This window comes from Rhineura floridana, chromosome 3 (assembly GCF_030035675.1).
Source record: "Rhineura floridana isolate rRhiFlo1 chromosome 3, rRhiFlo1.hap2, whole genome shotgun sequence".
Lineage (NCBI taxonomy): Eukaryota > Metazoa > Chordata > Lepidosauria > Squamata > Rhineuridae > Rhineura > Rhineura floridana.
In genome coordinates this window covers 37,275,055-37,528,310 of record NC_084482.1, presented here as the reverse complement: position 1 = coordinate 37,528,310, position 253,256 = coordinate 37,275,055, and the positions used below count along the sequence as shown (strand labels likewise).

General features: G+C 42.9%; 5 protein-coding genes across 10 annotated transcripts; 2 read left to right on the top strand and 3 right to left on the bottom strand.

Annotated features, from left to right (window-relative positions):
• Positions 1–100,046: 100,046 nt before the first annotated feature.
• On the bottom strand, positions 100,047–134,465 carry SCPEP1 (serine carboxypeptidase 1). Its single transcript, XM_061615336.1, has 14 exons — positions 134,024–134,465; positions 126,881–127,140; positions 119,275–119,420; positions 117,628–117,717; positions 116,609–116,764; positions 114,745–114,819; positions 114,111–114,183; positions 112,621–112,658; positions 111,391–111,519; positions 110,789–110,882; positions 108,280–108,393; positions 106,646–106,783; positions 103,201–103,364; positions 100,047–102,079 (listed from the first exon to the last, which is right to left on the bottom strand). Exons 2-14 carry the CDS (start codon positions 126,936–126,938, stop codon positions 102,014–102,016), a joined length of 1,341 nt encoding a protein of 446 aa, XP_061471320.1. The 5' UTR covers positions 126,939–127,140; positions 134,024–134,465; the 3' UTR covers positions 100,047–102,013.
• COIL (coilin) lies at positions 133,947–146,503 on the top strand. 2 transcript variants are annotated; one of them, XM_061615335.1, is made up of 7 exons: positions 133,947–134,077; positions 136,304–137,465; positions 138,073–138,159; positions 139,341–139,388; positions 140,713–140,782; positions 143,457–143,545; positions 146,312–146,503. In XM_061615335.1, the coding sequence occupies exons 1-7, from the start codon at positions 133,962–133,964 to the stop codon at positions 146,399–146,401; spliced, it is 1,662 nt and encodes a 553-aa protein (XP_061471319.1). In that variant the 5' UTR covers positions 133,947–133,961; the 3' UTR covers positions 146,402–146,503. The 2 variants fall into 2 exon arrangements, with proteins under 2 accessions (XP_061471319.1, XP_061471318.1); XM_061615334.1 differs by lacking the exon at positions 133,947–134,077 and adding an exon at positions 134,333–134,629.
• Positions 146,504–149,481: 2,978 nt separating this feature from the next.
• Positions 149,482–179,120, top strand: TRIM25 (tripartite motif containing 25). The gene is made up of 9 exons (XM_061615323.1): positions 149,482–150,638; positions 152,991–153,086; positions 165,026–165,259; positions 166,677–166,833; positions 167,931–167,999; positions 168,257–168,343; positions 170,894–170,920; positions 172,462–172,569; positions 174,933–179,120. Exons 1-9 carry the CDS (start codon positions 150,024–150,026, stop codon positions 175,460–175,462), a joined length of 1,923 nt encoding a protein of 640 aa, XP_061471307.1. The 5' UTR covers positions 149,482–150,023; the 3' UTR covers positions 175,463–179,120.
• A 6,136-nt stretch (positions 179,121–185,256) lies between these two features.
• On the bottom strand, positions 185,257–218,388 carry LOC133379651 (meteorin-like protein). Of its 3 annotated transcripts, none has more exons than XM_061615328.1 (4): positions 193,931–194,216; positions 191,938–192,347; positions 191,008–191,067; positions 185,257–186,466 (listed from the first exon to the last, which is right to left on the bottom strand). In XM_061615328.1, exons 1-4 carry the CDS (start codon positions 194,050–194,052, stop codon positions 186,150–186,152), a joined length of 909 nt encoding a protein of 302 aa, XP_061471312.1. In that variant the 5' UTR covers positions 194,053–194,216; the 3' UTR covers positions 185,257–186,149. The 3 variants fall into 3 exon arrangements, with proteins under 3 accessions (XP_061471312.1, XP_061471313.1, XP_061471314.1); XM_061615329.1 differs by lacking the exon at positions 193,931–194,216 and adding an exon at positions 217,568–217,630 and having other exon boundaries at positions 185,259–186,466; XM_061615330.1 differs by lacking the exon at positions 193,931–194,216 and adding an exon at positions 218,128–218,388 and having other exon boundaries at positions 185,262–186,466.
• A 467-nt stretch (positions 218,389–218,855) lies between these two features.
• DGKE (diacylglycerol kinase epsilon) lies at positions 218,856–251,196 on the bottom strand. Of its 3 annotated transcripts, XM_061615327.1 has the most exons (13): positions 251,057–251,196; positions 249,389–250,653; positions 240,839–240,998; positions 239,351–239,470; positions 237,642–237,785; positions 235,882–236,039; positions 232,489–232,540; positions 231,158–231,271; positions 227,039–227,110; positions 226,539–226,666; positions 226,188–226,299; positions 224,012–224,126; positions 218,856–220,317 (listed from the first exon to the last, which is right to left on the bottom strand). In XM_061615327.1, the coding sequence occupies exons 2-13, from the start codon at positions 249,847–249,849 to the stop codon at positions 220,292–220,294; spliced, it is 1,662 nt and encodes a 553-aa protein (XP_061471311.1). In that variant the 5' UTR covers positions 249,850–250,653; positions 251,057–251,196; the 3' UTR covers positions 218,856–220,291. The 3 variants fall into 3 exon arrangements, with proteins under 3 accessions (XP_061471311.1, XP_061471309.1, XP_061471310.1); XM_061615325.1 differs by having other exon boundaries at positions 218,856–224,126; positions 251,057–251,195; XM_061615326.1 differs by lacking the exon at positions 251,057–251,196 and adding an exon at positions 250,920–251,021 and having other exon boundaries at positions 218,856–224,126.
• Between the last annotated feature and the right edge of the window lie 2,060 nt (positions 251,197–253,256).

The window sequence follows — 253,256 nt, the reverse complement described above, 5'->3', positions numbered from 1 at the left end:
TCTCTTGAGTATAGGACTCTTTGGAGTCCTTCAAAGCACTGCGCTATTACTAAAAGGTCCACATATTTTAATTTGAGACAACAGAACTCTCTCTCTCTCTCTCTCTCTCTCTCTCTCTCTGTGTGTGTGTGTGTGTGTGTGTTTGTGTGTGTGTAAAGGATAGTGGAAAAGGGGATCATCAATTTAAAAAGTAATAAAAACATTAAAAGCTGGACTGGTATGGAAAAGAAAAATCTGGGTTCCTGAAAGTAAAACGTCTGAGCACGAGCCTTTTACCAGAGAGCAACAAGCTAGGCTTAAGGCATAGGCAGCTGCTGAATATGGACATGACCTAGATTCTCAGTTTTCTGATTTTTAAAATGTGAGCAAAACCACTTCAGACTTCTTTAAGACCCCCGCAGATAAAGCAGTGACAGCTTTGCACAATCATTTTCCTGGGGGTTTAACCTGAATGTTGGAACAGGGACACTGCTTTTTCTATGGTGTTGAAAAATGGAAGTGTGATCTAAACCTCTGTGCACCACACCTTTGTCTTTGTGAATGGTTAGCACAGAGAAGGTGAGGATATGCGAATCTGCTCTAAGGAGCTCTGTTCCATCCGTCTGGACAATTGTGTTCAAATGTGGTATGGTCATTGGGAATGATTTCCTCTCCCCTTTCTGATGAGTTTAGGGTAAATCTCTCCAGCAAACACTTATGGAAATGTTGAAGAAAGGGGATGTTTTAAACCCCTGTGGAAGGCCTATTTAGCATCTGATGGGGGCAATTGTGCTAATCTAGGTATATGGCTGGGTTAGATACACTGAGGAAATGCCTGTTGCAGTCATGCTGTTGAGCAGAAAGGAAGACTACCTAGTGCCAGAGGCTTTCTAGAACATATATGAAGTGCCTTCTTGGATCACTCCATTACAGTGGCCAATGAGAAGGGAGGAATGATTAATGCCACTGTGCACAGACAAGGCTATATTTTTTGTGATCCCAGAGCTCCCGAGAGGATCTGATCTCTGTAAAAAGCATCTGGGCTTGCATTTGGCGCCAGATTTAAAACTGCTGAATGCAAGTCCTGCTGTCAAGGAACAATTGGGTGTGTACTCATGAACTCCCGATCATTTCTTGACAGCCACCGCTTTATCTGTCCTACACCTGATGCCGTATGACATCAAGTGCATTACAGGTAGGTGTAACTGACAGGTGGACCTATTTTGGCCTATGGGCTGGAGGTTTCCCACCCTTGTCCTGTTATAGCCAACCATGGTTTTACCATAGGCGGGACAGAGAAATGAGCACCTCTACCACCCCTTAGGCAGCAGGCCAGTGTGAGAAGGGATGGTCTTTTAGGTATTCCAAATCCAAGCCATTTAGAGCTTTAAAAGTAATTACTAACACTTTAAATTGTGCCCAGAAACAAAACAGCAAAACAGTGTAGCTGTTGCACAAGAGGTATAATATGATCCATGGGCAGGTGTCTACTGACATTCTTACAGCCGCATTTTGGACCAGCTGAACTTTATGAACTTTCTTCAGTGTAACCAACAGTGCCCTGCATGTAGAGTGCAATGCAGTAATCTAACCTAGATGCAACTAAGGCATGTGTTACAGTAGTGAGATCTGAATTTTTTTTTTTTTTTTTACCATGGGCTGGGGGAGAAAGGAAATACTGCCTTGCTCAAGAAAACAGGACTGTAGAATTAGGATTGGGAAACATTTTACTTTTTAAAATTAAATTTCTGTAGTTACTGCGAGATATGAACACAATCACATCCAAACTTATTGACTGATTGGCTATTAAATTTATATCCCGCCTTTTATCCCACAGGAGCCCAGAGTGGCAAACACATTAACACCAAAACATTTTAATTGCAACAAAAAGCATTCCAAAAACAATTAAAACATTCTAAAAATAGTAACAGTTAACACTAATGTCTAGCTCAAGTTCCTTCAACATATGACTCTGTGTGCCTGTGTGGGTGAAATCTATCCGTCTCGTAGCAGAATGAAATAGTAACTCAGCACCATGGACAGTTGTCAGTTGCAACAAAACTTGTCAGGCTAAACACCAAGTGCAAACCTTCTTCTATGACAGAGACACAATCACTTAGCTCTCCTGTGAGCAACCAGTGCTGCTCATGGGAGCTGCAAATTCACCAGTCCTACCCCAGCAATGAACCCTACATAAGAGAGATAAATGCGTCAACAATCCTTGGCTCTGGTTCTGCCCATCACCAGCATGTGGCCCCTGAAAGATTAACCCTGAAGGAAGAAATTTTTTTTTGTTCATAGTCCCTCCTGCGCATCATGAAGAGAGGCAAGGTACCAACACAGACCAACTCCCCTAGGATGGAGGAATCATGCATGCCACATATGCCAACAAGGAAGGTTTCAACTGTGGGTCATTGTGTGCAATGTCAAAATATAGCTTTAACCTTGACCACAGCATCTTTAGCTGGTGGTGAAGCAAGCATAGGAACAAGCAGGGAAGAGCCATTCCCTTAACAGCTTTTAGCAAGAAATTGTCAGATCCTTCTTGATTCCCTGCCTGATGGGAATGTAATCATATAAGCAATGTGGTGCACCGGTTAGAGTGTGGCGCTACAGTTAGAGAGCCCAGGTTCAAACACTCACTGAGTCATGAAGCTTGCTTGGTGATACTGGGCCAGTCACTATTTCTCAGCCTAACCTACCTCACAAGGGTGTTGTGAGGATAAAATGGGGAACATGGGAGAACCATGTATGTCATCTTGAACATTTAGGAAGAAAAGCAGGATATACATAGATTAAATAAGAAGAAAGTGCTAATAATATAAAAATGCACTAGAGACTGAATGCGTAGTTGATTTTATCTAGCATGTGGTGTGTGTGTGTTTCTTTTTCTCAGGGATCTCTGAGTCAAGGAAGGCCAGAGTCAGACTTGGAAACTCTGCTTATAGTAGGGAAGTCCTGCCTGCTTGTTCCATTTGCAGTCCCATTGCTTTAGCAACAGGATTCTAATTGTGCTCCACAATGACAACAGCACCCACAAGCTCTTTTCAAGCATTCAGTTTGAACTTCCAATGGAGCAAGCAGGATTATGTGGGGCAAATTCCATTCCCATTATGATGCTGCATGTACCAGGCACACACCCTGGCCGAGGCATGATCGGTGTTAGTCTGAAGAAGGTGTGCTTTACTGATGGGTGCAGTTTCCAACATGGGGTTGGGAGTCCTGATGAACTAGATTTCCCATCCCCGCTATTGGAAACCCAATATGTGAATAAGGTACCCTTTTTCAGATGAACATGCAATAGCTGAGCATTGTGCCTGGTGCCTCTGGCATCAATTAGGCAGGTAATCACCTAAAATTGGAGGGAGGTTAATGGATGTAAATGGCAACTGTTATCACCTAGATTTAGAAAGGGAAGAGGCACCAGAGATCATATCGCAAACATACGTTGGATAATGGAATGGAGCAAAGAATTTCAGAAGAAAATCACCCTGTGCTTTCTAGATTACAGCAAAACCTTTGACTGTGTAGATCATGAAAAACTAGGGAATGCTTTAAAAGAAATGGGGGTGCCACAGCATCTGATTGTCCTGATGTGCAACCTATACTCTGGACAAGAGGCTACTGTAAGGACAGCATATGGAGAAACCGATTGGTTCCCCATCAGAAAGGAGGTAAGACAGGGGTGTATTTTATCACCCTATTTGTTTAATCTATACGCAAAATATATCATACGGAAAGCAGGATTGGACCAAGATGGAGGTGTGAAAACTGGAGGGGAAAAATATCAATAATTTAAGATATGTAGACAATACCATACTCTTAGCAGAAACCAGTAATGATTTGAAACGAATGCTGATGAAAGTTAAAGAGGAAAGCACAAAAGCAGGACTACAGCTGAACATCAAAAAGACTAATGTAAAGACAACAGAAGATTTATGTAATTTGTCAAGGATTATCAATACCTCGGCACAGTCATTTACCAAAATGGAGACAATAGTCAAGAAATCAGAAGAAGGCTAGGACTGGGGAGGGCAGCTATGAGAGAACTAGAAAAGGTCCTCAAATGCAAAGATGTATCACTGAACATTAAAGTCAGGATCATTCAGACCATGGTATTCCCGATCTCTATGTATGGATGTAAAAGTTGGACAGTGAACAAAGCAGATAAGAGAAAAATCAACTCCTTTGAAATGTGGTGTTGGAGGAGAGCTTTGCAGATACCATGGACCATGAAAAAGACAAATAATTGGGTGTCAGAACGAATTAAACCAGAACTATCACTAGAAGCTAAAATGATGAAACTGAGGTTATCATATTTTGGACACATCATGAGAAGACATGATTCACTAGAAAAGACAATAATGCTGGGAGAAACAGAAGGGAGTAGAAAAAGAGGAAGGCCAAACAAGAGATGGATTGATTCTATAAAAAAAGCCACAGATCTGAACTTACAAGATCTGAACAGGGTGGTTCATGACAGATGCTACTGGAGGTCGCTGATTCATAGGGTCGCCATAAGTCGTAGTCGACTTGAAGGCACATAACAACAACAAATCACCTAAGCAGCTGTTAAGAATGCATCAGCTTAGAGGAAAGACAATTATGAAGACAATAATGTAAAACTCAGAATGGATTTTTTTTTTTAAGTGCCAATGACAGCCCCGACCTGCCGCAAGAAATCAATGCTGGTCTGTAAAGACAGCAGATTGTTGGGTTATGTTGAAATTTGATACTAAGTCTGATGTATTATTTTATTTTATTTATTTATTTATTTATTTATTAGATTTATATCATGCCCTTCCTCCCAGTAGGAGCCCAGGGCAACAAAAAAAAGCACTAAAAACACTCTAAAACATCATATAAACAGACTTTAAAATATATTACAACAAAACATCCTTAAAAACATTAAGACAAAACATCTTTTTTAAAAAGCTTTAAAAACATCTGAAAAAACAATTCTAACACAGACGCAGACTGGTATAAGGTCTCTACTTAAAAGGCTTGTTGAAAGAAGAAGGTGGATATTCTCCATCCTAGTTACAATCCCCCACAACCCAGCAGGAGAGAAAAGCAGGCAAAAGGAGTTGTTTAATTTGAGGTGTGCTGCCACTTAATTTCATTTTGTTGTCCTGGAATTCGTGAAGTGCCACTTCGGACTTAGGGTCCAGGGCCCCAATCAACAGAATGAGCAGGAAAGCTCCTGAACACAGGACTGGATTATCCCATTTTGAAGTCAGTGAAACTATACACTTTACAATTTTCATTAAGTCCCCTCTTCCTTCTCTCATTCTTTGCTTTGAGGCTTAATTCCTATTGCTCTCAAGGAAAAAGGAGAAGCAGATGAGCAGGCAACAGCAGCAGCTCTCATCACTTGCTTATGCTGTTCCTCTAGACCAGAGGAAGACAGCAGTAAAGCAGGCAGCGGCAATGGTAAACAGGAGGAGGAGCAGAGCCAGAGGTGGTCAGTGATGCTCTCCTTTATATTTATTTGCTTTAAAACAGGGGTGGGTAACCTGGTTCCCTCCAGATGCTGTTGGGCACCAACTCCCTTTGGTGACAGCAAGGCCAATGGTCATTAGCAGGAGAAGCTGAACCCTGAACGTGGTGGTAGGTGAGCATGAGCAGCTAGCAAAACTGGGATCCATGGGATTTTCAAGCGCAGTTTCCACGGGTGCGTCACACCCAACAACTGTGTGTACAGGTGAATTATGTATTGTATCCAGTTGTTGGAATGACTAATCAAACACAGAAATAGGTTGAAACAGAATGCAGCATTAGATTGTTTTAAGCAAGTATTTTTTTAGATGAGGCTAACAAAAACGGGAAATGAGTTCTTGGCTTAGCACGGAAAGAGTAAGACCTAATTTGTACATTATCAATGGGATGCAGATGTCCCCAAACCACTTTATCATTAGCAGGCTCCATATTGCATTGGTAACACATAAAAAAAAAACCCCACTGGTCACATGATTGCACTGATACATGCTAATATCAGTGGCCCTGACTGAGGTGTGGCATATGTGTGGGAAGGAAGCAGCTTCATAATGGGGGTGACTGGCATGATTGGCATTTTATGTCACTAACTATGTTTCTATTATAACATGGAATCTGTTGCAGGGAAGTGGGGCAGGGGAGAGGGTTGGCATCAACCCCAAAAGATGAGTGATGGCCAGTAACTTGGATGGCTTTAAAAGGGGTTAGACAAATTAATGGAAGATAAATATTATTTATTTATTTATTTAAAACATTTCTAACCCGCTTTATTTTACAAGAAACTCAAAGCGGCGAACAATTTCAATATAAAAACATAAATACAATATACACAATAAACTATAATCACTTACAAATAAAATAAGTATACTAAAACTACATTAATAACATATATTTGTTATCATAATCTATTAAAATTAGAACATTGCCATTCCTCATTTAAGTTAAACACCATTTCTCCTTAAAAAATTTCCTATTCTTATTCCTATTCCTTATTTAAGTTAAACGCCACCCGGAATAGGAATGTCTTAACCTGGCGACGGAATGCCAAAAGCGAAGAAGTCAATCGCACCTCAACTGGTAATGAGTTCCAAAGTGTAGGGGCAATGACAGAGAACGCTCTATCTCTAGTTCCCGAAAGATGGACTTGTGAAACTGAGGGAATCACAAGAAGGGACTCATCAGAAGATCTCAGGGGGCGGGAGGGTTCATAAAATGACATCCGATCGGACAAATAAACAGGGCCCAAACCGTACAGGGCTTTAAAGGTCAAGACCAGCACCTTGAATTGAGATCGGAAGCTAACTGGCAGCCAGTGGAGCTGTTGTAACAAGGGGGTTGTATGGATTCGAGGGCCAGCCCCCGTCAGCATTCTCACTGCTGCACGTTGAATCAATTTAAGCTTCCGAACTGTCTTCAAGGGCAGCCCCACGTAGAGTGCGTTGCAGTAGTCCAACCGGGATGTAACTAAGGCATGTGTTACCTTCGTCAGATCAGACATCTCTAGAAACAGGCGCAGTTGGTGAACCAATCTTAATTGGGCAAAGGCGCTCCTGGACACGGCCGAAACCTGAGCATCCAGATTCAAAGCCGAGTCCAGATGCACACCCAAACTGCGAACCTGAGTCTTCAGGGGGAGTGTAACCCCGTCCAACACAGGTAGATTCCCTATTTCCAGGTTTGTCCCACGACTGACGAAAAGCACTTCTGTCTTGTCTGGATTTAATTTCAACCTATTGACCTTCATCCAATCCATCACTGAGGACAGGCACTGGTTCAGGGGTCGGACGGCATGTTTGGCGTCAGGAGGGAAGGAGAAATAAAGCTGGGTGTCATCTGCATATTGATGATATCGAACTCCAAACCTCCGAAAGGCTAGCAATGGCCAGTTGTCATGATTGTTTGTGTACTACCCTCCAGGATCAGATGTGCTGTGCCTCTAAGTAACAATTTCTGGGGAACAAGAGCAAGAGAGGGCTGTCACACTCATGTCCTACTTGTGAGCTTCACTTAGACAACTGGCTGGCCTCTGCCAGAACAGGATGCTAGACTAGATCGGGTTTTGGTCTGCAGGGCTTTCTTATGCTCACATTTGGAATACATCAATCTGGTTGTTTATCTCAATTTAGAAGGACTGGTCCAAATAGAAGCCATGTTACTAGTTTTGCTCTGAGTCACTGCTGGTATTATTCGACAACAACAAGAACAACAATAATAATGGTAATGCAGTAGAACTAATCCATAACTCTGTTACCTGTTCTGTGTCAGTTGTGTTAACTATCCTTTCTCTCTGCTTTGGAAAGAAATCACAGCTCCCTTTCCCTTACTGCTTGGTGGAGCATACCAGCAACAGTTAATCAGACACTCTGTAATGGTGAAAGGCTATCAGGGCTACCAGTATTATTTATGGTCCTGTAAAAGGTTAAGGACTTGTCACTTGAGTAATCAGGATGCATGACACAGAAATTATTTTGTTCCCAAAGACATATAACACACTGAAATGCTACAAAGTGTAGTAAAAAGCAGCTGCCAGCTAGCCAGCTGCCTGTTCAAGCGTTTAGTACAAAGAAAATGAATGGCAGAAGCAGACTTTTTACATATATTAAGATGTTGAAAACTTCTTCCTTCTACTTCGTGTTTAGGGTCAATAATCCTGCAAGGTAGGCCAGGATTTTAGATTTTTATCCCACCTTTTCTCCAAAGAGCTTAAGACAACATACATGGTCTCCCCTATTTTAATCCTTACAACAACCATATGAGGTTGGTTAGGCTGGGTGATTGCTCCTGGTCCCAGTGAGTTTTGTGACTAAGCTTGGTTTTGAACTTGATCTACATTCAACACTCTAGCCACCACATCAGATGAGTGCCACTTCTTTATTTTTACTCGCCCATATTGCCATAGTGTGTGTATGTGGGGGGGCTGGCTGAGGCCACCCAATAAGTTGTCTTCTAGGGTGAATGTTGAATGCTGAATGCTCAGATCCTTCAAAGACCAAAGAGAAGCAAAGTTATAACTGATGCAGCAGAACTATCACAGGCCACTGATCAAAGGCTGATGGCAAGACATGCAAGGAGATGAAAATCCATTATGATCTGCATCTGTGCCTGGAGAAGAGAACAATATGTTTTGGTAGTTAGCGTCAGCACAGCCCACTTTGATGGTGGAGGGGGTATTTCTCTGCATCACAATTCATATTGCTGCAGTCTTGAGCTTTAAGATATGGTTATTACGAGCCATTTTGTCGCCAGGCTTTCAAATGCTGTCTTCTTCTTCATCATCATTGAATTAATAGCAGAGAGTGGTAGATTTTGTTAACAAGCCAGCAGGGGGGCTGTAATTGATTTTTGTGTAGATATAAAGATAAAAAAGAGGCTGTCAAGTAAAAGAGCTAAAATCTTGCGGCGCCTTTGGGGAGCAGTTAAAAAGACACAGAATTACACGGACATCTCTTCAAAGAGTGTTGCTGAGTCAGAGGACTGAGGAGCTCCCCCTTGTTGCCCAAAGATCCTTAAAACAAACAAAAAAGATTGTGGAAAGGAGGCCTGTAGGAATAGGCATTGGCAGTATAGCAAGTCATAGCAGCCTCTCTGACAGGAAAGGCTGGGAAATGGAAGTCCGGGTGGATTGAGCAGGAGGGGACAGAGCCACCTTGTCCCAGGAGGTGGGGTTATTCTCTCCCATGTCAGGGTCCTACATCAGGGGTGGTTAAGCTGTGGCCTTCCAGATGTTGCTGAACAGCCCCAGCCATTTCTGATGCAGGCAGACAAAAATGGCTCTATGGCTATGAAAGTATTAGAAACTGAGAGGAAAATGTGCACATCAATAAATCCAATGTTCCGAAGTTTCCTCTGGGATAATTGTTGTGCCTCTTTCAAACTTCAATATATATATATATATATAAAGTGCTATGCGTGGCTTGTGGGTGCTGTATTCTGAGATTAACTTTCAAAACCTCCCCAGAGGAACAAGACGGATGTGGGTAGAGAAGATGCCATGATAGAGAGGGAAGGGGTTTTCTCTTCTTCTATTCTTCTAATGCCAGAACTCAAGGTTGCCCAGCCAAGCTGATGGGCAGTAGGCTTAGGAGTGACAAAAGGATGCAGTTCATCACATGATGTGCGATTAACTGATAGAATTCACTATCACAAGATGTGGGGATAGCCACTTAGATGGCTTCTAGAGAATGCATGGATGACATTGATGGCCAAGCAGAATGTACATATACAGAGGCAGTTTACTTCTAAATACCAGATTTTTGGGACAAAGGTGGGAAGACCATCACCCCTTGGTGGGCTTCTCAGTTACACAGGGAACATTGGAAGGGGCCGTGTAATGAATCAGGCCATTGGCCCACCTAGTTCACTCTTGTTTACACCGAGTGCGTGGAACCTTTGGGCCTCCAGATGTTGCTGAACTACAACTCCCATCAGCACCAGCAAACATGGCCATTGGCCAGGGATGATGGGAGTTGTAGTTCAGCAACCTCTGGAGGGCCAAAGCTTCCTCACACCTGGTCTACACTGAATGGCAGTGACTCTGCAGGATTTCAGAAGGGGAGCTTTTCCATCCCTGCCAGGAGATGCTGGGGATTTGAACCTGGGACTTATTGCATGCAAAGCACCTTCTCTACCAGTCCTTTGATACTGTGCCCAGCAATCCATTTGAGGGGAAGTCTCCACAACAATATATATATATGCATAGAAATTTGATGAGTGTGCTGTTATCTCCTTCCATAACTATGAAACAGGCAAATGCAAAAGCTTCCTTTGTCGTTGGATAGGGTTGTCTGTGCAATATTTCTGAAGGTGGTGTGTTTGGATGCGATAGCTATGGAAGGAGATGACATGCACAACGAATATCAGTGGCTTCTCCCTGTTTTTGCTTTTGAGAAGCCACTACCATATACTGGAGTTGGCTTTGACTCTGCTGACAGCTAACATTTTTTGAAATTGACGGACGGCTGGAGCAGTATAGACGTGGTAGTATAATTGTGAGAACTTACTTCTTTTGCACTGTTGGCATGTTTTCACTACTTTTGATGTTACGTATCTCCTCTACACAGTACATCTAATGTCTATTTCATTGTATGCATCTTGGCTATTCTTCCCTTTCTCTTCTTTTTATGGCCTGCTCTCTCCTTTTGTGTCTTTTCCCGGTGCCTGTGTGCCATCATCCTATTCTGCAGGCACCTAGGAACCCTGCACCTATATTAAGGATTAAAACATTTAGCAGGCAGGAGGAAGTCAAACAAATATCACAGCTAAAAAGGTCAAACTATCCCACAGGCAACCCTATTAGCATTTTGTAAGAGAAGATCTCGCACATCTAGTTTGTTTGCATCTAGCTGAAATTTTATCTGGGGCATGAAATCAACACATAGAACTCTCCCCAGGATGTCGTTTGAAAGACTTTTGCATGATTTATAAGAGGCACTGCAGAGCTATGCCCACAGCTTGGAAAAGTTACTTTTTTGAACTACAGCTCCCATCAGCCTCAGCCAGCATGGCCACTGGATTGGGCTGATGGGAGTTGTAGTTCAAAAAAGTAACTTTTCCAAGCTGTGGCTATGCCATCTTAAATTTAACTAGAGTATCCCTCAGTGCACAGAACACACATTGCTGAGAATGCAGAAGACCGTGCCTATTCAATTTGTATTGGAATATCTTAGACCTTTGACATCTTTTTTTACTTAGAATCTACATGACTGAAACTCAGATGCATCACCCCTTTTATTGATTCAGCTCTGTTTGAGATACTTTGATGAGATGAGATGAATTATGTCTGCAGCAGGGGGCACTCATTGATTTGTCAGAATGCTTTAACATAGCAAATGTTTGTTTTTATCTGCCCTTTGCCCCCAAATCAATCCTTAAAATAGTTTAGAATGGAAAAGTAACCTCAATGAATTGTTCACCAGACAACTTTCTGCTTAGAATATAGGACCAGAAGCTCCCGATCATTCTAGAGCAGTCTTTCTGAACCTACTACCCTCCCACTGTTGGACTCCAACTCCCATTGTCCCCAGCCAACATGGCCATTGGTCAGGAATGATGGGAGTTGTAGTCCAGCAACATTTGCAGGGCACCAGATTTGGCTTGGTTTGGTATGTCATTGATCCCAATCAAACTGCTTTGTGTAATTAGAAGAGCATAGTCATTTTCATTTTGCTGTTTGTGAAAGACTCAGCGCTATATACACAAAACCAAAAAGTACTGCTGCTTTGAGAAAGAATATTGTTATTGAGTGGCCTGTATAAATCAATAAACTTGTGTCCACACACTATGCAGAAATTCAGCAAATGGAGCTTTTCATGACACAGATGCAGTGAAGGGGAAGCTGCACCTGTTGAATGACTGCTTGCAATGCAGCAGTTAAATTTCCACCAGACAAAAAGGTAGCAATCCTCATACGAAGCTGAGGGTCCACTGAAGTAAATGTATTGAAGCACACAAAACTCTGTGTTGAATTGTGCCTTTTAAAATGTGCGTGAGAGGTCCTTTCACACACAGTGATTTACTGTTCAAAGACAAACATTTCTGCATAGTAAAATATTGGAATGGAAAAACATCCAATCCAGCCATGCTTAATATTTTAGGAGTGCCATTTACATTAACACCTCTGTGAACAGCTGTCTGCCAATTACTAATGGTATTGACAGAATGTTAACAGATTACATAGTCCTTTGTGGACCCTTCATGTTTTCCTAATAGATACACAAAAAGATCACCCAGAATTTGTTCTTGCAAACCAAAGAGTTTAAGATGCTGTATAGGGCTGATCAGACACTAGTAACTTCATTTTATCTCCCTATATTTACTCCTTGGCATCTCTGGCATTAAGGAAAACTTGTTCACTCTATTTTAACACAACAAATTGGCTTTATTATAGGATGCTTAGCAAAATAACTGTGTTAAAGATGCCAAAATCCCTACTAGAATGATACATTTATCTGGCCAACCGAAATATCACAAAATAAAACTTTTCATCGGACTAGATCAGGGATGGGCAACCTTTTTCAATGCAAGGGCTGTATTCCCTTCTGGGCAACCTTCTGAGGGCCACATGCCAATGGTAAGCAGGGCCAGAAGCAAAGGTGGGTGAAGCAACAAATGTGCATTTTACCTTTGTACAGTAGGCTAATTTCTACACACACTTGCACACACCCCTCAGACAAGCAAGAAGCATATCAGGGATTAGTTCAAGGATGCATTTTAGCCAGGCAAACCAAACAAACTTCAGGTTACAAAGCAGGGCCAGTAAGGAGTGTGGTCTGGAGAGAGCTCTGAGGGCCAGATAGAGAGGTCTGAGGTTCCCCACCCCTGGGCTAGATGGTAGACAAAGCAGGCTGGAGGGATGAACAAAACCAGTAGGTGGTAGAGATCCTGGTAAGAATCTAAAGGAAGACTGTGGGAGGAACCATCTGTTACATACACATGGTTTCAATGAAAAGACATTATCCACCTTAAGACTCTCATATATGCGTATGTGCATATGTGCGTATGTGTCTATCTATCTATCTATCTATCTATCTATCTATCTATCTATCTATCTATCTAATCTTCTAACCTTATTTCTATGTGTGATCCCAATCAATGGCAGAAAATGGTGATGCAGTCCAAAAGGCTAGATCGAACTATAAAAGCAAGCCACCCCAACTTCTTAAGTCTATTAGCGAGTCCATTCTGTAGACTACACTACAATGCCCATTCCCTTTCTATGCTGATTTGCTTTTGAGGAACCCTCCACTGCTCCTCAGAACACTTTGATAACCAGTGGATTAAACCAGCAGTTTCTTTCAGCCGTCTTAGAGTTCAAGTTCTGGCAGGACATGGATAAAAGAAAGACTTCTTTGCTTTTCCCTTACAGCTGATCTGATTCAATGAATCAAGGGTTATGATTCACCAAAGGGTTATGGCATCTGTCATAGTACGAGAACCCCAGGTGAGTGAAGTTGAATGTTGGTAGGTTCAGGACAGACAATACAAAGGACTCCTTCATACAGCACATGGTTAAAAAGATGGAGTTTGCTACCACAAGAAGTGATGGCAACCAGCTTGAATGGCTTTAAAATGGGGTTAGACAACAGAATGAAGTTAGACTAGGCTATCAGTGGCTACTGGCCATGATGGCTACATACTATCTCCACTATCTGAGGTGGTCTGCCTGAATGCTCAAAGAGATGTTAAGGTGCACATATGAAACCCAAAATAAAATATGAACATTTAATATATTGTTAAACCAACATAAAATCACTACTAGAATTCTACATGTGGTATTGAATCAATGCCCATATAAGGTGAAATACAAAATACAAAAAAGAAAATACAGCCATCAAATTCTGCAGATGTAATAAGTCAATACAATCAGTCCTTATCAATGAGAGTAATATATAAGGGTAAGTGAGTTTACAGTATCCTCTTCCAATAATCAGCTGTTCGTTTTTTTAAAAAAAACCCAGGAACACTCACCATTAGTCATTAATGTCTAAACATATTTTTATCTTTTGCCCTTTATTGTATATGCCTAGTAAGTCACAAGGCCACTGAAGAGGACTCTTTGTCGAAACACATTTGGCTGCACTTTGTTTTTGTATCTCATCTTGCATAAGCATTGATTTATTACATCTGCAGAACTGTATGGCTGTATTGTGTTTTTTGTATTTCACCTTAAGTGTGCATTGATTCAATATCACATGTAGAATTCTAGTAGTGATTTAATGTTGGTTTAACAATATATGTGTATTAAATGTTTATATTTCATTTTGGGTTTCATATGTGCACCTTAATTTCTCTTTGAGGATTGTGTTTTTTCTGGTAAGGTAGACTTTCCAGCCCTTGTGCTCTGCCTGAATACCAGTTGCTGAGGAACACAAATAGGGAGAGTGCTGTTGTGCTCATGTCCTGTTTGTGGGATTCCCAGAGGCATCTGGTTGACTATTATGGGCAACTGGATGCTGGACTAGATGGGCCTTTGGTCTGATCCGGCAGGGCTCTCTTCATATGTTCTTACAAAAAATCACTGCAGCTGGTAAGCCCAATTGGAGGCAAGATGTATGGGAAATAACTGCAAGGCATCTTGATGTAACGAGGAAGCTTAGTGTGGCATGCTCCACCCCCCTGCTCTATACTCCGGTCTCACACCCCTGCATCCCAGCCAGGTGGGCTTGTTGCTTTCTTTCTCACCTGGTCTATATAGAATACAATAGTACATAAGTCTGAGAAGCTCTGTTGATATAACACAGATGAGGTAAGAGAGGCTCTTAATTGGCAAAATAGATAGTGGATGCCAACAGATCATTAAGGAGGATGTTTCACACACACTGCTGAGCGCTGGGAACTTGGCCTTTGAAGGCAGCTGTGATGAATCAGGCTGCTACAAAGAAAGGACACTGACCAGCTTAATGGATAAACAAAGACAGACGTGTGAGACCCAAATTAAAAAACAACCACAGGTATAGCTAGCTAGTCACAGGTGTAAACTCACACGCAGGCCCAGGGGCTTATTTGGGTATAAATAAGGATCCCTAACTCCTGCTCAGGGATCCTCAGCACAGACCCAGGCCGGTGGGGTGCTGTGTAGGGGCCAGCTGTGCATCTTTCATCCATTGCTTGTTCGGGGCTCCCAATGGCTGAAAGGAGATGTAAGATTCATTAGCTGCTTTATCTGTCTATTGCCGGTCTGCCACAAACCACTAGCTAAATCTTTCAAATAAAGCATTGTAACTCTCCCCCCCCCCCATTTGATTGTTGCCCCTGGAATCTCTTGAATTTTCTTGTCTGTTGGTGACACACAAAACAAGGGCAACTCAAGAGTACATTTGGGTTACTGATGTAAAGACTATTTGATCTCATGTGACGAATAGGATGGTGACTGCACCTGAATGGCTGAATCCAGAATTTTGAAATAACATATACCTGCAGCCCAGCAAGAATAAGATGAGCTACTACCACCTATCTGGCAGAGTCACTTTCCTCCCACCAATGGGATGTGGAGAATCCCGGCAGGGAGTGGAATACCATGAAAACCAAATGGACAGCTAAAACTAAATGCCTCTGATTGAGGATACGAGGTGAAATTTGCCTCTCCTTCTCTCTCTTTAAAATCACGTATTAATTTGCACACTATAGTAGGCAGCAATGCTACACCATAGTTCTTTAGGCTAACACAAGAGGGTGGAGAAAAGGCAAAGAAGGTTGGGACAGGGCAAGCTCTGTTTTGCATGTGGAAAACTGTCACAGGCAAAATGCAGAAAGCTCCTTTATTCATTCAGCAGCAGTAGCAGCAATTCTGACTACAATCTCCCATCCCTTCCCCACTAGTAGTGTCACGAGTACCCTGCTAGCAAAGAGCTTGCAAGCAGGAGTGCCCTGTAGGGGAAAAGATAAGATTTCCCCCTGTTCTTCTCATGTTTGGGCCACAAATGATTATTTCTTCCATGCATTTACTTTTCTGGCCAGCTTTCTTGTTCTGCACCAGGGGTGGGAAATTTCAGGCCCAGGCATTAATGTGGCCCTCCAGGCTTGTCTATCTGGCCTTCCAGACTGTGCCCAGGCCATACCCCCTCCCTAGGCTATACCCTTCAATAGTAGCGGTTTGCCCAGTGGGGCGGAGTTACAATGTTAGCTTCTCAGAAGATGTGTCACTGCCACTTACAGCAAGTGAGAGGGGTAGGGGGTAGTAAGGTTGGTGCACTGTTGGTGCACTGGCAGGAGCAACAGATTGCCTCCATTTGTGCACCCACACCCCCTTCTCCACTGCCTCTCCCCTCCCCCTCCTTGTAAGCAGCAGCCACACACCCGTCAGGAAGATAGTGCTGCGGCTTCTGCCCTCCACTGGCCTTCTTCTGTGGCTAAAATGCATCCTTAAACTTTGATAATACCCTCTTTCTTGCCCAGACAGAGGATGGAGAGAGGTGAGGGCAGTCGGTGGTATGTGGCCCTCGGTACTCTGCTCATAAGAGAATGTGGCCCTTGGGCTGAAAAAGTTTCCCCACCCCAGTTCTACACACTGCGACTATTATAAATACTTACATGGACTGGTTTTGATTCAGAAAATGTATTTTTAAAAGGGGGTGTTTCTACATCACACAGTATGGACACAGTCACCACCCTAAAAAGACATTTGTGGTGGGGCTTCACCCCAATACTACCATGTCAAAATGGTAAGTGGATCAGACCTTAGCCATGAGGGCTAAGAACTTTTGTGTGTCAAAATGACAAGTAATTGTAAAACACCAAGGCATTCAAGTTCAGGAACCCTGATTGCAGGGCCCCTGGCACTTTACTCCCCATAGCACCAGGGCAGATGTTTGGCAGCAACTGGTCTGATATTTGTTGTGCTGTAGCACCACCCAGAAAATGGCCAGAGAGGAATACTGCAGTGGGTTAGCCCAGCCAGACCAGTAACCTGGGGTGCCAATACGGATCTGGCTAGCTTAACATTCCTGTTGCTTTTGACTTGATTCTTCAGTCTCAGAAACTTGCTGCTAAGAGTAGTCATGTTGTGGTTGCCTGTGCCATGTTTCCCTTGTGGAATTTGAGCTTCTTGCTGGGCCATGTGCCTGCCTCTGATAACCATTGTTCATTGATCTGGGCTTTGGCGTAGCCTGGACTATGTGCTTGCCTCTGGCCATTCCAATTGACCCCTTGTAGGTACAGTAGCCATGTGTTTATTGTACAGAGGACATTCCTCTATTTGAAGGGATGCCAGAAGATGTATGTCCTAAGATAAAGAAGTATGAGAAGGGAAACCAGGGAGGGACTTGAACCTGCCCATCAACAGTTCACACCAAGACAGCAGACTGATCAGGAACACAGGACTCCTGGTTACAGCCTTCCTGCTATGATACACCATATTGTATTTCTATTTAAATTACAGTAATGTCTAAATTTCTGTATATAGAAATTAGCATATACAAATGTGTGCTGTCTTTTGTCTTCCTTTTTGACAGCATGTAAATGGCCACCATACTTGTAGGTCTGACTCCATATGATCTACCTGACAGTCGTGTATGTTTGATTTCACCTGAAGGGCATAGCTTGCTTTCCATAAAAATAGCTCAGAAAATGGAAGAAAATGCCCCCCCCCAATTCAGAGTCATAAACCAAATCCTAGATAGAATGGCCTATGAACGATCCTCATTTAGGAGGGGAAAATTTCAGTTTCTTGACAGCCACGACCCAGAAACTCATTCTTAAATGAACAATCTTCCACTTAGCTCAAGATGGAAATACTTAACCTTCTAAAGCCTGCAGCTCAGAGACTTAATCTTCTTCCCCCACCACTATCACCATCATGAGAGCATACAAAAAAAACCAGGCTGTAAACACCACCAGTTATTATAGCGATAATTACAAGGCACAAAACAGATCTGACACATGAATGATAACTGTCGACGACACTGATTTTGAAGAAAGGGAAGTGAGTAAGTGTGCCCTGTCAGTTTGGCTTGAGGCTCTGTTCTGTCAAACCAGCTCAACCATGAATGCACTCTCTTTTGCCTCCAATTCTGTAGAACATCCAAATGTAACTACTGGGTGTGTGCGTGTGTAGAATAGCTGCAACACAATTTTTGTTTATTGCCTGTAGAACTGAGTTCCTACCTTCTAGTGTTAAAAAGCACTTTTAACATAAAGTGCAGTCTTATGGAAACAAGCCCTATTGCAGCAGTACACAACACAGGGTGCTAATCAACTCAGAGTAGACTACTGAAAATAATGGACCAAAGTTAGTAATATCTATTAATTTCAATGGGCCTACTCTGAGTAGCACTAGCATTGGCTACAATCCATGGTGCCCTCCAGATGCTGTTGGACTACAGCTCCCATCATCCCTGAACATTGGGGGCATGGTGTCTGGGGCCGATGGGAGTTGAGTCGAACAACATCTGGAGGGGGACCACATTGACTGCCCTATTGAGTTCAATGAGACTTATGCCCAGGTCAGTATAGGGTTGTAGTCTGCAACCCAGCCATTACTGCTATTGTTATTTCAGCTCCTATACCAGAGGTGGAGAACCTGTGATCCTCCAGAAGTTGCTGGACTAAAACTCCTATTATTCCTGGATGTTGACCATGGTGGGATTGTTGGGAGTTGGAGTTTAGCAACTCTCAAGAGGATCACCCCATCCTATGCCCTCTGTTCATTATTCTGCTTCCAAGCTTAATGACAACAAAGAATTAGTCTTACAACATCTTAAAGTCTAACAGATTTACAAGAACATAAGCTGCCAGAGACTAAAGCCCCCTTCAGGTGCAAGATGCACTGGTCTCAGCTGGCAGATTTTATATTACATACTCTGAGGAGGTGGGAGTGAATATAAGCAGCAGGACCCAGCAGCAAGAAATGGAAGAGTAACTCTTTTGCTGAGCTCAGTGTAGTAGACTCAGCTCTTGCATTTCATCAGTATTGGATCCCATTGATTCCATTTATTAGTCCCTGTACCTTGTATACACATATCTGCCAAATGAAAATCAGACTTCATGCATCTAATGAAGTGAGCTCTGTTCCACAAAAACAGTATAACCCGACAATATCCCACTATGTTCAATGGGATTTACTCCCAAACAGGTGTGAATCTGTTAATTTTAAAGCAGGGATGGGGACTCTGATGTCCTCCAGATGTTGTTAGACTGCAACCCCCATCATTCTTGACCATAGGCCATGCTGGCTGGGGCTGATGGGCAATGGAGTTCAATAATATCTGGAAGGCCAGAGACTCCCCATCTTTGACTGAAGATACCATAAAATTCCTTGTTTTTGCTGGAAGAGACAAGGTCTGTCCCTCTGCAATCTGTCACCATAGCAGTCTTAAAGAGCATCATAATCCACATTCACAATTATGAGAAGGAACAATAGAATTATCTACAACCCCCTCCCCATTTTCCTCATTTTACATAACTTTCTGCTGTCATAAATTAACTAGAAAGCATAATAATCACACAAAGTAACTTAAATCCCCGTTACTGCACTGTTTCCTCAGAACCAACAATAATCTACTACTTTTCCCACTAGTATTTAAAACAAGCAGTAAACTTTCAGCAGCGATGGCTAGAGGTGTTTCCTCTGACTGTCTATGCATCTTGTGTTCTGCCTGGTTTGGCATAAAGCAGCTGGGATCTTCTGAAATTTAACAGTGCAATTTTGTCATGAGGTTCAAGTTCTCTGAACTACAGTTATTGCTCCCATAAAATATCTCTCTAAACTGGGGAAAGGTTGCATGGCTCAAGTGTAAAGGAGCGGAACAGAGATGAGTAATAATGGCTTCAAGAAGCAGCCACATTCAAGTACCTTGGATGGTGTAGCATAGCCTGCCACAACTCAGCATACGTATGGATGGAAGTTGGAGAGTAATGAGGGTATAGAGAGATGTGTTTGTGTGGCTGGAATGCACAGAGTTATATCCATTGTTATACCCACATTTGTCTCTGGCCACACTCATTTTGTCTCTCTCCCCCCCCCCCATTGCTAGCATGTGCCCCCTGGAAGACTGTCCATGAAGGAATGTGAAAAGGGTTTCCCACCCCTGATTTAAAGTGATAATTCTGCAGAGCAATACATGTCCTAAAAAGGAAATCCAGCAAAGCTAACGTTAAGCCATGTAGAATATTACAGGGTGACACACAAGCAGAAACAATTCTTGAAAAGTTACATCCTCATCTCTTGCAACAAAGCCAAAGGTAATATTTGAAACAAAACGATCAGGCATGGGATTCACCCGTGGACCTTCTGAGCTTTCATGGGACCTTGTCTATACAACATTCAAGCATTTTTTGCATCTGTAACTTTCATTTTTTAATTAAAAAAGGAAGCAGACATTTCTCATTATTCTCATGCAATTTGCCTTCCTCATATCCCAGAGCATATTATTTATTTTATGTATTTGTTTGGCCCACTCTTTGTTAACAATTCCAGAGCAGGGTACAACAGTATAAGCATCATACAAAACCATCTAAATCCACCAACAACAGCAGAACATCGGAACTATTACACAGTTCAGCGTGGGAGAACTACAGTTCCCAGGATTCTTTGGGACAAGCCATATGCTTTAATTGCATAGTGTGCATGCATCCCCAGCAAAGGCATGCTCCCATTTGCTGCAATAACAGGGAAATAGAGGTGGGGAGTAATTACAGAGGAAAATGAGAGGTTGGGAAGAAATTTAACCTTTCTTATGCCTGACAATTAATTCTCTGTTGCAAATGCTTTCTGGGGTGATTATCCATCCCTACCCCAAGGATCAGCTAGTCTTACTTCTGGTTTCACAGACTGGATGCAGGGAGTCAGGGGTTAGGTGTGTATTGGAGGGGGAGTGCTCCGAGATGAAGACCTGTTCCTTTTTTTGCAGGTAGTCCCCTCCTGGCCCCCTCCAGGCATCCCTCTGACTGTTTCTACCGCCCATCATTTGCTTTTAAAAGCTACACCCTTTCCCCGTCTTAGGAGAGATGGGGAGAATCCAGCAAGGTCAGCAGTCACTACAGTAAATTAGCAGTCAATATGAATCTCCTTGCATGTTAATTGGCTCCCACAGTCTGTTGTTGTGGGGAGGAGAGAAATACGAGGAGGGAGATAGTCAGCAGGAGTTAAGAGAGGGAAGTTTACAGAGAAGAGGAGGGACAGCTAAGCCCGATTTGAAAGGGGGTTTGCATCAGAATCTTATGAAAACAAAGGGCTTTCAAACAGTCCCATACAGATTAATAACAACCAAAGGGGAGGATGGGTGAACAGAGCCACACTGGGGGGTGGGGGTGAGAGCATAGGGTGAGAGTGAGGCAAAGCATCATTTTCTCTCAGAGCAGGGGGACAAAGGAAGGCAGGCTGAAAGAAGGAAGGCTACTTGTGAAATACACAGTGCTTTGATTATGAAGCATTTGCCCCCCTCAATGATGTGTTTTTGCAGATTGTGGATGGGGGGAGGCAAAGGGCTAAGAAGAGTGGGGGTATTTTACTGACATCATCGCATGTGAAAGAACTCCTTCTCACAGCTGATCTACAAAAATCAGGTTTCTTCCCCTTGTAAAATACAGACAGCCTTGCTCTTCGCCCACTTTTTTGGCCCTTTGTTCTTTCTCACGAAAAAAGCACAACTGAGGGAGGGAAACACTTTATAAGCAGTCCCCCTTGTATTTTACAGGCAGCCTTCCTTCTTTCTTCAGACTTCCTTCCTTTGCCCCCTTTGTGAGGAAATGCCACCTCACCTCACTCTCCACTCACTCTTCATAGCCCTTTTCTCTTTCCCTCTCTCCCCACACACCCTCTGTGTTGGCTGCAATGAGTCTGTGCAAGGAGAAAAAATTACTTGTCAAGCCATGCCCCTTGTATTTTGCTGGCATCGTGTGCAAGAAAGAAATCCTTCTCTCAGCTGCTACTCAAAATGCAGGGGGAAGAAACTGGATCTTTGAAAATCAGCTGTGAGAGAGACCTCTCTTGCACGCAGCACTACCTGCAAAATATTAGCTTCTTTGCCCCTATCCCCATGGGGAGGGGAGAAACATCCATTTTGCTAGGCCATGTTTGGTGCTTTGGGAAGTGCTGAGCACAAGGCTAGCAAGGCCCCAAGTGCAGTGATTTCCAAGCCCTGATTGCCAGTAGGCTGTTGTGGCTTGGGGGACCTCCTGCAAGGAGTTTTGATAGGTGGGTTGGAGAGCCTACCTATCAATCATTTGACACCATAATCATGTCATGTGATTGACAGGTGAGTGGCACTATCCGTCAAATTTGGCCTGTGACGCCAGTCCTGATTACTCATGAAGGGACTCTGCACTTCTAAATTTGCCACTACACTACTGCCAGCGGTAGAATTAAAATGGGCTGGGTGGACATTTGCAGGGGAGAATTGGTGAGGAAAGAGTTATATACCACCCTCCCAGAACTCACCCATCAATTATTCTCTGCAGACTCCCCTCAGCCCTTGCGTTAGGAACCCCTTTGTTTGCCTCCTAATCCATCATCACACTCTGTCTCCAGGAGGGCCAAGAAACAGAGAGAGCAACAACTGCTTTCATGTTTCCTAGAAATAAACCTACATCACTGATAGTAGTTCTAGTGATGTTTGTTTATTTGTTTGTTTGTTTGTTTATTGGGCTCATATTCTGCCCTTCCCCCCAGTAGGAGCCCAGGAGGGTTCTAGCCACAAACACTGTATGGTTGCTGATGAGAATGTTCTTGAGCCCATCAGAGAGCTTGAGCTGGTGGACTGACCAGGACAAATGTTGTGTGCCTCCCCAATCTCTTGAGCAGCGAGATTTCAGGGGTCCCTGCACTCCTCCAGGGTTTGGTTTCCTTTGGGAAGGTGGTCAGCGGAGACTGTGGTGTCTTTATGAAATATGGTTTATTCATTTACACACATTCCAACCTGAGCTTAGGATGGAGGGGTTCAAGGCATCAGGAGTCTGATATCGAGCTTTTCCATCAGTGTTACAGGAGGCATCCTAAAGCCATGGTGCAGAGGGATAGCCTCTCTGCCTGCCTCCAGCCCCAGCCATTCTCTAGACCAGCCTTTCCCAACCAGTGTGCCTCCAGATGTTGTTGGACCACAACTCCCATCAGCCTCAGCCAGCATTGCCAATGGTCAGGAAAGATGGGAGTTGTGGTCCAACAACATCTGGAGGCACACTGGTTGGGAAAGGCTGCTCTAGACCATTCTAAAAACACTCAAAGTACAAACGTCTGCTGGCTGCCAGGAAGGAGAGGAAGGCTCTCCTGAAGAGTTTCAATGACAAAAGGGTCTTCCTGGCCCATTCACCAGTTGCTGGGCAACTGATACACCCATTCTCCTACCTGCCCACTCTATTAGCTTAATAAAAGAGAGACTCATCTGACCGGCAGAGTGAGTTCCTCATTCCAAGGCACAGGATTCCAAATCAGAGGCTGGAAGGGGACCCACAGGGACCATCCATTCCAGCCCCCTATGCTCATAACAGTATACATGGTATGTGCAAGAATTGAACCCCCGAAGTACTGGGATGTATCCTGGATGAGAAGTTCAAGCAAAGACCTGGACCACCAAAAATCCATAAGAACCAATTCACACACTGAGACAGGTAGGAAGCTGCCTTGTAGTATTGGTCCATCTAGCTCAGTATTGTCTTCACTGACTGGCAGTGGCTTTTTAGGGTTTCAGGCAGGGAACATTTCCCAGCCTTACCTGGAGATGTCACTGGGGATTGAACCTGGGACCTTCTGTATGCAAAGCAGATGCGCTGTCACTGAGCTATGGCCCTTCCCTGATTGGTATTGCCCAATCAAGTCCAACGTTACAAATAAGGTGAACTATCACATTTCTTTGAAAACAATGCACTACATTCATCAGGTTTGAGGCTTTAAACTTAGATGACAGAGAACCAGAAGAACTATGGACTGAAGTCAGGGACATTATCAGGGAAGAATGCAAAAAGACGATACCTCTAGTTAAAAAGAGAGACAGACCTCAATGGATGACTAAAGAAACTCTTAAAATGGTTAAAGAGAGAAGGAAAGTAAAAGCAAAAGGAGATAGAAACATGGTCAGAACCCTAAATGCAACTATACGACTAGTACGTAGGGACAAAGAAAACTATTACAATAGTTATTGTATAGAAATAGAAAAGGAGAACAAAATGGGAAGAACAAGAGCCCTATTCCAAAAGATTAGAGAAATGAAAGGGAAATTTAAACCACGAGTAGGGATGTTGAATAATCAACAGGGGAACACACTGACTGACCGAGATGAAATAAAAGGAAGATGGAAGCAATACGCTGAAGAACTCTGTAAAAGAGATGACAGGATGACAGATTCATTCACAGAGGAACCATATGATGAAGAACCAGAAATTTTAGAATGTGAGGTGAAAGCTGCTCTTAAACTTCTTGGAAGAAACAAATCACCAGGAATAGATGGCATACCAATAGAGTTCCTACAAGCTACTGAGACTGAATCTGTCCAAATTTTGACAAACATTTGTCAAGAAATATGGAAAACTAAACAATGGCCCACAGACTGGAAGCGTTCAATATATATCCCACTTCCAAAGAAAGGGGATCCCAGAGAATGCAGTAATTATCAAACTATTGTCTTAATATCCCATGCAAGTAAAGTAATGCTCAAGATTCTACAACAAAGGCTCTTACCATATATGGAGCAAGAAATGCCAGACGTCCAAGCTGGATTTAGAAAGGGAAGAGGTACCAGAGATCATATTGCAAACATACGTTGGATAATGGAACGCAGCAAGGAATTTCAGAAGAAAATCACCCTGTGCTTTATAGACTACAGCAAAGCCTTTGACTGTGTAGATCATGAAAAACTAGGGAATGCTTTAAAAGAAATGGGGGTGCCACAGCATCTGATTGTCCTGATGCGCAACCTATACTCTGGACAAGAGGCTACTGTAAGGACAGCATATGGAGAAACCGACTGGTTCCCCATCGGAAAGGGTGTGAGACAGGGGTGTATTTTATCACCCTATTTGTTTAATCTGTATGGTGAACATATCATACGGAAAGCAGGATTGGACCAAGATGAAGGTGTGAAAATTGGAGGGAGAAACATCAATAATTTAAGATATGCAGACAATAGCATACTACTAGCAGAAACCAGTACCAGTAATGATTTGAAACGAATGCTGGTGAAAGTTAAAGAGGAAAGTACAAAAGCAGAACTACAGCTCAACGTCAAAAAGACTAAAGTAATGACAACAGAAGATTTATGCAACTTTACAGTTGACAATGAGGACATTGAACATGTCAAGGATTATCAATACCTTGGCACAGTCATTAACCAAAATGGAGACAATAGTCAAGAAATCAGAAGAAGGCTAGGACTGGGGAGGGCAGCTGTGAGAGAACTAGAAAAGGTCCTCAAATGCAAAGATATATCACTGAACACCAAAGTTAGGATCATTCAGGCCATGGTATTCCCAATCTCTATGTATGGATGTGAAAGTTGGACAGTGAAAGAGGCAGATAAGAGAAAAATCAACTCATTTGAAATGAGGTGCTGGAGCTTTGCGCATACCATGGACTGCGAAAAAGACAAATAATTGGGTGTTAGAACAAATTAAACCAGAACTGTCACTAGAAGCTAAAATGATGAAACTGAGGTTATCATACTTTGGACACATCATGAGAAGACATGATTCACTAGAAAAGACAATAATGCTGGGAAAAACAGCAGGGAGTAGAAAAAGAGGAAGGCCAAACAAGAGAGGGATTGATTCCATAAAGGAAGCCACAGATCTGAACTTACAAGATCTGAACAGGGTGGTTCATGACAGATGCTCTTGGAGGTCGCTGATTCATAGGGTCGCCATAAGTCGTAATCGACCTGAAGGCACATAACAACAACAACAACATTCATCTGTGTGCTCTTTCTAGAGAGTCAGTTCTTTGTGACTTCTGATAAATCAATGCCAGCTCACTACCAGCATGTAACCTCCTACCACGATGTGTTTACAAGCTTGTTCTGTAGAGAATTTGGGAAAGCAGAAATAATGGAATTATTGCTACCTTTACAGACAGCATTAGCAAGGTTAAAATAAGAGCTCTCAGTTCACTCCCCAAAGGTCCACTAAATCAAACAGATTGAGGGGGGAGGGAAGAAACAATATTTCTGTCGAAGTGCTTCATGGATAGGATTGCAAACTGTGGTGATGGTTGCTTGCCCCACTCCTCTCCTTTTAGTTATAGCCCAGCCTGCAGACATTTAGCAGACAGGACTCTTCCTGGCATGGAGATTCAAAAACTGGGAAAGTGACACCTGCTTAATGTGAGAGGCTACAATAAAGGTATAGGAGCAGAGCTAGTGTAAAAAGAATAAGATGGCAACCTTTTGCATGGCAACCGTAAAAGGAACAGAATATATACACATGCAAAATGTTTTGTGGCCCACACTTCAGAGACAGTTTGCACGTAAAAATAAACCACAGTTTAGCACTAGTGCATGAGATGGAATAATTCTGGTGAAACCTCAGGCTCTTATGCTCCTCTTTCTTCCACCCCCCCCCCACAGCCAGGAGAAGGATTTTGCCAGCATTTAGCTTCATGTTCAAAGAATCCTGGCTTGTCATTACATATGAACTAGAGATCATGGTTTAAAACAAACTCTGGGAAGCTAAACAACCATCCAAATAACCCATAGTTTGGCTTGTTTTGAAACTGACCAGTATTGGTTTGAAACCACAATCTCTGGGTCATATATAATGACAAGCCAGGATTCAGCAGTGAAATTAAATGCTAGCAAAGTTCTTCTGGCTGTGTGGGAGAAGAAGTAAGGAGGTGAGCACATGAGCCTGAGGTTTCACTCAGGATCATTCCATCTTGTGCACCTAGTCTTGATTCTGCTCATGCAAGAGGAGAAAAGGGGAGGGGCAATATGTGAGGTCATGGCTTTCCAGTTGGTGCACGTAGCTCATTTCAGTTGGTGCCATGTAACTCTAAACCATGATTCAGTGTTTCAATCTTCAGGAAAAGTAAACAGGATAACAGAATGTATGTTTGTTTTACAGGCCTGCAGGCATACTTCTTACAATCAAAATATAGAACATGGGGGTCTGAAGCACTCACAGAAATCAGCCCTGGAAAGAAAAGCAGGAGAGGCCATGCAGATTTCTGGTTTGATAACCTGTGAAGTCTGCTTTTAGTGATAAAACTGAAGGCTGCTCTCTTGGTTGCCGATGATTATCCTGGTAACTTATTGCAATTTTGAAAACTGCAATCTTAGTCTACCCCTCCCTACATTCATATAGAGTTTTTTTCCCCTGCATATACATATGCATTGCCAAAGAAGAGAGAAGAAAATGCGTCACTGAAAAAAAAGAGGACACCAATTTGCATAAAATTTGCATATGCTAATTAATATGTACAGATGCAAATGTAGAAATCATCATTCCAATTTAGATATACATATACATCTCAACCTAGTAGGGAAGAATATGACAGGATGGTCTGTATGCCTGCTCAGTCTGCTGTCTAGTCCACTGCTAATGGGCAATTATAAGGTTCCTTCCCCTCCTTCTTATGATTCTCTTTCTTTAAATTAGATTTGGACTGAACAGCCCTTCAAATAGAAGATGTCTTCAAACAAAAGACCTCTGTAAAGGAGCCCCTGGACCTATAGTTCCCCCCACCTGCTCTAGGCAAAGAAGGTTCTAAATAGGACAAGAAAACTTGGAGAATATCTTCCTCACCAATGAGATAGGAAGCTTGCACTGCTTTTGGGTGCCTTAAAGGGATGTTGGCAGAATGAATTCCCTGATGTTTGCAAGGAAGCGCAGATGCTACGATCTCATCACTTTAATCCTTCCGTCACAGAGCCACAGTTCCTTATACTTGTTTTTTGGGGTGTGCAGTATAAATCCTCTTGTGACCTTGCACAGCAAAGAATTTGTTTTTAGAATTGTTTTATCACCCTCCTATTTCAGATAGCCTATCCTTAAACTGTCCAGAGTCCCTACACGTGTGACCAACCAAACCAAATCCAAATCCAGCCCACTATTCCGATATCAGCCCACTGCTTTCCATTCATGTTGCTGCTTGCCTAGTATTGTAAACTACCAGGAGGGTAAATACTTGGAAGACCAATACAGGGTTGATGGGTTGCATTCGATTTGGTTTGTCATAAGTCATGGTGACCTAAGTCCAGAATGATTCACAATGTTTAACCAAGCAAAACAAAAACAAATCTTAAGTGCAAAGGAAAAAAACAATTGCTCCTTCAAAGTCAAATGTTAAGGCTGCACTTCTATACTTACTAGGGTTAAGTCCTATTGAACGGATATCTGTATGTACAGGATTGTATTGCACAAGCTCCTAAATGCTATGGATAAAAATGGAGCAATACATTAAGGCTGCAGTCCTATACCAACTTACCTCGGTATAAGTCTCATTGGATTCAATGGGACTTATTTCTGAGCAGACATGTATAGGATTACACTGTAAAACAAACACTTTGTTTTGTTTTTCCTAAGGATGAAATAGGAAATTGCTTCATTTCTTAATGAAAAACTGGATCATTTGGGCTACGAGTTGGCAGATGGAGCCAGATCTCATAACTGGCCAAACATGAATTTGATATACAGCCATTTCTGAGTATACAAAAGGATAGACTCCAGAAACAATTGGATCCTATGCTAACAACAAGAAGAGAGCTGGGCCTTCACATTAAAGCTAGAACTCAGGATTTTCTCACACTGGATCACCGATCATTTCCACAAATAGATCATCGCCAAAGGAAAGAATGTCAGAAAGTCCTATCAACTTAAAAGGAAGCTCCACATTGTTCCTTTTTAAAAATTATGATTCTAAGCGGTCCAAGCATTCATCTGCAGATGTTTGCCAGAGCTGACTCTCAACTTGTAAAGAGACTGCAGTACCAGCTGGAATGCATAATGGAGAGCAAACACTGTGTTACATAATGCCATAAAGCTATTTTGCCTGTTGAAGAAGGAAGTGTGTGCATATCTCTCCCAAGACTGGTCAAGATTCTTCATAAAAGTAGCAAAAATGTAAGTTTCATGACTGGCCTGCATCATTGCATTAGCTCAGAAGGTTCAGCATGGGAGAGACAGATACCTGCCAGGATTTGTAATAATGTGCAAAATATCAACATAAGTTTTAATTTTTAAGTAACAGAACTGGTATCCTGCTAAGCATTTTGACAACAGGCATTCTGACATGGAGAGGTGTTGGAGGATAGAGTTGTTTGTGTGTGCCACTCACAGCCTGGCCTGAGCCTCCGAAAGTAACCCGCTACTTTTGGGTACAATGGAGGATGCTGGTGGTTACACTGCATACCCAACAGAGGGAGGTGGCAAGCATCCAAAAGCAAAAGAAAGGGGGGAAAGGGGGGAACCCCAAAATGCTTGAAAAATATTTATTTAATTAAAAATATTTAATATAACAAAAGCCCAATGCGTTTTGGCCACTCAGTAGTTTGGCCTTCGTCAGGGGATGAACTGGTCTGAAATAGCTTCTTCGTGGTCATTATTATTTTGAGCAGATTTGCTAGAGAAGAATATTTTAGACCAGTTCATCCCCTGATGAAGGCCAAACTACTGAGTGGCCGAAATGTGTTGGTTACACTGCATAGCTATCCCCCTGGTAGACATGACTGACTTGTGACTAGCTGGACCTCGCCACCTGTCAGTCAAGGCCCACTGGGTCAGAAACTCTGTTGCCAAACAGTCCTGGTCCCTCAAACTCTCTCAGCTGACCATCTGCTGTACACATGAGGAGACCAGAAGCCTGTTTAGAAGGAGCTATAACAGGATAGATAGACTTGAACTTTTTGTTATTTTCTTGAAGCAACATTCTGCAGCTTCCATTGTCCTTTTTTAAAAAAAAATTCTTAATAAATGTCATAAAACTTGGCTGTTGGGGTCTTGGGTGCATTTGTGCCAAAACTCTCAGGGTTATTCCAACCTCTCATGTGCCTAGTCACTTGGTTCATGCTACTTGTGTGTATTAGTGGGGTTTGACAGAGAAAAGCAAGCTACTTTGGTCTCTGGGGACAGACAAGTAAACTGGATACTATCTCTGCTTCCCCACATGGCTGGCACCAGACCGCAGTGGGCACCTGCCCCTTCCTGCACACATGCATGTGCTTAAATGCACCCAGTTGTGCCACCTCTTGTGTTGTTGCATCAGCACACACAGCATGCTGATGTGGCAATGTAAGAGGTGGCACAAGCAGGCATATTTAAGAGTGCACTGGTTGTGAGGGTAGGCAGGTGATGTTGCCTGGGAGAGTGTAGCGCCCGTTCTGCGATCAGTGCCAATGTCCAGTCACGATTTGTGATCACACCGTGTGATCTGCTGCTGGTGAGGATCGCAGAGCAGAAGCTACACACTCCCAGCCTCAGCTGCAGAGGCTCTTGGCCAGCCACAGGGACCCTCAGCCAGTGCCAGACCTGGCTGCCTGCTGGCTCCAGGTCTGCTTCCCCTTGTGAATAATTGCCTCATATCCCTGGAAATCACTCCATTCTGGGATTAGAGGGAGCATAAGGGATGTGGTGGCAGCCTACTTGATAGCCTCTAGCATGGCTGGCCTACCCAGACTGGCAGTTGTGGAAAGAAGGCAGTAAAGCTTTCTTTACCCCTCTTATGTTACAGGAGGAATCTTGTTCTTCATCTCAGGCAGCAAAATGCCTTAGGCCAGCCCTGAGTAGTTGACCCTCATGACCCTTGTTGATAAACTACCTTCTGTCTCAGTTCCACTCAATCAAGATGGCTTCTTCAGGCAGGCAGAAGGTACTAAGTGGCAGAGCTTGGAAAAGTTACTTTTTTGAACTACAACTCCCATCAGCCCCAGGCAGCATGGCCACTGGATTGGGCTGATGGGAGTTGTAGTTCAAAAAAGTAACTTTTCCAAGCTCTGCGTAAGTGCATCAGCCAGGAAGACAGTTTCCATTTCCTCATAATCTGCTTGAGGAGGTAAAGGGAGAAATAATACATTGAGCAAGAGAAAGAGAGAGAATTGCGGATGGGCAGAGTCTCAGCTTCTGCCAAGGAAACATCCCAAACTGAGAATCCAAGAGCCAGCTCCCCAATGGCGGCTGCAGTTCAAAACTATTTCTTCTGTCATTTAAGTTTAGAGTCTGCTGTGGGAGTAGCTCTCCAAGGTGATTCAGGGTTTCCAAAAAGTGGACTACAGAAGGATTCAGAGGCCAAGGTGCCCTATGGTAAGGATAGTCAGGTCCCACCCACCCCCATAGTATAATCTCAGCCTAGGATTTGGACTGCCTGGGCACAGGATTTGATTGCTTAAAATTTTCAGCACTGCCCCATCAACTTTAGTCTTGATTCCTCCAAGCCCATTTGCCTTCTTACTTCCCACCAGTCCAGATGGGGGACCTGGCTCTCTGCTTCTTCTTGAGTCTCAGTTTGCCCTTGTGGAACTCAGCAGCAAGGAGGATGGGGGGGAGGAAAAGTAGAATTAATCAGCTCCACCTGTTGTTGGCTCTGGCTGCATGTACTGTTGGCCACCCTGCATAACATCCTACCATTCCCAATGGGTACCAGGCACCGCTGTGGAGGAAACCTCAGATAGGAAAAGAGCATGTGGAAGAGAGGCCTGGGAAGAACTCATGGCAGATAACAGGTGCAGCAAAAGGGCTAACAAGAGTTTGGGGAGTGCGGGGAGGGGAGAGGAACTAAGCAGGCAGATTGTGGAATGCAGGAGTAGCTTATTGCTTCAGACAAGGGATTGTGCCCAGTTTCCCAGCAGCCTCTTCTAGCTTCCCTTTGTAGGGCTTGTAGGAAGGCAAAATCAAAGGGGCCTGTCGAAATAACAACTGGATACAGGAGAGGAGCAATCAGAGGGGATGCAGAGAGGCAGAATCTTGCTGAGGAGCGTCAGAGTGTTAAGTGCCAGCCACCATAGAGGGATGGGATTATACCAACAAATAATCCCCTTGACTGATGGGTCTGGAGCACATCACTGCAACTCCCAACATAGTAACCAACAACAGCAAACACAGGCTGTAAAACAGGCAACTAGTTAAGGGCAGGTAAAGCCAAAGGGAGACAGAGACCAACCCTCCTTTCATCCATATCTTCAAAGCTTTTGGGCCCTCTTCATGTCACTTTCCCACCAGTGGCACCAGCATAATGGGAGTCACAAAAAGGGTAGGGCCATTTTAGCTTTTCCACATAATTATGAACCATCATCTCATCTGAAAGACACCTCTGTGAGCCCCCTGCAGTTTGAGCCACAATTATCTTGTTCTCCTCTGACAAGGTGACATTAAGGAGGCTGTGCCTCTTTTGATTCCAATCAAACACTGAAATAGCACTTCTCAAAACACAAAAAACCCACCTCACAAATATTGGAAGCTTTACTTACGTATATTGCCCTACTTTTCATATGCTCACTTCTTAATTATTGACTGAATTAATGTTCAGATATCAGTTCATGGCAAGTTCCTGTGTTATTAAACACACACACCAGACCACAACAGATTTCAAACTGGAGTGTGGGAGGATAATCTTCCCATGTGGAGGTCTGGGAAAGATAAACTATGAGTTGTTCTGTATCTGTTCATGGTGCACAGGGAAGCTGAGGGTAGGGCAGGGCTGGCCTAAGACGTTTTGCTGCCTTAGGGAAAGGACAAGATGGTGCTCCCCAATTTTTGTTCAGAAGCTGACTGGACTGGCACTTGAAACGTCAACATTCACAACAAGATAATGTCCTCCACGGCACCTGAGGAAATTTGCAAGTTTAGGGGTTGTATGACAGGCCTGTGACAAACATAGCTTGGGGTGTATGTGTCGCTCTTTGGAGGAATGGCTAGAGGGGCTGCTCCTGCTGCTCCTCAGCATCTGCCATATGAGCAGAGCTTGGAAAAGTTACTTTTTTGAACTACAACTCCCATCAGCCCCAGCCAGCATGTGCTGGCTGGGGCTGATGGGAGTTGTAGTTCAAAAAAGTAACTTTTCCAAGCTCTGCATATGAGGCAATTGCCTCAAACTGCCTAATGGCAGAGCCGGTCCTGGGGCAGGGTGTGGCAAAGGCAGAGGAAGAGAAGGGCCATGGCAGTCTCTAGCCAGTCTCCTAGGGTGTGTGTGAGACTGTGTTGTGTGTGTATCCAGACATAAAAAAGTGTAGGGAGGTTGCTATTTCCCACATTCAGAATGCCAGCAACATGCATACTAATCAGCTAACTTAATACTAATCCAGTTCATTGTATTCCCTTCCTTTCCCTCATGATTTGGATGGGTTGCCCAGTTTTGTAAATAAAAGAAGGGCAGTGTATATATACACTGAACTGAAAGTTTCTCTCATTTTATTTTTTTTATAAATACAACCAACTTTTTCAAAAGTAGAAAACTTGCTCTACTGAGCAAAGGAAGAAGTTGCCATAACATGATATCACAGGGGCTTTAATCTTCCATAGGAGGCTTCCCCACTCAAAATTATGTGTGTACATCTGGATGCATCCTAATTCTTCAGACCAACAAGCATGGCTGAATCTTTATAAAGAAGCATCACATGACGAGTTCTCATCTATTGGTGTAAAGAAGTCTTTCTTGGCCACAGTCTCCTTGCAATTCAGTCCTTTGGCCAGCACTCAGTGACAAGCTATACATGACATCCCTCAGGTCATAAATTCAAACTCACTAGAGACTTGTGTCTTGACATCAAGGGAATCTGTTAATGGACTGATGAATTTGGCAACTCTGACAGTTTAAAATTGCCAAGGTGCTGCTCTTCAATCCAAAGGATCATCAGTTCATGTGTCAGAAGACCAGCACTAATGCATTCCAGATCATCCTTGGGGCTGAACAGCCACCATAACCTCACCCTCATTCCTAGTTAGAGGTGAGTCAATGTGCACTCTACAATTTAATCTTGGCTTAGGGAAGTCCTCAATACAATGTGTTTTACAGCCCTTGCGCCAGAGGGCAAGATGTGGCACATTTCCCTCTCAAACATCATCCACAAAAAAGCCATCTTGTTTCAGAGGAACCTTAAGGCATGACGACAGTGAGCCGCTGTCACTTTTTATATCAGTTGGAATGACAGTCATTGGTGCATATTCCAACTTCAGATCCCTCTGCAAAAAGGGAAGCCAGAATGCAATTATCTCTCCCACTCCATCCTACCTCATATAATGTAAAATTACTAGTGGAATATCATTATGCAACTATACTGGATACCTGTTTGTGACCTGATTTATGAGGAATATCACTCACTCTGTACCACTCAATTTTGTAATGTTCACAGAACTACCAGCTTGATTATAGATGCCTGCATATAGCATATGAAAAATCAATTATGAAATAGCATGATTTATATGGCATATATCAGGATTCTTCAACCTTTGGGACTCCAGATGTTGTTGGACTACAAGTCCCATCATCCCCAGCCAGCTTAGCCAGTGGTCAGGAATTATGGGAATGGTAGTCCAACATTAGCTAGGGACCCAAAATTGAATAATATATCACTAATAGTAAAAAAAATCTTTAGGTTTAAGAACATGCCTATAGCCAACAAATATTTCTATCAAACTTTACAAAGCAGCGAAATTGGGCAGCTATAGTGAATGCACCAGGGGAGCAGGAGACCTGAGCTCCTCTCTGAGATATTGAACTGCCCTAAATATTTGTCAAAATGCAATCAAAATTTGGGTTGGCCTTTCACCAATCCACTTCCTGTGTAGCTTGGGTTTGGTAACTTGTGCCTCTGAGCATATGGTGAGTGGTGGCAAGACCTGCAATCAGCCCAAATAACAGGAAGAAAAGACATGTGTTATCTCCAAAGATGGAGAATTACATTTTTTGTATTTGTTGGTGTTCTTCTTACTTTGCTTCTTTCCTGTGTTACTACTGTTTCTACAGAGAATCTAACCTAGAAAATTATATTTCTCTCATTATTCATCCTAGAAATCTGTGTCAAATTTATTTTTATTAATTTCAAAGCCTTTTTATTGGTCAATGTCATATGATGCCTTTTCTCTTTCAAACTGGAGATTATGTTCTATTTCTATTTTCAGCGCATTAACAGTTGAATCTGAAACTGCAGTTTGATGTAAAATCAGACTGATTACAATATGTTGCTACTTAAGCAATGACTCTAGCTGTTGGAAAAAACAAACTTGGCCTGCCCAAGATGCATGTTTTCAGCCTGCTATGCTTAAACCACTCCACTGAGGGAAAGGTGGGCATGGTCAATTAAAAACATAGAGCACACCTAGAATTTTGCTAGGATATATTTCATCTCCCACTGTTTTATCTTGTGCAAACTGAGACACTCCTCATGTTCACTGGAAAGTATTCTGCAGAATAGTCAGTGCCATTATTCCACAATTGTTATTGGATTTTTTATAGTGTTGTAGAGTGTTGCTATACTTCACATATTCACAGAAACAGAAGCAAAAGAAAATGATTTACTATAGAAAACTTCACTAAAATTGTAAAGTAAATCAAACATATTTAAAGTGACTATCTGAACTATATCAACTGCCTTAATATTGTTGCTTCCTCCCTGCTAAAACAAAATCAGCACAGCACATGTCTTGTTTCTGTTATTTGCCCCCACTCACCATATGCTCAGAGGCACATGTTACCAAATTCTTCCAAGCTACACAGCAAGTGGATTGGACTGTGAAAGACCAACCCAAATTGTGTTTGCATTTTGATAAATTTGTAGGGCAGTACAATATCTCAGAGAAGAGGTCAGGTCTCCTGTTCCCCTGGTGCATTCACTATAGCTGCCCAATTTCCATGCTTTTTAAAGTTTGATAGAAATATCTGTTGGCTATACGTACTTTCTTAAACCAAAAGGTTTTTTCCCTGTTAGTGAATTTCTCTGCTTTTTAATCCGGTAGGTAAGAAATAGGATTCTGTGGAAGTTTGCTGAGAATGGATTGATCATTTGCATGCTTATTGAGTTCAGTGGGATTTACTTCCCTGCAATCATGCTTAGGATAGGTGAAACTGACCAAAGCGGATGGGGAAGGGAGGAGGAGGAAGGGCAGGCAGAGGGGGAGGAACAGCAGGGGTAGGAGCAGGCAGGAGGGAGAGGGAAGGATTAGGGCAGATTTGATCATTTGCATGTTTATTGAGTTCAGTGGAATTTGCTCGCATGCAATCATGCTTGATCAGGGGGAGGGGGAGGGAGGGGAGGAGATTAGGTGGGTGGCACTGGGCAGAGGGGAAGCCCCTTTCCTTTCCAAAAGGAAAACATTGTGAACAGTATCATTCCTTTTCAGCGTTTCCCTCACCATTTTATTCTACAGCAGGCTCATGTAACCTCCCACCCAAATTTAAAGCAAAGCTGTCCCTGGCCACATCCACACCAGACTTTTATTTCACTTTAGACAGTCGTGGCTTCTCCCAAAGAATCCTGGGAAGTGTAGTTAGTGAAGGGTGCTGAGAGTGGCTAGGAGATGCCCTGTTCCCCTCACAGAGCTTCAATCAGAGCAGCTGACTGTTAAATCACTCTGGGCACTTGAGCTCTGTCAGGGGAATAGGAGTCTCCTCTCACCACCACAAACTACACTTCCCAATTTAGAGGGTTGAAAATTTGGAGGGTTGTTAAGCAAGCATTTCTGAGTTCAGGACTATAAGTTTTGTAAGGTTTTCTTTTGAAATGAGCTTATGTGAAGCATCAGAATGGCAGAGGGGGTATTTTCAATTTAACATTGCGGAGTGCAAAAAATCCATGCTAGCTATAGTATACAGCCACTCTTGTGGCTGTAATAATGGGTCTGCACTGTTATTTCTCTAATCCTTAAAACAGCTTGCAGTTGGGACAGAGACATAGCAGGTTGTCAACTGTCATCTTGAGTGTTTCCTGACCAAGCTGAGATTCAAACTAGGGTCTTCCTCAATCACAACTCACATTCTTTTCCACTGCACCACAGTAAGCCAGGCAACATTTATTGGGTGTGCTAGCATTTTTTACTTTCATGACTTGGCGACTGTGCACTTCTCCACTGAACAATTTTTGAGATGGACTGAGACAAATTTGTTTGTTTTTAAGTGGAATCAGTAGCAAAGCCAGCCCTCTGCAGCAGGAGTGAGGAACCTGTGGGCACACCAGATGTTGTGGAACTCCAACTCCCATCAGCCCCAGCCAGCATGGACAATAGTCAGGGATGACAGGAATTATAGTCTAGCAACAACTGGAACACTGCAGGTTTCCAACCCTTGCCCTGCTAGCTTGTGAACTTTGACATTCACATATATACACACACTTTAAAAAGCTGCTTTGGAAGCGATGTGTTTCCTCCACTCCTATACTGAGCTTTTGTGCACACTAGCCCCAAATGGTGCATTCTCAGCAGGCCTGACATATCAAGTCTCAAATCTCACAGCTGCCCAAACACAGAAAAGAAAAAAGGCACCCAGCAGCTAAACTACAAAGGCGCACATAACCAGTTGGGATGTATATATATTTTTTAAAAAGTATGAAACTGCCAAGTTCACAAATTCTAGTGTGTGTGTGTGTGTGTGTGTGTGTGTGTTAAAAGCAGGCAGTCTAACCATCACTATATGATCCCTTCATATGAAACAACCATTAATAACACCCATTAATAACCACTCTGGACAAATGCACATGATTCACTTCATATATATAAATTCCACCCTGGAATATGAGGACAATCTTCAGGGGTGGCAACATTCTTCAAGAGTTCTTTTTCTTTGGGGTGGGGGAGGCTTGCCATTTGCAGTGGTGTGGCATCCCTTTTTTCTTTCACTGTTTTAGTAACCCTGCCTGTTGTTGGCAGAATTGCTGGGAGCCTTCACCACCACCCCCGGAAGCTCTGGACACAGTTCACCCCTGGGGTAAGGTTTTCCAAGGCATTCTGAAGAAAAAAAGTGGCGGCTGCCAAGTGGAGCACCACAGGCAGCAGTGCCAAAATATTGGGGTGGTGGGAATAAAAATGCTGTATGGCTGCTGGTTTATAATCTTTGCCTCCGCCCACTTCCATCCAAGAAATAAGTAACTGGGTCAGTGAGCAAGGGGTGGCATTTTCATTCATCCTTAAATCCAGTGCTATCTATTCTAAAATGGCAATGACCTCCAAAGCAGCCTTCCCCAACCTGGTGCCTTCCAGATGTTTTGAGCTATAATTGCTACCAGCCCCATATATTGGCTGAGGTTGATGGGAGCTGTAGTCCAAAACATCTAGAGGGCACTGGGTTGGAGAAGGCTGCTCCGAAGTGTCAAGTGGAGATCCTTCCTAGCTCTGCTACAATAGGACCCTTCCACTTGAGATGCTAGGGACGTGATGTGGGACATTCTGCTGGCAAAGTAGATGTTCTACCTGAGCTAAAGGGCTCCTTTCTACACCAACAGTGTAACCAATTTTAGATGAGATCTTGAAAGAAGAAGCAGAGTGTCTAAAACCTACAGAAGAAGAAAAAGAAGCCTGTAATTTGGTAAGTGTTTTCTCTACATCAGCGGGAGAAACAGCAGCAACATCTTTAGTATTTTAAGTGTTTGGACCCAAATTACCTGCAATGGCCGATATAAATGAGAATTACCAATGTGAGAACACATTGTGCAAAGAACGGGGTGGGGGAGAGAGGTGGGATCTCACAGATTAATCATTCTGATTAATCCATGCAGCTTTAATGATGGAAGCAGTGACTCATAGGGGGATCCATGACTCATCAAGTAACTCAATGTAGAGGACTGTAAGCAGAGATTCTAGAAATCTGGATGGTTTGTGATCAAGGTGCAAAGCACAAAATATGCCACTGGAAAAGCATAATGTAGCTTTCTGATCAAACTCTCAAGAATGTGAATTTCTAGCCTGGAGCATAAAAAGTAGAAGTGCATGGTTCCAGAGATATCTCTGAAAATTGTCAGACTTTTTTGATTAATAGATAACTGCAAGAAGATTCCACTGATCAACAGCTTATCTGAGGCTGACAGAAACAATTCTTTTTTTTAGCACAGATGTCACTGCACAGAGCACAAGCCCACCTCTCCCTCCCCAAATCACTCCAAATGCACATGGCACTTCCTTCAGAGTAGCTGCATCACTATTAGGGTTGCCAGGTTCAGGGCCTGAGACTGATCCTGTATCTTTAGGAGAAGAGAAAGTCAGCCAAGTGCAGGTGTTCTTGCAACACTGTAATGGGAAAAACCACAAGGTGGAATTCTTCCTTCCCTCTGCACAACTTTTAGATACAGAAGACCTCTTGGTTGCCAGGCCCAAGGTAAAGGTAAAGGTGTCCCCGCACTTATAGTGTGAGTCGTTTCCGACTCTTAGGGTGACGTCTTGCGACGTTTAATAGGCAGACTGTATATATGGGGTGGGATTGCCAGTTCCTTCACCGGCCTTTCTTTACCCCCCCAGCATATGCCGGGTACTCATTTTACCGACCACAGATGGATGGAAGGCTGAGTGGACCTCAACCCCTTTTACCGGAGATTCGACTTCCTCCTTCTGTTGGAATCAAACTCCAGCTGTGAGCAGAGCTTCGATTGCGTTACTGCCGCTTACCACTCTGCGCCATGGAGGGTCACGGAGGGTCCTAGGTAGTGAACCATTATTTCTTGATCTTTACCTCTGCACAAATGTTCATTCATGATAGGATCAAAAAGGGCTAGATATTCTACAAACTTCAAAAAATATCCATTGCTAGCACTGTACAACTTTTCAGTTGTACCACAGAATGCCAAGGTTTGTATGCCGAGAACTATGACCAAAGCAATCAAGCGTTCCAAGATTTGTCACCAATATTGTTCTTCTTGCCTAATTTTCTGCTGGTTAATAAGCGCAATTCAAGTTCTCTCCAAGTCTGATAGTTTTCTAAATGGTCAGTATTCCTAAAATTGCACAAACATGCTCTTACTCACTTGAGTATAAAAAGGATAAATAAAAAACAGAATGTAGAAATTTTTCATAAGACTTTATAATTAATTATATTCCATAGCACTGTTGTGGTATTTATCTTAAAATAAAAAATATAAATTTTCAGTTGCATTTTTACAAGGGTTAAAAAAACTAATCTGTATGAAACTGTGCCCCTCAAAGTTCAGTACTGCGCCCCTCTGAGGTCTGCGCCCTAGGCGGCTGCTTAGTTCGCCTAATGATAGCACCGGCCCTGGGTGTACTTTATCACCCTACTTGTTTAATCTATACGCTGAACATATCATATGGAAAGTGGGATTGGAACAAGATGAAGGAGGTGTGAAAATTGGAGGGAGAATATCAATAATTTAAGATATGCAGACAATACCATACTCTTAGTAGAAACCAGTAATGATTTGAAACGAATGCTGTTGAAAGTTAAAGAGGAAAGCACAAAAGCAGGACTACAGCTGAACCGTCAAAAAGTCTAAAGTAATGACAACAGAAAATTTATGTAACTTTAAAGTTGACAACGAGGACATTGAACGTCAAGAATTATCAATACCTTGGCACAGTCATTAACCAAAATGGAGACCATAGTCAAGAAATCAGAAGAAGGCTAGGACTGGGCAGGGTAGCTATGAGAGAACTAGAAAAGGTCCTCAAATGCAAAGATGTATCACTGAACATTAAAGTCAGGATCATTCAGACCATGGTATTCCCGATCTCTATGTATGGATGTGAAAGTTGGACAGTGAAAAAAGCGGATAAGAGAAAAATCCACTCATTTGAAATGTGGTGTTGGAGGAGAGCTTTGCGCATACCATGGACTGTGAAAAAGAAAAATAATTGGGTATTAGAACAAATTAAACCAGACCTATCATTAGAAGTTAAAGTGGTGAAACTGAGGTTATCATACTTTGGACACATAAGGAGAAGACATGATTCACTAGAAAAGACAATAATGCTGGGAAAAATAGAAGGGAGTAGAAAAAGAGTAAGTCCAAACAAGAGATGGGGAGATTCCATAAAGGAAGCCACAGACCTGAATTTACAAGATCTGAACAGGGTAGTTTATGACAGATGCTATTAGAGGTCACTGATTCATAGGGTCGACATATGTCATAATGGACTTGAAGCCACATAACAATAACAACAACTTTCTGTTATGTAAATGGCAGCCCTGGAAAAGCTTGCTTTGGGAGGGAGGGGAGTGTGAACTTAACCTAACTTAACAAGCCTCCCTTGAAATGTAAATAGCAACATTGGAGAGGCATTTTTTGGCAAGACTATGGTTTGTTGTTGTTATACGCCTTCAAGTCGATTACAACTTATGGTGACCCTATGAATCTTTTTGGATATATTCATAGGGTTTTCATGGTAAGAGGTATTCAGAGGCGGTTTACCATTGCCTGCCTCTAAGCTTACAGCACCTGGTATTCCCAGGAGGTCTCCCATCCAAGTACTAACCAGGCCTGACTCTGCTTAGCTTCTGAGATCAGACGAGATTGGGCGTGTAGATATAAAGAGTTACATTCACATTTGGTGATCCACCCCACCCCCCATGGTCCCAAGGCTTCTCAGGTTTCTCCATGGTTACTATTGACATAACAACAAGAAAAGAACATGTTAATTGCATCCATGTTGCAATAGCTTTCGCCTCAATAATGGACTTGGACCTTTGAATTCACTGATTTCGAAGACAATCCAGAGTGGAGAAGGCTCAGGAATTAGGCAGGTTAAAAGAAACCAGAATAAAGTGAGAATCTGGGAGGGGGGGAACCAAAGATTCAGGGAGAGACAGAACTCCTGCTTAAGAAAACAACAGCAGCTCAGAGAGCAGCAAGGAGGAGTTTGGATCTTCTAACAAGGCAAAGACAAAAGGGCAAGCTGCTAGTATAAGGTTGTAGCAAACATGCCGCTTTCTCAATCCAAAAACCCATTTACAGAAGGAATTTGTGGGAGGAAATGTTCTGCCCGGTTTGTGGGAAAGGATTTACCATTAGCAGCAATGAAGCGCAGAGTGTAATATTTGCAGGGTTGGAAATGAACCACAAATGCTGGTTAGAAAGAACAAACTTTACTTCGTAGTGTGTTGCTGCATAACCAAAAACTCTACTTTTGTTTTCCTACTGGTTTTCCTACTGGTCCCACCCCCAACTGATTCCCCCATACAATTACTTCTAATTCACTTGAGTTCCTACTCACATTACATCTCCCTTTTTTTAAAAAAAAGAAAAAGATAGAAACTACTGTCTGTATTGAATTGGTTTTCTGATCACTCTGCCTCTCGATGTAGTAACAGGTAACTCAGAGTCCAAAATCTTTTCTGGTATATCACTGGCAGCTGTTCCACTTTTGTTGTCTTGAGACTCTGATAGGTCTACCTCTGATGGAGCTGCAGTTGCAGTCTCAGTAGTCTCATCCATTTTTGGTTTACAACTTGGAGTGCTTTGAAGATCTGTTCCATCTGTAGACAGCTAAATCATCAGTCTGAACCAAATATGATCTTGGAGTCATGTTTTGCCAGTTACTCTCACTGGTTTCCACACTCCATCTTGCCAAACGTTAACAGAATCACCAACCTGCAAAGGTGGTAAAGGCTTTGAACCTTTGTCAAAGTAAAGCTTCTGTTTTTCTTGTCTTCTCTTCAGATGTGTCTGTATGTCACCTTTTACCTGCTGAGGTAGTAACAACGGTGCTGAGGTAGGCAACCTGGTTCTTAAACGACTCCCCATTAAAAGTTGTGCAGGTGAGGCTGTATCTACTGTAGGCGTATTTCTGTAATCCAATAAACTAAGATAAGGATCTGTGTTATTCAGACTAGATTTCTTAAGGATCCTCTTTACTGCTTGGATCGCTCTTTCTGCCATTCCATTTGATTGAGGAAATAGTGGACTGGATGTTGTGTGAACAAAGTCCCAATCTTTGGCAAACATTTTAAAGTCTCTAGAGCAAAACTGAGGGCCATTATCACTGACAACTTCTTCAGGTATACCATGTCTTGCAAATATAGATTTGCAGTGTAAAATTACTGATCTACTTGTAGTGTCTTCAAGCAAACATATTTCCACATATTTTGAATAATAATCAACCAAGATAGTCCATTCTTTCAAATGCAAACAAGTCCATTCCTAGCTTCTGCCAAGGTCTTCTTGGAATTTCATGAGGTAACATTGGTTCTTTTTGGTTTTTATTTCTGAAGGTGTGACATGTGGTACAAGACAGTACCAATTCTTCAATTTGGGCACACATACCTGGCCAATATACAGTTTCTCGTGCCCGCTTTTTACATAATTCAACACCCAGATGACTCTCATGTATAATATTCAATATCTCTTTCCTCAAATCTTGTGGTACTACGATTCTGTCACTTTTAAAAATGAGTCCATCATGAACACTTAATTCCTCTCTGTAATTCCAATAAACACGTATACACTCTGGAACTTCTACTCTTCTATCTGGCCATCCCTGCAAAATGGCATTTTTCAGGATTTGCAAAATGCTATCATTTCCAGTAGCCACCTGAAATTCTTTCAGTTTTGATTCGGAGATTGGTAAATAAGATAACATGAGGTTAACAGCAACCTCAGCTTCTTCAGAACTTATTCCTTCACCCTGTTCAAGATATGCCCTGGACAGGGTATCAGCAATTATTAATTCTTTGCCTGGTCTATAGTGCACTTGTAATTGATATTTCTGCAGTGTTAACTGCCAACTTTGGATTCTTGGAGGTGCAATATGCAAAGGTTTTCTGAAAATTGCCTCCAATGATTTGTGGTCCGTTTCCACAGTCACTTTTTTGCCATAGAGAAATCGAAGGAATCCTGTGCATCCAAACACTATTGCCAACATTTCCTTTTCTATTTGAGCATAGTTCTGTTGGGCCGCAGTCATTGCTTTAGAAGCATATGCAACATGTGCACCTCTTTGCAACAGTACAGTACCTAAGCCTATAGAACTAGCATCCACTGACAGAGCTACAGGTTCTTTCACATTATAATATTTCAAAACAGGAGTTTTTGTTAATAGTTCTTTCAACTGTGTGAATGCTGTTTCATGAACTGACATCCAGCAAAATTCAACATCTTGGGCCAACAGCTGTCTTAAAGGGGTTGTTACTGTTGCCAAACTTGGGATAAACTTTACTAGGCAAGTCACCATTCCTAGAAATCTATGAAGATCAGCTTTGTTGCTTGGGCTGGGCATTTCAGTGATGGCCTCTATTTTAGATGAATCAGGTTTTAGTCCTTCTTTGGTTAAGATGTGTCCTAGATATTTTATTTCAGTCATGGCAAATTTGCATTTCACTTTGTTCAATTTCAGATTCCTCTCTCGGCACCTGTCCAGAACTCTCTTCAGTCTCTCATCATGTTCCTGTTTGGTCTTCCCCCACACCAGGATATCATCTATGTAGCATGTGACCCCATCAATACCCTCAAATGTCTGTTGGATCATCCTCTGATAGACCTCAGGAGCTGAAGAGATACCAAATGGCATTCTTGTAAATCGGTACCTGCCAAAAAGTGTATTAAATGTACATAGCCTGGAACTGTCATCTAGCTGAATTTGCCAGAATCCACTACTGGCATCAAGAACAGTAAACAATTCTGCTTCTGCTAGCTTACTCGTAATTTCTTCTACAGTAGGCAATTGAAAATGTTCTCTTAAAATTGCTTTGTTCATATCTCTTGGATCTAACCATATTCTTATCTGGTCCCGGCCAGGCTTGTCTACAACCACAATTGAATTCACCCACTCTGTAGGTTCTTTTACCTTAACTATGACTTTTAATTGCTCCATACAAGTCAGTTCGTTTTGGACTTTATCCCTTAGTGCCACTGGAAACTTCCGAGGTGCATGAATTACAGGTGGAACCTGTGGGTTGATTTTGATGGTGTATTTCTCTGGTAAGCAACCTAAGCCTTCAAATACATCTTTGTATTCAACTGCAACATCCCATTGATCTACTAACTCTTTGCACCAAATTTAAATTAGTCACAGCCCAGAGACCGAGTACAGCTTGTGCATCAAAGTCTACTATGTGAAATTCCAACTCAGCTCTTTGATCTTTATATTTGCAATTCAGGTTACATTTACCAGACACATGTAGTCTTTCTCCAGAGTAGGTTATTAATCTGGCATTTGAATGCTGAAGTGGTTCAGCTTGCAAGGCTTTGTATGTTTTTAAAGACACTGCATTAGCCTGTACTCCTGTGTCAATCTCAAAGGTCACATACTTGTGATCATTTATGAGAAGATCCACACACCATTCATCTTCCAGAGCTGTAGAATTCAATGTGCCAATGAAGAAATCATTAGCATTTTTAGTTGTATCTGCTACTGAGAACATTTGTCTGCCTTGAAGTTTTCTATCTCTAGTTTTACACATTTTAGCAAAATGATTAAGTTTGCCACATCTTCTGCATTCCTTCCCATATGCAGGACAAGCATTTATGTCATGATGACTGATACCACACTTGTAGCAGGCTTTTGCTGCTACTACAGGCCTCTGTGGCATTTCCTTTTCTTGGGGGCTGGTAGTAGTGCCAGGGCTCCATTTGCTCTGAGGCTGGCTTACCTTTGGCTTTTCAAAGGTACTTCTGCCCTGTAAGGCATCTATTTGTTTTTCTGTTGCCCCAAAATGTTTCATCTGTTTTGCAGTCACTTCTTCTGCCCTGCATATATTCACTGCACACTCAAGGGTTAAATCACTCTGTCTCAGTAACTTGGCTCTCAATCTGTCTGTCTGAATGCCACACACTATGCGATCCTTAATAAGAGAATCACACAGCTCCCCAAATTCACAGGTCTGAGCCAAAAGCTTCAAATCAGTCACATATTGGTCTATACTTTCTCCTTCACTCTGTATTCTAGTGAAGAACCTGTGCCTTTCATAAGTAACATTTCTTCTGGGCACACAATATGCTTCAAATTTATTCATCAAACCTTGAATTTTATTTTTATCTGCATCATCATCAAACTGGAAAGTATTAAATACTTCTCTTGCTTCTTCACCTGCCACATGCAGAAATAATGCTGACTGGAGTCTCTCATCTTTCTTATCTGCTCCACTTGCAATGCAGTACAATTCAAACCCTTGCTTCCATCTTCTCCAGTTCTCTGCTGCATTTCCTTCAAACACCAATGTTCCTGGAGGCTTTAGCTGGTCCATTTTTCACTGCCTTATATTTTTAGGTAGTCTTCTGACACCATGTAATATTTGCAAGAGTTGAAATGAACTCCAAACACTGCTTAGAAGGAACAAACTTTATTGAACAGTGTGTTGCTGCAGAACCAAAAACTCTACTTTCATTTTCCTACTGGTCCCACCCCCAACTGATTCCCCCATACAATTACTTCTAATTCACTTGAGTTCCTACTCACATTACACAGAGCTCCCCCTCTGCCAGCCAGCAGGGGCTGCCATTTTGTTGGATGCCGTCTTCCCCCCCACCCCAACACCACAGAATGCTACTATGCCCAGACCATTATGGGAGAAACAAAATCTAGGGGCACTTTATTGTTGGAGGCTGATGTTAGGAACCCCAAGGCCTGGCTGAACCTGAAAAGGACCCTGAGCAGACATATTCCTGGATAACATACCAGTCTACAGCCTAGCCAGAACCCCTTGTTATTGTTATATGTCCTGTGACACAGTACGCACTACTACCAAACTTAAATTGGCTCATCAGTAAATGAATGAGCAAAAGCAGCGGTAGCTGACATGATGCTCTCCAGACGTTATTGGACTACAACTCCCATCAGACTTGACTACTGGCCATGCTGACTGGGGCTGATGGGAGTTGGAGTCCAACAATATCTGGAGGGGATCATGTTGGCTACCTCTGAGATAAAGCTTCACAGTGGGGCTAATTTTAAAAACTGAGGCTGCAAGGTCAGGGCATATTTGCCTATTACTGAGGCTATTTGGACCGGAATGTGATACTTTTATGTGGGATCAGGAGAACATATTCAAGATGTGTTTTCCTTCTTACAATGGGTGGTAGCTTTTGTTCATTAAATGTGTTTTGTTATGCTTTCTCCATTGTTGGACCTTTAGATGCGATGTATAAATGTTATGAGTGGAACTACTAACATATTTTTCTTTTCTTTAAAAAAGCAATGGGGGGGACAATTTGGATCAGGACAATGGTATGAAAGGGGGAAAGTTGGATCAGGACCATGGTGTGGAAGGAAGAGGAGTTTAACCCTTACCTCCTGCATTGCTTTCCAATGAAAGTCCTCCCAAAGCTGCTATTTGGCCCTACTGGAAAACTGTATGCTCACTCAGGACTCTGCCCATAGGTTTTCCCAGTAAGGGCGAGTGGCTGGGTGGAATCCAACATAGTGCTAAGGCAATCATTCTGTCAGTGCAGGGATTTGTGCTTGCACAACTTTTCCTTCTTTCCCTGCACACCCCTAAATCTATTCTAGAGGTTCCCCCCAACCCTCTGGAAAGGATTTGGGAAGTCAAGCACTGGGGATGGAGATGGGAGTCCCATTGCACAAGCAGAAATCCTTTTGCTGGTGGGACTCCTTACCTGACCATTGGTAATGCTGGCTGAGGCTGATGGGAGTTGTGGTCCAACAACATCTGGAGGCACACTGGTTGGGAAAGGCTGCCTTAGTAGAATACCACCATGTGTGTGCATAATTTTCAGCAAGGTCCCTGCCTTGGCTTGTTCCCTGTGAACTGCTTTTTGTAACATAAAAAAATATCAAGAGTTCTAGCCATGGAGCTCTCATGCATCTAGACTGACCCTCAAGAAGGCACTGAATGTTGACGGTTAGCAAGTTTAAACTGGATGAATCAATCAAATTGGGTCAAAAGGCAGATGATTAAGCAGCTAAATATTCTTCATATCAGTTGACAGGCCACGTTACCACAGAAATCAAACCTCTGAAATGCAGGATTTTGCAATATCCTTCACTATGTTAATGCAAAGGCTATGGATAGTTAAACTTCCATTTCAGATTCCAAATATAATTTTGAATATTTGTCACAGCTTGGTGTACACCTTAAGATGGATGTAGCACATATACAGATTCATATAGTTGAGATGCATTAATTTACACATACTCTGTGACCTGGATCTCCAGGCCCTGAAAAACTGTTTTTTAAAAAGAAGAAGAAGAAAAGAAAAGAAAAGAAACGATTAGGCGAAGAGAATGCAATGTTTAAGCAAGCATCCAGTGTTGCTTTCAGCAGGCAGAAGACTTATGTCACAGTGCAAGGCAAAGCCTGCTCCCACCCCCATGTCTCTTTCTGGGAAGCTGCTGAGATTATTTGTGTTGTCTGGTGCAGGGTGACCCATTTAACAAAGGTTTCAGAAGCCTCCACAGGAATTCACAGTTTCTCTTTATGCAAAACTCTGATGTGCTAGGCAGCAAATATTCCTGAAACTGCGTGTATAGGAATAAATAGGTAGGGTTGCTTTTAAAAAAATATCTGTTAAGACCAGAATGCACAGGTAGTTGAAAATATTTGGAGATTGGTTAACACTGCAATCCTGTTTTATGTCTACTCTCAGGTGCTGGTGCTATTGAGTTCAAGGGGGTGTACACCCAGGTAAGTGGATATAGGGCTCCGGCTTAATGAACTTGCTACCTTATCCTTCTTTAGCTAGAGATTCTAGGGACTGAATCTGGGACCTTTTTCTGTACAGAAAGCATGTGTTCTAGCACTCAGCTATCGCCTTCCTCCATAGGTCTATCATGATCATTTGGTTGTTGTCAATAATTCATTTTATAAACCTGCCATCAGGTTGGCTGCAGCTGGAGTGAAGTTGGTGGGCAGGGCCCCATTAGCCCTAATGGACTAGCATCCACTGATTAGATTGTAAGCCTGTGGCCAAGAAATGTGCTGCCTGCATCTTTGTAGACCTCACTAAAGATTGAAACACAATTTCCGTTGGAAGAAAGGGTGGGGTGTAAATTCAATAAATAATGGTAATCATCCTCCTCCTCTGCTGTGGCAACACCCATTTCAACATGGCTCTTTCTTCTTGGTAAATATGTCAAAGTGGGGAGGAGAAGGGAATACCCATATCCCTCACAGCCCACCAGCCTTCAACACTAGCTCCTCTTCATTTTCAGAAAATATCCATTATTCTACACCCATGACAAAATGGAGAAATGTATGCCATCCCAAGCTGGAAGCATGTTCAAAAGAGCGGCAACATGGGCATGGGCCAGAATCTGATGGCTCTTACGCACCCCTCAGAATGCTATGCATACAGAGGATTCAAACACTCATTGTGCATGTGGAATCACTGTGCGCCCAGCAGAGCATTTCACTGTGTGCCCTGCAGCAAAAGAAAAAAATGGAACGGGGCTGACATATGCAGGGTTCTGGATTGTGCAGAAAATGTCCCACATTAGATGGTTAACTGATTACGCTCCCCCAGTGCTCAGGTTTTTAAATGAACAGAAGATAAAACAAAATGGGAAATTGCGTTCTTTGCCCTAGAAGTCTTTGCTCCTGATTTTTCTCTTGTGCAATACCCCACACTATTAAAACAAACACAGAACACCACCACCAATAGATTGTGTGATTCTTTGCCTGCTGTTGATTGAAGGGTTCCCCCCCCCTCTCTAAAAAGGGCAAACAGCCGTGAAGCACCAGCTTATGGAGAAGTTCCTTTAATACTGCACATTACTGAACAACAGGCAGCGTTAATAGAGAAAGGGGGAAAAGCAGCAGCCTTCTTCAGCAAATATCAGGACCAATTTGTAGCAGCATTATTGTATATTGTATCAACTCAATTGAGCAGGGCCCTTGCTGGAATGGGTGCATAAATCATTCATGTTTATTTCCATTTAGAAGGACTCTGATAAAGCTGAAGCTCCCTGCTGAAGGGAACTAATGTGATCCGCAAATTACTATGCCGAGGATAGTTGGGGGAAATTAGGCCAGTTAGGTTAAAAATCAACAACAGCCATTCACTTACGACAAATGCTTTCAGCTATAAAAAGGAATGTGGAGGTAGAGGTACTGAAAAAATGAAGGGTCCTGAAAGGCTAGCGCAAAGACAACAGTCCCAAGAAGAATTGAGAGAGTGGAGGAGAATGATGAATCCATCAAGCCAAATGGAATTGCTGGGGAGAATTTAATAAAAAGGAGGGTTAAATGCCTCTCCTTAATGTTCTACAAAGCTCAGGTCTGAAGTGGTAGAGGTGTGGGAACCTCTTCAGCACAGAAAGAAATGGCAGAGGGTATGGGGGTGATATCCGATCTGGGCTGGGAGAAAACTGTCTGAGACAATGAAGTCGGCAGCTTCTATCACAACTTCACATTTTTACGGACACTCCAAAATGATCAAGCCAGATGCAAAAAAAAATGTTATGTACCTTTAGGAGTTATATAGAACAGAGATGTTCACCCTTGGGTCTCCCGATGTTCTTGGACTACAACTCAGGTCAACCCTATCCAGCTTATCCATTGGTCAGGGATGATGGGAATTGTAGTCCAACAACATCTGTGGGCCCAAGGCTGAAGAAGTGCCAGATAACAAGCTGCACCTAAAAGGTGCATTGTTGGTTGCAGCTGGTCACATGACAATTTCTAGGGTGGCCAAGTGAAAAAGTGGATGGCTCACCTTTACCTGTTGTGTAAAAGAGGGGATTTCGGCAGGTGTCACTTGTATGATAAGCACCTGCTGAAACACCCTCTTTTTCACCTGGCTACCTAAAAACTGCAGTTATCAAATGCAGCATGTGAAGCCCCTCCTCACTGGAAGATATGTGACATGCCTGTTGCATCCTCCCTTCAGATTGAGTTCTATAGGTCTGAGACAAAAACCAAGCCATAGAGCCAATCTTAGCCTCTCTTTGGCTTAGCATCATCCCTATAGGATGTGGACAAATCACCATTAAGTCCATGGCTAAATGCAATCTTCCCTCCATAACAATCAGTTTCTTAAAAGAAAGTAAGAAAAACTCTAGACTTGTAATTACTCAAATGAAGAGAGCAAATATGTGTGGATTAAAAAGAAATTGTCATTTTGGATTAATTGGGTTTAAGCCATTGCTCCTTTGACAAAACAGGTTCCCTCCAGATATCATGAGCACAGCTTGATCTTTCAGTTTCACATGTGGAACATGGTGTTCACCTTGAAGTATAGCCCTAGCAGCTTGTAGAAAGAAACTCAGACAGTGCCTACTTATGAGGCCTTCCTACCTACAGAGCTGTCAAAGGCCAGCTTTAGCCCCTGGACTCTCCAGTTGAAAAAGGCTCAAGAGAACTACAATCTAGAAATTGAATAGTGCAATCTTACATACATCTATTCACACATGTCTACACATTAATCTATGTCATTTTCCCCATTTAAATAAACATGTCAATATATTTTTGCCATCTTAATAAAGCACAGGTTGGCACATTTTCTAGAGCAGGGGTAGCCACCATGTTGCCCTCCAGATGTTGTGGACTGCAGCACCCATTAGCTCCAGCCAGGATGGTCAATGGTCAGGGATGATAGCAGCTGCAGTCCATAACTTCTGAAATTTGGAGAAGACAATCATTTTTATAGGAGCTATTTTGTGAAACCAGCCTAGATGGACCAATGGTCTTCATAGTGTCATACATTCCCAGAAGACTTAACATAATTATTAAAAATTATTTGAATCCCCACTAAGCCATGAAGCTTACTGGGTGACCTTGGGCCAGTCAATGATTCCCAGCCTAACCTACCACACAGGGTTGTTGTGGGGATTAAATGAGGGGGAGAACCATGTACGCCACCTTGAGCTCCTTGGGGGAAAGGTGGGATATAAATGAAATAGATAAATAAACAGGCCCTGGTGGGAACATCTGTTTCCACTTGATTGCCTATGATGGCATGTGGTAAACATTAAGCCACCATAACGACTAAATCTATGACAGAATGGCTTTTTGGCTTCAACTGCTTTCCTTTGGATTCTGATACATTTGCATTTAACTGGGCCAAGATAATAAGCTTTCCTGGCACTAGGACAAGCAACAAGGCTGCCAAAGTACTATATGAAATGAATACATCCTTGTTTGCTCTGTGGCCTTAAAGAAAATACCCCAAAGTGCTCCAAAATCACAAGAAACTAATTATTCTATCGCTGTGAAGTTATTTTTGGTTCCTTTTGGTTATTTTACTACTCATTTATGAACCCCCTTTTTATAAAAAATTGCAGAGTTGTTTACAGTCTTAACCCAATTGCACTTGCCATCAGTATTACTCCACGTTTACCAAGGCCAATAAGTAACAATCTGTCCTAATGTGGAACAATGGAAATTGAAACCTGGTCTCCTAGACTGAAGTCCAACACTATCAACAATAGTCTGTCAACTCAAGTTATTCTCACGCCATCTCTCCCCATTAGATATTCCAGAGGAAAACCAGACAGATCCTTCTCTGAGTCTGGCATATAGCTTCATTAGCTAAGATAGGCTTTTAGCTATTTGATTTGTAAACAGTGAAAAGTAACGGATGTTTTCAAAGAGACAAATCACAAGTCTGTTAATAAGCATACAAACGTATGAACCAAGAGCTGTTTGCATGGGCATCTCAACAACAGGGGGGTAAATACAAAAGAAAAGACTGTTTCCAAATGCCATATCGATTTAGTTGGGAAACACCTTTTTCATCTTTTTCTTTATCTATACCAACCATTACAATTGCAACCCTGACCATGTTTACTTATATGTAAATCCCGCTGAATTCGATGGTACTAAAATGTAGTGTTTAAGACTGCAGCCAGAGCCCATTATGACCACTTTCATTATATGAATCTAATATAAACTGCTAGACAACTTAAAAGTCATGCACCTGTGTTGATTTGGCATATTTGCAAGTGGCAACTTACCACTAAGATAATTCACTAATAGGCAAAACAACTTGTGGTTTAAGAAAAAGCAAGAAAATTGGGCAGCTATAGTGAATGCACAAGGGGAGCAGGAGACCTGACCTTTGTCAAAGGTCAAACACAATTTGGGTTGGTCTTTCACAGTCCAATCCACTTCCTGTGTACTTGGAAGAATTTGGTAACATGTGCCTCAGCATATGGTGAGTGGTAGCAATGATGGAGAATTACATGTTTGTATATTTGTTGGTGTTCTTACTTTGCCTCCTTTCTGTGTTACTACTGTTTCTACAGAGAATCTGACCTAGAAACTTATATTTCTCTCATTATTCATCCTAGAAATTGGTGTCAAATTTATTTTTATTAATTTCAAAGCCTTTTTATTGGTCAATGTCATATGATGCCTTTTCTCTTTCAAACTGGAGGTTATGTTCTATTTCTATTTTCGGCGCATTAACAGTTGAATCTGAAACTGCACTTTGATGTAAAATCAGACTGATTACAATATGTTGCTACTTAAGCAATGACTCTAGCTGTTGGAAAAAACAAACTTGGCCTGCCCAAGATGCATGTTTTCAGCCTGCTATGCTTAAACCACTCCACTTAAGGAAAGGTGGGCATGGTCTATTAAAAACATAGAGCACACCTAGAATTTTGCTAGGATATATTTCATCTCCCACTGTTTTATCTTGTGCAAACTGAGACACTTCTCATGTCCACTGGAAAGTATTCTGCAAAATAGTCAGTGCCATTATTCCACAATTGTTTTTGAATTTTTTTAGTGTTGCAGAGTTTTGCTGTACTTCACATATTCACAGAAACAGAAGCAAAAGAAAATGATTTACTATGGGAAACTTCACTAAAATTGTAAAGTAAATCAAACATATTTAAAGTGACTATCTGAACTATATCAACTGTTTTAATATTGTTGCTTCCTCCCTGCTAAAACAAAATCAGCACAGCACATGTCTTGTTTCCGTTATTTGGGCTGATTGCAGATGTTGCCCCCACTCACCATATGCTCAGAGGCACATGTTACCAAATTCTTCCAAGCAAGTGGATTGGACTGTGAAAGACCAACCCAAATTGCGTTTGCATTTTGCCCCTGCTGCAGTGCACCCCCCTCGTCAGGTGCCCAACCATGCCAAATCTCAGTGCCAGACCTATAAGTTCTGACATGTGGAGACAGCAAAGCCTTTTTCTTTGCCAGCTTGCTCCACACTAGCTGAGATTCAACAGGGGTGCTCTTCCCCACTTACCTCTCTCTAGGTATGTTTTAAATGTTCCTAGCAGAATCCCAGAATTCTGTGCGCAATGAAGGCTTTTTATACTTAGCAGAAGCTTTTTGTATAAAGCTTCATTGAGCAGAATGTTGGAAGTGAACTTGCACGAAGCTCAAAACAGAAATAAAAAAAGGGAGGAGGGAGAAGGAAGGAAGAGGAGAGGAGAGGGGAAGGAGGGGAAAGGAAGGTCTGATCATTTGCATGCAAGTTCAGTGGGATTTACTCCCATGCAATCATGGCTAGGATAGGTAAAACTGACCAGGAGGGAGGAGGGGGAGGGGAGAGGGAGGGGAGAGGATTGGAAGGGGAGGGAAAAGGAGAGGATTGGGAGGGGGAGGGATGAAGGAAGGGGGAGGAGAGGGGCAAAAGGGAGGTGATGGGAGGAGGGGAGGGCAGGTTTGATCACTTGCATGCTTATTAAGTTCAGTGGGATTTACTCCCATGCAATCATGCTTCAAAATGAAATGGACTGCCTTCAAGGCAATTCCGACTTATGGCAACCCTATTAATAGGGTTTTGAAGGTAAGTGGTATTCAGAGGAGTTTTACCATTGCCTTCCTCTGAGGCTGAGAGGCAGTGACTGGCCCAAGGTCACCCAGTGAGCTTCATGGCTATGTGGGGATTCAAACCCTGGTCTCCCAGGTCATAGTCCTAGGACAGGTAAAACTGACCATGGGGGACAAGGAGGGAGAAGGAGGGGATTGGAAGGGGATAGGGGAGGGGAATGGAGAGGTGAAAGGGGAGGGAAGGGGCAAGAGAGAAGGAATAGGAAGGAGGAGAAGGGGAGGGCAGGTTTGATCATTTGCATGCTTTTTTAGTTCAGTGGGATTTACTCCTGTACAATGATGTGACCTGGGGGAAGGACAGGGAGGGGAGGAGGAGGGCAGGAAGGGGAGGGGGAGGGAGGAAGGGGGAGGGGAGAGGGGAGGAGAGGGCCTTTTCCCCCAAGGCACTGGATAGACTGTTATGATGTTATTTTCTTATGAGCGTACTGCCAAAGCTTCCTGTGGTTATAGGGGGGTGGTTGGTTGTTTTATTGGTTTGTTCTTATAGTAGGATGTATTTTTTGTGTGTATCAATGTTCTATGTCTCTTGGAGGTCTTCGGGTAAGAAGCCACTAACAAATCTATTAAATAATAATAATAATAATTTGAAAACCACTTAAAGCAAAGCCTGTTGGGGAATTAAGTGGTATATAAATAAATGCATAATTTACTCAGTGTAATTCAGTGATGTGCAGGTGTTTTCAGCCTGAGGCCTGCATGCCCTTCTGTGCAACGTTCTGGGGGGCACATACCAGTGGTGGGGGGCCAGAGGCAAAACTGGGTGGAGCAATAAATGCAAATTTTGCTTTGGTACATTAGGCTGGTTTCTGCACCCCCTCAGCCACTACTCTGTGTCCTCTGCCAAGGCAAGCAAGAGGTCTGATCAGAGTTCAAGGACACATCCTAGCCAGGCAAAATCACTCAAAGAGGGTGTGAAGCAGGCCAGTAGAGGGTGTAGCCTGAGGAGAGTTCCAAGGGTCAGATTGAGAGGCTTAGAGAGCAGCATTCCCTGGGCCTGCTCCAAATTTCACCCCCCCCAAAGTAGATGGCATTGGGTAGACTCACTGAGGGAGTTGCGCCCATGGAGGGAATCTGGTTAGCCACTGTAAGAACAGAATGCTGGAAATACTGGTGAAGTGCTAGTTCCTCTCTATTTGGCACTGATTAGGCCTCATCTTAAGTACTGTGTCCAGTTCTGGACACCACACTTTAAGTAAGGATGCAGACAAACTGGAACAGGTCCAGAGGAGGGCAACAAGGATCATCAGCGGATTGGAAACAAAGCCCTATAAGGAGAGATTGAAAGAACTAGACATGTCTAGCCTTGAGAAGAGAAGGCTGAGGAGAGATTTGATAGCACTCTTCAAGTACTTGAAAGGTCACCACACAGAGGAGGGCCGGGATCTCTTCTCGATCATCGCAGAGTGCAGGACATGGAATAATGGGCTCAAGTTAGAGGAAGTCAGATTTCGGCTGAACATCAGGAAAAACTTCCTAATTGTTAGATATGCGAATGGAACCAATGACCTAGGGAGGTGGTGGGCTCCCCAACACTGGAGGCCTTCAAGAGGCAACTGGACAGCCACCTGTCTGGGATGTTTTGATTTTGATTCCTGCATTGAGCAGGGGGTTGGACTCAATAGTCTTACAGGCCCCTTCCAAATCTACTATTCTATGAATGAGGAATGTCTTCCCAAACTGACCAGCATGAACATTTTTAATTTTACATTAAGTTTTTATAAAAAGAACAGAATCTACTGTATTTAACTGGATATCACAGTTAATTGCTTATTTAAAATCCTGATGCAAGTCAATCCATCCTCCTTTCCCATGCTGCATATCTCTGCACTATGAATTGACTCATCGTACTATACTGTTGTGGTGTATTTTAATGAGCTGCATTTTTATTAGATGTTGTCTTGATTGTTTAATGCGGCGTTAGATGCCCTGCTTCTTCTTTTAGAGCCATGAAACCGCATACACATTTTAAACAGTAGATCAACATGCAGAGCAAGCCTCTGTCTATTCAGAAGCAAGTCCAGCTAAATTAAATAAGGCTTGCTCCTACGTGAAGGGTGTATAGGGCTAAAGCCATAGTAAGCCTCCAGTGGGATAGAGGCAAAACTTTTTCTGTTGGAGGGCTATTCTTTGTTGAAGTCCCTTTCTAGGAAAATCCAACACTTCAGAAGACAAGTAAATGCTTACTTATTCAGGAAAAGTATCAGGTATCCTGCCTGCCTCCTCCATAATGCTGATGTTATACTTTATTGCCTAGAAATAAGAATGAATTTCTTTAATCTATTTTAAATTACTGTATTACAAAACACATCATATGATAAGGTGAGTCAGCCAAGAAAGAATCATGAATGCATTTTACATTGCTAGACACAGAAAGGGACTTTTTAAAACCCTTTTGTTATCCTAACGACGGATGTGCTGTGTAAAACTGACGACACAGCCCAGAGATCAAATAAGCCTCTCCTCAAAGTTGCCATCTTTCCAGAAACGTTAATTGTAAGACTGCACAATTCATTGTAGTTTTTCTACATAATGTGCCTTCCAGAGCTTAATGACATTGGAGAAAAAGAAAGGACTCCACAAGCAGGAGAAATCTGAATATCCACAGGAACCAAATCCCTGAAGATTGCCCAGACATGTCACAGTGAAGAACACCAAATGGTACATTTGAAAATTGAATATTGTCGGGCATAAAAGAAAAGAAACAACTTATAAAATATGCTACCAATTATGCAAAGATACAGATGTCTAAGCGCACTAATTTCATGCGCTGTCTCCAAAACAATACAAAATGGAAGACTGCCCTAGATCTAGTAGGGAACGCCTTTTGAAAAGATATATAAAACCTACTTTTGCTTTAATAATTATGTGGCAATGCAAAACATGGGAGCTACAGGAAGGCAGGTGCTTTAGAAAGATGTATAAAGAGCAGTATTTGAAATAGAAAGCAAATATTTTGCTTTTGCTTTTCAGTGGCTTTGACATTAGGTTACAATTATCAGACTCATCATGCAAGCAGTTTCTAGGGTAGTAGATGGTTCAAGGCCAAGTTCAAGGTTCTAGTTTTGGTGTACAAAACCCTATACAGCTTGGGACCATGATACCTGAAAGATTGTCTTACCCCTTATATACCCAGTCAATCATTGCACTCTGCAGTGTGCAGAGATTTTTAAGATGTTTTAGAGTTTTTTGGAGAGGGATATAAATTAAATAAAAATAAATACATACAGTAGTAGCTCATTTTTAGCTACATGGATGGATTCCTTTCCATGCTTGCATGCATGCCCTATAACAAACTGAAGCTCACTAGTGAACAGTTACTGGAAAGTTCTCTACCACAAGCATTATTTAAACGATTGCGAATTGCACAAAAGAACTATATGGGAAGCATCCTTTATACAGAGTCAGATCATTGGTCCATCTGTTCAGTATCGTCTACAATGACCGGCAGCACCTCTCCAGAGTTTCAGATGGGGGACATTCACAGCTTCGCCTGGAGTTGCTGGGGACTGAATGATTGAATTTGAATTTGAATCTTCTGCACACAAAGCAGATGCTCTACACCCGACCTATGGGCCTTCCCTACCTGCTTAAAACCTACAGTAGTGCTTCTCTAAACATTTGGTTAATAGTAAGATTCAAACTTGCTCTCTGTCAGTTGTTTGGGGGGTGGAAATGTTCCACTCATGGGGATAACCAAGTTCTCAATGTACTTGCACATGACTTAGAAAGCTGAAATGTGGTGTATATGTTGCCCAATGCACCCCTTCTAGATAGAAGAACTGGAAAGCGGGGATATTTGTATGTCTGTGTATATCTACCTGAAATGGATGTTTTCACACTACCAAGGCAAGTGAAACCTGATAATAGATTGCCTTGTACCTGCTTGGAAGTAACCTACCAATTTCGTCCCCTGGACAGTGAGGCAGAAATAGCAGCCAAGAAAGGAACTCTGACCTCAATACACCTTGAAGTAATGAGACTCAGCTGAGGAGACAAGTGATTGCTTCTTAACAGAGGCCAGCACAGGGCAGTATGAATAGTAGATTTTGCTGCTGCTGTTAAAACAAGCTGAAGAACAAACTGCACATTGATATTGTTGGTGTTGCTAATCCAAACACTTTTAAGCATTCTGGTGGAAAATTTACAGAGTTAAATTTTGTTTTCTCCTCAGTCAAAACAATATGATTTGTCATGAACAAGGGGCTCCCACACAACAGAATGGAAAGTTCAGACAGCTTCTTTATAGGACACGATCTGTCTGTCCATGGCAAGGATGAGCATATCCTGATTATGTCAGAAGGGCAGTCGTTCCTTTTAACATTTAACAATGTCAAACAATGTTGACTTTATAGAACTTTATTCCGCAGAGTTTTTCAAAACTACAAATCAAGGGGTGGGGGGGGAACCCTTATAAACCCATCCCTGCCAACACTGATCAGTCTTTATGGAGGCAAAAACTTCTAAATTAGAACACATAACAGGCTAATTTAAGACTCTTATTATACATTGAGTATGGTATTCAAAGTTAGTCTGACTTTGAGTAAACCCATGGCTACCTTATGTTATTAATTTCAATGGGTGTAACTCTGAGTACAACCTTAAGTGACTAAAATTCAGGTGACAGGGTATGTGCTTTGGCTGCAGAAGATCCCATATTTAAGCCTTGACATTTCTAGTTCAAACAAGCAGGCAAACAGATAATGTGAAATAACCTTTCATAGCACCTGAGACCCTGGAGAGCTCCTGCCAGTCAGAGCAGATAATATTAGGCAAGATCAGGGGTAGCCAACATGGTTGCCCTCCAGGTGATGTTGGCTACAACTCCCATCATTCCTGATCATTGGTCATGCTTACTGGGGGCTGATTAGAGTTGAAGTCCAACAAAATATGGATGGTGCCATCTTGGTTATCCCTGGGCTAGATGGGTCAATGATCTAGACATCAAAGAATGCCTGGGGTTGCACAGCAGTGGGCTCACAACCATCTCCTTCATTGTGGTCAGAACAGCTCCCCCTTCCCTAATATCATCATAAACATATGTACAGTGATTTGGATTATTCAAGGCGCTTTAAATGCATTACGTAGTTGTCATTCTTGCAATAACCTTGTAAGCCAAGTCATACTGCCAATGGGGGTGGGTAGAAGAGACTGAGGCCAATTGACAGTGGTTTATCTAAGGCCACCTAGTAAGTTCATCTTAAAGGAGAGATAAAATATAGGGAATTCCTGATTCACTCTCAGTCTCATCAGCTCTCATTTATGAAGCATTTTATCACCACCTGGATCCAACCTATCAATCTCACTCTGACAGATTTTATAAATCACAATGGAAAATGATTGATCAGGCATGTGGTAGGTCACACTCCTTGGGGCATCTTCTCCACATCCTCTTTACATGTAAAAAAAATCAGGTATGAAGTACCATTGCTTACCAGCCATCACATTCAGTCAAGTATACTATTGCATGTCAGTGATCACATCCTGTTAAAAATTAGATACCATTGCATGTAAATATACAACATGTCCAAATACCAAAACTCCCTCATTGTATTATTTATACCAGGCCTGCTACTATACCAGGTGTAATATATAATGGGATGACAAAAACTTATAGCTAACTTCTGAAAATTCAACTAATATTCAACATTAAGATTCACAGGGGAGAATGTGAGGTACAGAATATACTTCAGCTCTAATACAGGGCCCTTTGAGCCTCCTGATCCAGCACAGCTCTCTAACATTGGCTTAGTAAAGTGATGGATCACAATCCTGTGATGCCTAGAGAGAAAAGAGAGAGAAATAACTAGCAGGCCATTTATAAAAAGAGAGGTGTTGCGCTCTGTCAGATTCACATACTTTAAGTAACCCAGTCCTGATGCCTCTGCATTCACAGACCTTGGAGAATTCAGCAGAATTGTAAAAATCCGTAACTGGTAGCTTGGTTGAGCTGTTGCTACAAATTTAGGAAATCAGTGGTGAGGTTCATCAGTGATGAGCCAGCATTTTATTCTCCTTTGCCCCAATCTAAAGCCATTGCTAGAGGTGATTAGTGGATACAGATCGGTATATGGCTCACAGTCTCTTAGAGCAGGGTCGAGGAACCTGTGGCCCTCCAGGTGTTGCTGGACTATAACTTTCATCATCCCAGGTCACTGGCCATGCAGGTTAGGTCTGAAGGGAGTTGACATCCAACAACATTTGGAGCCACAGTTTCCCTACCATTGTTTTGGAGTCTTCCTCTTCCCAGTCTTATTATTCAATATATTTCAAGCCTCTCTTTTCCATCCAACAGGTGTACAAGGCTACACGTAATATTTGTGTGTGACATTCTGTACAGATGTATCATCAGAAACATTATTTATAACCAGATGCTCGGAAATCTGGGTTATATTACACTTGAGCCACTGGCTTGTACAATAGTTGATTCCTAGCCACAGAGGTGTCTACCTATGTGGTACCTATAAAACATGGTCTAGAACAGCTGTTTTTTATGTGTTTTATGGGTTGGTTGATATTGGATCACTAGGGGAAAATGCACTCTGCACATGCTTAGGGGCATACTACTTACAATTATTGCTGCACATCAGGGGTAGGCAATATGATGCCCTCCAGATGTTGTTGGATTCACAACACTCTTATGAGGTCTGTGTGATGTTCCTATATTAATGTATATATGGTAAGTGTTGGTTGTTCAGAAGATACATGGTAAGTGGAGTGAAAGAGGAGGGGGAGTGAATGGGCAGTAGAATGCTAGATGATTGGCTGAGTGTTTAAAATGGCTGAACGTATAAAAGGAAGAGAGAGGGTGGTGGTGGATGAGGTGAACTGAGTGGGTTGCTTGGTGGGGTTTAGAGAGTTGTTTGCCAGGAGAGAGTGAAGAAGGAGGGGGGTGGAGTTCGGATTAGTATTGAGTAAAACCATATGCTTATGTGCCTTAAGAAGAAATCTTGTTAATCTTGTTAGCTTTGTTATCTTTAATAAAGACTTAATTTGGTTTACCAAAGGCCTGATCCTTGGCTGGGGTTTCACAGACCAGAAGGGAGGGTAAGGTAATGACCAAGGCTGAAGGGAAACTGTAACAAATGGTGGCAGCGGTGAAGAGAATAACAATACCAGTATTCAGAGTCTCTGGGAATACTAGTATTAGGACGTGACTGGTAGTTGCCTAGCAGGGGGATCTGTTGAGATCTGTGCTACAGCGGGGAGAGAAACAATAAAAAAAGGACAGTCCGGACTGGTGGAGTCCCTGGTGGTGCCTAGTGACAGGCAGTAGCCACGCGCAGGTAGGAACCTGACAGGAAGAGCCAGGGAAGGGCGTCACAGGTGGTGGCAGTAGCGGTGGGATACGAACAACAGAGAATCCAGATACGAATACTAGAGAATCCCTAACAGTGGTGTGGCAAACAGAAATAACAAAACAAGATTACTTGTGAGAGTGACTGGCAAAGAGTGTGTGGCAAAGAGTGAGTGAACTCAAACACCATGGCTGAATACATAAAAATGAAAAGAGAGGAGCTGGTGGAGAAGTGCATAACATTCAATTTACCTCACGAGGGGTAGATGAATTGAGGGTAGCACTTATAGGATTTGCTACTGCCCAGCAAAAACAACCTGTCAGAGAAGAGACCCCAGAAGGATACTTAAGCAATCCCGCTTATATAGAGTATTTGAGAGAGAAGTTAAGATGGGAGGCTGAGGAAAAAGACAAGCAGAGGGAGTTAGAAGCTGAGAGATTGAGGATGGAAGCTGATGAAAAAGATAAACAGAGGGAGTTGGAAACTGAGAGAATGAGATTGGGGTTTGAGGAGAGGGAGAAGCAACAAGCATTGGATGCTGAATTACAAGTAGAAAAGTTAAAATTTGATAGAGAGAAATTTCACTCTGAGGAGACAAGGAAAGACAGAGATGGAGCAAAAATAAAAATTACTCCAAAGGACTTTGCTGTCTATGAGCCTGCTCAAGATCCTCAAATTTACCTCAGCACCTTTGAAAAAGCAGCTCAGTTGTGGGGTCTACCTGAAGATAAATACATGCAGTATTTATCAAACCTGATTAAAGGGGAATTGGCTGAGGTATACCAATATTTCCCCTCAGACAGGCCCGTCACCTATGCTGAGTTTAAAGAGGCAGTCTACAAAAGATTCAGACTGGGGCCTGATCATTTTAGAAAGCTTTTCAGAAACTGCCAGATACAGACAGGGAGGTCTTTCGTGGAGCTGGGGGCAAAACTGATGGACATATTTGGGAAATGGCTGACAAGTGCAAAAGCTCAGTCTGTGGAGGAGGTGAAAAACCTCATGATATTGGATCAATTATACCATCAGTTACCACCAGAAATAAGGCTCCTGGTCAAAGACCGTTCCCCTACATCGGTGCAGGAGGCTGCAGAGATGGCGGATCATTTCGCCTCCAACAGAACTGGCTGGGTGGGGAAAACATCAAGAGATCTTAAACCCAGACCATATAATGGTGGCAGAAGGGATGTGGTACCACAGCGAGTGAGTCCTCCAGTAAAATCTGAAGGGCACAGGACACCCCAGAGTGGATCTGTGTACCCTAAAAGTGAGGAGAAATTATGCTACAAATGTGGTAGACTGGGGCACCTACGTTTTCAATGTGAGGTTGCCAACCCCATTAGTAATCCTGCTCAGACAAGGGCAGTGAAAACAGAGCCCAAGGCTTTAGAAACAGCGAAAAAGGTTCAGTTCTGCCAGATAAACTGGACAGAAGTAACAGACCTTGATTCAAGTCTGAGAGAGGAAGTGAGTGTACAAGGGGCAAATTATTGGGCATTGCTTGATACTGGTGCCGCTCAGACATTACTGAGGCCAGATTTAATAAAATCTGAGGTAATATTACCTCAGGAAACTGTGACTATCCAAGGAGTGAGGGGTCAACCAGAAAGTTTGCCTGTGGCCCTGGTGGAAATGACTTGAAGAGGCCGAGAGGGCCGATATAAAGTAGGCATTAATGCCCAGCAACAAGAACCAGTAATACTGGGAAGAGATGTAATGGGAGCCCAAGGAAAGATCTATGTAGTGACCAGACAGCAAATTGGCAGAGAAAAAGAAGCCATATTAAGGGGGGCTGAAACAAACAGGGTGGAATCTGTTAACCAGCCTCAGGTCACCATAGCAACCACTAGCAGGCCTGCTGAAGGAGACAAACTGTATCAAGTGGTCTCTGATAAGAAAGAAGCAGATCAATTCAGGGAAGAGCTGCATGAAAATATAAGTTTGAAGCAGATAAAGGAACAAGCTCTGACCCAACAGATTCCTTTCACTGACAAACTGAGGAATCAAGTTGTGTGTGAGAATGGGATTTTATATAGACTGTGGATGCCCGCTGAGAGAAAGGATGAATGTGAACCAGTGAAGCAATTGATAGTACCTAGCAAATACAGAACCAGATTGCTAGAGGTAGCCCACGATGTCCCATGTGCAGGACATCTGGGAATAAAAAAGACCAAGAGGAGATTGGTGGCACACTATTATTGGCCAAACATCTCCAAAGTTGTAAAACAACATTGTCTATCTTGTGGAATATGCCAAAAGGTGGGAAAAAGTGGAGTAAAGACTAAGGCACCCTTAAAGCCCCTTCCTATAATTGGACAACCCTTTTATAGAGTGGGAATAGATTTGGTGGGCCCTTTTTCCAAACCCACAAGGCATGGCAAGAAATATCTAGTGGTGGTGGTGGATTTTGCCACCAGGTACCCAGACGCAGAAGCACTAAGATCTGTAGAAGCCCCTGTAGTGGCAGAGGCTTTATTAAAAATCTTTATGAGGCTGGGTTTCCCTCATGAAGTGCTGATGGATCAAGGCAGTGTATTCATGGGAGAAGTGATGTAATGTATGTGGAAATGTTGTGGTCTAAAACATCTAAAGACCACTACTTACCATCCCGCCACTAATGGGTTAACAGAGAGATTCAATGGCGTTTTGAAGGGCATGATAAGAAGCTATGTTCAAGATCACCCACAAGACTGGGATGAACGTTTGGGATGCTTCTTATTTGCATATAGAGAAGTCCCTCAAGAGTCAACAGGCTTCTCACCCTTTGAACTCATGTTCACTAGAAAAGTGAGGGGACCTTTGGAACTATTAAAAAATTCATGGGAAGGAACCCTGGGAGAGTACAAAACATCTGTAGTAGATTTTGTATTGGAATTCCGCAATAAATTAACATCAATGATGGAAGTGGTGAAAGAGAATCTCAGTCAAGCTCAGCAGAAGAAAAGTTACTGGTATGACAGAACAGCCAGGGAACGTGTGTATAATGTGGGAGATATGGTTATGGCGTTCATACCCAGGAAACATGACAAATTACAGGCTAACTGGAAAGGACCATATACCATCAGAGAAAGGCTTGACACAGTGACGTATGTAATCACCACAGACCAATTAAACAAAAGCAAAGTGGTTCATGTAAATATGTTGAAGCCTTACCATACCAGGGATGTACTGGTGTTGCAAGTTACCTTATTCCCCGAGGGAAGTGGGCCTGAACTTCCAGATTTGGTACAGGAAAGCAAGGACAAAGGAGGGGTAGATCAAGTGGAATGGTCAGAGGAGGTGAAGGAGGAAGTAAAAGAAGAGATTCTGAGAGTTTTGAAAACCTATAGGAATCTCTTTAGCAACAAACCTGGCCGAACCAGTATAGTTATACATTCCATTGATACTGGAGATCATGCCCCAATCAGATCTGTTCCGTACTGTGTGAATGGGAAAGTTTTGAATGAGATCAAAAAGGAGGTGGAAGAGATGCTGGAATTAGGAGTGATCAGGGAATCCATCAGTCCCTGGGCCTCAAGTATTGTCCTGGTTCCAAAAAAAGATGGAACGACAAGGTTTTGCATTGATTATTGGCTAATCAATAAAATTACTGTCCCAGATGCATATCCTATGCCCAGGGTAGACGCAATGTTAGAGTTATTGGGGGCAGCAACCATTATCTCTACGTTAGACCTCTGTAAAGGATTTTGGCAAATGGAACTAGACGAGCAATCCAGAGCCAAAACTGCCTTCAGTACACCAGATGGGTTATATGAGTTTGTGACCTTACCCATGGGACTAAGGAACTCACCAAGTTCATTTCAGAGGCTAATCAATACTGTGTTGCAAGGCATGTCAGATTTTGCAGTGGCCTATATCGATGACGTGGCCATTTTTAGCAAGTCGGTGCCTGAGCACGTCCAACACCTGACAACAGTATTGGAGGCCTTAAGAAAAGCAGGCCTCACAATAAAAGCTAAGAAATGCCAGTTTGGACTAAAGGAAGTAATCTATTTAGGACATAAGGTGGGGAGTGGGAAAATCACCCCCTTATGGAGCAAGGTGGAGGCAATACAAGCGTGGCCGATCCCCTTAACCAAAAAACAAGTAAGGGCATTTCTGGGTGTGGCTGGATTTTATAGGAAGTTTGTGAGAAATTTTGGGGAAATAGCAACCCCCTTGCATGAATTAACAAAGAAAAAGTGTTCTGAGCGTGTGGTATGGACGGATGAATGTCAGAAGGCTTTTGATCTACTGAAACAAGCCTTGTGCCAAGGACCCATATTAATAGCACCAGACTATGAGAAACCATTCATCGTGGCTACAGATGCGTCGGACCTGGCGCTGGGAGTCGTCTTGCTACAGGAGAGAGAAGGCACCAGACATCCAGTGGTGTACCTGAGTCGCAAGCTGACGCCGAGGGAGAAAAACTATTCGTCAGTCCAGAAGGAGTGCCTAGCGGTCGTGTGGGGACTGAACAAGTTGCGCCCATACGTGTGGGGACAAAGATTCACAGTGACTACGGATCATCGGGCCTTGTTATGGTTGCAGACTATGAAAAACCATAACACTATGCTGCAGAGGTGGTCCTGGGCCCTACAGGACTATCAAGTGGACTTCCAGTTCATAAAAGGCAAGGACAATGTACTGGCCGATGGACTTTCCAGGCAAGTGGCTGGGACTGCAGTGTCGTGACCAGACGAAGAGACAAAGAAAGACATTTTCCCCATAGAGACTTTTATTTGTTAACGCGACGTATAAATCCTGGAACAGGAATAATACTCTGCCGTTGTTTAAGGGGGGGGGGGAATGTGATGTTCCTATATTAATGTATATATGGTAAGTGTTGGTTGTTCAGAAGATACATGGTAAGTGGAGTGAAAGAGGAGGGGGAGTGAATGGGCAGTAGAATGCTAGATGATTGGCTGAGTGTTTAAAATGGCTGAACGTATGAAAGGAAGAGAGAGGGTGGTGGTGGATGAGGTGAACTGAGTGGGTTGCTTGGTGGGGTTTAGAGAGTTGTTTGCCAGGAGAGAGTGAAGAAGGAGGGGGGTGGAGTTCGGATTAGTATTGAGTAAAACCATATGCTTATGTGCCTTAAGAAGAAATCTTGTTAATCTTGTTAGCTTTGTTATCTTTAATAAAGACTTAATTTGGTTTACCAAAGGCCTGATCCTTGGCTGGGGTTTCACAGACCAGAAGGGAGGGTAAGGTAATGACCAAGGCTGAAGGGAAACTGTAACAAATGGTGGCAGCGGTGAAGAGAATAACAATACCAGTATTCAGAGTCTCTGGGAATACTAGTATTAGGACGTGACTGGTAGTTGCCTAGCAGGGGGATCTGTTGAGATCTGTGCTAGAGCGGGGAGAGAAACAATAAAAAAAGGACAGTCCGGACTGGTGGAGTCCCTGGTGGTGCCTAGTGACAGGCAGTAGCCACGCGCAGGTAGGAACCTGACAGGGAGAGCCAGGGAAGGGCGTCACAGTCTGCAGTTTACAGGTAAGCCTGCAGTTCTCATTTCCAACTCTGACACCCACTTTAGAATCTTTTGATCTTGAGCTGAACCCACTCCAGAATTTAGCACCTGAAGGACTAACAAAGGTAAATACAATAAAAAGTATTTTATTGTAATAAAAGGGAATCAGCATATTTATTAAAAAGATGTGAACAATCGGCACAGACTTTCATAAGTGACACAGTAAGAATATGCTAATTCTTTAAAAAAAATAAAAACTAACAAAACCGTTAAAAATAATCAAACAAGTGGTCAGTTCTAAAAGCATGCTTAGACATACACAGCAAATGAACAGATTTTAGGGGTTTGGTGGAAGTTTCTCTTTCTTCTTTCATGTTAAAATAATTATATAAGCACAGAGAATGTACAACTTCTAAGAGACTAAATGAGATGCCTGGAGTCCAATACACATCTATTAATTACCAATCAAAAACCACATTTGAGCCCATACACAAGAGAAACAGACTGGTATTCACACTGGCACATACACAGAGACAAAGGTCTCATCCTGTGCCATTCATTTCTTCAAACAATCATTAATTTCATGTCAACCATCACCCATGTGGGAAAGGAACTATTATACTACATGGGAGAAATGGAGCATTAAACCCCCCTACCATAAGTGATTTGGTCAAGACTACGAAGGGAGTCAGTGGTGGTCTTTGACAAAAGTGTTCTATTGAGGCATGCAGGTACTCACGTCACCTCATTCTTTCCTACTTGATCTTAAAGGTTATACATGTCCCTTAGAGTTATTTAATGTATTGTATTTGTAGCTCACCCTCTTCCACGGAGCTCAGGGCAGTGAACAAAATTCTCCCATGTTTATCCTCACCACATCCCTGAGAGATAGGCTACTAAGGAAGTGCTGTGGTTTGGAAGACATATAAGCCCAGGCCTTCCCAGTGCAAGCTGAAGACTCTGTTCAACCATCCCCAACCTGGTGCCCTCCAGATGCTGTTGGACTGCAACTGCCATCATCTCTGACCATTGGCCATGCTGGTTAGGGCTAATGGGAGTTTCAGTCCAAAACATCTGGAGGGCACCAAGTTAGGGAAGGCTGCTCTGCTTAATGTGCCCTACTGGGTCTGAATTAGATTGTTGAATTTCATTTTTATTTTGCATTCAATTTCTCAGGCAATTCGTGAGAGAGTTATTGGGAATGTTTGCCAACCCATATCCCCACAATATCTTTTATAATATTATTTTGATTTAATTCTCTCATACATTTTCTGTGAAATCATTTGAAATGCACTGCTTAACTCAGAACAGGCATATAGTTAAAAACAGTACCTTCAGCACTGGACTGTGGACAGCTCCAGTCAAAACCAGGAGAACAGGTTTTGGGAACATATGCAAGCATGACATGGAGTTCCACACCTTATAGAATTATAAAATCATAGAGCTGGAAGGGGCTTCCTGCAACTTGAGCCTATTATTCGGTGTCCTGCATTCTGGGATGATTGAGAAGAGATCCTGGCCCTCCTCTGTGTGGCAACCTTTCAAGTACTGGAAGAGTGCTATCATATCTCCCCTCAGTCTTCTCTTCTGAAGGCTAGACATGCCCAGTTCTTTCAGTCTCTCCTCATAGAACTTTGTTTACATCACCTGACCATCCCTGTTGCCCTCCTCTAAATAAAAATGTTGAACAGCACTGGGCCCAGGATCAAGCGCTGTGGTACCCCGCTTGTTAACTCCCCCCAGTTTGAGAAGGAACCATTGATAAGTACTCTTTGAGTACAATGCTGTAGCTAACTGTGGATCCACCTGACCCATCCAGTCCACATTTAGCTAACTTGTTAATCAGAATATCATGGGGCACTTTGCCAAAAGCTTTGCTGAAGTTGAGATATATTATGTCCACAGCATTCCCACAGTCTACAAGGGAAGTTACCCGATCAAAAAATGAGATAAGATTAGTCTGGCAGGATTAGTTCTTGATAAATCCATGTTGGCTTATAGAAATCACTGCATTGTTTTCAAGGTGCTTACAGACTGACCACTTTATAACATGCTCCAGAATTTTTCCAGGGATTAATGTCAGACTGACTAGTCTGTAGTTCCCAGGTTCCTCCCTTTTGCCCTTTTTGAATATAGGGACAACATTAGCCCTCCTCCAGTCATCTGGCACTTCATCCATCCTCCACGATTTTGTAAAGATAATAGACAGTCATTCTGAGAGTTCCTTACTTCCTCAATACTCTAGGATGCAGTTCATCAGGCCCTGCCGATTTGAACTCATTCAAAGTAATTAGGTATTCCTTGATCATTTCTCTATCAATCTCAAGCTGCAATCTTGCCCCTCCAACTTCATGATTCCCAGGAGGTCCACAGACCCTCTTTTGGGAGAAGACTGAGCCAAAGTAGGAATTGAGCACTTCTGCCTTTTCTTTGTCATCTGTTATCATTTCGCCGTCCTCATTGAGTAGCTGTGCCATCATTTTTTTTCTCTTTCTTTTACTATGGATGTACCTGAAGAAAGCTTTTTTGTTGCTTTTAGCATGTCTTGCTAGCCTCTGCTCATTCTCACCTTTTGCTTTCTTGATGCCATCCCTGCAATTCTGTGATACCTGCCTGTACTCTTCCTTTGTGGCCTGGCCTTCCTTCCACTTCCTGTATGTGTCCTTTTTTGTTTTCAGGTCATCTCTAAGCATGGAACCTTATTTATCTTTCTCCTGGGTTTAAAATCGGCTTTCCTGAAGTCCAGTATGTGTATGACTACGTTCAGCTTTTGCTTCCTCTAAAATAAAGAATGCAAGTATAGTGTGGTCACTTTTCCCCAGAGTTCCCGTAACTGCCACTTCATCCACCAGGTCATCTCTATTGGTTAGAATCAAGTCAAGGATAGCTGATCCTCTAGTTGCTTCCTCCTCTTTCTGTGGGAGAAAGTTATCTCCAACACATGTCAAGAATTTCTTGGAGGGGCCATATTCGGCAGAATTTGTTGCCCACCAGATATTGGGATAATTGAAGTCTCCCATTACTACTCCATCATGCCTCCTCAAAACATTGGCAATTTGCTTTCCAAAAGTTTCATCCTCGTCTTCTCCTTGATTGGGTGGTCAGTAGTAGACTCCAACCACCATGTTCCATTTATTTCTTGCCCCATTAATTTTAATCCAGATACTCTTGGTGGAGCTACCAAGCTCATCCTCCTGTATTTCTGTGCAGGGATATATATTTTTAACATATAGCGCAACGCTGTCTCACTTTCTATTCCTTCTGTTCTTTTTGAGCAAGCTATATCCTTCAATTGCTGTATTCTAGTCATGGGAGTCATCCCACCAAGTTTCAATTATACCTATCAAGTCGTATTTACTCTCCTGTATTAAGAGTTCAAATTTGTCCTGTTTGTTTCCCATACCCTGGACATTAGTATACAGACATTGAAGACCATGTGATTTACAGCCTGGCTTCCTTCCTACATTTTTATGAAGACTATTACTGGGTCGCATTAGAGCCATTCCCTCAGTTCCTCTTGTTGTGCACAACCTTTTGTTAGTCATTACCCCCAAGTTTACATTTCCCTCCCCCTTAGGATTCAGTTTAAAGCTTTCTTGATGAAGTTCTCCATGCTGCCGCCAAACACATTCTTCCCATTCCTTGTGAGGTGCAACCCATCACTTGCCAGCAGTCCATCTTCTAGGAAGAGTAGCCCGTGGTCCCAGAATCCAAATCTCTCGCATCAGCACCACTTTCGTAGCCATCCATTCACCCAGTGTATTTTTCTTTCCCTTTCTACTCCTCTTCTAAGTACCAGAAGGATGTATGAGAAAACTATCTGGGCCCCACAGTCTTTGAGTTTCCTTCCCAGAGCTCCAGTCTGATATGATTTCTTCATAGCTCTGCTTGGCAGTGTCATTCATTCCCACATGGATGAGAAGAAGGGCATATCTGTCAGCGGGCAACCCATCACATCTCTAATCCATCCTTCAGTGGATTAGACAACATGCCTTCTGAGCCCATGGGTCTTCTCAGCATACTTGGGTTTCAAGTCTCCCACTACTGCTACTCTTCTCTTCTTGACGTGGGGCTTGTTTCTCAGAGCTCTTTGTAGGAAGATCAGAGAGCACAAGCTTAACAAGTGTCTGACTTAAATGTAGCCACCTTGTACATGCTCTGTCATATTTTATCCATGTATGTGGATAAGATGCATCAGTGTAGGATTTATGTGTTGCCATAGCCAATGGACAATGCAGTGAAATAAACCTAGCATACAAGAAATAAGTAGCACATCATTAAATTATATTTGCGAGGTTGGTCACTATGATCCCCATTTTGAAGGTGGACACATAGATAGCTCTCAATCCACTGTTGCCCCAGGTCACACAATGGCAGGAATGGAATTTGAACCAAATCCGTTTTCTACCCCCTGAAGCACACAGACTCAATTTCTTACCTCACTCCCTTTCTGAAGTAGTGAGACAGTGTGGTGTAGCGTCTAGAGTGACAGACTGGGACTAGGGAGATTAAGTTTTATATCCCCACTCATTCTTTACTGGGGGGTCTTGGTCCAGTCCACTGGTCTTGGGCCAATCTCTCTCTCTCAACCTAACCTACTTTACAGGGTTATTGTGAAGATAAAAGGAGAGAGAGAACAGTATAAACTGCCTTGAGCTCCTTGGGAAAAATGCAACATAAAAATGAAAAATAATAAGCTTTCCTCCTCCCCCAAAACATGTAGCTTAGACATCTGAAAGTGTAGTCTTTACTTCAGCTGTTTCCTTTTGCCCCTACCTTCAGTCTACAGGCTTCACCAGAAAGGAGTTATCTTATTTTCATAGTGCCTTACTTTATCTTGCTGTGTTGAATCTCTTCCCGATTCTATGCAACCTTTCCTGATTTTCATGTTAAAAGGAGCTATTAAGATCTAAGCTTTCCCACAGCATAATGTCGGCTCCAGAAAACCCACTATCTCCCTAAGCAGATGTGAAATGAATACATCAAGGACAACCAATATATGAGGAAAAGAAGATTTGTTGCAACACACATTAAATTTGGCAGACATTTGTTCTGTTACAGTTGCAAAGACTGAGGGAAGCCTTCCTCCCATCTACAGAAACTGATCCATCAACAGGGAAACTAGGTGTTATTACACGCACGCATACACACACACACACACACACACACACACACACACACACACAGAGTCCCATTTGGATGGGGGTTGTCATCCCATTGCCCGTGGGCACTACTGCACCTGAGAAGGCCTTCAGTGGTGCCTCCAGGAGGGAGCCCAGAATCTGAGCTTTCTTCTTCTTTTTTTAAAGAGGTAAATCTCTAACCCTCCCAGAAATAAAGTTATAGAGCAAAATGTGCAGGTAGCCTTCTAAGTGATTTTTGTGAAATGAGCCAGCCTGGTTGCTCCTGCCTGTCAAGTGTTTTGAACCAATGAGTGAAGTCAGAGCTGTGACTGATAAGTAAGTTGTTTGGACATCAGGCAATTGGAATCCCTGGAGTTCTAAAGAGCTGCTGCGCACCCTTTCCTTTTTTCGTGTATTTTTCCTGCTTCTGTCTTTTCTCTCCTTGGAATTTCCATAGTTTGTCCTTCCTTTTTCCCTAGCTACCATGCATGTTTCCTGTGCTGGGTTTGCCTGGGAACATGTAGCGCTTAGAATTTATTTTCTGCAAATACTACCACACAATAAGTATGGGTGAATGTTAAAGAATCCCCCTCCTCCCAAAAGGCAAATGTGAGAACTTTGCAAAGAGGCTTAGGCATGTCTACTACTTTTGAGGAACCAAAGCCCAGGGACTAATTAACATTTCACTGTATAGTTAGCTTAGAGTACAACAGTATATATATCTACTCAGAAGTAAGTCTCTTTGTGGGGCTTACTTAAAAGTGAGTGGGTACAGAATGGCAGCCTAGGCTTTGGTTTAGAGTTGGCATTAGGGGGAAACAGGTTCTTATTCCTTTAACAGCTCTATTGCAGGCAGAAATTCAACAGGTGAAGCCCTGTCTAGTATGGAAATACAATTCTGGGAAAAGCTTCACCATAACTACTCTCTAATGTTTGTGTTATGCCACAGCCACATGTGGTAGCCATTTTGTGTTATGCCTTGCCCCCATGGCAGGCATTTTGTGACTGGTGCCCCCAGCACTCTCTCAAAATTAGAAATGTGTCCTCTGGTCCAAAAAGGCTGTCAACCTCTGCAATTGGTTGTTTTGCACAAGTCAAGAGATACCAATCAGGATGCCTTGAAATGTTGCAGGGAAAATACTCAGAGCACAAAAACACCCTGTGCAATCCGAGAGCTGCAGTGTAGTATATTGGTCCCTCTGGCTTCCAATACCAGGAACTGCCTGAGTCTTTGTGATTCTGGTTCAGTGTTGCCAGCAGTCAGTTGACTACAGGGTTTTCTCTGTAGGCGTCTGGAAAAGGGCCTTCCAGTTGGTTATGCACCTTCTGTGTGACCTCCCCTTTGTGATATAAAACATGCACTTCATCATCTAGAATACTGCACTGGGTTGCTCCTGTACCTTTGAAGGGTTACAAATTAGAATCTCCTAAGAGGACTTTCCCCATCATACTGCAGCAGTAGTGGGGCAGGAATGGGGTGGGAAGACTTCACCTGGTAGACCTTTTCTCTTCTATGCCGCTCTTCAAAGGGCTGCCTCATTCCTCTCAGCAGTCTTCTATTAAAAGTTCAGTGCTGATTATCAAAATGGTAGCCCTCTATAATCCTGGCTTCCATCCATATCTGGATTGCACTGTTCTATACATCATTACAGCCTAATCCTATGGCATGCTGTGGAAGGGCAAACAATGACTCCAATGCACAAACAAAAACAAAAGCATTTAGGCAGTCAAATCAATGCAGCTACACATCCCACAGCCTTGCTTGGAATGATCACTTGCAGTGCTCCTGTACCTTTAAGAATTATGTAGAGCTGGAAATGCTGGCAAATGCTTTCCACGTGTTACCAAGAGCTGTCCTCTCATGTGAATCGGTCCAGCCATTCACATCATCTCTGGAAGTCCTACTCCAAATGCTTCTACCATCTAAGGCAGCCTTTCCCAACCAGTGTGCCTCCAGATGTTGTTGGACCACAACTCCCATCAGCCTCAGCCAGCATTGCCAATGGTCAGGAATATGGGAGTTGTGGTCCAACAACATCTGGAGGCACACTGGTTGGGAAAGGCTGATCTAAGGTACCATGGGCCATCACAAGAGATACAACTTTCTCATCACCCACTAATGATTAGTGGCACTTAGGCTGTGGAACTTCCCTGCAAGGGAAGCTCACCTGGCTCTTTCCATGTTGAATTGTAAGCATCAGACAAAAACTACAATTTTGCAGAACTTTTGATAATGCATATTAATAGTTTCTATTACCTGTAGTTTTATCATCATTTTTATTTTTAAATCTATTGATATCATTGCTAGTTCCACCTTGTTCTCTCAAGCTGGTTTAAATATGTTTTAGCTGTGTTTTATCTTTTAGTTGATATAAGTCAACTTCCAGATCATTTTGATAGAAAGGTGAAAAGTTGCTCCTGCAGGAATTCCTTTGTCTGTGTTAGAGGTGGGGCAATAGTTCAAAGTAGTATGCCCCTGAGCATGTGCAGAATATATTGCTTTCCCTAGTGATTTGATATCAATCAACCCACAAAACACATCTGGGGTTAGAGAAACAGGCCTCTTCTAGATCAGGTTTTGTAATTGCTTCTTGACAGGCTGGCTTGAGCCTAAGCACCTCTGTAGCTAGCTAGGAATTAACTACTGTACAAGCCAAGGGCTAAAGTTGGTAGCCCACTGTGTAATCTAACCCAGGTTTCAAGAGCATCTGGTTATAAATAATGTTTCTGATGATATATCTGTTTACAGTGTGACACACAAATAGTGTTTGTAGGCTTGTGCACGATTGTGTGGAAAAGAAGGGCTAAACTTTTATTGAATAGTAAGATGAGAAGGGGGAAGATTCTAAAATAGTAGAGAACTACTGTTCCCATCAGCCCCAATCAGCATCACCAATGGCCATATATGGGGGGAGCTGCTTCCAGCAAAATCTGGAAGGCTGCATGTTTCCCAAACCCATGATTAAGTGTCTTTGGATCAGACAAGCAAGTTAAAACCATGAAACTCCAATATGCCTAAGGTCACATCGCTCCATTTGAAACTGCTATCACTCAAGGGAGCCAATGACATTTCCAGTAAAAAAGCATGCTGTCTTGTGGAGGTCACAGATCAGTGATGGGGAATTATAGACAGAGCTTGGAAAAGTTACTTTTTTAAACTACAACTCCCATCAGCCCAAGCCAGCATGGACACTGGATTGGGCTGATGGGAGTTGTAGTTTAAAAAAGTAACTTTTCCAAGCTCTGTTATAGAATCATAGAATAGTAGAGTTGGAAGGGGCCTATAAGGCCAACAAGGCCAACCCCCTGCTCAATGCAGGAATCTAAATCAAAGCATTCCCGACAGATGGCTATCCAGCTGCCTCTTGAATGCCTCCAATGTCGGAGAGCCCACTACCTCTCTAGGTAATTGGTTCCATTGTCGTATGGCTCTAACAGTTAGGAAGTTTTTTCTAATGTCCAGTCAAAATCTGGCTTCCTGCAACTTGAGCTCATTATTATTGAGCCGCCACCGCGATCATATCACCCCGGTGTTAATAGATCTACACTGGTTACCAGTTGTTTACCGGGCCCAATTCAAGGTGTTGGTATTGACCTTTAAAGCCCTATACGGTTCCGGCCCAGTTTATCTGAAGGAGCGCCTCCAGCATCACCAACTATGCTGCCTGACAAGATCAGCCACAAAAGACCTTCTCTCGGTCCCACCAGTTAAAACAGCTAGGCTGGTACGGACCAGAGAGAGGGCATTTTCGATTGTGGCCCCCACCCTCTGGAACTCCCTTCCTCTCGATCTTCGCCACACCCCCTCCCTGATAGGTTTCCGCCAGGCCTTGAAGACCTGGCTATTCAGGCAGGCCTATGGGGTCTCCGGGGGGCAAGTCAGTTTTTAATGTTGTTTAGTGTAATGCTGTTTTTTAATTTTTGTAATTCGGATTTGATATTATATTCTGTTGTGGCAATGTACGTCGCCTAGAGTGGCCGTTTGGTCGGCCAGATAGGCGACTCACAAATAAAATTTTATTATTATTATTATTATTATTATTATTCCATGTCCTGCACTCTGGGATGATTGAGAAGAGATCCCGGCCCTCCTCTGTGTGACAACCTTTCACGTACTTGAAGAGTGCTATCATATCTCCCCTCAGTCTTTTCTTCTCCAGGCTAAACATGCTCAGTTCTTTCAGTCTCTCCTCATAGGACTTTGTTTCCAGTCCCCTGATCATCCTTGTTGCCCTCCTCTGAACCTGTTGCAGTTTGTCTGCATCCTTCTTGAAGTGCAGAGACCAGAACTGGATGCAGTACTCAAGATGAGGCCTAACCAGTGCTGAATAGAGGGGAACTAATACTTCACATGATTTGGAAACTATACTTCTGTTAATGCAGCCTAACATAGCATTTGCCTTTTTTGCAGCCACATCACACTGTTGGCTCATATTCAGCTTGTAATCAACTGTGGCCCTCCAGATGTTATTGGCCTATGACTCCCATCATCCCTGACCATTGGCCATGCTGGCTGGGGCTGATGGAGTCCAGCAACATCTGGAGAGCCACAGATGTCTCACACCTGTCATAGACTGTAAAAAAAAGGAACAAACAAAACACCTTCACTGTTTTGGTGTCCAGTAGTTCCATTCAGCTCCAAAATAAATTATGCTCCTCAGTCCAGTTATGATTCTCAAATCATTTGTTTAAGAATTGTTGATGATTTCAACATAATGGTTTTGAGGCTTTGAGGCCCAAGGCGTTGCTATTTCTATACAATACTTTTGTTTGATGCGTTGCTATGACCTTATTGATGCTACTGCTCCACATCAGTAACTGAGCAAAAGAAAAGCAAAGACACACCAAGTTCAAAATGTTTGATCAAGTGCATATAAGCCCTTTCGATATTCACATTAAAAGAAATCTTCTGCTAAACCAACACTGACAACTTCAGCACTCCCCCTCTAATGCCTCTGGCTGTTTTAGAGAAAGTGAATGTGTCCTGTGATTTACATTCAGTAATAATACAAATGATTTGAAGAGCTTTGCCCTACAGATACTGACATTCTTGGCAAAATCACCCAATGAATACTGTGAAGTGCTAGTGAGATCAGGCAATACAAAAAATCCCACAAAAAACAGCAGGTAAGAACTATCCTAGTGGCTGGGGGCGTGGGAGTGGGTGGGAAACAGGGTGTTTTGGTCTAGAAGTGTATAGGGCAGGTGAGAAAATAAAGGTGTGAGTAGGTCTGCCCAAGGAGCAAAACCTGGAACACAGATCACATGACTAAGGAAACATGCGATGGTCAGTTACAAGCCAGGGGACCAATTCTATGTTTCAGCTTGCAATAACTACGTCAAAGTGCTGTGTACACCATCCCCCTGCTTAAGGCTATTGGTTGTGTGCTGCTACTATATGCAGGGTTCAGGGCCATAAATCTACCTATTTGGTAATTTGGAAGCCTATGATTATGGAATCAGAGGTGGCCAATGTGGGCAGATTTCTGTGCAGGGACATTCTGTTCTATGTCACTGAGATACACCTTCTGACTATGGCATTCTATTCTTCCACTATGATCTGCTAGCAGGCTTGTCACAATCTCAGTTTTATGGAGCTATTTTCCACTGTGGTTCTCTAAATACACTGGCGTCTTCTGCATGGGGCACCTGATTCCCAGAAGTCCCTTAGTGTGTATTTTCTGAAGTATGGGCCACTAGGGTTCAAGCTTGCACAAAGGGCCACCCACTTACTTAAATACAGGGCAACCAGAGCAGCGAGGGGAAAGACACTCTGCACATGCTTGACTACATGCAATTATTTCACATATACCAGCTCAGAATCCTCGAAATGCACACACTTTCTAAAATCCTGAGATCCATCCTATGCAATAGTAGACTGTAAGGGACATGCATCATTCTTACAGAATTCAGGGGGTTGGGGAGATATCTAAGAAACGGAAATTAATGGAATTTGGAATGTCCCGGTAAGATCCAAACGGCTGGGTCCCCTGTGAAGGAAGGGCAGTTATTAAATATCCAACAGAAACGGAGGTGCAACCGAGACTGTAACACGTCCCCCCTCTTCTCTCCTCCGATTGGCAATCGCCCCCATCTCCGCCTTACCTCATCCCCCTGGCCAAACTGCAGCCCCAAGGCGACGAAATGCTCCACCCGGATGAAGCCGTCGGCGTCCTGATCGCACACATCAAAGACCTCCTTGAGCTTCCGCAGGAACTGCATCAGGTTCGGTGGCTCCCCGAGACCACTGGGCTCCATGGCGCCCTTTGGGGATTAGCTGGACGCCACTGGCGAGAGCCTCTTCCACCCCAACGCAGCGGCAACAGCAGCAGCCGCCATGATCGCGAAGGGGCGAACGGCTCCTACTTGCTGCTCTGGCCGCTGCCTTCTGCCTGAACAGCCACTGAATGACATCAGCAAAGGGAGGAGAAAGGCACGAGCGGGGGGGGGGGGAGAGGCAGAGAAATGAAACAATGCAGAGAGGAGGCCGGAGACGCGGGGACCTGCCCGCAGGGGCGGAAGGATGCACATCAAAGAAGATGCCCACAGTACGGGGGATGGGAGCGGTGATGGGTACCAACACTATCCATCGAGCGCATTCTATCTCTCTCCTCTCAGCCCCACCCCAAAATTCTTCCAGTTCCCCGTTTTCAAGCCCACATTTCTTACACGCCAGAATCGGATTAATTAAAAGGAAGAATTAGCACTAACGCGGATTAGAACCCCGAGCCTCAGCCGTCGGTCTACCTTGAAACATGGGAGGCCTATACGTAAGATCCCCTACAAGGGATTAGTTGTCTCTTGACATCCTTTCGTCGCTCTGCTCTGTACCCACATTCTGGGTTCTGCAGGGTTGATGTTCTCACCCTTTCCACGCATGCTTGTGGTAGATGTGAGGATTTTAATTCACATTAGAGATGGGGAGGGGGATACTGAGTGGAGGGGGTGCTAATCCAGATTCATTAACGTGGTGTTGAAAGGTGAGATTGTGCAGTGCACTAAGAACATTTAGGGCTTAGATTTTTTCCCTCCGCGTTTCATCATCTGAGTTGTGAGTATACTGTGTGGGTTAAAGCTTTTTAAAGCACGGTGAGGTTGTGCTTAGAATGTCAGACTAGGACCAGGGAAGACACAAAGTCAAATCTCTGCTCAGCCAGGAAGGTCTGGGCGACCTTGGGCATGTCACCACCTCACAGGGTTGTTATGAGGATGAAATGGGGAAAGAAAGAATCATGTACATTGCCCTGAGCTCCTTGGTGGAAGGGCAATTAAAATGTAATCAAATATGATGGAGTAAATCGTCTTTGCAAATATACTGAATATAAACCCATTGGCCATGCTAAATTTAAACCGAGATTCACCAGAGTTTGTCCCAGAACATGTTTGAAGTGCCAGGGATTGGCCTCACCCAGGACATGTCAGGCGGTGTGTTAGTAAAGCCCCAATCTAAGGACTAACTGTGGAGTAAACTCCATTGACCTCAGTGCAGCTTATTTCTCAGTAAGTACTAAGCATGCATACAAATGGGCTGAGTGTAAACACTAATAGGACAGTGATATATGCATAACTGTTACATTTAATATGCTAATGTGAATTGGGGCTCACAGACAAGAGTCATTACCTATTCTGGAAGAGCAGGAGTGAACAACCATTGCTCACTTGCAGATGGCAATTCTGTTCAATGCATGCACATTAAAAATGGCCTAATCAGTAGCATTTCAGACTGAGAAAAGACCAAAAAACAACCACCAAATCTGGGTCCAAAATTTCACACGTTTCACATTCTATTTTTTAACTATTTGATTTTAAAGGTTTTTAAATGAAATGCTTTTCGTATATAAATGTATAGATAAGAATATTAGTAATAATGTGCCAATGCACTCTGCTAGGAAAACATAAATATGATTGGTGTTTGTCACCCCACACACACACACAAACATTCATTCATTCATTGGCGATCACTCGTGGCCAAGTAAGATTGTCTTCCAAGAGAAGGTCTAACAGTGGGTCCGTAAGTGACTGTGGAGGCCAATTCTGGATCCACACAACCTCCCACACTGAGGACATAGGTTTCCAGATTGAAGATGGTTGTGATGAGGAGTTGTTTGATGCGCCTTCCGCTTAGCTCATTTGTCCCATTTGCCCTGTATTCGTGCTTCTTCGAAGTCCATAGCACCTTTGATAATAGCTGACCTCCATTTGGGACGTTCATGGGCCAAGACTTCCCAGTTCTCCATGCTCATGTTACATTTTTTTTATTCGCTTTAAGAACTTCTTTAAACCTCCGATATTCCATTTTCCATCCTTAAGTTGGGAATAAACTAGCTGCTTTGGAAGACGGTGATCAGGCATTTGAACAACATTGCCTGTCCAGCAAAGTTGATGTTGAAGGATCATTGTTTCAATGCTGGTAGTCTTTGCTTCTTCTAAAATGCTAACATTAGTCTGTCTGTCTTCCCAAGTAATTTGCAGAATTTTCCAGGGGCAGCGTTGGTGGAATCTTTTAGGGCCCAGGATGGTTGATATTGGAGAAGGTGCTCTTTTAGATCTTGGGTCCCAAGCCATTTAGAGCTTTGTATGCTAGTACTAACACCTTGAATTGGGCTTGGTAGCACACTGGCAACCAATGCAGTGCTTTTGGAATAGTGACACATGATCACATCAGGCTGCCCCACTTACTAGCAGGCTTGGGAGAACCCCAAAATTTGCAGAAAAAACTGCAAAAAAAAAAAGACAACACCCTAGGAGGAGCCCTCCCACGTCAAACAGCCCGGTGAGAACTGAACATATGTACTCAGTGGATATGAAATACTGACTTGAGGGGGAGATGGAAATGGTGGTAGTGAAAGGGGGAATAGAATGGTGCCACTGAAATCCTGAACAAGGAGCACTCCACACCACAACATTTTGTTGCAGGCCGTACTTGTCAATAGCCTGTCACAATAAATCTTCCCATTGTGCAAGCAGGGATTAACTCCACATAGCACACAGATTTGGGGGAGTGGGCTTCTAGAGAACAACTGCACATGCATGCATGCTACAGTGTGGACTTTGTACAACTCTCGGATCTACAGGCCTGACCCTATAACTGCCCAAAGTTCTTTGCTGGAAACCAGCCCTTGAGAAAAGAAGGATATAAAGGGATAATAGAATGTGTCAGCTGCAATATTAGTCACTCCTTTGCTCACATCATGTGCTTTGCGAAACAGAGAATGTAGTGATTGTAGGGAAGGAGAAGCACCTTATCTGCTCATGAAATTTCACTTCTGATGCGGCTGTCATTTTTGCTTGCGATTGAGGAGACATTTCACGTCAAGGGCATCCGGTATCCACAGCTTTTGGAGGATTCCTTCAGGGCCAGATGTTTTTCCATCAGTGTCATTCTTTCTTATTTAGCTGGTGTCACAATGCCGTGTATAGAACGCCTTGTATGTCCAACATGCTTTATCCAAAGGCTCGTGAAGTTATCATTTACAGTTTGGGTTGCCTTCCAACATGCAGTAGCAATGTGTTCTTACACATAATAAAAATATAAGAGTGTCATCACGCAGCCCTCTATTGGGAGATTTGTAGTGCTGCACCACAATCCTGGATTTGCATGAAGCTGGGATGGGGGCGGGGAGCAAAAGAGAAGGCAGGTTGCACAATGGCAGTGGCCATGGCATGGGAGCAAGAATGGAAGGAGGCACGAAAATGGGGGTGGTCTGTGTGCAACGGGGACTTACTTATTTTATTTATTATTTATTATCATTATTTCTACCCCGCCCTTTTTCCAAAACTGGAACTCACAGCGGCTTCCAGATAAAAGCACACATATAATTAAAAACATACAAAGGTCTAGATTAAAATCAAATTAACAACTTACAGTATTAAAACCATTCATACATACAGTTAAAATAATTCAAACTCAGTTTAAAATAATACAATTAAGCAACAGCAATGCAGCACCCTTCAAGACCTGTCCTTAACAGCTTTCAGTTCCAAAGGCTTGTTGAAATAAAAAAGTCTTTGCTTGCCGACTTGAGAAAAGGGCGGAGGAAGAAGGGAGGGAAAAGGAAAGGAAGGTGAAAGTGGGGGTACAGATGAAGGTTGCAAACGAGGGAGTAGGAAGCAGGGGAATGGGAGAGAAGATGAAATCAGGTACAAAATGGGGTGCAGGACAGGAGGTGATGGTGGCTTCATAATGGAATGGAAGGTGAACAGGGTGCATAGTAGTTGCAATGTATTAGATCTAAGGTTAGGGTTAGGGTTAGGTTCCAGGTGAGGTTTAGGGTTAGGAGCTGCATTACAGTTAGTTTCCAGGTTACTGTTAGGGTTCTGGTTAGAGTAGGGCTAGGGTCCAGGTCCAGGTTAGGTTCTGGTTAGGTTTTAGGTTAGATTCCAGATTAGGCTTCGGGTTCCATTCTGGGTTAGGGTTAATGTCACGGGCTCTGCAGAGCATTCCTGGAGTGATCAGGAAGAGGAGGAGGAAGGGATCTGGGACCTGGTGGAGGGACCCAGTGGGTTACAGAGTCAGAAGGCTGAAATAGGAGATGGCTTCAGCACTTTAGACAGTGATAGCTCTGCCTCTTAGTTTCAGTTCCAGTTGAAGAAATGTTGCTGTCTGTCAATGAGCCGGCCCCTCTTCCTCCTCTCTCCCCTCCCTTGTTGCCCCATCTGTCACTGCTGCCTCCGCTTGAGGTGGGGGCGGGGATCGGATGCTGGACCAGAGACAGTGATCTGCCTGACCTGCCTCCGTCCCATCGCCAAGCAGATGTGCAAACAGGCACAATTAGCAGCCACTGTTTGCCCTGTTCATAGGAGTGCCCGCTTGCTAACCCAGGCCCTTTCAGAGACACCTTCCCCATGCAAATAGAGAGCCCACCCTGAGCCTTTTTAAAGAGCCTTGAGGGGCATGTCTGGTTGCTGCAACAACATCTTAGCTTGAGTAATGCTCTGTACTGTTGTGTAGAGATTCAGAATCCTGTGTAACCTGTAAGCTGAAACACTACATTGAAATTCCACATTAAACATAACAGAGGAAAACACACCAGTAAGTCTGAGTCTGAATCCAATGGGGTTGACCAGGACAGTTAGGTTATGGGTTAAGTTAGGACAAGATGTTTTATTTAAAATGCCATACTACCATGAGAAAATTGGAAACTTACAGGACTGAAAATTACAAAGTACAAAATACAGTGTACAAAATTTTCAGATATACAGAATTTGGAAAATTACAGAAATACAATAGAACAATGCTCTAAATAAATGCAATTGAATACAAATAGAACCACAAAAGAAAAAGAAAAAGCCCTGGGTTTAGTTAGAGTTAGGTTCCTAGTTGGTGTAAGTGTTAGTGTTCTAGTTAGGACCAGATTAAGGTTAAATTCTGGGTTAGGATTCTGGTTAGGTCAGGGTTAGGGTTAGGTTCTGGGTTAGGGCTCTGGTTAGAGTTAGGTTCACAGTCTGGGGTAGGAGCCAGATTAGGGTTAGGGTCTGGGTTAGGGTTAAATTGGAGTTAGGGCTCTTGTTAGGGTTGTTGTTGTTATGTGCCTTGACTTGAACTACGACTTATGACTATCCTATGAATCAGCAACCTCCAATAGCATCTGCCATGAACCATCCTGCAGATCTTGTAAGTTCGGGTCTGTGGCGTCCTTTATGGAATCAATCCCTCTCTTGTTTGACTTTCCTTTTTTCTACTCCCTTCTGTTTTTCCCAGCATTATTGTCTTTTCTAGTGAATCATGTCTTCTCATGATGTGTCCAAAGTATGATAACCTCAGTTTCCTCATTTTAGCTTTTAGTGATAGTTCTGCTTTAATTTGTTCTAATATCCAATTATTTCTCTTTTTCGCAGTCCCTGGTATGCGCAAAGCTCTCCACCAACACCACATTTCAAATGAGTTTATTTTTCTCTTATCCACTTTTTTCACTGTCCAACTTTCACATCCATACATAGAGATTGGGAATATCATGGTCTGAATGATCCTGACTTTAGTGTTCAGTGATACATCTTTGCATCTGAGGACCTTCCCTAGTTCTCTCACAGCTGCCCTCCCCAGTCCTAGCCTTCTTCTGATTACTTGACTATTGTCTCCATTGTGGTTAATGACTGTGCCAAGGTATTGATAATCCTTGACAAGGTCAATGTCCTCATTGTCAACTTTAAAGTTGCATAAATTTTCTGTTGACATTACTTTAGTCTTTGACATTCAGCTGTAGTCCTGCTTTTGTGCTTTCCTCTTTAACTTTCATCAGCATTCGTTTTAAATTATTACTGATTTCTGCTAGTAGTATGCTATCATCTGCATATCTTAAATTATTGATATTTCTCCCTCCAATTCTCACACCTCCTTCATCTTGGTCCAATGCTGCTTTCCATATGATATGTTCTGCGTATAGATTAAATAAATAGGGTGATAAAATACACCCCTGTCTCACACCCTTTCTGATGGGGGAACCAGTCGGTTTCTCCATATTCTGTCCTTACAGTAGCCTCTTGTGCAAAGTATAGGTTGCACATCAGGACAATCAGATGCTGTTGCACCCCTATTTCTTTTAAAGCATTCCCTAGTTTTTCATGATCTACACAGTCAAAGGCTTTGCTGTAATCTATAAAGCACAGGGTGATTTTCTTATGAAATCCTTTGCTCCATTCCATTATCCAACATATGTTTGTGAGATGATCTGTGGTGCCTCTTCCCTTTCTAAATCCATCTTGGACGTCTGGCATTTCTTGCTCCATATATGATAAGTGCCTTTGTTGTAGAATCTTGAGCATTACTTTACTTGCATGGGATATTAAGGCAATAGTTCGATAATTACTGCATTCCCTGGGATCCCCTTTCTTTGGAATTGGGATGTATATGGAACGCTTCCAGTCTGTGGGTCATGTTTAGTTTTCCATATTTCTTTACAGATTTTTGTCAAAATTTGGACAGATTCAGTCTCAGTAGCTTGCAGCAACTCTATCGGTATGCCATCTATTCCTGGTGATTTGTTTCTTCCAAGTATTTTAAGAGCAGCTTTCACCTCACATTCTAGAATTTCTGGTTCTTCATCATAAGGTTCCTCCATGAATGAGTCTGTCATCCTGTCATCTCTTTTACAGAGTTCTTCAGTGTATTGCTTCCATCTCCGTTTTATTTCATCTCGGTCAGTCAGTGTGTTCCCCTGTTGATTATTCAACATCCCTACTCTTGGTTTAAATTTCCCTTCCATTTCTTTAATCTTTTGGAATAGAGCTCTTGTTCTTCCCTTTTTGTTTTTCTCTTCTATTTCTATACAGTAACTATTGTAATAGTTCTCTTTGTCCCTATGTACTAGTCGCTGTATTGTTGCATTTACAGTTCTGACCGTATTTCTCCTTTTGCTTTTGCTTTCCTTCTTGCTTTAACCATTTTAAGAGTTTCTTCAGTCATCTATTGAGGTCTTTCTCTCTTTTTAACAAGAGGTATTGTCTTTTTGCATTCTTCCCTGATAATGTCTCTGACTTCACCCCATAGTTCTTCTGGTTCTCTGTCAACTAAGTTTAAAGCCTCGAACCTGTTCCTTATTTGATCTTTATATTCTTCCTGGATGTTATTTAAATTGTATTTTGAAAGTATGGAACTTCTCCATCTTCTGCTACCAATTATATAATCAATTTGATTCCTATATTGACCATTTGGTGATGTCCAGTTGTACAGTCATCTTTTCGGTTGCTCAAAAAATGTGTTTGCAAGAAACAAATTATTGGCTTCACAGAATTCAATAAGTCTTTCTCCTGCTTCATTTCTATCTCCTAAGCCCCATTTACCCACAATTCCTAGTTCTTCTCTGTTCCCTGCTTTTGCATTCCAGTCCCCCAGAATTATCATCACATCTTGTTTTGGTGTGTGATCAAATTCTTCCTCTTCTTCTGTGTAAAATCTCTCCAATTCCTCTTCTTCTGTGTTTACTGTTGGAACATAGACTTGGATGATGGTTATGTTAATAGGTTTCGCATTTAATCTCATTAATATCACTTGCTAAGACCTTGCATTGAAGCTCCTAATTGCTTTTGCTACATCACTTCTCACTATTAAAGCAACCCCATTTCTTCTTAATTTCTCATTTCCTGCATAAAATATTTTGTAGTTGCCTGATTGAAAATGTCCCATTCCCATCCATTTTAATTCACTCACGCCAAGTATTGTAATGTTGATACATTCCATTTCTTGCTTGACAATTTCTAATTTTCCCTGGTTCATGCTTCTCACATTCCATGTTCCTATTCTGAACGTCATACAACTCCGGACTCTCCTTTCGCATCTGTGCACATCAGCCTCTGGGCTTCCTTTCGGCTTTGACCCAGCTGTGTCATTAGTCACAGCGCTACTCGTACTTGTCCTTTGTTCTTCCCCAGTAGCTCGGTGAGTGCCTTCTGACCTGGAGGTCTCATCTTCCAGTACTATCTCGTGTTGCATTTTGGATACTCTGTTCATAGGGTTTTTGTGGTAAGATATATTCAGAGGTGGTTTACCATTGCCTTCCTCTGAGTTTGGATGCATCTTAGTCTGGTGTCTCAGCTTTGACCGTTCCTCCTTGGGTGACCCTGCTAGGAGTCTAGCCTCTTGGTCTAGACTCCTGATGGCATTGCTCTCAGCTTCTTCAACACTCTCAAACCCTGTCACCACGTTAAGGTGTTAGGGTTAGATTAGGGCTGAATTCAGGGTTTAAGGTTCAGATTTGAGTTAGGTTCTGGGTTCAGGTTAGGTTCCAGGTAAGGGTTAGATTCCAGGTAAGGGTTAGCTTCTTGGTTAGATTTAGGGTTAGCGTTGTCTTCTGGGTTCTGGTAGGGTTCTAGTTTAGGTTTGGCTTAGGGTTCAGTTAAGGGTTAGGTTCAGGGTTAGGGTGAGGGTGAGGGATAGTGTCCAGATTTGAGTTAGGGTTCCAGGTAGAGTTAGGATTAATCTTAAAGCCTCAGTTAGGGTTAAGTTAGGGTTAAGACCCAGGTTAGGGTTAGGTTCTTGGTTAGGCTTGGGTTTCCAGTTAGGGTTATATTAGAATTAAGGTAACATTCTGGGTTAGGATTAGGGTTTTGCTTAGGCTTATGTTCTGGGTTAGGGTTCTGGTTAGGTAAGAGTGAGAGTTAGGGTTAAGGTCCAGGCTGGGGTTAGGGTTAGAGTTAGGGTCAGATTCCAGGTTAGGTTCCTGGTGAAGGTTAGATTCTGGGCTAGGTTAGGCTTCTTGTTAGGGTTAGCATTAAATTCCAGTTTAGGGTTCGTGTTTGGGTTCGTGTTAGTGTTAGTATTAGCATTCTTGTTAAGGTTAGGCTTCAGGTTAGGTCAGGGTTAGGGTTAGGTTAGGGTTCTGGTTTGTAGTTTCCAGGTTAGGATTGGGTTTCAGGGTAGGGTCAGGTTTTGGTTAAAGTTAAATTCTAGGTTAGGGTTAGGGTCTGGGTGATGGATAGAGTTTGGGTCCGGGTGAGGAATAGGGTTAGGGTTCTGGTTAGAGTTAGGTATGAAATTTTTTATTTATTTTTTTAGGTATGAAATGGTTCTGGTTAGGGTTAGGTTCAAGGTTAGGGTTAGGGTTAAGGTCTGGGTTAGGGTTAGAGACTGGATCAGTATTAGGGTTGGGTTCCAGGTTAGGAGTTTCTGGGTTAGGGTTACATTAGGGTTAGGGTCCAGGTCAGGGTTAGAGGCCATTTGAGGGTTAGTGTTAATCTTAAAATGCCATTTAGGGTTAGGTTAAAGGTCTGGGTTAGGCTATAGGTTAGGCTCTGGGTTCTGGTTAGGGTTAATGTTAGGTTAGGGTTCTAGTTAGATCCAGATTAGGGTTAGGTTCCAAGTTAAATTTAGGGTTAGGTTCTGGATTAAGGTTAGGCTCTGGGTTAGGGTAGGGTTCAGGGTTCAGGTTACAGTCAAAGTCAGGATTAGGGTTTGGGTTGGGTTAGGTTCTGGGTTAGGGTTTTAGTTTGAGTTAGGGTAATGGTCTAGGTTAGTATTAGGGCCTGGGTTAGGGTCTGGTCAGTAGGTTCCAGGTTAGGGTTAGGTTCTAGAGTAGATTCATGGTTAGCGTCAGATTTCAATTTGGGTTAAGTTACTGCTTTATGGTTAGGATCCAGGTGGGTTAGGTTCTGAGTTAGGGTTCTGGTTATTGTTAGAGTTAAGGTCTGGGTTAGGGTTAGGTTCAAGGTTAGTGTTAGAATCCGGGTTAAGGTTAGGGATCATATGAGGGTTAGTGTTAAAGCCTGGGTTATGGTTATGATTGGAGTTTCTGGGTTAAGATTATGTTATGGTTAGAGTTAGGGTTGAGGTTAGGTTCTGAATTAGGGTTATGGTCCAGTTGAGGGTTAGGGTTAGGGTCTGTGCTAGGGTGAGCTTCCAAATTAGGTTTATGGTTAGGTTCTGGGTTAGCGTTAGGTTCTGGGTTAGGGTAGGGTTCTGGTTAGAGTTAAGTTCCATGTTCCTGCTAGTGGTAAGGTTCTGATTAAATTTAGGTTTGGGTTCAGGTTAGATTCCATGTTAGAGTTAGGGTTCTGGTTTGGGTTAAGTCAGAGTTAGAGTTCTGGTTAGTAGGTTGCAGGTTAGGGTTAGGTTCCAGTGTACATTCTGGGTTAGGGTTAAGTTTCAGTTAGAGTTAAGTTCTGGGCTAGTGTTAGGGTCTGGGTGAGGGTTAGGGTTCTAGTTAGCATTAGGGTTAAAATCCAGATTAGGGTTCTGGTTAGGGTTAGGGTCCAGATTAGGATTAAGTCCCAGGTAAGGAGTTTCTGGGTTAGGGTTAGGGTGGGGTGACGGTTAGCTAATGATTAGGGTTAGGGTCTGGGTACAGGTCAGGTTCCAGGTTAAGAGGTTTTGGGTTAGGGTTAGGGTTAGGTTCTGGGTTAGGGTTAAGATCCAGGTCTGGGTTAGGGTTCCAGTTATCGTAAAGGTTAAGGTCTCAGGTAGGGTTAGGCTGTGGTCCAGGTTAGAGTTAAGATTAGGGTCTGGATTAGGGTCAGGTTATGAGTTAGATAGGGTTAGGGTTTGGTTCTGGGCTAAGAAAGAGTTCTGATTAGATTTAGGGTTCTGGTTAGGTTTAGGGTTCAGGTTAGGGTCTGCATTAGGGTTAATGTTCCAGTTCAGGTTAAGATTCTCTTTTGGGTCAGGTTAGGGTTAGCGTCTGGGTTAGAGTTATTATCTGGGTTAGGTTAAGGTTTGGGTCCAGGTTAGGTTTCCAGTGAGGTCGAAATTCGGGTTAGGTTCTGGGTTAGGGTTATGCTCCAGATTAGTGTTGGTGTCCTGTTAGGGTTCTGATTAGTAGAGTTCAAGTTAGGGTTAGATTCCAGGGTAGGTTCTGGGTTAGTGTCAGGTTTCAGTTAGGGTTAAATTCTGGGTTAGTGTTAGGGATTAGGGTTAGGTGAAAGTCAGATTCTGTGTTAGGGTTCTGGTTAGGGTTAGATTCCACATTAGGGTTAGGAACTGGGTTATGATTAGGGTCCAGATGAGGGTTAGGTTCTGGCTAGAGTTAGGGTTAAGGTCTGGGTTAGGGTTAAGGACCAGATCAGGAGTTTCTGGGTCAGGGTTTGAGTTATGTTAGGGTTAGTGTTTTGGTTTAGCTTAGGGTTAGGTTCTGGGTTAGTGTTAGAATCCGGTTGAGGGTGAGGTTCTGTGTTAGGTTTAGGGTCTAGGTCCAGGTTAGGATTAGGGTTCCAGTTAAGGTTACTATTAACCTTAAGGTCCCAATTAGGATTAGATTACGGTTAAGGTCTGGGTTAGGGTTCAGGTTCGGGTGCCAGTGAGGTTCTGGGTTCTCAGTTAGGGTTCAGGTTCCAGTTAGGATTTGGGTCTGGATTAGGGTGAGGTTCTGAGTTAGGGTCAGGGTTCTGGTTAGTATTAGGATTAGGGTCTGGACAAGAGCTGGGATCTCATATTGATCTGAAATAACTAGGGGCTGCAGTTAACTAGTTAAAAAGTGACAGAGTACCCCACTGTCATTAATTGTTTGAAGTTTCCAGTGTTGATTGTGTATGCCTATTTGCACACTGGGATTCTTGAATCCCCGCCCCATAGTTTAGGACATACTTGCAAGACAGGGGAGGGCGTCTGAGTTTTTTCATTTATGGGAGAACTTAGAACAGGGCTGGCGCCAGGCATGCCGGGGCCCTTGGGCACCAGCCTGCCCTGGGCTCCAGCACACACACACACACACACACATGCATGAGCATGCATGCACATGCACACATGCATGCGCCACCTACCTGTCTCCTGTCTTTTGTGGCTGCATGTGCTGTGTGCGCAGGGCTAAAATTAACCAAGATGGTGGCCGAGGTTTCCCTAAGGGGCTGAAGCCTCTGCCACTATCTTGGTTGATGGCATCCTTGCCATCAACCAAGATGGTGGCAGGGCCATCAGCCGCCATCTTGGTTAATGGCAGCCCTGTGAGCACAGCATGCATAGCCGCAAAAGCCAGGAAATCCAGGTAGGTGGAACCAGTGAATGGGTGGGTGGCTTCCGAGCTCCCTCCCTGTGATCCATGGCAACTGTCATGGAAGGGGAATGCTACTCCTCCCCCACCTTATTGAAGGGCCCTCAGCCCCTGTGGCCCTAGGGGCCCTCAGCCCCTGTGGCCCTAGGGGCCCTCAGCCAGGGCCCGACCTGGCCATCCTTTGGCGCCAGCCCTGACTTAGAACACTAGCCACTCTTCAGAAGCAAAACATCAAGGCATCCTTCATACACTCACCCGTTTACATAGCAGCTGCTTCCCATGGCAGAATACTTCAGGAATGGGACCAATAGAAAAACATTCTGTGTTAAGTGTCAAGAACTCGCAAGTTCCCACTGGGGTCAACTCCCAAGCCCATGGCAATTGATCCCAGCCAGGCACAACCCATGCCTCCCTTAACAGGGCTGAGTTAAACCAAAAACAATCCTGCAAGGTAGGTAGACTGCCACCACCCCTTAAACCTGATCACCCACTCTGGGCCAAGGGGAAACCCAAAGTGTCAGAAATAGACCTGCCAAGAATTCCAAAAGACAAAAGCCAAGGATACACTCCTTGTCTTGGAGCCTTAATGCAAAATACTCTGCTATATGGTTGTCTGTGGCTAATTGGCTAAGGTGCTGGATTCAGAGACGATTTCCCCCTGAAATGAACACACACTGGTAAATAAGAGGTAGCTTTATTAAAATAAAATATAAGTGCGAAAAATGTAACAGCAAAATAATTCCTTAAACCAAACACCCCCAGGGTTAGGTAAAATACAAAAGGCAGAAAGTTCAGGTCACAAGTAAAAATGACAAAGTTGTCTAGACTAATCTATACTCACACAATATAGGTAACCCAGCAGAGTAACTTCATGGTTCCACATCTCCCCAGAGATGTATAGCCTGGATAGCGGATGGAACCCCAACATCAGGTAGCACCAAGGAACATTGGGGAACAAGACCCAGAATGGTAGTTCTATTTTTATGGGGGAAAGCCCAGCAACAGCCAGGAATTACTTAGCCAATCGGGGCTTTCTCATGATGAAATCTTCTGGAGCTTTTGCGCCTAATGGTCATGCACTTCCACAGCTTGGAAGTAATTCATTGCTTTTTTGAGGAACGAGTGGGTAATTCATAGATCATAGAATAGTAGAGTTGGAAGGGGCCTATAAGGCTGTCCTTATACAGATGGCTTACAGATGGCTGTCCAGCTGCCTCTTGAATGCCTCCAATGTCGGAGAGCCCACTACCTCTCTAGGTAATTGGTTCCATTGTCGTATGGCTCTAACAGTTAGGAAGTTTTTTCTGATGTCCAGTCAAAATCTGGCTTCCTGCAACTTGAGCTCATTATTCCGTGTCCTGCACTCTGGGATGATTGAGAAGAGATCCCGGCCCTCCTCTATGTGACAACCTTTCATGTAGTTGAAGAGTGCTATCATATCTCCCCTCAGTCTTTTCTTCTCCAGGCTAAACATGCCCAGTTCTTTCAGTCTCTCCTCATAGGACTTTGTTTCTAGTCCCCTGATCATCCTTGTTGCCCTCCTCTGAACCTGTTACAGTTTGTCTGCATCCTTCTTGAAGTGCGGAGACCAGAACTGGATGCAGTTCTCAAGATGAGTCCTAACTAGTGCTGAATAGAGGGGAACTAATACTTCACGTGATTTGGAAACTATACTTCTGTTAAAGTAGCCTAATATAGCATTTGCCTTTTTTGCAGCCACATCACACTGTTGGCTCATATTCAGCTTGTGATCAACAACAATTCCAAGATCCTTCTCACATGTTGTATGGCTGAGCCAAGTATCCCACATCTTATAACTGTGCATTTGGTTTCTTTTTCCTAAGTGTAGAACTTTGCATTTATCCCTGTTGAGTTTCATTCTGTTGTTTTCAGCCCAATGCTCCAGCCTAACAAGGTCCCTTTGAATTTTGTTTCTGTCTTCCACGGTGTTAGCTATGCCTCCCAATTTTGTATCATCTGCCAATTTGATAAGCATGCTCTGTACCTCCTCATCCAAGTCGTTAATAAAAATGTTGAAGAGCACTGGGCTCAGGACTGAGCCCTCTGGTACCCCACTTGTTACTTCCACCCAGTTTGAGAAGGAACCATTGATAAGCACTCTTTGAGTACAATTCTGGAGCCAACTGTGGATCCACCTGATTGTTGTTGCATCTAGCCCACATTTAGCTAGCTTGTTAATCAGAATATCATGGGGCACTTTGACAAAGCTTTTCTGAAGTTGAGATATATTATGTCCACAGCATTCCCACAGTCTACAAGGGAGGTTACCCGATCAAAAAATGAGATAAAATTGGTTTGGCAGTATTTGTTCTTCATAAATCCATGTTGGCTCCTAGTAATCACTGCATTGTTTTCAAGGTGCTTACAGACTGACTGCTTTATAATGTGCTCCAGAGTTTTTACAGGGATTGATGTTAGGATGACTGGTCTGTAGTTTCCCGTTTCCTCCTTTTTGCCTTTTTTGAAGATAGGGACAACATTAGCTCTCCTTCAGTGATCCGGCACTTCACCGGTCCTCCATGATTTCGCAAAGATAATAGAGAGCGGTTCTGAGAGTTCTTCAGCCAGTTCCTTCAGTATTCTAGCATGCAGTTTATTGGGCCCTGCCGATTTGAACTCGTACAAAGTGATTAGGTATTCCTTGACCGTTTGTCTATGAATCTCAAGCTGCAATCCTGCTCTGTCTACTTCATGTTTCCCGGGAGGGTCACAGATCCTTTTTTGGGAGAAGACTGAGCCAAAGTAGGAATTGAGGACTTCTGCCTTTTCTTTGTCATCTCTTATCATTTTGCCTTCCTCATTGAGTAGCTGTGCCACCATTTCTTTTCTCTGTCTTTTACTATGGACATACCTGAAGAAAGCTTTTTTGTTGCTTTTAGCATCCCTTGCTAGCCTCAGCTCATTCGCAGCTTTAGCCTTCCTGACACCATCCCTGCAATTCCGTGATACCTGCCTGTACTCTTCCTTTGTGGCCTGACCTCCTTTCCACTTCCTGTATGTGTCCTTTTTTGTTTTAAGGTCAACTCTAAGCTTTTTGTGAAGCCACATGGCTTCTGTTGTTTCACCCCCTTTTTTTCCTTATTGGAATTGCTTGCCATTGCAGTTTTAGAATTTCCTTTTTTAGAAACTCCCACCCATCTTGGACTCCTTTTCTCATTAGGGTGGCTTGCCATGGAACTGTATGTACAATTGTTCTGAGTTTATTAAAATCAGCTTTCCTGAAGTCCAGGGTGTGCGTGTGGCTACTCTCAGCTTCTGCTTCTGTTAAAATCAAGAATTCAAGTATGGTGTGGTCACTTTCCCCCAGAGTTCCTGTAACTGCCACTTCATCCACCAAATCATCTCTATTGGTTAGAATCAAGTCCACGATAGCTGATCCTCTGGTTGTTTCCTCCACTTTCTGTAGGAGAAAGTTTTGATTGTAATAGAACTAGGAGTAATTTTATTACAGTAGGGAGGAGGTGGAGAGTGAGATGGGGTGGAGTGGAGAAAAGAATTGTTTAAAAATAAGGGTGGTGGTGGTGGTGAAAAATAGAGTGGAGGGAAAAAGGAGCCAGAGGACAAGAATATGGATAAAGGAGGCGGCGGCAGCGGCAGCAGAATGGAGATAAAGAACTGTGGGGGTGAAAGATGACAACATGTGTGTGTGTGTGTGAGAGAGAGTGAATACTGTGTTTGCACTTGGCACACAAAGTGGCCTCCACCACCCTCTTTGGCTACTGTGCTGCATTTGCAGTATTTTAACTTTTTTACATCTAAGGGGAAAATGTTTGTTTGGGTGAGTGTCCCTTAGTTGGTGGCAGGGCAGGGTCCGGGAGGTGGTTAAGTGAGAGAGATTATGCTGGCTGGCTGAGGGTTGGTTGCACTTGGTTTGACGTGCAAAAATCTGAGTAGTGGCCTCTGCCTCCCTCCCGACCTCCCTTGCCAGCAAAGAGACCACCATCGCTATCTTATGGATAAAAAGAATTATTCAACTATGTCTGTATGTGTGTTTGTTTTTTTAATGTTGTTTTAGGTTACTCAGATGTGCAGCAGCCAAGGCCAGCACCTTGTAGGCATTTTTTTTTAAAAAGGAACTGAAATGTAACTGTAGTTATTACTTTTGAGAAAAAGTAAAGTATCAGTTACTTCCAGAGCAATTGTAATTGTAACAGTAATTACTTTTTTGGGCCATGTAGTTGTAACTGTAATTTATTACTTTTTAAAAGTAATCTTCCAAGCTCTGTGCACTTCTCCAACCTTCCCAGGCCTGTGGCCTTGAGGTACCAGTCTCAGGCTGATAAGCAGGTGTTCTTGTTCACTGCCTAATTAATTAAGTTCAGCTGTGAGAGCCGACAGTCTCATGGCCTTCCAGAGGCCCTAATTCAGGCAAGTTGTTCCCCCCACAATTCCTTGCCACAGAACCATTTTAGCTGACAACCTTACAAACCAGGTATTCTTGACATTAAGATTAATTTGTGTATTGTTGTTTCCATAAGGGTGTGGTTTGCCTGACCGCTGGTCTTATGGGATTCCAACTGCATGAGATACACATCCTCATGTTTTTATAATAGTTTGCAAGTGACACTCTTCTTCTTCTTTGGCCTCTAAGTGCAATATCGAAAGGGGGAAATTGTGAATCTTCCTCGTAGTGATATGCATGCGCTCCAGTTACAAGACAGCTCATACATTTCATCACATGGGAGATATGCAAGTTCCCCTTTGGACATCTCACTTGCAGCACTAAAAGCAGATGCTCTGGTGTTCCCATACAAAGCCTCTCACAGTAGCATTCAGCCCTGGTCCTTGTCTCTTAGGGTCTCAAGCTCCCACACCCAGATCTACCAGCTTAACCTCTCTAATTATATTTGCTTTCTTCTACATCCTTACTTACAGTCCAGTGTCAGACAATATTACCTTAGTTAACAAAATATAGATGCATTCCTGGATATTACTTCTTGGAAAGAACAGGGATAGGTTCCTACACCACACACACAAAAGAAGAGCAGTTCAACATATTTCAGCAAACTTTTTATTGAAAACGAACAATACTCATGTCTGAAATGAAACAACCAGGTCAGGTAAGCCTTGCATACAGGTCAGTTGAAGGCTTTGTACACTTGGCCAGGCAGGCAAGGGGCAGCCACCACCACCGTGCTTGGTCTCTTTCTTTCTCTCTGCCATCCTCCCCTACACTCAAGCAGACATGTCTGCAGCCCACAGTGCTTCCAGGGCACCCCAAACGCTATTTACTGTGGAGATGCCTGCGCCAGTTGGCAAGGAGTGCCATTCCAGCTTTGTGTGAGAGAGCTGCTTGCGGCAGCCACAGTCCAATAGACAAGGAGCCACATTCTATATTAGAGTGTGCATCCCCCCCATTCCCCCTGCACCCAAAAAAGACTTGGTTAAAAGGAGCTTCTTTCCTGGAGGATTTGTTAACTGAGATATTACTGTACTATGGACAAAGATTAGCCACTGGTTGACAGGGAATGTTACCCCCCATTCACATTAGAAATGAACGTAACATGCCAGAATACTTTCACATAAATAGACTGTTCACACTCAAACATAAATCCAATGCCAGAGAAGAGGACTGAGCACTCAGTGCAAAGAAACAAACCATTATTTTGTTGAGATGACTGCAAACAAGAAAAAGAGCATCATGCAGAGGTGGAAGCATTTGCTTTACATGCAGAGAGCCTCAGGTTCAGTCCCCAACATCTCCAGGTAAAGCTGGCAGAGACCGTTGTCTGAAACCCTGCAGAGCAACCCAGTAGACAAAGAGCTACATTCTGACTATGTCAGAGAGTGCGGTCCCCCACAGCCCAAAAAAGACTTTGTTAAAAGGAGCTTCTTTCCTGGAGGATATGTTCACTGAGGTATTAATGTATAGTGGACAGTGTTTAAACGTTAGTGCTTAAAGCCCTAAGAGACTTAGGCCCCAAATATATGAAAGGCCACCTCCTTCCCTATCTCTACAGACCTTCTCTAGCATTAAGATCAGTAGAGGGGTCCGCTCAATAGTTCCGCCACCCTCAGGGGTTTGGGGGGAGGGCAGGCTGGGAGACGGCCATCTCTGTGAAATGGAAATGGACTGCCTTCAAGTCGATCCCGACTTATGGCTACCCTATGAATAGGGTTTACATGGTAAGCGGCTTTCAGAGGTGGTTTACCATTGCCTCCCTCTGAGGCTAGTCCTCCCCAGCTGGCTAGGGCCTGCTCAGCTTGCCACAGCTGCACAAGGCAGCCCCTTCCTTGTCCACAACTGCCAGCTGGGGGGCAACTGGGCTCCTTGGGACTATGCAGCTTGCCCACGGCTGCACAGGTGGCAGGGCACGTAACCCCTGAGCCACTCACTGTGTGTGGGATCTTTAGCTGGCCCTTGTCACCCAGGAGACACGAGCAGGGATTTGAACTCACAGACTCTGGACTCCCAGCCAGGCTCTTCTCCCCACTGTGCTATGGCAGCCCCTAAATTGTGGAATTCCCACCCCACAGAGGTACAGATTCATTATGTAGTTTCCATCGTATGCTGAAGACACACCTCTTTACCCTGGCCTTTGACACCTGATTTATTTGTTTAGTTAAGGACCCACCCTATTCTTGTGACTGATTTGTTTTAAACTGTTTTTAATATTGTATTTTTAAATTGCTATAATCTGCCCTGGGACCTTATGGTGAAGAGTGGGTAAGAAACAACAACAGAAGACTTGGAGCAGGTTTTGAATCCCTACATGCTATGAAATTCAGAGTGACCCTGGGACAGCCATATTGTTTCTTCCTGACAAACCTCACAGGGTTGTTGAACAGATAAAATGGGGCAACCTCCAGAAATATCACCTTGAACTCCGTGAAGGAAAGGCATGATACAAATATTCCCAGGAGCTGTATTCTTAATTATCATTTGTATGATCTTTATTTATATATAAGGCCACCAAATAACATTTTGATGGCTACAAAAAATTACTCCATCATCTCAACAATGGCAAAAATAAGGCAAGCTCCTATCTCCATTTTAAACAATATCATTCCTGTAAATCCGGAGGAGCAACAAGACCTAAGGCTCTAGTAGAATGATGCTTAGTTATTCCACATCTGGTCATGTTCCAGCTATTTAACATGTGAACTAACCCTCTGGGCTGCTTCACACATGACAATGACTGCTTCACCATCTGAAACAATCTGCTAGGACAGTGGTGGGGAGCCTGTAGCATTCCAGATGTTCTTGGATTCCAGTTCCCATCAGCCCCAGCCAACATGACCAGTGGCTAAGGGTTATGGGAACTGTAGTCCAGCAACATCTGGAGGACAAAAGGTTCCCCACCACTGTGCTAGGACAAACCATATACATTGCAATGTTTGAGCAATATGAGTCATTCCACATTCTGGTGTACACACACAACAGAATGAAGCAGTGTGCAGCTCTCTTTTTTAACTGCATTAATAGTTAATACTGCAGTTTAAATATCATGGGAACAACCTACCATAATGTCTCCTTCCTCCACCTAGCGGTGCAATAGTTCATTGCAACTCTATGAGTAACCAGACAAATAACACCGGCACACATCTGAGGCAATCAATAAAACTAAATAATATATCCAAGAACCTCTTTGTGGATGGATACTTTTTTAAAGATGTTCAGTATAATATTCCTGGAAAAAGGGTTCATGCACAGAAGGAATACTGCACTTGATCCTCTGTCTATGCTTGCTCAAAAATCAGTACAAGGGACTTGTGTGAGATGAAGCAGAAAATGTCTATAGCAAATAGTGGTATTAAGTTCAGTCTTTCACCATGCCCTATGCAATCTAATTTAGGCATTGGGTATCTGTGGTCCTCCAGATGTTGTTGGACTCCAATCCCCATCAGCCCCAGCCAGCGTGGCCAACAATCAGGAATGATGGGAGCTGGTATCTAACAATATCTGGAGGGCCAGAGATTTCCTATCCATGATCTAGCACAATGCTAGCTCCTGCACCTGTTCCAAGCCCTCTCCCATTAGGGACCTCTGTATGCGTCTGAACACTGACACGTGGGGGCAGAATTGTACGAACAGGGATGAAAATGGCATCTGGCAAACTGAGTTTCAGAAGCAGGTGCACCTGGTCCAGTCTACCCAGAAGCATCACATCAGGTTCTGCTTCAGAATCTGCATATTGCTAGATTTCAAAATCTCTTCCGCAATGGACCAAAATCCAGCAGATCTCTGAGATGTTTTTGTGGGGATCAGGCAAAGAATAAACTCACTTAGCTTTGCTTGGGTTCTGCGAACATTAGGTCTGAGGGTTCTGTTTAATATGGAGTTGTATCAGAGGGAGCAAAATTTCTCACAATGAGGAACCTGATCTGAGGAAAGAAGAGGTGCCAGCCATGGGAATAAACTGCAGAAAATTGTCAGGGGTGTGCATACTCTATCCTACTCCATTACAAGCAAACATTCTGTGAGGGGTTAGTCCAGACCTGGAGCCAATAAAAATTGAATTCTGCAGCCTGTGTGAATTGAGAATATTTGCATAATTTTATCTTATTTTGCATAATTTATTTCAGTGTTGCTAGTAACTGGGGAAGGGTAGTGAGCTATGCACAGCACTGTATCCCAGTCCCAGCCACTTGTTATTGTATTCAGCTATTTGTTTAGGTTTTGACATTTCAGCAGGCATTGCCCAAATGTGTCCAGTCATATCTCCAAAGATGTAAGGGCTAGAAACTTGCTTTTTAAAAAAAGAAACATTGAAAACTAAGTTTCTCAGTTTCTCTGCTCCTTCAAAGTCATGCCGTACACTGAGCTCTGATCATAGTTCGTTCTCAAACAGCAACAAATACACAGCACTGTCTACTCCCAGCAGGCAGTGACAACAGAGATGAAGCCAACAGGTCTGCCAAACAGATTTCTGTTATGTTTATAGAGGTAGGGCAGCTGTGCCCCTTCAGAATGATATTGTTGGACTACAAGTCCCATCATCCCTCGCCATTAGCCATGTTGGCTGGGTATGATGGGAGTCCAACATCTGGAGTGCTACAGGTTCCCCAAGGCAGATAGGTTGCTAGGTTTCTATCCCAAGCCCAGAGAAATGGCAGAGCCAGGGTTCACACAAGGCCTAGGCCACCACAACAGGCAGCCAGGGAAAGACAGCAGCTCTGTTTAGTTAAAAAAAAATTGACATCTAAGTGTTAATATGCATGTGAAATGTATATGCAGAAGAGCGGATTGGGCATTTCTAAAAACAATATTCATTGAAACCATATAGTTGGCTTTAAGCCTCTTTTTTTAAAAAGCGCTGCATGCAGATTTCATTTACCTCGTGCAAATGTGGTTGGATTCCCAGGGTTTTATTATTATTCAGTCATTAGAAAGACATGCATTAAATCAGGAAGCAACCCAGTTTTCATTTCCAACATCTAGCAGATTTAAATAGAACACAGTGCTCTACCTGAAAAGTGCAGTTGTTCAAGAGATGTATTGCAGTTTGAACTTTGCTGCATCAAGTTCTGAACTAGAGCAGAAGGGGGGTGGGATGGTAGAGCCAAGAGAGGATAACACTGAGCAAGAGTTCTAGACTTGTCCTCTCTTAGCATCACCCAGCAAGACAGTTTCCTTCATCTTTCCGTCTCATTTTGTGGAGCTCCTGGGGGGGGGGTGTGCCTGCTCCTTTTAAAGAGATCCACATACACGTCTCGGAGCTCCCAGCTGAGGGCCTCGATTCATTCACAATGGGATTGTAAACAGCGAAAATGAAACAAGTCTGGCAGTACTCATTAAGGTAGCAGCTGCCCTAACTGCTGGCTGCCCAATTTTAATACAGAACTTGGAAGCACAGGAATGAATACATATGAAAAGAAAAGCATTAACAGCATTGTAATGTGTTCAAAAACCCAGCACATTTCCACCCAGGTTGCCTCCGCTGGGTAAATCCAAGGGGAAAAACTGGGTGGCAGTGAAAAGGTTAAGCAAAGTTTTTCTCCCCCTCATCCTCAATCCCTGCGGGTCTTCTGATCAAGATTATAGCCTCAATCCCATCAAAAGTAAGAGACTGGGATGCTGAGCCTTCTGTGCGCTGCTTCTATCACTGTGGTCCCCGTCCCCCCCACTGGCATGTCAATGTCTCTCTAGCTGGGCTCTTATCTGAAGCCAGGGGGAAAGCACCATTTGCGCATTAAACTGTGTCTCCCCTACACTGCACAGACAGTTCTGACCTAAGCTCACAGTTCTAAATATACTTTTCAGGAAGGAAATCCCACTAAATACAGTGAGGCCGTGGTGGTAGGTTCAAGCACATGTTTTTAGAACAGGGTGGGGAACCCTTTTCAGGCTAAGGGCTATGAGCCAGCGGTGGAGCCCGAGGCAAAAGTGGGTGCAGCAGCTAATATAAATTTTACCTTTGTACAGTAAGCTACTTTCACCACCCCACTATTCCCCATGCAAGCAAGCCAGAGGCATTACCAGAGTTCCAGGACACATTCTAGCCAAGCAAAAACACTTGTGGAGAGCGTGAAGTGAGGGCAGTGAGGGGTGTGGCCTAGGGAAGGGTTTTGGGGACCGGATACAGCCCCCAGACCTGAGGTTGCCCACCCTTGCTTTACATCAAGCTACCAGAGGTTGTAAAAGGAAGCATGGTCTCTTTGGGAGTGTGCTCTCGAGAAGCCCAAGACAGTCTGTTGTCTGAGCATGCATTAACAATGCCTTTCTGAGAGTGTATATAAAATAATCTTAAAATTACATCTAATAAACTGTTCCTGTCTATCCCATACATTTTACCAGCCGGTTCACTTCAATGTACTCCTGCAATACAGGGCCATTTGTCTAAGGGCTCTACCAACTGCTCAGCCCACACAAGGCTGGGAACAATGCTGCTCTGAGTAGTACATTTGGTAGCCTTGACTTGTATTTTCTACATCCAGGATTGCTCTTAATAATTTAGAGCAAACAGTGGTGTTTCAGAGAGTTGTCTAATATAGCCACTGTTTCTGCCTCAAGGCCCAGGGCTCAAGAATTATGCCTAAATATAATTTGATCAAAAGCTCTTTCCATTTAAGGGGTGCAACTGCAGAGAGCAGGTCTTCAGCAAATTATTGGTCAGTGCAGGGGCAGACAGCCATAGCTTTATGTAAGGGTAAAAAGGATCTCCTTAAAAATGCCTTGCATAGTGAATCACACAGCAGACAGACGCAAGGGCTCTGAAGAAGAGCAACCGTTCCTCCAGCAAGTTCAGTGTGCAATGAGAAAATTCCAACAGTGTGATGTGCTTGTATAGGGAAGCCAAGCCAGCTGGCCCCAACCCTCTTAGTGGCTTTGGTGTGTCACCATCCTCACCATTTTCAGCGCCATATCACCTTGGTCAGCTGGTACCTGTTAACAAGAGCAGCACAATATAAGCGGCTGCAGAGGATTTCACAGATAGCCATTTACAAAAGAAAGGAGGGGAAACAGATATACTATTGCTCAAAGCAGGACTTATTGCCATTTGCAGACGGTGAGCTAGAGATGCCAGTGTAAGCCGTTTCTCCCACACACAGTATTTTTTGGGGTGGGTGGAAAACAGCAACAGAAATCTGAGGTCCAATAATTTCAAGTACAACCCAGCAAACTTTAGCATTTTTAGATCCCGGGTTTGCAACAGTCAAAGAGTTAAAGAAACACAGCCCAGTGCAGTCTTATCCTATCATTGTGGTCTAATGAAAGGTCTGTGCTTATTGGAGCCTGCCGTCTCTAACAGATTATCCAATTGTCATCATACCTGCCCTACCCTTCCACTTCCATGTTGTAAGAAGCAGCACTTCAAGAACCATTGCTATATCATGAGATATGTTTCTTGTTGGCAGTTGGGAATTTTGGAACATTCCCCAAGGATAAGTGTTTAGTAATTCTGACAGGGCCCCTTAGGAGCACAGCAGTTGCTTTAGTTTAGTTTAACTTTCTGCTTTGTCCTTTGCAGTTCTTACGTTAGGCCTACCCAGGGCAGGTACAAGAAAAAGCCGAGCCTTGGCTCTAATAAGAAGTCCCCAACCCCATTTGACGGCCTTTTTATGGAATTATTACAACAGTTAGCCTGGTCCTATAATAAATATATTTCCATCTCTCTTTCTCTTGAATGCTTTGCAACTTGAAAGCTTCTAATATTTTTTTAAAATAAAACTAGCTAAACCAATAAAAGGTTTCATCTCACTTATTCCATGTTCCTCCTTCTGTGCAATATTAGGGCGGCTATTAGAATTCTTTTCTTTTTCTCTAATGGCTACAGCATGTGGCAGTGAATCATACGTGGAGATTCTCCATGCTGTGCTACATCTTTGCTCTTTGAACTGTTGCACATAATTACCTCCAAAATCATATACTGTTACTGTCATTAACATAACTGCTTTAAAAGACTGCAACAGGAGCATTCAATTGAAGGCAATCAAACCTTCATTTATATTCTAGTTTTTAACCTCCCCCTGCCCCTTCGAAGGCATACAAGTTAGCTAACTTACCATGTGCCCAGCCTTTAGAATCCAGAAAAAGTCTAAGTTATCGTAGGACTTATGGAAAGCTGCCGTCTCTGTGGATGCTGAGCCTACATATAAAGGCTTCCATTTTTGTGCACTGAACTGTTTCATCTTGGGCCATTTCAATTTCCGGAGCCACGCTTCTTGGCCTGAACATATAACAGAGAGAGAGAGAGAGCTAATCCTATCAAAGAAAATGCTCGTGCAAGAGACTGGAACCTAGTTTTGCCAGACATCACACTTCCGTGTACAATGAAGGGGGAGAGGAGAGAGTTTGAATCAGGATTAGAAGATAATTACATCTGCAGATTTCTTTATACATCATATTATTCCCCCTATACACACACTCACACCCCAATTCTGAAGAGTCCTTGTTTGGTTTTGCCATCTATTTTAGAACACCCTACAGTGCCAATTTCCTCAGGCCTGTAATAATCAATATAAAAGAACATTATCAATATAAAAGAACAAAAGATCAGCCCTGCAGGATGAGGCCAAAGGCCCATCTAGTGAAGCCTGCAAACAAAACCTGAATGCAACAGCACTCTCTCCACTTGTGATTTCCAGCAGCTGATATACAAAGGCGTATCACCTCTGGTCCTGAAGGGTACTACATAGCCATGATGGCTAGCAGCTATTGATAGCCTTATCCTTCGTGAAAAACTTCTGTTTGTTTGTTTATTGATTGATTTATTGATTGATTGATTGATTGTACTTATATACCTCCCCATAGCCAAAGCTCTCTGGGCGGTTTACAGTAACTAAAAACATTAAAAAACAAACATACAAATTTAAAACACATCTTTTAAAAACAATTTAAAACACAATTTTTAAAATTTAAAACAATTTAAAAACACATGCTAAAATCTGGAAACTACGATCTCTAGGTTTGTAACAGGAATTTGAATCGACATAAAACCTTGGTTTAAGATCCTGGTGAGTTCTGAAAGCAATGATTAATTGTGGTGTTTGCACTGCATTCAGGTGAGCTGCAAAGGGAGGAGAGACAGAGCTACACACGTGGGAACAAGGCTCATTCATGTTTTGCCTTAGCAAGCAGAGATATGAGTGCCCAGACAAGGCAGATGTGTCTGAACAACTGTGGCTAGTCTTAACTATAGTTCAGAAAACAAACCAGAATTGTAAATATCAGCCACAGTTTAGTGTTTGGACATAAGGGTAAAACTAAATCTCCTCTTTGGGGCTGGCCTGGAGGAGAGGGAAGAACACTCATGCATGAAACGCTATCACTTGGCACTGAATCCCAATCAAAACATTGGGTGAAACCAAGTGGAACAAAGAAGAGGAAAAGTGAAATGGAATGACTTCACTGACAAGTAGAAGAGATATTTCAAAGATATTAAAAATGTAAGTTTCAATTGCCTAAGGACTTTACACAACCACTGAGTCATTTAAGACATATCTAAGCAATTGATACACACAGAGAATACGCATGTGACTTTAAGGTCACAGCCTCTCATCTCCACCCTGTCTTTTCTGATAATTGTTAGTATCACCTATGGAGACAGCTTCGAAATGATTTTAATTGCCTGCTGTGGATTCACCTCTGAACTGGAATTTGTTTGCACCTTAAATACTTCCCTATTTAGGGACCTTGTTCCGGGTCAGCTCTCCAGAAACAATGCTATACAATATAGATGTGGATATTTGAATATAAGTTTTGTATATTTTAGCCCAAAACAAGACAACCTGGTTCTAATCTAAGTGTTCGGCAGGCTTTAATACATGACTGCAGCAGCCTGAACTTTCATCGTTGAGTCAATCTATGTCCTCAATGCATTGATCATACAGTCTTCTGATCAAACAGGCCCTGAAAGTTGTGCCCATTATCAACAACACATCACACACTATAAGAATACAGCCTGAATGGCTTCCCAACACTGTGTGCTATCGTGGCTTAAGTGAACCTGTACTGATAGCACAGTTGCAAGTGGAGGGAAGCAGGGTATAAGTTTCTAGCCCTTATGGTGATGAATATACATTTGAAAATGTGAGTAATGACTGGTGAAGTCAGAATAGGGCAGAACAAGTATTTGGGCTGCTTAGGAAGCTACTCTGGCTCTCATGTAGTGGTTGGGAACAGGTTATGCCCTCCCTCAAGACACAAACACTCAGACATGTGTAAAAAGAAAAGGTGACATGTACTTGCCAGGCAAGCAGTTGTCTGTTAATATAGTTATTAATATAGCTCTTATATCTCCCTATCCCGTCTTCTAGCAAGACTTCCCAGCATTCCTGTCTACCCTTACACACACAAACAGACAAACACAGAGATATTTTTCCTTCCACATCCTTTCCTCAATTTTCTGACTCTGAGGTCACCTTTTCTTCCCGATAACCTTTCCTAAATCCACTGCCTATTTCACTCATTTCTTTCTGTTCTGCTGTCAATCCCTTCTCTTCCCTGGCTCATACAGTTCAGCTTTCCTGTCCTCTTCCTGTCCCTAGGGCTTGTTCAAAACTGCAATGCAAACCAAACTGTCAACTTTACTTTTCCTCACAGAAATTGGACAATGAATATTCTGTAGTCAGCAGCATTGTTTCCTGAGCCATCAGAATGTTCATGAACATTCTGTGCCATTACACCTGCTCAGCCAACTGGCGTTAGAGCCTTTGCTGCCACAAGCATAATCCAACATAGATGGCAACTCCACAAACTAAATGCATTTTTCATCTTTAAATGTTTTGCAAGGAAATCAAGAATATTCCAGAACTGAAGAACAACTGTCCTTCTTAAGGATATGGGTGAAAACCTGATAAATGCACGGTAGTAAATAACCTTGCACAAAGATGAATCCTAATCCCCAATCCATGCTGCTGGACACTGTGTATGGATGCTGTAAAGATGTCCCTCAGTTGGGATCTGCCAGCAGAGGTCTCCACTGCCATGCAGTCCCTCCTCTGCCTACTGAAAGGGCAGTGGCATAGATGCTCCTGTTGGGAGTAGACACTGTATGGCCCTAAACCGGGGTGTTGTAGGAGTGGAGTAAGGTTGGCTATAGATCCACTAGATCTAAAGCCAATCCATTTCCTGATAATTGTGTGATCTGGACCCGTGTGCTGTGGCAGTCTGCCCTGGCCAGCAGGATGTGGTGGAGAATCTGCCATTTCATGCCTCCTTGGCCCCAGTTAGGATTGCTCTTTAAATGCATTAAACCATCTTGACAGTTAGACAAGGTCAATCCTGGTTTCCAATGAGCTTCCAACCTACATCAAATATGGCACAGTGACAAGACTTCCAGGAATATTTTATTTCCTCCTCAAGTATTCCAATATGCAATGTGCACACAGCATAGAATCATCACTGTGGCATACAGATGTAATTTCAAAGTAGCTACATCTTCCCAATGTTGTCATCCTTTCCATCGACCCCTGACACCTACTCCCCACTCTAAGAAAATATCCTTACCTATGGTACAAACTATGAGATCCAACTGCCCATTGTAGACAGTAACACTGATGTTGGCTTCCAGCAAGTCATCGACAATATCTATTGCATGCTTCATGAAGTCTTCAGCCATATTCATGAACACATCTTGGGACTGGCCTGGAGTGTGATGGTAAAAATGTTAAGAGGCGGGGTAAGGTAAGGTATACTTGATCATTTATGACCATCTGGAATATAAGCACTATACCTTTACAGTTCATTGCTCCAGGCCCTGAATGAACTGATTCCTCCTCCAAAATAGAAAAGGTTTCCCTCTTCTTTAGCAGCAAATCATACTGAGTCAGAACATCTAGTGTCATGCACTCTTTTTTAAAAAAGCCTCTAAAAAGAAGAATCTTGATTGCCCCTCATTTTTCTGTGCACCTAGAACTGTGCACCTACTCTAATAATGAATTTGGATGAAGAAGAATCTATATTGTATCAAAGTGAACGTTTTATAGTCCTCACGTAGATGTTTACCTCTTATTAAACTGCATAAGCATTTGAGAAGGATATGCTTCAGAAAACAATACTTCCACATGCTTTCCTTAAAAAAAAAAAACTGACCAAGACAAGACCGACTACTGAGGTCCACAACTGGTATCACAAAAGAATGTAAATGTAATTTAGGCCACATCTGCACCGTACACAGAAAGCACTATAATACCACTTTAACAGTCATGCTTCATCCAAAGACTCCTGGGAACTGTAGTTTGTGAAGGGTGCTGCTAAGAGACCCCCAATCCCCTCATAGAGCTAGTTTCCAGAGTGGTTTAAGAATCAATCCCTCTTCCCAGGGCACTCTGGGAATTGTAGCTCTGTGAGGGAAGTGGGGGTCTCCTAACCCGTCAGTACTCATAAGAAACTACAGTTCCAAGGATTCTTTGGGAGAAGCCATGACTGTTTAAAATGTTATGGAAATGGAAATGGACTACCTTCAAGTTGATCCCGACTTATGGCAACCCTATGAATAGGGTTTTCATGGTACGCGGTATTCAGACGGGGTTTACCATTGCCTTCCTCTGAGGCTAAGAGGCAGTGACTGGCCCAAGGTCACACAGTGAGCTTTGTGGCGGTGTGGGGATTCAAAACCTGGTCTTCCAGGTGTCCAACACCTTAATCACTACACCACACTGGCTCTCTTACAATGTTATAGTAATGCCTTAAATGAATAGTGAGGATATGTATGGCCTAATACTCAAAAGCTTGGATCCCGAGTTTCCTTTTGCTTATGGGACACTTCCACCAGCAGAAAGATGAAACAACTTGCACCAATTCCCCCTGTGCTTCCCCAGTTCTGCTGGGAACCTTCCAGAACAGGGGCAGGTGAGAAATTGACAAAATTAGCCTATCCCTTTCCACCAGTGGGTTCCTCTATTGGATCACAAGCCCTTCTGTTTGTGGAAGGTAACTCAAGACTCCAGATAAAAAAATGGAAGAGGTACAGAGAAAAAGACTGGGAAATGCCCTATCAAAGCAACCAACCCCCTCATTTTTGCCTCTCATTTTGCTGTGCAAATAGAACTATGCTCCTACTCCAATAATGAGATCATTATACAAAATACAGTCTACGTTACTAGTAAATCTTTTGATTTAATCCAGAAGATACTACATACCTCCCCATTTGACATGGTCTGGAATTATCTTCAGCTTCTTTCTGATGGACCCATTCATCAAGTCACTCAGTTTGTCTTTACTTTGATGTTTTACATGACGCTGGAAGAGTTTTACTTAAGGGGGGGGAGAAAAAGAGAAATGCTTTTATCGGGGACTGCATTAGACAGTTTATCTGGAAAGATGACACATTTTATTGAAGAAGGCTAATGCCCCACCCTTCAGTTCAAGAACTGCAGGGCAACTTCCAACCAACAGACCAAAACCTAAAAACAAAGAAGAACAAACTACAATAGCAGAACAAAAAATTATGAGACGGCAATAAAACATTATATGAGCTGTAGCAGAATCAAAACTAAAAGCTAAAAGGCAAATAAAAAGGGTTTAACTTGGAATCAAGTCATACAATTCAGCACCAGGGAAAGCTCTCTGGGGAGAACATTCCCTCTCCCTGGTTATATGACCTATCTAGTCATATGACCCAGTGTAACTTCTAAGGCCACAAACAAGGCCTTGTTGAGAAAACATGGGCTTGTATCCAGTGCAGTGCTAAGTAAAGGTCCCGTCAGCACAAGGATTCCTGCTTGTGTAATGACACTTCCTCCCCCCACGTTCCCTCTAAAACTGTTCTGGGGGTTCCCCCATCCCTCCAGAGCAGATTCAGGAAATGCACAGGATGCACACAGAGTGGGAGAGAGGAGTCATGTTGTGCAAGTGGGAATCCTTGCACTGACAGGACACTTACTTAGGGCTACATTGGAAACATGCCATGGAAATTCCCAAATCCCATGGCTACCATCAAACATGAAGGTAGGATGAAATTTTCAGGAGGCAACCAGCAGGTGGGGGTCTATAACCATTTCCTTTGCCCACCATATTGGCCTGCCCCCTCTCTACCATATCTGCTTTCCCCCAGGTGAGGCCTGAAAGTGAACCAGCAGGGACAGCGAGGAATAAACATCCCCTTCTTACTATTGTTCCTTGTAAGGCTCTCTCCCACCAGCTCCTTTTCCCATTCCACTTTCACCTAAGGCAGGCAACACCTCAGTTCAGCATCTGTCCTCAACCACATCTGCTACTTCAACAAGACTTGACTGACTGGTCAAGTCTTGCCCTGTTGACCAAGTCTCACCTTCCTGTGCCTCAATAAATAAGTAGGTCATCGTGGCAAGTGAACCAATAGTGACATGCAGCTCCACAATTGTTTCCAGTTAGTGAGAAATCCAGCCAACTATTAGGATATCCAAAAGGAGTTCCTGTCCCAGCATGCCTTTGTGAAACCCAAAATCTTTTGGGTTACTTCACTTTTGGGTTACTTCAGTTATTTCATTTGCAAAAACTTTTCCCATTATTATAAAACTGAAACAAACAAGGGTTTAATGCCACATTATCAACCAGAAATATTTTCTTAACCCTTGCTTTCAAAAAATCTTATTGAACATTCAACCTTAAGTGTTCTGTGTAACTGCTTGTAGACTGTTCTGTATGAATTCTAAATAGTATTTTATTATCCCTAGAAAACCAAACAGGAGAATTAACTATAACTACCCTGTTATTCTGTCTATTTAGCCTGAAAACTTGCACATGATTACAAATGGAAGTTGGTTCAAGTTTTTTAATTATCTTATTCCAGATGATCAGAATATTTACCAAACAGATTGAATGAATGTGTGAGATAATTACATTATTATCAACTACATTTATTTCATTTTCCTGTCAACAGAATGCAAATGCTATCAGCTATTCCTACCACAAATACTACCATCAGGAAATGCCATGTTGGACCTTAAGTATGGCTGCATTGAGACATAATGCTAAGTAAAAAATTATGGCTTTTTTAACCATATTGTGCACCAGGTGAATCCTCCTGCTTTTCTCCTCCCTTTGTTAAGGGAGAAATAAACCATGCAGCAAACCATGGGCTGGTTATGTCCAAACCAGTGTATATAGTTTGTTTCTCTCAAAACAAATCATGATCAGGAGGTCAAGAACAAACTTTGGCTTAAGATCATGGTTCGTTTGGAGAGAAACAAACCATGAGAACTGATTTGGACATAATGTCAAGCCAGCCACTCCATGGATTGTATCTCCACTCAACTAAGGGAAGAGTGAAGTGGCAGAGCTCAACCTATATGCACCCACAAACAAACCATACTTTTTGGTTTAGTGTTATGTCTGAACTTAATCTACATGTGACTATCTACACTACAACGTTACATCTGGTGCACCAATTCAACTTCCCCCAAAAGCATCCTGGGAAATGTAGATTGGCAAGTGCGCTGAAAATTCCATCACAGACCGCTTATCCTGTCTCGCAAACTGCAGTTCCCAAAGTTATTTGCAAGAACGAAAGAACTGCTAAACCTGTTAAACATCAGTCAAATAGCTATGTCCTTGACCTTCTAAATCTAACTCCCCCAAAGTTCCCACTATGAAGAAATTCTGACACCAGACCACCACCCTCAAAAAACCCTAAGAGGGTGTTTCCCACAGGGCTCCCTTTAAACTTACAGAAAGGGACTGTTTCGCTTGCAACGGATGCAAGAGCCGTCACTGAAGAAGTATGCCGAGTCAGAATGTTATAGAAATTCACACCATTCGTGTTCTAGAGAAACAAAACGGAGAATACAGTGGGGAGAGTGAGAATAAGAATATCTCACCAGAAGGCATTGCTATACCTCAGCTTTGTACTGCTTGGGGTTTTCCTACCCCACCCCCCTACCCCATAGTTCTGGTAACACCAGCAGTGACTGCACTAAGGACCTCCAACAGAGAGGAGTCTTTCTTGGCATTCCTACTAAATGACAACTCCTTGGATGATCTCCCCATTTACATGCCACACTAATCCAAACCATGGCTCAGCGTGAGTGTGCAGACTCTGGGAGAGGAGGTTGCAGCTGCTTTGCTCCTTTTCTGTCGTTCTGCTGCTGCACTACACTGAGCTAAGCCGTGGTTTGGATTAGAGCTCTTTTGGGAAGGATAGGAAATACATGCACCCTCATATAAAATGGCACATTATTTGCTATCACGCCACAATAAAGCATTGCCTATTTAAAAAAAAATTCAAACTGCTTATCTATTCACCCAAGCTCCATATGGAGCAGCCAGCTTACCTCTTCTATGATGTCTTCTGCCTTACTCCAAAGCAACGTGGCCAGTTTGAATTCCCTTTTGTGCATAGCATCCAGGATCTTTTTGGCAGCTGTAGTCACTTCTTTTAACCCTTTATCATCAAGGTAAGACTGCAGTGCAAAACATGAAGGAGAAGAAAACCCCACCAATAATAAGGCAAACGTCATGTCTCGAGCTTATGGCTAGAGAGGTCATGTGCCCTACTTTACAGTCCTCTATTTGAAAGGCTGCCAGAGGACAGTCCTCTGTCTGAAGGTGTCCTCTGTCTGAAGGCTGTGTAGTCCAGGGACTGCTTAAAGATCAAAAATTACAAAGAGGAATGGCAGAGACTTTGAAGCTGCCTATCAACTTTTTGCACTTGGAGAGCAGACAGGCACACATCGGGTCAGTCTTATCCACTATGATGAGATGCACTGCATTTCTGTTTAAATGATTGTCACTGTAGCGTAGGGTTCAAGTGTCGGACTAGGACCTGGGAGACCTGGATTCAAATCCATGCCCAGCCATGAAGCTCACTGGTTGACCTTGGGCCTGTCACTGCCTCTCAGCCTAACCTACTTTTCAGGGTTGTTGTGAGGATAAAATGGGGAGGGGGAAAACCATGTACACCACCTTGAGCTCCTTGGAGGAAAAGTGGGATACAAATGTAACAAATAAAAAATTTCTAAATTAGCATCTCCACATATAAATTGAGAGCCAGCGTGGTATAGTGGTCAGAGTACTGGACTAGGACCTGGGAGACCAGGGTCCAAATCCCCACTCTGCCATAAAGCTTGCTGGGTGACCTTGGGCCAGTTACAGCCTCTCAGCCTAACCTACTTCACAGGGTTGTTGTGAGGATAAAATGGAGAGGGAGAACCATATGCACCACCTTGAGCTCCTTGGAGGAAAGGTGGGATATAAATGTAATAAATAAATAGCACATGCAAATTTTATGCAAGTCTAGATCCTTTTTCATGGTGATGGCCATCCTAGGATCTGACAGGATCATAGCCAAAACAAGAGGGGGATGGTTTTTAAGCTTCCCAGGAACATTTAGTTCTCTGCCTTTGGGAATACAAGAGTCCTGGACTAGATGGACCTTTGATTTATTTATTTATTTATATCCCGCCCTTCCTCCTGGCAGGAGTCCAGGGTGGCAACTGATCTGACCATTCTCATGAAAAAGTCAAACACAAATTGCAAATAGCATTCACTGATTAAATACTTACAGTACTATAAAGATAAGGTCCCCAGGAAATCACAGAATCTAGAGGATAAAAAAAAAATCAAGAGTTTTCATGATGCAATAGACTTTCTTTACAACCAGATTATTCTATGATGAACTTTTCCTGCAGATGCACTATTTAAAGTGGATGGGTGCTCTGCAAGAACACAGCTGATTTGCTACAAGGCTAGGAGTTATCTATAATTTTGCAATGAAATTAGATCTTATACAAAATAAATTCAGTATCCTAAGAAAGTTAGCTTCAAAAAAAGAAAAGAAAAAGGAGGGGTTCTACTTCTTATGACTGAGAAACAAACTTATGGATAGGGCCTGGTGAAATCTCAGAAGCCTAATGGGGGCTGAGTCAAGACCAATCTATCATTATATTATTCACATTTTAAGGGGATACTTTTATTATGAAGAAGCATCCAGAGGGCCTACTGAAAATCATCCCCTCCCTAGCTACTATTTGTCCCCTAAGATGCTATCTGCAGTAAACAGGAGTTTGTCCCACATCAAGGACCCCAGCCACTTGTTCTTCAAAATAAAACTGTCCAGTTTAACATTAAGCATGCTTTAAAAAAGTAAAAAGAAATAACCACAAATAACGTCATGTGTAGTTTGACAAATCTATGCTCTGGTTGGCCACTGTGAGAACTGGGTGCTGAACTATATGGGCTTTTGGTCTGATCCAGCAGGGCTCTTCAGATGTTGCAAGTATCTGTAGTTGGGAGAGAGTAACTTACAACATCCCTGCAGTGTTATCTATTGCTTTTATCCCCTCATTGTTGATTGGACTGAAGGAGCAGTATATGACAATGCTTCATTGTAATTTCCTGTTTTATTGCAGATGGGAGGGCTGTGCTGAGAAATAATAGTTTACAGCAGCCTTGTAATGTAGTCCACTGTCAGTACTACAGGTTAGAAATCAAAAATCTCCTATTCCTCTCAAGTGGTAGTAAAGGTTAAATTACCCCCTTCTCCCATGCCAAATCAAGTGCTCAGTTTCGTGCAAACTGGTTGTACATGATGCTTTAAAAAATAAAATTGCACATGAAGCCAGACCCAGGTTAAGGCAGAGTCTCTCATCTTTGATGCTGTCTTTTATTTTATCAGCCCACATGCCACCAGGGATATAATGCAACATTTTGTTGTAGGACTACACTTCTTGTTCAGCAGAAAAAGGGAAGGAAGGTTTCGGTCATTAACTGCCTAAGACTTAAGCAACTCATTATTTGCCTAACCCTTAATTAAAAGGGTATCAAGACTCTCTCATTTGATGACTCTCTCATTTTGAAATATCCAAGAGAAGTATTTTAGAGTATCCAAACATTCGCACCTGAAACACAAACCTTTTTTCTGGGAAGGGGAAAAAAAATCTTTGTGAAATATGGGGCAAGAAATATATATCTGTATCTATACACACACACATACACCAACCATCCTATTATTGGGATGGCAGGAGAGATATTTTCAAGACTCCCATTAACATACCTAGCGGAGAAATCCATGAATCACCAAGGGCTACGCCAAGAAAATTGCACTTTATGGTCCTAGCTTCAATAGCCTTTAAAAAAAAGTCAAAGAGAGCTTATGTAAAGTGAGATCTGCACTAGTACCAAGTATACATAACATTTTAAGCGTAGCAAGGACAATTTGACAGCACGTTCACTGCCTTCAAGAACTCACGTACATTTTCTCTCTCCTGAGGCAACCTTTGGAGAAACAAAAAAATGGGATCTGCAGGGTTTTTTTTAATGTTGTTTCAGGCTGAAACGAGGAAAAGCAGATTCCTTAACCAATGGCAATTGTGTTGTGGCTGTGCTGGATGCTTATTAGCTAGCACCCACGAGAAGAGGCATATTGCCAAGGAAGAATCCATTCTCTTTAGCACAGAAGTGGGTGGTGAATGTAAGAACATAAGAAGAGTCCTGCTGGATCAAACCAATGGCCCATTTAGTTCAGCATCCTGTTCTCACAGTGGCCCTCCAGATGATCCTGGAACTCCAACTCCCATCAGCCACAGACAGCATGGCTAATGGCCAGAAATGATAGGACGGTAGTCCAGCAACATCTGGAAGGCCACAGGTTTGCCACCACTGCTTTAGCAGGAAAGGATTTGCTTTACCTTATGAAGCTCCAAGGCAATGGCAGCAGCCATTTTGCCTCCATAAGATTCTGAAAAGATGTAGAAAGGGATTGTCTACGAGAGAAAGCACATGAAAGTAGTTAAGGCTTCGAGCAATAAGCTTTATTCACCTGCTTCCCCTCTCCAAGCTCACAAAAAGGAAACCTTCACCTTCTTCCTCCCCCCACTACCCACCCTAAACACACCAGAAATGTTTAATTATGTCCTTACTTTCTTTAGCAACTTTAAGGGCAAAGAGGCCACAGGCTAGTCACCATATGTTGTCGAACAATAACAACTCCTGTCAGCCCCAGCCAGCATAACCAGCAGTCAGGGATGATGGGACTTGTAGACCAGCAACAATCAGAGGGCCACAGATTAGCCACTCCTGAAAAAAGTGATTTGGTCTTTCACATTTCTCTCCCACCCTGTTTCCAAAGATGTGGGCAAGGGACAACATTAAAACATCCTCCAAAAATAAACGATCTTACAAACTAAATTAATTTCCATAAGATTTTACACATTTTGGTTTTAACTTCTTAAAAACAAGAACCAAATCATTATTTTATCTGGCCTTTCCTCAAGGAGCTCAGGTCGCCTGATTCTCCATTTTATCCTCACAACGGGCCAGTGAGGTATGATGGGACCAGTCATTCTCAGCTTAAAGTTACCAAATAAGATGAGCAGGGATTTGAATTCCTCTGTCTTCTTCAAAACACCCTAACCATTACATCACACTGGTTTTAGCTAAGGAAGAGGAGAGCAGGATATGGGTCAATAGGTGTGAAGGAGCAGGAAACAAAGTCTCACTCTCTGATCCCTGTGAAAACCTACTCAGTCCTTTATATTGGCTTTGGAGACCTTTAAGCTTTTCTGGACAGCCATTAGGGCTACAAATTTTAAAAACACAAAATCAAAGTTGAGATTCTAAGGTGGGAACACTTCTCTACTTCACTGGCTGCCACCTGCAGAGTTGGGGAATCTCTGAACATAATGGCTGCATTCAGACATCACAATAAACTATGGTTTAGTGAGACAGGAATGAGCCTAGGCAAGTCTTGAGCTCACATGCTGCTCCTATTCCTCACCCTGTCCAGTGCAACCACAAAATAAGAGGTTGTCAATTGCTTTTTAAAAATTCATCATAGTTTAGCATTCTGTCTAAACACTAAATAGTGATTAATCCTATGGTTTGTTGCAACAGGCCATCTTTAAACCACGGTTAAAAGATGGCTTGCCCATTGTTAGGATTAAGTACAGTTTAGGGTTTGGAAGAACACTAAAAAGGTAAAGGTGTCCCCGTACTTATAGTGCGAGTTGTTTCCGACTCTTAGGGTGACGACTTGCGACGTTTTACTAGGCAGACCGTATGTATGGGGTGGGATTGCCAGTTCCTTCCCCGGCCTTTCTTTACCCCCCAGCGTATGCCGGGTACTCATTTTACAGACTACGGATGGATGGAAGACTGAGTGGACCTCAGAAGAACACTAAAATGTGACAAATCAAAAATGGAAGTGAAAACTTCCAAATACCACCATGAGGCCACACTTGACAAGGAAAAGAGCATGAATCTATGGTTTGTTTAAGCTTCTTCCCATCACAATAAACCATAATTTATTGCAACATTTGAATACAGCCAATAACATCATGAAACATTGACTTACCAAACATTTTGGTGGGGGGCGGAGAAAAAGGTGCCACAAACTTGACCTATAAAGTGTACACTTCACCTGAGAATGACAAATGCTGCATACTCGATTCTGGGCTTGTGTGGCAATTCAGTGGACTATTTGCAACACTAGTTCTAACAATGGCACCTCTTATCAAATATTGAAAGTTCTCTTAACTTTATCTTGTCACTTGCCTGGAATTCTGTCCTTGAGTTGAAGAATTCTCTGAGAAGTACCATCATGTCCGAAGTGACTGTGCAGAGATCTGTGGCATATGCAAGGGTGTCATTTACGTAACTGTATCCAGTGCCGACAGGGTTATCGACAAACAGCACACTCGCTGCCTGCAGCTGCACCACCAAAAGAAAGCAGAGTAAACCTTCTGACCACATCAGCAACACACAGACACAATGAGCAGTAGTGTGAACAAGAGATGCCTCGACAACAGAGCAAAGAACGACTGTGCATTCAGTAAAGAGGTTTTCACACTGCCCTTTCACTTCAGTCTCAGATGCTTGCAACAGACAGAATCAAACTCTCCAGAGTTTTGATGAGCTATACAAAGAACGTAATTTTGCTGGTTCCTAAGCAGACTGTTCCTAACAGTTTTTCACCTGCACTGTTTTAAGCTTTAGAAGTGGTGTATCAATATATGTGTGTGTAAAGAAAATAAATGCTTTATATACACTTGCTTTTGTTGCAGTTTTGAATACGAGTATAACCAGGAACAAACCTTTGGGAGTTACTAATCTTGCAAACATATACAAAAGTAACATCTAAAATGACTTTTAACACCAGCATTAACACAGAAAAATGTAGCAAGCGAGGCTTTTCCTGGAGCTGAGAGGAGTTGTGAAAAAGCTTCACCTGCTACATTTCTGCTTTCCAGGGTCCTTTAAAAGAAACAGGGCCAGTTAAATAAATAAAGTGCCAACTTTGGTTGCACATATGAGCTGCTAGATGAAAATATGCAGGAAAGATCCCAACACCCACTTATGATATGGGCAAAGCAACACAGAAACCAAGATAGAAATGTTGTAATATAGTACGACCGATTGCAACATTTAGGAATTATGATCTGGAAGAGCCACTCACCTTAAATTCCATGGAACACTCCCCCCTCCCCCAGTTAATCTCAGTTACGTGAGTAAGCATTATTAACTACTTAGACGACAAGGGGAAAAATATTCTTGTCACAAGCCATGACACATACCCAAGTTGTCCTTCTTGGTTTTAGATCGCTATCTAAAGGGCCAATCTCTTCAAAGTTTCCATATCCACAGCCTGAAGCCCCTGGGCCGCCCTATGAAACCACACAGATAGAAGGAAAGTGGGAAAAACAAATTGGAAACACTTTATAGCCTTTTCCTTCTTTGTCTCCACAAAAACCCGTTGAAGTGGGCGGTCATAGAGGTATGCAGTCTCTCCCACGGCTGAAGAGGGATTGGCTTTCCTCGGCAGTCACAGCAATATGCTAAACCAGGGATAGCCAACAGGGTGCTCTCCAGATGTCACTGGACTACATCATCCCTCACCATTGGCCATGTAGTCTGAGGCTGATGGGAGTTGGAGACCAACAACATTTGGAGGGCACCATGTTGGCTATCCCTCTGATATGCTATTCTACATGCAGAGTTACTTAACATATAGCTGCTGATCTCTCTCTCTCTCTCTCTCTCTCTGAAAAGATGCCTGCCTCTTTAACAGATACATAATAAGCATTTCAACAGGGGCAGTTTTTCACTGCAGGAGAACATGCAGTAATGGGAAAAGTGTCACCAGCCAAATTCTGTCTCCTTAAACGCACAAGAGCCCTCCCCAGGAGACAACAACCCTACCCAACATTTAAAAAGCCAAATCAAGCCAGTGGAATGTTTTCCCCCCTTCACTTATCACTGTCCTTTAGGTTTTGCTTCACCATTCCCTAACCTCGACTTGCTGCTAATCCTCCACCCCTGGTTGACCAGCTAAAACTATATACATGCATTTATAGGCCAATGTACATTTGCTTAAAAGTCCCACTATGTCCAATGGGGCTTACTCCCAAGTAAATGTGCACAGAATTGTAGCATACTGCTCTTAAGAAGGTAGTTAGGGTTACCATCATTTTGTCATGAAAAAAAAAACATTAGGCTTCGATAAGTGATAAGTAAGAGTATGCTGTTGCACCATCTCAAAAAGAGTACATGTGCTCTTAAAAGAGTACTGTTGGTAACCCTAAAGGTAGTCCCTTCTGGATCCAGAACTGGCAACCGACCAATAATGAGCACAGGCTCAAGCCCAGAACGTGTTTGTAGTGCTGAAGTACATGCGCACAGCTCCTTTGCCTCACAAATGAAAGCCTACAAGACTTAACGTGTCCTAGGTTTAGGGGTAGGGTTGCCAGGTTCATGGCCTGAGAATGATCCTGTATCTTTAGGAGAAGAGAAAGTCAGCAAAGTGCAGGTGTTCTTGCAACACTGTAATGGGAAAGACCACAAGGTGGAATTCTCCCTTCCCCCTGCACAACTTTTAAAGATACAGAAGACCTCTTGGTTGCCAGGCCCGGCCTCCAAGAGGTCTTCTGTATCTTTAAAAGTTGTGCAGGGGGAGGGAGAATTCGACCTTGTGGTTTTTGTCATTACACCGTTGCAAGAACACCAGCACTTGGCTGACTTTCTCTTCTCCTAAAGATACAGGATCAGTCTCAGGCCACGAACCTGGCAACCCTATTTAGGGGTCAGTTCTTCAAGGCCAGAAATGGCTGTAGATTCGACATTTCAGTTCTTAGAAGCACCACTGGCTCCTATGATAGACTGCTGTGAAAGGAAGATAGTGTAATCCTTCTACAAATCACAGTCCACATCCTTCCTCAACTTACTTGAAGCCACATGATAAGAGGGAGTTGTGTGAAATTCTGTGTAGGGTTGTCTGCATAGTACAGCCACCAGAACATGCTTGCGTTGCTTCTGACAGGGACGTACCCCCATGCCTGTTTTGGTTCCTTTGGTTCTTTTATATACCAACCTAAAAAGGAAAAATAGTTTATAGAAAGGTCGAGTGTGCATTTGCCATTGTAAATATGGACAGAAGCCTTTTGATTCCAATACCAGGAGCAATGTCCATCCTGTTTCCAGTTAATACACACGCACACAGCAGAGCCACCTCTTCCTTCAGCACTAATGCTTCAATCCTGCATTTGCTTTAGAAGTATCTACTGTACTTGTACAATGAGTCAACAACATTGTACAATGAGTCAACAACATCATGCAGTTCCATTCAAATACATTGAAGTAATTGCATTCTGGATCACTGCTGGGGGGAAATGGACACACCCTTGCAAAGGCTGTTTAGGCAATTTAGATAAACCACAAGGGCTTAGGTTATAGTTTCTTTGGAGGTCCAAAGGCCTACTCTTTTGTTTTGTTGTTATGCGCCTTCAAGTCGATTATGACTTATGGTGACCCTATGAATCAGCGACCTCCAGTAGCATCTGTCATGAACCACCCTGTTCAGATCTTGTAAAGTCAGGTCTGTGGCTTCCTTTATGGAATCAATCCATCTCTTGTTTGGCCTTCCTCTTTTCTACTCCCTTCTGTTTTTCCCAGCATTATTGTCTTTTCTAGTCAATCATGTCTTCTCATTATGTGTCCAAAGTATGATAACCTCAGTTTCATCATTTTAGCTTCTAGTGATAGTTCTGGTTTAAGTTGTTCTAACACACAAGTATTTGTCTTTTTTGCGGTCCATGGTATGCGCAAAGCTCTCCTCCAGCACCACATTTCAAATGAGTTGATTTTTCTCTTATCCACTTTTTTCACTGTCCAACTTTCACATCCATACATAGAGATCGGAAATACTATTAGATATGTTCAAAGTTAAATTGCAAAAAGGGTATTTGGTGTGATTTTTTATAACATACTTTGTAATAACTATGGTTCTCAACACAGGACAGCTCTCTTCTCACCCCCACCCCCACCTCAGGGGGATTTGTCTCTTAGTGTACATATCTAATACATCTGCTCATTATATTGCTAGCAATAGTAGTCTCTCAGGTATAACACTAGCAAGTTAGCTGGAGATACTGGTGCTCTTGTAGAATAACCATTTGGGATGGAGAACGGGGGGGAATTTACTCAACAAGCCATCCAGTTTATGCAGGGACTTCCACTTGGGCAATGGAGCTTCCATTCCCTCTCCCGCATGTGCCCCTCAAATCTGTTCTGGGGATTCCCCCAATCCTCCAGAGCAGATGGGGGTGGGGGCTTGGGGACAGGAAGTTCTGTAATACAAGTGCAAGTCCTTGTGCTAATGGGACAACTTCACTGGATACAACCCAAGGTAATTGCCCTTCTCCTCCCAACTCCCATAAATGGCACCACTACATTCTGTCCTCTTAACAGCCCTATGAGGGTAACATTAGGGTCAGAAGTAATGCCATCACCAACGTTGCCCAGTGAGCTTAATGGCAAAAGAAAGATACAACTGCCACAAAAGAAGGTTTATGCTGCAATAGTTTCATAACAGGCAAGAATTCAACAGGTACAGCTCTCACCCTCACTAAATCTCCCAACCAGCTAAAGATCCAGCTGTTAAAGCTGGGGTGGGAAACCTCTGGCCCTCAGCCTCATTTCATGCATCCCTCAGTGACATCCAGCTCTCTGGACGCCATCACCGCCCTCTTGCTCTCTGGATCACCCAGACTGAATTTTCCCATGGGGGTCAACAGCCCTTTGTAGGAAAAATGTTCTCTGCCCTTGTTTTAAAGGCAAAAAGACCATTTGGGTTGCCACCTTCCTTTACCCTTTGACTTTAGCCACTGATTCACACGACATGAATTTTAATTTCAAGAATAGCCAAGGAAGACACATTGTTTCATCTTAGACTAGTTTCTGTGACAGTGAGTATCAGCACTTGGGTGGGTGGTAAACTCAGCTTGATAGATAGATAGATAGATAGATAGATAGACAGATGATAGATGATAGATGATAGATGATAGATGATAGATGATAGATGATAGATGATAGATGATAGATGATAGATGATAGATGATAGATGATAGATGATAGATGATAGATGATAGATGATAGATGATAGATAGACAGATGATAGACAGATGATAGACAGATGATAGATAGACAGATGATAGACAGATGATAGACAGATGATAGACAGATGATAGACAGATGATAGACAGATGATAGATAGTTTTTATTACGACCATATGGTCAGCAAAGAAACATTATAAAACAACATATTTTAACAACATAGTTCAATAATATTGGGTACAAGTTTAGTAGATTATACATATACATATATTGTAAATAAAGATAAAATAGATAAAAGTATTATGTAAGTATATAACAAGAATTTTTTAAAATTTACTACAGGTTACAATTTGTCATTCATTATGTCTTCAAGTTAAAATCCCACTAAGCTTGGTCTGGGAGATTTTTTATAAAATTATTTCTTAATTTTTGTGCAACAAAGCTAAATTTTGCTAGTTGTATGGTTATCTTTGGTGATGTGTCGTTTAGGATATATTCTAGCCAAAATTGTTCATTTTTATGCTGGAGACCGGACAACAAAGGGGTGATTAAATGGTGCCTTAGATTCCTATATAGAGTGCAATGGAAAAGGACATGTGTGTTATTTTCCACGGCATTTTCCCCACAGGGACATAACCTATCTTTATATGGGATTTTAGAGAATCTGCTGTCCATAACAGCTGAAGGGAGAGTATTCATTCTAATCCAAGCAAAAGCTTTGCGATATTTTGGCACTTCTAAATTCATTAAATAAGACATTGGGATAAAGAACTTGGCATTATGCCTTTGATTTTTTACTAGGACTAGCTGTTGTTGAAAATCTAAGTCTTTCAAGCGCTGGCAGATATTTACTAAGGCAGCATCATGTCCCAGGGAAAGAACATATTGGGTGGAAAAACCTATTTTTAATAATTTTTCAATTACAAGATCCGCCCATGGCGACTGGAAGTTATCATTTAGGATGTCAGGAGCAAGTCCAATGGGGTCAAAGGTAAGTTTTAACCAGGTGTTAATTCTTGAAAGCCAGATCTTAGTTTCAATTAGTAATGCTCCAGCTTCCAGTCTCAATATGTTGTTTGGGATACATGAAGGAATTGCCGTAACTGACCTCAAGAAAATAGTTTGAATTGATTCAAATTCATTGAATTTCAGATTTTTATTCGTTTGAGAACCAAAGGTCAGCTGAGGTATTACTTTGGAGTTAAAAATTTTTGTAGCTGGTAAGAAAGCTTGTCCACCTTTGGAAAAGAAGAACGCCAACAAAGTTTTCATCGTTCTTCACGCATTTAAAATCACAAGTTTATTGTGGAACTGGCAGCTACCTGACGCTTGGAATACGTATCCCAAGTATTTAAATGAATTTACTTGTTCTATTTTATGGCCTTGTATCTGCCAGCAATAGTTTATCTTTTTACAAGTAAAGGCAGTAATTTTGGATTTCTCATAATTTATTGTTAACAGCTCGCTAGAACAATAATCTACCAGGCTATTTAGAAGGCGTTTTAGACCGACAGAGGTTCGAGAAAGTAGAGCTACATCATCTGCATATAATAGAATGTTCCTTGATTTCTTGGCTAGAATAGGAGAATGAGCAGGGACAGATGCTAGCTGTTGTACTATGTCATTGATGTAAATATTAAATAGAACAGGAGCAAGTACACAGCCCTGTTTGACGCCTTTAGATGTTGGGACTGGCTTAGATAAATGGCCCTTTGCACTACATCTTATTTTTAGTGATGTATTACTATAGAGACCCTGGATTAAAGCCAGGAGGCGTCTATCCATGTCGAGGTAGTTTAGTTTCGACCAGAGACAGGGGCGAGATATGGAATCGAATGCAGCTTTTAGATCTATAAAAGCTGCATAAAGGATTCCATTTTTTCTAGCTGCATATTTGTCAATTAAGTGATGCAATACCAAAATATGGTCAAAAATTGATCGTTTGGTACGAAATCCTGCTTGTTCTATAGCTAATATCTTATTTTGTTCGAGCCATTCAATTAATTTTATATGGAGATGAGCTGCATACAGTTTGCTGATTATGTTTATCAGACTGATCGGTCTATAGTTAGCCGGGTCATTAGCAGGTCCTTTTTTTATAAATGGGAACAATTGTAGCAAGTCCCCAATCTTGATACCAAACATTTCATCAACATTGCTGACAGAAGAGTGGGGTGGCAAAAGCAGCCTGTGGCTCCTTCTGTAAACCCTTGAAAAGGACTATGATATGTTATCCACAAACCTTCAGTGAAGGGAGATGTGGCCTTCACCCCAGAGCTGTGTACTTAACCATCTCATGTCGATTTTATCTCCTTGCAGTATTACTCACAGGCATTAAAAAGAGTGCTTTATCTACATCCCAGGAAGCTGAATCCTGAACACTGAGATAAGACCCACCAATTTCAGTTGAACATACACACCCATGACATCCCATGACACAGACTACCAGATGGCAACGACCCTAATATCCATCTCTTTAAGTCTATGGATTAAGCTTCATTTCTGTCTTCTGAAAACATAAGAGATGCAAGTAAGAGGATGTGATTATGGCCTAGCAGAAATGAGGTGCTGGAATGGGGAGGTGATCAAATGGGGCTTTATTACTTCAGACTGCACCCTGGGCATACCAGTTTTGAATGTTCCTCCTGATAAGCTCCCTGGAAGAAGATATCTAACACTTCAGAGAGAAATGTTCTAGTTTAGTTCTTTCTCTGCTATGCTAATTTTCTACTTGCAGGGACTAAAGACAAACAGACAGGGGAGCATTCAATAATGCAGTTTCCCGCCTGCAATCAGAAGAGTTAGGTCAATTCTGCCACCATGTTCTGATGAATGGCTTGACCCAGTCCCACTCCTACAAATCCTTATCTGGAATTAAGTTTCATGGAACACAAAGTGGGCCTTATTTTGTAAACAAACACTGTGACTAGATAAGGCCATACAGACTTCCTGCTTCTTTAGCAGCCATGGACAAATGGAAACTTCAGCAGGCACAGTGATTCTCACTCCTGTACAATAAGCTGCCAAAATCTCCTCTTCTGCAAAATTGTGAAAGGTTGTACCCCTAACCAATTTTGCATCTTGTCACTCTAGCCTTGACTGTTTGCAAGACTATTATGACTCCTATGTGAAATTACTGGCAACTTCCTGTTGGCATCCTATGACACAGGCTACCAGATGACAACAATCCTGATATCCATCTCTTTAAGTCCTTCTGCTCCACTCTTCCCCGATCCTGCAGCCCAGCCTGCTTGATGCAGCAGGTAGGCAGGAGGGAGCTGTCCCATCAATAGAACAGGTCAGGAGGAGAGGCCACTACCACATCATGTGGGCTGCTATGGAGCTGTTTAAGCAAACAGGAAAGATCTCCAGCCTGGCAATACTAGTCACGACCGACAGCTTGATAAACATGGGTGTAGAAATCAGCTCCTATGCAAGAGTCTTTGTCTGCTGTGTAGGTTTCCAGGAAAATCTCTATTTATTGCATTCCACCAATAGGACTCCAGGAATTTATGCCACAGCAGTCCTGCAAGCTGATGCATCTGCTCTGGATGAGCGCTGTTTCCCTGCCCATCTGTAGGTGTAAAGCTATAGTTATGAATGGGCTACTCCCAGAAAGTAGTGCCACCTTTCCCTCCCCTGGCTGTTAAGAACTCCTTTGGCAGAAATTCTACAGGGACTGGGAATTGCTGCATCTCTATAGTGGGAAGCTACTCCCCTGTTGAATTTCTGCATGCTACGCAGCTAATTGTTAAAACCCATCAGGAAAAAGAAGAGGAGGAAACCCTATTCCCAGAGTGTAAAAGATGTGCACTGTGCATGATTCTATGCATTTTTAGTCAGAAGTTAATTCCTCCTATGGGATTTACTCCTATGAAGAATGCACGAGATTGAAGCTTTGCAGACATTAAGACCACGTGCTGAAAACACACCGAACTTTCACACAATTATTGTTTATTAACAGATTCATATACTGCTTTTTAGGGCTGTTGCTCTCTCAAGGACCGTAGCTCAGTTTTAGAGCATCCGCTTTATGTGCAGAAGGCCCAGGTTCAATTTCCAGCATCTGCAAGCAGGGCTGGGAAAGACTCCTGGTTAAATCCCTGGACAGTCACTCTCAGTCAAGGTGGACAATACCTAGCTAGATGGACCAATGGTCTGACTCAGTCTAAGGCAGCTTCCTACGTTCCTGTCAGGTATCAGATCTCCCAATAATAATTAATTATAAAGCATGAAAATATAAGAACATCAAGTTAAAAACCTCATTACATCCCATTAAAAATGAGCAGCAGCAATTAATATAACAATGGAAATAAATAAAAGCAGTCAATAAACAGCAATTAATTAAAAGCAGCCCAATAAAAATGACAAAGCTGGGCAATGCCTGTGGAGCAGGGGAGAGTGTCACAATCACGGGGCCACCACCAAAAAAGCCTTGCCCTTGGCACCGGTCACCCTAATATTTCTTATTGATGGGACATAGATATAGTCAATGGTCAGGAATGATGGGAGAAATAGGCCAACAAGATATGGAGGGCCACAGATTCCCCATCCCTGCTAATGTACTGCAGCCGGGTACATCAGAAGCATGTGAATAGTAGGGATACTCAATGGGCTGCCCTGCAGATGTTGCTGGACTCCACCTCCCATAATCCTTGAGCATTGGCCATGCTGCCTAGTGCTGATAGGAGTTGGAGTCCAAAAATACCTGGAAGGACCCACATTAGCTACCCCTGGTTTATAGGAAGAGACAGAGTTAGGGCGGAAAGGCTATGCAAAGAAGGGCATTGCCCCTGCACTTTTAATAGCGGCCCTGCACAAGGGAATTTTAGCAGGTTTCAGTTCCTCTTTGCCCTGGATGTGATGAGCTTGGACCTACTAAAATCCCACTTCTTCTGTGCAGCTATTACAGGTACAGGAGCCCCATCCTCCCTTTGCAGCTGTTCCTCCAGAGACAATGGCAAAGATCAGAAGAACAATGAACCAACTAGTTCATACACTGATCTGAGCCAACAGTCACATGATTCTGTATAGGAGAATCCTTGTTGTGACCTAGAGAGTTGCAGGGATCAGCACAGGAATCATCAGAGAGCTCATGTGCATTGAAAGTAATCGAGGACACCAGATACTCAGAAGAGCTTTTCTCTAAAAGCAGACTAGTAGTGCAATCCTATGCATGTATATTCAGAAGTGCACCCCATTGAGCTTAGTGGGATTACTCCCAGGTAACAGCATATAGAACTGCAGCCTAAAAAGGTGACCCAGAAGCAAGTTTGGTAATATATCAGCTAGTCCTACACACACAGATTTATATTTAAGTATACATTTACATTTCAGCCTCATTGGAATGTGAATGAGGCAGTTAACTCTCCTAAGAAAGTTTTTTTAAAAAAACCTTCACAGACACATTTGGAAAGGAAAACATCCATTAAGACTCACCAAAACTCAAAGTCACCAGCGAGAACAGCACAATCGGATGGTGTCGTTTCAGCAGCATCTCTGCAACAACCCAGCAATTTCCTGGGCTGAAATCATATGACTCCTTCTCCTCGTCAGCTGCTTCTGAGAGAAGGAAGTGCTGCCTTTTTCAAGGGAACCGGCAACCGTCGGCCTGCCCAGGGGCTCCCTCTTCCTGCCTTAGCCTAGGAAGTGCAGTCAATATTTTCCCAGCCAGGCCCTGAAAGCTTTGCCTATAATCACTTTGGATGAGATAAAGATGTTGACACAGTCAACCGGATGTGACAGTTTTTAGGAGGAACAACACGGTGTCAAAAATGCAGGTGCTGATTACATTGGCAGTAATTTCGGTATGCAGATGTGAGAGTGTTCCACAGTAATATTCATTGCGTCTCTTACATGCAGTGCTGAAATACCAGATTCCTGTGTGGTTGGCAGATGGAGCTGATTTGCCTAATTTGTTTTGCTCACTTGTTCTCTGTTTTGATTGTCAACACAGAACGAAATATTTGGATCTGAAACAGTTGAAGCCATTGATTGATGATTGATTTTGTTTATTTCAGTCATAGACCAGCGTGAAGTTGAAGTCATTGGTGGCCAGCCTATTTAACAGGAGTGGCACAAGTCTGAAGTGAGACAAGGGGCACTTTAGTGCAAGCCTTGAAGTGTGTTTTGGCCTCCCAGCACACACACTATCTTGCCACACTTGTTTGTGGCAGGATGCTAAAAAAGAATTTGAGGAGCACATTGCTAAGAACATAAAAACCAACAACAAAAAATTCTATAAATACATTCAAAGCAGGAGACCATCTAGGGAGACGATTGGACCCTTGGATGATAAGGGAGTCAAAGGTGTACTAAAGAACGATAAGGAGATTGCAGAGAAGCTAAATGAATTCTTTCTATCTGTCTTCACAGTGGAAGATATAGGGCAGATCCGTGAACCTGAACTAACATTTGCAGGAAGGGATTCTGAGGAAGTGAGACAAATAGTGGTAACGAGAGAGGAAGTTCTAAGCTTAATGGACAATATAAAAACTGACAAATCACCGGGCCCGGATGGCATCCACCCGAGAGTTCTCAAAGAACTCAAATGTGAAATTGCTGATCTGCTAACTAAAATATGTAACTTGTCCCTTGGGTCCTCCTCCGTGCCTGAGGACTGGAAAGTGGCAAATGTAACGCCAATATTCAAAAAGGGTTCCAGAGGGGATCCCAGAAATTACAGGCCAGTTAGCTTAACTTCTGTCCCTGGAAAACTGGTAGAAAGTATTATTAAAGCTAGATTAACTAAGCACATAGAAGAACAAGCCTTGCTGAAGCAGAGCCAGCATGGCTTCTCAGTAACCTATTAGAATTCTTTGAGAGTGTCAACAAGCATATAGATAGAGGTGATCCAGTGGACATAGTGTACTTAGACTTTCAAAAAGCGTTTGACAAGGTACCTCACCAAAGGCTTCTGAGGAAGCTTAGCAGTCATGGAATAAGAGGAGAGGTCCTCTTGTGGATAAGGGATTGGTTAAGAAGCAGAAAGCAGAGAGTAGGAATAAACGGACAGTTCTCCCAATGGAGGGCTGTAGAAAGTGGAGTCCCTCAAGGATCGGTATTGGGACCTGTACTTTTCAACTTGTTCATTAATGACCTAGAATTAGGAGTGAGCAGTGAAGTGGCCAAGTTTGCTGATGACACTAAATTGTTCAGGGTTGTTAAAACAAAAAGGGATTGCAAAGAGCTCCAAAAAGACCTCTCCAAACTGAGTGAATGGGCAGAAAAATGGCAAATGCAATTCAATATAAACAAGTGTAAAATTATGCATATTGGAGCAAAAAATCTTAATTTCACATATATGCTCATGGGGTCTGAACTGGCGGTGACCGACCAGGAGAGAGACCTCGGGGTTGTAGTGGACAGCACGATGAAAATGTTGACCCAGTGTGCGGCAGCTGTGAAATAGGCAAATTCCATGCTAGCGATAATTAGGAAAGGTATTGAAAATAAAACAGCCGATATCATAATGCCGTTGTATAAATCTATGGTGCGGCCGCATTTGGAATACTGTGTACAGTTCTGGTCGCCTCATCTCAAAAAGGATATTATAGAGTTGGAAAAGGTTCAGAAGAGGGCAACCAGAATGATCAAGGGGATGGAGCGACTCCCTTACGAGGAAAGGTTGCAGCATTTGGGGCTTTTTAGTTTAGAGAAAAGGCGGGTCAGAGGAGACATGATAGAAGTGTATAAAATTATGCATGGCATTGAGAAAGTGGATAGAGAAAAGTTCTTCTCCCTCTCTCATAATACTAGAACTCATGGACATTCAAAGAAGCTGAATGTTGGAAGATTCAGGACAGACAAAAGGAAGTACTTCTTTACTCAGCGCATAGTTAAACTATGGAATTTGCTCCCACAAGATGCAGTAATGGCCACCAGCTTGGATGGCTTTAAAAGAAGATTAGACAAATTCATGGAGGACAGGGCTATCAATGGCTACTAGCTGTGATGGCTGTGCTCTGCCACCCTAGTCAGAGGCAGCATGCTTCTGAAAACCAGTTGCTGGAAGCCTCAGGAGGGGAGAGTGTTCTTGCACTCGGGTCCTGCTTGCGGGCTTCCCCCAGGCACCTGGTTGGCCACTGTGAGAACAGGATGCTGGACTAGATGGGCCACTGGCCTGATCCAGCAGGCTCTTCTTATGTTCTTATGTTCTTAATACAACCCCTGCTTCCATCACCACTTCTCTAAACAAAAGCCTCTGATACACAGGCACCTCCAAGACTGCACACACTGTATCTAGCCAAGACCAAGGGAACAATCGGTGCCAAAGGGACACAACAGCAGACAGGCCTCACTGCAGAAGCACAGCAAGGTCCCACAAACAGACAGAACATGAACCAGGGCAAAGTGACCACAAATAGAGTGAAAGGAAAAGAGTGCCAGCAGTGCATCCATGCTGCTGGATTTCCCACTAATCACAGTCTTCCAAGAAGACAACACCCCTGGCAGCAGCCCAGGATGAGCGTCAAGCCACAGGCAGCAACATCCTAGGGCAGGATTGGGGAACATGTGGCCTTCCAGCCAGACATTGTTGGACTACAACTCCCATCAGCCCAGACCATTGGCCATGCTAGCTGGCCCTGATGGGAGTCCAACAGCATCTGGAGGGTCACAAATTCCCCACTCCCTTCCTAAGGCATGGTCTGAAGGCACATGATGCAGCAGTCTCCCTGCTAAAGCTAAGCAGGTCTGATTCCGGTCAGTGCCTGGATGGGAGGCCATTTGGGATAGAACTCCATGTATGCTGCTTTCAGTTCCATATTGGAAGACAGTTCAAAATAAATCAGACTGGGTTGCAGGCAGTCACCAACCCCCTGCATTGTTCCAACAGCTCCCAACTGTGACCAATGCAAGGCAGGGGTATAGGGGCTGATGCCCTTACAAATGCCTAATGCTCCAGTGGTAAAGAGTACTGCTTCTGGAACAGAGAGAGACAATTTCCATCTCACCCCAACACATTGCAGGCTATATTGTTAAGCTGTCCCAGCTTCCCTAAGGAATCCAGGGGTAACATCACCATGTGAAGTTTCCTTTGAATAACAGAGAGCACTGGAGACTTATAATGTCCTTGCAATATCTTTCAAGGTATCTTTACAAACGTAAGAACTTTAAGAATCAGATCCTACGCAAAGCTAAGGAGCACCACCTTGCTAATCTTTCATCCCAAAGGGCTTCACCCTCATGCAGCTCATAACACTCACCTATTCTGGTAAAATTGTAGTTGGGCTGTGCCACTCCAGACTGCTAGTGGTGGCTCATACAATTAATTTTTTTGTCATACCGCTTCTCCACAAATCCCTGCATATATAAAGCTGAGTGTCAGGAAGGAGGATTGTTGGCCAGCTTTTTCCCGACATACTAGTTTTCTATTTGCAGGGGATTTTTATTTTAAAACAGAAGAGTGTTCAGTCAAGTGAGTCCCCAACTGAAGCCTGAAGTGGTACAGCCCCCCCCCCAAGATTCAGCTGCTGGTGTCAGACTGTTTTTAAAAGACACTTAAGTAAGGCCAGAAACAAAAAATGACAACCTGAGACACAGCAATCATCCCAGAAAATTCAAATGGGCAATTAATTCAGAAAAAAGCAAGTGCTGTATGAGAAAAGAAGATCTGTATCTCTGCCTAAGATTAAAGAGGTTTGTTTGCACATATTTTAGGTGCCACAAACTCTCATGTTTTCTAAACATGTTGCAGATAGTCTAAACAAGTCTCTAGCTGTCTCTCATGTTTACTTTTTATTTGCACGTCTTTGTGATATGGTGAGCTAGCATGCTTTTTGGGTAGACAGCATGCCAGCCTTGGCAATATGAGCAGCCCTAAGTTTAAATCCATTAATTCTTAAATTGCCAACTTTTAACCTGCCCCTGTGCCTTTAACAGCAGCTTGCTCTGTGCAGACAGTAGATATCCCAGCTGTTGATTTCTCTATGTCAAGGTGTTGTTAAACACACAGAAGCGGGCCAGTTTTTTTTCCTTGTCAGCTGGCAACCTGAGGAATTGTCATATCAGCCACCCTGATAGAATCAAGCGAGTCTGGTTTAGAATCCAAGTTCTGCAGATTTTTCCTACTTTCTGCACACACAAAACCAGCATATCAAGGAGAAGGCTCACCACTACTACTTTAAAACTATAAATCCTTTGTAGTTCTAATAAGCAATTTGCTTAAGCTCCAGCTGTAAAATTTTGTGGCGTATATAAGAAAAATGGAGTGGGGATTGCAAAGCATAGAGCACTTTCTTGGAGGAGAAGGGATGGGGGCAGAGATCTGGGGCAAGCAGGGCAGGAAGTGGTGGGGTTGGTAGTTTATTCTCTTTTGTTTTGTTGTTTTGCCCTTCCAATGGGAGGGAATTAACTTGCACCACTTCTAAGGAGCTTTTTGGAGGAGTGCCAGGGAAACAAGTAGCCGTAGTGTCCTGCAGAGCCACAACCTTGTGAGCCGCCTTGAGGGCCTTTTGGCCAAACGGCGGCATAGAAATAGAATTAATAAATAAAATATAAATCCTCTTACAGAACTGAGAATCTAGTCAAGCCTTTCTGAGGTGAAGCAAAGGTGATCACTCATAAAAGTCTCCCTCCCCTTCTGAACTGAAGCTACACAAGTGCCCCAACTGAACAGGCTGCACTTACTTTGCAAAATTGTTGCCATGAGACTTGGGATAAAAACCAAAACTATTTAAAAGCAAGTTTATTCCAATAGGATGTGTATCGCATTCTTACAGTCCAAGACCTGCAACACTGCTTCTCTGTCCTGAACAAACACACACACAAATGTGCAATCCAGTTGCTACATCCCATTTCTGGAGGAACCTGGAGACAAGCTACAAGCCTGGCTAGAGAATAATGTAATTCTTTGCTGCTGCAAATGGCATAAATTATGCAAATAGACCAGAGCGTGCAACAGAAGAACTTTACTTGTACCGTGAAAGGTTTGCAACTACTTTTCCATTGCTTGCTGCTCTAGGTTGCCTTCTGTTTCTTACTGGCCATTCCTCAGAACTACTTCTCTAGCTCAAACCACTTACGGAGAACTTTGGTGGTTACTACTTTGAGTCATGAACATTACAACTAACCAGTTCTATTAGATGAGCAAACTGAGGCCTTTGGCTACTTGTCCATTTAGCATTCCACTTATAAGTTTGTCTCTAATACAATACCACCATGAAACACTGAGATATTTGGGGGGGAATTGGTATACTCATTCAGGGCACAAATCTACAGTTCAGGTTTGACTGCCAACTATTTCTCCTTTATCCATGTTTGAAGAGGGGAGTAAAATGCAAAAACAATGTAACGAGATATAAGAACATAAGAAGAGCCTGCTGGATCAGGCCAATGGCACATCTAGTCCGGCACTCGGTTGTCACAGTGGCCAACCAGATGCCCATGGGAAGCCCACAAGCAGGATCTGAGCATGAGCGCACTCTGTATTTGGAAGTGCACTGCCTCTAACTGTGGAGACACAGCATAGCCATCATGGCTTGTAGTCACCGATAGTCTTATCTTCCATGTATTTGTCCAATCTTCTTTTAAAGACTTCCAAGCCGGTGGCCATCCACTGCGTCCTGCCTCAAGATGTCATTCTTGAACATAGAAATGTCACAATGAAAGTTGCTGTGAATATGCAGAAGTACATCCTGCATTTCAAGTACAAATATGAGTCCTTTGCATTCATTTTCCAGAGGTCAGAAAAGATGCCAGACACAACACAATGCAAGTATCAGTCATGTAGATTGAGGGATCACTGTGAAACTTGGTATGCATGTTTAGGGCATAATTCTTAATTTGAAATTAGAGCATTCCATGCAAGTGGTTTAAAAAGCGTGTGTGCGCGCACAAAATGTACACTTGATATGGTGGACTGCAGTGCCACATTTTATGTTTGAACCCCTGCATCAATCTATAAGGGTGCCAGAATCAGAAATGAGCAAGGCCTCCCAAGCACTGCGATTGACCTCTTTTATATTTGCTCCAAATATAGAACAAATTACCTCATGAGGCCCCTTTTGTTGATTAAAAGCTTTCATTGTTAAATAATTACATCCACTTCAATGCACTACAAATATAGTAAATAATATGTGAGGTAGCCATATGAAGCAATTACTGAATAGCTTTTATAATTATTGTAGACTATCCCTAAGACACACATTTTTCAAAGTAGGTACCCTGAGCCTGTGGTTTTCCATCCGCCATCCGCCATCAGCCCCAGCCAGCAACGGTCCACTACAGTCCAACAACATCTGGAGGACCACAGATTCCTGATCCTTGCTTTTGCAGGTGGGTAGGATGACCTGTTGCATAGCATAGCAATAGCTAGAGTTTTTTCATGTTCATCGTTAGCCAATGGGCAACATGCTAAATGTGTATGTATATGTATTTCAATTACCGTAAATTAACACAGGCAAACACTAGCTGCTTCCAGATATAGTTGCAGGTTGCCCATCAGGCAGGCTGTGTCTTAAGATCAGGGGGGGAAAGATGCATGTTTCCATCCATTTCAATGCTGAGTTGTACCTGTCAAATGTCTGCCTCTCGTTTGTTAAAAGCACAGGAAGAAGATGGCAACCCTAGCAATATACATACCGCAATTCGTGGAAACGGTTGTGAAAATGACTCCATAGTGGCAACCAAAAAAAGGTAGTTTTTAAAAAAATCTAAATATATGTTTCGTTCCCTAGGTAAGGGCAAAAACAAATGTCCAATTAAAGACAAGTATATCGTGCAAACCCACAAGTACTAGTACTGTATCGGTTGTATGAATGCTGAAGTTTATTCGGTCGTTTCCCTCGCACGATTTCTCTCTTCCCAATCGGAGTAATTCGGCCCGGTTCCCGAGGGGCGGGGTAAAATCGCAGTCCTGGATTCCATCTCTCGCTCTTTCACATTTTTGTCCCGCGTGGCGCGCCGTAGCGGTTGCTCTATTTGCAAGATGGCGGCGGATACTGGTGGCTGTGAGGCCCCTGTTAGGCTACGGCTGATTTTTGACTACCCGCCCCCGGGAACGCCGGCCTGCGGGTTGTGCTGGCTGCTCCTGGAGCCCAGCCAGGTGCGCCTCGTCACCGACCTCATCAGCCTCATCCGGGATAAGTTCGGCTTCAGTCGCCGCGCCAAGCTTAGTCTCTTCCTCGACGGGGCGCTCCTGCCGCCCACCGAGAGCGCGCGGCTAGTGCGGGACAACGACTCCCTGCGGTAGGATTGCGCCGACGGTGGTGCGCCCCCCCTCCTGGGGGAAAGAGGGCTGGGGGCAGCTGTAGTCTCAGGCTTAGCGCAGGGATAGGTTGGGTGAAAACAGCCCCCCCAGCTGCTCTGATCCGAAGCCATTAGGAAGTGATCAACATTCTCCCAGTTACTTGAAAAACTACACTTATTTATTGCATCAAGGCCTGGCTACTTTTTGGGGGGGGGGCGGGGAGGTGTCATTTGGTAACCCTAGATCATAGATTGCATAAGAATGGATCCAAGAGTTTTCTCACTTTCACTCTCATCCTGTGTAGAATTGATATATGTGTGCTCAAGTCCATTGAACTAATATTGCAGTCTAGTGGTTAAGGTGTTGGACTACGACCTCGAATCCCCACTCAGCCATGAAGCTCATTGGGTGACCTTGGGCCAGTCATTGCCTCTCAGCCTCATGAAAACCCTATTCATAGGGTCGCCATAAGTTGGAATCGACTTGAAGGCAGTACATTTACATTTTTATCTGGGAGTAAGTCCTTTTTAACTCAGGAGGATATGTTTTCAAGTAGGCATGTATAGGATTAATAATAATTTAAGGTGTCACTGTAACTTTGTATAGAATTAGATCTTTTCCTTGGATGTATGTACTTTTAATGTGCACACCATTGCAGCCCATCTTAAGCAAGTTATTTTCAAAACAGTGGGACCAGAATGCAAATAAAGATGCATATAATCAGGCTGCTTGTCACTGCAGTGCACTGACTGTGAGAGCCTTAAAATTGCAGTCTTAAGCATGCTCCTTAAGAAATAAAGGAGCAATCCTAATTCCAGGTAGGGGAGCAGTAGAGACCATCACATCCAAGAACCCTGCTACTCATGCTGGCCAGGGCAGAAGGGGGTGGTATTTTACCTAGGCTCTATCTGCATTATATTTAATCTACCATTTTAACACCTATGGCTTCCCCTCAAAGAAACCTGGGAAATGTAGTTTGTTATGGGCGCTGAGAGTTGTTAGACACCCCTATTCCCCTCACAGAGTTAAAGTTCCCAGAGTTCCCTGGGAAGAGCTATTGAATGTTAACCAATCTATGAATTGTAGCTCTGTGAGGGGAATAGGGGCCTCCTAACAGCATCCCTAAACGACAGCTCCCAGGATTCTTTGGGGGAAGCCATGACTGTTTAAAGTGGTATGATACTGCTTTAAATGTATAGCACAGACGGGACCCTAACTTTTGTTGTGCCAGCTGCAAGTCCTGATTGGGTCCTCTGTGGCTGCCACATTGGTATAGGATCCAGCAAATCTATGGCTGGCCCTGTTTAGGGGCATCCCCAGGCTATCTCTGGTAAGAACACTACTAGCAGAGTAGCCTGTTAACAGATAATGGTGTTGGTGGGTGCAGTGGAACCCACCACGGCGGCAAAGAGTTCTGCCAGTGGAGATGGGTGTAAGGAATGTATCCCCACCCCCATAGTTAGGCTTCCTCTGTCCATCCCAAACAAAATGGTATTTACTTCCAAAGAAACATACATAGGACTTTGCTGCACCCAGGTTGCAAAAGTTGTGAGGATGTCATTGTCAACTCCCATGTAGGATTAAAGGGCAGAGTGAATAGGTATTTTTAGAGCAATGAAGTATAAACAATGCCATGATCATATTAGAACTTTCTCTTTATGCTATGTTGACAGGGTTAAATTGGAGGAGGTTATCGGAAGAGACAGTTACGATAAAATTGCCAATGGTTTCGGTAACCAGTCAAAAAAGCAAAGAAAACGACACCGGCACAAGTTAGAAGCAAAAGATTCTGACAGTGAAGATGAAGATCATGGAAAAAGAAAGAAGAGTAAATGGAACTATGAGCATCTTTCTAGTCAGGAAGAGAGTGCTACAAATATTCAGGACCTGAAAATGCTTAAGAAAAGGAGAAATGTGGTGACTGGAAGAGACTGTATTGCAGACAATAGGAGTGATGATAGTACTTGTCATTCCAGGAAGCTTAAAAAAAAGGCTGACAGGGGAAAAGAGCAGGGGGCCATGAGAGAGAAAAAGAAGAAGAAAGAAAGGACATTAGAAATAAAGAACACTTCACAAAATACCAACAAGACTTTGGGTCCCAGCCAAAACATTGCAGCAAAAAACACAATAGCACAGCCCAGCACAAAGAAAAGTGGAACCTCAAGTGAATCCTCCACTTCATCAGATGACAGTGACCACCGTATGGCAGATATAAAACAAAAACTCTCACACGACACTAAGGTGGCATCACAACACATAAATAAAACACAACTGGCTTCTTCTGTGAAATCTGCTAGTAAACTTGCTGCTAAACATAGAGGTGGCAATTCTAAGACAGCATATAGTGAAAAGGCCAAGAGCCAATCCTCTAGTGCAGATTCTGCTTCTGCTTCAAGGGAACAGGAAGAGCAGCGGAACAGTAACCTGAAAAGTAAATTACCATGTAATAGCCAAGGTCTTGTGATAGGACCAGCTTCAAGAACTAAACCTGAAACCTCCTCTTCAGAATCTGATAGTTCAGAATCGGAGACTTGTACTATTAAGAAACCTAAGACAAATTCTGTAGTCGAGCAGCCCTTAGGAGGGAACGGTGGCAAACAGCTGCCAGCTGCCACTTGTGGACCAGCTGCAAGTCCCAGCGACAGTAGAAGGGGTCGTGGCAGAGGAGAAAACCCCTTTTGGAGAGGGCCTAGAGTTCGTGGATGTCGTGGGATGATCAGAGGCCGGGGAAGAGGAAGGGGAGAAAATACCAACTTCTTCTATAGTTACAATGGTGAGCAGCAAAAACAGCAACAGTTAAACGAAGCAGCAACAAATACTTCAGTAATTATCCAGGTGAGCCTGCAGAAACCAAGTGGTACAAAGCATGTAACTGTTAATGTAATCATGCTGCCTTCATCCTAAATGACATGCAAAAAATAGCCCACAAACTAGGCATTCTGGGTGAAATCCAGTGCTGCCAGTTTGCTTACAAAAAGCCTTTTGATCCAGTGGAGGTGTCTGCTAACATAAGAGAAAGGGAGGTGACTTTCTGTGATTTCCCACTGCAGCACCCTGGAAATTTGATCCAGGAAGTTGAGGTATCCCTCAGAGCAGCATGGAAGATGGTGATGGGGGAAAAAGAAAATATGAGAAAACCACCTATTATTATTAGAAACAACATCCTATTAATAATACTATTTTTATTAGATTTCTTACCTGCCCTCAGTGGTAGGGCATCTGCCTTGCATGCAGAAGGTCCCAGATTCAATCCCTGGCATCTCCAGGTAGGGCTAGGAGAGAATCCTGTCTGAAGCCCTGGAGAGCTGCTTCCAGTCAGTGTAGACAATACTGAGCTAGATGGGCCAAGGGGAAGACTCAGTTCCTATGTCCTTTAAGCAGCATTACTGCTTTTTATTGGCTTTCATTGTTGATGACCATCTCTTTAATCATTGTTTCATAGAATCCACCAGTGGTGCCAAAGAAGGACTACAGCACACTACCTCTCTTAGCCGCTCCTCCACAAATAGGAGAGAAAATTGCCTTTAAGGTATGAAAACGTAAAACACTTTACCTTGTTTCTTGTTTAAATAATTTTTATCTTTTTCTTCAGCCATTTTGCTGTTGTATGGAATGCTAATAATGTTGGCAGGAATTTGATGGTTTGAATTCAGCTCTGGGGGGTTGTGTTAGCACATTTTGTTGGGTGGGATAGATTAAAAAACACACATCTGTATTATTAGCTTAGTTCCAACCCCTCATGCATCTGTTTTAGGTAGCTATGATTTTTCAAAGATCATATGCTTGCCTACGTACTGGAATGATTGGGCAGATTAAATTGTTCCTTGCACTTTGTTAGTCTTGTTGGGGGGGAAATGGAATATATACATAGAGTGAAAACCATAATTGAATAAGGACTGCAAACAAAAGCTCAAAAAGACTGTACAAATACTCAAGTAAATTACTTAAATGCATATTTAAACTGGAAATGAACACTATTAAGATGTTGACTGACTAAAAAGAAACTTAATTGCATTTCTCACACCATTGTCAAATAGGACACATCCTAAGGGCAAGCCAACTGGAGCTATCTTAATTGAGTCACATGACTGGTCCATCTAGCCCGTTATTGCTTACTCTGATTATTGTCCCCAGTTCTGGGTTTGAGATAGAGGTTTTTTCCCAGCCTTGCTTCCTAAGATGCTTTAGCATGAGATGCTGGTGAATGAACCTGGGACCTTGTTTGCATGAAAAGCTGGGCTGGAGTTTCTGTTCTTCCAACATCTGGACCAGCTGAGCCTCCCCCTTCCCCACCTCAAAAGAATTAATTCATCATTGTATGTGTAGTCTCCCTCCACCCCCAGTCAAGATTTATATTTTGCGAATTCTTGTTATCCTATTATATTTCCTGTGATCATTTGTTGGTCTTACTTTGGTTGCACATCCATTCGTGCATACATACATCAGTGCTGTTACAAGCTCTCGGCACTAGTGAAGACAAATGAAGCATGCTTGGCTTCAGGAGCTGCCAGCCAATATATTTGTTTACCAACATCTCAACTTTGTGGAAAAGTTGAGATATAGGGCCTTCCAGTGCAATGTCTACTCAGAAATAAATCCTATTGAATTCAGTGGGGTTTACTCCCTGGTCAGTGGAGTTAGGATTGCAGCCATAGTTGGATCATATAATCTTTTGAGACTGATGCCTACTGTTTGATTTTATTTTAACAGCTTTTGGAGCTAACTGAAAATTACACTCCTGAAGTATCTGATTATAAGGTATTGATTATGGTTCAGTGTGTTTTAATATCCCCCTACTAATTATATATTGGTATTTTACTACTGCCATTTCGCAGTGCTTATTCTAATAGTGGTTTAGAAAATGGGACATGTCGGAAGGTTCCATAGTTCAAATCTTGAATTCACTGAGCAAGCCACTAGTTAGAATCATGGGGCTGGAAGGCCCCAACCCTCTGCTGATGCATGAAGTCCACTGCATAGAACCATGTGTTAATGCTCAGGAATTAGGAAAATAATGGAGAAATGTGTATTGAGAACTTCTTGCTGGTGGGGAGACTTTATCTCCCTGTCGAGATTCTCTTTTGTGTGGCTTCTTAAAAGAAATGAACACTCCAGAAACTTTGCCTGTATCAGCTTACTAAGAATTAGCTAATTATACTCCAAAGAAATACACATTTACTATATTGAATGATTTACAACTGAATAAGAATAAAACCTCACCGTTCCAAATATATGAGAAAAAATAATTTAAGTGACAATACTTCAATACAGTTCAAACTTTGATCGCTCTTGGATATAATATGTAGGAATGTTGTGAAAGCATTTAGATTAATGATTAAGTATAGATTAGAGTAGGCTTAAGAAACCTATGCAAGTGGATATTCACTATGGATGTGCACCAGATTTGGCTGAGACTCGAGGCTGATTCAGAGGGTTCCAAGTGTTGACCAAGTTGAGTTGAAACATCCCCAAATCATTGTGGCTCAGGTTGCTAAAAGCGATCTGGGGCTGTTAGGGGGCAGGGCATCAGGCAGGAAGAGGGGGAACCTGCCGAAAGGCCAAAACCTACCTATCTTCCCAGGAAAAGGTAGGAGACAGATATCACCTGACTCTCCTTCCTGTCCCATACCCTGCCTATGAAGCACCACCCCACTTGCTTGATGTTGAGCAGAGGCATCGATCCTGCAGGATCCAGGGATGCTGCTTTGCAGATCGCCTCTCTGCAGAGAAGCCGCTTGAGAAGGAGCACCCTGCAGCATTGAAGCCCTTGCTCTCACTCGGGGTGGGGAAAGGAGACACAGTGGCAGGAAGGAGGAGGGAAAACCCTCCTCTCGCTCAGACAAGGGCTAATGCTGCTCTACCCCTGCTGAGCCTGCTTCAGACAATCAAGTCTGCACATGTCTCTGTAACCCCATCCTTGGTTCTCTTTCTTGGTCATTCTTGAATGTGACAGAACGTTGAGCACTGGCTTGTGTACATTATATTGATTTATGATGATCTAAAATGCAGTTTTTAGTAGATTTAAACTTGGACTGATAAATTAGTCAAATTGCTTTTGATACCACTTTTCCTTTTTTTTAAGGAAGGAAAAATTGTCAGTTGGAACCCAGCTAATAAAGAACTAGAACTTGAAATGCTTTCTTTTTCATCAGGTAAGTGATAGGCAACTTCAGAGCTGAATGTGAAAATGCATGGTATCCAACTAAGCTCACTGAAATGATTGGACCCAAGTTAGTCACATTCATTAATTTCAATGGGTTTACTCTAAATACGGCTAACATTGGCTATCACCCAAAACTTACTTATTTGAGTTATATCTTGCACTTCTTCCCAAAGGAGCCCATAGGTTTTTTCATGTGAAAAATGTTAAATTGAAAATACCCCCATGCCATTTTGATCCTTCCCATAAGCTCATTTCAGAACAAAACCTTTCAAAACTTAAGAGTCCTCAACTCAGAAACGCTTGCTTAACAACCCTCTCAATTTTCATGGTGATACACAAAACAGTCAGAGAGAATTGAGAGTTCAAAGTGTAAAAAGAGAGAGAGAAAAACCAGATCCCTTTTGGACTTTGTCAGAGTTCTCATAATCTGTTGAAATTAATTAAAAATCAGCCACGTTCACAGAGTACCTGTAATCCTATTACTGACCTTGCCCCAAACGCTGATCTTCATCTTCTGCAGTTTAAAAGTTAAAAAAAATGCCTGGCTGATTTTTAATTAGTTTAAGAAATTTAGCAATGGAGTCAATGTTAGGAGACTCTATACCCCTGACAGAGCTCCAGGGCCAGAATGTTTTAACAGTCAGCTGCTCTGATTGAAGCTCTGTGAGTGGAACAGGGCATCTCCTAGCAACTCTCAGCATCCTTCACTAACTACACTTCCCAGGATTCTTTGGGAGAAGCCATGACTTTATAAAGTGAAATAAAGGTCTGGTGTGGATGTGGCCAGGGACAGCTTTGGTTTAAATTTGGGTGGGCGGCTACATGTGCCTGCTGTAGAATAAAAAGGTGGGGGAAACAGTGAAAAAGATACTGTTCACAATGATTTCCTTTTGGAAAGGAGAGGGGCTTCTCTGCCCAGTGTCCACACATCCAATCTCCTCCCCTCCCCTCCCACCCCTCCCCCAGGTCAGTTTCACCTATCCTAAGCATGATTGCACAGGAGTAAATACCACTGAACTCAAAAAGCATGCAAATGATCAAACCTCCCCTCCCCCTTCCTTCACCCATACCATCCCCTCCCCCATGGTCAGTTTTACCCATCCTAGGACTACATCCTGGGAGACCAGGGTTCAAATCCCCACACAGCCATGAAGCTCACTGAGTGACCTTGGGCCAGTCACTGCCTCTCAGCCTCGGAGGAAAACAATTGTAAACCACCTCTGAATACCGCTTACCATGAAAACCTTATTCATAAGGTTGCCATAAGTCAGAATTGGTTAAGACCTGGCTATGCTCCCAGGCATTTTAAAGCGTTTAATGTTACAATTTTAAATCTCTTTGTTTCAGTTTATTTATTGTGATATTTTGTATTTCTGTACTTTTAATCTTTTGTACACCGCCCAGAGAGCTATTCGCTATGGGCGGTTTAAAAATGAAATAAAATAAATAAATAATAAATAATAAATTGACTTGAAGGCGGTCCATTTCATTTTCAAGCATGATTGCACGGGAGTAAATCCCATTGAACTCAACAAGTATGCAAATGATCAAACCTGCTCTCCCCTCCTCCTCCGTCCCATCACCTCACTTTTGCCCCTTCCCTCCTCCTTCCTTCCAATCCCCTCCTTTTCCCTCCCACTCCTTCTGCTCCTCTCTCTCCCTTCTTCCTTCCCTCTACTCTGTCCTCCCCCTCTTCCTCCCCCATGGTCAGTTTTACCTATCCTAGCCATGATTGCACAGGAATAAATCCCACTGAACTCAATAAGCATGCAAATGATCAGACCTGACTTTCCTCTCCTTCCTTACCTCTCCCTTCCCCCTCCCTTATTCCTCCTCCCCTGCCCACTCCAGGCTTCCCTCCCCATGGTCAGTTTTACCTATCTTAAGCGTGACTGCATGGGAGTAAATCCCACTGAACTCAATAATCATGCAAATGATCAAACCTACCCTCCTTCTCCCGCTCCTGCCTGCTCCCCTCCCCTCCTCCCATCCCCATCCCCTTTGGTCAGTTTCACCTATCCTAAGCGTGATTGCAGGGGAGTAAATCCCACTGAACTCATTAAGCATGCAAATGATCAATCCATTCTCAGCAAACTTGGATCCCATTTCTTATCTCTCTGACCAAAAAGCAAGGAAATTCACTAATAGGCAAAAAACCTTGCAGTTTAAGAATGTACCTATAGCCAACAGATATTTCCATCAAACTTTAAAACGCAGAGAAATCCGGCAGCTATAGTGAATGCACCAGGGGAACAAGAGACCTGACCTCCACTCTGAGATACTGTACTGTCCTACACATTGTCAATTATACTCAGAGGCACATTTTACCAAATTTTTCTAAGCTACACAGGAAGTGGATTGGACTGTGAAAGACCAACCCAAATCGTGTTTGCATTTTGACAAATTCCTGTAAAGCATTACAATATATCAGACAGGAGGTCAGGTCTCCTGCTCCCCTGGTGCATTCGCTATAGCTGCCCAATTTCCCTGCTTTTTAAAGTTTGATAGAAATATCTGTTGGCTATAGGTACGTTCTTAAGCCGCAAGGTTTATTTGCCTATTAGTGAATTATATAAACTAGTCCTGAAACTCTTGATGATATTATAAGATCCAAACACTTTCCTACAAATATCTTCATTGTTTTCTGTGTGTGTTTTGTTTAGTATCAAAAGAGCCAGGAAAATTTGATCTGGTTTTCCAGTCTGCAGATGGAGCTGAAACGATAGAATATGCTGTTTCTCAGGATAGAAAGGTATGGTAGCACTTTCTGGAAATACGTTGCCGTAGTCTCCTTTAAAATTCTTCTTACTACTTTTTAGATTTGTTCATAGGGCATGATCCAGTCTCACTCAATTGCAGCGTCTGTGTGAGGAGGACTCTCACCACTTGTGCTGCCAGTGATTTGCCTTATAACAGCCTTTCCCAACCACTGTGCCTCCAGATGTTGTTGGACCACAACTCCCATCTTTCCTGACCATTGGCAATGCTGGCTGAGGCTGATGGGAGTTGTGGTCCAACAACATCTGGAGGCACACTGGTTGGGAAAGGCTGCCTTATACAGTAGGGCCCCACTTTTTGGCGTTCCGCTAATACGGCGGTGCCAGCGGGGCAATCAGCTGTAGCACAGGGAGCTCCATCTGCTGTATTCCAGCTGACAGCGATCAGCTGTAGCACACGAGCTCCCCATGCTACAGCTGATTGTGTGCTACAATTGTAGCGTGGGGAGCTCACGCACTACAGCTTATCATTGTCAGCTGAAGCGCAGCAGCTGGAATACAGTAGGGCCCCACTTTCTGGTGGTTTTTGCTTTTTGGTGGGGGCCTGGAACATAACCTGCTGTATGAGTGGGCCCCTACTGTACAGTTAGGGCAGACTAGATGAGACAGATGTCACAGACCACCCATTCCCACCCACCCCTTGGCCTGTATCACTTGTATGTGCCAAGGTGCATGTGAAGGAGAGGTGAGGGAACAGAACTTTGTTGCACCCTGTTGGAATCAGCTGTGTCTTCCTTTCAGCCACAGTGGAATTGGATTGTTCTTACAGTGTATTCTAAAAGTGGTTATACAGCCACAAGAATGGCTGTGTACTATGGCCAGCATGGATTTATCATATTTTATAATTGAAAATAACCCCCATGCCATTCTGCTGCTTCCCGTAAGCTTATTTCAAAACAAAATCTTATAAAATGTTTAGTTCTTAATTCAGAAACACGTCCTTAACAACCCTCTAAGTTTTCATGGCGATACACAAAATACTCAGAAAGAATCTAGAATTCAAAGTATAAAATAAGAGGGGGGAAATCCAGACCCCTATTGGACTTTTTTCTGGCAGTGGTCTCATAATTTGTTGAATTAATTAAAAATCAGCCATGTTAACAGAGCACCTATTAGTGACCTTGCCCCATACTGACTTTCGTCTTTTGCAGTTTAAAAGTTTTTAAAAAATATGCATGGCTGATTTTTAATTAATTTAAGAAATGTAACATTGGAGTCTATGATAGTGCTAGCATGCTCAGTAAAAACCAACTGTCAGAGTTCTAAAAGCTAGACTCACAGCTGTTTGGCTGGGCTAATCAAGGGGCCACACCCACACCAGACATTTATTCCACTTTTAAGTAGTCATGGCATCCCCCAAAGAATCCTGGGAAATGTAGTTTTTGAAGCGTGGTGAGAGTTGTCAGTAGACTCCTATTCCCCTGACAGAGCTCCAGTGGTCACAGTGGTTTAACAGTCAGCCCCTCTTCTGGGGATTGTAGTTCTGTGAGGGGAGTAGGGTGTCTCCTAGCAACTCTCAGCACCCTTCACAAACTACACTTCCCAGAATTCTTTGATGAAGCCATGACTGTTTAAAGTGGAATAAATGTCTGGTGTGGATGACGCCAAGGACAGCTTTGGTTTAAATTTGGTTGGGAGACTACTTGTGTCTGTGGAATAAAAGGATGGGAAAATCCCAAAAGATAATGATACTGTTAACAATGTTCATTTTCCAAAAGGAAAAGGGCTTTCCCTCTGCCCAGTGCCCAACGATCCAATCTCTTCTCCTCCCCTCTCCTAGGTCAGTTTCACCTGTCCTCAGCATGATTGTACAGAAGTAAATCCCACTGAACTCAATAAGCATGCAAATGATCAAACCTTCCCCCCTAGCCCCTTCTCTTCTTCTCCCTCCTCCCTCTTCTCTCCCTTCCTCCTCCTCCACCCTTCTCCTCCCCTCGTGGTCAGTTTGAGCATGATCGCAGGGCAGTAAATCCCACTGAACTCCATAAGCATGCAAAAGACCTGCTGGTCCCCCCTCCCCCTCATTCCGCCTCCCCTGCCCACTCCAGCCCTCCCTGCCTCACGGTCAGTTTCACCTATTCTAAGCATGATTGTGTGGGAGTAAATCCCAGTAGAATTCAATAAGCATGCAGTTATTTTGCCTTGATTGTGATGGGAAGAAGCCAAGGTGAGCCTTGGGCTTGTACACTCTTCCAGCCAATGTGGCAACAAGGATGAGATTGGAAGCTTTCGTTTCTGCTTTCAGTTAACTGCAGCTTTTTGTGTCATTCAAACCTGACAAACTGTGGATAATCTTAACTGTTTGCTTAACATTTCAAGCCAAGGTGTATGAAGCTGGCTTGTTCCAATAAGCCATAATTAAGATTAACCACAGTTTAAAGTTTGGTTGTAACTCTAAATGGTGGTTAATTGCAATCACATCTGATAGCTTCTGATCCCCTTTGGCCACACCATGGGAAGGAGGGTAGGGCTTCAGCCTTGCCTAGGCTCATTCCTGATGCCTGAATGTAGCCAGTGTGAGAGAAACATGAGTTGCCCTATAAACATTTGTATTAGACATAAGTATTCTTCAGTTATCCTCTGTTAGGCAAGTGTGTGTTACACAATTTGTTTTTATCCTACAAGAAGGTTTGATGCTATTAAATTTATTTAATACATTTATTAAAAAGTCTTAGTGCTGGTTAAATTGCATGTACTTGCTGTGTCCATGTTGAGTCTTACACATGTTGTTTTTCTTTTAGATAACTGAAAGCTGGGATGCATTGATTGAGCCCAGACTAATAGTTGACCCAGCTAATAATGAATCAAGCACTGAAAATGGAAATCCCTAGGCTGTGAATTTGCTTGTCTGTAAATAACTTGTGAAGTGCTTTCCTTCCATTTCTGAAAATAGTGTATGCACATCAATGTTTTTTTAATAAAGGATTTTTAAACTAAAACAAGGCCTGTGGAATATAAGCAATTTGATAATACCTAATATTCTCTAAAAAATTTTGCGCTTCTCAGTTAATATTGTAAGAGACCGATGCTGCAATCGTAAACATACCTACCTGGAAATAATTCCCACTGAACTTTACTTCTCAGTTGACATATATAGAACCATGCTGAAATGGGTCTACTGCACAGCCACAAGTACATCTACACATCCAGGTACATGAAATCCATTTATTAATTGTGCTCTTCCATTGGCTGCAGTGAGAGGTGGATCATACCCTGAGAACTGGTTACAAATTCAGCAAACCAACAAGACTACATAAACTATTCCAACATCCCAAGGTACTTGGCTGTTGCAAGACTACATATGTGGCTTGGTCTAAATTCCATTAGGCTGTTTTCTTAAACTTTTTCACCTGAGATGTTAAGCTGTTCTTGCCTTTAGTGTTGATGGGGATATTTTCTCCTCTTGGTGGTAGTGGTGGAAGAAATGAAACGTTGGCCCATTTCAACCCAGATGCCCATGACAGGTGTGGAAGCTTACAAATGGCCTGCAAGGGCTTCACCATTCAGACGGATGGGTTAGCTCTTTGAAGCAATGACCTGTCTCACTGAACAAAAATTCAGAACTACTTTATCTGTGTATATTGGAGTACACATAAGGATCTTGACTGGAGGCACCGTCAGTGTGGCTGCATATTGAATATCTGACTAAATTTGATCTGATTATGTATTAGATTATGTATTACTCCCAAACTGTAGTCTGTGGACCATCAGTGGTCTGCACGCTTCATTCAGGTAGCCCATTATGTGGCTGTGGATTTGTGGTTAAAGACAGAAGACGGCACATCCATCACATTAAATACTCATATTGATTGTTAATTGTATATTGCTTTTATTTCTTTCATTCTATTTTATTGCATTACAATTTGAATTCTATGCAATGCTATATATACAATTTGTAAGAAATAAAAGCAATAAAAATCGTTAAAATAATTTTACAGCATCTAGCACAGCGTGGAGGCCAGTGCCACAGAAACAATGTTTCATGGTCTTTGATTCATTTGCAACAGGTAAAACAAAATCACTTGTCAGGAGTAGGGATGGACATAACTGTCAGCTTTGGTGTCTCACGGTTTCTCATTTCTGCATGCATTTGCAATTTTTTAAAATGTCCACACTTGTACATATTTTCATGCACATTTCTCCCAATATACACATTTTGTATTTAATTTTGCCTGTTTATGCATTTTTCAAATAACTTTTGCCCAACAGATTGCAATTTTATGCATCTCCCAGGAATTTTAGCATGTGTTTTTAAATTGTGTTTTTAAAGATGTGTTTTTAAATTTGTATATTTGTTTTTATTGTTTTTAATTGTTGTAAACTGCCCAGAGAGCTTGGGCTATGGGGTGGTATATAAATGTAACAAACAAACAAACAAACAAAAGCAAACATTACAATTGCTACAACAGGCAAAAAATAAGTGGTCCACCAAGACCCTGAACAATTTCAAAATGATCTGTGCAGAAAAAAGTCGGAGAGCCACTGCATTAGCATAACGTAAACCTGATTTCTTTATAAAAGATTAACTTAAATGATACGGCATCTCACATTCTTATTGCTCCATTTTGAAATTTCTGACTGCATCCACCTAAACTTACATACAGTACAAGCTAACAACATCAAACAATTCAAGGTGATATATCACAAATGTTGATGCTGTATGCTGAGTCATGAAAGTATGTGTGGCAACCCTACCTTTGGGCTAGGGTTTACCATTATTCTGCCATAAAGCCCGTTCAAATGCCATGAGAGGTCATAATGAAAAAGTGCCTCGAAGCATATGGCATTTTTCTCATCCTAACTTGAGATGTCTCGTATATTTTCTCTGCACAAGTGTATGTTTTAAGACGGGGGGTGGGGGAGCTCATGGACATCTCTACATATTTTAGGCATGATGATCATGTGTCTGTTTTGACAGGTGTCTATGCATCAGGAATCACATTTTGTAAGTGGGATTTGTAACCCACATACAAATTTTGGTGGATCTTCACTTCCTGGCAGGAGTGCACCCATTTAGGGCTCCAATGGACCATGCCTTCCTCCAGAATATTATAAGCTGTAAAGGGCTCAAGAAGACCAACTGATCGTCTTTCTCTCCACCCTCTTGTTCCATTTTTCTTTTCCAACGGCAAACATGCTCTGGCTGCTGGGAGCTAGTGAGCATGCTAAGTCTTCATTGGGCTAGGAGGAGGGATTGCCTCCCACTTTAAAAAAAATTCCTGCAAACCTCTTGTGTCCGTTTTGGCGCCAATCCTTTTGCTGTTAAGGAGTGATTAGTAGCTAGCAAAAATAAATCTGAAGGACCCTACAATGATTTCCGCATTCTTTCCACCTCACCCCACCCCAGTGCCAGGAGCTGATTCATGCGTATCACTTGATTTCTTTACACTTTAGCCCTCTGCATCACTGAATGGCAGCTCACTGTATATAAACTGTATCTGTGTCTGGAGTCGTATGAGAAACCTGTCTGCGGTGTAATGGCTGTGGTGGGTGACCCATTCACACATGCAAGTCATCCCCTGATGCTGCAGTAATCAAGCAACAAGCATGTACGTACGTGAACCACGCCCGACGCGCATTTAGCATCGTCACTTGAATTGCGCGCCGCGTAACCCACCCGCTCTTTTGTCTTTTCCGCGCCTACTGAAGACCTTCTTCTTTCAACAAGTTTTTTAAGTAGAGACCTTATCCCAGTCTGCGTCTGAATTGGAATTGTTTTAAATATGTTTTTAGAAGACGTTTTACTTTTAACATGTATTTTTAAAAGATATTTTTTATTTCTTGATCATCTGGTTGCTTAGCTGGGAGGAAGGGCGTGATATAAATGTAATCAATCAATAGTGACTATTCTGACCCACCCCAATTTAAGCAGCTCGCATTTGTCCATAAGGATTTGGTGGGACTGAAACATTCTAGTCGCCAAAAAGGAATCTCCTGAAACTTGTGACAATGCAGTGTCAGCATTCCCTTCCCTGAGAGTAGGTCCCATCATCACATTCCTGCTGAGTAAACATCCCTATAGAGTCGCGCTGCATGGCTGCAATCCATTCTTTAGCACGCTCAGGAGGGAAGCAAATTTCGCTGCAACCGGTGGGGCTTAGCACATACCTTCTCTCCGCAGGAGGAATTCCCACCCCCCTTCCGGTTAGTCTAGTGTTGCGAGGTGAAACGTATGTGGTAGAATTGCCCAAACTTCTACGCACGCAATAAAGGAAAAAAGGAGGAAAGCGGGCACGGTAAAACCATTTCAAAGGTCGTCCCGTCGGGTGGGGCCTCCGAATTGATTATCGACGAGTCGCAGCGGCTGCAGTTTACTTAGCGAGCCTGCTCACCCAACCTGTGACTCACGGACCCCACGTGATTTCTAAGAATTCAGCAAGCTGCTAGCTCGCTTTAGGTTTCACTTTCCGCTCTGGTTCAATTGTAGATGCTGGATTCGTTCCGTCTCCAGCTATGGCTTCGCTACTGAGGGCGTCTTCGGTCCCTTCCTTTGTCAGGTTGGAAGAGGACCTGACTTGCTCCATCTGCTTATGTATCTTTGAGAGCCCCGTCACGACCCCGTGTGGCCACAATTTCTGCCTACCTTGCCTGGAGATGACTTGGGGGGAGTTCCAGAGTAACTTCAGTTGCCCCCAGTGTAGGACCTGCTTCTACAGTCGCCCAGACCTGAAGAAGAACACGGTGCTCTGCAGGGTGGTGGAAGAGTTCCAGAGTACCCCAGATGACCCTTCCAAGAAGATTCAGTCGGAGAAGTCGTCGGTCAAAATTAGTCACACCCCTACCGTGGCCTGCGACAGTTGCCTACAGAAGACGGCAGAGAAGACTTGCCTCACCTGCATGGCCTCCTTCTGCCAGGAGCACCTGAAGCCCCATTTGGAGAGCCCAGCTTTCAAGAGCCACCAGTTGGTCGACCCTATCAAGGAGCTTCATCAAAGGAAGTGTCAGGCCCACAACAAACTCCTGGAGTTCTACTGCAAGGAGCACGCCAGCTGCATCTGCTGCTTTTGCTTGGTGACCCACAAGATGTGTGCCACCATCCCCATGCAAGAGGCCAAGGAAGAGAAGGAGGTGAGAGGGTGCTTCCAGGCATGCTCTGTGTGTGTGTGTGTGTGTATGAAAATGTACTGCCTTGAAGTCCATTCTGACTTATGGCGACCCTATGAATAGGGTTTTCATGAGGCTGAGAGGCAGTGACTGGCCCAAGGTCACCCAGTGAGCTTCATGGCTGAGTGGGGAACCCTGGTCTCCCAGGTCGTAGTCCAACACCTTAACCACTACACCACACTGGCTCTCTTATGTGTATATAGATAGATAGATAGATAGATGTGTGTGTGTATGTATATATATATAGAGAGAGAGAGAGAGAGTGTCATCCTTCCTCAACCTGATATCCTCTGGGTGTTGTTGGACACTAGCTCCCATCTGCCCTGGCCAGTATTGCCAGTCAGGATGGAGGTTGTCTAAAACACCTGAAGGGTACCAAGGTGTGGAAGGCTGGTATATGTCACAAATATCTCTAGCACAGCTTTGTGTTTAAGTACTTGTCAGGGTGGTGTAGTTGGTTAAGGTGTTGGACTGAGACCAGGGTTCGAATCCCCCCACAGCCATGAAGCTCACTGGGTGACCTTGGGCCAGTCACTGCCTCTCAGCCTCAGAGGAAGGCAATGGTAAACCCCCTCTGAATACCACCTACCGTGAAAACCCTATTCATAGGGTCGTCATAAGTTGGGATCGACTTGAAGGCAGGCCATTTCCATTTTACTTGCCTGGTAGCATAAGTGACAAGGCATTATGTACAGGCAAGCGGGCAGGCTGGTTGAGGAAGGCCACACTCTGGCTTCTATGCTAGCTGAAGAGGAGAGAGAACTGGGCCATTTGAGGATTGAAGCTCCTCTTTTTCCATGCCCAGCATAGAAATACAGAATGCTGGTGGAGGAGATGAGGAGCCATCCCCCAGCAGGTTAGTAAAAAAATGCTTGCAAGCGACTAACTTTAATGGGCTTATTTGCAAGGCTGATGTGACATTCCCCACTGGAAGCAATTTGGCTACTGTAGGAGTGGCTGCAAAGTCACCCTTTGGAAGAACTCTTCTTTTTTTCAGAACTTCTTGGGGTCGTGATGATGGCATTTTTGTTAGTCTGTTGCACCAAAAACACCCTTTAAAAGACATGGTGTAATTGTGGCATACGTTTTTTGCCGATTGTAGTTCACTTCATCAGATGCACAATGCCTTGTAGGAAGAATATTGCCATGTGTGCTGTGCTGTAGTGAAGGGAGTGACTGCCGTTAGTGGAGCTTTCTCTTTCTATGCAAACCTGTAAAGCAGCCTTGGCCAACCTGGTGCCCTTAATTGTGGTGACTGGGATTGATGGGAGTTGTAATTCAAAACATCTGGAAGGCACAAGGTTTGTGAAGGCTGCCTTGAAGGTACAAGTAGGGCAGGGGTGGGGAACCTCTGGCCTTCCAGCTGTTGCTGAACGACAACTTCCATTACGCCTGGCTATTGACCATGCTAGCTAGGGCTGAAGGGAGCTGCAGTTCAGCATCATCGGGGGGGGGAGGTTCCCACACCTGCCGTAGGGGGATGATGTATCATCAGATGAAAGGTGGGCAGGACTCTTCTAATCAATGGGTAGAAGAGGGAATTATTATTAGGCACTTTTATATGTACCACTTTCTGTCACAACATGACCTCAAAGTAGTTTTATAAGTGTTCAAAGCCATATAAATACAAATCCTAATAACCAGTTTAAAACCACTGTGATAAAACAATAATAATTAGCAAAGCCATACCAAAAAGACAACAGAACTGCCTTTATTTATTTATTTATTTTATTAAATTTATATACCGCCCCATAGCTGAAGCTCTCTGGGTGGTTCACAACAGTCATACATCAAATACAATAAACCACATATTTAGACAATTTAAAACAACTTTAAAATGTTAAATTCTTAAAAAAGTTAAAAAACAATTTTAACACATACTAAAATGCCTGGGAGAAGAGGAAAGTTTTAACCTGGCGCCGAAAAGATAATAATGTTGGCGCCAGGCGTACCTCATCAGGAAGATTGTTCCATAATTCGGGGGCCACCACTGAAAAGGCCCTTTTTCTTGTTGATACCCGTTCCAAGCTTCCCTATGAGTAGGCACCCGGAGGAGGGTCTTCGATGTTGAGCGTAGTGTACGGGTAGGTTCATATCGGGGGAGGCGTTCCATCAGGTATTGTGGTCATTTTGTCATTGGACTCTTAACTCCCACCAACCCCAGCCAGCATGGCTGATGGTCAGGACTGATGGGATTTGTAGTCCAGTAACATCTGGAGGGACACAGGTTCCCCTTTTTTGATCTAGAGCAGGAATGATGTATTGTAACTGGCTGATCTCTATTCTAAAGTGGAACCTCTTTTATCCTCTTAATAGTCCCAGCTGAAGCAGAGACTGACAGAACTCTATGCTCTGAATGAGAAGGCTCTGCAGACCTTGGATCAAGTACGAGTGCAGCAAAAACAAGCCAGTGTAAGAAATTACTTGTTGTTTTTGGTTAATTAAACGAATTACAGCTTGATTTTGATTAGGGGCAAGCAACTGGTGTAGCACAGGCAACTTGCCTTGGGTTGAAGAGAGGAGCAAGTTGGAGAGTCCTATCTTGGTCCTCTTTTCCTTCAAAAAATGGAAGTCTTGTCCGAATGAAGAAAATAAAAAAGAACACAAACTCTGGCAAAAGAAATGCAAGAAGACAATAAGGGATGCTAAAAAAGAATTTGAGGAGCACATTGCTAAGAACATAAAAACCAACAACAAAAAATTCTATAAATACATTCAAAGCAGGAGACCATCTAGGGAGGCGATTGGACCCTTGGATGATAAGGGAGTCAAAGGTGTACTAAAGAACGATAAGGAGATTGCAGAGAAGCTAAATGAATTATTTGCATCTGTCTTCACAGTGGAAGATATAGGGCAGATCCCTGAACCTGAACTAACATTTGCAGGAAGGGATTCTGAGGAACTGAGACAAATAGTGGTAACGAGAGAGGAAGTTCTAAGCTTAATGGACAATATAAAAACTGACAAATCACCGGGCCCGGATGGCATCCACCCGAGAGTTCTCAAAGAACTCAAATGTGAAATTGCTGATCTGCTAACTAAAATATGTAACTTGTCCCTTGGGTCCTCCTCCGTGCCTGAGGACTGGAAAGTGGCAAATGTAACGCCAATATTCAAAAAGGGATCCAGAGGGGATCCCGGAAATTACAGGCCAGTTAGCTTAACTTCTGTCCCTGGAAAACTGGTAGAAAGTATTATTAAAGCTAGATTAACTAAGCACATAGAAGAACAAGCCTTGCTGAAGCAGAGCCAGCATGGCTTCTGCAAGGGAAAGTCCTGTCTCAGTAACCTATTAGAATTCTTTGAGAGTGTCAACAAGCATATAGATAGAGGTGATCCAGTGGACATAGTGTACTTAGACTTTCAAAAAGCGTTTGACAAGGTACCTCACCAAAGGCTTCTGAGGAAGCTTAGCAGTCATGGAATAAGAGGAGAGGTCCTCTTGTGGATAAGGAATTGGTTAAGAAGCAGAAAGCAGAGAGTAGGAATAAACGGACAGTTCTCCCAATGGAGGGCTGTAGAAAGTGGAGTCCCTCAAGGATCGGTATTGGGACCTGTACTTTTCAACTTGTTCATTAATGACCTAGAATTAGGAGTGAGCAGTGAAGTGGCCAAGTTTGCTGACGACACTAAATTGTTCAGGGTTGTTAAAACAAAAAGGGATTGCGAAGAGCTCCAAAAAGACCTCTCCAAACTGAGTGAATGGGCAGAAAAATGGCAAATGCAGTTCAATATAAACAAGTGTAAAATTATGCATATTGGAGCAAAAAATCTTAATTTCACATATACGCTCATGGGGTCTGAACTGGCGGTGACCGACCAGGAAAGAGACCTCGGGGTTGTAGTGGACAGCACGATGAAAATGTCGACCCAGTGTGCGGCAGCTGTGAAATAGGCAAATTCCATGCTAGCGATAATTAGGAAAGGTATTGAAAATAAAACAGCCGATATCATAATGCTGTTGTATAAATCTATGGTGCGGCTGCATTTGGAATACTGTGTACAGTTCTGGTCGCCTCATCTCAAAAAGGATATTATAGAGTTGGAAAAGGTTCAGAAGAGGGCAACCAGAATGATCAAGGGGATGGAGCGACTCCCTTACGAGGAAAGGTTGCAGCATTTGGGGCTTTTTAGTTTAGAGAAAAGGCGGGTCAGAGGAGACATGATAGAAGTGTATAAAATTATGCATGGCATTGAGAAAGTGGATAGAGAAAAGTTCTTCTCCCTCTCTCATAATACTAGAACTCATGGACATTCAAAGAAGCTGAATGTTGGAAGATTCAGGACAGACAAAAGGAAGTACTTCTTTACTCAGCGCATAGTTAAACTATGGAATTTGCTCCCACAAGATGCAGTAATGGCCACCAGCTTGGATGGCTTTAAAAGAAGATTAGACAAATTCATGGAGGACAGGGCTATCAATGGCTACTAGCTGTGATGGCTGTGCTCTGCCACCCTAGTCAGAGGCAGCATGCTTCTGAAAACCAGTTGCTGGAAGCCTCAGGAGGGGAGAGTGTTCTTGCACTCGGGTCCTGCTTGCGGGCTTCCCCCAGGCACCTGGTTGGCCACTGTGAGAACAGGATGCTGGACTAGATGGGCCACTGGCCTGATCCAGCAGGCTCTTCTTATGTTCTTATGTTCTTATGTTCTCTCTGCTTTAGCTGGGGCTGCTGCTTGTTTATAGTTCTGCCTGCCTGTACGCTTCCAAGCCCAATTCAAAGTGCTGGTTTTGACCTATAAAGCTCTTTATGGCTGAGGACCCCAATATCATCTGGAAACCCTCTCCCCAAATGAACCTGCTCAGACCCTTAGGTCTCCTTCTGAGGCCCTTCTCCAGGTCCTCCCTCTGAGGGAGGCTTGGAAGGTGATGATGTCACCAGAGGGCAGGGCTGTGAAGTCGGTACGCCAAACCTTCCACTCCGACTCCTCTATTTTTCTACTGTCCAACTCCGACTCCACCCAAAATTGCTTCTGACTCAACAGCCCTGGAAAGGGCTGTAAATGTCTTTTTAAATTGGAAGCTCTTGTAGGAGCATTTTTATCACTGCCTGAATATGCGCTGATCTTGGCATCACAGCATTTGTCTTCATCTGGGTCCTGTGTCATACACAGACACACAAAATGTTTTCCATCTTGAGTTATGGTGAAATGCTCAAATACAACTGACTTCATGGGAAGCTTCTTTGACATTTTGAATTTATATTTTAAAAAAATTGTCAGTCAAAATTTAGTTTGAAGTCGGAGTCGGTACATTTCTACCGATGCTGACCCCACCCAAAATTGCTCCCGACTCCAACTCCACAGCCCTGCCAGAGGGCCTTTGCTGTTGTGGTGCCCCATCTGTGGAATACGCTGCCCAGTGAGGTCCACCTGGCACCTTCACTGACATCTTTTCGGCACCAGGTAAAGGCTTTTTCTCCCAGGTAATTGATAGATGATGAGATGATGTTGCTTATTATTAGTGACGAAGGATTTCTGACCCTTGACCCCAGCTGATCAATACGTGAAGGGATTGCTTTTCTGTGCTTTTTCATTTAAGCCATGAGAGGCCTCTGATATTACAATCTTAGCTCAAATTATGCATTGCTTGTGAAGCCAATATTTTGAGGAACTATGCCTGACTAAAAATGAAAGTACAAAGTATTGTAACATTTTGTAAGTTTGTGGTTAGCTAGAACAACAACTAAAGGGGCACAGTGGGTCGGAATGAATTTGGGATGCTTTTTAACATGTTTATGAATCCTGAATGCAGGGTTTGGGTAATGAAGGGACTTTCCTTCTTTGACCCATGGATGGGCAAGGCCAAAATGTGCCAAGGTGACCACCCCAGGTGGGAGGGTATGGGCATACTGATTGGTAAAGATGTATCTTGCTTATAATGTATGCATGACATATAATCACTTTATAAAGCTGTGCACTAGCTGTTTTTCCTTCAGAGTTGTTCTGAGGAACTTCTCTCCCAATGCATTGGTCTTTGCTATCTTGTTTCAATAAACTCTGTCCTTTGGAGCACAATAAATCGACTGGAAAGTTTTTCCTTCCACATTAGTATGCTACCAACGCTTCCTGTGGCTGTATGGGGGTGGTATTTATTGTTTTGTTTTTGTAGTATATTTGTTTGTTTCTAATATTGTAAGTCACTTAGAGACCTTTGGTACCAAGTGGCTAATAAATCCAATAAATAAAAACAATTCTTAAAAATTTCTTACTTTTTGTGAGAGCTCAGCTAAATGATTTGGGACCTGGGAATCTGAAAGATTGTCTTCTACCATATGAACCTGCCCAAACCTTGTCGTCATCTTTGGAGACCCTTGTTTGTGTCTTCAGTCTCCCTCTCACTCCACATCTGACGTTTGGCAGGTGGTGAGCGAAGAGATGGCCTTATCAGACTGTGATGTCCTGTTTGCATAGTGCCTTACCCAGGGACGATGGCTGGTGCCAACTCTGTCATTTGAGTGCCAGGCAAAGACCTTTATATTTATCCTGGACTTTTAAAATCTATAAACTGTGTGTAGGTCTTATGTATTCCTCTGAATTTTATGAGGCAGTCTTAACTTCTTTCTGCTGTTTTATCTGTTTGTTGGTGTGGGGGTAACTGTTTATGATGCTTGTGAAATTTTATTTGTGTGTTGTTTTGTGAGCTGCCTGAGAAGTTTCACTGAAGAGGAACATAAAAATCTTAGTTTCTAGCAAACTTATTTGTATTTGAGTCCTGCTTGCAGGCTTCACATGTGCAACTGGCTGGCCACTGTGAGAACAGGATGCTGGACTAGATGGGCTGCTGGCCTGATCCAGCAGGCTCTTCTTATGTTCTGGATAAGATGTTTCTAAATGTCCCAAGTATATTTGGTTGCTTTAAGCTCCTTGATGTTGTATTTCTTTGTCCTACAGCAAATGGCTGGACTGTTCCCGATTTCCAGGTGCAACTCTAGCCAAAATTGGCCAACTTGCAGTTCTTCCAAAATACCAATCTTAAGGCTGGGATCTGCACACACTTTGCAAATCATCAGGAATGATGTTCTTCACCAATCTGCTCTGTAGGGAACATTCTTGTTGTGCTGAGTTGATGTAACTCTGTATGGTTTAGCCGGTGCAATACATTTCACTCAGGAGGCCCCTTGAAAATGGCTGAAATCAAGCTTGGGCCATTCCAACAGAGTGCATTTACTTAGTCCCACTTGTCTTCTTTTAAACCCGCTTTCTAAAATGATGCTTGAGGCAAAGGTAGATGTGAGCAATTGCTTTGGGGAAAAATCTGACTAATCTTCAGTTTTGGTCTGATAGGCCCTACATGACCAGCTGGTTCATATCAATCTGCAATACCATAGGCAGATCCTTCCATTTTCCATGGAAATGGCTCACAGAGACGATGAAATAGGAAGTCTTTATTTTAAAACCACAAGCTCCCATCTCAGTGTTTCTTTTAAGGAAGCATCTCTTAATTATACAGTCACTATAGATACCTTTCTCCCTCCTCCCCCTTCTGAGGCCTTCTTCTACTGTACTCTGTGGCCCTTATAGGGCTCGGGTTTGGGGATTCTCTCTAGGTCTTTGAACGTGGCTGTGATGTTCCTATATTAATGTATATATGGTAAGTGTTGTTGTTTTAGTAGATACATGGTAAGTGGAGTGAAAGAGGAGGGGGAGTGAATGGGCAGTAGAATGCGAGATGATTGGCTGAGTGTTTAAAATGGCTGAATGTATAAAAGGAAGAGTGAGAGTGGAATCTGGGGGGGAGAAGAGAACTGAGTGGGTTGCTTGGTGGGGTTTAGAGAGTTGTTTGCCAGGAGGGAGGTGGAGTTCGGATTAGTATTGAGTAAAACCATATGCTTATGTGCCTTAAGAAGAAATCTTGTTAATCTTGTTAGCTTTGTTATCTGTAATAAATACTTAATTTGGTTTACCAAAGGCCTGATCCTTGGCTGGGGTTTCACAGACCAGAAGGGAGGGTAAGGTAATGACCAAGGCTGAAGGGGAACTGTAACAAATGGTGGCAGCGGTGAAGAGAATAACAATACCAGTATTCAGAGTCTCTGGGAATACTAGTATTGGGACGTTACTGGTGGTTGCCTAGCAGGGGGATCTGTTGAGATCTGTGCTAGAGCGGGGAGAGAAACCATAAGAGAGAACGGTCCGGACTGGTGGAGTCCCTGGTGGTGCCTAGTGACAGGCAGTAACCACGAGCAGGTAGGAACCTGACAGGGAGAGCCAGGGAAGGACGCCTCATATGTGGTGGCAGTAGCGGTGGGATACGAACAACAGAGAATCCAGATACGAACCAAAGAGAGTCCCAAAGACACGTGGTGACAAAGGAGACTACGTCACAGGTGTTGGCTGTAGCAGTGAGATACGAATACTAGACAATCCCTAATAGTTGTGTGGCAAACAGAAATAACAAAACAAGATTACTTGTGAGAGTGACTGGCAGAGAGTGTGTGGCAAAGAGTCAGTGAACTCAAACACCATGGCTGAATACATAAAAATGAAAAGAGAGGAGCTGGTGGAGAAGTGCATAACATTCAATTTACCTCACGAGGGTAAAGGGGTAGATGAATTGAGGGTAGCACTTATAGGATTTGCTACTGCCCAGCAAAAACAACCGGTCAGGGAAGAGACCCCAGAAGGATATTTAAGCAATCCCGCTTATATAGAGTACTTGAGAGAGAAGTTGAAGATGGAAACTGAGAGATTGAGGATGGAGGCTGAGGAAAAAGACAAACAGAGAGAGTTGGAAGCTGAGAGATTGAGGATGGATGCTGAGGAAAAAGACAAGCAGAGGGAGTTGGAAACAGAGAGATTGAGGATGGAAACTGAGATAATGAGAGTGGATGCGGAGATACAAGGGGAAAGATTAAAATTGGAAAGAGAGGAGTTTCATTCTGATGAAACAAGAAAGGACAGAGATGGAGCAAAAATAAAAATTACTCCAAAGGACTTTGCTGTCCATGAGCCTGGTCAAGATCCTCAAATTTACCTCAGCACCTTTGAAAAAGCAGCTCAGTTGTGGGGGCTACCTGAAGATAAATACATGCAGTATTTATCAAACCTGATTAAAGGGGAATTGGCTGAGGTATACCAATATTTCCCCTCAGACAGGCCCGTCACCTATGCTGAATTCAAAGAAGCAGTGTTTAAAAGATTCAGACTGGGGCCTGATTATTTTAGAAAGCTTTTCAGAAACTGCCAGATACAGACAGGGAGGTCTTTCGTGGAGCTGGGGGCAAACCTGATGGACATATTTGGGAAATGGCTGACAAGTGCAAAAGCTCAGTCTGTGGAGGAGGTGAAAAACCTCATGATATTGGATCAATTATACCATCAGTTACCACCAGAAATAAGGCTCCTGGTCAAAGACCGTTCCCCTACATCGGTGCAGGAGGCCGCAGAGATGGCGGATCACTTCGCCTCCAACAGAACTGGCTGGGTGGGGAAAACATCAAGAGATTTTAAACCCAGACCATATAACGCTGGCAGAAGGGATGTGGTACCACAGAGAGTGAGTCCTCCAGTAAAATCTGAAGGGCACAGGACACCCCAGAGTGGATCTGTGCACCCTAAAAGTGAGGAGAAATTATGCTACAAATGTGGTAGACCGGGGCACCTATGTTTTCAATGTGAGGTTGCCAACCCCATTAGTAATCCTGCTCAGACAAGGGCAGTGAAAACAGAGCCCAAGGCTTTAGAAACAGCGAAAAAGGTTCAGTTCTGCCAGATAAACTGGACAGAAGTAACAGACCTTGATTCAAGTCTGAGAGAGGAAGTGAGTGTACAAGGGGCAAATTATTGGGCATTGCTTGATACTGGTGCCGCTCAGACATTACTGAGGCCAGATTTAATAAAATCTGAGGTAATATTACCTCAGGAAACTGTGACTATCCAAGGAGTGAGGGGTCAACCAGAAAGTTTGCCTGTGGCCCTGGTGGAAATGACTTGGAGAGGCCAAGAGAGTCGATATAAAGTAGGCATTAATGCCCAGCAACAAGAACCAGTTATACTGGGAAGAGATGTAATGGGCGCCCAAGGAAAGATCTATGTAGTGACCAGACAGCAAATTGGCAGAGAAAAAGAAGCCATATTAAGGGGGGCTGAAACAAACAGGGTGGAATCTGTTAACCAGCCTCAGGTCACCATAGCAACCACTAGCAGGCCTGCTGAAGGAGACAAACTGTATCAAGTGGTCTCTGATAATGATGAGGCAGATCAATTCAGGGAAGAGCTGCAAAAAGATATAAGTTTGAAGCAGATAAAGGAACAAGATCTGACCCAACAGATTCCTTTCACTGACAAACTGAGGAATCAAGTTGTGTGTGAGAATGGGATTTTATATAGACTGTGGATGCCTGCTGAGAGAAAGGGTGAATGTGAACCAGTGAAGCAATTGATAGTACCTAGCAAATATAGAACCAGATTGCTAGAAGTAGCCCATGATGTCCCATGTGCAGGACATCTGGGAATAAAAAAGACCAAGAGGAGATTGGCAGCACACTATTATTGGTCAAACATCTCCAAAGATGTAAAACAACATTGTCTATCTTGTGGAATATGCCAAAAGGTGGGAAAAAGTGGAGTAAAGACTAAGGCACCCTTAAAGCCCCTTCCTATAATTGGACAACCCTTTTATAGAGTGGGGATAGATTTGGTGGGCCCTTTTTCCAAACCCACAAGGCATGGCAAGAAATATCTAGTGGTGGTGGTGGATTTTGCCACCAGGTACCCAGACGCAGAAGCACTAAGATCCGTGGAAGCCCCTGTAGTGGCAGAGGCTTTATTGAAAATCTTTATGAGGCTGGGTTTCCGTCATGAAGTGCTGACGGATCAAGGCAGTGTATTCATGGGAGAAGTGATGCAATGTATGTGGAAATGTTGTGGTCTAAAACATCTAAAGACCACTACTTACCATCCCGCCACTAATGGGTTAACAGAGAGATTCAATGGCGTTTTGAAGGGCATGATCAGAAGCTATGTTCAAGATCACCCACAAGACTGGGATGAACGTTTGGGATGCTTCTTATTTGCATATAGAGAAGTCCCTCAAGAGTCAACAGGCTTCTCACCCTTTGAACTCATGTTCCCTAGAAAAGTGAGGGGACCTTTGGAACTATTAAAAAATTCATGGGAAGGAACCCTGGGAGAGTACAAAACTTCTGTAGTAGATTTTGTATTGGAATTCCACAATAAATTAACATCAATGATGGAGATGGTGAAAAAGAATTTGAGTCAAGCACAGGAGAAGCAACGTTACTGGTATGACAGAACAGCCAGGGAACGTGTGTATGATGTGGGAGATATGGTTATGGCGTTCATACCCAGGAAACATGACAAATTACAGGCTAACTGGGAAGGACCATATACCATCAGAGAAAGGCTTGACACAGTGACGTATGTAATCACCACAGACCAATTAAACAAAAGCAAAGTGGTTCATGTAAATATGTTGAAGCCTTACCATACCAGGGATGCACAGGTGTTGCAAGTTACCTTATTCCCTGAGGGAAGTGGGCCTGAACTTCCAGATTTGGTACAGGAAAGCAAAGACAAAGGAGGGGTAGATCAAGTGGAATGGTCAGAGGAGGTGAAGGAGGAAGTAAAAGAAGAGATTCTGAGAGTTTTGAAAACCTATAGGAATCTCTTTAGCAACAAACCTGGCCGAACCAGTATAGTTATACATTCCATTGATACTGGAGATCATGCCCCAATCAGATCTGTTCCGTACCGTGTGAATGGGAAAGTTTTGAATGAGATCAAAAAGGAGGTGGAAGATATGCTGGAATTAGGAGTGATCAAGGAATCCATCAGTCCCTGGGCCTCAAGTATTGTCCTGGTTCCGAAAAAAGATGGAACGACAAGGTTTTGCATTGATTATCGGCTAATCAATAAAATTACTGTCCCAGATGCGTATCCTATGCCTAGGGTAGACGCAATGTTAGAGTTATTGGGGGCAGCAACCATTATCTCTACGTTAGACCTCTGTAAAGGATTTTGGCAAATGGAACTAGACGAGCAATCCAGAGCCAAAACTGCCTTCAGTACACCAGATGGGTTATATGAGTTTGTGACCTTACCCATGGGACTAAGGAACTCACCAAGTTCATTTCAGAGGCTAATCAATACTGTGTTGCGAGGCATGTCAGATTTTGCAGTGGCCTATATCGATGACGTGGCCATTTTCAGCAAGTCGGTGCCTGAGCATGTCCAACACCTGACAACAGTATTGGAGGCCTTAAGAAAAGCAGGCCTCACAATAAAAGCTAAGAAATGCCAGTTTGGACTAAAGGAAGTAATCTATTTAGGACATAAGGTGGGGAGTGGGAAAATCACCCCCTTATGGAGCAAGGTGGAGGCAATACAAGCGTGGCCGATCCCCTTAACCAAAAAACAAGTAAGGGCATTTCTGGGTGTGGCTGGATTTTATAGGAAGTTTGTGAGAAATTTTGGGGAAATAGCATCCCCCTTGCATGAATTAACAAAGAAGTAGTGTTCTGAGCGTGTGGTACGGACGGATGAATGTCAGAAGGCTTTTGATCTACTGAAACAAGCCTTGTGCCAAGGACCCATATTAATAGCACCAGACTATGAGAAACCATTCATCGTGGCTACAGATGCGTCGGACCTGGCGCTGGGAGTCGTCTTGCTACAGGAGAGAGAAGGCACCAGACATCCAGTGGCGTACCTGAGTCGCAAGCTGACGCCAAGAGAGAAAAACTATTCGTCAGTCCAGAAGGAGTGCCTAGCGGTCGTGTGGGGACTGAACAAGTTGCGCCCATACGTGTGGGGACGAAGATTCACAGTGACTACGGATCATCGGGCCTTGTTATGGTTGCAGACTATGAAAAACCATAACACTATGCTGCAGAGGTGGTCCTGGGCCCTACAGGATTATCAAGTGGACTTCCAGTTCATAAAAGGCAAGGACAATGTACTGGCCGATGGACTTTCCAGGCAATTGGCTGGGACTGCAGTGACGTGACCAGACAGAGGAACAAAGAAAGACATTTTCCCCATAGAGACTTTTATTTGTTAACGCGACGTATAAATCCTGGAACAGGAATAATACTCTGCTGTTGTTTAAGGGGGGGGGGAAATGTGATGTTCCTATATTAATGTATATATGGTAAGTGTTGTTGTTTTAGTAGATACATGGTAAGTGGAGTGAAAGAGGAGGGGGAGTGAATGGGCAGTAGAATACGAGATGATTGGCTGAGTGTTTAAAATGGCTGAATGTATAAAAGGAAGAGTGAGAGTGGAATCTGGGGGGGAGAAGAGAACTGAGTGGGTTGCTTGGTGGGGTTTAGAGAGTTGTTTGCCAGGAGGGAGGTGGAGTTCGGATTAGTATTGAGTAAAACCATATGCTTATGTGCCTTAAGAAGAAATCTTGTTAATCTTGTTAGCTTTGTTATCTGTAATAAATACTTAATTTGGTTTACCAAAGGCCTGATCCTTGGCTGGGGTTTCACAGACCAGAAGGGAGGGTAAGGTAATGACCAAGGCTGAAGGGGAACTGTAACAAATGGTGGCAGCGGTGAAGAGAATAACAATACCAGTATTCAGAGTCTCTGGGAATACTAGTATTAGGACGTGACTGGTGGTTGCCTAGCAGGGGGATCTGTTGAGATCTGTGCTAGAGTGGGGAGAGAAACCATAAGAGAGAGCGGTCCGGACTGGTGGAGTCCCTGGTGGTGCCTAGTGACAGGCAGTAACCATGAGCAGGTAGGAACCTGACAGGGACAGCCAGGGAAGGACGCCTCACAGTGGCCATTTTATACCTGTAGAGCAAGTTGTGTATGAGTTCTGGAGAATGCAAAAGGAAAAGCGGTCCCTTGTTCTTCTCCTCTTGAAACATCACTATGTAGTGCAGGAACCTTGTGACATGCATTTGGCCCTACAAGACTTCCTGTAACGTTGTTAGGGACTTGAGTAGGCCAATTCTTTCTTCTCTACACACCCACCACCTCCCTTCTAAATGGACACCTCAACATTGCATGCATCTTGGAAGCTCACAGTTCCTTGTCAATCCATTTTTGGGTTCTTTGTAACTTTCTTTTTCATCTCCAAAATTTCTGTGTACCTAGAAAGTCACTCTCCTTTGCTTAGGGGTGGACTCTTTCAGTTCCAAGCTGATGGGTACCTGACCACCTGAGTGGTGAGAGAGAGGGCAGGGAGAAGAGAAAGAATATGGGATGTGATACTGTGATGTGATACGCTTCATTGAATCTTATTTTTATGCCTATTTTAAAAACCCTAATGCATGTTCTGGACTGGTAAAATGATTTGGAAATTTGGGAGACTCCAGGTTTGGCCCAATTACCCAATTTCTCTGTCTGAATTTGGTTTCCAAATGTTTGGCTCTTTAGGATATAGCTGCTCGGAAGTTAGATCTGCTGAAGACAGAATTCCTGGAAATTATTGCTTTAATTGAAGAAGAAGAAAAAGAATCTGTAAAGAAGGTCCAAGCAGAGGAGAAGAAAGTCCAAGATAAATATGAATACATCCATAAAGTCCTGGGTAAGAAAAAAAACGAAATCCAGGGAGCAAGAGACCAGATTGAAATGACCTTGACGGAGGATGATGACATCACGTTTTTAAAGGTAAATCTCAGTTTTGTTGAAACACTGTTTGGTTCTGGACAGATACTGTAGTTAAGGGCTTTCTTGACTCCTTCCTCGATTCAGAGAAATGCTTCCTCTTAAAAAAAAAAATTGCAGGGCATCCTGCAAATGTTACAGAGTCCTGCCCCCAGGAGGTGCCTCTGTCAGTCACTTAGCTACTCTGCTGAGTCTAGACTTCCTTTAAAATACTTGTGGCCACCATCTACTGCGGGGGTGGGGAACCTCTGGCCCACAGGCCAAATTTGGTTCACCAGGCTGTTTTCCCCAAACCTCACCCACCTGCCCCATTCCTGATGCTATATGTCAGGTGTGGGGACAGGTAGAGACATGGCTGGATTCTGTGATTGGAAAGCAGGAGTGAGCTATCTGGGCATCACCTGATGTGCAGGGAGTTCAGTCCTGCTTGACTGAGTGCCCAAGTGAGTTCCCTGCAGGGAACTTGCTGGTGCACACAAATCCTGCAGAAAGCAGGATTGAGCTCCCTGCAAATCAGCTGATGTACATAGAGTTCAATCCTGCTTGGTCACTATTTGTCCGTCCCCCCAGTGGACCAGCATTAACAGGTGGGTGGGACAATGGGTGCCATAAAGATCTGGGCCAAAAAGATTCCCCATCTCTAATCTACTATGTTAAAAAGAGCAATATGTCTCTCTTTCTCTATGTATATGTGTGTGTGTGTATATCTATCTATATCTGTCTCTCTGTCTCTCTCTCCTTAAAAACAATTTTAAAAAACAATCACAAATAGGGTGGGTCCTAAAAATATACATCTCAGGTGTCAAAGGCCAATATAAAGATATAAATGTATTCTAGTGAACAAAAACAATCCTGGTCTCTGTGATCGTGTTTGTATGATTATGTACTCTTTGCTAGGTGCATGTGCTGGGAAATTACCATTAAAACAATCATATTTGACAGAGTATCTGCTAAAACAGATGAGGCTGTGATTTTCATGCATGACAGTGTACACCAGTGTTCATCATCCTTTGTCATGCACTAGTATATGCATTTAGTAAAAATATCATGTGTGAAATGACCTATGTAGCCTAATCCAAACCAGGTTTCTCAGAAGTAACTTCCACCTAGTTCGCTTTGCACTTAATTCTTACTAAATGCACTTAAGATTTTGTCCGTAGCTTGGCTTTCTTAACAGGCAGCCTGTGCTCCGGTTGCATTAGGGTAAGACTCTTCCTCCTTTACAAAGGAAAGGGGCATCCTAGGCTTGGAAGTCACTATCGTTGTTACTGTGCATATGGTGCTTGGCAGTGCCAGCCTATGACTGACCAGTGCTTCTTTGCTGCTTCAAAATGCAGTATAATACATCCTTCCTGGACAAGTGGTGATGAGGTGATGTGTAAGAGTGAAAATCTTTACAAGATCTTCTGCTTTATTTTAGAAGGCAGCAAAACTCCGGCAGTTACCTATCAAAGATGTATTCATACCCAAAATAGATTTGGATCAAAACTTGATACATGCTATTTATCAAAAATCCTTTGGCCTCAAAGAAAATGTGAAACAATTCTTGACTCAATCCCAGGAGAAGAAAACAGAAGGTGCTTCTATGTATTCTTTTTTATTTATTTGTCTATTTTCCTTATTGTATCTCAGTGTAAAATGTATTAAAGTTTTTAAGACTAAATGGTTTGGGTATAAATTATGGAAATGGATGTTCTCAGGTTCAGGGTCTTCTGAATTACTACTTGTAACAAAAGGAAAGAGGAAGGCAAAAACCCTATGAATATATCCAAAAAAGATTCATAAGGTCGCCATAAGTCGTAATCGACTTGAAGGCATATAACAACAACAAAAAGAAACCATGTTCATGCTAACTACCCATTGTGCGGAATACTCCTAAGGTTGAAGCTCAATTGACTTGGAACCTGTCAATTCTGGATAGTATTTGACTTTGAGTTGGCAATCTTGGATTGAATCCTTTGGTCAGGTTCTGGCTGTACTCCTCCATCTGTGAAATGGGTATATAAATAGCACACCCACTGTCGCAGTTGTGATCTTGGCAGACTTATTCTTCCAGCATGCTGGCTTGTCACTGATCTATGAATGTGGAACTGGATCAGCAAAAACTTTAGGCAACGGATCCATATGACACCACCGGAAATGGATGGGAGAGAGATTTGATTCAGTCTGCATTTAAAGCTGAATCTATCAAATTCATACTTTCTGAAACAATATAAGAACCAAAACACAGCCATCCTTCAAAATTTGCAGTGATGCAGTTCTCTAATCAGTGTTTACAAAAATGCATATATTAGGGGAACATGTGCGTGAAATGAATATGTTTTTGAAAATAACATACAAAATGCATTATATTAGGAGAAATGCTTGCAAAATGTGTACATTAGTCAAAATTGCATACAAAAATGTATTTTTGGAGAAATTAACACTAAAATGCTGGATTTTAATGAGAATTTTTGTAAAAATTTGCTAATTGCAGCAGAAATGTGGAGAACTGAATTTAAGATTTGAAAACGAGAAACTGAGAGAACCAAAATGGATGAATCCTTCCATTCCTACCATCACAAGTGCCATATGTATACCCATGGCATTGTTACATTGGGAAGCCAGGGCAAGCACATAATGAAAAGCTAATATTGGTCATATCTCTACATGCATGCATGTATTTTACTTTCAGGAGTCACACAATGGAAAACCAAACTACAGATCCAGCCCTCGCAGCCAGGAAAAAAGAATGCTGCATCAAGTAAGTAAATGCGCAAGCCTTGTGATTCCTACTTGCTAAATTCCTTTCACAGTAGTAAACTGATGTCTGTCTCCAGCCTCAGTTTCTAAGAGGGTTAAAGATGTTATGGTAGATGCATGGCTTCTAGTGGTGTACATGCATAATCCTCCTTTTGCCCTGCTGTCTTCTAAGGTACGGCAAGACTCTTGTTTGTTTGCCACGAAAGGCTAATACGGCTACCCCTCTGGATATTGCTAACTAGTGTTTTCTTTTCATAGATGCTCCAAAGAGAGATGCCCCACTACCACAATCTCCACAGGAGAAGACAACTGCAGAGGAGGAGGCGTTGGCTGCTGCAGACACCAGTGAGTGTCGAGGACGGATTACTGTTGGGGGCGCAGATTATATTATTGATAATTACAGGAGGGTTTTTGTTGTTGTTCTCTTCTCGTGCAAGTAAGCAGCGCTCTTGAGCTAAGAGGTTATAGAGAAGAGCAGGAGCATCTCCCAAGGGTTCATCCAGGGACTTGGCTTATATAATGGAAAGACTTTTTTGTTTTATTTTGGGAAGCTCTTTGAAGGACAGGGGATAGAAGGAATGGGAGAGCAATCCCTGTCTCTTTGTTCATGCCCTACAGTGCTGCATTCTGGGTTGCTTTCTACCCCTACCTCCAGATCTCAGGTGGGAGAGAGGAGGGCTAGTGCCAGTCTTTGAACATTAATTCTGTGTTAGTTATTCTCCTCCCAGGAGTGCAGTGTACCTGGTTCTCTTCCACCCACCCATCTTGTCCTTGCAACAGCCCTGTGAGGTAGGCTAGGCTACTTCAGGGAAGGGCTGTAGCTCAGGGGTAGAGCATCTGCTTTGCTTGCAGAAGGTCCTGGGTTCAATCTCTGGCATTTTCAGGTAGGACTTGGGAGAGCCTCGCTGCCTGAAACCCTGGAGAGTCGTTGTCAGTGTTGATGACACTGAGCTAGACCTATCAATGGTTTGACTCGGTGTAAAGCAGCTTCCTTTGTAGGCTGGGATACCAGCTGGCTCAATGTCACCCAGGCACTTCATTGGATCTTCTCGGATCTTCTCGGCCTAGCCTGATGCTGCACCACACAGTGAAGTTCTTTGCTCACTGTGCAGAACTGACTGCAGAAGTGCTCCAACTCTCTCTCTCTCTGGCATACTGAAGTCTAGGTTGGGAAGGCTGATTTTTGGGAGGGTGGACTTTTCTTGCCTTTGGGCAGACAGTTATATTTGTTGGTCTTCCCAAAGAGTCACAGCAGTGTAGTGGTTAGAGCATGGACAAGGCCTGGAGAGAGACATGTGCAAATCCCTACTGCCCCAAAGATTGCCCAGTGACCTTGGGCCAGCTCTACACTTTCAGTCTAGCCTACCTCACAAGGTGGTTGTGACGATAAAATGGGAGAGACGTACATACGCCACCTGGAGCTGTTTGGAGGAGAGGCTGAATAATAAAAATGTAAGAAATAAAAAATGAATCCTGGACTCTTAAAGTATGTAGGGGCATACTATATTTTAAGGCCACTTTATTAGAAGTGTGACTCTGGAAATGGTCCCAAGTTTTGAGGAGACTACACTGCTTCTCTGCCCAACTAGAATGTAATGCTTGAGACACTAAACATTAACTGTCACTTGGTTCCCTCTCTTCTCCCCACTCCATCTCACTTGACAGCTTCCTCCAGGCTGCACTGTTGTAAATGTAAGCTCCTCAGGGCAGGGAGCTCTCTTTTGCTTGGGCTGCTCTGTATTGTTGTGTATACTGATAACACTATGTAAACAGTAAATGGGTGTTTGCTGTCAGTCCAAAGGTGATTCTGGCCACTGCCCTTGTGTACAGTAGGCCGCAGGTGATTATCTGGAGCACACCTTTTGTTTGACGTTAGCCTCCCACCTGAGATGTAGTTCAAGAAAAGGCATACCCAGTCACTGCTGTAATTCACAGAGGCAGGGTTTCTGATTTGTGGGCTCCTTTCCTTGCCATTGTTTCATAATAGTATGTAGGGCAGAGTTTCTTCCCTAACTCTACTTGATTTGAAGAAGGAAGTTTCCTTCCCAAAATGAGGAGAGTATGCCCTGATGTAGCTCTGCCTCTTTTTCCGGTAAGAACAAAGCAGTATATAATGCAAGAGTCCTGTGCCAGCATCAGCTGTGGCTGTTGTGTTGCATCATCCATTATTTTCTTTTGATTGTGTTGGTTTTGATTCTTGGCCTCCCATACTGTTGGCAGGGCCCTTGGACTTCTAACTGCCTCCCTGCTTTTTTGGTTCAAGCGGGTCCCCAAGCATCCAGTTAGCCCTTTTCTCCCTCCTAGTATTAGCAAAATACCAGAATCAAGTTACAAGTTTACCGGTATTTCTTTTGAAGGATACCACTTGCAAGATGACAATGATGAATGGTAGGTTTTTATTTATAACAGAAAAGAGAGCACGTGCAAAATGTGTTTCTTTAACAAGCAAGAAATGAATAAAATGGATGATCAAAGGTAATTAAACTTGCATAACCAAGGCCAGAAGAGATTGAAGATTACAACAGAATGGATTGTGGTTTGATAAGAATGTAGAGGTTGCAACTAAAAAAAACCAGGAAGAGCTTTACATTTTAGAGTTTAGAAATAAGGTTGGGTCCTGTCTTGGGCCTGATTTACATCTGCTGTAGAATGAGATGGCAGAATCCTGACATGGTAGAATAGATTGTGCAGTTTCAGATTGCAGCTGGAGGAAATCACATTTCTGAATATTCCCCTATATGAAAATAGGAGGATTCACTGAAACCTAAGTTAGCCTCTCATCATTGGACACTTTGCCTCCATTCTTTGCATATCTGAAGATTCTTGTTTTAAAATACTGTTTCAACTTGTTCCCCAATAACTGCAACATGTTTTATTTACTTTCTTCTTTTTCAGAGCAGAGGAGGCGACCTGCTAAACGCTGTAAGTTCAGTCTTGCAAAAATCCATTATGTTGCTTCAAGGAATAGGCTGATCTGTCTTTTGAACCTGGTGTCACAAAAGCTCTGAGTGCATCTACCCTACTTGCAGCTGTACCTGCTAGGACATACTGCCACTATCCTGTTTATGAACTTCTAAGCTAATAGAGAGAAGAGACCCTCTCATCCTTTGATCCAGGGAACTGGGAAACTGCCAGCTAACTTGTCCCAGTCACCACTGAAAGCCCAAGAAAGACTGTTCCTGTCTTATTCCCATTATAGGACTTAAATGGTAGTATACTAGTACAACCAGGTAATCTGCAGTATTCAAAATCTTAGAATTTTTTATTTTAAACAGTAATGAGTAGGGAAGAGGGAGAGAGTTAAGCAGGGTACACTTGAAAAGCATAAAATCAGGGTCTAGCCTGTATTCTTTGGTGTGAAACATTGGTTCTATTTGATATTAAATCGTATCATTGTTTTGTTGTAACTTCCCCTGGGATCTTATGATGAAAGGTGGGTAAGAAATCTTACAAATAAAATATTTATTGCAGTAAGTCCTAAAGTTACTGCGAACCAAATAAACTTTCAGATAGGCAAGCCACCAGAGGGAGCATTGAAGGCACATAGCATTCAGGCGAAGCGGATGTGAGAGTTTGAATAAATTGCTTGTTTAGGAATATGTAATGATAATGCTAGCTAGCATGGGCAGTGGACAAATAAGACCATCTCCTTTGGGGCTAAGATCTCTTTATTTACATTATATCCTGCCTGCCAACAAAAACATCTTCAAAGCTGCTGGACAAGAGTCAACTTCTGGCTTCTAAAAGTTATCACTATAGTCTTGCCTTTGCTATTCCTTGGACAAAATGTTTCTTGTAGACCTCATCAGGCTGAGCCTGTCAGTGACATCCAGCTCTGCAATTCTAGGAAACGGATCTACTGCAGTCTTGCAGATGCTTACCCATAGATCCAGATCTGCTTTCTGCCCACCCCTGTCCTAGAAGACTTGGAGGTGCTTGGAGAGTGGGGATATTAAAAGACCTCTCCCTCCATCCCACCTGCTGCTTCTGTTGTCTTGCTTGATCTGCAGTGGTTACAGAGGGGGAGGAAGACATGCACCCCCAGGAAGTGTTACTGAACACCAAAACCAGGGAACAGAAACTCTGTGTCTGAAAGTACCCAGGACTTTTCCCTACCTGGGTAAATGGTATTTGGTGGCTCCTAGCTCTGAGGATGGGCTTCGATCAAAGTCTCCTGTCCTCCGGTTAGACACCTGTTCCTACATTGATGGTTGGAATGGTGTGCGGTCTTAAGCCCAATTGTATAAAAACTACTCTGGCTGATTTCGATAGGAGTTATCTCTGAATGAACATACTGGAATCTGTCTTAAAGGTCCTGTTTGGGCAACCTCTGTTGCAGAGTTGTATAGAACCTTAGATTAAGTTGCTCTGTTTTGATGATTTAAAAAAACAACAATTTTTAAAAATGCATTCAACTGCAATTTGTCCCCCCTTCCCCCCTTTTTTTCTTCCCCTAACTGCAGCACAAAGTCCTAGCCAGAGAGGACGAAGTTCCAGCAGGCCTCAGTCAGGAACTCAGCCAGCAACTCTTGAAAGCTTTTTAACTAAATCACGAGAGGAGCTTTTGGAATGTAAGTGACCTGATTCCATGTAGCCTAATTCATACAAATCCAGTTCCCAGCATTCCATCACTCTTTCTCAATATTCTACTGGACTGGAAAGGTGCTGATGTAACCATTTTTAGGGTGATGTCTTGAGGAAGGGGGCAGGGGCGGACAGGCTGGTTTGCTTACTGTTCCAGGTAAATTGCTGGAAAGCATAGTTCTGTCTTTAATAATTGGGCATAGAGATTAGTCTTGCTGAAAGAATCAACATGGCTTCTGTAAAGGTAAGTTATGTCTCGCCAACTTTTTTATGTTCTTTGGGAGTGTCATTAAGTATATGGATAGAAGTCATCCAATAGATATTGTGCACTTAGGCATTCAAAACATTTGACAGTTCTTCAGTAAAGGCTTCTGGGTAAGCTGCCATGGGATAAGAGGACAGGCCCTCTTAGGGACTGGTGAAATGTTAAAAGATCAGGAAGCTGAGAGTAGGAATAAAAGGACAGCTCTTACAATGTAGGCTGTAAGAAGTAAGATACCTCAAGCATATGTATTGGGACCAGTGCTTTTTAAGTTGTTCATAAATGACCCAGGGCTAGGAGTAAGATGGCAAAGTTTGTTGATAATGCCAAACTCGGGGTGGAAAACAAAAAGCATTGAGAAGAGCTCCAAAATGATCTTGAAAAGGGGTGAATGGGCAAAAAATAGCACATAGAGTTTTTTGTAAGTAAGGGGAGAGGTATAAATCCTTTTAATAATGCATTTGAAGTGTTTCAGATTGCTAAATTAATTTTTTTGTCCATATGCACTAATGGGATCTGAGCTGGAAATGACTGACCATAAAAGGGGTCTTGAGGTGGGGCTGTAGTGTGTGGCAACTGTGAAAAAGGCAAATTCCCTGTTGGGGGATCATTAGGAAAGGGATTGAAAAAAAAACTGTCATTACCATAATGCCTTTATTCAAATCTATGGAAATGCTGCATTCCGTTCTGGTTGCCACATCTCAAAAAGAATATTATAGAGCTGGAAAAGGTTCAGGAAAGGTCAACCAAAATGATGAGGGGGCTGGAGCAACTTCCGTCAGAAGAAAGGTTCTGATATTTGGGACTTAATTTTTTTTTTTAAATGAGCATTATGAAGAATAAGGATCTCAGTGGCTAGCCATGATAGCTGTATGCTACCTGTAGGGTTGGGACAGTATGCCTTTGGATACTGGTTGCTGGAGAAGGCAGTTGCTCTCTCTCTGGCTTGTGGGCTTCTCATAGGCATCTAGTTGGCCGCTGTGGGAAACGGGTTGCTGAATTAGATACTCCTCTGGTCTAATCAGCAGGGCTGCTCTTATAAGCTGTTCCTTGCTGGCGGTATATTGTGGGGCTGTGTGATGGAAGCAGGATTGGAACTCAGTCACTGGAGAAAGATTACTTTCCTTTTGTGGCCTGAGTGGGAGAAAGACCGCCATAGTTTCATACCTTCGAATGTAGAGTCCCCCAAAGTGTAGCTTGGCATAGGTCAGTGGTACCCAAACTTTTTTCCTGGGGAACACTTGAAAGTTGCTGATAGTCTGAGTGGACCACTTAATGCTTGTTGTAGCAATTGTAATGTGCTGTGCTAGAATGCTGTATGATTTTTAATTGTAGATTAATTGCACCTTTTATTATACTGTATTTCTTCGTGTTACAGTTTGGATGCTGTAGAATCCAAATTGTAATACAATTAAATACAAGAAAAGAAAAGAAGGAACAACATACAATTAAAAATCAATATGAATATTTAATGTGGACATGCTGCAGACCACCAGAATGAGGCTCGCAGACCACTGGCGGTCCATGGACCACTGTTTGGAAACCCTGGCATAGGCAAATGTCAGTGTCTTTTCTTTAGGAACCTAAGAACATAGGCAATTAATATTGTACTAAGTCAGACCACTGGTTCATCCAGCTCAGTATTGTCTGCATTGACTAGCAGTAGCTCTCCTGGGTTTCAGGCAGAAGTCTCTCCTAGTTCTACCTGGAGATGCAGGGACTGCACCTGGGACCTTCTGCTTGCCAAGCAGATGCCAAGCAGAAGCTACAGCTGTTCAGGGCTTTTCACCTCCAGTAGGCTGGTACTTTTGTCCCTGTTGCAAAGAATCAAATGGTGTACCCTGCCGCTGTTCTCCTCCTTTTGACTTAGGTAGGCACATGATCCAGGAAAAAGTATTGCGGCAAGCCCGTTGCTTCCAGATGAGCAAGGTTATATATATAAACATAAAAATATATACGCCCCATAGCCGAAGCTCTCTGGGCAGTTTACAGCATGCTCTTCTTACCTGTTTCCTCCTGCTTTTTTCTCGCTCTGTAAATGTCAAGTGTGGTTCTTCTCACTTCTCCCCTGCACTTCTCTTTCCATAGTTGCTACAAAATTTGCTCTGGATTTCAACACTGCCCATAACAAAGTGATCTTATCTGAGAGGAGCACCAAAATATCTGTGTCAGAAACCCCCCAGAATTACAGCCACCACCCGCAGCGCTTCACCTACTGCTCCCAAGTGGTGGCCTTCCAGTGTTTCAAGAGGGGCATCCATTACTGGGAAGTAGAGCTGGAGCACAACAACTTCTGTGGAGTTGGCATCTGCTACGGGAGCATGGCCAAGCAGGGAGCGGAAAGCCGCCTGGGGCGCAACAGCAGCTCGTGGTGCGTTGAGTGGTTCAATGCCAGGATCTCAGCCTGGCACAATGACATTGAGAAGTGCCTGCCCAACACCAAGGTGAAGAAGATTGGCGTCCTGCTGAATTATGAGGGTGGCTTTGTGATTTTCTTTGGCGTCAGTGAGAAAGTCAGCCTCCTCTACAAATTCCGGGCGCAGTTCACAGAAGCCCTCTATCCGGCATTCTGGGTGTTCTCTAGTGGAACCACCATCTCGCTCTGCCAACTCAAGTGAAGAGCTGAGTACCACCATTTGCTCCGCTTGCCCAGGCATTTCTGCATGTTAACTTCTCTCTCTGTGTTTTGGAATCCAGTTCTGTGTGTATCTGTCTTGTTAATTTCAAAGCAAAAGTTGTTTGTTTGAAACTCCGTCCTTGTTTTCTGGAAATCCCAGGGCTGCTAAAACCAAGGCCACAGTCCACTAAGAATATTCTTTTTGCAGAAGCCTCTTTGAGGACGTCCTTAGGAAACTTTCAGTGGGGCTTGCCCATTGAGTTCTTGGTGGACTGCACTCATCTGGCACATTGAGCTACTGGTTCATTGTACACATTAGTTTGGAGAAGGAGCATGTTTGGGCATGTCTGAGCGGATGCTTCCTTTGCTTCTGTCACAATGGCTAACACACTGCTAGGAGTTCAGAGCACAGAATATAAGGTGCCTTCTGTGTCCTGGTTGCTGTGTCTTTATATGGAGAGTTCTGTTCTTAGTATTTGCTATATAGTGACACAGGCAAAGATCCACAGAGGTATATGTACATGGATGCATGCACACTCATGCAGATAAGTCCTCAAGCAGACTTTTTCTTCCCCATGAATCTGTCCTGATGCTTGTGCAGTGACTTACAAAGAACTTTGATTTTGGTGAACGGGAATAGGGTTGGAGCATGGAGGTGACAGGGCTTTTTCTGTTCTTGTGTCTAATATTGCTAATCCTCTTGAAGAAAAGCAGAAGGGTTACACTTGGTAGTGCTGCGGGGAGCAGGGACACTTTTTTAAAAAATTAAAACTTTGAATTTTACAATCTCTAACTACCAGTTACATTACAAAGGAGCCCTCCCCCCCCCTTTGAGGATCCATGAAGATGCAGTTAAGTCCTCATCACTTAATTCAGTTCTTTGGAGTTTTGGAGAGTTAAGGAGCTGCTGCCGTTTGGAGGCTTTGAACAATATTCAGCATGCAAAGACAGAAAGGTTGGAAAGGAGATGCTTGTGTGGTGGGTGCACTTTTTAGTCAAAGACCCTTGCTGAAAGGGGCTGCATTTAAAAACTGCAGCCCACCATCATAAGTAAGCCCAATCCATCTGAAACACCTTTTATGTAGTTGAATGCTGGAGGTGAAGAAATTCCTTCCTCCTCCCAGTCTTTAAAGAGTTTTGTATCTTTGCTGTGATACTTTGCAATTGTTGAGGTATTGGGAGGAAGCTGTGGGCAGAAAGTTAAAATGCTTCAGGCTACTCTGGTAGACAGAATTTTCTGCTATCCGCTGGAGGCGATTTTGATGATCCTTACATTTCTCCAAGGGTAATCTTTTATAGCATTTTGACTTGAAGGTCACTAGCAGGAAGAACCAGTGTGTCCAATTCAGATCATGTCTCTTAAGTGATTGTTCTGAGTGGGCATTTCAAACTTCAGGCAGCAGGCTGGGAAGGACCTGAAGCATCTGGAAGGCTAAGATCTTCTGGGCAACATCTTTAGCTTTCCTGTAGCTTTGATTTTTCTTTGAGACCTGATTCTGCACATTTCTGTTATGTATCCTAAGCGATTGAAGATGACTTTGTGACATCCTCCTCACTAAAGAGGAACAACAGGCTCTAGGGTCTTACAATTGTGTATGTATTGTACTCTGCACCAGCAAGCAGAAGGTTGTCTTGCCTTTCTTGGGTCAGAACATACACATTTTGGAAAGATGCTTGACATTTCTTAGCTTGTGAAGCTCTCAATTTTAGGAAGCTCACATGCTATAAAGCGCTCAGAGTAGAGGTAAAATGAACACTGCTGAGCATTGATGATTGGCCTCAGCTGAGAAAGTCTTAGATAAAAGCAAAGCAAGCTGGTCCATGTGTTTAAAATGAAATCAAGCTATAGGTTTCTTCCTATGGTCAAACAAAGGGACCAGTTGTAGAACACTCTTTGGGAAAGAATTACTATCCAGATATTTAAGTGGGAACATCTTGACATGTCTTCAGCTAGCTGTGCTTTTGTACCAAATGATTATTTGAAAATATTATTGGAATCCAAGGTACAAGTTACTGAGATCTTGGTGAAATGATCTGTAGTGTTTTTGAAAATGCAGTAAATCACTGCCCTTCTCCAAAAAGCCCCAGATTCTTTCACAGGAAACTGAGGAAAGCAAGAAAAGTGAGGGCCAAGTTGAAAACAGACCAGGGTGTGAGACAAAGGTAGGAAACTGTAGCATGACTTAGGAAGCAAAATATAAAATAAACAGCTATTGCGGTTATGTTGGTCCCACAAGAATATGAAGGCAAGAGAATTGCTGGAATGGAGGTCTAATGGATTCATCTCCAATATAGCAAAACCAATCCTTGATATTCTCGAATGACATCTTTCCCACAATGGGCCATGCATATTTGTTGTAGGATCCAAGGATCTCTCTCACCATAGAGAGAGAGAGAGGCCTACTACCTGTTTGGTAGAAGTGCTCTTGGAACTACACAAAGGAGTTTTGTTGGTATTCTAGGCATTCTTCCCACAAATGATCATGGGATTTAAATGCACTTTTCCATGTGCTTAATGTATCCCACAAGATATAAGGCACAGTAGATGCAGTGCCCCTTTAGTGTGGTTTGGGATATGCTTGCTACAGTGCCTCAGCTGAGACCCAGGTGCCTTTGGAATGTCACTATGATCTGCTTTCCCTGATCTGTGTTAAAGTCGTCTGATTATAGCGGAATGGATCTCTTCAGGATTTTGAGATGATCTTTGGGATTCCTTGGGAATCCCACTGTCTCTAAGTAGATCAGTACTTCTCTCTTTGCTGCTTTTAGTCTTTTGCCTGGCACAAATATTGTCCATTGGCTCAATGTTGATTACTGTTGGTAATCATTTTAGGGAAATAATTGAATTATCTGTTATTATATCACAAACCAGTCTTGCTCCCTACACAAGAATAACATTGGGGTTTTTTAAATCTCATGGCAAGATAGGCAATAGAATAATGCTGATGGGCGTGGTTGAGCCAGAGTTAAGCATGTTGCATTCTGTTGGTTTGAGTGGAGGAAGTTGAGCCCCATGATTAAACTCTGTCTTTGTCATCAATGATAGAGTGCTTAAGTTTAGGCTCAGTGGTGCCCATTATGATCTCTTCTGTTTTCCCAGTCCAGGTGAAACCCTTCACTAAAAAGCAATGTTTGTCTAGTCACAGTGGCTGTGTTTACATTGATACAGTTAGCTCAGTTATAATCCAGCATGTAGATTAATACTTTCTGCCATGCTTTCCCTTGTAGTAAATTAACTGAAAACGATCTTGGTGTTAGCAAAATTGTTGGGGAATAGCTTCAGCAAGCATGGATGTTTGTACTGAAACACAAAACGGAGAAATAAAAAGTTCAAAACTGCTTGAATTGATTATAGCCATTTAACTGTGTACTCTTGAAAATGACAGATGCAAGTCTGCAGAATATCTAGTTAATGTTTCTAGTTTAAATTGTGAATAATGTTGATCTGTGAGTTGGTTTTAAAATGAGAATCTGAATGTTTTGGGCATATACCATTTTTTGCCAAGGGTTTGTCTTTGCTTGGTCTGTAATCAGCCTTTTGCAATCTCAAGCTGTGTCAAATGGAACATTGTGATGCATCCAAAATTGCCTAGCCTGGTCTTGCAGTGGATCAAGACTTGTTAAGTGAAAGTTCAATAAAGTCTGATTTATTATTGTTACCCTGCCGTGATGTTTGTTGAAAAAGTAAGCAATGTTGCCTTTCTGTTGGGATGAAAGCAGGATTAAATGAATGACACATTAATCCTTATAATATTGCTTGTAGGGGATCTTAACTGAAACTAGTGGGACCTACATTAAAGTACATTGCTGTAGCGCAGGGGCTAAAGCTGCAATTGCAAACACACTTGAAAGCAAGCGATGCTGAACTCGGTGGCATTTCCCTGTTAGTAAAAGATGTATAGGGGTGTAGTATAGGACAGAACCATAAACAAGGAAGCCTTTGGTCCAGATCTCATCAATGCCACGAACTCTCACTAGGAGCTGGCATGGATCTTGCCCACTGGGGACATTCTCTGCACATGTGTGCTGCTTCCCTTTGTGCATGCACCTGCCCCCATAGATTTGTCTGCACAGACTTCAACACTGACAGCAGTTACTTGTTTAGAGGATTTTTATTACATCCAGAAATCTCTTGTTTTGGACCAGAGGTGCAACCATGGTTGGAAGCAGGTCTTTTTGGACACTTTTGTTTAAATAAAGGTTTTCTTTCACATGTGAGCAGAATTTTCAACCTTCTTAGAAACTGCATAGCACTTTTTCCACTGCTTTCCATTTCTCTTCTATGCCCCCCCAAAAGCCCTTCACCCCCCTTTTCCTCTCTTCAATTGAGTGGCTGCAACTTCTCAAATCAATATGTCAGTTAAAAACATGTCATGGTGTGGTCATTGTATGGTTCCCATTCAAAGTCCATGTCATTTAGACTTTCATTGGCAGCCATTTTGTTCCATTAAAAAGTTCAAGACAGCAATTTGTGAATCCTGCTCAGCCAAGTAGAACTGTGAAGAAAGGAGTTATTTTAAAAGTCAATTAATTGTGGTCTATTGGAGCCCTTCCCATTCACTTTTTTCAGGCCTTGTCACGGGCCCACATCTGTCAGGTCTCTGTTTCCCAGGCTGCTATCAGATGCCATTATATTGTAAATAATGGGTTTATTCAGGCTCTTTATTAGACTTTGTGTGGTAGACACATTTGTATATCATTTTACGGTGTAACAATTCCATTTACATAAAATATAGGCAATTATGTGAGCAAGTCCAAAAAGCTGTGGGAGGGAGGATCCTCCATTAAAATAATAAAAGCTAATTGAAAAGAAGGAGATAATTTAGGAGAAAATGCCAACACTAAGGATCCATGGTTCCAAGATGCGTCAGGAACAGAGTGTGTATGTTTAAATATATATTAAAAAATATCCTAAACGATACCTTTTTAAAAAAAAACACACATTTACTTCATATAAAGTGTATTCGTTGTTGGATAAATACAACTTCTATTTTTTAAGAAGTGCAGTCTACCTTCTACAGTAAAATTCCTGCTAGTTCTGAACATCACTGAACTATGCCCATAGTTTTCTTTTAACTTTGCCATTTTGTTAAAACTGCTGAGCCTAATTGCTGTAAATGAAACTGGTTTATATGTCAGTAATTCTCAGCATGAAGTACTCACATGTGGATAAAACAAATTTCAGTACGTCATTTCTGAGACAATCTTTGTTGTCTTTTACTGCCATTTAATTCCATGTGTATACAGGCACGTAAAGGAAAATTATTAAGACCTCAACCCAGTTAAAGCAATTTTGATCGATGAAACTCATATGCTTAAGTTAGTCAATTAGATGGGTAAAAAATTTTAAAGGAAGAGTGCTTTTTGTTTCTAGTCTGTGCATCCTCCTCTCGCACAAAAGCCTCTTTGTAAGCTGATGCTTGCCATCCATGATTTTCATAAGCACTTGTATTAAATAATATAATTTATTTAAATCATCTGTCCTTTTTTGGGTATTAATAATGGTTTGATTATTCAGTAATCTAAGGATGGCAGCCCTAAAAACTATCCCTGCAGAAGGGCACTTGAGTTTGGCATTGTCTTTTACCAACAGATGTTTTCTTCTTTTTTTGATCCCATTATGTTGCATAAAGGCTAAAAGGTTAATGTGAATCTTGAAATTCACCAGGGAAAGTCAATAACTGTATTGAGAACTACTTAATGAGATGTGATAGTAGCACATTCATGTGTTTTTTGAATTCGGATCTCAACCTAGTCAAGTCAGAAGAGAGGTGGATGGGTTTAATTCAAAGGGCAAGAGTTAAGGGCAGTGTTTCAACGTTCTCTCGCCTACAGGCACACTTCTTTTAGGGGGGATAAGCTGAACTCTCTGCACAATCTGTACTTCCACCCCTTCTAGGTGGATCCACTAGTAGGCTTATGCATTACAATTAGTTATATCCTGCCTTCCAGCATTCAAATCCCTTCTGTGTTGGCTTACAGTGATGCATTTTCATTGATGCTTGTTGTAATAAAACCATAATGAAAATGCTGAAACATTTTACCAAGGTATTTCCCACAGGGCAGTTGGTGGTAGATGGCTTTGTGTCAAAAGGGACAGTCCACCTGGAGAAGCACCCAATGTTATCTTTGCACGTCCCCCTCCTGGAATCTTCATAGGGCACTTGATGGCAGATCTTAGCCAAGAATCCTGCAAAACTGGTGCCATTGAAACAGCCCTAAATACGCCACATATAGATCTAGCAATTTGATTGCAAACAACATTGCAATGAATGGAGAGGCAGTGGCCTGTTTCTGTCTTAAGAAGTTCTACATGTAGCTACACCTGCCCAGTGATGTAGTTCAACTACCCATTGCTGGGACCACCCACATCTGTTTTCAAATGGACACACTGCAAGATAATGCAGAATCAATTTGCAATGAGCTTTTATTGTTGGGAGTGAAGCCAGTTTCTCAAGAAGGTAAAAAAATATGTAGTAGATCTAGATTGTGTGGGGACCAGGTAGAAAAAACAAGTAGTCTTCATTGACTCTAGAACAAAATGTGTGTATGCAGCCTAAGAATCCCATTAGAGTGAAAACGTCCAACTGTGTATTGGCAATATGCTGGCTGCCATATATTTAAAAAAAGTGTAGCTGAAAATAGATGGGTCTGTTTTCAGTCCAGCTAAAGTGAGAACTCTCTAATAGGAGTAGAGTTGCACTGCATGTCCTTCTATTCATAAAACCTGCAGTGTATAGGGATGGCCCCAGTCACTCAAAAGCTCATCAAAGATTCGTAAAGCAGTTTTGTCTCTCAGTGACTTCATCATGGTGGTGGTGGTGGGGAAGACAGTAGAAAAGTGCCTTTACAGATCTTGTTTCAAAAGCAAGGTTGAAACAAGGCAATTCTTGTGTGGTGGCCCCTACTGAAAGCAGCAGACCTGTAGCAGACCTACTTCTCTGCCCTGTTGTGACGAATAAACAAACATGGCTGCACTGATGAAAGCATGTTGCGAGTTTTCCTGCTGCACATGGAAGCCAATGATGTAGGGTGGGGAAACCTGTAACACAAAGGTGTCATCTATTCTTGGGCTCCGTTCCTCATAGGAGAACCTCAGTTCTGGAATGAGAATGAAAAAGTCTTGCTCCAAAAACCAGCTACAGGGCCTTGTTTAGTTCGGTTGCCACTTTGCACCCACACAGGGACTGAGGCAAAGAGATGCTTGCACTATTTGAGGAAACGATTCATGAAGGAGTGCCATGTCTCTGTCCAAACACAGTTGGGTGTAAGGAAATAAAACTAAATGCCAGTCCTTTAAATCAGAGGTTGGGAACCTCAGGCATGGAGTCAAAACATGACTCTCCAGACTCTGGCCCTTGGGACTCTTCCCCAGGCCATGCCCCCTCCCTGACCGTGCGTCACACCCTCCTCAATGCCTTTTGCCTGGCCAGAATGTAGCCAGGAACTCTAGTAATGCCGCTCGCCCGCCTGGATGGATGGACAAAGAGTAGCAACCTCTGGCTTTTGCATGGCTGGAATGGAGCCTACTGTACCAAGGGAAGAGTTGCATCTGTTGTCCCACCCAACACTGGTTCATAGCCCCTGGAAAGTTACCCAGTGGCCTTTGGGCTGGTTCCCCGCCCCCTGCTTTTAACCCTGTGCAAACTACTTAACACTGTCTACATAGTCTGTATATTCTGTATAGAGCAGGACCTTCTCCTTGATACTAAATGGATTTATATTAAATGATTAAAGGCAGCCGCCGCCGAGATCATATTACTCCAGTCTTCAGGGAGCTACACTGGTTGCCGGTGGTTGCTCGGGCCAAATTCAAGGTTCTGACTTTAACCTTCAAGTCCTTATTTGAAGCCGTCCCTCTCTCTTTAAAGGAATGCCTCCACTTTCACCACGGGCGCTGTCGAACAAGATCATCTATGAATGGTTCACTCCTTGTTCCCCCAACAAAAGCAGCTAGACTGGAGAGGACTAGGTCAAGAGCCTTTTCTGTAGTGGCTCCTTCGCTATGGAATGCCTTGCCAACTGACCTCTGTCAGGCACCCTCCTTGCTGTGCTTTCGACAGGCCTTGAAGACTTGGCTCTTTATCGGACTTCCGGGAAGGGTGACTTAGCCTGTGCCTGCTTTTGAGACGGGCTCCTGCCTCAAAAGAAGCTTATTCAGATATATCAGTCAGTTTTTTCTTTTTTTTTGACTGATTAAACTTCTCCCGGGTAGGGAGAAACGAAGAGATTAACCTCAAAGCCTATTTTTGTTGGGACGACCAGATCTCATTAATTTATGGGACGAGGTCCAGCCGACGAAGGTGGGACGGATTTTCAACAGCAAGCTCTATCTGGAAAAGCGAACGTTCATCTTATCTTCTAAGAGAGAACGCACTAACAGGCAAGCACCCTTCTTTCTATATTTTTCTTTTACTTGACTTAAATTGTTGCTGTTTAAAAGAGATTTGCCAGATTGATCGGTTTTTGACATCTCACTGGGGAGCCGTAACTTCTCTCTGCTACGCACTAATTAATAGCTTATCTCTGTTTTTGTTGCAAAAAGCTGTCCTGGATTTGCATTCTAAAGATATACACAGAAGAGGGATTTCTATTCCAGATTTTTATTTTGAAAAATATTATACTGTTTTGAGACTACTCTCTTTTTGGTCTATTTTATTTTGACGAATCTGTTTCTTGACGATTGCCATTAATTGTTTCGATCCTGGGAACTGCATTTTGTTTACTTAACTATTGGAGAGATAAGGCTGTCTGCTCTGTCTATACTGTGATGTCACCAAGTTTGGAGTATTAACCCAATTGTTGCTGAAATAAGAAGTGGTTTTTCTATATTTTTCTTTTAAAATGGCAATTAAGAAAGTGGCTGAAAATCTGGAAATAACTATGTTTCAGAAAATAATGGATGAGATTGAGATAATGAAAATTGAATTGAGTAAAATGAAGCAGGAGATTAAAGATATAAGGGTCCCTGTGAGAGAGGTGACCCTGGAAGGGGTCCCTGTGAGAGAGGAGACCCCGGAGATTGGAACAGGGGTCCCTGTGAGAGAGGTGACCCTGGAGACTGGAATAGGGGTCCCTGTGAGAGAGGAGATCCCGGAGATTGGAACCAACGTGGAACAGGAACAAGATTTGGAGTCTATGGACTTTAGAAATAAAATCTATTGTTTGGAACTCAATGTTATCTCTGAAGAAATGAATGAAGATTCTAGAGATAAAGTTATCAATGGCATGGATAATCTTCTGGACTGGAATGATGTGATGGAGCCCAATATAGAGAAAATCTATGGAATTAACTGCAGCCATGTGACAATGGAAAAACTTTTAAGAGATGACCCAGTGTATTTTGAAAAAAAGAACAGAGATATGATTTTACAGCAGTATTTCAGCAACTTATTCAGAATGGATGGCAAGAAAATATTTGGGATAGAGGTAATCCCCATCAGACTCTTACTATATGACTATGGCTTTGACAGCAAGATTATTATGGAATACTGATAATGGAAGATTGGATATTGAAATTACTGGACTTAACAAGACTACTGAAGATGGAAGATGGAAAATGGAACTAATAGAGATAATAGAACAATGGCTACTGAAATTATTGAACCTAACAGATTCTGATGTGATGGATTAATTGAAATGTTTATTTTGACTATGGTTATGACAATAAGATTATCATAATTAGTAATGAGATGGATTAATCGATATGCTTATCTGGAAAAAAAAATTGATAGATATATTTCTTAAAGAATTGAAACCTCTCTTTGACTTTTTGTGGAAAGAATAAAGTAATGTTTATGAGATTTGATGATTAAGTAAGATAACTACTGGAGGAAAGTGATTTTATAATATGACTTAAGAGACAGGATTGTTATATATTATAGACTTATAACTGATTTGATCTTTGACAAATGGGAAGTCAATATTTTACTCTTTATTTTTTATTTTTGTTTTTTTTTTTCTTTTTTTCTTTTTGTTTAACTATTTTTGATTTTGTTTTTTGTCTTTGAATGTTTTATGATTTTGTCTTGTATGTTTTATGAAAATCTGAATAAAAATTATTGAAAAAAAAAAAAAAAAAGACTTGGCTCTTTATCCAGGCTGGGGAGGGGTCTTAGGTCATTAGTCTGCAGTTCTAGGGGTAGCTTTAATCTTTTGCTTATGTTTTTATGGATTGTATTTGTATTTCATTGTACGTCGCCTAGAGTGGCAGGATAATCCCTACCAGATGGGCAACTAACAAATTTAATAAATAAATAATAATATTCTATTGAAAAGTAGGACACTTTATCTTTGGAATTCAAAATGAATCCTTTCAATAATTAGAGGCATTACAATTCCCCATCATTATTTATCTGTCTCTTTTATTATTATTATTGTTTGCCTTGACAACAACCCTGGGAGGTAGGTTATTACTATTCCCATTTTACAGACTGGGAACTGAGGTGACAAGAATTTAACTAGTCCAAAGCCTCACACTAAGTCCATCGCAGAGGTGAGACTTGAAGCTAAGTCTTCCTGGTGCAAAACCTGCTGCTATTCACTGGTCCCCTTTCCCTAAAGGAAATGCATGTCTCTCTAACATTTTACCTATGCCAAACCACATGATCAGCAACATTTTTCTGTATGTAAAACTGTCCTGAAGTCAGTCCTCTTGATCATCATGACAGGCACTGTCGTGACAGGTGTCAGTCAAACTGAAATTCGCAGGGATTTGCTCCTCTCTCTCTGGCTGTTTGATAGATGGCACGGAAGTCTTTAAATCGTGGGGCACAGCCCAGCCAAGCTTCACCAAAGTGCTCATTGCCCGTGAAGAGGAAGTCCCCGGTCCCTTTCTTCACCTTACACTGCAACAAGGTCTTGATGGGCCCTCGCCACATGCCAGTTGCTTGATCTTGCTGAAAGACCCGGTTTTTCTGCCTGTAGACCCGCTGCACGCCAACTTCAACCTGGGACATGTGATTCTCCAAGTCATGGGTGACGTTGTGGATTGATCCTCTCACCACTAGGTGTAAATTTTATTTTTTTATTTTTTTATAAGAATTCATTAAGACACTGACTCACACAATGCTGCTGAGGATTAAACATCTCATCAAATTGCAAAAGCCTGGGCAAATAAGAATGGTCTTCAATTGTAATCTGAAAACCAAAAATATAAAAGACAGAGGTGACCCTAGAGGAAATCATCCCAGGGTTGGGGCCTTCTATGCAGAGACCATTAGCAGAGTTGTCCTTTCCCTTCCTTGCCAAATTGACTGGCATTGAAGAAGGGACCCCTGCAGATATTTGGGGCCTGAGCCTTTTAGGGTCTTTTAAACAATTACCAACTCCTTGAATTGAGCCCAGAAGCACACAGGCAGGTAGTGCAGAGCTTTTGTAATTGGTGTTACATGAACTCATCTTGCTGCCCCAGTGAATAATCTGGCAACCATATTCTGCACTAGCTGCAGCTTCTGGACTGTTTTCAAGGGCAGCCCTACATAAATGCAATTCCCAGGGATGGCTACCCAAAGGATAAGGGGCTCCTTTACTATTATTAGTACCTGCAATATAAGGAACACACAGGAAATTGCTTTATACTGAGTCAGACCACTAGTCCATCCCATGTAGTCCAAAACACGGTGGAGAAGGCTGCTAATGTTTTTGGCTTAGCGGAAAAAATCAGCTGGGGGTGGAGGGGGTGGTGGCTGTTGGACTGGGGCTGTTACATGGGGAAAGGGGTGGAGCTTCTCCACCCATCCCCTGAACCTTGGTTCCTATCCAAATCCTCACCAATACGGCTGCTCTATGAAGAAGATCATTTTGTTAGGAATTCCAATTATAGAACTCTACTGTAACACATTGTTTGGCCCTTAATCCTGATTGGTACCAGCTTTTCAAGATCTAATACAGACCTGGCTCACACAATCTATGAGGCAGTGCTGATTTCTCTCTCTTACAATTCTCACAACTCAAGTAATTCTGCAAACAGCCATGGGCCAGCCTAATACAGTCGTAGGAAACACCTTCAGGGATGGTGCTGACATACTTCCTGTCCCTAAGAACTAAAGACCACCTAAAGCCCCCCCAGTGAGAGCCATTACACTTGGGAAGACCTAATTATTGTTAATTGATCTAAGGAAGGGAACAATGTGATTTTGGGGGTGGGGTGGAACAGAGTACAGGCATTACTCGGCTTGTCCACATCACTGCAAACCAAGAAATGATTTTCATGGACAAATGGGCCATAACTTTCATGTCAGCTCCCACATTCATGTCTAACAGTAATCAAGTGGAGAGAAATTAAGGCTGCAGTTTCCCACTGAACTTACATTGCACTGTAAGTAGTAAACTGGCTCATTGTGTAAATGTCTCCCAAGTTCCCTCAAAGCCAATTCACACTGGGGGAGGGGGGTCTTTTCAAGCCATAGTGACTTTTATATTTATTACTCGTAGACTAAATGTGGACTTCAGAATGATTCTTCACATACATCTTAGCTCTATTGTCTTTGCAGTGATGTTCTGAACTGAGATCTGGGTCCAAGAATTTAGATGGCCACTGCATTGTGCATACTTTTGATTTGCCTGACAAAACAGTCCCTCCCCATTAATTTTTTTAAAATGAGTAAAGACCCTAATTTGATCACAAGTGAGAATGGAGCCCATTTCCACACCTACAGTCCTCAAAGGACAAGTCACGCTTGTGCCCAAAATGCACAGAAAACCAAATAATCAATTATGGAATTTGTTTGCAAAATAAGGCAGCATTTAAAATCTTCCCCTTTGAGGATAATTATCTCACTCTTGTCCTGGGCACAAAGAACCTACTTAGGAAGATTTCAGGAACTTCCTTAGCTAATCCAATTTCCTGGAGACGCTAGCCTGTTAGCATAACAGATGTCCCCTGTTTTATTCTCCTCTCCCTCAAGCTTTATATGAGCATTTTTTAAAATACTCCAGTGCAGTCAAGTCTATTGACAAACTACAATACTCTTGTTTCTCCTGCCCCAAGTTGCTCCTGAGGTTTGAAGACCTTGGTCTTAAGAACCAGTTCACTTTGGGGGTCACCTCTGAATACCGCTGACCATGAAAACCCTATTCATAGGGTCGCCATAAGTCAGAATCTACTTGAAGGCAGTCCATTTCCATTTTGCACTCGCATTAGCAGTTATTTTATCTAGTCCACATACACAAATGTAATGATAGTAAATGCTGAAGCCAGAACAGGGATGTCAAGCCATAAATAGGATTAGTTCAAAGGGCTATTTTTTCTGCTCTGTTGATGCATTAAGTCTAAATGCCCCACACTATGTGCCCTTCAGCATCACATCTGTCAACCTCCTGTGTGTGTGTGTGTGTGTGTGTGCGCGCGCGTGCGTGCGCGCGTTGCAGGCCCAGCAAGGAGGAGTGTGCCTTGCTTGAGCCCTGATAACTTAATCAAGTGAAAAACAGTGGGGCTGATTGTCTCAGCAAGAAAGAGAAGAAAGGAACTGATTGACCAGCCTTAGTGTAGCACAGGTGACATCCACATCATACATTTAAAGCTCATGGCTTCCCCAAAGAATCCTGGGAACTGTTGCTTACCCCTCACAATGTTCAGCACCCGTAATAAACTAAACTACAATTCCCAGAATTCTTGGGAAGAAGCAATGTTCTTTAAATGTGTGGTATGGACCTAGCTAATGTCTCAGTGTATCATCTAAGATAGTAGTCTTCATATTTAGGAACATAGATAAAACTGCCTCAGAGCAGGTGCAGATTGCATGCCGATCTGTCCCAGTTACTATCTATTCCAGTCTTTCCCAACCTTTGGGTCCCCAGATGTTGCTGGGTTACAGTTCCTTCATTCCTGACAGTTGGCCATGCTGGCTGGGGTTGATGGGAATAGCAGTCCAACAACATCAGGGGACCCAAAGGCTGGGAAAGGCTGATCTACGCTGATTGGAAAGTGACTCTCCAGGATCTCAGACAAAGGTCATTCCTGCCGCCTGCTACAGGAACATAAGGAATGGCCTTAAACTGACTGAGGCAGACCACTGGTCCATCTGTCTTAGCATTGCCAAATGGACTGGCAGAGGCTCTCCAAGGTTTCAAGCAGGAATATCTCCCAGTCCTACCTGGAAGTTTCCATGAACTGAAATAGGGACCTTCTGCATTCAAAGCAGATGCTCTTCCACTGAGCCACATTCCTACTAGAAAGGAACCTATGGTCAACTTACTAACCTATTTTTGAGATCCATGGCTCATCTTTAGCCCCTATCTGTAAAATGGGAGCCACTTTTTATTTTACTTTTTACTGTACATGCCCATCTTTCTCTTTGTTCCCCCCCCCTGTTCTTCCCCTTCTCTGACCAGACAACAACCTCTTAAAGAACCACCCATAAGACAGCTTAAGGGTGGTATCATTATTGAACCCTTCCTTGGGTTGGGATGCAAATCCAGTTGTGGGTGCCTGACCCATCTGCTGAAAACCAATGCTCTAGGAGTGTTGCTGAAGCTTAGCAAGCGAGGAACAGTTCAGTGACAGCTGGGAGCTTAGGAGTCCCATATAAGCAGCTCTGAGCTTTTCCACATAAGAATCTTGACATAAGCATAATACATTTTTAAAAATCTATACAAAGAAATGAAACAACACATTATGGGCTATGGTTGGAGAATAAAGAAAAATCTATGCACAAGTCACTTCAATAGCATCATGCATATTAATTTGTGGGTACTCCAGTTGCTCTAATTATGTTTCTTTTTTGCTTTTGGAAAGCTTTGATCCTAAAGATATGGAGCTGATTAAATCTGTGCAGCCATTTTCCCCACCCCAGAGAAAGAGTGGTTATGCACATGGACAGCCCTCTCCTATCTGCTGTGTATCCTTTATCAAAAGCAAGGCTGGAAGTCACAAAGAGCAGGGCCTTCTCTGTAGTAGCACTCATTTCATTTATTTACTTATAGTACTTATATGCATCTGTTCAGCCCTTCCAAAGCAGTTTACAAAAAAGATTCATAAGCACAGCACCATAATTTCGCTTCATATGCACAGCAGGGACATTACGCTTCCAATGACTGTCAGAACAATTCACTTGCAGTGCTTCTACAGTGAGCCCCAATGATTTTCCACTTACCCATCCCCCATGATGCATTCTGTTGTGCTTTTCCAACAAAGTCCCTCCCACAGAAAGAGAATGAAAACTGCACTATTTGGTTTTCTATTTCTAACCACATCCAGTGGACATGTCTCATGTTATGTTTTGATAGTAGCGCATGGTGAAGGGAGCATGCCTGTCCACTCCACCAAGGGAACAGGATCTTCAGCCTGTGGGTGCATCTAAACTGAGTATGAGTCCCATAGTTCTTTGCCCAGGAAAAGGTATATTTTAGAAGACAAAAGCAGCCTTTTGCGCTATGCTTATGACTTAATCCTACTTAGCAGCTGATCAGCAAGAAAACTTTGACTGCAGTTCTGCACACACTTACCTGAGACAAAGCCCAATTAAAACTAGTATGACCTACTTCTGAGTAAATATTACTATATCAAGTATCTCAAAATGATGCTCTCCTTCATAGCTTACTTACCAAAATCATTGCTACAAATGGCCATGAGAAGTTCCATGTTGTCACAGGGGCGGCACATGGCTGGAGAATAAAAGCATGAAGTGTAAGGAGGTTCACTAGCGGACTCCTGAATGACTCAAGGACAGTGAGCTTCATCCAGGGACCTGAACTGCATCTGGATCATGTTCAATATGAAGACAAACCTCTTAAAAGCATTTGTATAACAATCACATTCCTGTAGCACAAGGGCAAATAATCTGAGGCCCTGCAGATGTTGCTGAACTACAACTCCCTTCATCCCTAACCATGCTGTCTGGTGTTGATGGGAGTTGTAGTCCAGCAACAACATCTGGAGGGTCACAGGTTCCCTGCCTCTGACCTAGAACAGTCTTTCCCAACCTTTGGGTCCCCAGATGTTGTTGAATTACAACTTCCATCAGCTTCAGCCAGCACGATCAATGGTCAGGAATGAGAGGAATTGTAGTCCAGCAACATCTGGAGACCCAAAGGTTGGGAAAGGCTGACCTAGAATGTAAGTATCCCGAGATAATGTTCTCAGGAACTTCTGTTTAAAAAACACTACATAACTTCTGCTGCTGGTCCAGGCCTTTAGAGGTATGCCTGAAAAATAAGAGGGTGGGGCCTTTTTAAGGCAATCACTCTATGGAATTTGCTATCTTGCATTGCTTGCTTATAGTTTTGAGGAAAACAGTACAAGTTTTACTTTTCTCTACACGCTTTTCAATGGCTTAGTGGCTTGGCGTTTGTTTTAACTTTTGATATGGTTGCAGCTGTTGATGGTAACAGCTTGCTTTATAATTTATATACTTTTGATATGTTATTAACGGTTTTCAATGCTGGCTTTTAAAACTTTTTTGGGGTAACCCCCCCAATGCGTCCATGAGGCCAAAATCAACACTGGAAAACATTACAAACAAATTTAATGTGTACCTTCCACAAGCGCCATTTTCTGGAAGTCTGGGCCTGTAACACTCTGGTTGCTAAGCAACTCATACTGGAAGCTGGCTGTCTTGCGGCTGATGTCCCTTTGAGGACTGGCCAGCAGAAAGAGGGCTACCCGCTGAGCTGTGCGGGTGCTGAAACAGGATACGTGGCGTAGGCGGGGCTTCTCAGCCTCACTCAGCAGCAGATGTAGTTGCCCGGCACGTTCCACATAGATGTTGGCACCTTCAAAGGTGCTGGATGGCTTGATGCAGACAGTGGTATGATGCGCACTTGACAGGTTGGGCTCCAAGATGACCCGGAGGGCTCGGGCTGGGTACATCCATTCCAGGAAACCCTCAGTACAGCGAAGCCGGACCTGCTCCACTGCACGGGAGTAGGGCTCCCAGCTCAAGCCACTGGAAAACAATGGGATTGATCACTGTGATAAGCAGGACACAAGCAATATGAGGCAGTTAGAGAAAGAGAGACCTAGAGATTCCATTCTTTCCTGCTAAAGTTGCCAGGTCCAGCCTACAAGGGATCCTGTGTCTATAAATTGATAGAACTAAACATTTCACCCAAGTGTGGCACTTTCCATCAGCACACTGCAGAGACAGGAGAAGCCACAGGAGCAATTATTTTTCACACCGAACCCACAACTCACACAATGGCTGTGAACTGCTCCCTCCCCACTTTCCCCCTCTTGCATGCCATACTACTTTCCCCATCCTGCATGCCATACTACAAAGTTTTTGAAACTCCCCCAAGCTTCGAAACTGACTTGCTCAGCTCTTTAGTGTGGTGCCGGAGGGGGGGGGCTGCCAGTGTGTGCTAGGCTAGTTGAACAGCTTTCTGTATTGTGGCCGTGGCATCATTCTACTGTTGTACATGCTATTTTGCACTTAAACGTGGCTTTGATTATAGAAGGAGTACTGCATTATTCACCTTAAACCAGATGTAACAATCTGTGTGAGGAAACCGGCTTCCATGAGTGGGTCTTTGTGCTGGATTGAGAATCACCTATACTGCAGGAGTTCTTGCTATGGCAGGCCACTGTACAACTGCATCCAGGAGGACCCAGGGCTGCATATATGGACCTGGACAAATTGGCTGGAACTCTACATGCAGCACTGAATGAAATGGCCATGTGATTTTTGTTTTGACAGAGGCAATCGCCTATTTAGGAGCAGAGAGCTGTATTCAAAGCTAGCCACACTGCCCACCTGTATTCATGTATGGATGCCTCTCTGGAATAGAGCTACAGTCAGCAATGGAATAACAGTTTTGCCACAGGCACAAAGTCAGTCTTTGATCCACAGCAGGCCAGAGGGAAATGTATTTATTTATTTATTATTTGTTTTATATCCCGCCCTTCCTCCCAGCAGGAGCCCAGGGCGGCAAAATCTGATACTCAAACAAGCATCAAATATAGCAGTGCATTTTATGGGTGCCAGTTCAAATTGCTAGGGCTGTCACCAGCTATATATTTCAGAATACAGAGCTAAACATGGCCACTTTTAGTCACCCAATCCATATATTCAGCATGGTATTCAGAGAGAAACTCAGTCTTTTATTAACATGTTTCAGAATCCAAAGTAATCATATTTCTGAACAAATAACACACATTTAATAACTGCACAAAGTTAGGGCATGATCCTGGGGACAGAAACCTTTGTGCAGTGCACTGTTTCCAAACAGGGTTTTTTTTGGGGGGGGAGGAGTGAAGAGAGACTATTCACACTGTATCCCTTTGGAAACGTCGAGGTTCGGTTCCTGATATTTTAATTCCATTGCAGTTAAGACGAATTCAGATTCGGAGGCGGCAACAAGGCGAGGCGCCTAAAGCCCGCGTCGACTTAAGTAAGGCCCGCAGGCATCCCCAGCCACCCATCCCCGCCGCCGGCAGCATGCAAAGCGGCAGCTCCCCTTCTGCGTCCCTGCCTCTTGGGCCCGTCTCGTGCTTGCCAGCCCTTCCTCCGCCGCCGCTGCCGTTTCTTACCTGCCCTTCCAGCTGCAGTAGTCGGCGGCGCAGGGCTGCAGGGACAGCCGAAGAAGCAGAGGGAGCAGCGGTGACAGCAGCAGCACAGAGCGCCTGCTCCACACCTCCCGCCCCGGAGACATGAGGTGGCTGGGGCGCCCTCTGGGCAAGCCAGCGTCAAGGGAAGGAGAGGGCTCGAGCCGCGCTTTTGCAAAAGTGGGTTTTTGAGAGGGGGGGGCGGCGGGAATGAGGAGAAGCGGCCTCTTTGAAGAGCTCTAGGAAACCCGGCGTGGTCTGCGTGCAACAGGACTAAGTGAATGGAACAGGCCACCCCACCCTCCTCTGATGCATGCATGTTAAGGAGTATAATCTGCGGTTGAGTTGACAGATGTCCCTTATTTTCAAGAACTCCCACTTCTTCCCCAGCATCACAACACAAGCGTCAAACACAATGGCTGCTCTTTGTTTCAAAGCCCCCCTCCCCGCTCCAAACTATATACAGGCAAACTATATGCATGCTCATGGGAGCAAGAACCGTTCTCGCAATTCCTGAAAGTTGAGTATGTATGAATGTATTTTAGTTGTGTGTATAGGGGCTTCTGTGTCAGAGGAAAGGTGAAAGAGAAATCCAATCCATCATTAGCATAATATACTACTACTTATTATTATTTACATTTCTCTCCTGCAGTCTTCAACACCAGTGCTGTCAGGATGACTAGCAACAAGATACAAACCAATCAATACGAATCAGATCCAATAAGCAAAAGGCAGCAGGTAAGCCACAACTAAACAGAGGAGGGAAGGGTAAAGTCTTTGCAGTTACTTAAAAGGGTCAGGTCACCCTTTTCCGTTTTTGCTCTGAGTGGAGTGCAATTCTGAACACTTGGCTTTTTTAGTTTAGCAAGCCCCCTTGCATAAATGATACATATTGTGGTTGTGTTGTGGCTGATTGTTACATTATTACAATGCAACTGTTTTATCACCTGATGTACTGGTTGCAGGGGTCATTGGGTGTTGCTCCACCTAGTACCAGGAGATGAATCTGCCAGTTGCACCCACTTGCCAGTTGCACTACACAGGCTGGCCTTTTCAATTGCTGAGTGAGGCTTAACTTGTTTTTTTCCTTTGTTTTTTCATCCCCCCCATCTTGTAATGTGAACATCAAACCTTCAAGAATATACCTCAATTTTAAACGGCCTCTCATTTGGTTTCTATCCCACTTTAATATCATTTACCCGAGTACAGTAACATTTGAGAAAGGCTTAAAAACAATTACAATATCAAATGTGAAAACACCATTTGTCTTTAGGACATGGGTCTGAAATGTTTACTCTTGAGCAGTGCATTTTTGACACAACCACTTTTGGGGATTGGGCTGGTATTTAGGGTTGCCGGGTTGCCACGCAGAGATGCCTCTTTTGTTATATTTTTAAATCCGCTGCTGTTTGTTCCTTATTCTTTTGTCTCTGCTTGCTGTAGTGAACAGGCCTCTAATGTGCCTCACAGCAGGCGGGAAAGAGGTGAATTAAAAGACCAAGGGGGAAACCAGCAGGAACACCCTTGGCTCTCTAAAGGCAAGGGGGGCAGGGCAGCGGGAGGGGCAATCTTCAGGTTCTGACCTGACTGGTATTTCATATTCATTGTGCAAACATATAGCAACTAAATCTGAAAAAGTATTGTATGGAAATGTGTTTTATGAAGATAATTTTTCTTACTTGGTTTCATGGAGGAAGCCACCAGGGACTTCCCAGCTGCCATAGTAACTCCCCCACCCATCAATTAATTTTCTGTGAAACATATATGCCTGTTTTTCTTTGCCAAATGGTAGCAGCTATGAAATGGTTTTACTGATTTTAGAACAAGAGACTGTAGGATGGCTGTTATTGGAGACTAATCACACGAAAATTAAACAGTATTGTTTTGTGATTGTTTATTTATTTATTACATTTATATACCGCCCCATAGCCGAAGCTCTCTGGGCAGTTTATAGCAATTAAAAACATTAAAAACAAATATACAAATTTTAAAAATACAAAAAACAATTTAAAAACACAATTAAATTTTTTAAAAAAACAATATAAAAAGACATGCCAAAATGCCTGGGAGAAGAGGAAAGTCTTGACCTGGCGCCGAACAGATAACAGTGTTGGTGCCAGGCGCACCTCATCAAAAACATCATTCCATAATTTGGGGAGCACCACTGAGAAGGCCCTCTCCCTTGTTGCCAGACTCCAAGCTTCCTTCGGAGTAGGCACCCGGAGGAGAGCCTTGGATGTTGAGCATAGTGTACGGGTGGGTACACGTCAGGAGAGGCATTCCATCAGGTATTGTCGTCCTAAGCCGTGTAATGCTTTATAGGTTAAAACCAGCACCTTGAATCAAGCTCGGAAACATACAGACAGCCAATGCAAGTGGGCCAGAATCGGTTTTATGTGTTCAAATCATCTGGTCCCTGTTATCAATCTGGCTGCTGCATTTTGCACAAGCTGCAGCTTCCGAACCGTCTTCAAAGGCAGCCCCACGTAGAGCGCATTGCAGTAATATAACTTGGAGGTTACCAGAGCATGGAGAACTGAAGCCAGGTTATCCCTGTCCAGATAGGGGTATAGTAGAAGGTACTCCATGCCACCAAGGCTACCTGAGCCTCAAGTGACAGAGCTACGAACCTGCTCCTTCAGGGGGAGTGCAACCCCATCCAGGACAGCTTGGACATCCACCATCCGGTCAGAAGAACCACCCACTAGCAGCATCTCAGTCTTGTCTGGATTGAGCCTCAGTTTATTAGCCCTCATCCAGTCCATTGTCGCAGTCAGGCACTGGTTCAGCACATTGACAGCCTCACCTGAAGATGAAAAGGAGAAATAGAGCTGCGGGTCATCAGCATACTGATGGCAACTCACTCCAAAGCTCCGGATGACCACACCCAATGGTTTCATGTAGATGTTGAACAGCATGGGACACAGAACTGACCCCTGTGGCACCCCAGACTGGACAGTCCAGGGTGCCGAGCAATGTTCCCCAAGCACCACCTTCTGGAGGCGACCCGCCAAGTAGGAGCGGAACCACCGCCATGCAGTCCCTCCCACTCCCAACTCAGCCAGTCTCCCCAGAAGGATACCATGGTCGATGGTATCAAAAGCCATTGAGAGATCAAGGAGAATCAACAGAGTCGCACTCTCCCTGTCTCTCTCCTGACAGAGGTCATCATACAGGGCAACCAAGGCTGTTTCCATCCCAAAACCAGGCCTGAAACCCGACTGAAATGGATCCAGATAATCGGTCTCATCCAAGAGTGTCTGGAGCTGGCCTGCTACCACTTGTTCAAGGACCTTGCCTAGGAATGGAACATTTGCTACTGGCCTATAGTTATTAAGATTTTCTGGGTCCAGGGAGGGTCTCTTCAGGAGTGGTCTCACTACCACCTCTTTCAGGCATTAATGCAGAGAGGCATTAATCACTTCCCTGGCCCAGCCAGCTGTTCCATCCCTGCTAGCTTTTATTAGCCAAGAAGGGCAAGGATCCAGCACAGAAGTGGTTGCACGAACCTGTCCAAGCACCTTGTCAACGTCCTCAAGCTGTACCAACTGAAACTCATCCAAGATATTGGGACAAGGCTGTGCTCTGGATACCCCACTTGATTCACCTGCTATAACACTGGAGTCTTAAGTCCTGGCAGATGCTAAAGATTTTATCCTGGAAGTGCCTAGCAAATTCATTACAGCGGCCTCAGATGGTTCTACCATGTCCTTGGGGCCAGCGTGTAATAGCCCCCGGACAATTCTGAAGAGTTCTACTGGGCGGCAGATTGATGATTTGATAGTGGCAGCAAAATATTGGGGGTTTTTTTGCTGCCCTCACTGCCCCTAAATACAGCTTACCATAGGCACTTATCGGTGTGTAATTGCATCCACCAGGAGTTTGTCTCCATCTGCACTCAAGCAGTCTCCTATATTGTTTCATTGCTCTCAGCTCTGGGGTATATCATGGAGCCGTACGAGCTCTACACAGGAGAGGGTGCTCAGGAGCAATCATGTCAACTGCCTGGGTCATTTCTGTATTCCACAGTTCAACCAGGGTTTCGACAGGAGCGCCAGCCCTATCAGCTGGAAAACTGCCCAGAGCCCTTTGGAAACCATCCAGATCCATTAGTCTCTGGAGGCAGACCAACTTAATAGGTCCCCCACCCTTGCAGAGCGGAAAAGCCACTGTAAGTCTAAACTTCAGCAAGCAGTGATCTGTCCATGACTGTCCAAAGACTGATCACCATCTCCATGTCCAGTTGCAAAAACCAAGTCTAGAGTATGCCCTGCTACATGTGTTGGGCCGATGGCATGTTGGGACAGTCCCATGGTTGTCATGGAAACCATGAAATCCTGAGCCGCCCCAGATAAGGTGGCCTCGGCATGGATGTTGACATCCCCCAGAACCAACAGTCTGGGGGATCTCAACAGTACACCTGAGACCACCTCCATCAGCTTAGCTAGGGAGTCTGTTGGGCAGCGGGGTGGGTGGAAACCAACAGAATCCCCAGTCTGTCCCACTGACCCAACACAAGGTGCAAACACTCCAGACCAGTAGTCGCATGGACAGGGTGCTTGCAGACGGAGATGGAGCTCCTATAGACCACAGCAACCCCCCTCCCTGACCCTCAGCTCTGGAGGGTTAGTAGTAGTAGTAGTAGTAGTAGTAGCAGCAGCAGCAGCAGCAGCAGCAATGGGTTTTTTGTGATAGTACTCACTGGTACAAAGTACCAGCACTTATTTTTTTGCTGCCTATGGTAGCCATTATGTCCTGGCACTACCAGCACTTTTATCATTTTATGAGTGTCAGCACCTCATTTTTACTAGGTCTTCTAGTTGTGGCCTACTGCTGGCCTTCCCCACTACTCACTCACTCAGAATTCCTCTCCTGAGGCCTGGCTTCACACCACTCCTGTGCCTTTCCCTGTGGTAACTACTATAGAAAATCACTCTCCAGAGGCACCTTGCCTGGAAATCATAGGTGGTGTTCACTCACTACTTGACCTCTCTCCCCAGTGGGCCTGGAATTCTTTCTGTTACAAGAACAGGTTGCCTACTGTGTCACAAAATCCTTCCTTAAAGCTTTTCCTGTTCCTTCTCTCTTTACAACAAATTCTGTAATTGGGGCTACTTGGCCTGGGCAATCATGGCCTGCCTGACCAATTTTATCTCTATTGCTGCCCAGACATAAAGATCTTACTGTGTTTGTTTAGACTCCTTTGTGGCAAGCTGCAGTGCAGCCGTGGGCAAGCTGCATAGTCCCAAGGAGCCCAGTTGCCCCCCAGCTAGCAGTTGCAGACAAGGAAGGGGCTGGCTTGTGCAGCTGTAGCAAGCTGAGCAGGCCCTAACTAGCTGGGGAGGACTAGCCTCAGAGGGAGGCAATGGTAAACCCCCTCTGAATACTGCTTACCATAAAATCCCTATTCATAGGGTAGCCATAAGTCGGGATTGACTTGAAAGCAGTCCATTCCCCATTTTCACAGTTGGGCTGCAGGCCTAGCTGATTAACAGGCTCCTCCCTTCCAACTTCCCAAGGATACATTTTACAGCCAGCTTAAGCCTCAAATAAGCATCTGTTCTGGTTCATAAACTATGTAAAATGTTTACCAAATCATGGCTGGGGAGAGATCCTATGATGTCACAGTTACATGTTGAGATGCAGTGTCATCCTACATTCTAATATACAATTTCCTCTTTTTATGAAAACTTTAAACAAAATACCAAGAATTCCAGTAAGCAATGTGGCAGTGTCAAGGCAGGGACCAATGATACGCACACAGGAACTAAGGCAGGGGAGCCTTGCTTTGTGGAGGCCTCCAGCAAGTAGCCCCCGATGTCCCCCATTTGGGCAGCCCTGCAGCTTTGCAGTGTCACAAAGTTGTATGGTTTGTGCAGGACAGTGCAACATAACAGTGTAACAGGCCCTACTGTGCCCAGGCTTTCCCCCAGGAATGTCTATGAAAAGGCCCCAGAGCAAGCTACCTCTTATTTGGTGCTTTGCTTTCAGTGCACTTCTGCTCCAGTTCTAGGATTCCAATGAAGTCTCTGTCATGTGGTGTGGGTGGCTCTCGAAGGATAGCTCTCATGGAGTTGTAGGCCTGTATTCTTTATTACATTCAGGCCTGCAGTACATCCGTGATACCAGAATGACTGATGCCTTCCAGTTACAGTTGCCAGTGGCAAGCATAACATCTCAAAATGGAAGCTCATCAAAACGTACTTGCAATCTACAGTGGTGGATAAGAGGCTCACATCACTTGTTATCCTATTCATCGAGAACAACACTGCTCAAAACCTTGACCTCTTAGCCACTGCGCTACAATTTGTACAAGCCAAAGCCTGAAAAGCCACATTCTGAGCAGCGGCAGTGCACCATGAAACGCAGCAGCACTATCACAGGTTTTACTGTTAATATTTTTGTTTTGTAGCAGTTCCTAGCTTTTGTTAACCATTCATTATTTTGGAATGTCCATTACTGTTATTTTTTAAAATTATAATGAACAGTTATAAATAAAAGTATCCAGCTGACCCCTTACAGATTTATTTTGTTATTTTTATAGTGCTGTTTATAGTATTTGAAGTGCTAAGTGTTCAGTAACATTGCCTCAAAGTAAAGCTCTATTCCACTGATTTTTACCTAGCGCAAATGACATCAAAGTGGAAATTGAAAAAGAAAAATGCTTTAAAGCTAACTGAAGGAAGATAATTTTTGGAGTTAGTACTCAAGCAACCTGTAAAACCTTGAAAAAAAGGTTACAGACACTTGCTTTTTGCCACCCTAGCTCACTGCAGAGAGCACATTAACACAAACGAACAAACAGCCACTGAGCTCAGCTTGGCACCTCTCTCAGCTCAGCAACGCAGGTGACCACCCAGCTCACCCACCCCTATGTCAGCCCAGCTCAGTTAGCTCCTTTGGATCCTCTCTCTGTGTCACAGTCAGAAGACTCAGAGAGGAGGGTGGTGATGGAGTGGAGGAGGAGGAGGTTCTCAATTTCTGTGGAGCTTCCAGTTCCAGGAGAACCAGTGCAGTGCAATACTGACCCACCCTGGCTTTAATCTTTCCAGACAACTAGTACAGAGTATGAGACTGAGTTTGTGTTTGGGGCACCTAGCGCTTACCTGCTTGAACTGCTCCTACAGTGCAGTCCACGAATCAACAGGCAGTGCCAGCAACCAAGAAAACTGGGCATGCATTTAGGACCCTTTCAAAACATTTATAAATGACTTAATATTTTTAAAATCTCTAAACTTTGTTTTTATATTGTACATTGTTTAAACAGTGTACAATATAAAAACAAATAGTATAATTAAAACAAAAGTATAGCCTAAAGACAATAAAACAGACGCATAAAAGCATATATAAAATAAAACAGGAATTCTGGGGATTTAAACTCATAAAACAGGGTCTGATCTTTTGGATCAGGGAAAGCCTGGGCAGAAATTGAAATGGAAATGAACTGCCTTCAAATCGATCCCGACTTATGGCAACCCTACGAATAGGGTTTTTATGGTAAGCGGTATTCAGAGGTGGTTTACCATTGCTTTCCTCTGAGGTGGAGAGGCAGTGACTGGCCCAAGGTCACCCAGTCAGCTTCATGGCTGTGTGGGAATTCGAACCCTAGTATCTCAGGTCATAGTCCAACACTCTAATCACTACACCACACTGGCTCTCAGATGAAGCATTAGAAGGGTCAACTGGTGGAGTTGAAGAACAATACCTAGAGACTCAAGCCAGTGGGGAGAATAGATTTAGGATTTTAGAACTGTGTGGTAGGCTCATTGGGAGAGGGGCAAGCTTCATACCCAGGACTCTGTGGGTGGTATGCATGCACATGTGCAATGCAGGTCTCATGTCTAGTGGCTCACAAAGAGCTGGAAATGACCCTGCATGGGTCCTCAACTTACACCCTTCAACCAACTTATCCTTTAACTAAAGAATCCCCCAAAGATATTTGGCCATTCCTTTTCTTAAAATCCTTCCAGGGAAGATCTTCTACAGCCTCATCGATACAGCTTACTCTAGACATTAGCTGCTCCCTTCTAGGTGAATAGCTTGCCAAACCTATTTTATTTAGTTTATTCATTTTTGTTTGTTACTACATTAATACCCCAGGTTTCCTCCAAGGAGCTCAGGGTAGCATACATGCTTCTCCCCTCCCCATGTAATCCTCACCACAACCCTGTGGGGCAGGTTAGGCTGAGAGATAGTGACTGGTCAAAGGTTACCCTGTCAGCTTTATGGCCGAGTAGGAATTTGAGCCCTGGTCTCTCATGTCCTAGTCCAATACCTTAACTATTACACACTTGCTGTCAGTGATATTCAATCTGCTGTGGCAAGCAGGTACAACAGGTAGGAGTGTGCTGGCTGACTGTTGTTTTTTAATTCTTTACCAGCTTATTTATTTAGACAATTTACATATATAGTGCTTCATTACAATAGTCTCTAAGCAGTGTGCAAGAAACTCAACGCAGTGAAAATCAAAATCGGTTAACATTATAAAATGAACAGTGGCTTATGCCATTGCTGAACTGCCATTACAGAGAGGCCATTTTTAATCAAGATCCACCTCCTTGTAGCTTAAAACCATTCAATGGGCACATCACAGCAAAAGCAAGTTGCAGCTAAGTCACAGTGAGGCAGCAATCCTAAACACACTAATTAGGGAGTATGCCTCAGTGAACATAGCGGGACTTATTTCCAAGTAAACATGCAAAAGATTGCATTGTACAAGCCACGGAATATGATTTAGAAGCAGAGAAAATGCATGTTAGAAACACAGCTCCCTTATACCAAGTCAAACCATTGGTCCACCTAACTCAATATTGTCTACACTGACTGGCAGGGGCTCTCCAGGTTTGCAGGCAGGAGTCTTTCCTAGCTGTACCTGGAGATGCCAGGAATTGAATCGGACCTTCTGCATGAAAAGCCAATGTTTAGTCACCACTAAGTCCCATGGGAATGAGTGGTGAGTCTGGTGACTAATATATGTTGCTGGAACATGCCCTTCTCCTGGCTTCCACACCTGGCAATTTTACTTCTAGGCTGATGTCCACCAAGTCAGCCCTCTGGCTTTGAAACTACAATACAGTTTTGAAATTGGTAGTGCCACACTGGTGAGTGGCAAAACCTATTCCCGAGAGTGCATGGTTAACTGGAACCCTTTCCATCCCACAATGCTCTGTTCTCAGCTGTTCTGGCTCTGGTTGATGGCTAATGAGGAGACAACCTCCTTTTGTCTTAAAAAATAAAAAATCTTAAAGTGATTAATAAGAGTTTCTCACTGCACTTTAAGAGCCAACAAAACAATCTTGTCAGTGCAATCAAAGCAAACACTGAATGATTGATGGAAATTCAATGGCTTTAACTTTTGCTTTCAGGATCACCTTTCAGGGGTCCGTGCACAAGAAAGCACTGGGGCCCTGTGATTATCATGCTAAAAGCTCGCTCTGGGCCCGCCAATAATTAGATTTCTATATGCATTACCGTTCCTCAGCTTCAATGTGTGACATGGGGAGCTGCTCTTTTGCAGGTCTCAAGGAGCGAGGCTCCTTTCTGGCTGCCCTTAAGCGTGGAATTGGGATTTTGCACTCGAGTTCTGACAATGACTCTGTGCGCTGTTGGGTGGCACATGCTCAGCTCTGTGCACTATTGTTCAACCCCCCCCCCCCCAAAAATAAGACAAGGCTCATGGGCAGCAAGACTTAAGGCCATCTGTTACCTTGTTGCCAACAGAACATTCTCACATTGTCCACAGCTGCACAGAGTGATGGGAGTGGCAGTTCAGAGTACTGCTCTCTGAACAGCTCCTGGAGGAGCATGTTATGCTCTCCAGTCCTATTTTGCCATGGGAAGAGGCTCTTTTTAAGGTCAACCAATGTGAAATGGAGAGCATAAGTCACGATGGATCTTTTTTTCTTCCCATACCATACAGCAACAGCAATATTCACTCAGACTGTAGGGCTTGTTGGGAAGCAATGTAGACAAAGTTATTATTTAGAAAATCTCTTAAGACATGGCAACATTAAAAAACAAAACAAAAGCAATAGAAACAACAAAACTGTAAGTACAGTCCCAAACTGAACTGGATTTAAAATGGTTTTTAATATGTTTTTACTGTTGAATTGCTTTGGGATGTTTCATAGGAAGTGATTCAGAAATGAAATGAAAGCAACAAAGGTAGAAACAGAAGATGGAAACCTTAGCAAGTCACTGCTTGTCAGTGTAGACAACCAAAAAAAGCCATTGAGAAGAAAGAGTTCTCTGAGAAATCTCACGCACCCTCTTTTTGTTTTGGAATAATTCATATGGACCAATGACCAGCCACAGATTCCCAAGCCACTAAAGGTAAAGGGAAGAAACATACAATGGCTGATTCCCCACTCCCACAGCACTCTTTTTTTGAAAACATAAAAGTTTGTTCCAAGTCAGTTGTATGGAAAGATGTGCACCTCGTCAGGGAGATCATTCCATAATTTGGGGGCCACCACTGAGAAGGCTTCCCTTGGAGTAGGCACCCAGAGGAGGGCCTTTGATCTTGAACGTAGTGTACGGGTGGGTTTGTATCGGGAGAGGCGTCCCATCAGGTATTGTGGTCCCAAGCTGTGTAAGGCTTTATAGGTCAAAACCAGCACCTTGAATTGAGCTTGAAAACATACAGGCAGCCAATGCAAGCGGGCCAGAATTGGTTTTATATGTTCGGACCATCTGGTCCCTGTTACCAATCTGGCCACTGCATTTTGCACAAGCTGCAGTTTCCGAACTGTCTTCAAAGGCAGCCCCACGTAGAGTGGTTATGAAGAGGACAAGCATATTTCACAAGTTCCCTTTGATATTTAACAACCTATGAGAAAACTCTTTCCCGAGCTTCTAAACCTTTCTGCTTTCATTTCTCCACTTGATCTTATTGTTTATTTTCATCATTTGTATACTGCTTAACATTAAAATCTAAGCAGCTCAAGTCTCTTGCATGTTACGGTTTCCAAAATGCAGGTAAAACAAAACAGGCCCTCCTCATGCCATTTCCACACATGAATCATATGTTTAGTTCATGACCTCATGTGGACACACGGTCCTTTTCACTTGGGAGAAAAAAAAGCCACAGCCCTCATCCATGCAAGAAATATAACATATATGTTAATTATCATTATTATATATAGTCAGATAAGTAGCATTGCATGCCAGCAACACTCCATCAGACATTAAATACTATTGCATGCCAGTGATAGTATCTTCTCGTTAACTGTTAGTCAATTTTCCAATGCTGTCAAATAATACTGTTTCAATTACTTTGTTTTTAACAAGTTCTCATTTTGCTCAGTTGTACGCTGCTTTAATTATGCACGTGGGGAAAAGTGCTCTAAAAATGATACAAATCAGCCTTCCCGAGCCTGGGTGCCCTCCAACTGTTGCTGGACAACAACTCCCTCACCCCTGATCATTGGCTAAACTGCCTGAGGCTGATGGGAACTGGAGATCAAAACATCTGGAAGGCACCCAATTGGGGGAAGGCTGAACTAAATAAATGCCCCATAGTGGTTCAGAAGGGATGGAAATCTGTCTCTCTCTATTATGGTGAACTTTGAGTTAATTTGAATATGTCATATGAAAATAACTGGGGTTGCAGAGGAGGAGGGAGGGGGAACTGGCACAGGCTCTTGTGCTAACAATGGCAGCATAATGATCTCTGCAGTTTGGCATGAGACAATTATGCAGTCGCACTAAGCAAAATGCTGGTTGAATGTATCTGACCCCACCTCATTCTGGAACCAAAAGCTACATGCAAATAGTCTTTTATATCAAGAGTTGAAATGTCAAAGCTCCTCCTTTGTTCAAAGTGAGTCAGGGAAGCAGAAAGGAAAGGATGTTGGGAGGATGCTGACACCATGATGAAGTGATCCCCTGGGAGGGGACATTCACCCCCAACATACTCTGCACTCAAAACCAGCCCATCTGCTGCCATTAGAAGGTACTGAGGCACTTGATCTCTGAACCTCTTTTCCAGCACCAGCAATCTCACAGCCTTATTTCTTTTCCCTCCCCAGCAGATAGCCACGTACATGGCCAATGGGTTTGGCACTGGGATGTTTTCCCAACTGCTGGCTCAGTGTCTGTGAAAATGGTAAATGGCTGATCCCTCTTCTCCTTCTCCTCTCCTCCCAAATGCAATGACTTCTGGGAGCATATGGGCCTGATGCTAGAATTGCAGCTGGAAGATACACAGAGACACTGGGTGAACTGGTACTCCCACAGCCTATATCCCACCCCGACCTCATTTTATAAAATCACAGCATACCTTTCTTCTGCTGCTGTGAGACTACTAACAATAGCATCCTCACTTACAGATTTACAGACACTATGGCCTGGTGCAGATATAACAATACCCATCATTTAATTTCCTTGTGTTGAAAGATCCTGAATGTGCTGTGGGCTCCTTCTCTACATAGATTCAGTTTGTTATTGCGGGGTTTAACAAACCACCGTTTGCCATCACATCTGAAGCAGGAAGCTATGGGTTGTGATTGTCTTTCAGTTTAGGATTGGAAAGTAGCTTCAAACTGTGGCTTCCTGTCCTAGCTTTGAGGGCAAGCACAAATCCGAGTTACTGCTTTGGATGTGAGGGCAAACTAGTTTGCCTGAACCGAGAAAGAACAAATTGGGTTGGATCCAATGGTGTTGCTCAGCTGATGGTAAGGCTTCACTCAGTAGAAGAGGGAAGCAATTTTCAGTTATTCCCCCCCTCTCCCACACCATCTCTAAATCTGTTCTTACAGGGGACATGGAGGGGCCTGTGGGGGGAGGAATCACTGAGAATTGCTTGCCTACACATTGGATGCAACCCACTGAATCTTTGTTGGAAGCCCGTAGCACATCTCCAACTCTGCAAACCATGGTTTACATTAAGGACCAGAACATTATGGGTAAACCTACCCATGGCTGGAATATTGTTTCTTGGCTATTAGCTCTAGTGTTAAATATTTCAATCAAGGGGGAGATTGAAAAAAAATTGCAACTCTGTTGATGATTTGTTTTAGGACAGGGTTGGCTAGCCGTTTTTGGACCAAGGGGTAGATTGACCCATGGTGAACCCTCCAGGGACTGAAGTATAAAAGTGTGCATAGCTGATTTTTGTATTTTAAAAAAGACACATTTTTAGGGGGGAGGGAAAAATCACAAAAAACTTTTGGCATCACAGCAGGGGGCCTGCGGGAATGGTCAGTTCTTCCTTTAAAAAAAAAGACACAAAAAAACCTCTTTTGGGTACGAGTGTCGTATGCAGCCAATGGGCTGCAGGTTAGACAACCCTCATTAGAAACATAGGAAGCTGCCTTATACAGAGTTAATTTGGTCCATCTAGCTAAGTATTATCTCTCCAAAGTTACAGAGAGCTCCAGCCCTATCTAGAGATACAAAGGGCTGAACTCGGGAGCTACTTGCATACAAAAACCACATACTCAACACTGAATTACAGCCCTTCCTTTAAGTTTATGATCTATGTAATAAAATAGTGATTTAAGTCTTCTGTTGCGGCCAGTTCCAGATGGCAAGTGTGTATTAGTTTATTGTTAAAAAACAAAAGGATCTTGCAATGCCCCAGAATAAAACATATTTATTGTGGCATATACTTGCATATGCTTGAGGCCACTTACATCAGATGCCACATTACTTATGTGTAGGCCGTTAATATTTGTGTTTCTCTGTTAGTTTATTGGAAACTATAATAAAAAGAGGGATACAAACATTAGGTGCTAATCTTATTTTATTAACAGCTTATGTAAACAAACAGGCATTCAGATTGGTGTCTCAAAGGGTAGACAACATAGATTGAGATCTACACACATTTTCAGTCTAAACTCACACAGATAACACACATACACACACTGATTTGAAAGAAACAGTAGGAAATCCAGTAGATGTTCAGATCCACTAGGAAATCCACTATGAAAACAGGGCTGCTTAAAAAGAGTATTTACAAAAACAAGAAGCAGACATTCTCTTAAGAAGTTTCCTTCTAGCACAACTACACAGAATCATAGAAATAAGGGGGGGCATTATAACTAAAGTCAGCAGAGCACTTTGAAACCCAGTTCCAATTATGGTAGGCCTTGGGAGCTGTGCTAATTAAAATTCCATTCCATGTTACCCTGCTTAGCATTTATAAATCACTTTACAGCAAAGTGCTTACCTCACATCATCTTAATTCTTACAACAGCTGTGTAAGGTAGAATGTTATTATCATTCCCACATTGTAGAGAAGGTAGGCAGAGAGTGACAAGATAGAGGCTTGCCTAATGATACCTAGCAAGTCCTAGGTGTCCCAGCTCACACCAGCTGTTCCTGAGCTGGGACACTTCAAATGGAAGGCAGGGTGCTTCCCCATGAGAAAAAGAAAAGATCCCTGCACATAGGAAAGGAAAATAGTTCTAGCATAGCCTTCTCACAGTTATGAACAAAACTAGAATTGTTTTTCCCATGGAAAAGCATTCAGCTATATTATCTGCCACTTGCAGTCTGTGGAGTTACAGTTCAGGAAGAGTTTGACCACTTCATCTGCCATTTGTGAAAACTAAACATTAGTCACTATGTTAATATCAGCTCCCAGGATGTAATAAAGCAGGACTGTGATGTTCCTGCTTATAGTGTAAATATGATAAGTGCTGTTTATATAGAAGACATATGGTAAGTGGAGTGAAAGAGGAGGGGGGAGTACATGAGCAGTAGAATGCTGGATGATTGGCTGAGCGTTTGAATGGCTGGGAGTATAAATGGAAGAATGACAGTTGAATCTGGGTGGGCGTTAGTAGGGTGGAGAAGGTGTTTGGTGGTGGATGTTGGGAGTGTGGAGAAAGAGGTGTTTGAGGGTGGAGGTCAGGAGTGTGGAGAAAGAGGGAGTTGGAGTTCTGATTAATAATAAGTCAAGTACAAAACAGGAATAGATGAAACCATACGCTTGTGAAACATTCTAAAACTAATCTTGTTATTTCTGATATTTAATAAATACTTATTTGGTTTACCAAAGGCCTGATCCTTGGCTGGGGGATATACATACCTGAAGGGAGGGCAAGGTAATTACCAAGGCTGAACAGAAACAGTATCTAATGGTGGCAGTGGTGAAGGGAGGAATAATAATTCAAGTATCCAGAGCAACCTAGAGTTGTATGCGTTATCTATAAAGATACAAGGGGGTTGGGAACAGCATAAGCATGCAGTCACAAAAGTAACCAGCTAGAGAGAGACTCAGGCAAAGTCTCTGGGAGTATTGGTTATAGGACGTGACTGGTGGTGCTGCCTAGCAGGGGGATCTAGTGAGATCTGTGCTAGAGCGGAGTGAGAAACCATATAAAGGACGGTCCGGACTGGTGGTATCCCTGGTGGTGCCTAGTGAAAGGCAGTAGCCACAAGCAGGTGGGAACCTGACAGGGAGAACCAGGGAAGGACGTCACATGTGGTGGCTGTAGCGGTGGGATTCGAACCCTAGACAGTCCCTAACAGTGGTGTGGCTAAAAGAAATAACAAATAAAGATTACTTGTGAGAGTGACTGGCAAAGAGTGTGTGGCAAAGTGCGAGTGAACTCCTAAAAACATGACTGAATATATAAAGATGAAAAGAGAGGAGCTGGTGGAGAAGTGCATAACATTCAGTTTACCTCACGAAGGTAAAGGGGTAGATGAATTGAGAGTAGCATTGATAGCATTCGCATCTGTTCAACAAAAACAACCTGTCAGAGAAGAGAACCCAGAAGGGTACTCAAGCAATCCCGCTTATATAGAGTATTTGAGAGAGAAGTTAAAGTTGGAAACAGAGAGATTGAGGATGGAAGGTGCAGAGAAGGAAAAACAGCGGGAGTTGGAAATTGAGAGAATGAGAATGGATACTGAAAGGATCAGAATGGGGTTTGAGGAGAGGGAGAAGCAACGAGCATTGGATGCTGAGATACAGGTGGAAAAGTTAAAATTTGAAAGAGAGAAGTTTCATTCTGATGAAACAAGAAAGGACAGAAATGAAACCAAAATAAAGGTTACACCAAAAGATTTTGCAGTGTTTGAACCTGGACAAGACCCACAGATTTACCTCAACACCTTCGAAAAGGCAGCTCAGATGTGGGGGCTACTGGAGGATAGATATATGCAATATTTATCAAATCTGATCAAAGGGGAATTGGCAGAGGTATACCAATATTTCCCTTCAGACAGGCCCGTCATATATGCCGAGTTTAAAGAGGCAGTGTACAAAAGATTCAGACTGGGACCTGACTACTTTAGGAAGTTATTTCAAAACTGTCAGATCCAAGCAGGGAGGTCTTTTGTTGAACTGGGAGCAAAATTGATGGACATATTTGGAAAGTGGATGGGAAGTGCCAAAGCTCAGTCAGTGGAAGAGGTGAAAAGCCTCATGATACTGGATCAATTATACCATCAGTTACCACCAGAAATAAGGCTCCTTGTCAGAGACCGTTCCTCTACATCTGTTCAAGAGGCCGCAGAGTTGGCAGATCACTTTGCCTCCAATAGAACTGGCTGGGTGGGGAAAACATCAAGAGAGTTTAAACCCAGACCATATAATGGTGGCAGAAAGGATGTGGTACCACAGCGAGTGAGTCCTCCAATAAAGTCTGAAGGGCACAGGACACCCCAGAGTGGATCTGTGTACCCTAAAATGGAGGAGAAATTATGTTATAAATGTGGTAGACCGGGGCACATACGTTTTCAATGTGAGGTTGCCAACCCCATTGGGTAATCCTGCTCAGGGAAGGGCAGTGAAAACAGAACCAAGGGAGTTAGAAACGAAGAAGGTTCAGTTCTGCCAGATAAACTGGACAAATGTAAAAGACTTTGATTCGAGTCTGAGGGAAGAAATGAGTGTGCAAGGGGCAAATTATTGGGCATTGCTTGATACTGGTGCCGCTCAGACGTTACTGAGGCCAGATTTGATAAAATCTGAGGAAATATTACCTCAGGAAACGGTGACAATCCAAGGAGTGAGGGGTGAACCAGAAAGCATATCCATGGCCCTGATAAAATTAAAGTGGAGAGGAAAGGAGGAAATATGTAAAGTAGGTATTAATGCCCAACAACAAGAATCAGTGATACTGGGAAGAGATGTTATGGGGGCACAAGGAAAAATATATGTGGTGACCAGACAACAACTTGGCAAAGCAACAGAAACCATGTTAACAGAGGCCGAAGAAAACAGGGTGGAACCTGTTATCGAGCCTAAGGTCACCATAGCAACCCCTGGCAGGCCTGCTAAAAGAGACAAACTGTATCAAATGGTCTCTAGTGAAGAGGCAGAGCAGTTCAGGGAAGAGCTGGATGCAAGTTTGAAGCAAATGAAGGACCAAGCCCTTACACAAAAGATTCCCTTTACTGACAATCTGAGGAATCAAATTGTGTGTGAGAATGGGATTTTATATAGACTGTGGATGCCTGCTGAGAGAATGAATGTGAACCAGTGAAACAATTGATGGTACCTAGCAAATACAGAGCCAGATTGCTAGAGGTAGCCCATGATGTCCCATGTGCAGGGCATCCTGGAATAAAGAAGACCAAGAAAAGATTGGCTGCACACTATTATTGGCCAAATATTTCTAAAGACGTAAAACAATATTGTTTATCTTGTGAGATATGCCAAAAGGTGGGGAAAAGTGGAGTAAAGACAAAAGCACCATTGAAGCCCCTTCCTATAATAGGACAACCCTTTTATAGAGTGGGAATAGATTTGGTGGGCCCTTTTTCCAAACCCACAAGGCATGGCAAGAAATATCTATTGGTGGTGGTGGATTTTGCCACCAGATACCCAGACGCTGAAGCACTAAGATCCATGGAAGCCCCTGTAGTGGCAGAGGCTTTATTAAAAATCTTTATGAGGCTGGGTTTCCCTCATGAAGTGTTGACGGATCAAGGCAGTGTATTCATGGGAGAAGTGATGCAATGTATGTGGAAGTGTTGTGGTCTAAAACATTTAAAGACAACTACTTACCATCCAGCAACCATTATCTCTACCATAGATCTGTGTAAAGGATTTTGGCAGATGGAATTAGACGAGCAATCCAGAGCCAAAACTGCCTTCAGTACACCAGATGGGTTATATGAGTTTGTGACTTTACCCATGGGACTAAGGAACTCACCAAGTCCTTTCCAGAGACTAATTAATACTGTGTTGCGAGGCATGTCAGATTTCGCAGTGGCCTATATAGATGATGTGGCCATTTTCAGCAAATCGGTGCCTGAGCATGTCCAACACCTGACAGCAGTATTAGAGGCATTTAAGAAAGCAGGGCTAACAATAAAAGCCAAGAAATGCCAGTTTGGGTTGAATGAAGTGATCTATTTAGGACATAAGGTGGGGAGTGGGAAAATAACCCCCTTATGGAGCAAAGTTGAGGCAATACAATTGTGGCCCATCCCCTTAACTAAGAAACAAGTTAAGGCATTTTTAGGTGTGGCTGGTTTTTACCGCAAATTTGTAAAAGATTTTGGGGAAATCGCAACCCCCTTGCATGAGCTAACAAGGAAAAAGTGTGCTGAGCGTGTGGTGTGGACGGATGAATGTCAAAAGGCTTTTGACCTTCTGAAGCAAGCCTTGTGCCAAGGGCCTGTATTAATAGCACCAGATTACGAGCAACCATTCATCGTGGCTACGGATGTGTCGGACCTAGCGCTGGGAGTCGTCTTGCTACAAGAGAGAGGAGGCACCAGACGTACAGTGGCGTATCTTAGTTGCAAGCTGACATCGAGGGAGAAGAATTACTTGTTGGTCCAAAAGGAGTGCCTAGCGGTCGTGTGGGGACTGAGCAAGTTGCGCCCATACGTGTGGGGACGAAGATTTACTGTGACAACAGATCGAGCATTGTTATGGTTACAGACTATGAAAAATCATAACACTATGCTGCAGAGGTGGTCCTGGGCTCTACAAGATTACCAGGTGGACTTCAAGTTCATAAAAGGCAAGGACAATGTATTGGCCGATGGACTTTCAAGGCAGGTGGCCGGGACTGCAGTGACATGACCCAGACGTGGGTGCAAAAAAGACATTTTCCCCAAAGAGACTTTTTTTTTATTGTTAACGCGTCGTATGAATCCTAGAGCAGGAATAATACTTTGCTGTTATTTTAAGGGGGGGGGGAATGTGATGTTCCTGCTTATAGTGTAAATATGGTAAGTGCTGTTTATATAGAAGACATATGGTAAGTGGAGTGAAAGAGGAGGGGGGAGTACATGAGCAGTAGAATGCTGGATGATTGGCTGAGCGTTTGAATGGCTGGGAGTATAAATGGAAGAATGACAGTTGAATCTGGGTGGATGTTAGTAGGGTGGAGAAGAAGGTGGTTGGTGGTGGATGTTGGGAGTGTGGAGAAAGAGGTGTTTGAGGGTGGAGGTCAGGAGAGTGGAGAAAGAGGGAGTTGGAGTTCTGATTAATAATAAGTCAAGTACAAAACAGGAATAGATGAAACCATACGCTTGTGAAACATTCTAAAACTAATCTTGTTATTTCTGATATTTAATAAATACTTATTTGGTTTACCAAAGGCCTGATCCTTGGCTGGGGGATATACATACCTGAAGGGAGGGCAAGGTAATTACCAAGGCTGAACAGAAACAGTATCTAATGGTGGCAGTGGTGAAGGGAGGAATAATAATTCAAGTATCCAGAGCAACCCAGAGTTGTATGCGTTATCTATAAAGATACAAGGGGGTTGGGAACAGCATAAGCACACAGTCACAAAAGTAACCAGCTAGAGAGAGACTCAGGCAAAGTCTCTGGGAGTATTGGTTATAGGACGTGACTGGTGGTGCTGCCTAGCAGGGGGATCTAGTGAGATCTGTGCTAGAGCGGAGTGAGAAACCATATAAAGGACGGTCCGGACTGGTGGTATCCCTGGTGGTGCCTAGTGAAAGGCAGTAGCCACAAGCAGGTGGGAACCTGACAGGGAGAACCAGGGGAGGGCGTCACAAGGACCCAACTTAAATGCTAACATGTAGGGTTGCCACCCCACCCCCAGCAGAAGGCCAGACATTTGGAATAATTTTCAACAGCTACATTTTGTAATGGCAACTCAAAATCTACGCATATGGAAGAGCAGGTTTCTAAAATGAGGATATGACCACCAGTCAGCTAGTTTGGCCTTGAGAATAAAAACCCTAAGCCACCATTGTTGTAGAAGGGATTCCACCCAGGGTATGGTGTATTTTGTGTTAATACTCCACCTAAGCTCTCACAGGTGTTTTGATGACACAGATTTACAGTTCAACCACAGTTTGACAACACCCATCCAAAGAGGCCAGGTGCAAATCCTGAAACAGGTCAAACCTAGGTTCTAGTTAGAAATAGACATGACCAGGCTAACATTAAGATCTTTTCACTCTTCAGCTATGAGCTATCTGAGGGTTTCAGAGACCACTATAAGAGCATTCTGAAAAGACATGCAGACCTGGCTTACTGGGGATAGTTATTTTGGCTTACGGTGCAATCCTATGCATGTCTACTTAGAAATAAGTCCCATTAAATATAGTGAGACTTGTTCTGAGGTTTATTGTGTTCAGGACTATATCCTAAATGCTGAGATTCTGGCATATAAAAGGGTGATTAGGTAATAGTCCAGCAGTAGTCATAGCTATGAGCTGACTTCCCAGGTCATGCTACTGTAACTGAAAACTATATTCCACCTTACTGTAGTTTAGCCAGAGCTATTTCTAAAATTTTGGTTAAAACGGGAAAACTCTCAACATTTAACTGCTAAACCCTTACAGCATAATTGTATAAATGTCTGCTCAGACCTAATGAATTCAATGGGGCTTATTCTCAGTAAGTGGGGTTTGGATTGCAGCCTGCACAAAATGCACTGACAGGCCATTTTAGGGGGCTGTACTGCTGTCCAGCCATTATCCATTTCTTAAGGTGGCCCTCTAGAAAAACAATATGCTGCCCAAGAGTCTATAGCCCAAATCTAAAGTAAATCAAAGCGTCATTGAAATAAACAGGACATAAATTAGTCAAAACAAATGTGCCATATTAGTTTCAGTGAAACTTAAGCACAATCATCTTTTTTCTGGATTCAGATCTATGCTTTCCCATTTCTACAGCTTCTGAATATTAAAAGTCCAGGCAGAGTGCATGGGTACAGGTAACGGCGGCAGAGCTATTCTGAAGGGAATTTCCTATCAGAATTTATTATATGCTTTACATGACTGGGTTTAACTATTGTTAGCTGGTTTGGAAGCTTTTTTAAAAATGTATACTAAAATGCAGAATAAAGGTGCTTTAAATATAAGGCAAGTTTCCTGATGGGTACTAGGAGGGGGGTTGGAGGGTTTGTACAAGCAGTCCTGTATTATAAAAGCTTTTGTGGAAAGTGGTCTCCAAGAGTGAGCAGTATAGAAGGGGACACTCAGCTAACGAGCAAATGTAAACAAAGATTACAGACCATATCCCAGAGATGTGGCCCTCCAGATGTTCTTTGACATTAACTCCCATCATCACTGACCATTGCCTATGTTGGCTAAGGCTGATGGGAGTTGAAAGTCCAACAAAACATCTGGAGGGCCACATATTCTCCACATCTGCTATGGCCACAGTTTCCCTTTCCTCATTACTGAGTTTAACACATGTACTTGAACTTTTACAGCATTTTGACGGCCAGAACGATAGCTAGTCTCTCTCTCTCTGTGCCATCTAACACAAACTCCCAGGGCCTTCACCCTGTATATGCATTTAACAACCTAAGGTGATATGCACAATTTCTGTTGTACAACACTGTGCAAGATGCATCGCAAAACCGAGGCGTAGAATGGGGAGACCTGCAGAATATTGAAGTGATTCTGACATAGATCCCAAATGGGGCACACTAGGGCAGTCCCTAAACTACTTACACTGACAGAAGACAAGAGGTGAAAACTTCCCCATTCTAATTTATGGGTAAATAAAAAGATCTCACATTGGACTGGAATATGTACCAGTATATCTAAAGGGCTTGAATTGAGTAAAGATGTGATTTGAGTGAATTGGCACCTCTGTGATTCACATGATTATGGTAGCTCAGGAAAAGTGGATCACCATCATGGGGATAAAGTGGCAAAGAATTTATTGTGCATGTTAAGATGCTAGTTCACACAGGGTAGCAAGCCCATAAACCAGTGGTAGCCCTGCATGTTTCTGGAGGCAACAGTCTGGGGACTATCTGCATGTATGGCCCAGCCCTAAACTAAAATGTTTTGGGTATGTAGAAGTAGTCATTTTAAGCTTAAGTATTCAACATATATGGCAGCATTAGGAACACTTCCACTGGTGGAATTAGGGAGCAAATTCAACTGTGCTGGAAGTCCCCTCATGGACATGACCAACTCAGAATGTTTCTAGGAAGACCACACTATAACACTTAAAACATTTGGAAGCAAGATGAAAGCGTTCAAAAATAACAAATAGATTCTAGCCTAGACCTTTCCTTAATACATTAAATTTTCATATGGAAGGAGCTGTAGACATAGGGATGCCTTCAAACAAATAATTGCTCACGTGCATTCCGAAGCTGGTACAGGCCCATCAGAGGGTATGGCATGTGGTGCCTTCTGGCACATTTGAATTGGATTTTGCAGAATAGCAAAACAAAGAATAGCAATAGCACACATATGCAAAGCCCTTGCTTCTGATTCTGTACTGTGAATGGGCACTCAGAAACATGGGAGATATCCCTACAAAAGGCAGGCTAACTCCCACCATGAAACTCCCAGTTAAAAAGCACAATTCTGGTTATGGACAAACAGTGGTGTGTCACAATTATCACAGCAAGAAAACACTGTGAGCATATTTTGGTGGAAGGACTACGCACACTTTATCTGCTGCACCTAATTTTCAAAATAATCAGCATGCAAACATGGCCTTGAAGCATTATCTTTGCCCCACAAGGAGTCACCACTTGCAGGCTTTAATTATTTCTGCACATCTTCTATGTTTTAATTAACCTCAAGATAAACTCAAGATAATCAAGTATAGTGGTTAGGGCTTTGGGACAATGCCCACTGAACATGTAGACAACATGTGCCCACACTTTTTAGATAGCAGTCTTTTCTGTGCCACTAGATTCTAGAAAACAATGCAGTTAGAAGGACTTACATTCAGGGCTGTGGAGTCAGAGTCAGAAGCAATTTTGGGTGGAGTCGGTAGAAATGTAGCGACTCCGGCTTCAAAATAAATTTTGATTGACAATTTTTTTAAAATATAAATTCAAAATGTTAAAGAAGCTTCCCATGAAGTCAGCTGCAGTTGAGCATTTCATCATAACTCAAGATGGAAAACATTTTTTCTGTCACGTGTATAACACAGGACCCAGATGAAGACAAATGCTGTGATGCCAAGATCAGCGCATATTCAGGCAGCGATAAAAATGCTCCTATGAGAGCTTCCAATTTAAAAAGACATTTACAGCCCTTTCCAGGGCTGTGGAGTTGGAAGCTATTTTGGGTGGAGTCGGACAGTAGAAAAATAGAGGAGTCGGAGTCGGAGGTTTGGCGTACTGACTCCACAGCCCTGCTTACATTTAAAGATACTGATTTAAGAAAGTGTGTGCATTAGGAAAAACAGAAATGAACCCTAGAATGCAAATACCTTAAGCAACAGAAATATATATTTTTTAAAAATACCTGAGGAAGATGCAGCGCTTGTACAGAATAACAAACAGACATCTCATTTGCAATGGGGAACAGCATGGCAAGAAAGTTTTCACTTAGAACTATTTTAAAGTTTTCTTTCACCTGACAAAGCATACAGTAGTTGTGGAGAACCTTTGGCCCTCCTGATGTTGCTGAACTACAACTCCCATCATCCCTGGCCATTGGCCATGCATGGATGGGACTGATAGGAATTATAATTACGCAACATCTGGAGGGCCAGAGGTTCCCCATACCTGACATACACGGTTGACCTTAGGGAAGAACGTCAGCAGGCCTGTTTTGTGTTTGCTCAACCCCACAAAAAAATCTGGAATGTTTACTTCAACTTGCTTTGCTGCTAGCATCATGATCCTGAGAATTTTTCCTGCCAGGAGGAGATGCTGGGGGAAGAGACAAGGAAATGCTTACTGTTAAATCACAAGACAAATTGGACTACATGTTACTTACAGGCAGAAGAGGTGGGCTGCTGTTTGCAGCAACAGTCTTATGTGAACACCTAGCTCCACAAGCACTCAAAATTATTTCCATACCTTAAGCACACCATTTTCCAAAACTAATCCAGCAAATTTGAATCAAGCACAGGAGTCCCAAGAAACCTTCAAATTTTCTTTCCTGCAACAGGCTTCCCCTTTGTTTCAATAGCCCATCTGTATACACATTCCCATGCTCATAAATTGGCTTCTTCCACTCAAGTGAATGAGGATCCTATGCATACAGCATATCTGCATGCACCAACCCCCCCCCCTTGAGTTGGAATGCATGCCAGCAATTGAAATAGATCATGCTTTAGATCAGGAACAATCCAAACTTTATCACAAGTGAGCTGCGAGACTTATACTTGGGACTTTGGCAAGTCGTGTGCAACAGATTTGCATCTGACCAATCCAGTGTGCAGAGGACTCCTGTTTTTTGCCTCCCCCTCTCCCCGGGGTTTGTGACTTGATAAGGTAAACAAAGAAAGTTAATGTCAGAATCTGTCCTAATTTTACTCCAAGTAAGATTTATCCTGGGGGGGGGGGAGGGGGGTTACATAAAGTACTTTAGATACTGACTTTAATTTACAATTTAAAAGGGACAACTTTAGTTGATGCACACCATATGAGTTCAGACAATTGATAGAACCATATTTCCCACTGGCTGAAGTTTTTACCACTACATTAAGAAGCAGGCTATACAAGAATATATCATACCATTTATTCTAAAAGGAAAAAACATGAACAGCACCCGGACAACAGACTTCATTGCTTCAACCATTTTATTTCAGTAGCAAAGTATTTCACACAATTCAAAGATTTCCTTTAAAAAAAAATCCTCCAGAGACAAAGTAAGACAATGTGTGTCCATGTACTTTTCTGAGTTTTATCCAAAACTAGTTCATAACCATTAGCCTGAGAGCAGCAACTTTTAACTCACTTCAACCTTGGATTGGTAAAGATTAACTAGACACTAAAGCTACTTAATTATTGTCAGTTTTGCAGCACTTAGCTCCTGGATATTTACTATATATTCCCATGTGATGACAGAGGCAAGGGGTAGCGATCTTGTTGGTAGATTCTGGCTTACCTGTAGTCACTGTTTAGAGGCAGTTTACCCATTAAATTTTCCAAGCAGACACCACAGCATCCAAGTGGCCACTGTGCCATGCAGCAACAGTAGTGCAAAGAGCAGCCAGGGCACATAGATCACCTGAATCAAATGGAATGTCTCTTTGTGATCAGGTTGTCCACACAGCATGCCACTCTACAAGGCAATAACTGCCATGGGGAGCACTCGCCATGTGGAGGCTACTTCAAGCAGCTTCTAATACAGTGACGGTGATGATGTAAAGCAGCACTAAGGGAAACCAAAGACATAAGACAGGGACACTGACCAGCCAGAGATAACAGTAGTCATTTAATCAAAGTCTCAAATCAGGAACTTTTGTGAAGCTTTCTTTTCTTTTTAAACACAAACTGAACCACAGCTTAGTTTGTTTTAGTTAAATATAAAAAACAGCAGCAGCAGCTCAGGAAGTGTTAAAACACCAGGCTCTTATGGAAGTAGCCATAATGAAAACTACCAAGTGGGGGAACCAGTTCAGGCTACAACTGTAACTCAATAGTTGAGCACCCCCTTTTGGATAATTGGTCAACTACAGTTTGGGGGAGTTTTCCAATTCTTAGAATTCTGTTCAAGATTCAGTAGTTCAAACAATAAAAACACATAATTTCCTCTTCAAGTTGTGTTTGTAGATTATTTACAGGAATAAGTACGGAATTCAAACTGAAGCACATCATGCCATGACAGGCAAGAACACTAGGACTAGCTCCACACTCACCAGCCTCAAAATCTTCTATGTGCAAGTTGGGCAGTAGGCATGCTCCTGCATCTCCCACTGTTGTTTTGACATAACGCACAGCACTGGGAGAACGCAGGAAATACCCTTTCCCCTTTACGTAAGTAAGTAAGAGAGACAGAGACAAAGAAAAGATTTCACAAATTGGAGAGACATGCATATACTGCATCATATAGTCCAGCAAGATCTATGGAGTAGCCCACACCACATGGAAGATTCCTGGGCCTGAGAGTGTATGAACCAGACCTAGAGAGAGTGTTACAATTCAATTCTACAGAGCCAATCCACTGTTCAACCTGTTCCCTTGGTAGCCTAGATGAATATGATTACATAGGAAGCAACTTAAAGCAGGAATTTCCTTACAGTCTTGGCAGAATGAAGTGCTCTAGATAACAGAAGAATAAAGGTGAAAGTATGTTGTAACCTCTCCAAAGTATTGAACTAACACATTCTTTACTAAGATACAATGAAGCATATTCAGCAAGTCCCTTTGGGAGTATGGTCCACTAACTTATATGGCTATGTAAACACAAAGACACTCAAGATCAGAGCATAGCACATAAATAGGTTTACAAAAATAAGTAAATCATTCAAACAAACAAGAAAGAACTTGAATGGTTATATGTCTATTAATTTAACACCCACTGGCAGCTCAGAGTCTGTTTCTTGGTCTATTGCTGACAAAGTGCTTTGAGAACTCAGCTGCACATGGAAAGTGACTTTTCATATACATTTTTTACTGTTCTCATCCGTTATGTACATGTGAAGGTATAAAAACCTTAGATGAGGTACAGGTGGTGATCAAAGGCCCATTTAATCTTCTTTGAGCAGTGATGTCCGCTAGAACAGATTCCTGGACATGGTCATTGCAAGACTAACCATGACCTGGAAGTCCCACTGCAATGATCTCCTGGCAATAAAGTCCTGGATACCACTAGTTTGCACTTCTCCCAATGGCACTGCTTATCAATGCATATGTGAAAACCATCTTATTATTTATTTATTTATTGTACTTGTATACCACCTCATAGCCGAAGCTCTCTGGGCAGTTTACAGTAATTAAACACATTAAAAACAAATATACAAATTTAAAACACATCTTCTAAAACAATTTAAAACACAATTTAAAGATTTTAAAACACATGCTAAAATGCCTGGGAGAAGAGGAAAGTCTTGACCTGGTGCCGAAAAGATAAGTGTTGGCACCAGGTGCACCTCGTCAGAGAGATCATTCCATAATTTGGGGGCCACCACAGAGAAGGCCCTCTCCCTTGTTGCCAGACTCCAAGCTTCCTTCAGAGTAGGCACCCGGAGGAGGGCCTTGGATGTTGAGCATAGTGTACGGGTGGGTTCGTATCGGGAGAGGTGTTCCATCAGGTATTGTGGTCCCAAGCCGTGTAAGGCTTTATAGGTTAAAACCAGCACCTTGAATCGAGCTCAGAAACATACAGGCAGCCAATGCAAGCAGGCCAGAATCGGTTTTATATGTTCGGACCGTTTGGTCTCTGTTACCAATCTGGCCACTGCATTTTGCACAAGCTGCAGTTTCCGAACTGTCTTCAAAGGCAGCCCCACGTAGAGTGCATTGCAGTAATATAACTTGGAGGTTACCAGAGCATGGAGAACTGATGCCAGGTTATTCCTGTCCAGATAGGGGCGCAGCTGGGCCACCAACCAAATTTGGTAGAAGGCACTCCATGCCACCGACGCTACCTGAGCCTCAAGTGACAGAAATGGTTCTAGGAGAACCCCCAAGCTATGAACCTGCTCCTTCAGGGGGAGTGAAACCCCATCCAGGACAGGTTGGACATCCACCATCTGGTCAGAAGAACCACCCACTAGCAGCATCTCAGTCGTGTCTGGATTGAGCCTCAGTTTATTAGCCCTCATTCAGTCCATTGTCGCAGCTAGGCACCGGTTCAGCACATCTTGTGCAACTGAAGACATACATGGATGCAGACAGGACTTTGAGCAAGCCATTTACACTATGAATAACTTAGTATACATCTACTTGATGAAAAAGAAGACTGTCAAAATCTAATCAGTGTGTGAAAAAAGTTTAAGACGAAAACAAAACACATTCCTTCTGCCTTCAATGGAAATTTTTTCAACTGCAACATCCATATAGTCTGGTCCATACTGGCACAAGATTATTAAATTCTATTACCAATATTGTAACTTGCCAATTTATACATAATTTTCCTTACTCAAAACGAGAGCGAGACAGTCTTAATTTAAGATATAAAAGGTACTGTTTTAAAACCTGGAATCATACTACCTAAGTGGATAACATGCGTTACTAGCCAGGCTCTTAAAATGACCAACACACAGACACGAAAGTTGGGAATTTTTTCTTAAGTGAGAAGAGAATAATTCAGTGTTAAGACCAAGGGCATAATTTGCCAGGAATGTGCCCTGCACAAGCCTCACTGAAACAACCAGGATTCTTTTATCCTTGTACGATTTAGGTTCATTTCAGTGGATTTTTGAACAGCAAGACAAAAACAATAACATACCTGCAATTTCAGCACCTATATCTTTAAGGGTGCTTCCCACTGGCAAAAGCAATTTTCACTAATTCCTCTTTCCACCTACAGCCCCCTAAAAGGCTGGAAGGTCCTCCAGAACATTGAGGGAGGTTGTGAAGGGGAAATTAGCGAAACATGACTCCTCCCCTTCCTCCACCATGAGCCCCTGCTGGATTACAGCCCTTCTGCAAACAGAATTCATGGAAGGGCAATTTGGAACTGAACTCAGAGATAGTCAATAATATGTTCTCATTTGCTGTTTTGAGCTCTTTTTTCAAAGTTATCCGGAGAGAATCAGTGCATCACTGACAGACAATTTAGGAATTCTTTGAAATTTAAAATTAAGTTATGTTAAAGTACTGGGATTGTCAGACAAGTGACAATCCTTTGGTTATTACATTTTGCAAATATGTTTAGCAGGCACCATGTCTGTCCCAGTAAACAATGTAACAGCGAGGGAGTGTAAGGGAAGTGGGTGTCAGCATATTATATCTACACTGCGCTGATAGTTTTATTTAGAATATCCAGAGCTATTGTCTCACATAACCATTATTCAGAGATCAAACCCATTATTTTAAACTCTGATCAACCAGTGAGGAAGGACGTTTAACATACTGATGAACTGAACACTCTTCTATGAAACCAAAAATATCTATCCATCTATCAGGTCTTAACTGGTTAGATGAGCAATACACAGTTCTAGACCTCTCTCTGCTCAGCTCCTAAGCAGCAGAAATAGAAACTGCTGTGATATGCAATGGTTTTTAGCCATCTGTGAGATCTAGCAACATTCAGTGCAGTGATTGTCTTACCAAAAGTGAAGCTGGACATGGTCTGGTGCAGACACAGTGCTTGCCCTATTAGGAGCACTTGTGGGTTCATACACACTTTGTGTGCAGATTCCCCATTTTCTTTCACTTTTCAAAGCAAACCACAGTTAGTGAAACTACTGGTGCTGACACAACATAGCACCATAGATGGCTCCAAAAACAAGAAGAGGAAAATTTGTAAGTAAGAGGGAATGGAAAAGGAGCACTTGAGCCCACAGTTTACTCCTGATTAGACCGTGGGACATCAGCACTAGGCCTGAAATGATATTTTTACATGCTCTTCAAAATCTAGATCTTTACAATTATGGACTATGGACACCGGCAGCCAGTCCATAGGACTATACACAAACGCTGCTGAAGAAGGCATTCAGTCTGCAGAGTAGTCAGCGTAAAGTTACCATGAAAGGTTTCTCTCTCCTGCTTCACCTTGATACTATATACCAAAGCAAAAGCGCTTGCTGAATTTAAACCTGGCTCAGCTTTTAAAAATCACTAAATGCATGGCTTAGTTACTCCTGTCCCACTTGTAAATACAGATATGATATGGCATTAAGAGGGTTACTGGAGATGGAATATTTAACGCCAAGCTTTTCAGTGAAAGCCAAGCTGAATTACCATTTAACATGTACAGACTTGACCAAGACCTAGGTGTCTTCATCAGTCTGATCCTTTGCTAGTTCCTGTTCAGATACGCTGGACACGTCATCATCTGTCTGTTCACCTGAGTGATAGAGCATCGGTGCGTGAGTCTTGTGGGTTATGGTAACATCACAAGGCCCTTGTGCCCAGGGTTCTCCATCCACCTGCATTGGCATCTTTGAATTCTTCAAAATCAACTGGAATTAGGAAGATACATAAAGAAAAACAAGCATAGTCAAACAATTGTAGAGAAGGTAAAATCTGAAAGCCATGTCAGGCCAGACAACTGAACTAGTACAAGATGTTCACTCTGAAACGTCTTTAGCAGATTCGTCCATGCCATTTATTAATTGGCAAGAGCAAGTTTAGGAGAAAGAATAAATTCCTTTGGGATTTAATGCGAAATAGGGGTTAAAAATAGGAGCTTGTGAAAAGAATGGGGTGAATCTGGGAGAGCACTTTCCTGGACAAGAAACAAGGTTAACAGTAGGCTCTCACTCCTTTCAGAAAATGCTTTGGAAAGAATGAAAAGTTCCAGTGGCAACTGTAGGTAGGGCTATGGGCAACTACAGTTGTTTAAGGAGGGATTCTGAACCAAGCGTTGTTTGGATTGGTGGAGAAAGGGGACCCCCTTGGGTCTAAGTACCAGGCTACATACACTTAATGTGCGGGTCGCCAACCTGTCGCACATGGGTGCCATGGCACCCACAAAGGCCCTCAGTGGCACAGAATCTGAGCTTTCCTTTAAAAAAAATTAAGTCTCTAGCCCTCCTAGAAAGAAAGTTACAGAGCAAAATCTGCAGGTACCCTTCTAAGTGATTTGTGTGAAATAGCCAGCCTGGCTGCTCCTGCCTGTCTAGTCAGAACTGTGACTAATAAGCGAGTTATGTGAACACCAGGAATTCTTGGGGTCCTAAACAGATGCTGTTGCAACCTGCATTTTAGTGCAATTTTCCTTACAGTACAATGGTATACCAGTCTACCCAGAAGTAAGTCTTTATGTGTTTAATGGGGCTCATTTCTAGGTAAGTGGGTACAGGATGGTGGTGTAGGCTTTGATTTAGGGTTGGGGGGGAAAAGAGTTCTTGTGCTTTTAACAGTTGTATGGCAGGGAGAAATTCAACAGGACAACCCACGGCGGCCATTCTGTGACTGGTGTCTCCAGCACTCTCTCAAAATTTGAAATGTGCCCTTGGGTCCAAAAAGGTCGGTGACCCCTGAGTTAATGAAAGGGGATTCACGTCTCCTTGCAAGATTCCCTACTAACTACTTCTTTCTTTTCTTCTTCCCACACTAGTTGAGCTTCTTTCAGAACAGAGAATGCCCTCGATTTAAGGCTGTTAGAGTCGCAACTCTGAAAGACTGGGCAAAGTTAGAAATCCATGAGTAAACATATTTTGGATGTGTTTTAAGTTTTTTAAATTGAATTATAACCCTCCTCAAGATCTTCAGATGAAGAGTGTATGAGTGTGTAAAAATAAAATAAATAAATAAATAATCACAACCACCGCATTCTTGAAATTGACCTCAAGATTGTAGATTATGGAAAGAATCTTCACATGCATAGTTCAGGAGGTTCCTAGAATGTCACTTGAAAATGACCCAGCTGCATTAAAGCCACTGTTTGGGTTATAAACCCATGAAAGTTATGGGGCTCTAGCTTATTACAAGCTGACTGTCTGCTCCCCACAAAAGCACCAGACTCATCGGCCAGAAGTTAAGTATACCTTAACTCAAAAGCACACCTGACCAGCAGTTATTTCAAGGATAGAGTGCATTGCATAGGCTCCTGGTCAGTCTGTCCACACAACAGACTGAACTGGCTGCAGGGTCCACAACAGCAGTGGGCAATGTGGTGGGACTTCACTGCTTTCCTGACCTCTGTCCAGCTGAGTGGCTGCAGCATATCAAGATGGATTGGGGAAAAGGCACAGTGGGAGCAAGACCGGATCACCAGCTTGGCTCTGCTTGTGTATTTGCACCACACTGAGCGTGTCCCTCCTTGTCCTGGTATGCTGCAACAACTTAGCCGGAAAGAAGTCAAATGAGCGGTGCAGCTCCACCAGGTCATCCACGGCTGGTCCATGAGATACGTACAGTCTTCATGACTATGTAAGGATTCAGTTTGGGGATGAATACAGAGCTAAGGCATTTGCCTTTTTCCATGATGGTGCCTGCACTTCCAGGCTCAACATCAGACAGCTGAACCAGGAGTGTGGGAAGCAGCCATGTGGATCCTCGCCAGGATTATCACCTACCCTTACAGTATGGGCCTGTCCTAGCCGGACAGGATTTGCAAGCTTCACTTGAATCTGTGCACAGTGAAAAGAGCCATTGACCCCAACGACTTCCAGCAGCCCATCATCATGCCTAAGAGAGAAAAAGGGGAGCTTGTTACCAATATAGGCACAACTTCAAACAGAATTCATAATAAAAGAACACTTCAGCCATACTATAGTAAACAGATTAAAAATATGTTTTGTTTCTGCTGCCTCAAGAGGCCAGAATGCACATCAGTTCTGTAATCCCTACTCAGTGAGCAACCCCTTGGATGCAAGGGCCCTTTTACCAAATGCTCATGCATCATGTACAACAGAGTACAATCTTACCGTGCCAGAGGATAAAGCTCATCCCCCATGCCTTCCCACAGTCTACAGCCGCCTCCCCAGTAGGCAATATTCAGAACTATGATGCCTTCCAAGCTGGGCAGATCAATTCTCTCTCCATCCAACTCTAGCTTTAAAAGATATACAACACATTGTTAGCAAGTTACATTAGCAAGAGCCAGTTCAAAGACCTCTGGACCTGTCAGGAGGGGTCCCCAAAGGAGCCCGACTGCCACTTTACACAGAGTAGAGTAGTTCTGAGAGTTTCAATGGAACCTTATTTTTTGGCTCAACAAATCCTTGCAAATGAGAACAGAGGGAGGAAGGGCAAGCCAAAGCACCCAATCATCGCCAAACACTCATCACATACTTTTGACTTCCATCAGCATAGCGGGTCAATAATTTGTTCTCTCCTAGTGCACTCATTTATTTTCTCTTAGATGCTATTTCCAGTTTCACTACCAAATGAATTAACTATAAAAAGGAGGAAACAACCATCTTACCTCAATCTTTTTGTTCAAATCCTTACATTCCTGTACCAGGCAATCTTTGGTTCCGTAGAAAAAATAAACAGCCTACAGAGAGAGAATTGCTGTGAGAGAGGAAGACTGGGCACATTGAAGCTTTTTTCTATGACAGTCTTACCCCCCAACTGCTTTTGGAGTTTTACGTCATCATTACATGTCAGGATCCTCAAAAGGCATTTACTAAAACACCAACTACTAAAACTCTCATTTCAGTACCAAAGATACGATTATCCACCTAGTTTCAATAAAGGACTACTTTCCCTTTACATATATTAATGTAGGGGTTTTTCTCCAACAGTATTATTTTCCATACCTTCCAAAATCATTCTAAAGAGTTTGGCAAAACAGTGGAAAGTACATTTTTAAAATGTTATCTATTAGGTGCCAAAGTCCATTAATAAACCATTTTGAGCTACTCTTAAATTCAGACACACTGAGAAGGCCAAACCTAAAGCCTAATGCCATTACTCAAAGTTGTCTCTGTTGCTGATAAGAGTGGCAGCACCTGTGCTCTGGAACTTCCTGCCTATTAAGGGCACCCTCACTATACAGTTTTAGATGCCTGCTAAAAGCTTTTTGAAAAATTCAGCAAGCCTATCCAGACGTGTAAATTTAATTATGTATACTTTTAAAAACATGTTGCTGATTTTATCTCTGTGTTAGGTAATTATTTTATTTTATGTATATCATAGTTTTTTTATTAAGCAGCTTATGTTTTTTCTAAATAAAATAAAAATAAATAGAAACAAATTATAAACAGATATTTGACACCCAAATTAGATCCCAAAATTTATTGCAATGTGGTGCAATTGTGACTCTAACCACTCTAGCTCTAACCTACTGGACCAGGGTGAGGAAGGATTTCTGACCTTTGAGCCCTGAAGACACTCACTTAGCTTTTCTTTGCTTAAGAACGTAAGAGGAGCCTGCTGGATCAGGCCAGTGGCCCATCTAGTCCAGTCCGGCATCCTGTTCTCACAGTGGCCAACCAGGTGCCTGGGAGAAGCCCGCAAGCAGGACCCGAGTGCAAGAACACACTCCCCTCCTGAGGCTTCCAGCAACTGGTTTTCAGAAGCATACTGCCTCTGACTAGGGTGGCAGAGCACAGCCATCACGGCTAGTAGCCATTGATAGCCCTGTCCTCCATGAATTTTTCTAATCTTCTTTTAAAGCCATCCAAGCTGGTGGCCATTACTGTGTCTTGTGGGAGCAAATTCCATAGTTTAACTATGCGCTGAGTAAAGGAGTACTTCCTTTTGTCTGTCCTGAATCTTCCAACATTCAGCTTCTTTGAATGTCCACGAGTTCTAGTATTATGAGAGGGAGAAAAACTTTTCTCTATCCACTTTCTCAATGCCATGCATAATTTTATACACTTCTATCACGTCTCCTCTGACCCGCCTTTTCTCTAAACTAAAAAGCCCCAAATGCTGCAACCTTTCCTCGTAAGGGAGTCGCTCCATCCCCTTGATCATTCTGGTTGCCCTCTTCTGAACCTTTTCCAACTCTATAATATCCTTTTTGAGATGAGGCGACCAGAACTGTACACAGTATTCCAAATGTGGCCGCACCATAGATTTATACAACGGTATTATGATATCGGCTGTTTTATTTTCAATACCTTTCCTAATTATCGCTAGCATGAAATTTGCCTTTTTCACAGCTGCCGCACACTGGGTCGACATTTTCATCGTGCTGTCCACTACAACCCCGAGGTCTCTCTCCTGGTCGGTCACCGCCAGTTCAGACCCCATGAGCGTATATGTGAAATTAAGATTTTTTGCTCCAATATGCATAATTTTACACTTGTTTATATTGAATTGCATTTGCCATTTTTCTGCCCATTCACTCAGTTTGGAGAGGTCTTTTTGGAGCTCTTCGCAATCCCTTTTTGTTTTAACAACCCTGAACAATTTAGTGTCGTCAGCAAACTTGGCCACTTCACTGCTCACTCCTAATTCTAGGTCGTTAATGAACAAGTTGAAAAGTACAGGTCCCAATACCGATCCTTGAGGGACTCCACTTTCTACAGCCCTCCATTGGGAGAACTGTCCATTTATTCCTACTCTCTGCTTTCTGCTTCTTAACTAATTCCTTATCTACAAGAGGACCTCTCCTCTTATTCCATGACTGCTAAGCTTCCTCAGAAGCCTTTGGTGAGGTACCTTGTCAAACGCTTTTTGAAAGTCTAAGTACACTATGTCCACTGGATCACCTCTATCTATATGCTTGTTGACACTCTCAAAGAATTCTAGTAGGTTACTGAGACAGGACTTTCCCTTGCAGAAGCCATGCTGGCTCTGCTTCAGCAAGGCTTGTTCTTCTATGTGCTTAGTTAATCTAGCTTTAATAATACTTTCTACCAGTTTTCCAGGGACAGAAGTTAAGCTAACTGGCCTGTAATTTCCGGGACCCCCCTTGGATCTCTTTTTGAAGATTGGCATTACATTTGCTGCTTTCCAGTCCTCAGCCACAGAGGAGGACCTGAGGGACACGTTACATATTTTAGTTAGCAGATCAGCAATTTCACATTTGAGTTCTTTGAGAACTCTCGGGTGGATGCTTCTATGATCCTGAATGCAGGTTTCAGATAATAAAGGTACTTTCCAAATTTGACACATGGATGGGCAAGGCCGAAAGGTGCCAATGTGACCACCCAAGGTGGGAGGGTATGGGCATACTGATTGGCAAAGATGTATCTTGTTTATAATGTATGCATGACATATAATCACTTTATAAAGCTGTGCATTGCCTGTTTTCTTTAGAGTTGTTCTGAGGAACTTCTCTCCCAATGCATTGGTCTTTGCTATCTTTCCCCCCCAATAAACTCTGTCCTTTGGAGCACAATAAATTGACTGGAAAGTTTTTCCTTCCACAAGGAAAACACAGGTTCATGTTCCTATTTAGTCATGGAGCTCACTGGGTGACCTTGGGCCAGTGATTTCTCAGCCTAGGTTCCTGCAAAGCATTGTTGCAATGACAAGATTGTGGTGTATGTGTTAAATATATGCCAGATTCCCAATTGCTGCTACAAGTGTAAACAATTTTTCACTACAGACTGAAAATAAAGCCTAAAGGCAGTGTTGAGAATTGGTCCCTAACTGGCAGATGTTATTTTCATGGATAGTGCAAATTTAGATTACAGATACATTACCATGACTCTTTGTTTAGGCTGGCACAAGACTTTTAGTTAAAAAGGAAGAATTCTTAAGGCTCACAATTTAAGCCTTGAAATTTGTGGATAGTAGAAGTAGATAGTGTGCTCCCCATAGTCTCGCATATGACCTGAGTCTTGATGAATTGTGCTGAATGAATCCACATGCATGAAAAAAAAATCCATCAATATCTCATGAATCACTACCTGAAATGTAACACTAAAAACCCCAGTGTAAAGAGATGAATGAAGAGTCTCACAGCAGTTATATTTAAAAGAATCCTTCACACTTAAAGAATCAGCCCCAAAGATCACCAGCACCATGGATTTGGGAAATAGTTCAGAAACTTGCTAAAGTTCTGTATACAAGCCAGAATAACATGAAATGGGATAGCTTCTGCTTTCACTACACAGAGCTGACCATCTTATGATTCTGCAGCAAAACAATGGATTTTGGAAAATATACATTGGCACACTACACACTCACGCTCATCTTTTCAGGCATCCCAGTTTGACAGCTGCTTTAGTCTTAAATTGGCTTAAATTTGGTACAATACTTTTATATTACCTGCTCAAGCTATGGGTTAGGTGCCTGTACAGTAGGGCCCCACTCATACGGCGGGTTACGTTCCGGACCCCTGCCGAAAAGTGAAAACTGCTGAAAAGCGGAACCCATTGAATAGAATGGCGTGTGACGCCTGAAAACCGCTGTAAAAGTGGAACAAGGGCCGTATGAGTGGGGCTTTCGTCTAATTGAGACCGCCGCATTAGCGAAGCACCATAAAATGAAGCGCTGTAAAGCGGGGCCCTACTGTATAACTTAATGGAGCCTGTTTTACAAGTCTGTAATTAGCAGGTGTAAGTTAGAGAAGACAAAATATCTTCCCAAACAGTGGCCCACCCCAACGGAATGCAGCAAGCTTTGGTTTTATCCAACATACCTTGTTAATAATCCGACTGGAAAACAGAGAGGGAGACTTCTCACGATGTGTGTGAAAGTTTAATGCCATGAGAGCATCCGGCCCTATAGAAAAGTAGTTGTTCATTGTGAAGACCTGCAAAAAGAGGGAGCAGTAGCCATGAAACACCCTAATAGTATAAAAAATAAAATGGGCTTATACATATTGTCGTTGAACCATATCAGATATTTTTAATTAGCTGCTTTTGTAGAAACATGGGTAGAACAATCCTAAACCCAGCCAGGTAACAGCAGGATGTGACACAGCAACATAGCCACTGTTGTACTAGTAGGCCTGTTGCTGGGGGGGGGGGACTCCACTGGGATTGTATTACAGCCTCCTTACAGATTTGAATGCCTCACTCTCCTCTGGTATATGCAGTGAAATCCAAGTCTATGAAGCTGTACATATGTAAAGGCTAGTACTCACAAGTAGCATATGAAGGGGTAAACCTGTATCTTGACTGTATCACTTCAAACTGCAGGTGAAGGTTACATAATGGAATGCTCCTCCATGAAAAAAGACTTATGCATTTTCCTTTATTAAACTATTTGTATCCCATCTTTTGGCCCAAACTGGCCAAACAGCCTTCTCTCTGAACTCTAGTCTTACCTGTGCACAGAACTTATTTTTTAAATGTGGGAGCATTCTACTAGATGAGCTCCCACCTAGAGGGTGAAGTGGTACAGCCCAGGTACAGAATTACCACCTCAATTGCCATTTGGGAAGAGTAGGCCTAAGGTCCTTAAAATAGAAAGCAGTTGTTAAAGCTCTATGTTTTTTAAGTATCTCACCTCATTTTTTTTTACGTATCCTGTTTCAAGGGTACATTACTTTTTAAAAATTATTTTTCAGGACACAAAGAGAATCTGTTGACTAAAGGTGGAATTGTATTCCACCTTAAGTCCAAATTATAGCATGAGCTAATTTTAGGCTTATGTGATCTACTTTTGTTAGTCAGCCTCTCACCCCAATATCCTTCTTAGAACTGTACCGGGTCCACCAATATGTTTTAAATTTACAAAGCAAGAATATTTACTCAATGTCTTTTTAACAATTAAGGCATAATTAAGCTGTATCCAGCACTCCTGAGGAACCATGCTTATTTAAGAAGTGTCTTACTGGATCCAAGATCCAACTAGTCCAGCATTCTTCCTATGAATCCTAGCAACATGAAGGATCACCCAGCAATCAGCAGGGCCAAGATGCATCACCACTAGGGGTTGTCCAGTGGTCTACTAGTGACCAAGTAGTACTTTTGGTCCACAACAGGCTTACAGAATTAAATAAACTCACACATTTCCAAATCATACCTTTAATTTTCTTAAGTTGTAATATCCTTTGTTTGTTACCTGAACCTTCCACCTAAAAAAAAGAAGGCACATATTGGCACAGGAACTAAAATGTACAAAGTCAACTTCTCAAACAGACCTCAAATGGAAGACAATTTTTTTTTAAAAAAAAGTGAAACACTGCAGAGAGGAGGACTTGGCTCTACTACCTTGCCTGCAGTTTGAAACTGGCATTAGAAAATCAATCACTTTTTCAAATTTGCTTTTAGGTATCATGACAGCTGCTGGAGCAAGTCCTTCAACATAAGGCTTCAATCCTACCCCACTTACTTTGGAGTAAGCCCTATCAAACTTAACAGCACTTACTTCTCAGTAGACACAGGTAGGACTGATGTAACTGTGTTAACTCTGGCTACATATGAGTGGGGATAGGCTAGCCGTTCTTCACAGAACACGAAGTCAACCCCTTGTAGCCTGGAGCAGGACATCCTTTTTCCACAACAAGTTCCTAAGTACGACTATGAGTATAAATGGGCAACACTGCCACGTCACCCCTCTGAATGGCAAGGAAACCCCATATTTATAAGCCATACGATACCTTATCCCCAATTTCACAAGGTCTCTACCAATGGAATATGTGGGGCAATGTCATTATTTTGCAACAATTTTTCCCCCTCTTGCGACTACATGCACTCAGCTACCATGTGAGAACCACTATTCTGCTTTACTAGTACGAACGTCTTGAATCATGGCCCAGACCTTGATCTTTTTCTACCCTGGCAATTCAACAGCCATAAAGAAACTGTCATGCAATCCCACGGACACATCTGACTGGTAGGCAGTGCTCTGGCAGCGCCAGCAAAGGAGGTGGCATTGCATCTCATATACAGTATGTAGCTGAACTAGACTCCCTGAGATTGCCTTGCTCTCCTTGGTGTCCAGAAGTTTATGCTGATGCCCATTATTCTGAAATACCACTTCTTGCTCTTGTCCTGACTTTAGTAGACAAGTTGTTCGCTGCAGCCAGAAAAGTACAAAACTGAAAATAGTGGTACCCCCAATCATCCTGTTAGTTTCCAAGCACAATTCAAGGGCTTTAAACTTAAGACAGGTGTGGGGAATCTTTGGCCTCTCCAGATGTTTGTGAACTACAACTCTTATCATCTCTGGCCATTGGCCATGCTTGCTGGGGCACATGAGAGTTTGTAGTTCAGCAACAGGCCAAAAAGTTTCCCACACCTGCAGAGATCAGGTATATGGCTACAACGGAGTAGGACTTTCTTAACTGTGGCTCTCTACTTATGGAATTTCCTTCCCAAGGAGGCTGAATTACTTTAGGAGGCTGATAATGACATTTGACAAATATAAATAAATATGTGAAGTGTTTTGGCAAAGGGCTGATATGTAAACTAGTAAGGATGGACATAAATTAATGCTATGCTGCTACTATGCTAACTATGTTTTAATTCATATTTTTAACAGCAATTATATAGTTTGACATATATTTACATTGCGTAGATTGTTTATGCTACTGGGCATAGGTCTTGAAGGTCCTGTTGTGTACAAGTGAATTTAACTATTTTATATATATTTGTTTAATTTATTTTTATTTCCATTTTGCATTAACATGCATTTAGTTACAAAATAATACAAAAAGCCTATTAACTCCCTTTCCCTCCCTTTCCCCAACCCCTATCATTCTCCCTTCCCTCCCTTTCCCCTACTGACTATTAACTTTCAAGATTTTATTTTGTAGTTTTCTTCTCTGAGAAACTTCCATTCCTAAGATATCCACAATGATCTGAAAGGGTAAGGCACTGGTCCCAAACTAGTGTCCGATGTAGCAGCCAAGATAAAAGGCCACCAATCCGCTTCAAAAGAATCCTTACTTTTCTTTTTTCCCTCCGCCATTCTTATTTTCTGTGTTAACTTCTCTAATAGAGCGATTTCCCATAGTTTCTTTTGCCGGTTTTGCAGTGTTAAACCGTCCAGATATTTCCAATATTTGGCAATCATCAACCTGGCTGCTGCCAGCATAAATCCTATAAGTCTTTTATATTGTAGATTTGTGTTTTGTCCCAAAAAATGTTCAATAAAGCTAATTCAGGCCTGAAGTAACATTGTTGTTTTGTCAATTTCTGTATTTCTTCCCACACCTCCTGCCAAAAACCCTTGAGTTTATCACATTCCCACCACATGTGTAAATAGCAGCCTTGTACTTCGCATCCTCTCCAACACTTTTGTGTGCTATTTTTAGAGATCCGTGCTAAATACAGGGGGGTTAAATACCATTTTTGTACTACTTTTAGGGCTGTTTCTCTATAGGAAGTCAAAATAGATCTATATGGGAATTTTGTCCACATATCATTCCGGTCCTCTTCTTCAATCTGGCATTTCAGGTCTGATTCCCATACTTGTTTTAAAATTGAGTTGGAACCCATATCCTTATTTACCAAAAATCTACATAATTTTGAAATCACCCCCTTTTCCATTCCCTCCATACTTAACATTAGTTTCTCCCCTTCTGTTAATTGTCTAGTTCCCTGCATTATAATATGTTTCCTAATAAAAGTACTAAGTTGATACCAGCAAATCCATGACACACCCATCTCCTTAAATTTATTTTTCCATTCATCTCGTGATAAAGGTAGTTCATTTGTATAAAAATCCTTCAATCTGTATATATTATTGTCAATTAGGCTTTTATCCTCTATTTCTTTGTCTGACCTATAAAACTCAGGGTGATTGCAAATAGGGATTAAGGGGGAAATTTCCAGAAGTAAGATCTCTTTCCTATATCTCCATACCCCAAAAATTGGTGTCATAGTTGTATTTATGTTTTTGGCGTTAACTATTTTATATATATTTGTAAACCACTTATCATCCAAAAGTCCTGAAGCAGTGTACTAGAGAACAAATTTTATATAAAGAATACTATACACTATGAGCCCAAAGCATCAAAATCCATAAAAATCCTGCTGCAATTTTAAAAGATGGCAATGCTATACTTGTACTGTCATGGATTTGGATTATTAATAAAAAGTTCAGTTTCTCTAAAGTTGCTGACTAAAGGGCTCCCTGATCTCTATCATGAGCTTTGCTTCCATGTGCAGCTGCTTCCTATGTGACCTCTTACCCTTTCCACTATTTAACCGGGCCCTCCTTTTTCTTCAGATTAATCTTTTTGTTGCTGTTAAATTAAATTAATGATAATTACTGATAACACAACACCAGTGAGAACCAGACAAGTTTCTTTAATTATGCAGACATTGAAATAGAGCCATAGTAATACACAGAACTTGGGGAAAGATGTTGGAACTCAACATGCAAGTTCAGTTTCCCTATGGTAATATTTTAGAGAGGTTGAAGGGAGGCCACAAAAGATCTTAAAAGGCATTTTGCTTTGAAGCTCACCTATCTAGCTTGATTCCATCAGCATCCATTACATTGCGTAGAATATGTTCCACTGGGACCTCTCCAGCATAGCCAGCACCCCAGCCCAGTGTATTTGACAGGTCATTTCCTGTTCCCAAGGGTAAGATGGCAACCTGCGGGATGTACTGTTCCTGGCCCTGCCATACAGAAAAATTCATTCAACATTAAAGCTTTTGATTTTATGTGGCTGCCCACTCTTCACCTCCCCAAATTTAATCCCAGAATGTAAAAGACTGCTTAAATATCATTAACTGAAAATCTGGTTCAAGGATTACTATTAAATGGTACAGCCGGGAAGATAAAAAGAGCAAATGGCAATGCTACATATTAATGAAATAAAGTGTAAAGGAAAGGACATGTAATTTTCCTCTTATATGCTGTTTCATATAGTCTAACTACCAACTGAAATACAGGAAGACCAGGCAGGATCAGAAAAAATAATTAAGAATGATGGGAGCCTGAAATCAGCTTGTTGTAGGAAGCCTATAGCAGGGATTCTCAAACTGAAAAATGGGATACCTTAGGGAGCCTGCAATCTGTTTCCAAAGCAACACTGGGCTTCGACATGGGGAACAAGTGGGGTATTGTATATTTATTTCATTTAAGAGCTGTTTTACACCAGAACAGTCTCAAAAGAACAGTCTTAATTGTTGTAAACTGCCCAGAGAGCTTCGGCTATGGGGCGGTATACAAATACAATAAAATAAATAAATAAAAGCAACTTGCAACATAAAATTCATAGAAATCAGAATCAAACTATTAAAATCTGTAAAATACATTAAAAAGTGATCCATCAATAATACTCAGCAAAACATCCTTCCTACCTTTTGTACCTATTTACAAAAGGTAAATCAGCACAAAACTAAAATAATGCCCTCTAAATTAGCAGCAGAACGAAAACCATATCAGCACCCAAATGCACCTAAAAGCAATAAAGTAATAAAAGAGATTACTTCTGTATGCATGGAGCATTTAATACTACCATGTGACTGGAAAGAGCCCCTTCCCATCTAGGGTAAGGAGATCTATCAGGGCAGAGCACAGGCCCAAGTACTTTTCTGTTTAAAAAATAAAGCAGTAGCAAAATTTGTGGGGAAAAGAAAGATACAGGAAAGATGGAAACAGCATTCTGTCTATGCTTTTGGCTACACACAGAGCAAGAACAGTGGTACAATTAAATGTGCCTACGTATTACATAAGAAAAAAGAGGGGAGCTGACTACTTGTTACACTTTTGCCAATGAACTACAGCAGGTTTGTTTAGAAATATAAAAAGATAATCACAAGAAGTGCTCTCAAAAATAATCTTTATTTATACATTGTAGTTTAATTCATAATTTCATACTTAATAATTTAATTTATAATTTTATGCTCTTAAAATTGTCTTTTAGCAATTAAAAGCTTGGATACTCCCAAGACTGAACCTTAACACTTTGCTGAGAATATTTTTGCCCCCTACATCCAAATAAAGTTTAAAATGGCACTCCTGAGTAAAAGGGAAAAGTAGGGATAGTAAATGTGTTTTTAGCGCTTCTGTTTGCCGCCTTGGGCTCCTGCTGGGAGGAAGAACGGGATATAAATCAAATAAGAAATGAATAAATAATAGTAAATGAACTCTAGGAATGTTTGGTAAAGTCACTACATGATTTGTCCAGCATGCAATACTACACAGGGTGAACTTTGCACAGATAGAGTGCAAAGACATCAGTGGATTTACCAAGGCACTCTGAAACACCATACCTTTATCTTCATGTCATCAATTGCGTCTAAGACCCAGCCCACGGTGCCATCTCCACCACAGACAAGTACTCTAGCAGAATTGCAAGGCAGCCAAGTGCAAAGCTGGAGTGCTTTTGCAGGTGTTGTTTTGGTTAATTCAAAAACCTAGAAATTTAATTAATTCATTTAAAGGCAGGAATTTCTATACCACTCCAAATATAAAATGCCGGAGTAGTGTATATTTTAAGACTTGAACACATATATACAGAATAAGACTTGTTTTCTTAAGAGCTTATTTATAAGATGGACGTCAAAGATTTTACTTCACAGGTCAAATATTGTCACTAAATCAAGAAATCAAACTGATGCTCTGATATACTACAATATAATTAGGCCTAAACAAAATTTTCATTTATGCAGTGATGCTCTTCTGTCTTGTCTTTACAAGAGAGAGAAGGTATTATTGAACACATTAGATGTGTTGCTCTTTCAGACTATTTACAATACAGCCTGTTTGTACAGAAAATTTCAAGATTTTGGCTTGTCTCGATTTAAAAACTGCTTTGAGATTCAAGAGGAAGAAAACTAAAAAGTTAAACAGGAAACTTAGGAACAGCAGGCTCCTGTCACAGCATCCTGTTCCATCCCCCAGTGGAGTTCAAGTGATAAAACATAGGAAGAAAGCAGCAAGTATTTTCAAAAGCAAGTTGATTATTTTAGTGCAGCATTAAAAAACGAAAGAAAATATATAATGGAGAAAAACAGCATCCATTTCCTCTCCTCTAAAAACACCTTTAACTTTGCTGACTGATTTAAAACTGAGAAACTAGAAGGGCCTGTCTGCAGGACCACTTACAGCTTGCTCCAACTTCACTGTAACCATTGTGCAAGAGTTGTGCTGTACTCTTTTTGTAGGGGATACATTTGTGGTTATATACCACTTTTGATGAAATCCTGCTGTATACAGCCTGGTCAGCAGGGAAGCACAGAATATTCAAAAGAACAAAGAACAGAAGTTGACAAAAAAGCACGGGAGGTTTAAGCACAGGGAGTCATTGTGTTGCTCCTGATCCCAAATGATAGCCAAGGGGTACCCTATGTCCACAGCAGTTATACAACCAATTTCACAGAAATTCAAGACCCAGTAAATTAAGACAGTCACAGGTCAGCAGACTGTGTATATTCTGTGAATGTTGTTCATATCTGGAAAGAGGCTAGCCCCCCCCCATATTAACCTTTTCCTTGTACTGAAGCTAAGACAAAAGTCTTAATGAGTTGTTTACAGCATCTGCAGTATCTGTAGCAAAAGCAACAGCCTTAAGAGAAAACAACTTGGAACAGAAAACTGCTTTTGTATGACATTTGAGAGTTATGCAAAATCATTTATGGTTACTTGATGTGTTAATTAGGTTGAGCACTGGCAACAACAACCTTTCTAGAGAACTCTGGCTTAAGGTAAAGGGTGTTTGGAGAAGAGAGGAGATGTAAATGTTTACCTGCAGAACACTGTTTTGGGGGGTGGAGAAATAGGTGCTAGGTTTTTCTGGGGGAGGTAGGGGGTGTGGAGTATGAAGGAATTTTTGTTTTGTCTTTTGGTAATTTACAATCTGTGACAGAGAACCAGCAATGTGTGGGCAATTTGTTGTATTCTTTTGAAGTTGCATCAAGATTTTTTTAAAATTAAACCCAGAATATTCTGTTCCTTTGTTTCACAGAATCAGCAGAATTACCTGAATTGGGTTTAGTAAGATCTTAAATTGCCTCAGCAATGTTTCTCCCATATTGTTTCCACTCCGAGTATTAGCCAAAATGATTATTGGAGTCCAATTTTTCCCACAGGAGGCAGCTAGCTGCAGAAGAACAAGAACAAACAAGTATTTACACATAGATCTGTATGATAAAGCCAAGAAAAAGCATCGAGCTCTTTCCCTTCTTGTTTATTTCACTGATGGGAAACTAACGCAAATTTTGAGAGAGAGAGACTGTACTTCTTGCAGTCAGCACAGAAAGAATAGCTACAGTGAAACAAACAGCTTTGCAGTTTATATAAAAACCATTTTCTCCAATTCCAAGCAAGACTTAAGGGCTAATTCACATATGCCAATCTGTGTGTGTGTTGGCCAACATTAATTGACTTCAAGCAATTTTGATGTGTTGCTCAGGTGTGACTTGCATCTTCAAAGATCAACTGCTCAGTAATATATCAGTAAGATCATTATCTAAACCTTCAGATGTAATGGGGACATGAGTGCCAGGTGTCTCTAAGACAGAGTAGGGGAAAATATGGCAGTATTCACTACTAAAGCAATGCAATTTCCTCCTCTCTTCACCCTGCATGTGCCCCATGCCATCCCCAGATCTGCTCCAGAGGGTTGGGGGAATCCCCAGGGAACACATGGGGAGGGGAGAATGTTCCATTGTAGAAGGAGTAATGCTTGAACTGGTGGAATGTTCACCTTCCTCTGCACTGAATACAACCCATGGTATCTAAAACCGCCCTTTGGCATAGTCCAGATTGCAAATGACTGGTCACATTAGCACATCATAAACCAGACCCATTTCTCTCCTCCCCTTGCATGAGCAGAATAAAGCAAACCTGGAAGCTTTGGTTTTATATTATGTCTAAATGAGTGATTCGGTTTTGTTCTCCCTAGCAAACCATAATTGGCAAGGACGGCTAGCAATTGTGGCCAACCCAATAGAAACAAACGACTCTTCCTAGTTTGGATTTAACAGGAAGCCAAGGCTGTGAGTCAAACTTTGGACCTTCTGCACAGAAAACATGTGCTCTGCCACTGACCTATAGTCCTTCCCTCTATTACTTGGCTTTTTGCTTCCCTAGGGTAATTTCTCATTGGTATACATGTTTCCATTTTCTCCTCTTTTGTTCAGCTGACCTTTCGCATGGCATGGCATGGCATGAGAGCAACCATTACTGTGAACCAAGCTCATTCTGTCAAAGCTCAAGTACCCGTCAGACAAGCCATTTCAAGTATGATTGTATCTAGAGCAGGGATGGGAAACGTGTGACCCTCCCAGATGTTATTGGATTACAACACTTCCTGATGGGAGGAAGGGCGGGATATACAAAAAATGATAAAACACTCATCATTCTTGACTATTGGCCATGCTAGGTTGGGGCTGATGGGAGCGATCTGGAGGGCTACAGGTTCCCCATCTTTGATCTAGAGCTATACAACCAGCAAAGCAGGGCTTACCTTGCCATAGTCCACTCTTTTGTCTTTTCGCATTTGACTGACACTGAATAAGTAATATGGAGGAATGATTAAGTTGCAAAATTCTCCCAATCCACATGTCTCATTCTTCAAAGCATTCTGCATACATTCATCATGCACAGTTTGCTGACACCAAACACACCTGAAAAGGAAAAAGATTGGCTGAACTCAATCAACTGTTGTGTTTTATTCCCAGACAGCAACTGATAATGACATTTGGATCAACAAGAAAAATGGGTGGCCTACACTTAGAATGCTGCATAAAGATGGTCTATTATAATCAGACAAGAGTGCCGGGATCCTTATTGTCTCTGTCCAAAGAGCAGATTGAAAAAGCCCTGGACACTATTTTTTAGTATACTCTATGCTAACCCAATTCTAAACTAGAATGGCAGTGGCATACTCTGTATAGCTGAATAGTTCTCTACACAAGCAAGTGGTTCACTGCTAAGACCTAGATGTTCCAATGATAAATAAATCCTCCCTCTGATTTTGGCACACAGATGCAACATTATTGCATAAGATCTCCAAAACCAACATTAACATATTAAAGTCTAATTAATATATGACTTGCTACAAAGCTCTTCATATATTAACATTTGAGCCAGAGTTTTGCTTAGGGACCTACTTCCAGTGCCAGGGTTCAGTGCGACAGCATCAGTAAATTAATGAAAAAGAACCTTGGAGCATGTGCAAAGAACCATTACTCACACAAATGACTAATACTAATCACCCACTTGTTCCCTTGCATCTGGGATTATGACCATTGGCCATGCTGGCTGGGGCTGATGGAAGTTGGAGTCCCAACAACAAGCCGCCCTGGGCTCCTACTGGGAGGAAGGGCAGGATGTAAATCTAATACAATACAATAAAAAATTAACATCTGGAGAACCAGTGGTTCCCCATTCTGACTTGTAGTTTAAGAGCACACCTCCATTCTCAGGATATAACACATGGGGAAGCCCAGTCAGTTATATCAGGCAATATGCTAGACCAATTCTTTGGCTTATATATCCAAAGATGGGAGATCCTTGTGTTTCAAAAGTACCTTCTTCCAACTGCTTTTTAAAATGGTATTTAATATTTGTCTGCTGCTATGTTTTATAGCCAGATGATTCACTTCAAGTTGTAATTGCTGCTGAGCTTTCCTTTAAAGAGCCTTTTTCTAAATTTCTTGGTAAGCCACTTCGGGGACCACTTGTTTGACAGCGAAGTGGCATATCAGGAATCAAATGAATGAACAAACAAGCAAGTTGAAATGCTCCAGAACAAAATCACTACCAAACACAGAAAAATGAACACACATTCTTCAAATCCATTTTAAAAAATCACAGCAGTTCAGGAAACAGACAGCAATTTTTAAAGACCTGTCACACACTCTCAACCCCTACTCTCCCAACAATGAGAACCACCACCAGGGCTTTGTGTATGCAGTCATTACACGAGTACAGCAGGCGGTACTGGTCATAGAATTAAGCTTCTAAAGAAGGTTTCTAGTCCTTATTACTGCAGAGATATGCTTGAAAGTGTGTGGGCAATGCCTACGAAATCTGAGACACCACAGAAGTTACTGAGAAACTTTTCCACTGGTTGAGGCTTCCTTATTCTCCATGACTAGCAAAGCCAAAATAAAGCAGGCAAAATAGCAAAAACTACAGAATAAATGTGAACACTATTTTCTTTTTTAAAAAGAGAGGAGAGACAAAGAAAAAGTGATCACATGACAAAGGAAATCTGATAGGCTCTTGTGCCTTTATTAGTTTTGCAGAAAAGGAAATGTTGACAGGTATTTAGTTATTTATTTATTTTATTATACCTGTATACCGCCCCACAGCCGAAGCACTCTGGGTGGTTTACAGTAACTAAAAACATTAAAACAAATACAATTTAAAACAGATCTTATAAAAACAATTTAAAACACAATTTAAAAATTTAAACAGTATAAAACACATGCTAAAATGCCTGGGAGAAGAGGAAAGTCTTGACCTGGTGCCGAAAAGATAACAGTGTTGGCACCAGGCGCACCACGTCAAAAAGATCATTCCATACTTTGGGGGCCACCACAGAAGGCCCTCTCCCTTGTTGCCACCCTCCAAGCTTCCCTTGGAGTAGGCACCCGGAGGAGAGCCTTTGATCTTCAACGTAGTGTACGGGTGGGTTCGTATCAGGAGAGGCGTTCCATCAGGTATTGTGGTCCCAAGCCGTGTAAGGCTTTATGGGTCAAAACCAGCACCTTGAATCGAGCTCGGAAACATACAGGCAGCCAATGCAAGCGGGCCAGAATCGGTTTTATATGTTCGGACCGTCTGGTCCCTGTTACCAATCTGGCTGCTGCATTTTGCACAGGCTGCAGTTTCTGAACCGGCTTCAAAGGCAGCCCCACGTAGAGTGCATTGCAGTAATCTAATTTGGAGGTTACCAGAGCATGGACAACTGAAGCCAGGTTATCCCTGTCCAGATAGGGATGTAGTTGGGCCACCAACCGAAGTTGGTAGAAGGCACTCCGTGCCACCGAGGCTACCTGAGCCTCAAGCCTTTGGGTAAAAATAAATGGAGAAACAAATAAAACCGACATGGTAGTAGGTGTCTAGTACAGACCCCCTGGCCAAGAAGAGGTGGTAGATGAGGCCTTTCTCAAACAAATCTCTGAAATCTCAAGGAGGCAAGAAGTAGTAGTGATCGGGGACTTCAACTACCCGGATATCTGCTGGGAGACAAACTCTGCGAAGCACAAAGCCTCCAATAAATTCCTGATGGGCCTTGCTGATAATTTCCTCTTTCAAAAAGTAGAAGAAGGAACAAGGGGATCGGCAATCCTGGACCTGATCTTAACTAACAGGGATGAATTGGTCACGGGAATTAAAGCGGTCGGTACCTTGGGGGAAAGTGACCATGTAATGCTGGAATTCGTGATTCTGGGGAAAGCCAAAGAAGAATATAGTCAAATATGGACCTTGGATTTCAGGAAAGCCAATTTTAGCAAGCTCAGGGAAATGATGGGTAGGATCCCGTGGCTAGATAGACTAAAGAAAAAAGGAGCCCAAGAAGCGTGGGAGTTCATGAAGAACGTATTACAAAAAGCGCAATCGCAAACAATTCCGAAGAGGAAGAAAAACGGAAGACATCGGAAAAAGCCAATGTGGCTACACGGAAGACTGGTGGAGGAGGTAAAAATAAAAAAGAGCATATATAAAGAATGGAAGGAAGGACGCATCACCAAGGAAGAGTACTGACGAGCGGCTCGGGCTTGCAGGAATAGCGTAAGGAAAGCTAAAACCCAGGATGAGCTGAGGCTGGTGAAGGAAGCGAGGAACAACAAAACGGGGGTTTTCAGATATGTTCGAAGCAAGAGAAAGACCAAGGAAACGGTGGGACTGCTGCTCAATGAGGATGGCAAAATGTTGACAGATAACAAGGAAAAGGCAGAACTGCTCAATGCCTATTTTGCCTCTGTTTTCTCCCAAAAAGGGAACAGTGTGCAACCTTGCATCGGTAGCAATCTCAGTAAGGGGTCGGGATTGCACTTAAAGATTGATAAGCAGATAGTCAGGAAATACCTAGTTAACCTAAATGAGTTCAAATCTCCAGGGCCTGATGAACTGCATCCCAGAGTATTGAAGGAACTTGCTGATGTACTCTCAGAACCTCTTGCCATCATCTTTGAGAAATCCTGGAGAACGGGAGAGGTGCCGGAGGATTGGAGATGGGCAAACGTCGTCCCGCTCTTTAAAAAGGGTAAAAAAGAAGATCCGGGGAATTACAGGCCGGTCAGTCTGACTTTGATACCAGGAAAGATATTAGAACGGATAATAAAAGAGTCCATTGGCAACTATCTAGATGACAATGCTGTGATTAGTAGGAGCCAGCATGGGTTTGTCAAGAAAAAATCCTGTCAAACTAATCTCATCTCTTTTTTTGATCGGGTCACTAGCTTAGATGGTGGAAATGCTGTAGATATCATCTATCTAGATTTCAGCAACGCGTCTGACAAAGTCTCCCACGACCTTTTGATTAGCAAACTGGTCAAATGCGGACTAGATGGAAATACTGTCAGGTGGATTCACAACTGGTTGGAAAACCGTACTCAAAGAGTGGTCGAGTGCCACAGGGCTCTGTCCTGGGGCCAATACTCTTCAACATTTTTATCAATGACTTAGATGGCGGGGTGGAGGGAAGCCTGATGAAGTTTGCGGATGATACGAAACTGGGAGGGATAGCTAACACAATGGAAGACAGGAATAAAATCCAAAGGGACCTGGATAGACTAGGAAATTGGGCTGAAATTAATAAAATGAAATTCAATAAAGACAAATGCAAGATTCTGCATTTAGGCCACAAAAACAAAATGCACGGGTACAGGATGGGAAATACCCGGCTTAGCAGTAGTGCGTGTGAGAAGGACCTTGGAATTGTAGTGGATCACAAGTTGAACATGACCCAGCAGTGTGATGCTGCGGCAAAAAAGGCAAACGCGGTTTTGGGCTGCATAAACAGAGCTATAGTTTCCAGGTCGAGGGAAGTAATAGTCCCACTATATTCTGCATTAGTCAGGCCTCATCTGGAATACTGCGTTCAGTTCTGGGCGCCTCATTTTAAGAAAGATATAGACAAGTTAGAGCGGGTTCAGAAGAGGGCGACGAGGATGATAGCCGGTATGGAGAACAAGTCTTATGAGGAAAGGTTGAAGGAACTTGGCATGTTCAGTCTGGTGAAGAGAAGGCTGAGGGGTGACATGACTGCACTCTTTAAGTACCTGAAGGGCTGTCACATAGAGGAGTGTACAGATTTGTTCTCTGCTGCCCCAGAGGGCAGGACTGGGTCTAATGGTTTTAAGTTGCAGGAGCGTAGATTCAGATTGGACATTAGAAGGAACTTCTTGACAGTAAGGGCAGTTCGGCAATGGAACCGACTGCCTAGGGAGGTGGTGGGATCCCCTTCGCTGGATGTCTTCAAGCAGAGGCTGGACAGCTATCCGTGGGAGATGCTCTAGCTGTGGATTTCCTGCTGTGAGCAGGGGGTTGGACTCGATGGCCTACAAGGCCCCTTCCAACTCTATGATTCTATGAAGTAACAAAGATGGTTCTAGGAGAACCCCCAAGCTACGAACCTGCTCTTTCAGGGGGAGTGCAACCCCATCCAGGACAGGTTGGACATCCACCATCTGGTCAGAAGAACCACCCACTAGCAGCATCTCAGTCTTGTCTGGATTGAGCCTCAGTTTATTAGCCCTCATCCAGTCCATTGTTGAAGCCAGGCACCGGTTCAGCACATTGACAGCCTCATCTGAAGAGGATGAAAAGGAGAAATAGAGCTGTGTGTCATCAGCATACTGATGGCAATGCACTCCAAAGCTCCGGATGACCACACCCAACATTTTCATGTAGATGTTGAACAGCATGGGGGACAGAACTGACCCCTGCGGAACCCCATACTGGACAGTCCAGGGTGCCGAGCAATGTTCCCCAAGCACCACCTTCTGGAGGCAACCTGCCAAGTAGGAGCGGAACCACTGCAATGCAGTACCTCCCACTCCCAACTCAGCCAGTCTTCCCAGAAGGATACCATGGTTGATGGTATCGAAAGCCTCTGAGAGATCAAGGAGAATCAGCAGAGTCACACTCCCCGTCTCTCTCCCGACAAAGGTCATCATACAGGGCAACCAAGGCTGTTTCTGTGCCAAAACCAGGCCTGAAACCCGACTGAAATGGATCCAGATAATCGGTCTCATCCAAGAGTGTCTGGAGATGGCCCGCAACCACTCATTCAAGGACGTTGCCCAGGAATGGAACATTTGCTACCGGCCTATAGTTATTAAGATTTTCTGGGTCCAGGGAGGGTCTCTTCAGGAGTGGTCTCACTACTGCCTCTTTCAGGCAGCCAGGGACCACCCCCTCTCGCAGAGAGGCATTAATCACTTCCCTTGCCCAGCCAGCTGTTCCATCCCTGCTAGCTTTTATTAGCCAAGAAGGGCAACGAACCAGCACAGAAGTGGTTGCACGAACCTGTCCAAGCACCTTGTCAACGTCCTCAAGCTGCACCAACTGAAACTCATCCAAAAATTCGGGACAAGGCTGTGCTCTGGATACCTTGCTTGATTCATCTGCTATAACACTGGAGTCTAAGTCCTGGTGGATGCTAAAGATTTTATCCTGGAAGTGCCTAGCAAATTCATTACAGCGGGCCTCAGATGGTTCTACCATGTCCCTGGGGCCAGAGCGTAATAGCCCCCGGACAATTCTGAAGAGCTCCGCTGGGTGGCAGAATGATGATTCGATAGTGGCAGCAAAATATTGGTTTTTTGCTGCCCTTACTGCCCCTAAATACAGCTTACCATAGGCACTTACCAGTGTATAATTGCATCCACCAGGAGTTTGTCTCCATCTGCACTCAAGCCGTCTCCGATGTTGTTTCATCGCTCTCAGCTCTGGGGTATACCACAGAGCTGTACGAGCTCTACACAGGAGAGGGCGCTAAGGAGCAATCATGTCAACTGCCCGGGTCATTTCTGTATTCCACAGTTCAACCAGGGTTTCGACAGGAGCGCCAGCCCTATCAGCTGGAAAACTCTCCAGAGCCCTTTGGAAACCACCTGGATCCATTAGTCATGCCTGCATGATGCCCTATACCCGCCAAAATTTCTTTTCTGTACAGATAATAAAATACTATTATAATACAGCTCTCTCCTCCCTTGCATCTGGGCACTCCAAAGAGATGAGGAGGAGTGTGGCCATATATAATGATAATGACTAAATATAGCTTTCATTTTGCAGCATGGGATTAAACATAGTCCAGGATCTGTAAAGGCTTCGGTGCTATAGCACTATGAAAAAATGATCCTAAAATATTCAGAGACACAGAGTCTCAGCATTAACACTTAATGTCATCCAGCTTTGAGTGAGGTAGCGCCACAGCATAGCACATGCAGAGGAACATGCGCACCACACAAAAATACTCCTGCTTATTTCATGTATTAATCTTAAATTAGTTTACTTCTGTTATATTTAAACTATATTTTACACCTCTGTTTTTCAGCCTGGGATCCCCAGATGCTGTTGGACTACAACCCCCATCAACCCCACTGAGCTTAGCCAATGGCCAAGGATGATGGGAGTTGTAGTCCAACAGCATCTGGTGACCGAAGGCTGAAGAACAATGTGAAAAAAAATGTATAAAAAGTAAATGATGTTTTTTTAAAAAAACAGAACCACTATGAAATTCTAGCAACCTGGAATTGGGAGGATTCCTCCCCCCTCCCACAGCAGTATTCAGAACAGTGAAGGCTATTTAGATAGGCCCTGACAGCAAGTTGCTTTTGCGGACAAAGGCACTCCAAGGAAAGATATACTCAACATCCTATCTCCCTAGTTCTAACAGCAAAGAAGAACCATTTCATACTGACATCAAAGCCTACTTCCAGTGAATCCTTAATTAAACCAGAAAGCCACCAGTAGCGGGATCTGTGGAAAAGATGCATACGTTCTGGTAATTTGTTCAAAGTTCTACCCCATCCTATCCTCAAGATCTGGATAATAGCAAGCTGAGAAGCATACATATAGCTCAGTACATTCAGATCAAACATGCTAAACAAATCGTCATTCCTCAGCCTGGCTCAACTCTAGCCATCCAAAGTGAAAGATATGACAATGCTTCTGTAAACATGCTAGCATTGCATTGAGCAATTATTTTGGTTCAATTAACTTGTCAGCTGTATCCCATTAGGCCAGCCTTGCATGACTACACGAGTTACAAGACCAGAAAAATGATTACTAGCCAACCTGCCTACGTATGTCTATGTTAAATCATTTAGGCCACATGTGACAGCCTAAAATGAACAAACTCCTGGAAAAGGAACCTTTGCTCATTTCAAGGAAGCAAGTGTTTGGCACTATTGAAGCTTGCATTAGGCCAGCTTAAGAAAACATTTCCCCCTCTTTCCTTAAATAAATACTTGCTTATTTTTAGTATTAAATGTCTAAGCCATTAAGAACAACTTATATTGCTCTCCAGAAGAAGAGGTTAAAAGTTGGAAAGCATTCACTAAGAATGCCTCTCCACTTGGATTACTTTCTTGTAACCTCTGGTGCACTGAGACTATTGTTCAAAACTGTCTTCATTCAGCAGAGTATAAAGACCATAAAGAGATATAGGCAAGGTCACTAATGGTATGGGACTCTGCATCTTCGGCAAGGAAAGCTGGAGAAAGTCAGTGTAAGCAATGGGAAAATGTGTGGGACAATTCTGACAATCCACCTTCATTAGAAAGCATATTGCCACCATCGTGCCTCCCATATTTGTTGCCACATTAGTGGTATAATAGTTAGAGTGCTGGACTAAGACCAGGGAGACCAGGGTTCAAATCCCCACTCAGCCATCAAACTCACTGAGTAACCTTGGGCCCAGTCACTGCCTCTCATCCTAACTTATCTCACAGGGTTGTTGTAAGGATAAAATGGGGAAGGGGACACCACTATGAGCTCTTTGGACATAAATGCAATAAATATGTAAATAAATAAAGTGTACCCTCAGCGTTACCTGTAATCACACAGCTTCGGCTGGGTGCCACACTGCTGTTTGCACACAACACAGTAGCTGCACAGAGGGACATTGCCTCGGATCCAGTGGTGTATCATAGAGGTCCTGATCCCACTTTCACCCCTCATTATGATCTCCTTGCAGAGGAAATGATGGTCAGCCGTCTTCAGGCACTCTTCATCGACACACAGCCCACAGCAGTTACAGAAAGCTCCCTGAAGGATGTGCTGAGAGCAGATACAGCAATAGGTGGGCTGGCTAAAGAGATCTGTGTCCTGCCAATCATGCTTGCTCTTACCCAAGATGTCCTGCATCAGTCCTTGCCTTCGAGATCGCCGAAAGCTGCACCACAGGGTGATCAATACTGGCACAATCACTGAGCACAGAGTCCAGAAGGCTAGACTCCAATCTGGAAACATTCTTGAAGAGGATACAGAGCTACTGCTTTCAACCCCTCCCATTCTTAACTGATTTAGTACTCCTCTCTAGATATCAAATTAAACCAGATACAAGGAAGCAAGTTTTGATCCTGAAGGCCCAAGAGGAGATCTTCTACTACTATAACAACATTCCTTTAATAGCTTGGCAAATCCAAAAATCACCAAGAACTCATGTTTATTTCAGCAGTCTTCATTAGTTTGTCACCATACACCACCTTGCCCATCCCTTCCTCATTAGGTCTTGTAGCACAACCCTCACTTTTTCCTTTTATTTGTAGCACCCCTAAAAAAATGCTTAAACATCTGTGCTTTGGAATCAAATATACACCTTCCTTCAAACACCTCACAAAGCAGAACACTTAGTCTTTCATAATTCCAGTATTATGGCCATTTCTCATCTTATTTAGTTCACCACATCTTGTTTTTCTAATATCAATTTAGCCTCAAGTTATCACGTCGTCATGAAAGTTATGGCCACTCCCCTGGTATAGTTCACCTGTTCTTTGTTTTCACAAAAAACAAGACAAAGCTGATCCACAGAAGCAAATACCAACTCCAAAAACACAACAGTCAAGCACTTTCACACTCCATGCTAAAAATAATACTGCCTCATTTCTCTCTCCTTGTAATAAACAGCACTACCTCATTTCTTACTCAATGCACACACAAGCTCAAGACCGATCAAGCTGTCCCTTAACACACACACGGGGAGACATGAGCAGATTTTCCTCCACCCTCTTTTAATGTAAGTTTGAGCATCTTGAGCCAACTCCACTCCACAAAGGCAGAACCACAGGAGGTTGTAGCAGCTCCAGATTAAGTAATCTGAAATTAAAACAAAACAGGTTAGCTTGAAGTGGGGCAGGGAGATATACACTTGACAATAATTGCGGCACATTCTACTGAGGTACCTCCCTCCACCTAGTTTTGCTCTTCACTTAGTCCAGAAACATATATATGTTCCAGCAAATCAGACCACCTACGGCCTACCTCTTGACTTTTCCTTTTTCTTAATTGCCCCCCTCAAAAACAATAACAACATATTCTGAAGCAACTACTCCTGTCTCTATTGGCAAACCTGGGACAGTCACCTGCCCCTCCTCTCACATATCGTCTTTGGGCATTCGCTGCAACTGCGACTCAAATGCCACTTCTTCTACTACTACTGCTGCCCCCGAACCCGAGCCCGAGCCCCCCGCCACACGAGGTCCCTCATCAAGAACTCTACCGGGCTCGCTGCAGAGGAAACCGCATTCAACGCCCGGCACTGGATGAGAGGCGGAAGCGGAAGAGGCTGAAACAGCGGAGCTCCCTGAGCGAGAGAGGAGGAGAAACCGCGGGCGGGACGCTGCTGATGCGGGTTGCTAGGAAACGGGCACCCCATCGCAAGCCACGTGACGAAGAGGCTGAACAAAGGATGCTGGAAGGAGGCGGGGCGGGAAAAGGCGAAAGGAAATTAAGGCGGGGAGAAAGGCAGTCGGGGCCGAGGTAATCCTACGTACTATACAAGCTTACTCAGAAGTAACGTTCAGGCACAGAGTGGGACAATTCCGCGAGGCTTACTCCCGAGAGTCGCAAGGGAGCTTGGAGAGGACTATAGTCTTACTATTTTTGTAACACTGAAAACACTTAACCAGCATTAGCTAAGTAATGATTACAACAACCCTGTAAGGTTATTTGGATTGCAGACTTGCTTAAGTGAGTTCATGGCTACTCAAATTTGAATCAGGGACTGGCCTGCTCCCACGTCACACTCCGGCAACCCAGTCCTATAGAAGCCTGCTCAGACGTAAGTTCTGTTGAATTCCATGGGGCTTAACTCCCCGGGAAGTGTGTACAGGGTTGTAGCCTTAACTACTGTGCTGCACCAGTTCTGGAAACCTACTTGCTTACTATGAAATAAATTGGACATAATTTGGAGTGATCATTGTTAGCACTCTGGCTGTAAGATGCAATCCTTTGCCAATGGTGAAAGGGGGAGGGAAGGTAGGTTGAATGCATAGAATTAGCATTATTATTGTTAGCCCTTATTATCCCATTCTCATAGCTACTAATTCAATACATTCCTATGGCAATTCAGAAGCAGTCAATATATTTCAATGGGCATTCTGAGTCCTTTATTATGTCTTGGCCTGTATCAGAGCACTACGGTACTATGTTGTCAAGAGCAGTAGGGATAATGCTTCTTTTTCTTCTTTTTAAGGAAGGTGCCAGAGCTTAGGTCTGCCATGGGAGCCCTGCCTATCGCTCTGTGGAAGAGGTGCTGCTGCTAAATTATGAGTATATGGGACAAACTGTTACTTACGTAGCTGCTCAGTGGTGTAGGAAAGTTCTATACATGATTTAAAAGTCCCCTTCTTATATGGTGTTAATTATCACCATAATCATTATTATTATTAAGTGTATTACCTTCACCAGCAGGTTCCAGGGCAGTTACAACAGTTTAAATTTTAAAGTTCATTATTAAAAACAGTCACAGGAATCCGGTGGGTCCTGAAAACACACATCTCAGGTGTCAAAGGCCAGAGTAAACAGATGTGTCTTTGGCATTTGCCAAAAACTGTGCAGTGAAGGTGCCACATGCACCTCTATGTGAAGGGAATTCCACAACTTAGGGGCTGTCACAGAAACTGCCTTCTCCCAGGCCACATCCTCTTGGACTTCTGAGGGCAGCAGAACTACCAAGAGGGCCTCATCTTTACACCTGAGAGGGTCTTTAGGGAAGGAGGTGCTTTCTCAGATACTTGGGGGAACTCAATGGATGTGATTTTAAAAAAGGAGCAGCAAGCAGTTCTCAAAGCATATGAGAAAAGGTAAACAGGCTCTTTATGAAACCCACAAGCCCAAGCCCTGACTCACCCTCCCCTTTAAACCAAGTCATGCTCCCGTGTCCTTTTGAAAACTAGTCCGTCGCAAAAGGTGTGGGTGCTCTCCACCCTTGTAATTCAAACATGGGGTGAAGCTAAAAGAGCAATATCAACCATATAGGCAAGACGGTTTTCTCCTCTACTTACATCACAACTGCACCCTATTTATTATTTATTTATTTGATTTATATCCCGCCTTGCTTCCCAGTAGGAGCCCAGACAAATGATTCTAGACAAATGGGTTGACAGATTACAATCTCACTAGAGCAGTTGTATTTTGTATACAATTTATTTTATTGCATTGGACACTGATTTTTTGCGCATGGTTCACAGACCCCCTGAAGCCCATCCATGGATCTCCTAGGGCAGTGATTCCCAACCTGGGGGCCGCAAACCAATAAAAAGGGGGCCGCGACCAAGAGTGCAGACTGCAGAGGAAATGTCAAGGCTGCTGCCGCCGCAAGTACAAAGGCGGGGAGGATAGAGCCTGCCTGCCTGCCTACTAGCCGGAGATTGTTGGACTCCTACTCCCATCAGCCCCAACGAGTATGGCCAATGGAC

What these genes read in the sequence shown, in the direction of transcription:
- LOC133379651 (XM_061615328.1), bottom strand. Translation starts at nt 194,052, where the DNA reads ATGTCTCCGGGGCGGGAGGTGTGGAGCAGGCGCTCTGTGCTGCTGCTG. An exon ending in TACTGCAGCTGGAAGGGCAG is followed by an intron (nt 192,348 to 193,930) that starts GTAAGAAACGGC and finishes ATTGTTTTCCAG; the next exon opens with TGGCTTGAGCTGGGAGCCCT. An exon ending in GAAAATGGCGCTTGTGGAAG is followed by an intron (nt 191,068 to 191,937) that starts GTACACATTAAA and finishes TTTATTCTCCAG; the next exon opens with CCATGTGCCGCCCCTGTGAC.
- SCPEP1 (XM_061615336.1), bottom strand. Translation starts at nt 126,938, where the DNA reads ATGCTGCTGAAACGACACCATCCGATTGTGCTGTTCTCGCTGGTGACT. An exon ending in GCTGGTGACTTTGAGTTTTG is followed by an intron (nt 119,421 to 126,880) that starts GTGAGTCTTAAT and finishes TTTCCTTTTTAG; the next exon opens with GTTGGTATATAAAAGAACCA. An exon ending in AACCAAGAAGGACAACTTGG is followed by an intron (nt 116,765 to 117,627) that starts GTATGTGTCATG and finishes TTGGTGGTGCAG; the next exon opens with CTGCAGGCAGCGAGTGTGCT.
- TRIM25 (XM_061615323.1), top strand. Translation starts at nt 150,024, where the DNA reads ATGGCTTCGCTACTGAGGGCGTCTTCGGTCCCTTCCTTTGTCAGGTTG. An exon ending in AAAAAAGAATGCTGCATCAA is followed by an intron (nt 168,000 to 168,256) that starts GTAAGTAAATGC and finishes TTCTTTTCATAG; the next exon opens with ATGCTCCAAAGAGAGATGCC. An exon ending in ACGAGAGGAGCTTTTGGAAT is followed by an intron (nt 172,570 to 174,932) that starts GTAAGTGACCTG and finishes CTCTTTCCATAG; the next exon opens with TTGCTACAAAATTTGCTCTG.
- DGKE (XM_061615325.1), bottom strand. Translation starts at nt 249,849, where the DNA reads ATGGGAGGGGTTGAAAGCAGTAGCTCTGTATCCTCTTCAAGAATGTTT. An exon ending in CCAGTCGGATTATTAACAAG is followed by an intron (nt 227,111 to 231,157) that starts GTATGTTGGATA and finishes CTCTCTCTGTAG; the next exon opens with GCTGTTTATTTTTTCTACGG. An exon ending in GAGCTTTATCCTCTGGCACG is followed by an intron (nt 226,300 to 226,538) that starts GTAAGATTGTAC and finishes TTTCTCTCTTAG; the next exon opens with GCATGATGATGGGCTGCTGG.
- COIL (XM_061615334.1), top strand. Translation starts at nt 134,370, where the DNA reads ATGGCGGCGGATACTGGTGGCTGTGAGGCCCCTGTTAGGCTACGGCTG. An exon ending in CGGGACAACGACTCCCTGCG is followed by an intron (nt 134,630 to 136,303) that starts GTAGGATTGCGC and finishes CTATGTTGACAG; the next exon opens with GGTTAAATTGGAGGAGGTTA. An exon ending in CTGTTTCTCAGGATAGAAAG is followed by an intron (nt 143,546 to 146,311) that starts GTATGGTAGCAC and finishes TTTTTCTTTTAG; the next exon opens with ATAACTGAAAGCTGGGATGC.